This window comes from Calonectris borealis, chromosome 1, assembly GCF_964195595.1.
Source record: "Calonectris borealis chromosome 1, bCalBor7.hap1.2, whole genome shotgun sequence".
In the NCBI taxonomy this organism is placed as follows: Eukaryota; Metazoa; Chordata; class Aves; order Procellariiformes; family Procellariidae; genus Calonectris; species Calonectris borealis.
In genome coordinates, this window is record NC_134312.1 from 138,769,484 (window position 1) to 138,975,462 (window position 205,979).

General features: G+C 41.4%; 3 protein-coding genes across 4 annotated transcripts; 1 reads left to right on the top strand and 2 right to left on the bottom strand.

Moving 5' to 3' along the window:
• Positions 1-27,138: 27,138 nt before the first annotated feature.
• Positions 27,139-36,348, bottom strand: CLDN34 (claudin 34). The gene is made up of 3 exons (XM_075139916.1): positions 36,323-36,348; positions 29,173-29,325; positions 27,139-27,841 (listed from the first exon to the last, which is right to left on the bottom strand). Exons 1-3 carry the CDS (start codon positions 36,346-36,348, stop codon positions 27,139-27,141), a joined length of 882 nt encoding a protein of 293 aa, XP_074996017.1.
• Positions 36,349-47,701: 11,353 nt separating this feature from the next.
• Positions 47,702-174,849, bottom strand: SHROOM2 (shroom family member 2). Of its 2 annotated transcripts, XM_075133404.1 has the most exons (11): positions 174,631-174,849; positions 123,110-123,261; positions 95,192-95,296; positions 92,857-92,988; positions 84,882-87,531; positions 82,841-82,944; positions 64,920-65,678; positions 60,648-61,199; positions 60,084-60,264; positions 55,108-55,380; positions 47,702-50,558 (listed from the first exon to the last, which is right to left on the bottom strand). In XM_075133404.1, the coding sequence occupies exons 1-11, from the start codon at positions 174,847-174,849 to the stop codon at positions 50,292-50,294; spliced, it is 5,394 nt and encodes a 1,797-aa protein (XP_074989505.1). In that variant the 3' UTR covers positions 47,702-50,291. The 2 variants fall into 2 exon arrangements, with proteins under 2 accessions (XP_074989505.1, XP_074989497.1); XM_075133396.1 differs by lacking the exon at positions 95,192-95,296.
• Positions 174,850-191,494: 16,645 nt separating this feature from the next.
• Positions 191,495-205,002, top strand: GPR143 (G protein-coupled receptor 143). The gene is made up of 8 exons (XM_075135399.1): positions 191,495-191,738; positions 193,413-193,522; positions 196,525-196,619; positions 197,969-198,061; positions 198,562-198,671; positions 200,010-200,118; positions 202,748-202,865; positions 204,333-205,002. The coding sequence occupies exons 1-8, from the start codon at positions 191,495-191,497 to the stop codon at positions 204,630-204,632; spliced, it is 1,179 nt and encodes a 392-aa protein (XP_074991500.1). The 3' UTR covers positions 204,633-205,002.
• Positions 205,003-205,979: the final 977 nt, after the last annotated feature.

The window sequence follows — 205,979 nt, forward strand, 5'->3', positions numbered from 1 at the left end:
GCAGTGGGTGTGTGTGGAACTGCTGAATCTCAGAACCCCCAAAGGCTATACCAGTTCAGAAAAGCAGAATTCCTTACAGAATTCCCCAGTACGCCCAGATCAGAAAAACACAGCCATAGTACTATTATATTAATGTTATAGGAGTATTACATTCATAACCAGAATAGTTCATCTTATATAGCAGTCATTGATATTTGTTCAGGGTTTTGGTTTTTTTTTCTTGTTTTGTTGGGTTTTGGTTTTGTTTGGGTTGTTTTTAATTTATTCTGGACAGCACTTCCAGCCCAGCTGGATGGATACTGTTCTTTTAAGCCAACAATATCCTCAGAAATCAAGTCAATATTTTATAGTGATGTAACAGATCATTGCTAGATGCAGGATATATGCAAAAAATTTCTAATTACTTTAATTTCTAATGTTCAAAACAGCAAAATAAAAATAAGCAAAATAAGTTTGATGATTGTCCTTTGTAATTTTTGTCCTCTGTCACCCCTTAGTGAACATCGTCTCACCAAACTACCTAGCCAAATTACCTAGGCAGAAGACTTCTATATGCTCTGAGAGCTTTTAAAGTTCAGACATCCTCAAGTTCTTGTTAAGTTTACATTAACGTTTACATTTAAACTGACCCCCAGAGATTATTTTTTAAATATAGCTGGATTAATATTCTCAATGGATCACGTATAATGTTAAGGAAAGTTTAAATGATCCTTTTGGCTGCTTAGAATTTTTTCCAGTGTTTAAAAACCTGTAATTGGCTTTTAAAATTTAATTCTAAGATCTCTCAGCCCTTTAAAATCAAACTTGCAAAATCAAGGCTCTTTTCCTTTATTTTACCTTTACTATAGGAAAATCTGCAAGTTTCTGTAATGCCTAATATTGTAAAAACCATATTGCTATACTTGGTATAGCAATAATACAGCCTAAGGAAAAGCATCTGCTGAGCTCACTATATTGAATTAAGATCAGTATCCCGCAGTGAGCTTCTGTCACTAAACAGAGCAATCTGGCACAAAGTTGAAAATCTAGTTTTTTATTCATTACTTGATCCAATGCCTTATCTGCACAGAAAAATCCTTATGTCAAGGTCAGTACCCTCAGAATGGTTTGATGCTGGAGAGATCCACGCTGAGTTACTCCTTGTGTCACGCCAATCTAACACTGAAGATTTGGTCTGGCTCCAAGCAGAGCGAACTTCTCTTCCACGCCCTTAGAAGAGGGAATGTATTTTCCTCTCCATTGACTCTACCAGCAACGTAGGCATCTAGTTTGGAAGCTCTGGATTTTGATGTCCAAGTCACACACTTTGAATTGCCTAAAGCAGATGATGAAGGTACTATCCTCTAGTAATATCTGTTACAAATGGCTGCCCATCGTCACAAAGAGCGAAGAATTCTGTGGCAAAGGCAAGGCCACAAGACAGTCCTCTGGGGCGGGAGGCAGCTGATTTAATCACCAGACTTTCTCTTTGCGCAGTGTCTTGCCTCATTCGCTAAACGCTTCCAGCTTTTGGGACGCAAAAGTGAAAAATGCAAAGTTCTGTCAAAACCAAAGTTGAGAGGTTTAAAACGATACCAAGTGTGAAGCTGAAGAGACCTTCCTGGATGACCAGCGTGGCACCGACCAGTGCCGCTGACGTTAGACTCTGCGGGTCCGAGGGCTGCGAGCGTTTCCTTCACAAGCTCTGGCACTGGGATTGCCAGGGGGAAATTTCCGTGGGGGAAAGTCGAGGGACTGCAGCTTTTTCCTTTTAGCAGTTGCTAGTATCCTGCAGACATCCAGTCGAAAGATGGAAAGGGGGCTGCCATGCCCAGCTTCCAGGCCTGGCTGTCGAGCTGCCTACTAAATTATTCCTCGGTTTGTAGGTCTCAGACACCACTTCTGCCAATCACTGACATGACTGGGAGAAAACAAATCTGCAGGCCATTAAATGTTTCATGGAATTGAATCAACACAAAAACCAAACCAAACCAAAACAAAAAAACCCAAAACCAGAGTATGTGCGATGTGCCTTAAGTCTGGTGAGACGTAATTTTAATCTACGTCTGAATTGAAGATTATGGATTATACTTATTTAATTTCATTATCAGACCTGACAGAACAATAGGGAGGTCACACAGAAAAAAAAAAAAAAAGAAAGAAAAAAAAAGAAAGAAAAAAGAGAGCATTAATTTACAATGTTATTCAGAATGTGATAATAGTGTGCATGAAAGCTATGGTAGTCCATTGGATCTTCTTGTTGCCATCTAGCTGGCATACATTATTAGCATGCCCTTTTCCATAACCACTAGCTCTGCTGAAGATTTGGTCAGCGTATTTAGGACATCCTACATTCTGCTGTGAGAATAAAGGAAAGTCTAGAAAATGAGCAGTGACCATTTCAGGTGGCGTTCTCTTTTCTGCTGTGAGATTCCTGACTGTGGTTTCTTTGTTTGCTATGGCTGCCAACATTATGATGAAGTTTTAGGACCACACTGTACTAAATATGCCCCTTGAAGCATATGTCAGTGGTATGGTTTAGGGCTGAAATAGTAGAATTTTGCTTTTGGCTGGAAAAACTTATAAATGACATTTTCCTTTCCACAGAGGTTATTCCAATGCATTATTTTTTTTCTACGAGACAGACTGTATATGAACTAGGTTAATAGCAGCTAATTTTCCTAATATCATTACCCTTTGGGAGTATCATTTTACTAGAAGTAAAATGACATATAATCCTCCCCCCAACATCACCATTATTTATTACTACTCTATGAATAGATCCTGTAACTTGACTTTATTAAGAAAAGATATGACTGCATATTTGGTTGTAACTCTCTTGATATCAAGGCAAAAAGCCACAAGATTAGAATCATATTTTCTCAAAAACACTTTCTAACAATAGATAGAATTCACACCAAAGAACATCTTGCTAAGAATAGATGGAATTATTGTGTAAAAATGCTTCATGCACAATGGAAAAAATTCCAACAATTTTGGCTGAGAGGCTATGACAATTTGTGACAAAAAGAAAACGATGCTGTCACAAGTGCAGAAAAATGTTTTAGCTCTGCTAGGGTGCTGCTTGATTGCTCACCCCCAGATGAGCGTTTCACACTCTTTTGGAAGAACTTAACCTTTTTAAAAATTTGCCACTTTTAGGTAGTTGTCTATCTCCTACATTAAAAATGTAGTTGTGACTATCATACGTGAACAAAAATTGAGATTACTTTTTCTTTGGATCATTGTTTTTTTGAATGTGTATCATCCCAGTGTAACTTGCCTTGAAGAGGAGAACTGCTTCAGTAATATCCTCAAAGCTAGCCCAGTAATCCTCAGAACACAATTTGATGATATCTGCACAAATTTTGACTGCAGTGTGCTAGGACCGTGTATTACACTGACTAATACTGTATCACACTTTCCTTATACACGTCTGTCCTGACTTTTCAACTCCTTCTTCAGCAGAACAGGATCCTGCCATTCTTAAATGCCAGCCCATAATTAGCATAATTAGCAACAACAGTTTCTTCATTCTCATTTTTAGCATCCCCCTTACACCTGGGAGAAAAGAAGGCCGGTGTCTTTAGTTTAGAGCTATGCTGTGTTTCCCAAGGGTGACATAAATCACGTCATCCCATTGCAATTACCATGAGAAAGGACAGTCTGTTGTTAGGGTATAGTCAACATACATGAAACGTGCGTGTTTCACATCATGTATGAGATTCAACAAGGCCAAGTGCCGGGTCCTGCACTTCGGCCACAACAACCCCAGGCAACGCTACAGGCTTGGGGAAGAGTGGCTGGAAAGCTGCCCGGAGGAAAAGGACCTGGGGGTACTGGTTGACAGCCGGCTGAACATGAGCTGGCAGTGTGCCCAGGTGGCCAAGAAGGCCAACGGCATCCTGGCCTGTATCAGAAATAGTGTGGCCAGCAGGAGCAGGGAGGTGATTGTGCCCCTGTACTCGGCACTGGTGAGGCCGCACCTCGAATACTGTGTTCAGTTTTGGGCCCCTCACTACAAGAAGGACATGGAGGTGCTGGAGCGTGTCCAGAGGAGGGCAACGAAGCTGGTGAAGGGCCTGGAGCACAAGTCTTATGAGGAGCGGCTGAGGGAACTGGGGTTGTTTAGCCTGGAGAAGAGGAGGCTGAGGGGAGACCTCATCGCGCTCTACAACTACCTGAAAGGAGGTTGTAGCGAGGTGGGTGTTGGTCTCTTCTCCCAAGTAACTAGCAGTAGGACAAGAGGAAATGGCCTCAAGTTGCGCCAAGGGAGGTTTAGATTGAACATTAGGAAAAATTTCTTTACTGAAAGAGTGGTCAGGCCTTGGAACAGGCTGCCCAGGGAAGTGGTGGAGTCACCATCCCTGGAGGTATTTAAAAGACGTGTAGATGAGGCCCTTAGGGACATGGTGTAGTGGGCATGCTGGTGTTGGGTTGACGGTTGGACACGATGATCTTAGAGGTCTTTTCCAACCTGTATGATTCTATGATTCTATGATTCTATGATTCTAATACGTGACTTGAACAAATCACGCCTTGACACAGGTGTTATATCCTAACCAAATAGGCTCACCTCTAGCTCCAGCAAATGGAGCACACGCGAGCAAAAGCCCGCTACCTGCACCATGCAAAAAGGCGATGCTCCCCGCTACCGCGTGCCCTGCTTCGCCTTGCCTTGTGCCCTACGAGCGAGGTGGGGAACCGAAAGCCGGGCAGCTCCGTCGGGGTTGTGAGAGCGGGACCTGAGCTACAAGACCGAGCGGTATGGCTGCAGGGCAGCACCAGACGGCAGCCAGCTGGGTGAATCTCAGTCTCAGCGCGTACTTGGTGGGTTGAAAAGCAGGGAGGCCTGATTTTGATTTAGTAAGCCTTTCCTCTGCCAAAGCAGCTACATGTAAATGTCTCTGTGTACCACATTTACAGAAAGTTAAAGCCTACTGTAGAAAAAAGGGTACCTTTTATTAATACGTTCTCATTTAGATGTATTTTATTTAAATGCTTTCTTAATTCAATTTTGGACTTGTCTACCCATAAATTTGAAATGATCTAATGAAATCTGTTCCTGGCAGTTCAAACAAAACGTGTAGGTTTAAGTGTAGACAGGGCCACGGCATCAGAAGTCCTGCTATGTTATACAGCTGATAGGAAGGTTAAGTTTAAAGCTCTCCAGAGGCCATACCTTCAGAAGATAGCTTAATTCCCTTTCTCCACAAATCGCTGTGGTTTCTTCCATGCAAATTTCTTGGTCTTCAATATCTTCTCTCATCCTGTGTAAAAGCACTCCTGCATTTCAAAATCTTTTTAAAGAGTCGTGTCTGAACGCCAAATTTCCCTCCCTTAGTTTGCGGCTTCAACCTTCACTTCTCATATTAGCCACAAAATGCAGAACTGCCTCTTTAAAAAAAAAAAAGTTAGTGAGCATAGCTTGCAGTGATTTTTATGTTCTTTCACATTTTCCTGCCACACTTCCTTTATTTTTGTCTGTCATTAGGTTAATTGTAATTTCATCTGGCTTAGGCATCTGCCATTTTGTTTATCTTTTCTGTAGGATGCATACCGATGGCACTGCATAAGTAACAGTACAAGTGTGTTTATGTTAATAACAACAAGCATACAAGGAATTGTTCTATGTCAGGTGCTATCTTACAGCATCCCATTAAAAGAACAGATTACCAGTGAACACTGAACACCTGTTTTTTACATTCTTTAGTAAATGACTAATGTTTATATACAAAGAGAAGGTGACATCAATTGCAAGCTGTAGCAGCTGGCAATCACATTGCCAAATCCTTGCAAACGTTAGCCAGTTAGCAAAAACAAGAGTTTTCTTTTTGTGACTTCCAACCATCAGCTTTATTTGTTCGCAGCTAACTCAAATATTACCTATATGTATAGGATCACAGGCCAAAGAGCTTCCCGCAACCGGCTGCTGGCACCGAGTGTGCCCCATTGATTGATAGCTAAGGTAGCGCGATCACAGGATTTATCTCGACAGGAGGCTTCACAGGTTATTGGAGAAAGAGGCGAAAGATCCCGTATGTAAGCAATGCGAAGCCGTACAGGGTCCCTGTAGGGAGGAGCAAACCCAATTTCCTGCCTGGCTGGGATGGAGGGCAGGCGGAAAAGCGGAGGAAAGGAGATACTTCCATTGTTTACAACAGAATAGAAATTCCAGCTCGCAGAGACCGAGAAGCAGAGGCCTGAAAAGACGTAATGACATTCCTCCTGCCTCACGTGTTCACCTCCAACTGGTCTTTGAGAAATGTTTCCATAAATATCTTCCAGAGGAGAAGGTGAAAAGTATTCCTAATCTTCGCACGAAACATGCGCAGAACACAAGCATCTCAACAACAAACATTTCTAGAGGGAAGAATATTTCATTGAAATGAAAATGAAGGCAGCACACTACATTATATTCAACAGACACCTCTAGTTTGGAGCGAAACAGATTTTCCATATTCCTACCCAAGCGATGCCAGAGGCACAGATAGTGGTATGTTTCACAGACCACAGCCTCCAGTTTGCCTGCTCCTGGTACTGCAGGTTAAAAGCCAGCACAGTAACCAAAAGAGAAACCAGCTATCTTTCCAAAGGAAATCACTTGTATTACAAGGAAACATTGAATTGCAATCTTCAGAAGTCTTTAAAAAAGCTAAATAGCCAAACAGATTGTTATGGCAGCACTGAAGTGAAAACCAATGCATTAATTATTATCATTATGTATATGCCAATTAAAAATAAACCAATTTAATTACTAATATTCATTGTGGGTTTTTATTTCCTGGTTGTAAGAAAATAAACCCTTTTGAATGTGTTTGCAAGATTGGCCACAGTCCTAGAAATTGTTCAATAGAACCTTTACTCATTCATATCCATGGAGCTACTCACTCACATGGCGTATGCATTTTGGTGATCAACCAATTTGAAAATCATGAACAAAGAACAGAAGTTCTACCTATTTCATGGTTCTGTCTGTTGTTTTAATTCAGTATTTCATATTACATGTTTTGTCATCTTTCATATCATCATGTTTACTGAAAGCTGCCTATATATACGTCTAAGATCTTTTCCCCAAATCAATGTTATTTTAAGTTCTTTCTTTTCATCTTGATCTATTTTGGAACCTAGACCAAGCCTGAAAATTTTCAGCCACAACAAATGTTTATGCCACTAGGCAGGGCACAACACATACCTATGTACACACAAATGCTTCCTCTTGCCGCACAGTATTGCAATTTCTTTCCAGTTTCATAGATCTTTATTAGAAAGTAGATTTATGGGTAATGCTTATCCAAATGAGAGCTGTCATGACAGTATCTGAGTTAAATTAGGGGTAGCACCATTCATTTTCTGGGCAGTATTAGTCTTGCATAGCTAGTTTTTGCCTTCTGTCTTCTGTCTCGCATTACCTATCAATGTTACCTGCTAAAGAGTTTCCCTTTTCCACTCCAGTTGAATTTTCAGTTTTTCATTTAGATAAAAACCTGAAAGCTGGAATGGAAGGGAACTTAAAGATTTAGCTGACTTCCAGTCAAAGAAAAAGAAAAGCTTCTGGTCAAAAGCAGTTGAGCACCAATCACCCTTAAACCTTTTGAAAAATCCCAGCCCAAACAGTGTGTGAGTACAGTGGATCGTGCAGCTAGCCTCCTCTGCCAGCTTCTTTAAATCAGTGTGGAATGACACCAGCTCAAGTAGCATGTGTTCAAATGGTAGAGCAAAGGGCAAGTCATTAGCTTTGATAGTTATAAGATTTCTCCACCGTTGTGTTATCTTAGTTATGTAACATCTAATTATATAAATCCTTCTGAATGTTTATCATACAATTTAAAATGGATGTCATACTCTGCTACCCACATACCTTAATGATAGATTTAAAAGTAGAGAGAATATTAAAAATCAGGTGTTTCCTACCTGATCAAGGCTCTTTCTAGCTGTGTCTTTGAGAGAACCACAAGTTATTTTTATATAAAAAGCTTTTTTTTTTTTTCTTTCCATAAATTCTCCAAAGGAAGGAAGTCTTTACCAGAAGGCTCCTCAGGTTGGTTTCCTCTTACTGGCATAAGAGATGTCATTTGATGGTTTGCCTTGAAACTGAATCCAAACATCTCATCACCGCCTGTCCAGGCCCTCCTCCAGATTGACTTCATCGGCCAGATTAAAATGTGAACAATCTGAAACATTCGTAAGAGTGGCATGTGATACACAGTGTGTTTGTCAGGACTCATTTTTTGCAAAGTTTGCTTTCCTGAACTGTCAGAGATGTGGCAGCGCCGTGGAGGGGAGATGACCAAACAATGTCAAGCACCAGGAAAATTAAAGAGAGAAAGGAGAAAAATCTCTCCAGCAGTAGTAATCTAAGGTCTTTAGAAGACAAAGATTGTCTTTCCATCTTAAAGACTGAAAAAGAAAAAAGTCTCTTAGAATAATCATAATTATTTTTGACACAGTAGTATAATTTAGGCAGAAAAAAAAAAGAGTTGCTGTAAAATAAACATATCCTTTATAGCTACATCAACAAATTATCATGCAAGTGACTGTCTCAGCCCAGGCTGCAGTAGACAGAGTGGTCTACCATGTTGCCATACTCAACTGCAGTTTCCAGGAGAACTAAAACAGAATTATGGCACAGTGCTGTTCCTGTACTAGAGCCATGCCTCTAAGCTTCATTCTCAGTGTAGCAAAACAGAATTTTGGAAATGTTTTATGTAAATTTAATTCGGCCCTGTGATATATACATAGCAGTACCTTCTCTTGTAATACAGGAACATATGTTTTTCAAGTAACGCTAACATCCTTTTACCACACCAGAGTAGCATCGTGCAGTGTGGGAATAGAGCAAGCACCCTAGGAGGGCTCCAGCTCAATACAGCATGCCAATATTTCATGGTTCAACAAGCTTTATGGTCTCAGTCCTGTGTAACTGGAGTCAGATGAATTTCTGAAATTGATTTTCTAGAAGTGCTAGAACTTCAATGTCAGTAGAAGAAGACAAAATGTATTGAAATTTCAGAAAAAAATGTTAAGGGCATCTTTATTCCCCTTCCTGCAAACTCTGAATTTGACCTCAAGAAACACTTTGTGAACATCGATAGTAAAAAAATGTCCCTGTCCTTTTTCAAAGGAAAAAAAAAAAAGGCTCAAGTTTGTTAAATTATGTATTATTTTTGGGAAAAAACTTTATAGAAGGAATACCTTGCACCATATGCTGCAAAAAGTCAATGAAACTACACAAGGAATGAAAATTAAAAAAGGTATTAATTAAATGACTGGAATTATGAGAAAAAGGGCTAAAGGGAGGTAGAGGGTTTATCACATCTGTCCTGCATCAAAACCAGTTCTCTAGCGCCTTGGCCACGCACCTCCTGAGAAACACTTCGGAAACTTGCTCTGGGGCACCTCGGTGATGCACGCTTAGGTGCTGCCTCGCCTCGTCTTCTCCATGGGCGTGCTGTGGGATCACCTTAAAAACCTCCTCTGTCTGGACAAGTAGTCTGGTCTCCCCTTGTGTTTGGAGGCAGTGGAGAGAGGCAGCCCTCTGAGGAAGACGATTTGGGGTTGGACTTCCAGAGGAGGCGCTCTCTCTGAAGGAAGCAGCTCTGTCTCTCCTCAACCCAGAGGCAGAGGCCGGGCAGCTGGAGCACCTCTGGAGCACCCGCACGTGCCGACCTGCGCCTGCGTCTCCCCCGCTCCTTCTCCATCTAAGACAGACTTCCCTAGGAAAGGAAGGAGCATATGGTCTGTATGTTCCTTCCCGTACAGACCATACAGGTCTGCCAGGCCTGAACGGGGAGAAAGAAATCGCTTTAAAGGCATTTATTTGCTCTCCGTGGTGCGTGCTGCAAGTTCAGTGCCCTGTTAGGATGCCTGCCACGGCGGTTAAATCCACCTTCCTTCTTCTGACAGCCTCCGCTGCCGGGGTGCGGGTGAAGGGGTACCACCGGCACTGCGGTGCTCCAGCAGAAACACCGGCGCTCGGCGGGCAGGCTGCGGGGCGCGGGGGCTGCTTCCCGCCGCGCCACTCGCCGCCGGCGGGTCCTCTGGGAGGGGGAGGCCCGGCCCGGCCCGGCCCGGCCCGGTCCGGCGCTTCACTCGGGCGCCCTCTGCCGCCCGCCGGCAGCGCCGCACCGAGGGCCGTTCGCCCCCCCCCGGCCTCCCTCAGGGCCGCCGTGAGGCTGTGGTGCCCTCGGTTCTCCGGCTGCTGTCTGGCAGCTTCCACTATCTTTTTTTGGGGGGGAGAGAGGAGGCAAGAAGCCACGTGCCTCCTGCAGAGAGCCGTGCGGTGTGGGAGTGCCAGGCACACGCTGGCGAGTCACGGCGCTCGACGGGAGGAGAGCAGGCGATTGAAGCCAAGGGTGCTGAGGACCCTGAGAACAGGACAGAACAGAACAGAACAGAATAGAATAGAAATTTCAGTTGTAAGGGACCTACAACGATCACCTAGTCCAACTGCCTGACCACTTCAGGGCTGACCAAAAGTGAAACCATGTTATTAAGGGCATTGTCCAAATGCCTCTTCAACACTGACAGGCTTGGGGCATCGACCACCTCTCTAGGAAGCCTGTTGGACTGTTCGACCACCCTCTCGGTAAAGAAATGCTTCCTAATGTCCAGTCTGAACCTCCCCTGATGCAGCTTTGAACCATTCCCACGCGTCCTGTCACTGGATCCCAGGGAGAAGAGCTCAGCACCTCCCTCTCCACTTCCCCTCCTCAGGAAGCTGTGGAGAGCCATGAGGTCGCCCCTCAGCCTCCCGTTCTCCAAACTAGACAAGCCCAGAGTCCTCAGCTGCTCCTCACAGGACATGCCTTCCAGCCCTTTCACCAGCTTTGGTGCCCTCCTCTGGACGCATTCAAGGACCTTCACATCCTTCTTAAATTGTGGGGCCCAGCACTGCACACAGTACTCCAGGTGAGGCCACACCAACGCTGAATACAGCGGGATAATCACGGCTTTTGACCGGCTGGGTTTGATGCACCCCAGGTCATGGTTTGCCCTCTTGGCTGCCAGGGCGCACTGCTGACTCAGACTGAGCTGCTGTCGGCCAGCACCCCCAGATCCCTTTCTGCAGGGCTGCTCTTCAGCCGCTCCTCTCCCAGTTTATACTTGTGCCCAGCATGACTCCGTCCCAGGTGCAGAATCTGGCATTTGGACTTGTTAAATTTCATCCCATTAATCACAGCCCAATGCTCCAATATATCTAGATCCCTCTGCAAGGCCTCTTGTCCCTCAAGAGAGTTGACAGCACCTCCCAGTTGGGTATCATCAGCAAACTTGCTAATGATGCATTCAACTCCTGCATCCAGATCGTTGATAAATATATTGAACAGAACTGGCCCTAGAATTGAACCTGAGGAGCCCCTGACATTTACACTACATCCTTTTTGTAGGCTTTTCTCTCAGACCTGTCTATTTTTCCCGGAATGAACATCCCAATTATTAACCATATATATGGTTTGAAGCTATTTGAAGGAAAGTTTTGCTTTCTCAACTGTAGACCCCTCAGCAGGCCACCCTAGGATGCCCCGTGTAGTCCTTGTGTTTGTCTTTCACAAGCTATGTTACTGGGCTCGCTGCCCCTACCACCATTGCTTGTATAAAGCCTTGCATTTGACAGCAACCTTTAATTCTGTTGCTGCTGATACACCTTTTTGTTTCTGCTTTGGCTGGTTCACAAATGAACATGGTGCAGGCTTTCCACACCTTTTTGTGACTCTGAGTCTGGTTATTGTTCAAAACAGAAGTGCCATAGGGAAGGAACTGTGGGTTTACTGCTACCATCAGCTCCATTTGGGAGGAACATCCCAAATGAACTGATCCTCCTTCTTTTGTCTGAGGAGGAAGTCCCAGATAATGACTTCCGGGAAGTCTTTGTCACCGTAACTGCTTTCCCCCAGAGTATGTTGGGACCACATTACCCTTGGGGTAACTGGGAGTAGGTGCAAAACTTTCAGATGCAGAAGTGCACAGCTGAGACCACTGGCCATCAGCTGGAGTCACAGCATCGCAGTCAGTGAACGAGATGTTGATGGGCCACATGGGAGCTCTGAAGTGCAGTTATGCCCTGCGGAGAACTGCAACCCCACCGCGTCTACCAGCATGGCTGATCAGTGCAGGCAAAACTGCGGTTGTAAAGCCAAACTCCAAACGCTCAGATAACGCAAGTGGGAGATGCTGATGAGATCACGACACTTTTGCTTTCCATGGTTGCCCACGAGGATTAATCGTTTCTAAAGGCATAACACCAATAGAATGGCGATACCCACTGCCTCTCTGGAAGCATCAGGTGTATCATCTGATGCATATTTAGAGTGAGTCTTCTGATTTAGCTTTCTCAAAAATGAAGTAAAACACCAAAACCTCTCTGCAATACAAAACAATGGTGCTACTCATATGTGATATATGTGCCTTTGCATTGACCTGCACATTTACAATAAAGTTTGCCATGTTCTGGGTATGTCAGGGTAATTACTTATGCATCCTGATGCCCACCCGCTGAACTCCCAGCTGGTTTTCTTAGTGAATCGTTGGCAGGTGTGTACCCGCCCTTATAAGTTCAGTTAAAGGCAAGAAAATGGAGTGCTAAACCGACCTCTTCTTCCTTTACTGTGAAGACCAGGGTTGTGACTTAGCTGCAAAAAGAAGCAAGGCAGGTACAATGGGCTCACAGCCATGCTGCCTCGGGTTCCTTGTGCCCTCTTCTGCAGCCCCCTTGCACATGCACTCGGGGCAGCCCCAAAGAAACTGTGGCAATGCAGAAAACCACTTTAGGACAATCCCTTTCCAGACAGGCAAAGATTATTATTAAATTTTCTAATCCTCATACATTCTGAAAGGTGAAAATAAACACAAAGTTGTGGCTGTGGACATACACATGAGTTAAGCCATGGAAAGTAAAGCTAGCCTAAAAACCTGCAAATACTTGACATGGCTGTTGTGGACAATATTTCCCCATCCCAGTCCTGGCAAGTTTGCTCACTTGATGACATTTCTCAGATATGCAGTCCTTGATTTTAAAGAGCACTGTTTACTAATTTCTTGTGCTTTTAAATGTAGAATTTACTTACTTTTATGCAGTGCCAATATAAGTTTATGCATCAAGTTTTGCTTCCCAAAGTGTAGGACATTGAGAGGTAGAAAGTCTGCACATCAGACATCATCAAGAAAACAAACACCCACCCTTTCTTTCACTTTTTAAGACCTTTTTAATTTTAATAAAGGAATAATTTGACAGAGAAGGCAACACCTGCAAGTAAATACCAGCTGTAGAACTAAACAATTCCTCGCATCGCTATAGCTTATAACTTCGTCAATCAATAAGAATATATTATTTTCAAAGACAATTTAATGAGATGGTCTGAAATGTAAAATATCATCATCCATTAGCTTTAGTGATGTAAAGGCATTCAGTCTTTTAGTGTTTGTACATGCCCACAGGTATCAGACTGGAATTTGGTGAGGTCAGGCCAACGTGTGGCCTCCATAGGGGATAATATCCTGCAGGAGGCAGTAGGAGACACGGCACTCACTAGAGGACACCCAAAGCTGGTTTTTCTTCCCAATTATACAGGTGCAACACCTGTGTTACAAGTGACAGAATTTGCTTACCCACACTGTAGATATATTTAAGTGCATAATGTAAACAACTTTTTAGATAAGAAGCCAAAGCTTTTTAAAGCCTCAAAACAACATAACATATGAGGTGCCGCTCCATCTTCTGCCAAGCACAGATATACTTCACTTTGTTATTCCATTTCCAGAGATTTTATGACACTTCTGTTTTAAAGATACAGTTTGAAACTGGCTAGCCAAACTAAAGATAAAGATTTTCTTCATGAATTGCTGAAAGATCCATGATAGCCCTTACCTACGTACAACTTTTTGCCATGGAAGTTATCCAACAGCAATGTGGGAGGTTGGTCTCAGGTTTTTGTTGCAAAAGTTCTTTTAAAAATGCAAGATGTTTCACGCAGACAGTCCCAGAGCAACTGTCAGTAACAAATACTTTCTTTGAGCACCATGAATCAATTGATAACCCAGAGCTCCAAGGAGGACAGGTTTGTTCTGAGTCGACAGAAAGAATTTTGTTTTTTTGTTGTTTGCAAAAGCCCAAATTAAGACTATTTTATTTTATTGGTAGAATGTACCCTATAAAAAAATCTCTGCCAATGGTCATTAAGACCCCACTTAAGAATGGCATAACAGCAACAGTGAAATCAATAGAAATAGCATCCCCAGGTTCCTGAGGAGGAACCCTCCTTCTGGGTTGGAGGAGAATTTGCATTCAGGATAAAAAGAAATGCCCTGATTTTTAGCTACTAATTGAACTCAAGATTACTGGCATTCAAACAGCATTGCTGGGAATGGTGTTTAGGATCCCTCCGGCTAGACAAAAAGCAATATATTTTTGAAACTTTTTGTTGCAGATATTCCACAGGGCAAAGAGGCCCAAGCATATCGTTCTATCTCCATGGCAGCAGCTAGCATAGGGCAGTCTTCGTTGGCAGTAATTTCTGTGGAGGCAGGAGGGTTATAACACAAATGACAAAAACTTTTAGAAGAGTTATTTCAAATAATGTGGGTCTTTCCAGAGTCTGAGCCGTAAAATGTCCACAGATGAGCTGAAGGTAGCATCCTCAGTATACCACAGTTTCCGTTCTATATAGGAAGCATTAATGCTATACACAAACCCCACCCTAACATACGTAAAGCAATTCCAATTAGGCGATATAAAAAATGATGGACAAGAAATTGTTAACCTGAAGGTGATCAGCTGTTGTCACATTTTTGTTGGGTATGATATTGGCTGTGCAGAAAACTAAACATTCACTGAAAAACCCAGTGCATGTGATGAGTATGAATTTACAGAAGGAAAGGCCTGAGTTCTGGGGTGGGCCGAAGTCTAAGTTGTGCTTTTTGTGTCCTGCAAAGCTTTAATGGTGCCTGAAGTTCTACATTGAGCAAGAGCCCAAGACTTTCCTGGCCAGGTAGATAACTCCTGCTAAAACCCCATCAGACTCTAAAAACATGACCCATCCACACCTCTGGAATACCCTAAAACCCAGCAGCTGTAGGCAGAGCACGTTTGACTCTCATCAAGATGACCCAGCCCCTCACAACATGCAGTGACAGCTACTTTAAAAAATGCCTGCAAGGACGTTAATCACCATTTTCTACCATAAAAGCACATTTCTTTTAAAAGTGAGTGACCTGGGTTCAAGGCCCTCCTTATCTTGAGCAGTGAGACAGGTTCTGGTTAGCACTGCTGAGCCCCCAGCTGTGCAGCCAACCTTTTCTGTATGATCAAAGTCTTGCTTTTTTGTTTTGCCACTGAGTGACCCAGATTCAGCAGGAGGAACAGAGTAGGATGTCCCCAGAGTTTCCAGACATTTAACTCTGTGTGGTATTTTGCGCTGTGCATAGGGTTTGAAGGTGGTTGGGTTTTTTTTAAATCCCATTGAAGAAAAATATTGAATTTTATTCCCATTCACTGTGCTGGGAACAAAGCTGTAAAAACTCAGGTTTCTGAGCTTCTAAAATTCGCATGTTAGAGCCTGTTAACATGTGGGCATCCAAACTTCTGTCTGAAATTGGCACCAACAAGTTCCTCATCCCAGCCCAGGTCTCCAGCAGGGAAACCAAAAGGGTAATTTCAGGAGCTTGTAGCAATGACAAATTATTGCTTGATTTCACTCTAGTGGGGTGCATCTATAAAAAATCCTCAAATTACTGTCCTAAGATTTTAATTTAGATATTTAACCTTTATCAGTGATCTGGACGAGGGGATTGAGTGCGCCCTTAGTAAGTTTGCAGATGACACCAAGTTGAGTGGGAATGTTGATCTGCTGGAGGGTAGGAAGGCTCTGCAGAGGGACCTGGACAGGCCGAGGCCAACTGTATGAGGTTCAACAAGGCCAAGTGCCGGGTCCTGCACTTCGGCCACAACAACCCCAGGCAACGCTACAGGCTTGGGGAAGAGTGGCTGGAAAGCTGCCCAGAGGAAAAGGACCTGGGGGTGCTGATTGACAGCCGGCTGAACATGAGCCAGCAGTGTGCCCAGGTGGCCAAGAAGGCCAACGGCATCCTGGCCTGTATCAGCAATCGTGTGGCCAGCAGGAGTAGGGAGGTGATCGTGCCCCTGTACTCGGCACTGGTGAGGCCGCACCTCGAATCCTGTGTTCAGTTCTGGGCCCCTCTCTACAAGAAGGACATGGAGGTGCTGGAGCGTGTCCAGAGAAGGGCAACGAAGCTGGTGAAGGGCCTGGAGCACAAGTCTTATGAGGAGCGGCTGAGGGAGCTGGGACTGTTTAGCCTGGAGGAGGCTGAGGGAAGACTTTATCGCGCTCTACAGCTACCTGAAAGGAGGTAGTGGGGTGGATGTTGGTCTCTTCTCCCAAGTAACGAGCAATAGGACAAGAGGAAACGGCCTCAAAGGCCAAGGGAGGTTTAGTTTGGATATTAGGAAAAATTTCTTCACTGAAAGGGTTGTCAAGCATTGGACCAGACTGCCCAGGGAAGTGGTTGAGCCCCATCCCTGGAGGTATTTAAAAGATGAGTAGATGTGGGACTTAGGGACATGGTTTAGTAGTGGACTTGGCAGTGTTAGGTTAATGTTTGGACTCGATGATCTTAAAGGTCTTTTCCAACATAAATGATTCTATTCTATTCTGTTCTTTCTATTCTATTCTATTCTATTCTATTCTATTCTATTCTATTCTATTCTATTCTATTCTATTCTATTCTATTCTATTCTATTCTATTCTATCCTATCCTAACCTAAAATGATAAACTAACTTATTTAATCAACATTGAAATTGTTAAAGGAGGTAGATTTCCATTAAACGAATGTGTCAAGGAGCCATGGATGGCAGTTGCAAGCATTGCAATTGCATCTGTGGTCTAAAACACTTGACCAAATTATTTTAAGAGGAATCTTTCTCTTTTAATAATTTTGCTTAAATACATAAGAAAGAAACTTTCTGCCTTTCATGGGAGCAGAGAGTTTCTCAGTCAAGATCAACTCCTTTCAGTTTTTACAATTCCCTTCTGCAAGAATCTCCAGGCTTGAATCAGTTCTCTCAATAACAACCTTCCAGCCTTTCAGTCTAAAGAAGCAAAATTTAGCCCATACCTATAAGAAAAAAAGAGGAAAAAGAATTCATGAAAAATAAGTAAAGTATTATTTGACAAGTGATCAGAAAATGGGATTCAAATAACTAGCATAGACATCACAAATTACATGTGGTGTGTTTTTTTTTTCATAAGGTGGTTACTCTGAGAAGGCTGAACTAAGGTTAGTAGAGTTTTTAAGCATATTTAATCTTCATGTGTGTCTATTATAGGACAAGACCCAGTTTTTCAACTAAGGTTAATTGGTTTCATTTTATGATGTCAGCTGATAATCTTTTTCCCAGTGATGATTTGGCAGAAAGGCAGCCTGTCCTAAAACCAAGCTGGTATCTGTAGCTACTTGCTTGCTACTCACTCTGAGTGGTATTAGATCACTGATCCTTAGTTCAGCCATCCAGGTGTTGTCTGAGCAATGCAAACGATTTTCTGAGTACTTCACAGAGATGAATGCATCTCCCAACAGTTGTGTGTCTAGCCATCGCACAGTGATTAGATCACTTACCACAAGAGCTGGGTAACAGCATTTTTGTGGTTCCTAATCCAGACTTTGGTCACCAACACCGATCTGCCAAAGTGGACTGATATAAAAACTTTTGTTATTTGTAAAAGCTTTAAAGCAGAAGCTACTCTTATCAAGTCTATCCACTCTGCTGTAAACTGTTTCTGCTTTAAAAGACAAAGAGCTCTTTTTCTTTGGGACCTTCTGCTTTTTTTTGTTTACTCACCAGCACTGAATTCATCAGAGAGAGCATGTGTAAAAGGCTGTGTTAACATGGGCTTCCTCTGCTGGCTTTCCAGTAACTGAGCACAATTTCTAAGATTTTGTGTAAACAATGGATTAAACTGGCTTTGGGGTTAAATCTTCCTCTTGCAGCATAATTCATCAGACTGCAGTGAATGGACAGAGGAAGCTGTTAGTTGAGAGAAACTAACATGGATAGTTCAGGATGAAGATGTTGGTCATCCCAAATAAGATGTTGCCCATCCATTTATAAACCCCTGTAACTCCAGCAGTTAATTCCTGAGAAAGGCTTAGGCAGATGAATGCTAGTATGAGGACAGGAACTGCCAAGACTCATGTATGCAGCAAAATAATTTTCGTATGTGTTATATGACTCTGCAGTCATTTGCATTCTCCACTGCCAGATGTACCAACTCTAAGCTCTCCAGATTGGAGTGCTAGGCCCTCTGTCAACCATGAAATCACAGGCCAGCTAAGTTATCTCTCTGTGTAACTTAGTCTTTTTGAGTTGCTTCTGAACCTGAATCCCTAAAGTAAAAGTGTCCATTCTCATTTTCTGAGTAGAAGACCATTTCAGGCTGAATTCTGCACAGGCAAAAACTGTATTTCCTGAACCTCCACGCAGATTTTATCCTCTACTCTTCCCTGTCTTTGTTAAATCACCTTCCTGTCACTTCCCCTTTCTGCTTCTCTCTTCTTCATTCGCTTTTTACTCTCTCACAGTTTTGTCCTCAGTGACTCACTCAACTTTCTTCTCCCTTACCCCTCACAACCTTTTTTTTATACTTCTCCTGTTCAGTGTTGCTTTTCTCCTATGCCTCCCAGGGTTTGTCGTTCATTGCTTGTATGCTTGTGTGTTCTTTTGTCTCACGCTTGATCTTAGGTTTGCATGGGTTGTTTAATCAAGAAAAAAATCTTTTAGATCTGTTAAGGTGTTGGAGTGGCCATTACGATAAGGGTGGGTTTAATTTAGGTAATTTAAAAAGAATTGGGGTTCCTTGTCAGATTTTCTAGAAACAACATGCTTTCAAATAGAATAATGGGGTAATTTAGGTGATATGGACTTCTGATAGCTTTCTTGAAACTATCAATTTTTTCTTTAGCTTAAACCAAGAAGTTTTGACAGCATGTCCTTAGGCAGTTACATTGCATATCAGAGCTTAGCCTCTTTAGACTGGAATTAAAGAGCAATCCTCCAAGATGCTGAGTACTTTCCTAAATTCCCTTTGACTTCCATGATCAGACTCCTGTAAGACTCACTTTTCAGGCTAAAAGCCTGAATTATCTTTTCACACCCAGGTTCGTTTTGGTTATACCTACTCCAGAGAACTTTGTATTTGCTGCCACAAATAGGAAGTTTCACTAACAAAACAGATTTTCTGAAGCACTGCTAGGTCTCTGAGAAGCAAGCAATGCTTTTGTCAGAAGCAAGTTTTTCTGACTGATAACAACGATCTTCATATGACTGCTGTTTAAATGTCCATGTCAAAGCTTGTGAAATTTGTGGACAAAACTCCTCCTGGCATAGGGTATGGGTCATGTCAATGCTGTCTTCGACTGGGTTGATGACCAGCCTTTCAAAAGAGAGAGCAGCACCTGACGGCAACGTCGGAGGCCTGGGCTGAGCACGGCAGCTAGAAGGACCCTGGAAGCACTGCAGACTGCCACCAACTTCGGTGACTGTGCATCGGCTTTGAACGTCCCAGGACCATCTGGGAATTCTGGACTATTAGCAAACCAAGTAATGTTTACTATGTACAGCTTCAAAATGTAAGTCTCAGAATTCCTGAGTTTTCACTGGAAATGAAGCTATTTATAGGGAGATGTCCTGGCGGATGCAAACATTTCTGAGAAACAGCAGCAAGAAGATAAGGTATTAACGCTCTTGCAACTAATCACATTGACAGGTTCATGGGGTATGCTTCCACGGGCTGCGCGCGCAGAAAGATAGGATGAACTGGCATGTGCTGAGCGCCTTTCTGCCAGAGGGGTATTATACCAGTTAGTTTGAAACCCTTACATTAAAAAGTACAGTCACTTCAACAATCCTATTTTATTCCTACCATAGGTTATAATGTTTAAAGCTATATTTAACCATGGCAAATATCCTGTCTGTCCTCCTGCATAGTGCAGGCCATGATCTCTGTGTGAACTAGTGCAGGTCAGTTCTAAAACAATGTTATTAAAAAAAGCATCCTGTAGGTGCCTTTTGGTAAAGAGTCCATTGATACAGCATTTGATTACAGTAGGCAAAATTCAATTAAATGAGCACTTCAATTAAATTTCAGAGGAATTTACATACCTCTGAAAAACAAACAAAACAAAGCCCACCTATGCAGAAGGTCACTTTAAAAATAACACTCATCAGCAACGCTGAAGTGAACCCAGCTACCCGACCGAGACGTAGCAGTGTTTCAGAGTTAGTTAATAAGAAGTAATTCATTGGGTGAAAATCATTTGTCACATAGTTTATTTCTGTTCCCCTGAATTCAAACAGCAAATTATGGATGTCACTGAAGAGTCACAGCTGAACCCAGAGAGCTCCTTGAGTAGATGAAGTCACTGGGTTGCTATGTTTATCCTGTAGCCCTGCCCCTCATTTCTCCTTTTATCAGAAGGAGCTTTGGCATCCAGCACAATAGCATGTTTATGTTACAGAGAAAGGGTCCCACTCAGGAGCGGCAGGACAAGGGCTGTAATCCCGGTAGGAGCGGCAGCACCGGCTTCCTGCGCCCCAGGCTGGCGTGGGGAGAAGGGGAAATGAGACACTGTGGCTGCGCGCTGCAGAACAGAAATTGCAGCTCACGGGGATTAACACACATATCGCCAGCGAACATTTTCAACATCCCCCCAGCTAGGAGAAAGCTGATATATGGATTTTGAGCACCACCCTTATTAAGTATTTCTTAGCAAACCTTGTAGGTTTTTCCTAGTGCTCCCAGGATTGTAGCAGCCAGTGAAAGCATCTGAGCAAACAGGGTTTCCAGGGGGTAACGTCTTCACTGAGTCTGACTCTGTGACAGACCTGTATTCAAAAGTCCTTGGAGACTCCGCGGTGACTGCTCAAGTTTCCCAGTTCCCGCCCAAGCAGTGCTGGAGGAGATGATGGAGGTGTCATTGGTATGCCATGCTCAGCGCTGCTCAGGAGGTGACACCCGGCAGCCCAGCCTACCTGACACCGCTCAGCTGAAGGTGGTACCAAACAGGGCATGGTCCAGACACCTCTGCAAACTGCCAGAGCCATGCCATAGGCAAACGCAGCCCAGCATGGGTGCATTGAGGGAAAAAAAACCAGTACAGTACATTATTTTACTGCCTGGCCTGAGCAGCACATGCGGCTGCTGCCTGCACTCGGTCGGTCAGGTCCCTCTGTCCTCAGTGCTGCAAAGGACACAGTTCCCACTGCCATCGAGGAGGACTTTCCCGAAGCCAGTGTAGTGAGATGGGATCATGGTGGGCCCCCTCCCTGCTTTTTTGCAGTGTTGCCTTCTGTATCATCTACCTCTTTTTTCCTCTGCTTTTCTTGTGTTCATTTTCCCTTCTCTTCGAAACACGTGACTCCTGATTTCTTGTTCACCTTTTTTTCCATATTTGACCCATCACTTGTTAGTCAGCCCTTCTGCCTGTTGTTGAAATTTTTATTAAATATTTATTATCATGATGTCAAATAGTGATAACATTTTGTATTTGTATAGCATCCTGGAATTTGCCTCATTTTCTTTTTCATTCCCTCCTTTTCTTCCTTCTTTTCCCTTGCTGTCCCTCTCCCCCCTCATTCCCTTGCATGACACCATTCCTCTTCTGCCTCTGCTCTGTTAGTAACAGCAAGGCAGCTTCACACACCCAAGGGACTTCTGCGTCCCTGAGTATGGCTTTGGAGTACAAACAAAACCCAGTGGTTCAGCAGATCTATTTCAGTGCCTTCTGTGGCTCCCATCATACTAATCTTTAATGTATTTATTGCTGTTACTTTTTGTGAGTTGCTACTATCTTTATTTTACAAATGGGAAACTGTCATATGGAAAGACTATGGGTCATACTTTTTTGTATATTTGTAATATTTGTAATACTAAAGCTCAGATGTAAATAAGGCTCTGACGTCCACTGACATTAATTATTCCAGAAGTCGCATATGGAAGCTTAAGCTTCTCAGCAGGGCTTCTGAAAGTCCAGTAAGTGGATGACCACATCTTTACATGGACAAATCACTAGAAATCTGCCTTTAAGTAATTTCAAATTCACCCCAAGATCTAGTCCTTTTTTTTTGGCCATGGCTAGCCACTGGATATCACAGAGTTCTTTTAGAGATAGATGAAACATCTCTATTTGCCAGTTTTATTCCCATACCTTCAAAGTGCTATTCAGCCATAGCACTGATATTTCCAATCTCTTCCCCAAGCTGTGAATGCTTCATTTCCAGTTCCGTAGCCTTCAGGGTTTTTTAAGCACTTCTGTTGTGCAAGGGATTTTTCCCCCTCAATTTCAGTCAGCTGGCAGCTGCAAATATACCTACATAGTGGGTGCGATGCCTCTAGTTTCCAATTTCCCATATGCTTTCTCTCCTACTTGCAATGTCTTTCCTGAGGCCATGTGGGGCAGGCTGGATGGGCAGGTACAAATTATTCTTATCAGCTGATCTCAGGTATCTGGTAATATTTTGGCAATGTTAATTCAAAGGGAGATCTATTTTTTTACCTTTACCGATTTATTCCACAATGGGTCTGTATATTCAACTGCTGGAAACCAGCCTGCGTGTGCAGTAACCTTGGACGGTGCTGGGTATAAAATCCTACCCGTAATGTATATGCTTCTTCAAAATATCATTATGGGAATTATCCTCGCACTTGGTCTTTTCCACATACATCCCAAGAGAAAGGATGTGACATGATGTTCTGTGAATTGGGTCTTAACAGTGCATACTGTACCCCATTCCCAATTATGAGCCGGTATTTATTGGTTTTGTAATTCTGAGATGAAATTCACTTGCATTCTCTTGATTGGCATCTAGTTGGTTTTGACACAATAATTGAGAACCAATACCCTCCAAACTACCATGTTAATTATTGAACAATCTCACCTCTCTCAAGTAAATTATTTGAGTAACGGAAAGGGAATATGTTGATTGAAAAATACGTTTTTATGAGCCGATACTAGATCTGACAATACAGATGTTGGCAAGAATGAAAGGAATCCCAGTTCAATTTTGAAAAAGGTGTGTATTTTTTCAGAGAACATGTCTTTTCTGGGAACCTTTAATTTAACGTACATTGGTTTCCTATTTTAAGAAAACAATTTGCTGTTGAACACTATGCCAGCCAGACTTATATTTTTTAAGCAAAAACTCTTTGTCCTGAAGTATTTTAATAGCCTAAAAAGCAGGAAATTGCCTGTGACATTTCAGTTTTTCCATTCTAAGGGAAAAATGGTCCAAGGTCTAAAAATAGCTCTCTCCTGAAAACCACCCTCCCTCTCATCATTGTAATATACCATAAGCCATGTGACAACAAAGACATTTCTTTCTGAGACTAGCGTTGTTTTTAATCACCTAAGAACTCACAATCGGCAATTAAGACTCTCTTCATGTAAAACTGCTGACTTGAATAAAAATTTTGTTTACTGACTTAACTCAAATAATTTGGTGACCTACTCAGTAGTACAACATCTCCAGCTCCTCCCTCTTCCTTCACCTGAGCACAAACAATGTTGGTCAGAATTGCATATTCACCTGGGAAGAAAATCTCAGCAGACTTTGTGCTATCGGCTTGTTTTACTATTGGGCACTTTTCAGCTCCATCTGCTATTTGAGCATCCATCTTTGGGAAAAATATTGAATATACATTTGTACACATTTTGGTCTGTGGCCATGAACGGACAGGTGAGGTAGATGGTACGCATAAATAAGGTTAACAAAACACATCATGTGGTAGATGATTAATGCCGAGGAGTATGCTATGGAGGTCAAAGATGGATGCCTTACCAGTATGCGTAGATACTCGGCAGAACTCAAAGGGAGTCTTGGTATGCAGATCATTCCCCCAGCAGTGAATTCAGACATGTGAGTGAATCACAAGATGCTTGTTTATTGTCAATGCAGAAAAAATAAAGCGAGACTGGTTTATGTGTAGACTGAGGCCAGCGTGGAGACATTCCTAGACAGGGTGGAGCCCACGAGGCAAGCGGTGCTGTCACTGGGGAGGCAGCAGGTCCCAGTCTGCACTGAAGCTGGAGACAGGGAGCTGCGCGATATGATCTCTTCAGTGGTGAAATTTGCTTAAGAGGTTCTTGCCCCTTATCTCGCTCCCTCAAGGCCCCGACCACTCACTCCTGTCTTTGCACTACAGCTCCCTGCCTGTCCTCAACTGCGCTACTACTGGGCCAGGCTATAGTAGCTCCCTAAAGTAATCCAGGTTAAAAATAGCCTTCCAGAAAAGCTTTACATTTTTGAGTTTTAAATTGAAACCATTTCAGCTGCCTGATTTTGCAGACAACCCTAAAAACAGCTGTACAAGCACCACTGAAATGGTAACAAACTGACCTACTGAAAGGTAACTCAGCTTCTCAAATTCTGAAACAAATGCGTCGTGAAAATACGCACAAAGAAACTATGCCTCCTCGCTGGCGAAGTAAAAGCACAGGAGCTTTACTTTCCTTCAATATCAAAATCTTAATGAACACAAACATTCAATAAATTTAATGAATCACGCAGTCTTGAGGGATCAAGATTAGACAGGCTCGATCCCATTGAAATCAATGGAAGTTCTGCCTCTCCCTTGTTTTGAGCTAAGATTATTTTTTCTCCAATCTTTTCTTCAGGGAAGGACTGGGAGTTTTTAACATAGCCTGATATTTGACCATAGACTACGTTTTATCATATATCAACATGTAATGTGGACCACATGACTATTGATAGACTTCTGTATTAGAGCCCTAGGAGGTACAGTGGGAAAGGATGCCAAGAGCTCCATCTAGATCCCCCCTCTGTCCTGAGATAGGCTCACTCATACCTACAGTCTTCATGGCGCTATTTGTCTAAACTTATTGTTGACAAAATGTTATTTTAAAAGCCCACACATCTCCTTAGGTAATCTATTCCAGTGTCTGGATGGGGAATTTCCTCACCATCTAGCCTACGTCTGACACACCACCAGTGTTTTATAGCATCAGGACAGATCAACAGAATCCTTGGTGGAAACAGCTGTGGCAGCAACGCAGAAACTTGGCGTGTGTCTGATGTTGTTTGTTGCTTTTTCTTTTGGCCAAGAAGAATAAATGTAAATCGAACCCAATCATTTAGTGAATATAGCTGAGAAATACAGTTGCAGTTATTGACATTTCTGTGCACACATGGACTCAAAAAAAGTTGAAGAATCGGTCATTTTCTGTTGAAGTTCAAATTCCTTGCCAGGGAATATTGCTGGTTTATTAGTGTGGGGAAATGCTGGCATAAACACATGGATAGATCTTTTTTTTCCTTACAACTACAATAAGATAAAATCTAATATTATTTAGGCCCTGTGGGAAAAGATAACAGTTTTACTGACTTGCACATTTGAAAACGAAACCTATCAACATTGTAAAGGATGTGTAGTAGAAATCAAACTAGAAACAATATAGAATAACAAGCTATTAAATCACTTGCCTTCATTGAAACACCACTTGAAAGTGCTTTACAGCATTGTAAACAGTCAAAAGAGAAACCCTTGCAGCAGATGGAAAACTTACCAACGATGAGATAAGCTCCTGTTCCAGAAGAGACTGGAAGAGCAGAGAGGAAATGAGGGTGCTGTAGGGATTCTGTACAGACAGACAGTACGGCAAAGTCGAGACCGTGTGGAGGATGTGGAGGAACAATTGGCCTGCTAGGACAAGTTGAGGCGGTAAGAGCCACAAGCAATAAGACCTGGTTTGCTGGTATTTTACCTTTTCTTGTAGTGTACAAGAATTATTACATTTTTGTTACATTTTCTTTTCTTCTTTCTCTTTTTCCATGAGTATTTTAGAAAATGGAGCACAATTAAAAGAGTAAAACTAAATTACGTAGATTCCTGTAGCATTTCTTTAAAAGTGTAAGAATTTTCTGAGGAACCTGTTTTCAAGAGCTCATCAGTTTGTCAAGAATGTTTACTCATTCCTCCCAACCTCTTAATTTATTTTTTTTTAATTGCCCTTATTGCAGCATTTGGGACATTTCTCTTTTTTTTTTTTAAATGGCACTAGCATACGAAATGCAAATTAAATGAGAGATTCATTTCACCTAACTTTATCTAGCTTAGGTGAAGTTTGGTTGTGTACACCAGAGTTAGCAACTGTAGTTATTACAGCCATTACAGTGGGTTAAAAGAAACAGGTTTTTAGGGAGCATGTCTTCTTCTAGCCATTCTAGGCATCTGTTTTGGAAAAAGACTGTCTTTGTCTCCACACTGACTATAAACGGAACCTGAAATGACCGGTTTAGGTATAGATGTCTATATCAGGTCAAATGAATCATACCCTGAAAGCTGTACTGAATATTCCCGAGAGCACTGATTTTGACAGCAGTTTTGTAATAACTTGTAGAAGTTGTTTCCATCTTTTGCAATACCTTTGGATTCAGTGAAGTGTCTGATGAAGTAGCAAACACTTGCAGACTTCTTGGCTCTGCCTAAGTGAGGAACTAAGAGCGCACCTTGCCCACAGGCAAACATGTTGCAACATAAAATGCAAATAGCTTGAAAGAAAAACAGAAACATTAAAGAGACAGCTCTATATGTGCCCTGCAGAAACTGGCAAGACCTTTGTAAGACAATTCAGGGAAGACTCATTTGACACAACCATGATGACACTCATTATTGGTATTAAAAGTCTTGACTTGTCACGAAACATACTGTGCTACACATGTAATTAAATGATGGGCAAAATGGTTTAGTACCAACAAGGAAACAAGTACACATTTAACACGTGTTATTTCACATTTTTCTAACAGGACAGTTAATTCAGAGTCAGCTCTTTGAGCATGGTAAATATCTTACTCAAAAAATAAATTAATCAATAACATTTGTATATACAAAAGAGGACAGCTGGTAAAACTTGATCACAGTTGCTGCTCAACAGCAGTTATCTCAAAGATGAACCTCTGGTCATATCTGACAACTAAGATGGTAATTCAGCTGGTTCATATAACAAAACAGTGTGGCTACTATAGACTAAAATTTAATTCTGTAGTTCCTTGGTATAAAATCACTCGTGCTGCCGTCCTTATCTCTTCACTATGCTCTTGTTCTGGAACAGCAGGGGGGCGATTTATCCTGTCAGGATTTCGTGGTAGTGTTTGCGGTCACCGGAAATCTGTACGAGAGAGAAAAAGTCCCACTTAGCAGCAGGAGGATGACAGCTACAATCCCGATAGGAATGGCAGCACCAGCTTCCTGCGCCGCTGGGCTGGAGGGCATGTAGTAAGAAGGAGGAAAAGCGATGCTCTGGTTGTGCGTTACAGAATAGAAATTCCAGCTCACGGGAATCAGGACGCACAGACCAGCCAATACGTAGAAGAAGCCGCCCACCAGGAAGAAACGGGTGATGAGAGTTTTGTGAGTGATTCCCATATAAACATTTCTCAGAGCGAATATTGTGGCAGTCAGTCCCAGCAAGCCCATGCACATGGCGATCAACAGGAGACCCTGAGCAGCATAAATTTCATGGGGGATGGAGGAGTCATAGCCACTGAGTTTATGGCAGAACTGTTCTTTATAGCCAGGCGAGACGTGAAGGTAACTGATGAAGCAGACTTTCCAAATCCCCACCCAGGCAACGCCAGAGGAGATGATGGTGGTGTTGTCCACGTGCCACACTCTCCATTCCACAATTCCCATTGAAACGGTGCAGAGGATCCAGCCTACCGTACCCAGAGCAAAGGCGGCTAGCTGGAGGTGCGAGGTGCTGACCAGGGAGCTCATCCTCTGGAGATCTTCTACTCTGTGGCAGACACGGTTGCCATGTGAAGAAAGAGAGGCACTGGAAGGAAACACAGCATAAAATTACAAAGGCAATTATTTGTGTGAACAGGTGAACCTGTTAGTGAAAAAGCAGGAGAGGGTATGTGTACAGAGGGAGGATGGTAGTCATCTTTCCCTGACTGTAGTGATTTCTTGAAGTTTAATGCCCATAGACAAATAACATCTAAGTTTTATTCTGTATATTTCATTGTCTCCCAAGGAGAAGAAAGGGTCTCTCGTTATCTCCCATTACAATCTCCATTTTACATTCCCAAAAGGGAAATTCACATCTTTTTCCAAGTTATTTTCTTCCTTGGTAATTAACCGTTAAGTTCAAAGGTCCTTATACACATTACACGTAATCAAGAGCCCTAGCATTACTGGCTAGTAGCAACTAAAGCTGACAGAGTCCTCGGGATCCTGGCTGCCGCAAGAGATCCTACAAAGCGGGCACAGAAGCCACGCTCCTCGCTCCTGGCAGCTGTGTTTTCGGTGCAGCAGCCCAACCTGAACAGACTTCTGCTTGCGTGCTGCCCTTACTGAGAGCTGCCGGGACCAGCGTTAGACAGAAAACGCCGTAGTTCGGAGGCAAGAGCAAATCCAGGCCACAAAGTCTAATAGCAACCACTGAACTTTGAACATTTTTAGATTATTTAACCGTGAATGCAGTAGCAGAAATTCTTGAATTAATCAGAAATATAACGTTGTGTGCAGGGGCTGGAGCCTGGATGTGCTGCCCAGCCTCAAACTTTAACCAAGGCTTCTTTAGTGTTTTACCTTCACAATCACACTTGTTCATAACCTGCCCAACTTCTCCAGTTCAAATCATCCTAACACTCTGGCGGAAAAGATTTTAGTCATTTAGCCTAGCATCAGATTTTAGGCTTGTTTGCTGGCTGTACATTCTGAGTGCAAGTTAGGGTTTTATTCTAATTAAAAAAAAAATCTGTTAATTTCCCACATCTTTCATATAACCTTTTGAACAATTACAGGAATGATTTGTGACCAGAGAAGATGTGGCCTTGATTTTATTGTGTAGATCTGAAAGGTTCTAGGAACCTTTATATTTTATGAGTTATCTAAAATACCTTTTCTCCTGCTCCCATTGCATTCAAGACAGAAGAAATACTGTACCAAGTTCATTCAAATAAGAAGATAGATCTGCAACTATGTTTTGTTACTAAAGCAATAAATTTTCTATTTACTTATCTTAACCTAACAGATTCAGTGATACAATCTAGTTGCAAAAATCCAGCTGTGGAAATACTAAATAAAAAAATATCTTCATAAGAATATGGCCTCAAGCAAACATTTTCCATCTTCTCATACCAGTGCCCACTATATATTTACTTCAGTCCCAAAGCTGATGCCAATCGTAAGAGGATGGGACAGAGTAGCTTTTGACGCCAGCCAAACACGGCAACATCTGCAATTTTGTCTTTTTGGCCTCCCAGATCATCTATGTACCTCCGATAGGACTGATTTCCCGTGGGATATATTAATCTCCATTATTGCAGATGTACATTCAACCCTTTCTTGCATGGAGGAAATTGCTCCAGAATAGACTCCTGAGTTTTTATCTGCTTAAAACGAAACCAATTTATAAATGCTATCTCAATCTGCTACGTTATTTACGACGCGATTATAAACCCCCCTATCTAATTAACAGTTGTTACCAGCCATACAGCATAGTAGCCCCACAGGAAATGACGAATTTCTTTCTGTCCCAGTTCCACATCAAAACAGTGTCATTTCTGTACGTGTCTAGTGATGGGAAGATGCTAGACAGAAAAGAGCGCGATCAAAGGAGCCCGGCGCTGCCGCCCTTCTGCTTCTGTTTGAATCAGTTGAGCACAAGAGGCCAAACCTGAACCATATTAAAATATCATTTTTGTGCAGAGCCCGTATTTCTGTAACACTTTTCGTATACATCATAAATGTTCATTTAAACAACTTGCTGCTATTGAGGTCATAAAAGATAGGCAAGCAGGCTGATCCGTGTCACTGAGAGCTGTTCGGAGTATGGTATCAGTATATACCTTCATGGACTGAATTTAGTCACCTGTCTTCCCACAGAATTAAGCGAGATTGTATCCATGATCACTGAGCCATCTATCAAACCGTCATGTGCTACGTTACTTACAATGGTGTCCAGAATTGAATTATAAAATTTAAAATTAGGAAAAGACCTTTTTTTCCCATGAGATTTGCAAAAAAAACACAGCACAAGCAAATACGCAGGATGAAAGAATTCAAGGCTTATACAAAAATTCTGAAAACATTGGAGAATAACCAGATAACAAAGATGAGCTCTAGATGAGGTACCAAATGTCTAGACACAAAAAATTGCTTAGGTAGGAAATGATTCATTTTGGCTCATTTCTCCCCACCCTGCCCACTGGAACTTATTTGATCTAACCTGATAGTAGTGAGTGACTTAGAGAAAAATCAAGGTGAAAAAGAAGTACTTTTGACATCGATGAGGAAATTGAATTACAGTTATTATCATACTTGCCCGTTTTGGAAAATCAGACGGAAGCCTATACTTACAACTTCTTGGTATTAAGATTCAGCAAGGAAATAAGGAACAAAATATCAAGGTGAAATAGCTACAGGAATTTACTTGCCATATGAAAACATGTCAAAATTAAAACAAAGATCTAGCTCCTGATTCCAGTCTCTATCGTTATGAATATTACCAAACACACTATAGGTTTTGCTGGTATCATCAAACGAGAACAGATACGTATCACTTGCCAGAAGCATTGATTTTAAGGGAAGACCTTGGATAAGAACATATTTAGTCTCAAGTTTCTGACATAAACCCTAAGCCTGAGCACTGCCGCAGGTCGCAGCATCCATGGCACCCCGGCCATGCCGTGGGTCGGGGGCATCCCACGAGGTGGTCCAGCCGCGGCACCAGCCGAGGTCACGCCCTGCGCCTGCCAGCGGGCAAAGAGCATCAGGGAGACTCGTTTCCCCCCAAATGTAGCGAGATACGTTTATTTTTCAGAACTACCGTGGCAAGCATTTCCAAAAAAAAGACATTTCTCTTGCAGCTGCCAAGTAAAACCGGGAGTGAGCTGCAGAGGGCGTCTCCCTCCAGGATTTCACCCAGCTCAGCGGCTCGCTTGCTGGGAGACCTCGAGGAAGAAGGACGAAGGAGGAAACCCCGGAGCGAGAAGGGCCCTGCTCACGGCTGGGGCTAACAGACGGCAGTGCCAGGCTTCCGCAGCACCCTCCGCAGCCGCGGACCAGCTCACCGCCTCAGCCGGGGGTTCCGTGAGCAGCGAGTCCCCATCCACGGGGGTGATGCCCGCGCTGAGCTGGGCTCCGACACCAGCAGTGTGGGTTTCAAAGACAGAGGCATGCCCTTCAGAAAGGACGAATTTCATCCATCACTAACTTGCCATGTGCATAAAAAAAACAAGAAATTTTTTTTTTTTTTAATAAAACCTTTTGGTTCCTGTGCAAATGCCCTTTTCAGCCTTCCGAGAGAAAAAATGTGAAAATTCAGTCCCTGCGTGTTTAGAGCTATATTGGATAAAATACAGTTCAAAGCCCAGATCATATGGCAGTCTGTGCTAACACAGACAGCATTGGCATAATCCATTGGCTGGTTTCATGCTTTAGCAATTCGATAAATATTTTGAGTTAATTTAATTAGTATAGTAAGATTGCCTATATGGTCTGAATAATACAATGATGTAACACGATCACTATATGAAATTTCCTACGGCAAACGAACTCATATTCGCTCAGCTACAGGAGGTCTTCTGAATAATTAGTTGGTGTTACTGGCATGCGGTTCTTGATTTGGAGGCTCACTCAGAGCTGCAGATTTCAGCATTCAAAGTTTGCATGCCAGCTATTTCATGGGATGGAGGTAGCCTACAAAGGTAATCCGGCCAGGAGGAACAAGCTAGGCCTACGTGGTGTGCATGCCAGTGGACGAAAAGCATGACTGAAATCCCTTTTCACCCCAAGAAACAAGAGAAGCGTGTTAAGAGGTGGCTACAGTTCCATCTCTCGGTGTCCCATGATTTCATCAACATCTTCATTTAAAATCGATTCTGTCCAATCCAACAAGCATTCCAGCAGCTTCCGGGGACAGTCTTTGGAAAGTCTAGAAACAATAGCTAAAAAAGGAGACCTGCTTCTACAGGCTTCTCACCTGATAGTCCCTTGCTATCATTTTCTCTCTTAATACATCTTTCATTTCCTTCGTTTGGAAGGGCTTTCCTCCATGGATGTATTTTTAACTAAATACCCTACCCGAGTAAAAGCTAAATGTCAGCTTGCTAGTATTCAATGGAAATTTGCAGAAAGACAGAAGCTAACAGTAAAAGATGATACATGCTAGTGAATTCATCCAAATACAGAAACTTGAAGGATCCTTTTGTCTTTATTGCTTATTTTTATTTAAATCAAGCATTGCACAGTGAGTAGCTGTTTATGAAAAGTGTGTCGAGCCATTGCCCTTGTACTTCAGGGACAGAGCGAGACATGATTTTCCCCTCTTAGTTACAAGAAACAGATGAGGGTGCCCGGGAGCTGTGTTGACTTTCTTACCGCTGCAAGCTTGCTTCTAGGAGGAAAAATGGAAGCAAGCTGCTCTCTCAACTGCCAAGTGGTTTCACAGAGTCTTTTTGGGTCATCTGTGCATCAGGCTTACCTTTAAAAAGAATAAAATGAAATGCTGCAGTCTAAGAGGTAAAGGTCAGTTCTCTGTGGCCACCGTCCCACCTCCTGATGTTCTCAGCAGCAGGAGCAATCAGAAATGGAGCTATACTTGAAATTTTGTCAACACTTCGTTTACTTCCAGTAATTGCTAGTGACAAAAGGCTGTGGCTATGATACCAGTTCTCAGAGCAGAGAAACCGAATGGCACCAAATGCATTTCACTTCTGGAATTAATACTGGGTCCTCTGAAAAGCTGTTTTAATTCAGCAGTCCATATGCCTCAGCTGGGTTTCAGATCTGCTTTCTAAAACTCAACCTGCCTTAAGCTCCTGAAACAAAGATTTAAAAAAAACCTGCAGGTAAATGAGGAAAGGAAAAAAAGCTAGTATACTTTCTTAATTAGTGCATTTAAATATAGTTGAGCCTTTCAGGTTACTGGGTCTCAGACTCCCTCATGGGGTGAAGGCCTGTGCCGGGGGGTGATGTCCAACTTGTAGGGTGGCATAAGAGAGTGCCCCCAACCATGCAATCACCTGCAAGGCTTGTCTTCAAATGCATCGTTTCATATGACGGGTGGAGGGCCAGATGGCAGTAGCTTTCAGCGGCATGGAGGGAGTTTGCCATTTAGTAGAGGTCCTTTAGAGGTTGGTACGTGCTAGATAATACGTTCCCAGCAGCAGCATCCCCTCAGCTGTATCTCTCTGGACCTCAAGCTCCAGGCAGGGCTGGATCGGCCAGTCATCAACACCTGGCACATAGGATCTCAGACACAGGCAGAGGCTGCAGGGAAGTGTGAGATGGAGCCAGGGCTTGTCATGTGAATTTGTGAAAGTCTTACACAAATTGCATGATCCTTGATGTGACACTCAAAGACTGTACTAATGCCCTAGATCCTTGAGTTCAGATGTGTCTGGAAGAGAACTTCAGAAATGTTTTTTTATCCTTCTGTCATCACTGTTTCAGCACAGCTCTGGTTGAAGTGTGGCTTTATCTCTAAGGTTATCTTTTTGCTGTGGTTCCTGCCACAAGGGTTGCCAGCAGTGGCTGCTAAATTAGTCTATTCTTAGCTTCTTCAAAAGACATTTAAATAAACACTCAGCGTGGCAATTCTTTTGCTTCTATTTTCCTAGATAAAACGTTAGCTGCATTTACAACCTCTTCTTTGAGTACAGTCTCCGTAACATTCATGAAATCTTGAACCCTGATCTCTCATGTTTAGATTTCAGCTGTCACTAACATACTCATTTTCAATTAGAAAAGACAAACTAGTAGGGCATAAAGTCTTAAAAGTCATTATAGAGTATCTCCAGATTTAACATACCTTATGTATCCCCTTCCTCCCAAATGCCAAAATCCAGTGTTATAAACTCTGCTGCTTCCACTTTCTCTTCGTGTTTCAAAACAAGCAGATGAAAGAGAGCTTCACTTCTGTTCCACCGAGTAGGAATACATTGAAATTTAGCTGTATAGAAGTTCTTTGCCCATTTCAGGAAAAGATTTTATTTAATTTGCTTTGATGGTAGGATGAAGAAAAACTGATAACTTCTATATAGTCCTTGCTGTTTTTTCAGGCTCCAGTTTACTTTTCTGTGGTGGAGTCCACCTCAAGCTTTTTTTAAATAAAGAAATGTTGCAGGCTTATATGGAGCGGGGCGGCAGTAGTCTTGACCCAGGACCCAGATGACCCCATATTACCATGGTTTCTACAGACTTTTTTGCCTCTGCCTTGAAGGGAGCTCCATTTAGAGCCTAAGTAGAACAGTTTAGGGACATGCCAGGAATGACAGCCCCCGAAAAACCAGGACAGCTACAGTGGCTATGGTTGAGATGGGATCCTGTTAGGAAGCTTCAGAGGGAAGCCCAAAAGCTTGCCTGCTCTGGGTGTCTGGCACAGAGAAAAGAGCGCTAAGGGGACAGGAGTGTGACTGAGGCAACCTCATCCAGGTCCCAGAGAGCTCACGCGCGACTGGGAAGAAGCGGGCTCTGAATACAGGCTTGGGGCATGGGAAGATGTCACCCAGGAGGAGTCACCTTCCAGCCAAAAGAACAGGAGCTAACGCTGCCTGGTGCCTGCTGGAGAAATGAGGAACCCCTGAAGCACCCAGAGCACCAGCCTGGACGTGCTGCACGGGTACCCGTGAGGAGGGACTGCCTACAGAAGGGGGAATCGGAGAGCACACGACCTGCACACAGCAACCTGGTGATGGGATTTTCTTCATAGACGTTGGGTGGGTGGTTGAAAGGAGAGCTTTCCAAAAGGGTGGGAGGCAATACTTGTTTCTTTGGAAGTGATAGCACAGCTAAAATAAAATACACTAAAAATTGTAAGAATAGAAGAGCGAAGTATGAGTCTCCCTGTCTGCAGCCCGTCTGCCTGTTGAAAGACGGTTTTGCGTTAGGAATTCTACTGCAACTTGTAAGCACCTTGGAGAGGAAGTTAATGATAAACTCTGCCTATATAAAATACGCACAAAGTTATTTTTCCCAGCCTGTGTAAGCAGGAATTCATTTATTTCCGTTTATTTCATGTTTTGAGCAAATATTTTTGCTTTAGATGTTGCCAGGCACCGCATGCATTTTGAAATTAACATTCAAATCCTGCTTTTGTAAAGTTTTATAGCCTAGATGCAGCTTTATTGGTCTATACTGGACATGGCTTACTAACCAAATCCTTTGTTCAATCTAAGTCTTGCAGCAGAAAGGGAGTTTTAAAAAACCCAACAGCACAGTAATTAAGAAGGTCTCTTCTTAGCAATATCCCTATGATTTAATGCTTGAAAACTTAATTCTTCAATTCCCAGTTGGGAAAACATTCTTTATAGGAAACAAATAAATATTTAAATCTCTCTCCATCTGTTCTCTATCAGCACTTCATAAAATAAGTCGCATAAAAAAAAAAGGAGACTTACTTCTGTGAGTCTGAGAGTTGCCTAAGGCTTTGAAGCAGTGTCAGCTGGATGAAGCAAGTTCCAGAAGGGAGGTGGAAAAAAATGCCCGTGCAAATTGTCCAACTTGTTACGCTACCAAATAGGTACCTCACAGTTCCTTGTCACTCTCCCACTAAGTCAACAAAGATGTAGGAAGTCAGTTAATCATTAACATATTATAAAAATATGAAAGCTTTGCCATATGCCGTTTTTTCTAGTTGCTCTAAAGCACTTGCTGAAGTATATGGGTAGCTTCCATGGAAAATTCAGTTTTCTGTAAGACACCCTTTCAGAAAATCTGCCTTTGTGATTACATGATTTTCCAGCCTGAGACCACCACAATGTCCCAGCCTGACAGCCTGAAGGACATCGAATTCTCATCTGAAAGAGAATGAAGTGATTTCATAACCCTTTCTTCTTTGTTAGAGTTTTCCTCCTGTATTTATGCAACCCGAATTAGTGCAGCTCTGCAGTGGGAAGAAATGTAGGGGAGAAGCCGGAGGTTTTCCAAGGAGTAAACTCAAGCTGAACTGGTCTCTTGTTTGACTGCGGTTAGCAGTACCCATACTTTAGTACAAATAGTACCATGCTTGCAATCTCGGATGCTTTTTAAAAAAAAAAACACAACACATTTTTTTGATTATGTTATGATTGCCTTGCTCTGTGGTTTTCCCGTGAATGTAAATAATGGTTCTTACAATTCGTGGAGAGTTCTTAACTCCGTTCTGGTCTCTCCTCTTTGAAGCCTAGAATAACCTATGCTGATCTCCAAACGATGCACTGGCTCCTACAGCGGGAGGACATTTCCAGGGCTGGTGTTGAAAGACGGGGAAGTTTATTTCACAGAAGTATCCTGAAATGGGAAGCCCTCATTGAAAAATTCTTCTTACCTGTAACACGCACCATGGCTGGTCATTGCCACCACTAAAGAAGGCTGCAAAACGGCATTAATCCATATCCTTCAGTTTTCTGCATCACCTTTAATCCAGTTCCCCTCCTCTCTTGCTGTATCTTCCAGCTGACGCTGATTCACTGGTTTCATGTGCAGGTAATGCAGCCTGGCAACAGAGTCTTCCCTTTTTCTGCAGCTCATCAGGCTGGGGTCTCCTCTCTGGCTGCTCACAGCTAGATGGTGTTCGCTTGTTGGACAGGCAAACTCAGCTACCCAGGCTTTGCTGTTGCGTGCCAACAAGCCCCAACACATACAGACCCCGGTGGGCTTGTTGTCACGTGTTAGACTTGAGTACGGCCTTCTGACATGATGATGGGTCTGCTGATTCAGAAGGACAGCATCCTTGGGCAGTCGGCAGCTGGCAGATAGATTCCTTTTCTTGGATTTCATAACTATGTGAAACAAAATTTGCAGGCAAACCTATTGCTGATTTTTACATATGAAGCTGCCGCACGCAGCCTCTTTGACTAACCATGTGATAGGAGTGGCAACACCTACACTACTCCCAGAACAACACTTCTTTGCCCCCCAAATTCTGTATCTCTGACCTATTCCTTCTCAGTCACAAAAAAACATTGTGATGTTTTAAAGATTAAATTGTACAGAAAAACAAGAATTTTGATATATTTGTCAACCGCCATCAGTGCAGTGAATTTTAATTCAGCTGGAACTCTACAATGCTTAATCTGTGATAACATAACCAGCAGCCTAAGCACCATTACATTGGTGAGAAATACAGTACACACAAAATGGAATGGAAGCAAGACAGGAAGCAAACGACAGTATTACGTGTTTTTTCTTCTCAGCATATGATTATGACTTCTATAAACATGTTCCTTTTCAGTGTATGAATGACAAATTATTAGGAAGCAGATGGAAATTAAATAAGTTTCTGACTGCCTTATTTAAAGGAACACATTTTACACATCAGACTTTATTATTCTTTGAATGCCAATGGTTAATACTTTCTCAGGCAGAAAACATTTGCTTTCTTTCTCCTGTGGCCTTGACCCAAAGCGCATTGAAATCAGTGGGAATAGTTCTGCTGACTTCAAAGACCTTTAGATCAAGCCCAGTCCCTTCTGTGGTTTACGATTTCATTGTTAAATACCACAGAACAGGAAATATTTGTTTCAAGTTATTTTCCCTTTCATTTGCCACATTGAAAAAAACAGCCTGAAATCAAGATGCTGTGCGAGATACATTGCCCAACGAGCGGTACCAAACAGGCAGCAGACAGAGCCCCGTGAAGAGCTCGGAGGCTCAGGTACAAGCACCTTCTCACTTTTTGTTTCGAGACAAAGGTTACTTCTCGCAGGAAACCCAGCAGCCTCCCTGCAGGCAGCTTGCCCGCCTGTGATCGGTGAACTGGGGATTCGAGTTGTTGCATCCTCACTCTGTGTCACCGCTTGTCCTCAGCAGATCATCAGACCAACACCTCTCCAAATCCAACACTCAACCTAAGTGTGGGCCTCTAAAACCACAGCTTGAGTCTGAGAAAAATATTTACATAAACACCTTTCCTAGCTGCATACCTTTATGGCCAAGCTAAGTTGTCCTTTGAAATCAGGGAAATTCAGAGATGAGACAAGCAATTCTACCAAACGACACAACTCGCATGACGAAGCGCTTCATAGCCCAGCAGCAGTAGAGTCTCTGCCCATTTTGCCTGTGCCTCTTCGAACGCGGATCACAAATACATTATCAACAGTAAGTTAAATGACATAGAAAAGCAGGACACTTAAAAGATGAGGATGCCTTTTCAGGGAGCGCACGATGACCTCGTCACAATCGTTGCCCCGCTATTGAGGCTAATCCCATAAACAGCCCACTGGACACCTGCACAGATAAACTCCACAGCTGTTGCAATAATAAACACCCAAAAGCAAGATGGGCTTTTGAAAGGGTTAAAACCCTTTGCACTTCATCGTGCATGCCTTAAGAAGGGGGAAGAAAGCTTCCAGGCGAGGGGGTTGGAAGCCCTCGGAGTGGCTAGGCTCCGTGTTCCTCTGCAGATGGAGGTGGCCAGCGGTGGTGGGATGGACGGGCCACAGCAGGATCCTCCCTGTGTGGCTAAACACGACCCTGGGGCGGGAGTGCTCTTGTCATAGCATGGCAAAGGGCTCGGTGGTTAAACAGCTTGACTTTTGCTTTTAGAGTGGTTGTCACTCTCTTTGTCCTGCCAAGCCTGGCTAAGGCTGGGAGCGTGCAGCGGTCGGACTGCCCAAGGCTTGCCTCTGAAGAGAGGCACCCGCTGCCAAGCTCAACGGACTACACGGAGAAACACTACACGTTATCAGGTACTCAACACAATCCCAAACTACATTCACCCCATTCGTCGCTGCCAGCGGGTGCTGCTTGCTTTTATAGTTGATCCCATCAGCTGGGAGGTTCTCTGGCTCCAGAGAATTTGGTACTAGGTTTGTTGTGCTACTGCCATTGTGTCATTGCACTTTGCTGGCTTTGATTTCTCTTCTGTTTTGTGAAGACCCAAATAAGTGGGTCGAAAATGCTCAGTCCCAACCATCCTCTGTGTTAGTTCTGTTGATATTTTTTCTGTCCAGTGTGGGTGAGATTTAGACACGTTTTAGTCCAACATTCCCGTGGACTCTGACATTATATGAGGGACGTTATATGTTGTCCCTCCTAGAAAGAGAGATGGTGCTCAATGTGCAATTTAGGTATTGGAAGCTGGGAAGCCTGTACTTCACCCATGTCTGGACTTGCTTCCTTCCAAACAATCTTGCCCAGCGCTAATACCCCTATCAATGGTCAAATACTTGTTTAGTGCGTCTTCCATCCAAACTATGTCAGAGATCTTTAGTCCAGCATCAACGCCACCAGTAGTGTCCTCAGACTCCCTGCTGACACACTAATAACTCTTTTTTTTGTTCTTAACTTTTCCTGGATTGCCCTTATTACTGAGCTAGAAGACTTGCAGAAACTTCTTATGAAGAAGTCTACCCTTTTACTATCGGTCAGTTAAAAACGAGGGGGAAATGGAAACAAACAGAACACAGCTGCCCAGATGATCTCCAGCATGGGTTGTTTAGACGTTTTCTTCAGAGACCAGCAACCGTAGATCCTTTGGAATGGGCTCAGTATCAGTTTTTGAAGCAAAATTGAGATGACAATTACAGACTCAATAATTTCAAGAGAGATGATTTCACTGTGATCGTGACTCAATATGGGGCTGATTTAAAACCAACAAAATTTGTCTTGGGCGCAGCAAGGAATCGATGTTTTTTCCTGGAGATGCAGAACACAAAAGCTCGCATGCAGAAAATGAAGGGCTGCTAAAATTAGATGCACGCTTTTAGTCTTCTGGTTATTCCCAGATACCCAAAACTAGGTCATTCAGAGCTTAACAAAGACATTTTCCTCAGACTTGTTGACATTTAAAGCTAGTGGAAAAGACCACCTGATGGGAGGATGTTATCAACATGTCACACTCGGGTTTCGCTCCGCCTTGGCAGCGTTTCTGCGCTGCGGGAGCGGCGCAGTGTCACAGCGCCAGGCTTTTTTCACTTCGTTGGAGCTGCCTTAGCCGCTTGTTCTTACCAGCCATTAGAAGTCACAAGAAAATCAAATTCCTATAAATTGCCATTAAAGGGAACGAAAGTAAGAGATCAATAGAAACCTTTAGCTGGTAACATGTCATGGGGGTTTTAAAGCTTTGCAAAGCAACTCCCTGCAAAGTACTGCTTTAGGAGAAACATGTGAATCACTGGTTGCTCATTAGCCCATCACAGCTATGACCTTGGCTGGGAGAAGAGCTTCAGGATCTTTACTGCCACCCTAAAAGGGTTTCTGTGCCTTTACCCCCCTTCCTGGTTGTCGTCATAGCAGAACAATGACTGTGGGCTTTCAACTGATCGATACCCTATTAAGATTGCTGCAGTAGGAAATAGATACAAATCTTCTGGCAAGACAGAACACAAATAAAATAGGATTCTGCAGAAAGCAAAATAGATGTCTTATGAGCTATCTTATCATCAAATGCAGGGTAGCGGTGGGGAGCAGAAGGATGCAGTTCTGTAAAGAGCTCCAGACAGGGCATATTTCTTAAATATGTGAAGGGTAGCTGCTTTTCAAAAGCATTTTATTGCAGCAACTTTGCCTCAAAGGTAAGCCAGCTCTGCTTTTTATCCTTGCGCTAGCCTGTCATGTACCTGGGCGCTGGGGGAGAGAGGTGTCCAACTGCCCCTGCGTTCCCTCAAAGCACGACGTAGCCAGCTTACAAATTACAAGGCAAAGGAGATGCAAGGCCAGCGATCCTCCAACAATGTGTGCGCCAGCACACGCGGGGGACAGTTTCAAAAAGGGCGGGCAACCGCCTGGAAGGAGCTGATGAAGTGAGATCAGCATTATGTTGGCCCAGGGAAATGTTTTTACAGACAGCTAAGTTTGTCCGTACAGGAACACTGTATACAATGCATTATCTCAGAAAACATGAGGAAAAACAAAAGCAAACTAGTAACTAACCGAACTAGTATCTGGAGAAGAGTTTGTGGTAATTCCCGTAGGTGCGTGCGTGGAGAAGGTCTGTAATGGAAGAAGAAAGATCATCCGACTGAGACGTGCCGCCTGGAGCACTCGAGCCTCACGTGCGAGCTGAGGGCTTGCAAACTCCCACCTATTTTCCTGACCCGTCAGTCTACAAAAGCCACGTGTTATAACTACCTCTGCTCTTTTAAGACCCCAGATATAAAACCGTTGGCAATATAAATATTTACCAAAGTAGTCATACCTTGGTATGTGACCATGTAATGTAAGAACTTCAAACACGAAAGGTGGATTTATGGTGAGCATAAAATTTTCATTCCGGGTTTCCTGACTTCCAGAGACTTAACGCCCAACCTTCACACTGCGCACTTTCCCCGGCGTTCATGACACCAGTACTGTACTCCTGACACCCTTGAACATTTGCACCTAATTTTTATTTTCATGTGTCTGTCTTGTGCTCGCTGGTTCATGATAAGACTTTGCTAAATGAGTCTCATTTTGTATGTGGTGCTGGGTAGCGCATGCACAGCAATCTTTAAATCTCGGTTTTGATAGTCTCCCTGCTCTCTAATAATTTAGATGAGTCTTTTCTCATGTTTTCCAGTTTTTCAACACCTTTGCGTTGGATATGGATAGTAGAATTAGACACAATATTTTAGAAAGTTTAAAAGTTTTCAGTAATACTGCATAGCAAGAGACTACTTTCTCCATGTTCCCCTTCTCTTCCAAGGCACTGTTTCAGCCTTTTTCCTAGAGCATGGAGTTCATATGAGCTGTTCATTGACTGTGACCCTACGCAGTTTTTGGGAGTCACTGCTTTTTGGTCTATGTTCCATCACCCCGTCCATGCAATCTCCATCACTTGCTCCTTGAGTAATTGCTTTGCGTGTCACCGTATGAAATGGCAATTTGTTTGAACACACCCAGACTACCAATCTTGCTCTATACAACATTGTTTGCCATGTATATGGCAAGTGGTGACCATTACCACCGTGCCTCTTTTGTAATCAATCACCTCTCTTATTCGTGTGGTGGAACTGCCCATTGCATAAAAATGCTAGTCTAAATAACTCCACCTTTGCAAAACCACAGTGACAACAGTTTACTCACGTAGTTCTTTTTTTCCCCACTGCAGTAAAAATAGGAGGAAAAGCTGTTTTGTTTACTTCTCAAACTATAAATGTATACAAACACTCAGAGAGTATTTGGAAATCAGAGCGACTGAACAGAGTTTTGTAAGAATCCGTAGATCTCAAACCCCAGCGACACATAGTCTATATTAAAATCAAAAGGATTCAGTCTCTGCAGGCATTTGACAAACAGACCTGCAATTAATTCTGTGTACCGCAATACCTGGGCTTTTAGGATTTCATGCTGAATTAGGCACCTAAGGCATGAATTAATCCCACTTTTGATTTCAATGCCTAAATTAGGAGCTTTGTCTTCCTAGAGAAAGAGAAGGAGGAGGGAAAGGGAGAGGTATTTGGGTTGAACCAAGCTCTTTTGGTAACCTTATCTCAGCTTGCCTATGGAGGGAATGAAGGACGATCAGGCTCCTAATTTAGGCCCCCAGCTATGTACCTAAATGGTAATCCAGATCTAGCAGTCCATACACACTGAAGAGGAAGAGTTAGACTTCAAGACTGATATTAGTATCAGTGTCTGCACCCAGGCACCTCGGACTAGAAAAGAAACGGGAGAAAGGTGTATCTGTAGCTCTATCCTCAAGAGCCTTTGGCACTTACCTTAATGCTGCAGTTAGCCAGCACTTTAAGCTTGGATTTAGAGCCTGATGTTGCAGCCTGCAGCTGGAGGGTAGGTAGGGCAGCGGGGCAGATCCTGGTGACCCTTCTCCCTGGACTATTTCTGGTTTTTAATTCACTGATTGCCTACCAGGAACTATGTAAGTAGTCATAGGTGCAGAAACCCAAGATCCTCCACACTCCCTATGGATACCCAAATGCCTGGGCTGAATATTTAGGCCCGCTTTGCTTCTGGCTTTCTAAATCATGCCTTCCTGGCAGCACGTGATGGTCCAGCTTAAGCAGGAATTAGATACTGCTCTGCCCTCAACCTTTTGATTGGTAAAGCAAGCTCTTCAGAGGTGGCAATTGTGGAAACAAAACCCCGGAGAACAAGCCAGGTTGGTCACTTGGTGGACGCGCAGTGTGCTGTACAAGGTGGAAAGCACCCTCATCTCACAGCCCAGCTGACTTCAGCATCTCGGCACACCCAGCTAGCGGGGCTGTTCAGAGAATTTAGGATGACTCGAGCGGAAGGATGACTTCTTCCTCAGCGCCGAGTGCTCGCTAGTGCCAGAGAGCTGTGCCAGCCTCTCCTGAGCCAAGAAAGGGGCGTTGCCGAGTGCATTTAAGAGCACGATGGTCTCCTCCTAAGACGGTGAGACCTGAGTCTGAAATTCCGAGTTGTTCCCCATAAGTTTAAATTTCAAAGATGCTTTAAGGCTTTTTTACGCTACAGTAATGAGAAATGCCTGCCCTAGCATATGGAGACAGTATGGTTTTGCTGTATCACGGATGGAGAAAGAGAAAAGCAGGAAATTCACAGCCCTGATGCACTTTAGTTTTTCTTCTTTCAGGGCACTGATTCTTCCAGGTTTTCTTAGTTTTCACTTCCTTGAGATCTGTATCACCCCATTATTAATAAAAAGAACTTGACCTGCTCCACCCCTTTGAGGTCAGCGTTGGCCACTTCGATCATCGCAGCTTGATTTCCCTTTTTATCTTTGGAGGAACCATACCTGCGTGTGAAAGCTGCTGAAGCTGTAGCTCTTGGGAGTGGCTATGAATGGTACTCGCAAGACTCATGCTTTTCTGTTTAGATACTGAGATAAATAGTCTTACCTTCCATCGCTTATTATTTAGTCTGCAATTGCTCATTGTATTTTTATTTCTCTGAGGCTGCTAGAAAAGACATAAGCCTAATTTATCAGTAACAAACACTTTATGAAGACAGCTGGGAAGTGAAACAGATGTTGAAACTAAATGCTTGTAACAAGCTTTGTGGTGAACGGAGTTAAATCCAGTTGGTGGCCGGTCACGAGCGGTGTTCCCCAGGGCTCAGTTTTGGGGCCAGTCTTGTTCAATATCTTTATCAATGATCTGGATGAGGGGATCGAGTGCTCCCTCAGTAAGTTTGCAGACAACACCAAGCTGGGCGGGAGTGTTGATCTGCTGGAGGGTAGGAAGGCTCTGCAGAGGGACCTGGACAGGCTGGATCCATGGGCCGAGGCCAACTGTATGAGGTTCAACAAGGCCAAGTGCCGGGTCCTGCACTTGGGCCACAACAACCCCAGGCAACGCTACAGGCTTGGGGAAGAGTGGCTGGAAAGCTGCCCAGAGGAAAAGGACCTGGGGGTGCTGATTGACAGCCGGCTGAACATGAGCCGGCAGTGTGCCCAGGTGGCCAAGAAGGCCAACGGCATCCTGGCCTGTATCAGAAATAGTGTGGCCAGCAGGAGCAGGGAGGTGATCGTGCCCCTGTACTCGGCACTGGTGAGGCCGCACCTCGAATCCTGTGTTCAGTTTTGGGCCCCTCACCACAAGAAGGACATGGAGGTGCTGGAGCGTGTCCAGAGAAGGGCAATGAAGCTGGTGAAGGGCCTGGAGCACAAGTCTGATGAGGAGCGGCTGAGGGAACTGGGGTTGTTTAGCCTGGAGAAGAGGAGGCTGAGGGGAGACCTCATCACGCTCTACAACTACCTGAAGGGAGGTTGTAGCGAGGTGGGTGTTGGTCTCTTCTCCCAAGTAACAAGCGATAGGATGAGAGGAAATGGCCTCAAGTTGCACCAAGGGAGGTTTAGATTGAACATTAGGAAAAATTTCTTTACTGAAAGAGTGGTCAGGCCTTGGAACAGGCTGCCCAGGGAAGTGGTGGAGTCACCATCCCTGGAGGTATTTAAAAGACGTGTAGATGAGGCCCTTAGGGACATGGTGTAGTGGGCATGGTGGTGTTGGGTTGACGGTTGGACACGATGATCTTAGAGGTCTTTTCCAACCTTAGTGATTCTATGATTCTATGATCTTCATCAGGAGGATTTTGTTAATTCCTCGGGCTTTTGGACTTTACAGCTCTACCAAAATAACGTTTTGGTAAAACTCTTGTAACTATACATCCTTTACCACGTTTACAGAATATGCTTTCTCTCAGGGGCCCAGCAAATGATGCTACCGCAAGGAACGGCAGCAAAGTAGCAACTCTGGGTAATGCATGTCAGACCACAGCTTTTTCAAAGCCAATATTGGCTCCTCTTAGGGAAGTTGCATGGAATGAATAAAGTCTAGTTAGCATAGTTGCAACCTAGTATGTGCTTAAGAAAAGCCTTTCTTTCACTAACTCCATTAAAATATATGAACACAGATCTAGAATTCTTGAGTATTCTCACCTGTGACTTGTAGCATGCAGGCTTCATTGAAATACCATTTTGCTGGAGATTTATGTTACTGAAAATAAGTATGATTATTCTTCTCTGTCTTTCAACACCTTGTACATCTTCAGCTCCACTGTCACAAATCTATTTGCTTTAATTAAAATCTCTCCTGTGTTAAGACAGGCAATCACGAATAGCAAATACAAGTATTTTAATAAAAGTGGGTATGTGGTGGAATCTGGTTGTTCTCTAGTGGTACTACCGTATTTTAGGTTAACAGCTCTCACCCAGCGAGCAGGAGATGCACAGAATTCCTCATCCTGCTTCATCCCAGAAGAGATGGCAGAAACCACCACATTAGTAAGCCAGATATTCTCGGTATCCCACCCATGGCAGCAGCCAGCACCAGGCAAGGTTTCCGAAAGAAGCAGCAGGCAATAGGGAATGACAGTTAGTGGCTAAGTTTCTTGTTAACCTTACCAGTTTCCAGTTTGTTGCATCCAGAAGAATTAGAGGAAATGACAATTAGACTTGTAGCAATAGACTCCACTAGTACTGACGGGTTTGGCAGTAGCAGAAGGCACAGCCTCGTCACCAGGCCATCTCCCCCTGCCCAGTTTAGAAGACTGCCTCCAAGACAGAGATAGCAAAGCACCTAAAAATGAAGCCGTTGTGAGAATTTTTAACATAGGAGGAAGGGGAAAAAAAAAAAAAAAAAGGCATTTTACTAGCCTGGTTCTCAGGAAAGGCTCAACTGCTTTGACTGAAATAAAACTCTTAGCCTAAGATAAACAACAGCCCTATAAAGTATCTGCCCACAGGGCTACGACTGAGAAAACGCTCTGAAGCGTGGCCCGTCTTGAAAAGATCATGCCTGCTCTGCTTGGAGGTGTGCTGTTGTAGTCTGGGAGAGAAACTACTGTCTGCTATTTGAACTACATTGAATTTACTTCAATTCAGATTTTCTCCTGAGGTGTATTAAATTACAATTAAGTTAACCTACTTCAAATGGAACAATTTTATTCATAGAAACATTATCAAAACAGTAGGTAGGGAGAATGAAACCCAGGATTTCAGAGGTGAACTGCTAAACCACATGGGTAACCCGTTGTACAATTTGTGGATCATTATAATTAGTTAAGTTACAGACTGGAACTGTGGTAAGTGAATGTGATGTCCAATTTACCACTGCTGACAATTGACAATATATAGTCCAGCACTTTTAAGATGTAATTATTAATAACATCTGCTCTGTGGGCAGGTTCCGCCCAAGTATGTAGAAAAAACAATTTATACTCTAAAAAACCCCACAACTGAGAAGCCCTTAATTAGGACAAACCTACAAACTTCTGCAATAAATGACTGGACACCATTAAAATAGGAGTTACTATTCTACTGCGCACCCATCATAACGCCTTGCTAGCTACTGGATTGCCAACAGATTACTTCAGCGGTAAAACCACCAGAATTAATCAATAGAGCTTGTTTAGGAAAGAACACCCTAGAACAGTGACTCCCTTGAAATCTGAGGGTCTCAAATACCCCAAAACAGAAAATAAAGAGCCTAATTTCAGTGTAAAGAAAAGCGATTTTTTCCAATTCAAACAGTACACAAAAACTAGACTGTTATAGCTGCCATCCTGGATGATACCAAGTGCCCAGGAAAGCAGGCACAAAGAGATGGGTCCATGTACATGCAGAGGGAGAGAAGAAGGGGGTGAAAAGCGTCGTCAGAAGTTTAGGTAAGTCCTACAAACACCCAAGTATTCTTCCTTCCTTAACTTCCTTTTCCTAGATAGTTTCTACGATAAAAGACGTTCACAGACAATTTCCAGGATGATTTATCAAGCCATAAAACATTATCTGTGGTCACCTCTACAACAAATTTGTAGACAGCATTTCCGAATAAGGCAGAAGATTCTGCAGTTAATCTGAAGACCCCCATTAAATTGAAATTAAACAGTTTCTGGGGAAGTCTGTTAGAGATAGAGAGTTCACAGTGATCTGTTCTCGCAAAAAATCTTGAGAACCATTGACTTCAGATATTTCCGGATGAAGCCAAAACAAGTAGAAAAATCCTAACTCCTTCCCTGGTGTATACTCTGTAAGACGTGAGAGATTGATTTATTTTATCTACCTCATAACACATCTTCCTTTCTGCCCTCTCATACTCACACACTTAAAATACTAAATAGACATGAACACATTTCTGGCACTTACTTACACTGGGAACTTGAGAATGATCAATTAAGTCAACATGCTAAATAATCTGTGCAAAGACAGCAAGCTACTTCAGACTGTCAGATAACTGGCCTGGCCTTTAAAAGCTATAGGCACTGTTGATGGGCACCACGAGATGGCTAACACTGCACAGCAAAACAGTAGGTTTTGACAGTTAAAACTGCACACAAAAACTAACTCTACATTGAAATATACAGTTTATTTTCTCAAAGTCAAGCAATACCATTTGTCAGTAGGTAAGTGTTAAGTGTCAGGCAGGAAAACTGTACATTTTCACTCTGGGCTGCAGGATCCAAACAGTTGGAGAAACGTAGTGGAAATCTTTCACTATACAAAGAGATCTAGAATTGAGAACAACATAAGGTGAAGACACAGCCATCCCCCGGATGCCAAAGGCAAAACATTAGCACCAGATTTTTTCAAAAAGCAACAGTATAGCTATTTACAGATTTACATGTAACATTGGGAGGCAACCATCTTCAGGTTCCCAGGGTGCGAGATTTTCAACACAGTTTTAAAAAAGGAAAGGAGAGAACGGTGTCCACGCAACTGTTCTGTGAAAAGGGTAATATATATAGCATTCACAATATTGCTACCTTTTATCAGAAAGATCTAAATCAAAGTACTGTATACAAACACATTGTAATTATATTATTATTCACATTTCACATACACATTCCAGAGTAACCACAATATGTAAAATTTTTAAAATGCCACAGATAAAACAATGCACACTTTTCTCCAAGCTAAAAGACAAGCATAATTTATTTGGGAATTGTTTAGTTTTGGGTTTGTTACGGTTAAGGGATAAGTTTAAGGACAAAGGGATCACTCGTCCTAGGAACATAGCAGCAAATAACTGTGAGATGCCAGAGACTACATTTCTGAACTAGGAGGAAGAAACGAAGGTCAGCTGCAGGTCTTGTAAAATGGTAGCTCCATTTGACCTCAGCTGATACACATCAACATAATTTCATTAAAGATTTGGTCCAAGTATACGAAGTAGTGCACTATAAGGGGGGCAACAGTCCTTTTAGCGTTTGCATCTGTCTGTAGAGGAACTGGTTCCAGAAGATTTTTGCTCCCCAGTTCCCCAACTCGCAAGGAATTTGCTGATCAGCACCTCTCCAGTTCTCACCGCAAAAGAGAGGATTCAGGTAAGAAGGACGGAAAAACTTTTGTGAATGCTGCCACTGCAGGGATAGTGGGAAGAATTTTTTTCTCCCTCTTTTCAACACCTAACTACTTGTATTTTCAACCTGCTTAGCTGCAGACTGTCATTCACATCCGCCTCAAAAATGGCTTCTTGTTGGGCAACCTGTTCGTCTACGGAAAGATAAATGTCTTCTACACTACAATGCAAGTGGCATATCCACAAAGTCATCCAAGACTTTCCTTTGCCTGCAAAACTTTATCTTAACATAGAACTTGACATTTAGACACTACAGAATTTCTCTGTAGGCATCTGAGCAAGTCAGTGTAACCTTTTACTGCGCTAAAACATGAGTTAGCACCTCTTTTTAGAGCTACTGGAAATCATCTGTTATAAGTCAATGGCAGTGTTACTAGAACACAACCAGTAATCTGATACTGTGAACTAGCATCCTCTCATTTATCATTGTGCAATGGAAAAAACAAACAAAACCCACTTATGTTCACAGTTACAAAGCATAGTTGCTCCAAATAACGCACAGTATTTACAGGGCAGAAATTGTTTATATTGCATTTGGTAGACTGAGAAAGAGGAAAGAATGAACAGCATTATGTAGGTCAACTGGAGTATAACTTAACTGTTTATATATACAACCATCACAATGTTGAGCAATCAGAAGAAATATAGAAGCAGTGTCCTTAGCCTACATTTATTTTCACAAAGTGTAGCAGTTTTGGGGGAGGAAGAATAAAAACATGCATAAAAAGCACAAGAAAGAGCAAATGAGCTTTCTAAATAATTTAGATGAGAAATGTTTTGAACAAAATCAGCACAGTACTTCCAGCCTGTTTCTTAAATCAAGTACAACTTGGTAAAGAAAATCGCTTGCATTGCAGTAAGAAGGTGTACAGCTATGTCTTGCAAAATAATTTTTAAAAAAATCTTCAGCAAGGTAGCCATTAGGTGATTCGCAAGCTGGTTTAAGAAGTGTTTAACTGAGACTGATTGTAAAGTTATTTTCTGCAAGGGGAAAGTGCCATCCCATATACAATATTACAAAAAAGTGTCTGATGCCACAGGATCAGAGTGACACTACATTTCAGCAATCTGAATATATTAGCTATAAGAGGCACGCTTCCCCTATTTAATGTGTCTTTAAAAAAAATAAAAAGCCACTAAATTTAGAGCTTCTAAATTTGTGTGCATTCATAAATTGCTGTTGGGTTTCCCAGCAGTCTGTACAGCATCTGAACATAAAGAAAGTATACAACCTATTCTAAAAAACACTGTTGTTTGCATGCACAACTGCCACAGACTTTCAACTTACTGAGCAGAAAGGTTAAGAGTCTGTCCTTTTCTGTGGAGCTGTCTGTAAGTTAAGCAATGAGAAACAGCTGTAGAGTCCAGCAGTAAAAATGTGTTCTAAAAAATTAAATACATCATCCCAAAAAAAAACCAAAGAGAGCATTATTGCTGTTGTGAGAGCTATTTTTCTCTTGTGCACTTCTTTCTCTACTGGACACTCAGACGAGCCAAGATACTCATTTGTATACTTGGAAACTCCCCCATCCCTTCCTTCTTTCCCGTTTTTCACATCCTTGGTCAAACTCAGTCCTCTTATTTGAGCCGTTCAGGTTGGAGGCTATCGGTCAGACACTTCAGTTGCTCTTCCCCCAGCTTGATCTTGTCCTCAAGCTCTCGCTGCTCAATGATGAGGGCCGACTTCATTTTTACAAAGTGCTCATAGTCTGCTAAGTTCTCCTCACTCAAGTAGTTTGCCAGAATGTCAAAGACAATGCGCTCTCGACGATCCAGGTTTTCCTTCAGTTCTTTTGCATCTTCGTGTTGCTGGGTCAGCAGCTTCTGCTTCTCTACCAACGTCCGCTTAGGAGAAAAGAAAAAGAGTTAAAAATTCGCTGGGTTTACCAGGCTGGGACAACAGCTTCAGCATTTAAGTCTCAAGTCTGTTTTATCTGCAAAGACAAAGACTTTCCTGAATACTTAGAGAGGTGGAATAAGATTGCTCCTTAAAGCAATAAAACGCATTAACAAACAGGAAAAACATGTAGTGAATCAATGAAAGATGCACCATTAATTTCTATTGGCCTCAATAGCAAGAACTTCAAAGACTACATTACTATTGAATAGTTCAAAATAGTTATATAAAATACAGTTGCCTTTGAGAAACACCAAGTTCTCCAAATTAAGACTTCACTCAGCAACATCTTACATCTTCAATACACAGCACTGAACTTCCGCACTGAAACAGCTGTGGTTAGAGAACCCACAAACAGAGTAATTAACAGAGTGATTTGTTCTTACACAGCTCCTGACACTGCGGTATTTTGCAGTTCTGCTGCAATCCGCATGGCTTCTCCACAAGATGTGAAGTCGTGTGGTCTTAAGATATGAGCAAGAGTGAGAGCTGGGGCAAGATAACAGGAGGGAAGAAAAAGTAAAAAAAAAAAAAAAAAAAAAAAGCATCATCTTCCCAAAAGGGCTGTAAACTTTCTGCTTCGTGCCCTCACAAGAGACAAAATAGGAAAAAGGGAGGTTGAATGGAGAAACACACAAAGAAAAAGGACAGGAGCTATATCCCATTCAGGCATATGTACAAGCATGAAGGATAAGGTACATCTCACCCAACTTCACTTGTCTACACAGTAGACAGCCACACCTGAATCACTCAGCTACTCTCCTTTTGCAGTATATGGAAAGAAACAGGAGCATTATTAATCTGACCTATTTCAGATGTCTACCTGATTGCCTTTTTCCAGCGACAGAATATGGCTGGCCTACTCTGATGTCAAGAATTCCTGTACAGACTTCTGAACTTAATTAAAAAGTGCCCCTAAGAGGTCCCACTCCATATCTGTTAGCTTTGCTTCAGAGATGAATTTTCTTTGAGAACCTGTGTCTTCAAATAAACCAAAGTCTGTTCAAATAAATGTGTCCATTTTTTTCATTTGGACTTTATGTTAAATCACACATGCTATAATAAGCCTAAAGGATTTACAGAAAAGTGTTTTTCTAGACTGCAAAATAGAGTACTTTCAAGATGGGGCAAGAGAGGATACAGACCAGCAAACTTTAATAAACCTATCTGTCAGAGTTGCACTTGTATCCTGTGCTGCCTCTTTTTCTATAGACAGCACACACAAAGCTCAGAGGGTGAAACGCTTTCAGACTTGCGCTCTCAATGTACTGAAAATATACAGCCTAGATTAACTCAGCATTCAAGACAGCTATGGAAGACAAGTCACAGAAATCACACGTCATTAGAAAAACCACAGTTCGGTCTTCCTTTGAGCGTCTGCTAGGGAAAAAAATCCCACTGCAAGTTGCAAGCAGAACTATCTGCTGCAAAGAGATGGAAGTACTGTTCTCCTAAATTCACCAGGGGAATTAGCAGCCAAGCCCAAACTCAGGAGCGTAGCTAGACCGCTCCCCAGGGCAGCCTTACAGCTTTTGTGTACGCTGAGAAGCAGAAGAAGAATTAGACAGAATTTGATGAACACAAGAGGGCATATATCAACCAGCTGGTAGCTCAGCTGTAGAGTTACCCGCCTAACCTTGGGATGAAATAGCTCTGTTTTTCAAGCCATTCGCTATTATTGTCAACAGACATAAGAACAATCAAATGTTTAGTCCTTCATAACAATTCCTGAGATTTAAGTTGTATGGTTTCTTCTTACCAAGCCTATGGCACAACTTTAAGATGAAGTAACCTGACAGTTTAAGGAAAGTAAACGCTACTTTTGTTATGAACTTTGCATGACACCTTAGTACCTCTGCCCTTGTGGAGGTTTAGGGAATACGTAAGAGAAGTGGGATGCAGAAAGACAGAAGGCAAATGAGAAACCTCCTGAATTTGCTTTTACCTCTGTCAAAGACAACTGACACTAGAAAGCCTGTTTTCAAGGGTAAAGTGGAACACACTGTGGGAGGCTCAAAACACCATTCTTGAGGAGGTTCTCTGAGCGACGGGTAAATGGCTCACCGGGCCTAAAGGTGTAAATGATGTCAGATGGTTTCATCTGACTGACTTTAACCAACCAAAGCCAAGCAGAATGCAGAAAGGTTTTTTGCAGTTAGCAGTGGTCTGAAGCCCCAGCCAAACACAGGCCATCTGAAGCTCCTCTGATGGAACAATCTGTGGCTCTTTCTATTGAGAGTCTTTCTCAAGAATTGTTTGCTGTTTTGAACCACAGCCATATGAAGAGGGACTCCCTCCGTGTATTTGACTTGCCAGCACCCAGTTCCTAAACTACTATCCCTGGCACTTGTCCCTAGCCTTGCAATAACAGGTCTTGTGGGTCTAGGCACCTGATCACATCTGTGGACTGCTGGTTCAGCGCTTTAGGGTTCTCAACACACTCTGGCTTTGATTGATAAGGAAAGTAATGAGAAGACACTGGTCTCACTGTGTGGAAGGAAGGGGGCTGGTAGCTATTTCAGATGAAGCCCCTTTCAGAAGCTAAAGCTGAAATACCTGATACTGTTCCTTGTGGCAAAAGAGACCTATGACAGAGCATCTAATAGTCAGAATATTAATTCAGCAGTGATTATTTGCCTGCTGACAAACTGTTTATTTAGAAAGCCTGCTGAGCTGTTGGTGGTTCCTAGAAAGTGGAAAACTATCAAAGTAATGTTTATTAGACAACATCAGCTTAAAAAAAAAAAAAAATTTAAAAAAAAAAGAATCAGTGATCACTAGGGATATGATTCCCAGCGATGGAAGTAATCTCCCCTGTTCTGTTTATACTGTACATTAGTAGTACACCAAATACCACCACGTGACCTACAAAATACCAAAGGACAAGCAAAAAAGCCACACACGCCAGTCTAAATTCAAAGAAATGCACATGTAACCCTACATGCATTGTATTTATAGTCAAAGTACCTGGGGACTTGACCCATCTGAGAAGCATCTCTGACCAACACTTTTAGATATATTTCGGATGTTACTATGGCAAGACTTTGGTGTCAGAAGATGAATAGGGATTAAAGTATGTTAGGAATTTGGATTTCTGTCAGTCTAAATTCGACAGCAGAGCACACAGACAATTTCTGCCTGCCCTTACTACACCACCTACTCACCTTCTTCCTCTTCCATACCTAGCTAATAAGCTATTTTTATCACAGCTCTCAAACTGTGTTTCCTATATGCTCATATCATCTGGTAGCTCTTTCCCCAGCTCACACTCCCATGTTTGAGCCCATTAGGCAACTGCACCACATTTAGAAAAAAGAAGTCTAAAGAAGGATTAAATTTCTTTAAGTTTCAGAAGCTTTGATCTGCCCTCTAATAAGCTGTCAAATATCTTCCCTTCGCCTCAGTCAGAGCGGGGTCTGGACAGCCATTAAACAAGTATGTTTGGCAGCAGCTAGGGCCAAACAGCAAAAACACGGTTTCAGACTAGTCCCAGCACTTACTGGTTCTTATTGGTGAAACAACGGAGCATGCTGAAGAAACACAACATGAATCCACAGCCCATGGAAAAAATTCTGTTACAACACTTAGGTGGACTGCTGGCATTTCAGTCCACAGCTACAAGCCAAAAATCCCACTTCACATTCATTTGACTGTAGAAGCTAAACTCACTTGACACATACCCACCCCCCACCCTCTCTCTATTTATTTTAGCCTTTAAGTTTCACACACGTCTACATCTCTCCTTTGGGGCATATCTGTATCGCTAGATATCTGCTTCCCAGCTAAGGCCTGTTGGGATTTGGAGCTAAACAAAGTGCTGCCAGCAGAGGTGGGGTCCAACAGGTAAGAGCACCTTGAACGCTCCTGAAATTTTCACATCTGCTGGGATTTTTCCACATCACTACCGGGCTATTCTGGTTGAGTAAAACATGTTTTCTATTGAAAAATTCTTTTTGCAATGTCCCTCTCCTGCCCCCCTCCCCCTCCCTTTTTTTTTTTTAAAGACTTGTCCTTCTGTCATTTTTTGCTCTTGCTAGGCCTTGTGGAGGAAGCTGTAGTAGATGAGAAACATTTTCTTTGTAACAACCTTATAGATTTTTATCAAGATCCTTGCTGAGTATAAAGTAGTCTGTAAGCTTTCTGCATAACAGCACGAAGTGACACTCCTTTTCCCATCTTGAATTGTTAGAACATTTTTGTTTGTCTCCTTTTTTACACTCTTATCAGTAGTTCCCCTCTTTCTTTAAGGAAACTTTTGCTAAGTCTGTTTTCCAGTATATTGCACCCCAAAACACCACTTTTTCTCACCAAGCCACTTGTAGTTTTAGTATTCCAAGCAAAAGCAAGGCAAAAAGAAATCTAAAGAAAATGGCCTTATGAGATTTGTCCATTCACTATCCCTCACCTTGAGCTCTGCAATTTAGATAAACAAAACCAAGCAAAAATCCCCACACCAGGTTCACTAAATGCAGTGATATTATTATTGGCCTTTCTCACCCGTTCTTCCGGAGAGGTATTTTCATCCAGGTTATTAAGGGCGTTTTCCACCCGTGCCAGACGACCTGATAGTGACAGCAGGAGGTTGACCACTTTGTCAAGGTCGCCAATAAACATCTTGAATTTGTCAAACTCATTTGGTTTGCAGACTTCTTTCACAATGGCCTCTACCTCCTCTCCCAGTATATTGTTTGCTTGGATGTCTTCCAGAAGAGTCTCCCGCGCTTCCCTCAGCACCTGCAGCTTCCTACTAATGCTGTCAATAAGTTCTTGCTGTGGAGAATAAAGGGCATGAGAATTTATTAGCACTAATGCATTCTTCCTCACTTCTGAAAATCATGTCAGAAATCTAGCATTTTAATACATTGAAACTTCCATGTGGCTTTGACAATGAGTGCATTCCAAATAAATGTATGTCTAAGTATACCTCTAAGATCTCTACCTCTGGATTCAAAGGTTCAGGATGTAGGTCTACGATGCTCAGCTTGTGACCTGTGTTAAAGCAATTTACCTTTGTGGCAAAAGATGAAGGACTCCCCCCGCCACAGCAAGCATTCCTGCTGCTTCTTTGAACAGCTTCAAAGCCTGCTATGGAGCAGCATAAAGTACAGCGCATCCTTTTTTCTCTAAATACCAGGTCCATAATACCTTTCTGAAGAGCTACGCATGGGAAGATAAACAGTACTAGGGAAACAATCCTGTATTTTCCACATGATGCAGTTTAAAGTAGGGCACTGTCTAGTTTTTTCTTCCTTTCTGCATAATATTAGCATCCCTCCAATAGCAGTCCTTCCACTCTCAGAAAATCTTAGCGTTAACACCGCCTTACAACATTTCTGTAGGGAAATCGTAACCCCTGGGGTTATGAACAGGGAACAGGGAACAAAATCTACTTCTGTACCATACAAAGCAGCCCTGTGCAAAGTGGCTCTGCCGAAGGACCAAACAAGCATCTTTGGCTGTCACTGCCTTGTGCCAGGCGAATATACCACCTCATTTGCAGTTTGTGGGGGTTCCTCTAGTATAATCCCCCATTGCCTGCGATGCGCATGCCCTGGCTTTGAAAAAGTATGTCAGGTGCATCACCAGCAGAGCCAGACTGAGAACCCAGATCTCCTCCCTCAGTGACCTGTGTTCCACCCTTCCTGCCTGGCTACCTCCCTGCATTTGGGCAAGAGGGCTTGACATCCCCATTAGCCTTCACTAAGGGGATGTACAAGGGATGGAAGTCAGTTCAGCTAGTCGTCAAGCCTAACATGAGATGAATCACACACTAAAAATGCCTCATTAATTTAAACGTAGATGCCTATTTAGTGTTCAGCTAATTTCAGGTAAGAAAAATTTCCAAAGCGTTCTCTAAACATACATCTCTGAGTGCGATTTCTAAATGAGAATTACACCCTTTAAAATAGTCATTATTTCACAGGAGCCCTTCAAATTTTTTTTGAAAAAAATTACTCATGACATTCTTTAGGAACTCTGCTTTCTAAACGCAAGTCTGATTACAAGCCTTCGTGATTGCCGAGAAACATACTGATAGCAGCTACCGCTCTCAGACGCCACTGAACAGTCATTGCCAATTTATTTTGGGAACAAAAATACCCACCACCACCAAAGTCTGCCATCTTAACAGAAAGCAACTACACCCCGAAAATTTAACAGCCTTTTTGAAGGTAGAAATTCGACACGTGGATTATCCGGGCTGGTTTTCTCCTTTTTGATTTAATATACTCAGGCCAGGTTAATCTGGATTTGGGTTATCTGTTAGTCTGGGTGCCCAAAAGATTAAGGTAGTAAGCAGTTCTACAGATGCCTGCTTTACTGACTGATTAATCTGCAGGATTTTATTTTTTTTCCCCTTCTCTCAATGCAAATGCAGTTTGATTTGGATTATGTAGGTCACAGTGCTACGCTCTCATTTCCCTCAGCTGACATGCACATGCATGAACGATGCTGCTGTTCTACCGAAACACAACAGGATACTGTTGTGCTCTATGTTACTATCTCGAGTTTTTCACTTCTGCAGCTGTGTGCAACTTTCTTGAATGAAAAAAAGCCATACGAGTGCTCAACGTTTACCAATCTGGTCTGACAATCCAGATCAGCTCTCTCAAAGTTTCTTTCTTTAAAAAGCAAAAAAAAAAGCCATTTTCCCAGTAGCATCCTATTTAGATGTCCCCAGGCAGCTGAAGCTAGCCTCCAAAGGACTGCTTTTGCAGGTGAGAAGGCCGTAAGTACTTGCCCCTCTTTAAGACTGTCATATCTATTAAGAATTGGATTATGATCACTGATTGCTTCCTACCCAGATGAAGCAGCCTTTGGATACGGCAACTGTGAGCTCACTACATGCTTTTGCTAACCAGCAGAAAACCTGTATTACGTTCAATATCTACTGAGCCAGAAGAGCTCCAATCTACATCTTGAAACTGGTAGATGAATAATTCATAGCTGTGAATTCTGTACCAGTAAACAAGAAAACAATAAAACCTCATCTTTTTCCAGTAATTCTTGCTGATCTGACTAGCAACACAGAAAGTAACTCCTCAGAGTCCTGCTCAGGTGGTTCACTGCTTGGCACACTTTATGCTCACCACCCCATTTCACATAAAGTTCAGGCCTAAAAGCAGAAGAAACTTGGCATTCTTCAATTACTTTTACACTCTTCAGAAGTTGCTGAAACTTTCCTAAAGCCAAAGGGGACACTTCCTACTTGGCCACACATGGATTTTTCTTACTACAAAAAACACTCCTGTAGTGTCTTCACCATCTGTTCAATATTTTATAATTGTGGTAAACCTACATTAAATTCAGTACGAGACGCACACTTTCCCTTCCTGCTAGCTGGGAATACAGGGATTGTCCCAAATTAAAAAAAAAAAAAAAAAAATTAACGACTCTATATGAAATTCCTATACTTATGTCAAAAGGGGGAAAAAAAAAAGCACCACACATTTCTGGTTTGCAGAGCAGAGAATGACAAATACTACAATCATTCCACAGCGGACTGCAATTAAGATATCTCATAACAGAACTGACCAATTTCTAGGAATCAAGGAACAGGTTCTGGGCGTATGCCTCCTCTAAAATAATTGAAGTTGTAAAGTGTGCTATTGAAGTGTTCAGATCCTTGATGATCTCTTGTTAAACTGTTGCCAAACACGTGAAGCTGGGCCAAGTTATATATTCTGGCTGTTTTATAAAGATGCCTTGACCCACTTACCAAGAGTTTTATACATTTTCTGACAAGATCCAAGATGAAAGCCCACTGAACTGAGCGGCTCGCATGTGGAGGAGCGGGGAGAGAAGTAAGCAGCAATGTGTGTGTGGCTACGACAATACGTATATTCAGAGAAGAAGATGGGGGAGCTCTGCTAAAAGCTCTTTATGAAATACTTCCTATCTCATATGATTAGTGGTGTATACTGGAGCTGGGGGGATGGAGGGAGGAGTATGTGAAGGGTGAACACGATTTTCCTGTTAATAGACATCAACACAAATAAATGGCACTTTTGCTTATAAAAGTTTTAGTATTCAGTTTGTTGGGCAAACAAGAAAGGTTTAATTTTAACACCCCCGCCACGCATACACTCCATAATTAATGAGAAAGAAACTAATTCTAGCAAAAATGATGAACGTGACTGTCATGTGTGGCACCAGATAAAACCAAATTATTCCAAACGTAGTGAAATCCTTAATTTGTCTAAGTAGTACAGCTGTTGGATTTAGCGGCTCTCTGGCGAGCGGGTAAGGGCAGCTTTCCTGCTGCAGCCACACTATGCCCCCGGCTGTGCATGCCACGCTGAACTGTGCGATGCAGTGGGGGCAGAGGGAGGGAGAGAAGGCTGAAGGAGAAAAAAAAAAAACCAACAGAGTGGTAACAGAAAACACTACAGTCCCCTCAAATGCAGTGGCATCCGCTCCTGCACTGAACCAGAGGTGGGAATCTCCTAAGGAATCTCTCATTCTTAGCGACTAAATATATTCCTAATATTTAGTTAAAAGACATTTCTTTGGGACTGGATTACCAAATGTACCCTGGCAATTGATTATTAAGCGGAGAGCTGACTTTAACAGAAAAGATTTGGACACCGTTGCATTACTGGCTTAGGTAAACAGAGTTAAACTACATCACTTTAATTGATCAAACAGACTATTTCCTCCAGCTTATCCATACTGGGAACTATGATTAAAATATTTTGTGCCAAATCACTAATGAGATGAGTGCGATGATTTTAACGTAGGACAACACTTTCTCAAACCACAGAAATGCCATTATATCATCATTTTAATACCTAGGGGATTATGTTGACCTTAGATCAGAAATAAAACACCAAAGGATGGGGATGAACAAGAGTGGAGAAGACTGCTTCCCTTGTGATGAGTAACTTCCACTGAATCCACCAAGCTGATCAGCTATCTCTCACCACTACTGTTATTAATTTGGGAGGTAGCAAAAAATAGAAGACAAAGTGGTTTGCTGCTCATGAAAACAAACGAAGGGAAAAAAAAAAAAAAAAGGGGTGTGGGTAGGGATGTGGGTGAGGGTGTTTTTTCCCCTCTCTCTCATGACAAACCCAAATCCTGGACCTAAATTTCAACAATGCGGAGCAACTAAAACCACCATCAGTTACATTGGGATACATAAGCACCACTGTTTCTTTGTATATAGTGAGTGAGAGAAATACACTAAAATCTCAAATGGAAAACAGTATTTGAAAATAACCTCCCCAAAACTTCTCCCCTTGGGACCTTCCAAAACATATATCAAGCTGCAAAAAGCACTAATATGAAGTTCCTAAGTTCACAGCTGGACACTTAACAATCCCCCCTGCCCCTATAAAAAACAGGCTGATTTTCCAAGTGATCCTGTACATCTAGAAGGCCTTTTATTCAGGGCTGTTTACCTAGCAAATTCATAGTTATTGAAATGCACGCAACCGAGAGCCTCCCATTACACTTTTAGATATGTCTTTTACCTTCTTTTCTGACAAGTCATGATCCAGCTCATCTTCAGAATCATCCTCGCTCTGCTGCTGTTGCTGCTGCTCCTGCATGTCCTTCATTTTAATCAGCAGCTCTGCCTTCGGGGCAGATGTGCTGTAGTAAGTAGAATTGGTTGTCAGGGAGATGGCAGACGGCGCACTTTGCTCCTCTTTCCTGGTAAAAAGTCAAAACTTTCATTAACTGCCTTGACACCCTAATCACTGAAAAGAAAGAACAATCTTTTAGAGCCATCATCAAGCAAGCAGGGGGTTCGACAGAAAGCCATTACCTATGGAAATAGGATAAATAAATACTGGTTGTGAAGAAAATTTGTGTGGACTGAGCACGTGCCCACCAAAAGCTAAAACTGAAGTAGTGCAGAAGAGCTTTCACCACTAGAATGAGTGAGCAGTATTATGCTTGACTAACGGAAAAGCCTTAGAAAAGCCCCAAACCTCAACAGCAGGAAGATCCTCACCTTCAGTCCCCTAGGAAAACTGACACACTTTGGACAGCAGCTTACAAGGAACCACTGGCCTACAGAAAGTTATACTCACTTCTCCTCTGAAATTTTTGGAGAAGGAACTTTTGGCAGGAGCTTCCTGCGCTGCTGAGCTTCTTCTAGGAGGTGTTCATCTTTAGGGAATATTCCAACCATCAGATCCATTGTTGTTTTTATTTTTACATTAGGATCTAGTATGTCTGCTAGAGATTTATCTCTTCCCACAATCTCTCTGGCTAGTTCCTCTGACTTCCAGTCTTCAAAGGTCTTCTCTTTGGCCTTTACATAGCTGACTGCTGGTGTGGCAGCACAGCTGTCCTTCAAGTTACTCCCAGGTTCTTCAGTCGGTTGAGGGTCAGCTGGTTTGGTTCTGGCTTCCGGCTCTGGTTCTACACCTTGCCTGGTGTAAGCACAGAATCGTGAATAGGATTGCTCAGAAGTGCTGAGTGTTTTAATTTGGTCCTTTTCCAAACCACTGGGTAAAGCAGGAGGCTCCATAGTAGTGACAAGACTTTGGCGACTCTCCTTCTCTGCGCTGCTCTCAGAATGAACTATCTTGATGGGAACCATTTTCACCGTAGTATTGTTGTCTATAACCCTTTCAATTCTGAAAAATAAGGAAAATTCATCTTTAGAAACGGAAGAATCTTACATCCCAATTCTTATCTGCAAATCAGAGGGGAAGCCCAAACATGAAAAAAGATAGATAATAGATCCATGGTGATGGAATATTCCTTGCACTGTATTTCAAATCCTAAATCTACACATTTTCTCTTCTGTCCACACATTTTAAATATTATTAGTTCATTTGTAAGTAATCCTAACATCAGCCTTGCACAATACTCATGGTACAGGACTTCTGTTTGTTTCCATGAACGTGAGGGTCCAATCTCAGCAGCCAGGCCCCAGTTTGAGACAGTGCTGCTGAACCGCCTTTTACCCCTTTGCTGCCACACATAGGGAGGAAAACACGCCTTGAGCTCAACCTCATTGCCTCACACAGATCCAACCGTGGCCTCAGCTTTTGGCCTGACAGGCGGCTTGGCTGCCTGGGGAGTTTGTGATGCCCTCACATCAATTCCCAGCTCTTCCAAGGGAAGAGACAACAGACCAGATGGAAGCATCCTGCAGGCTAGGTCTTTGCCGAGCTACAAGAATAACAAATAACCATACATGGAAAACCTGGAAATCATTCAAAACTTAATTACATGATTAAAAAAAAAAAAAATCTGTATTTGTAAAATTACACACAAGATACAGAAGTTTAATAAATAGATCCCACCATAGTGTCGTAATTTTCTGCTTGAAGGAGAAAAACCAGCCACTGAAGAGTCTAACACAATTCTGGATATTCCTTTTAAGGGAAGCTTATAGCAAAAATTCTGTACTGCACAGCACAAAGGGTCACCTTGGACATTCAGTAAGGCAAGCTATTTAAAGAGGAGGCTAACTTAGATTTTTAAATTGGACAATAACATGTTAAATTACATTACTGAAACATCTGTACTGTATGTAAATCATATAAGAAACTGAAGTCTAGTTTGGTGGGTTTGAGTTTGCAGCAAGTTTAAAATTATTGTCATAATGTGGTTTTGGAAGCTCTACAGCAAGTAAAGGAACATTGCCTACTAGCTAAAATATCTGGTTTCATTTGGCTGGGTTGCTTGCTGCCTTTCAGATAAGTGAGCAAGACATACTATGGCTCTTTCCCTCTAAGTGTGGGTGTGTCACTTGCCTTAAAAATAAACTTATACTTTATTGTGCTGCACTTTTCTTTCATAGGGAATAGCAAAATCTATTTGACTTCAGAAGTTGTATCTTATATTTTAAGGGTATATTTGTTTCTGAATGAACGTGCAGCCTCCCAACAGGCATTTACTTTCCTCAAGTGCTTTGCGGACATGCTTTGGCATACTGATCCAACTTTTGGGGCAGGTTTTCCAGCCCATGCTGAACCCCTCCACTCCCATTCGGCTGGGGTGTTTTCATTCAAGGCAACTGTTATTTTAAAGAGCTCGATCCTGTGTCCGTCGCCCAGCCCCAGCTCCCAGCCTGCAGATGTGGGCTCTCCTCCTGGCTGCAGCAGAGCTGGGCAGAGGCCTGCCACTGCCCCCAACCCTTCCTTTTGTTTGTTTTTAAATAAAGCCCACACCTTTTGGACTCCACCAGACTGTAAAGAGGAACACATTTTGAATTTGGGGGAAATAGAAGATGCCTGCATAAGTATGCATAGGGCAACTGGAAGAGAAGCAGCAAGCTGACTGCAATTCTTTACCTAAAATGCCCGACATCTGTTTTTAGACTCTTGAGTACATTCCTCTCAGCCTAGTAAAAGATTTTCCAGATACTTATGGCATCATCAAGTCAACTGATTTCAGCCAGAGCAAAGAGAGTTCAACACCAGGTGCTTCAGAAATTCTGTTTTTGCAATCACTACCCTCCTGATTTCTGAAGGTTTTCAGAACTGTGGCATGAAATTTTGACTTGCAGGAACTCTGCTTGTGGCCATTACAAAGCTTTACTCCAACCACAAGCACAGTCATTCCTTGACCTGAGTGTATGTTTACTGGAAATCTATCGATGCACATCTACTGATGCACTCTTTTCATCTTTATTATTGCTAAACAGTTGTCTTTGGAAATACTGGGTTCTGCACACCACCAATATTTCCCCATACTACATGGTTCTACCTAGAACGCTGCAGGAAACCCTACACACTTACTCAGTCTATCCTGTTGATAAACAAGACACCTTTCTTAAAGAAGAGTAAACAGCTACGTGCTGACATCATCAAACATTAGCTGCCCACAGCATGCAAACTGGCATGTCCGAGAGCTCATATGCAAGGAGCCAACAAAAGTAATAATATGCAATTAATTAGATTTGGCTTAAGATAAATCTACTTGACATATTTTACTCATATGAAATAAATACCATATAGTAAATACCATATAGAAGGTTCAGAGGTATGGCCTGCATGTTTTTCCTTTTTTGCCATACCTGTTTTATTGAGTAATGTAATTATTAACTGAGGACAATACATTGTGCACAAACAAGAGCTGTCTGGGCTTAAGAATCTTAAATGTTAACAAAAGATTTGCAGGGTAAGTGTATTATCATTCAGATACGGGCATATAATTAGCCACACCTCAGTGCTCATTTCAACATTAAAGCTACTAAGAAGGAAGGACAAATACAATTAGCTTTCTGTGCATCCTCAGTATCTATTCATAAAGCAATACACTAAGGAAGGCAAAGCAATACATTAAGGAAGTCATTAATGTCATCTACCTTTGCACATAGATGCTAGGGTTCACATGACATGTTGCACTTTTCATAGTAAACTGTATTATTACTTCATGTTAAAAACACTGCAGGAGGAAATCTCATTTTTTTTCTTCCGGTTACAAGAGAAAAAACATCAAGGCATGTTTAGGAAAAAAGTGATTCATGTTTTCTATGTCATAAGGCACACTGGAAAACAGCGTGATTGAGTCTATTCAACTATTTACATTACAGTAGAGAAAAGCTATTCCAACTACTTCTGCTTCATTCAGCTCGGAGGTTGTTTTCATTCTTTAACCATGAATTATAGTGCTAAAGGATTTATGAAAACTAAGATTCCTGAGCTTCCTGGAAGAGTTTGTTATCTTGTGGGAGAATAACCTTTTATGATGCTAGCAGCATATGACAGACACAGCAATCAATTAATTTCAGTCGGTTTGTCTAATTCTAAGTTTATCTAGCCTGGGAAAGGACTGACATTCTCCTGCTGAATCTTCAGCCCACCTCAACACAAACAGTGTTGTGGACCCCTCCGCAGACTACCTGGAGTGCCACGTTTCATTGTAAAAGCAACATGAAAACAGTCATGATTTAGCAGTGTACCTTACTGTGTGCACTTTCAAAACAGAAGTTCTCACAAAGGATACAGCTTCCCTTCCCACAACTGCTTTGTCCCTACACCGATTCATATTCATATACAAACTCAGATGGGGGAGATGATGACAGGGAATCTCCTGATTTCACCCAGACTTGCAGTGAAAAATGCATTTGAAACCATCCCTTTAATTTTCTCCTAACCACCAGCTGTAACATCTGAGTAGCATCAGTCCACTAAAAGAAACCACCGACCAGTTGAAGGACTTCAATGGTACCAACTGGAATTTCACACAAGTCTTAGGTCTCTTTAGGACATGCTGCGATGGCTCACGCTTAATGAACCCGAAGGATGTGCTTTTAGTAAAGAGAACGAACAGTCAACCATTAATAAGGTCTAACTGGGCAAAAAGCATTAATAAAATAGTAAAGGAGTTACATCTAGTACCTGGCTGGGTTCTCATCCTGTACGGACACAGGAGGTTTATCCGTGAGCTTCTGTGGCGCAAACTGAGGAGAAGGGGACCTTGATGTCTCCATGCCAGGTTTTTGAAGATACCGATACTTGGAAGATAATACAGACTCAGACCTAAGGTGCGTTTTTTCTTCTAAGTGCTGACAAACATTCTCCGTGGATGACGCTTGCTGGAGCTGCTGTGGATTAGCACTCTTCAGTTTTCCATTGAAAGCTGCAGGACTCTGACAGAGGGAGGAGTGACTGGCAAATACTTCGGCAGAGTTGGGGGACGAGGACGGAAAGGGCTGGCTGGGCGCTACCAGCAGAGATTCAGAAGAGGTGCCGAGCGACGGCGCAGAATTATCCGGTCGCCTGTATTTATCTCTTTTAGGTGGTGGAGGCCTCTGAGGAGCAGGTCCACGCTTCTTGTTCAGCAGCGCGGGCTCTACCCTATGGTTTTCCTCTGCTTTGCCCCGAGACAGACAGGAGTGGTTCTCGTTCAAGGTCTGTGTCTCAGAGCAGGGAAGATGAGGCAGGCTACGATCCTTGTTCTTCTCGTTCACGTTTTCCTGAGAGTATCGGTAATCACTAGGCAACGTCCCAGACCTCCCGCGGCTCTCGTGAGGCAGAACCGTAGGCTCTCGTGCATGCAAAGGTCTGACAGATGCCTTCCACTTGTGGCCTAAATTCTGGTCCAGCTGATCCCTCTTCTCCCGTGGGTTTTCCCTCAGGGCCCCTGTGTCAGCGTGCCTAGAGAGAAGAACATGTCGTTAGTGTGCTGCTGATTTATTTCCTTCGGCGCGAGGCCACCGCACCGATCCAGGAAGCTTGAACACCGAGATCACATCCAACATTTAACACCAACTCCTCCAATCTATGGTAACTGTACGGCACAAAAACATCCTCTCATGTATGGGCACACACGGTGTATCTAATCTAACGTGATGAGTCAAAGCATAATGTCAGGCTAAATTAGGGTATGGAGCGCCACAGGATGCGACACACCTTCGGGTAACCCGAGGCGCTGCAGGGTGCGCGGCGTAGTTAAATGCACAGCACACCTCCAGCGCTGATGTATGTGGCACAGCCAAACGTGCAAATGTTGGCAGGAAATAAAACCGTCTCGAGAAAAGGAATCCTAATACTAAAATTTAATTCTCTTCTTGCTTCAGAGTCAGGAACAAAGCGCGGAAAACAAATTTCTTCTCTATGTGCAAAATTAATACTTCAGTGTCATTTAAAATGTGAACTGAATACCATGAACTTTAATTATGAATCTAGAGGTTGAATTTTTGCATAACTGGTGAAAAACAGAATGAGTGCAAAGAAAACGTTTGCTGAAGCTAAAAAATTGGGAAAGGGAAAATGAACATCTCCTGAAAAAAAGGCAGAAAAGGAAATTTAGAAAGGATAGTATTTTCCAGTCAGGCTTATTTTAAACTTGAACTTCTTTTGCCCTGTCAGCACAAATGACAAACAATGGCCAAAAAGGTCTTATCTTAGACAGAAATATTTTTGAGCTTATTCCAATTTTACACTCTTTATTTCTCTAGCCAGGAAACAGGCTTTCGCAGCTCCAGGCTTGTGCTTTGCCACAAGACATGTAGTTCATTTGTGCTCACCAGATAAAGACAAACTGGGAAAGAAACAGAAGGCAGGGGAAAAAAAAAAGGACCTCTGGAGCCCTGAGAAGAGACAGGTTTGCTCTCTGCTTAAAGAAGGCTGAAGAGACACTGTGAGCTTAGAAAAGAAGCTGCAACAGAGAAGTAAAAGGCTTCAGAGAGCTGCTAATACCATTTGTGCTACCGACAGTGTTGGTCTCTGTATTTTGAAATAGTAACCCTGTAGACCTGCACTGCCCAAACTTTCTTTCGAGGAGACTGTGAAAGAGGCATCCTTCTCAGCCTATTTATAAAGTAAGGTTAACTTGAATTTCAACGTAAACAGGTTATTAACCTTACTGTACCAGTTTTGAGAATAAATCTATAGGTGGTTAACGTCAGTGTGTATGAAAACAAAATTTGAGATAAAAGCACATACAATAAGTAATAGGTTAAGTCCATTATAAATTCAAGAAGAAAAAAAAATTTGGAGCAATTACACACTGCATTACTATTTTAATTAAATTACAACAAATCTTTAAAATGAAATATTGTGGGAAGACAACTGATTAAATACGGGTTCTACTTTCACACATGTACGATCAAATTACATTCAAAATTATTATTATTTAGTCCTTGGATCTGTGATGTTTTAGCACTTACGGAAAAAAGTTCAAAAAAAATCTGGACATTGTCATTAAACTGCCTGATGTATGGGATTTTTAATAATGGTACTTCACACTGATTTTTACATGTCAGTAATAAAATAGTATTGTACTTCCGACAGAGATAGCTTTTTCACAATTTTATTCCTGAATATCACATACAGAATCAATCTCTCTCTCTCTCTCATGTAATATGTTACATTTTAAAATTCAATTTTCATGGGTAAATTTTCAATTTAACATGAATGAGGAGCTGAACATCGTTTAAACTCAGATCTCTTCATACGCTCTTAACTAAGAGCAGTTGGTTCAGACAACTTTGAGTTGTCTGACAAATTCAGAGTCAATTCTGTTTTACAAAACAGTATTTATTGACTCCTATTTTAACACTAGACGAAGGACATTTTTGTTAAGTAAAATGATGTAAGGCCAGAAAGACCAATGCTATTCAGATTTGGTTACATGGCATCTCTAGTGTCAGCTGGTTTTCCCTAGCGAGTTCAACGTAAGCAGAACTGGGCCTGTAAATAGTTCCCCTAATTTTAATGGAAATATTTACCAAATGAAGACTGTAGGCCTTAAGTGTGAAATACTGTGTTTAAATCAGTGTTTTTCATTGTCTAGATAACCCACGTGGAGAATAATTTTATCCTAGCTAACCTTGCCAAAAAAATTCTTCAGTCTTCTTTGTATTCATCTTCACATACAAAAGCCATAACATAAGACAGTATTAACAGCTGCACTTAGGTGCATGGAAGAATCAAGGGCACAGCACAAAATATCTCAAAGACATAAATTACATGCACTACCTCAGCCAGTTTGCAAAACACACATTGAACTTCACATGCACATCAGGAGTGGGTGTGCTGGCGGAAGCAAACAGGACAGAGTATACCACCGGTCTGACACGTTTACATATCCAAAGCATGGAACCAAATTTGTTTAATATTACCCTGGCTCAGAAGCGATGAATGCTTTAGTAGTCCTGTCACCTTCCAAAATAGAGTAAAAGGAAATAAAGAATCACAGCACAGAGAAATTTAGAGATGCTACATTTGCAAACGTGGAGATAAAATTCAGAGATTACATACGTGCCTTCATACAGCTTCCACAAAAGTAATCAAACATTTTGCAGTGCCACAGAAAATGGGTCTGAGGAAAGGTGGCTACATTCAACACTGAGGCTAGTTTGCATTCAGTGTGAGTGGGTCCTCATGCAAAACATGCTTATCACATTATTTTGGAGAGATTTGAGCTTACTGTTCAGAAAGGAGGAAAAGAAAGCAAGCTTCAAGCCCCAGGAGAACACAGTGGCAAGAACCTGCAAAGGTGTTACATTATTATCAATACCAAGAAGTCCACTAAGCTACTTTAAATCTGTCGGTGGTTCATGTAACGATATGCCCAGAATACAGCTGTTTCGGAAATGAAGCCCATAGGATTATGCAAGGATAACGTATTACTGAAAGGAACTTATTTATAACCAAACATCATGAAGTGAGAGACACAGAACAGTTTTACGTCATCTGAAAACATGACAATTGACTTAATTTACCACTTTCATTCTAGGTAACAAACCAGTCATCATCAAAAGTGTTAAACTCTAAATTATCTTCAAACCCAAAGCTCCTCCATCCCATGATACAATGCCACAACTATCCCAATGCAAGAGCCTTCCTGATGCAACAGAATCAGGAAAGCTCACACCACGTTCCCCATCCCTGGCCCGCGATGACATTACAGCTTTGACTGTCAAACGGCTTACACCGCTCACTTAACCTGAACTGCAAAGGAAGTAGTCAACGGACTTATGCTGTTGATACAAAGTGGTATTCAGTACGGGTGAGTCTGGTACAGGAGACTAACTAACATGAGCCTTTTCTACTGTACCTGTTTTGGTATTTAAGGTATATAAAGGGAATTAAGTATAGGAGCCTTCACATCTAAATGGTAGGGGGCAGAAAACCAAAATATCCTTCTAACTGAAAAAAGAAGGAATTGTTTCATTACAAAAACCAGCTCTCCACATTTTTGAGAAGCTCTCCTTTAGAAGAGGGCTCAGCTCTCCCAGAGGAGGTCAGTGTGGAAAGACAAGAGGCTGCGTGCTCGTCGGCCAGGTGAGCTCGGGAGGAGCTTGCACCTTCTGTGGCTTTCACCTTCCACATAATGGCCATAGCCACCAAACACACCACCACCCCTTACCACCGTGGGGGTACCTCCATAAGGGCACTAAGTATTTTCTACCCAGGTGCACAAGTACATCTCTCGGTTTCCTTCCGGCTCCGTTAGCTTGGGGCATACATGCTCACGGCTGAAACGTAAAGGCCAAGTAAACACTAAGCCGGGGAAATCAACCAAGCCTCCTCCCCAGTCCAGACACTCTAGCCCCCCCAGCAATAACACAACAGGCTATTCTAACAAACCAGAGACAGGTAACAGTAGTGTAAGCTATTACAGGTAAATTAAACCATGGAGAGATATATATACATACATACACACGCGCGTGTTAATAGGAGCCTGCCAGTGGAGTCGATGAGCAATTACCAAAATGAATCATTATGTATAGATGCCTATCAGAAGGATAACATTTTTAGTTGCCATAAAAAACAACCGCAAACCACTTCCTTTGTTTGCCCCATACTCAGGATTTGACTAAATCTGGACATAGAGGTAGAATGATCTGACTAAATGTCGTATCTCAATAAATGAAAGTCACTTCGATCAACTCAATGTGTCTGATTTTTATCTGTCTGATTTACAGTTTCTTGAGAATGCTTCAGGCCAAGCCAAACAGTGCCACAAGACACTCCAACTTTAAAATCCCAGACTAGATAAGCTTTGCAAAAATGCATTAGCCAACATTTGAAAAATGCATCGTTTGTTAAAGACCTGACCTCTGTGCAAGTTTCGCCATAAAACATAAGCTCTGTTATGTAAGCAACATGTCCTGCACTAACTTATGGACAGAAGAGAGCAAATGGAGTGGCTGTTTCAGATTTAGCTTAAATTCCTTCTCAAACACTACAAGCTACGCTGGAAAAAGGCCTTCATACCTGAGTGAGACTCCTCCATAAGAGTCCTCACCCTACAATAGCAACAACTCCCTCGTAATTAAGGTCAGAGTTTTGCAGTCCCTTTAAACTGATCTAAATGCAGGTATTTTTCCAAAAGAGGCAGTCTCCTTCTTAGTCCACTCTGATTTTGTCTTCCCGCTCTCTCCATTGTATTAGCAGTAGGAACTGAACAACCCCACAGAAAATTTGATCACGGAATGGACCTGGCTCGAAACAGACAAATATATGGCTCAAAGCAATGGCGAAACACAGTCTTTGCTTATACCAGGACTCTGTTTATAGGCAGAGTCCTTGCAGATACACTACTTTTTCAGCTGTGAACTTTCTGTGCTGAAAGACAATGTGTTTTCATTGTGTATTTGCCTGGCACTTGGCACAGTGGGATCCAAAAGCACTTCTCCAATAGTCCGCAAATAAAGAGTAGTTTCTTGTACCTGGTATAGTTCTGCTTGAGACCACAACAGCATGTTACAGAGTTGGAATGGGATGCACAGGGTAAGACTTGGAAATTTAGGAAAAAGTTTGAGGTCTAATACCACATTTTAATCCATATTGATATGGTCAATGCAATGTAATAGATTCAGCTCACACTAAAGTAGTCTCTACAAACAAATCATGCCTTGGTTTCACTGACTAGGGGACCAATTTAGTTACCCAAACGTAGGTGTCTCATACCATTTCAGAAACTTTAAAGATTCAAAGGCATCAGTTCTCCTAAGAGGTGGCAGCTGGAAGCCAAGTGGGATACTCTGGGCTATCTCAGGTCTCACTAGACACCTGTGTTTAGCCAACTGAATCAAGCTCAAGATCTCTATGGATTATAACTTGAGACTCGCATGCAGACGTCTTTCTTCTATTAGGTATCTGAATCCTCATTTGAGTCCCACATGCTTTTTCTTTCAGAGGCTCCGGCACTCCAAAGGTTTTGAAATACTCAAATTGGTTTTACTATTGCAATGCCAAGGAGACACTGACACCAGAACACCACAACGTGGAGTTCCAATACGAGGTCAATTACATTACCAGTGGTCCATTTTTCTGATGAGCACTGTATCTGCTATTACTACTGAGTCAGTACAGCATGCACTATCCACCATATAGTGACACATGAAGCATATTCCAAAGATACCAAATGAGAGCTTGGACTACAAAACTACTTAGAAGTCTTTAAAGATAAATGCATAGAATAAAGGACCCTCCAGAAAACAGATCATTTAATCACCATGATGACTGTACCATAATGGTCACTCCAGGAAGAGGCACAGCACGTAAGTCACTACCAAGAAGTAGAGCTGTTCACTGCCTTGGTCTGAAGACACAGATGATGGCAACTAGCATCCCAGATACACTACTGAAGCAAACGGTCTTAAAACCAACGCATGTGTTAAGATGAAAAGAATAATGAATGCTGAATGATGAGAGAATGCTCGCTCTCTCGCTCAAAAAAAAAAGGAAAGAAAGAAAAGAAAGAGATGCCCTGATACACTTCAGAAGACAACTGAAGGTACAAACCCAGCACGATATTTCACAAAATACATCCCATGGCACATCATTGTTACACTACAACCCATTTATCATGATGTGACTCTTGGTTTTCCAATTCTGTCTTTGAATGCGTGTTAACATTATCTGTGCCTTCATAGCAGCTATCTGTTTAGTCAGTCACACTAAATACAGCTTAGTTGTTGCACCCAATGTGATAAAGCAAAATGTCACTCCAGCTTAGCAACCCTTGCATTATCACCTGGCTTCATCACAGAATGAAATATGATAACAGACACTGCTCGCCAGTCCGTCGATCCCACCAGAATCTCTCTCCAATCCTGCCTGCATGGCAACATACACAGCAATGGGTTTTCATCTCACCTTCTTTCTCTTTCTAAAAACGTTACCTCTCTCCCCGTGAAAATCAGAAATAAATTTAACAGACCCACCCTAATTCTGCAGTAGATAAGCAAAGATATGTTGATGGATGAAATGTAGGCCAGTCAGTCATGGGTAACAGCACAATACATGGGCCCACAGTAAAAATCAAATCCGATTAAAATTAAATTTCTTGTAACAGCATAGGGGCCTTTAGGCAGAAGGGAAGAATCCTGTGGGAAAGGGCCGAGGGAGGGATGTTTTTCTTTCCTTAGTTCAGAAAATAAAAGCCCCTCCTCCATTCTGCTGCACATCAAAAATGAATGATAAAAAAAAAAAATAATTTTTATGGCTGTATTCTTACTTGCTTTATTTATTGCATGCCTGTCCTAGCATACAGGGGATTGCCTGCATGGAATTAAAATGACTTCTGCTCACTTAAGTCAACCAGTTAATATGTTCTGTACTTACACACTGAATTCAATCATCAGAATATCCCAACAGTATAACAAGAGCCATCCATATTACACAAATGGCAACCACTGCAGAGACAAAAAGACAATACTTTCCAACACTGCTAATAAGGAAATCAGAGTCACATTAAAAAAAGCTTGAAGAAAAATGATTGCTTTGTCAATTTATTAAAAAAGAAAACCCTACATTCCAGTTGCCACTCCTTTATTTTATTTTTCTTACATCTAGACTTTTTTCCCTGATATGCTGTTCCTATTTTCTTGTTGCTATTACTATCAAAAACAGCTGCTTGCAGCTGAACAAAAATTTGGTAACAGAACAGAAGCTATAAAATGAAACACTTTGTGAATAATAGCTAGGTCACCTGGGTTTCTCAGGCAGGCACCAATATGAACACGTAGCTCATCTCTAAAGGAAAAAAAAACACCTAAACCAGTTATTTAAATTAATTAGCATGCATATGCACACATTTCAATAGCCATCTTTTCACTCAGAGCCGCACTCACCGCTTGCTTCCAATAGTCACATCCAATTCTCTTACACTCCCAGCTAATATCTCCTGCTGCTGTGGAAAAGGTCTTCGTGCGAGCCTGCACTCACAGTAACAGGCTTGCCAGGAAAATAACAAGATGAAAAGCTCTCGCACCACCCCTAGCCGAGAGGAACCCCGAGCCTGGCACCCCGAGCCACAACAACGGCACTGCAGCCCTTAGTCCAGAAAACAAATATTTTCGAAAGGCACTGCCTTCTAATTCCAGTGTGCATGATGCCAACTGTGAAAACAAAAGCTGCTAAAAACAGCGCGCGTGTGCAAGCATATGCACACAGAGCATCTTAGCTGGAATTAACTCACGTTTTCCCCCTATTCTTCCAACCCATCAGTGAACAGAGCAGTCGATTACGCTAAGCAAAATAAAATTCTGCACCAAGCATTGCATCGTTCCTAATTTGCTACTGTAGCTTCTGCTGATAGGGACAGAAGACGCAGCCTGTACTCAAAGACCTGGAGAACAAAAGAAATACTGTATGAATTAATACTGCAAATTTCTGTTCAGAACTGACAGAAAAAGGTAATTAAGGCGCGCGCCTCTGGCTGTTTCTCTCACGCTTTAACACTAAAGACAAGACAATCTTACCAGGATTTACAGCTGTTTACCCATATTCACTGGATATGTGAGCTTTGCATCCTTGCAAATGTGCCAGCCAGTTTGAAAGCCTCGCAGAACTGAATCTGTCTCAACCTCTGCGTCTCATTTACTGTAACACAGAGGATTTTCAAAGCCATGCCTCACAACAGCTGGCTTGTTTTTGCCTGCTTCCTATGATTGACAAGTTCATACAAGCTCCGTCAACTTTAACCTTGATAAGTGAAGGCTTGGTCTGTATTGTATGTTACATCATTAGAAACTTCTGACCTCAGGGAAAAGATCTCAGAGACTTCAAAGCTTTTCCTTTCCCCCACCCCCACCCCCTGGATTTGGTTATTAAAAAAAGGAAGATTTCAGAAGTCCTTTAATTTTTTAAGGGTTTTTCCTTTCATTTGTGAAAATCATGATCTGCATTTCAGCAGCAACAGTTCCGCAAGTTTTAAATATTTGAAATGATTTTAAAAAGATCAGTGTGTTACTAGGCTCCTTTCTGAACAATGTTCAAATAACCAAGTCTTTAATTTTAGAGAAGAGTCTTCATCAACAGCCCTCCAGCTTGAATTTTTTTGCATGCGTTGTGTGTACAGGCGCTCTCTCTTGCAGGGGATTCTGCAGGGAAAGAACTAAATGCTTTCATGCTGCATGAGCAAATTACCACCCCCACGCTCCGTCTTTAGAAACCAAAGGCATCATGGCCTTCATCAGAGCAAAGCTCAAGCTCCTTTCAATTTTTCTACAACAACACATTAAAGACTTAATAGAGAAACTGTGGATAAGGCTTTAATATGCATTAAAACATGATTTTAAAGATGACCACTTTAAGAGGAAAATGTTATGTAAACTGCATGCAAAATCACATACAGCGGTTAGATATTATGATACAGCACTGATATCCAGTTAATATCCTCCCATAAAATTTTTTTATCCCCCCTAAAATTTTTCTGTCTCCCAAAGCTGTCTATTTGCTTTCAAGAAAGAGAAAGAATGACTTCAAGAAAACGCACCCATTTACATAATACAACACAACTAGTTAACAGACTGTAGCAAGTCTGGTTGGCCCATGCAGAGAAATGGAAGTTATAGATGTCACGTTACTTTTTAGCACAAAACTCTACTCAAATTTACTGGCATAAACAGTCTCCTGTGTGACAGCAAATCATAATCCATGCTGTCTAAGGGCTTATAGCAGAAGGTGAATATTTCACAGGCTAGCTTTTAGTACCAGAACACCATAAAGCCACTCCATATGTTAGAAATATATGAACTGCTGCACTGAGGAGACAAATCAGTCACCTATTTCCAAAGATGCTTTTCATCAAGTAACTTAGGGGAAAATAAAAACTACATCACATCAGCATATGATGCTTTTATGAGTATAACCACTGCAGACTGTATCTTGTATTATCCCTAATCTCCCTACTCAATTGTTATCATTAAAATAGCCACAAGACGACAGCTGGATTTCAAGCGATGCAACGAAAACTTAAGTCTTAAGATAGTTTTCATTCTAATCCTCTTTCCAGGGAAAGCAGTAAAACTAAACCAGAACACAAAAAGGGACTAATGCTTACAAAATTATCTCTGTTTCTCTCTCCACAAACTTTCTTGTGTGCCGTTCCTCTCGCCCGCCCCCAATTTCATTACCTTCAGAACCACGTCAAGGACTTCTCCCAGCTTCTCACGCTTGGTAACACTTACCTTTGGGGGCAGGGGAGGAAACCTTCCGAAAGAAGAAGCTACCCTCCGACACTTCCTTTTATCAGACCACGGTGGCCTCGCATACCTCTAGCTGTCACTGCATGCACAGTGGAGAACAGATGTGCCAGCAGCAATTAAGTGAAAGGAACTTCACTCAGTAATAAGAAGCTGGAAGTAGAAAAAACGGGGGGATGTGAGGTCGGGTAGCTACCCTCAAGTTTAGAAACGGATTCAAAATTCACCTAACAAAGGTAGAGGGAGAAGCCACACTTTCAAGGGTGTGGGGAATGAGCAAATTGGATGGGGGAGAAACAGGGCTGCATGACTGTAACATACTGTAAACCAAGCACAGGTTTTGGAGACAGTCCAGCACCCGTTTAAAGAGATCCGGCAGCTGCTGGTGAGCCAGAGTGGAGCATCACACCAAGCTGCAGGACGTGCACCTGACAGCCGCGGGGCTGAGCAGCGCTAGGAGGGTGAGGAATGGGAAGGCAATGGGAAGAGCCTGCAAGGTTCAGTACTCTCATTCAGCCACAACCAATCCTAGATCCCAAAATAATGCATTTGGGATGCTCCTGAAGAACCACGCATCTCTCAGCTCAAGTAGCCTGCGAGTTTTAAAGAGGACAACAGGAGGAAGAAAAAGGACTACAAGTGCGACAATTTATCATGCAACTCCTGCCTTGATCCTGAGATATGAGAAGAATGTAGTTCAAAACTTTGCTACCCTGCACCAGTGGCCATATGCATTTAGATTAATCATTCTTGAAAGATCAAGAATCCACACTGTGGTATTTAATTTTGAAAAGGGCATTTACATACATGAAAGGAATATTTTTAAAAGGCACAAGCCAGATGGTATAATGCTAAGAGATAACATGCAACAGAAGATACAATATATGAAATATATGAAAATGCATAACACATACCAAAAACACCCAGAAGACCACCCTTTTTACTCCCTTCTCCCTGTCTTCTCCAAAGGCTGGATGAAATTAAGAAGTAATTAAGAAGACATCCACCAGAGAATTAAAGTCCTACCCAAATGAGGAAAACCCAGAACTATTCTAGCAAAACAGATGTATAAACACAATGAGGTTAAAGACAAAAAAAAGACTGATGTACAAATTCTTAAGGTGTTAGAATAAAAAAGGGAAAAAAAAAAAGGCTCTTTTTCAAACCCAGGTATCTGCCAGACAGATTATAGGGCCAAAACTACAATAATAAGACTACGAAGAAAGTAAGGCTGTAGCAGAAAATTGACATGGACTCCCCTTCACATCTCCGTGAGCAAAGAACAGCCTATGCGGGAATTATTCTCAGAGGCTGTCCACCATTAAGTGGGTAGTCATGAGTTACCTGGACTATATGATAATCACCTGAAACTCCTACAGGAAATTGCTGAAACAGTAGCTGTGATGTACAACTAGCCATTCCTCTGATACTTGGGCAACTGCTTGAGCAAAGTGACCCATGCAATGTTTGGGGAGGGAAGGTGTAAGGGTGTTGAAGACAGAGAATGAGAGAAAGAGAGCAAGAGTAAAAAAAATATTCATTACAAATCTGGAGAACTTCACAACCATAAACTTAACATCTAAATTAAGCAAACAGGTAGAAATTATATGACAAGGTTCAGCAGCTGCACTAACTAGCATGTTAAAATGACAAAGAATCATTTGGGGTTGTGCAGAAAAGCCGTGTCTCAGATGCATTACTATTCTTAGAAAGAGTCACTACACATGTGGACAACAGTGATCTGGATGACAAAGACTATTTGGATTTTTAGAAGATTCTAAAAAAAAAAAAAAAATTAACCTCACCAGAGGCTCTTAAAAATTTGACTGCCATGGGACAAAGTCCTCACTTGCACCATCACATGATTAACAGAACTGGTTAGATCTAGATGATTTACAAAAGGGGTGAAAAACAAGGCGGCAAGAGTTGCTGCTGTGAGGAAATTATTCTGAGTAATAAAGACCAAGCCAAAGATTTCCTATCATTGAGCGAATGGGCCATAAAACAACAGATGAAATTCAGATTTAATAAATGCAAAGTAACCCACAGGATAGCTTTTCCTACACCTCAGCAACATATACAATGATATATAACTGAAATTACTGCTACGCAGGAAGGAAAAGCTGAATTCCACAGACTGTTCTATGAACATATCATCTCTGTACTCCATAGCAGTAAAAAAAAAAAAAAAAGAACAAAAAAAGTCAAGATAAAGGAAACATTATGTTACTTTATGAATTCATAGTGCACCCTAATGTTGTTGCAGTTCTCCCACTGCTCCAAAAGGAACATATGAGAACGTGGAAAGACACAGAAGAAGAAAATACGGATGCGCAAAGCCATACAACAGCTTTCACAGAGGAGACACCCCACCTATCCCCTGCAGACGAGGTGCTTTTCCTCACAATGCATCAGCACAAAAAGCTATGGATGTCAAAAGTTGATGCAGGTCCAAAACCAGTTAGATACTTTTCTGAAAGAAAAAATCATCAAGGGCTGCTAACCCCCTTAGGATTGCACCTCTTAGCTGCAGATCAGCAGAGGCTGGGCAAGGATACCCAGCAGCAGGGCTACGCGTTTGCCCTGTTTTTGTTTTCACCAAGCATCTGCTACTGTTCAGTCAGAGAACAGAAACCTGCTTAGGTAGACCTTTGGCCTGCCCTAGCATGACTGTTCCTAAGAATCAACTTCCATCAACTTCTTTCATGTATCAGTGATTCAAGGTTACACTATCTGAAAGCATGATACTTACTTAGCTGTTAACTAGTCAGTCACATACACTACTACACTGGAAAGACATAGCGGTTCATGGCAATGAAACTTGTACTAATTACAAGTATTTACGAAAGGTGGCAGGAGACTCCTAATACACAAACAGGTGCTGCTGGACTCTCTCTCCTTTGTTGCCTCTGCATGCATGGGAAGAGCCACAGAATGTTTGTCCAGTTTCAGACAAAATATTATCTTTGAAACACCCCAAGACTGTATTGCATCATCCATTAGACCATATGATACATAGAATGACATCACTAGCAAAAAAAGTGGTCTGACAGATGCCTTAATAATACGCTTAATAATATGATAAACCATATGATAAAGAAATGCTAATATAAATAGAAAGGGCTTCAGCAGCTCACATTCTTGAAGTCTTTGTCAATAGCTAAGAGCCTGTGAGGATGCATGTTGGCTCTTCGGCACTTTCTCCAGAAGACAAAAAATAGCTGCACACAACTTGCTGGAAAGGGAAAACTGCAATTTATTTTTTATTTTTAACCTCATGCAAAAAGACATTTTCACATGTAAATTCATTATCATTAGATATTCAGATATCTGAAGCATTACTTCAACCAAACTGGTATGTTCTGGATGCATGAAAAGCATGTTTTCTTCTCCCTTTAATTGAATAATTAATCTCCCTCAAAAAAGAGCACTTAAACCTTTGTAACAGTCCTTATTAGACTTAAATTGATTTTAAAAAGAGGACACTTCACTTTATAAGCTCTTGAATAAAGTGAATGTAGAAATTGTTAGTACACTGCACAATAGATAAAAAAGTAATCGTATGTATTTTATAATTTATTTCCTACAAAATACTACTTGTCAAGTCATTCTATACTTAGCAAACTGATAGGAAATATTTCTTTCCTTTAGAAGAATTTACGTGAAAAATGACAACAGCTGTAGGTGAAGTGTAGAACAGAGAACTTGGACCTCTTCTGCACCATAAAATATTGAACCTTGATAATACATGCATGAAATGTTTGCCGAAGTCATTTTTCACTGATTTGTAAGGAAGCAATTGCCCAGGATTATACCATTTCTTCCTCAAGAGGAAAAGGGAGGAAGGTGAAAACATTCTGCCTGTATAGTTCTGGTTAGAACATTAAACTTGGGCATTTAGGTCAACTTAGGCATCAAGAATGACTTTTACTTTGTTTTTGTATGGTAAAGGCTGTTCCTTTGTCTTCAAGAGCTGAGATACGAGCAACTAGTAAGGCATGAAAGGTCTAAAAGAAACATCTTACAGTGTTTAATTAGAGTTGAGTCATGCTGTGGTCCCATACTTGACATGCACATGCTCTTGTACTTGACACCTATTAAATGTTGAAAGATTTTCTGCAACCTGTGATTCCATAAATCCTTCTTCACTTTTTGAAATTATGTAATTTTCATAGACATTGCAGAAACAAATTAATAGAGATACAAGTCAAATGTTCTTAGAAAGTAAATAAGAGCAATGGCTGTGAACATCGCTAGTAGATGGCAATCTTAAGAATTAGATCATAAAGCACTGTTCTTTGGATGCAGATTGACTTTTATGTGTGCCGTGTCATCCTGCAGGAAGCCACAGACTACAGGCCAGAGCACACATTTCCATCTTTAGCCTTCTGAAGGGCTATGTCGGTTTAGAAATTGTGGAGACATCTATAGGGAAGTTGTTTATAAAACCAGCATCCGTCATTCGACAAATACAGAAAGAGAGACCTGTTTAAAGAAGGACAGACTTTACATCTGTAAAAAGCTAAGCTTTTTTAACTAATTTGGAATAAAAGAGTAGCATAATTAAAAACAAAAAAGTATCAGCTGTTGTTTTACAGATCATCAGACTCATGTAACACTTTTAAAGCAGTCTTAAAGTTAAAAACATATTTAGAATTGCATCAAGCCTCAGTATAAAAATATTCAGCTCATGTCAGATGACTATTTGCATGCCTGTAAGTTCTTAACAAGAGTGGTTTGGTTCTTGCATGAGAGATAATAATGGCTACTATGGACCACTGCTTTCTCTTCCTATAAAAATAATACTCCAAGCTATTAAATACTCCAATTTGGAAGAACATGTTGCAGCTTTTCTAAAAAGGGAGATGAAACAACCTGAATTCATTGGAAGCACGCAGTAATCTCAGAGGGGAAAAATACAGCCCAAAGATGAAAGGAGTTCACAAATTACCTTAATCAACTTTAAAAAGAACCCCAACTTTCAGAAGTAATGTCAATTTAGGTTTTGCAATTGTGTGCTAAAAAAGAGCACCAAAAAAAAATACTGTAGCAAAATGAACCAGCAGCAAGAAGCCCAGGAGAAAAAAAAATTGCTTATGAAGCACCTTTTTTTTTTTTTTCATTTTTAACCATTTGCTGTTATTACACTCCAACCCTTTTTCATTCTAGATTCAGTGCATTAAAGAGAATCATATTTCTCCTGAAAATAATCAGGGAAACTGTAACAGTAAACATTCAAAGTTTATTTAAAACTCAAATTATTCATTTTTTTTGCAAAACAACTGGAGGGGAGGGAGGCCAGAGGCACCCTGTAGCGTTGGACAGTCTCTAACCCAGAGAAGGCACCCGTGGACTCCACAGCTGGCTCTCAGCTTGGGTCCCTGCACATCTAACCCACACAAATGCTTCAGGGCTGCTCCTGTGTCCAGCAAGGTCACGCTGGCTTTGGTAGCACAAAGGCAACTGTAGCACACAGGCCTCAGTAGCACAAAATAAGGGCCATCAGCAATATAATCCAAACCCAGATTTTCAAAGAAAATACTAAATGTGACCACAAGGAAGACCTTAGATTTGGTTAATATTCACATTCTAGAATATACCACGGATTAGGTAGATTTGCTAGCCATTTCCACATTGCCAGCTTTTAAAAGTAGGAAACTAAATGCCTTTAGGGTAGCTCAAAAATCATAAAATCAATTCATGTCATGATGAGTCCAGTTCCTTTCGAGCACAGGAACGCCTTGTTAAAAAAAGAGCAGATGGAAATACATATTCTTTCCCATAGGACAGCCATTCATCATCATGCAGTGGTAGTTCACAACACAGAAATTAAATGCCTAAATGACAGATTTTATTTATTTAGTTTTTTGAATACGGAAGACATACAAGCCCTCTGCATAACACAAGTGCTAAGGGAAAGACTGCGAAAGAGACCATTTTACAAAACTTCCTGTAATGCAGTGAAATGGCCAAATACTACATCTGAAATAGTATGTCAAAATAGGCTTCGGCTTAAAAAAAAAAAAAAGTTATTGCAGCTGGTGCCCAGTCATGTGATTTTCATGGATTCCATGATTATAAAGCAAGAATTGTGCTGCACAAACACTGCTAAAATGCTGGCGTAGGAGTATTATTCACATGCTTTTCTGACTAGGGTTCAGCACTGGTGGATGGAAATCATTTTACTTGTCCAGAGATGCTGTCTGCCTACAGAAGTACGTCTGCCGCCGGCTGATTGTGCTGCCGCCTCCCCCTCTCCCTCCCCTCCAGCCCAATCTCCCCTCCATGGCGCGTGCGCACACGGGTGCACACATTCACGCCCTCATGGGCTATTCATTTTGAAATCACTACGGTAAGTACAAAGGGCTACAAAGAATTAGAAAAATAGCAGATGGTCTCTTCAGCGGGGCCATAAGCAATGCAAAATACAACTGTATAAAACCACAAATAAATACTAATTTTTTACAAGCTTTTATGGCACGATTAGAGTACGTGTTTGCTACAGTTCATAATTTTCTCTCCTCTTGAAAGATTAATACCACTTACAGAACTGAGGAAAGCCCGTAGAAATTATTTTTCCTATACATGTTTCTTCTGTTACGAAAACAGGAGCTATCAAAGCTGGCAATAGCAGCGTGCGCACAACCTCAGTTCAGCTGCCATACGCCACTTAAGCAGCCGCAGTATCAGCAATCATTGAAATCACGGCTTACATTACAACAGGTCCGGCAAACTGCAGGCCAGGAGGAGGGCACCCCCCTGCGTGCTAGACATTTACGGACTTGAACTGCATTGTGCATACAGTCATGCATTTGAAAGGAGTCTGAAAATATTGTACAATTTAATTAAAACATGAATTAACAGAGAAAAGTGGAGCTGATCAAATGGGAAAACAACTTTTGGTGGCTTCTGTTCATATATGGCATTCTGTAAAGGCACAAGTAAAGAAAGTCCAATTTACAGCACTACTGTGTTCCAGTAGCATGCTGTCTTTGCCAAGGATAATACTGGAAACTCTTTTGGGAAACCTCAAGCATTCCCCCCCCCCGCCAAAAACCTGTAACTGATAAATATGAAAAATATCTGAATCATTTCATGCACACTAATAAGAATCATCTGGCTCCGAACAAACTGTAATACACTCAACACTTGACAATTTCTTCAAGCTCACCCTAGAGTCCCCATAAATTTCAGTCCCAACATTAATTCTACCATGCACGTTGAAGTACGTGGGGAGAAGGAGGGAAACAAGGGAAAAAGGCATTGCAAAAACTCTGAAATCATCACAGCAAAACTTCCACTTTGGGTCAGGAAAAGATCAGATCAGAGCTGTCGTAAGAAATCTCTTAAAGCCAGAAATTAAGAAATACTTACCTTACAGTGCAGTTCCTTTCATCCAGATTGTTAACTTTAGAGAAAATACGCTCCCCATCTTCCTTTAAATCCTCTGCTTGCCTCCTTACTTCAACTGAGACTTCCTAAAAGTGGTTTATAGCACAAGTAAGACACCAAGTCATCATGTTTCAGACTCCTGAAAAATCTATGATTATGGAACCTCTTATTTGTGGGTTTGCTCTGTTTGAATATACATGAAGTCAACAGCATAGCACGTCTTAAGCTTGTTTAGTTTTAAGTGGTACAGTATGCTATGTGACCTCTTGTGCAGCACTACCGACCTGGCTGTGCTCGAGTTACTGTTCTACTTTGCCGATCTACAGAAGAGCTTAACATTTATATAAACCTTCACAACTTCCATTTGGCAAAGGCAAAAAAAAAAAAGCAGCAAAGAAGTTACAGAAGAGTTGCTCACAGTTTAGAAGAGGCAAGTACACACCAGCTTTTGAATCCCTGAGCGCGTACTTTAGTTTCTCGGTAAAACACACATCATCACTGTTCCAGAATTTTATTATCTCACTATCTTCAAACAACCACACCCAAAGCATAGCTTTGCATTACAAACACTGAACCTACAGGAAATTTAATTGCGCATTAGCGCTGGAATCATGCGAAACAACATCTTTATTTACTTCAGCCTGTTGTAAGCATCTTATCACCATATTTTCCAGGTGCCTAAACAGGTGTCTGCTTTTTGCCCCAGGAGGCCTATACTGAACTTAAAGGCACTGACTAATAAACCAGAAATGCATACATGGAATAGATTATATGATGATATTTCTGCTGGGTAGGCAATTATTTAATAATTTAGTTAATTTAATTTTCAAAATAACTTCCAGGTGAATATTTCCAGTGCTTGGAATCTGAATCTCTACCCTAGTAAATTATCCGCATAGTTAAGTATGCACGTAGAGTTCAAAAATAACTTTTGCAAAACTTAAAGACACAAAAAACTTGAAGAAAAAGAGTCCACACCTTTTAGAGATCAACGTATTTTGTTTCTTCTTGAGCTATTCTCATTCTGCTCCCTGTATATACACACACAGAGCTGCTGTGTAGATGTGTATGTATGTATGCAATGTTTTTACCAAGAGGGAAAAAAAAAGGAAAAAATAATATATGACTACATTCTTTTCTGGCATAAGGTGAGGTGCACCACAGATTGAATACACTATGATTCCCTTATACGTATCAGGCAATCTTGCAGCAGCTTGAACAACATCTTTTAAACAGAGAACTTAAGAGACTCGGTTTCTCTGTTTACTTCCCCTGCCACCTGCCAACCATTCCCTGCTCAGTTAAAAATTAACTTAATATTTACTTGCAAGTTGAACAGACATTTGGCATCTCTCTAAGGAATAAATTTATACATCTTAAATCAAGCAAACTGACATAAAATAAAACACTGAGCAGTTTCATTTGTTGCTGTAGTGTAGCTTTAACATTAACAGGCATATTTTTAGTCTCTAAACATTATTAGGTAGTTTTGTCCTATGTAGATTTTGCATCAAGCAAGTTTAGAAGAAAACCGGAAATCCATGGAAAATGATTAGACATTAACAAAATTGGACAAAAGTAGATATTATTTCCCCTTGGAACATTTTTCTTCATAGTTTCAGAGAACTGAAAGCCTTAAAATGGGGAAGGCAGCCACACCAATGAAGAAATAACTCCGGGTGAGGATTGCTTTGATCCTCCGATACCTCTAATGTAAAAAAAGAGGATATTATCAAATTAAAAGGTTGTTTTCTTCCATCTGGCTACAACACACAAGAGATTTCTTGATCCAATTGCTCTTTGCTACACTCAATTCCTGTGCAATACAAACCTTGATCTTCTTCATTTTACTTATGAGAGTGACCTATAACAATTATTGCCTTACTGACAAAAGGCAAACACCATACTACATTGTATTCCTAAACTGGAAATATTCATAAAAATGGTCTCTTTCCCTCTCCACCACTCTCCTGCCCAGCCCCGCCTCGGGCAATTTAAAGAATAATGCAAAAGACACTTGTACCTGTTTGTAGAAATCAGTAGAAGGGGATGATCTAGACCTCTCATGAGTGTACTGGGGTTTCTCATGTGGTTCGTGGCCTGCATCAAGGATATTATCGGCCGAATGGTACCTTCCTGAGCTCCTCGGCTCTACTGGCTTCCGCTGCTCCTTCCACGACGCCTGATACTCTGCAAAGGTTCCCAGGCGCTGCGGCTGTTCAGCTTTCACAATCCTATCAGCAGCCTTATTGCTGGTACCATGGTGGATGTTATCTTTTGAAGCATGTGCAGTTTCAAGTCCAACAGAGGCTGCCCGACCTCTTCTCTCATACCATGACTCCTCTCCCTGTTGTCCACCGTGAGCTTTCCTATCTGGCCTCTCAGGCTGTCCCTCAGCTAGACCGTGAGGAGCTGGTTTCTGTGCCAACTTCCTATATGCAGGCTTACTCGTTTCTTCAAAAAATTTCCATCTGTCTGCAAATGATCCCAGGGCTTCTTCAGATGTATTTGGACGGCAATGAGCACGGCACTCATCCTCTAACATCCCCACCTCATTCATCTTCTCCGGTTCAGAGTAAGACTTCAGTTTTTGCTCTGTTGTGAACCTCTTCCTGGCTCCGATGCGAGAAACGTGATGAGTGCCACTCCCTGTAGGGTTCGGTTTAGCTTGTGTAGCCTCGAGGAATCCAGACACATCTTCAGAAACCAAAGCCAGTAACGAAGAGTTGTAACTACCAGTTTTCCGCTCGGGTGACCTGGGGAGATACTCAGCGGGGCTGGGCTCCAAGTCCCGCCGTTTGAAGGACGTCGCCCTCAGAACCCTGGCCTGCGCTTCCTTGAGGTGATCTTTATAGGTGCTGGTAAAGTTCGTGTCTGGGGAGGCGGTGACATTTTCTGCTGAATCTGGCTTCCAGGTCTCATTGCACTCCTCCGTTTCAGATGAACCTACTAACGTAGCAGTGCTTCTACTTTTCTGCAGCTTCGCTCTTCTCATTTGGATCTCATTTCTCAGAGTTGTTGCAAAACGATCGCTCCTTCGTGCCTGTTTAGACAAGTGAGTGTCAAATGGGGCCTGTCGCTCTGTTACTGCTTCTGGGCTGTTGTCAGACTGCTTTTTCCCTTCCTGAGCTAAAGAGTGCAACATTGGGGTCTTCTGAGGAGAAATCTTGCTACTCTCATCTTTCCCCCACCTAAAATCTTTCTGAGCAGATCTGTTTTCAGTGGTAAGGACACAGCCCTTTACATACCCCTGTTGACCATACCTAGTTTCACTTTCCTCAGAGCTGCTCTCAAAGTTTTTCTTTTGTCCAGACTTTTCAGTATGACTGGGTTTTTTAGCTGCTTCTACTACAGCACACCTAGCATCCCCCTCTCTGTCCACTGGGAAATGACTACTGTTCTCACACCCTTGCAGTGAAGATTCAACAGATTGTTGAGGTAGATAGTATTTTGGTTTTTGGACCATTGTGACAACTGCAGGATTTTCGTGAGGTCCGAGCGATGCATCAGTCCCCACTGCAGGTTTCCAGCTGTCGTCCTTGAGTTGTAGTGGCTTTGAGATTCCCTGAGCAGGCTGTTTTGCTGTCACGCAATAATAGCGACTCTGTCCAGTGTTGTCCACCTTCTGTTCAGCAGCACTGTTCGAAGAAGAGGAAGTGTTGAGCAGACTGGCTTGGTCTGGACCGTAGCCATGAAAATGATCTGTAGGTAACTCCTGAATGCCACTACAGGACAGATAATGTTGCTGATCTTTAGGCGGAGCTAAGATTCTTGCATTGTGAAAAAAAGTGCTTTCATCACTGTACTGGTGCTGGTGGTGGTAACTGTAAGTAGGCTGTGCAAACCGAACATCAGTGCTGGACAAGGACGACTGCAGTTTGTTCACAGTTCCTGCATTACTATTGTACCTTTCTCCAGCCGAAGAAAAAGTGTGTTCTGAACTGAGATCAGATTTATAATTTGAGCTGCTGACCCTCCTGTCACCCGCTCTGGAGGGCCGCCGCTGCTGCTCTACAGTTTCCAAGTTCCAGTCACTCCTGGGCTGAGACCGGTTCAGGGCTGTAAAGTGCTGCGTGCTGGCACCCTCTGAGTACACAGGGCCATGGGCTTTCTCATGGCCTTTGGTAGCAGCAAAGCTGTCACTACGAAGAGGTGGAGGTGGGGGGGGAGGAGATGAAGACTTCTTCTTATCAGGAACATACCAGACAGGTCCAAAACTGGATCTTCCAGAGCTAGTGAGCTTGCCATCGGGGTGTTCCTCTATTCTAGGACTTTTGTTGTTCTCGTATTGGATGGGAGCTGGCAAATACCCAGGTTTGTCCTCTATTCCACTGTTGTCATTCAAGAACTGGCCAGGCTTGTTTCCATGCTTAGCAGTCTCCCAGTGGCCTACTTTGTATAGCATGTTCTCTGTTGAAGAAGTGTCTGCATTGGATAGAGTGTGGTCAGGGGTGCTAGAACTCGTGGAGAAAGACCCGTAGGCTGAATCCCGCTTACTTTGGCTCCCTAGATGATCAATGCTACTATTAGACCTTGCAGAAGAAAGTCTTCCATACTGGGTTACTTGTGGAGTGTGGTCCCAGCTGTCCATACTTCCCAAAGAGCTGAACTGATCAGAAGTGCGATGTAGACTTGACTGATCCCATGAGTTTGACAGGTCATGAGAAGAACAACTATAGTAGGAAACAAACAAAAAGCCTCAGCATAAATATACCAGTCAAAAAATGACACAACATAATTACAAATATATAGCCACCAATTTTACTAACATCGGTTAAGATCCATCTGCATTGCAGTTACTCAAAACAAACAATCTAATAAAACTGGAAGTTTGAACACAAAGTCAAGGCTTTATCTTTATACTCTGCCACTGATTCAAAGCTTGAAACCCTAATAACTAACTCAACTTCCCTTTGTAAGCTTACCAATAAGCAATACACATTTATCTGCTTGAAGGCTCCCCTCTCCCTCTGCAAATTGTTGCTTTTGCTGACTTTACTTTTAGACAAATTAGTTTGAGCTCCATTAGCTCCCTCTTTCCCAGGGCAAACACCAACTTATTTTTCAGCTTATTTCCAGGCACCCCGATTCTTCCAGCTATTAAACTCCTGTACTTCCGTGTTCATCTTTGGTAACCTCACTCTAAACTTCTTCAGCCCATAAAGTTATTCCCTCGTCCTGCTTATCCAAATCCATTCATTTAATATTTTCATTTCTAAATGGAGGTTCACTAAAACATTTGCCTCAAATGCCACCATTTTAGTTCTGAGCCTCCACATGCACCTTGCCAATGTGGTTTCAAACCACTCAGGTTGACACCCTTACAACAATGTAATTCAACTCCACCCACTTCCACAGTACTGACAGGAAAATGTCAGGAGGAGATGCCAGAGCAACGTAAGCTCTCCATGGCCAAAACTGAACTTCTGACCTTCCTTCAGGAATCCTTACAGCCACCAGTACGTCTCTGCCACTCTTTCCTCTATAGAAACGTCATCTTTGCCACTGTACTTTCTCTGGATCATTTGCCTAGGACACTATTTCAAAATCTTGCTGCTTCTGTTGTTTTCCTATCCAATCAGTTTTGTTCTGTTTTCTTTCTTTTATATCTTTCACAGTACCCACCTCCTGTCAATCCAACACACTGATGCTGAGACGATAGTCTTTCCAATTATTCTCATCACATCTCCCTGTTTGAACTTCACTGGCAGCCCCTCCTGCTTTTATATACCAAATTCAAATTCTTGTCCTTGCATGCAAAGCCCCTTGGTAGAAATCCCAGAATTATTCCCCTTCCCTGTAGCTATAATTATATGAAGCATCTATCAAATCTTGTGTAGTAAAGAAACCTGTGAAAGCTAGCAATGAAATTAGATTAGTCCACATAAAAAATACAAAGAGTGATATAGATCTTTTTTTCTGCCAAAAATATTGCAAAGGTCAACTAAACAGTTCTTTGGAATTCAGTATTAACATGAAAATTGCTCTTCCCCCCCCCCCATTACTACAGTCTTTGTAACTTTTTTTATAAGACATGATAAAAAGCAATTTATGTGAAATAAGAGAAGGTATACTTTGTGCTTATTTTCTAAAAGCATTTCATTAACAAGATACACTAGCATTGGCCTCACCTTGTGGGTATTCTATTCCTTCATTCTTTTATTTTCAGCACTTTAAAACATCTTGCCGAACACTTAAAAAGGTCTTAATTGTCGTCTTAGGCAGATACTGTGGTTCATGTAAAAAGTGTCTTGGTCATTATTTGGATCTCCTTTGTTAATGAAGAATGTAAGCAAGATATTGCTATGAATTGCTGATACCTTCCCCCTCTTCAGCGTTAAGGAGATACTTGGCATTGATTAAAAGAAAGATGACACTTGTGAAGGAAAGCCTCAATTTACAATTTACAAGTCTCATGTAGATCTGCTGGTATCAAATGTGAAGCAGAGATCATCAGCATAAGAGGTCAAAGCCCTGCTAGAAAACGCCTAATGGAAACCCAGCAGATGCAGCAAAAGCTCCAAAGAAAGGACAGGAAAGTTTCTGATGGTGTATTACTGCAAAGCAGTGTGGTCCTGTGGTCCTTAACTGCAGGGCAATCCTCCCACGAACCCTGACATGGAAAAGAGTCCAAAAGCCATTTCTCTGCCCGAGCCTGACATCCCAGGATATCCTTCTCTCAGTAGCTTTTTTTAGAGTGGATTCACAAAAGCACCTACACTGCTGGTTGAAGTCTGGTAGATAAAGTCCAGGAATAACCTACAAACACCATCCTTGGCCACTCTGGCCAATAAGCAACTCCCACCCCCCAAACCCTGGGGCATGAGTTTCTGCTTCTAGGTCCTCCCAGAAATGACATAATCTCAGCAATCAGACCACATTCAGACCGCATGGGATTACAGACCAGATGTACCTGACCCTAACTGCATGAAAAACTCAGTTTAAGCAGACTTCTCAAAGCATATTTGCCTCACACACACACCTGTAAGGCCAGAACGAAGTAGAAGAGGTTGTTGGTTTCAACTGCACACCCAGGGGCATGAAAAAAAAAATATTGTAAGGTCCTCTATTTTAGTATATCCTACTGGAAGAAAATGCAGGGTCTAAACTTCCAGCAACTTAAAATAGTTCATATCCACACCTCCCAGAAAAGTGGACTCAGCCTTAGTCTAAGACGGGCTAGGAAAAAAGTCAGCATCCATGTTGTTAAGGTATGACTTCTGTGAAAAAGACAGCAGAAGACTCATAGAGGGAAATTAAGGCACCAAAAGCTTACAAGGTTTAACTCTCTAGCCTTGCCTGAGAGGCACCTAGACCTGGCCTAGTGGTCCCACGATAGCTCACAGTTTTTGAATGAAAATCACACGATAAAAAATACACATATAGTGGCAGATGTGGAGAGCTCGGCTCCAGAACTACCCTCTCTCCTATCTACACTGGTATGATCTCTTCTGGTCTGTCTGTCTTCCTCTAGCTTCATGCACCTTCTCAAAGGTCCAAATTCAGTAGGCTGGCAAAAAACTCCCACCAAAACCAACCAAAAAAACCCCCCAAAACCAAATCAAATCAAATTACCCACAGCTTAATCTAGCACCTACCTAGGTAGTAAGGACAATTTTCAGAGGGTTGTTTTGTCCAGCTGTGCGCCACCCCCCCAACACCCAAAATCCAGGTATATGCTGCTTGGAAGAGAGCAAAAGCATCTCTCCCCCTAATTGAACTCTCCATGTTTTTTACAAGTGACTTAGTTTTCACACTCGCAGAGAGAATGCAGGCAAGCGCATTCAGAAGAGATTTTAGGCTGTGAATACCAATCTCAGATGACCTTCCTCAAGGAAGGACAAGAAATTCCACAAATAGACAAGGATGGGATCCTTGGGCTAGAAATACACCCTCCTGGGACTGTTTCTATTACCTCCTTGCATACGGCTGCTTTCAGCTACTGATTGCTGTGCATCCCCTTCAGCTTGGTGCTTGACATAGAGTGCATGGTGCTTCTTCGGTTTGTGAAATGTACTTTGAAAATGGGGAATCTCTGAAGCTGCTCGCCTTCTCTTTTTGCAGATGAGCAAGCCCAAAGAACCGCCCTCTGCAACTGGGATCCTCAGCTGGCTGTCTGGGAATGCTGGGCCTCCAGCAGCCGCAGTCCGAAGTCAGCTCTGCCACTGAACCTGCCTTGGGCAATAGACACCGGGACTGACAGATCTTCCAAATACATCACCTTTCAAGCAGGCAGCACAGGCAGCCAAGGGGTTCAGGATGGCAGTGCCCTGGGAACCCTGGTATTAGACTATGCTAAAGCCACTAAGTCTTTCAGCAGCATCTGAGAAAGCAGAATTTGCCCTTTTTATTAATATTGATGTCTACCAGCAGTTTCTGATATGTGGGGTGAGAGGATTGCTCTATTCCCCTCCCCTTTTTCCTTTACACCCACAATTTCCTGTCCAAAGTTCATTTCAAACTGGCCTTGAAGCAAATTAATATTTTTTTTTTCTTTTTTAAATATTGTGATTCGCCCAGCTCCTATCAAATTACATTTGGAGTCATGTGTCTTGTAGTATTTTACTTTCACAAGGTACAAGGACAACCATCAGGAAGAACAGGAAGCACATATTGATTTACAGCTCAGTAAAGACGACTCAGTAGACCAAAAGTAGAAATACTCGAGTAAGCATTGCAACCAGGAACTCTACAAAGTTTTTAGAAATTTGTGAATTTTGTTTCTATGTAAAAGGACTTTCACTGTCTTCAAATCTATAAATCTAATTCAGCCCATCTACACAAAATTTAAATACAAACTCTCTAAATCAGCGTAAAACAGCAGCAATTATAATCGAGGATTTGAGAAATATAATGTGCTAAAACTTCTGCTAACGACGTATTACAAAATGCATCTAAAAAACCTTTCTGTGTAAATGTTAACATTTATGCTTTATTCAAGGGCAGATAGCAAGTTATTTTAAAAACAGTAGGGAGCTTCTAAAGAAAACAAACGATGTAAAAACGATTGTAAAAATGACATGAAAAATAAAATAAAATCTTAAAGTATGAATGTTCTTCTGTTCTAACTACCACGATAAATTAACATCGAGTAGTAATGACAGAGAATGTACAGCAGTAAGTAAAAAACACAAGCCTACTTTCCAAACTGGGATTGCGTACCAAACTCATTTTCTTTAACGCTCAGCATAACTATGGCCCAATGGGAATTGAGAAGAAAGAAAGCGACAAAAGAAAAACAAAACAAAACAAAACAAAACAAAAAACCCTTGTGAAAATGCTGAAGAATGTCACCTACGAGCAGGAAACAAACAAGAACCTGTAACCAGACACAAACAGGCATTACCTAAAAGTTTAAAGTTTCACAGCCAGAACTGTATGGGTGCCAGCCTTTCTCCCCTAGTGCTGAATGAGACCTCACAAATATTACGGTGTTTTAAACAGGGACTGAAAATCATTGGTCTTATGACCTCTCTGCACAAACAAGAGCACAGCTACAGGGAAGATCAGATTACAGAAAGACAGTTTAACTAATAAAACCAGTAATACCTTAAAGTCCAACAGGAAAACATTCTGCACCCTCTCTTTAGGAAAAGGCTTTTTAATAGTCTCAAACAGTATTTTTCAATTTCTTCTCCCTTTAGTATTTCACTTTAAGTAAGCTAATTTTGATGGTTTCTTTTCACTTACAAAGGTTTAGGATTTTACCAATGGACACTAAAAGGAAATGCAGAGCAAGAAACACTACCTTTTGAGTGCCTTTAAAGCTAGTTTCTTACCTTTCAGTCACACGCACATACCACTGTTTCTGAAATCCACTCATCCATACGTCAAACTTCCCATGCTCCCCCTTCAAGCACTGAAAGGACAGGCAATACTAAAGACATATAACACAATCATTCTGCCTTTGTGGTTTTAAAAGACACTCAATGTCATGACCTACATTATTATTGTCTTGAAGTTGGAGCTTAATGCGTGTAACTCAAACAGAGACTCACCTTGCATGATAGCGCGAGTGCCAGGAGGCGCAGGCATTGGACGAGGAAAGGTGTGACGTGGCTGTCTCGGGTTGACTTTCTGTAAATTTGGTTGCGTGCCAGGAGTGAGGCCTGCAGGCTAGGTCATTTCTTCTGAAAACGAGAGAGTTAGAGTGCACTAGTTTAATGCAAAGAGTTCAGTAAGGTGACATGCAGCAAAAAAAATCTACCAGGGCAGCAGTCAAACGCTACACGGATAGGACAGAGGCCTAATGACTTTAAATGACAGCAAATGAGACAACTTTCTACATGCATGCCAGTTTTGAAAAGACACCGGCATTCCTTTAAAATGCTTGAGATGCAGTGAAACGCCAACACTCTCCAAGGTCTGTGCTTGGGTGTTCTTTTTTTTAAGTTTTATTTATTTTGGGCATGAGGTAGTTTTTATGAGGGGCGGAGACAGGCAAGCAAATTTTAAAGTACCTGACACGTATCCAGAGCTTTAACAGTTAAAGCTAATGACTCTTCTACAACATGTCAACAATACAGTAGTGCTTTGGCAAGGTTTTACTGTAGGTACGTGCTTATGGGAGGAGGTGGGAAGAAAGAGTTAATGACAGGAAGGAATAAAGCCATGTACCTTGTTTCATACAAGTTAGTAAGAGTGATAAAACTAATAATTTTAACTCCAGCCAAGTTCTGCTTCAGCTCTTGAAATGTTTGGCCCCCCAGGAATGCAGGGGTTTTTTTGTTTGTTTGGGTTTTTTTTTTTTGTTTTTTTTGAAGATTACACCTCAAAAATAGTTCAGCAATTCAAAGTCCCCAAATATCTACTTGGATGTCACCTCCAAATGTACATGCTCATGTAACTGAAGAGATTCCTTCTAAGTAGTACAGCAATAAGTTGTTAGAGCTTTGTACCTTGCAAACCTTTCTGCAAAACTGCTCTACACTCCTCTGCCCCTTCCTTCTGTTCAGGAATTGGTAACAACAGTTTGCGCTTCCTTCCAAGGACCTGCTGTTTGTAACACCTCTTGGCACTCAACAGAATAAGTGCATTTTTTTCCCCAATGTTAAATAAGCTTTCTGGGTGGAATTCAGCTACTTCTATTTCAGTGAGCAGATGCCAAGCACGTGCCATTTGTTTAGACCCTCTCCGTTGACTGGGAACAAAGCAGGAACTTGTTGAAGGTAATTCATCCTGCCCTCCTCTTTGGCTCATCTTGGGGGAAGTGTAATTTAAAATTTAGATGAGGTATAAGGTGAGACAAATCCCATCCTTCCAAGCCACAATCTGAAACAAAGGCTAACAGGACCTTAGCTCTTGAGGGGTTTTTTAATGCACTTATGTATTTCACTTATGTATTTATGAAGTTTATTACTGCAAGGTCAAGTAATTCATGTAAGTTACGAAGTAATTTGCTAAGCTGAGAAAGTGTTCCCTATTTTCAACTTGAACTCTAAAGAGTTCTACAGTTTTTTTACTCATTCCCCCTTTTTATAAATTTGGGTTTTCAGACAGCCACTGGATTTAGAGAACAAAACTAAAGCTCATTATAAACCCAGTATCTTCAAAACAGGTCAAATTTGAGTACATGGCTTTTTGCAGTACATTCAGGAAGATCTGATGAATTCAATGATTAATTGCCTTTCCAAACTCTGCATGCAGGACTACAAAAGGAGAATAATAATTCTACAGGGAAGCTGCAATTTCACTAAGTGTAGCATCATTACTGTCACTAAAAAAAGAAGTAATTGTTTCCATAAACAAAAGCCTACTCTTTCCAGCATGATAAAAGAGAAAACAGTTACGCAGAGCATCACTATGTTCTTCTTTCTTGGTAGAATATGAAATTCAGAGAGTCAGTGGAGGAGCCCAAATACTCTCAGTGCAAAGAAGTGCAAAAGATTCTGCTCAGCCACGCAATGCTGGGCTCCAGACGGCCCTTGTGCACTCCAAGGGCCCCAAGCCTGTGTTCAGGTGTGGAAAAAAATTGTTCCACTGTTCGGTTGCACAGAACATCGAAGGGGTTTTTTTCCCCCACAGCTCACCTCTAATGGTATTGATACTGGCATGGCAAACCACAAATACCTATTTAGGCAAATTCAATAGACCTCCTAGGCATCAATTCAGCAAAAAGGTTTATCTATTATGAGACAATTACTTTCCTATGATGCACCACTAAGGAAACACAAGACTAGAAAACTAGCACAATACAAGCAATGCTTGGAGCATGAGGAAACAAAGGTTGGGAAAGAGGACTTCTGCGACGGTTTGCTATGGGTTTGCCAAATGGTAGAGGAATTCACTCTGGGAAGGAACAGAAGGGGTGCACTTCGAAAGTCAGTACTGTACCTCATGGAACTTCTCAAGATCTTCGTAAGATAGTTTCTCGCCCCATGAACATCATTTTCAGACGGCATTTTCTGTGCTACAATATCCACCACCACTTTCATTTTCCTGAGCCGCCAAGCAAGGGGAGGAACAGACTGGATTGAGTTGTGACGTGAGACAAGCAAGTGGACAGGAACTTACAAGTTCTGTTTCATTTTTTGTATTTGTGGACACAAGTATATTTTGGAGAAGTTCGTTCTTTTTTTTTTTTTTTTTTTTAAAAAAAAAAAAAAAAAAAAGATGTAATAGTCTGAACAGCCTAAAAATACTGGTGGGATACCTGGGAGGTGGAATCATGTAGACACCTGCTTTCATTGAAGTCCACAACATGACTAAACATTAATTTACTGTGCATAGTCAACAATGCTTTCCACTGGATTCTCACAATTTAATTACATTTACTATTTCCTGCACTTCAAGAAACAAATTTTTCTAACAATAAATGGAGCACAGCGTGACTATTGATTCCAAAACTCAGCACAAATGGGTAGAAGGACTGGAAAGAAAAGATTAGAAGACTCAAAACAGGAATATTTTGCAGGCAACTAAAGACACTGGAAGCTGAGCATTTATATTCTAATGTAATACCTCTGTATTAACTCTGAGTGACAGAATGAGTTCATCTGAACCTACAACCCAGAAAACCTCTAGCATTAATGGAAGCATTAATAAAAGCATTTCACCAACAGTGTCTTTCTACCAGTGCTTTTACAAAAGCTGCTAGAAGGAAAAAGCTGATAAGCTTTGAAGATACGATACAAAGGGGAAAAAAAAACAATTTCTATTGACTATAAGAAATCCGTTAGATAGTGGTCTCAATGACATGTGTGTGCAAATACTGTTGCAATAAAACAACCTTTCCAATACAGTTTTTCGAATAAATCTGTCCTTTTATAGTTACTGCTTAGAAGTCATTAAGACAGATATTCTGAATTTCACAGACTATAGAGATTAGAGATACTGGCTTAGATTGCTGCAGCAATATTGAGGAGGTTCGCTGGATTGGAGGGCAGGGGGGGAGGGAGAGAGAGAAAATGTACTTCTTTGACCAAGAGAGAAAAATAATTAAACTGGACAAACAGATTTATCTGTAAACAACAACAAAAGTGAGAAAAATATCTTAAAAATGAAAAGTAGACAGGAAATTGAATAAAGTAACTGAACTACCTCAGCATACAACAAAAATATCAATGAACATGAGCCATTTCCTCTGTTTTCAGACACATTCTGAATTCCTGTACGTACCGTTCAGATAAAAGGCCAGCAGATATGACAACAGAGGCGGGTATTCCCCATCCCCAACAGAATTTCTGTTTTATTCCCATCTACCAAAGAGCACCCTTGTTGTAACCCTCCCATACAGGCTTTTGCATTTGGAGTCCCAAAGCAAAAGGAGGACAGGCAGTTCCAGGGACCTGCATTCAGGTGGAAAGCAACTGCTAAGGATTTATTTGCCTGTTAGTGTTTCGTTCCAGCCCTCTGCTGAATCAACAAAGACGGAAGGCCTGACTGCTGGCTCACACGTAAGCGTAAGGCTGCAAATCTTTCACTGCAAGTAGCGGCAGCTACACATGACAGAGGCTGTACAGTATTTCTGAAATAGAAAATTGGCTGTCATTCATCTCGTTACTGGCCCCTTCTCTTTAGCTCAAAGGAATGTTTTTAATACCAGCAGCGCTGACATACCTACACAAAGACACTCCGACCCACCTCAAGATCAAGGTAATGAACAGTTCCTACAGGAATTTTTCAGGTAAGGCTTTGGAAGTGTGAAAACGAATGAAGAATCATATTGATCGGGCAATTTTAACCACGACTATCCAGCCACTTCCCTTTTTAAAGGCTATCGTCTCTTATTTCATGTCCTTATATTGCCCAACATTTACCGATCTGTACGATTACTTTCCACGTTAAATCTAAATAATTTTTCAAAATGGCTGAGCTCCTCTGGGGGTGGAAAAAAAGAAACTCCTTTCCAGTTCACAAGAAGCCCCCGACCGCCGGGTTTCACAAAGCTGCCAGACGGAGGTGTTTAAATCCCCACCTAAACCCGGAGCAGCGCGTTGCCGGCCGCCGCCGCCGGGCAGGACCCGGGCGAGGGGCAGCAGCCACCGCCCGCGCCCCGCCCCGCCCCTGCCGCCGCCGGCACCGCTGCGTCCCGCCCGGCTCCCCGCGATGGAGGCGTCTGCTCCGAACGCCAAATAGAACTCAGGTTCAGCGCTCCTGTTTGTTTTATTATTATTATTATTATCATTAATATCATTATTACTAGTCATGATAATGAATCCTTCCTCAGGACGTTACAGTGGTACGCTGTTCTTCTCTGACCCTGAAACAGCGCACGACAGTATTTTACTTCTGGCGGCTGCAGCTCTCCGACTGCAGAATCCACAGCACTGCTTCGAATCAGTAGTAATTATTTATAGTCAGGGTTCCCCCTATGGCACATCTAACCAGAAGCGGGCGTTTGACACCAGTCCTTGAGAATACAATGCTCCCTACTGTTCATCTGTACCAGCTGCACCAGGAAACAAAACCTGGGCTTAGACAAGAATTCCCAATTTTTCTAATTTAAAAGGAAGGACAAGTCAGTGGTCTCCGTCAGAACTCAGCTGTATCTACAAAGAACTGTTACACACTGTCAGCACTAATTCTCTGAGTAAAAACTGTTGTAGTGATTATATTAAAGACTCTTTAAAAAAAATGTATTCAGTTTTCAGTCACTTTAGTTTCTACAGAACATTTTTGTTCGCAAAGCTGCAGACCACTCTTTCACAGCACAGTCCCCATGTTTCAAGGTACAACTTCCCTGCAAACCCCAGAATTTGGGAACCAGTCAATGTAGTTAAGTTGAACAGCAGCTATCAAAATAAAATTCTTCTCCCTCCATTCACCAAGACGCAACTCAGACTTTTCAGTAGTGAAGCAAAGCCTCTCTCCAGCGCTTTGGTTTTAATATAGCCCCCAAGTTCACATTTTAACAGTTGCAGCAGGAGGTCCAAACTGCTTACAGTTATTTTAAACTTTGCCTACAACTGGGAATTTGTCCCGATTCCAGTGTAAGGTAAATGGCTACAAGACCGCCCTGCCTGCATGCCAAGGATGCAATGCTAAGGAAAGGCAGAAAGGCTGCAGCACTGAGATAGAACGGAAACCTACACGTGCTTAAAGGTCAAATACACAATTCATTGGCATTCGCAAACAAGACACATGCTCGGACACCGCACGTACTGAATGGTACGTCTCACAACGTGCCCTCGGATTGTTTCAAAGCCAAATAAACCAAATCATGCTGCAGTTGTCTGTCCTATGGAAAAAAATTCTCTCATACATCGTTAAGATGGCTAGTTAGGAACAGTGTTGCCCTGCGCCAGCCAGGCAAGTAACTACAAGAAGTTCAGTCTTTGGGATCTCCTCAGCAAGCCACTCATCCATCGTTTTTTACTCCACACAGAGAAATTTCAAGAAGTTGTAGTAACAGCACAGGTGCCCTTGCTTGTCCCCTTATAAATCCCAAATGACTTCATAGTTCCCAGCTTTCTCACATCACCTCCTTTAAAATAACATGCGTACACTGGGCCAGACATACCGACGCTTTGTTAATGAATTTTATAAATCTGTATGTGCTGGGGGAAAAAAAAAGTCCTTCCAAGACATGTATCTTTTTTTTTTTTTTTGCAGTTCATCAATCTTGTGCTCAATGGATTAAAACACACTAGAAGAGCAACATATAATGCAATTAAATGTGTATGCAAAAAGCCACTGTAAATAAACTACCAAATCACTTACTCAACTTATGAAAAACGTTGTTCAGATATTTTTAGTTTTCTGAATCCTTCGGGGAGAAAAAAAGGAGGCTGAAAACCACCATGAAGCTGCAGTTACCTATAGAGTTCTCAAATAATAAGGAAAAATAACAATGTCACCGGTTTTCCTTCCAAAAATAGTTCAATATATTTTTCCCTTCAGATTGTGAAGACCACACCCAACTGCCTAACCTGGGAGCTCACAACTAGAACAGGATGATTTTTTTTTTTCTAAAAAGAAGAAAAAAAAAAGGTAAAATTGCTATCTGAACAAATCAAGTATTTTTTTGAATGAGCACTTATTTGGTCAAAATGTTTTCTTTCTTTCTTCTCGCTCTCCCTTCAAATAGACAAACAACATTCCTTTGTATAGAGTACTGAAGAAGTCATCACCCTCTGCAGACAAAGACATGAGGTGTTTTCTCTCTCAGGCAACTATATTCATAAAATTCAAATTACTTCCCGCTACTTTAGTCACCACTGGCAGATCTATCTGCTGGGGTAACACAGGAATGAAGTACCTAAAATCTGGCAAAAGGCTAAGGTCCAGCAGCAAAGCTATATAAGGAATGTGAACAGCTTCTTGTGTCATTCTCAATAATTCAATACAACCATGAGTTATCCTAATCTAGGCTCACATGGTTGTTATCAATTCCATAAAGAAGCTTTAGGTTAAGTGCAATACAATCCCCTCCTCCCTTCTCCTTGCCATTTTCAGGTTGTCCTGCCTCCCAACATACCTGTCTGTCTTTGGATGTAACAGAAAACCAAGCAATAGGTAAAAGTGATTTTAAAAGGAGGACAAAGCATCCAAAACTTGAGGTTGAATACCTTTCCTGAACACAGTTACTCTCCCACTTTATTTCTTCCTCATTTTCTTTGAAAATGAAGAAAGGAAAGGGGAGTGGTGTGTATGTGCAAAATATGAGAAGGAAGAAAAACACAGAAAGCCCCCTGAAAATTTTCATGCAGCAATCCCATATTAAAGGATCCCCCCAAATTAAAAAAAACTCCCACAATATATTTTGAAGCAAACCTTCACTGTCTGTCATTCATAACCAATATGGATGATTCAAAAAAGTTTTTTTTTTTATATATATATACACACACATATATATATACACGCATACCCACCCACCCCAATACATATATGTAAAGTCACTTTTTAAGCTTTTCAAAACTCAAAATATGCCCACAACTTCTCTGTCCAGCTCGATGGTTTTGCACTTAATCCACTGGTTTTTGGTCTTCCCAATATACCTAAGCCCTGCTAAAACCTGACCCACAGTCCACTTCTGAATTTGTCTCCCTGCTTCTTTCTAGAGCATCACAGCCTGAAACGCTTTGTTCCCCTTTTGTAAGGGTGTCCTACTGCCCTTTCACGCAGATTCAGCCTTGGATGCCCCAACTTCCCGCTGTCCTAAGCTTAGACAGCGGCAATTTAAATGCTTTTTCTAAAGTACACTCTATGCCAGCATTCACACTGTCTAACCAGGAGAGCCTTGAATGTCCTTTCAAAGGGGGACAGTAAATTTAGGCTTTGTTTGGGTGAGCCACACAGTGACTGCACAAACCCCTCTCAAAAGCCAACAAACGGGGGCCTTCCTAGCTGAGGCAGAAACATCAGGACTTGAAATTTTAAGTTAACTGCGTTGAGACATCACACCCTCACTTTTATAGAGATTAAACTTAAAATGTGTAAAATGCCTGTTCATGCTGAGCAATAAAAATGAAAAACTACTGGTAAATATCATCGTGGTAAGTATTTTAAGGCAATGTCTTTTACATCTGCAGATCTGTAGTGAGCTTTATAAAAACAACACACACCATCTCCTCTCTTTCACACTTACTTCCTGAGTAAAAAAAATGCCTGAATGGAACTTTATTTGGGATGAAAATTTGTTGAAGGTTGTTATATTAGGTACCTGCTGAAGATTAAATGGAAATGCTTTCACATCATAATTGATCAAATGCTGCTTATATGAGATTTAAAAAACTAGTATGCCAGCTCAATAGCCTAGGAAAGTGAATTTAAAGGTGAAGCTCTTAATATCAGAAATTGTCAACAGCAACATTACTGTTAGTTTGCCAGCTGTGCACTGCTTTCCAAAATAAACACAGGAGGGCTGACATATATGAATTCAAATTACTACTGGCAACATTCAAGCCATAGCAGTGTTTCTGTTTCAAGACTCTGCTTCTGTCCGATAACAGCAGCATGCACTCCATCTGCTCTCAGAACCACCTCTCCTTGTGTATTAGCATCTATTCTTTTGGGAAAATCCCCTCTGACATACTTCACTGGAATGGGATGAACCAATGATGAAAACTAATCAACCTGGTATATGAAAAAACTCTCCTCTGACCTCAGACAGCTGAGCCCCGCTGCCTACATCCCCTTGTCCAGTGACAGCTGGATTAGCCGCAGGCGAAAAAAGCTAGACATCCAGGACTCTGCACGCAACATGCACAGACACACAAACTGCAGAAGATGAACAGCTGAGAGAGAGAACAGTCTCAAGCAACGCCCAAACCTGTGTACAGAAATTAAAATTAAAGAATAAAATTTTGTGCTGGTTTTGGCTGGGGTAGAGTTAATTTTCTTCGTAGTAGCTAGTATGGGGCTATGTTCTGGATTTGTGCTGAAAACAGTGTTGATAACACAAGGATGTTTTCGTTATGGCTGAGCAGTGCTTACAGAGAGTCGAGGCCTTTTCTGCTTTCACCAGCGAGGAGGCTGGGGGTGCACAAGGAGCTGGGAGGGGACACAGCCGGGACAGCTGACCCCAACTGACCAAAGGGATATTCCATACCATACGACGTCATGCTCAGCATATAAAGCTGGGGGAAGAAGGAGGAAGAGGGGATGTTTGGAGTGATGGCGTTTGTCTTCCCAAGTAACCGTTAGGCGTGATGGAGCCCTGCTTCCCTGGAGATGGCTGAACACCTGCCTGCCCATAGGAAGTAGGGAATTAATTCCTTGTTTTGCTTTGCTTGCGTGCGCGGCTTTTGCTTTACCTATTAAACTGTCTTTATCTCAACCCACGAGTTTTCTCACGTTTACCCTTCCAATTCTCCCGCCCATCCCACTGGGGGGGAGTGAGCGAGCGGCTGGGTGGTGCTTAGTTGCCAGCTGGGGTAAACCATGACAAATTTTCATGCAAAAAAAAAAGTCATTAGCAGCCTTGTCATTCCAGGACAAATCTACAACTGCTGTAGCACACGCAACTCTTTTCAAAGTTTAAATGATTTTGATGAGCAGAAAAAACTAAATGAAAGTTGAGCTTCTAATCAACTTTGTGAACACCTCTAACTTATCAAATAGTAAATTATTATCCTTTCTGGTTAAAATGTTTGAAAACACATTATAGTTGAAGAAAATTGTGTCTTAATGAAGGAAAGCTGTTAACAACTGAATAACCACAAAGCAACAAACAAGCCTGGTCTAACAGCAGTCCACACAATTCCTAATCCCTAGCAATTACAGAAGCTCCTTGCAACAAGTTTTTGTATTGTCACCTTCCACGCTGGCAGCTCTTTGCTCCACTCATGGAGCCACCAGTGTGATTCCCCCTGGAGTGCCATCACCGCCTCCGTCTTTGCATCCTTTGCTCTCCCCAGCCCCCCCCCCCCGTACTTGTTTGGGGTTGGCTATTCCCACCTTCCCCTCTCCAAGAACATGGTGAGCTCCCACTCCCTTTGCGGGCCTGTTCCTACATAGTCTTTTCCCACCAGTGTCTTTACGTTGGCAGCCAGACAGACTTTTTTGTGGATTTACTGTAGTGTCAGAAGAAAAGTTATGATAGAAGATGCAATGATAGAAGACTGCTGTAGTCACTTAATAATCAAGTTAAAACATGTAGGAAAACACTGAGTATGTATTAAATCCAGTGTATCAGGCTAGTTAATTATACTAGATTTAAGAGCTCTAATCAATGGCTGGTAAGAATTATTTAATGGTTTAGATAAACTGCCGTCAAAGTCTATTTAGTTTAGGGACAGTTTGCAGGCCTGAATTCAAATTAGGCTTCAGAGCTGAACCTTCCAAATCCTACAAAATTTCAACATATCTACACGCAAAACCCCCACATTATCTACAAGCTAAGAATAACCAAAATAGTATGCCTAAAAAATTATAACCTCACACTGTGTGTGGATATGTGTATCGACTGACCTTCAACATGAATGAAGAAAACCCAGAAAGACGAGGATCTGCCTTTTGTTCCATGAGAATCCACAGCACATTTCAGAAGTACATAGATAAGATCACCAAACAAAATAATCTTCTCAAAAAGAAATCTCTGATTCTCTCAGCTCCCTCCACCCAACCCCGATTTACTCCTGACATACCCTACACTGGCAATTGAGCTTTCTCCAGCTTGTAGACCTCAAAAGCAGTATCCTGAGCTCTATAAAACTTACTCTCAACATCTCTGGATTCACAATATCATAACTATAAATTTCCATGCATAAAAATTAAACCCAGTACCTGTCCTTCCTTAAGGTGAGAATTACTTATCCAACCTCTGAAACGTGAAAGCTAGAGGATGCAACACTACCAACCCCTAATAACAAACCATCTTATTCCTAATCTACAGTCGGTGCAAACTGGCCACAAACAGCTTCTGTTTTCTTCAGGGAATGATTACTATCCCCTCTTGTCCAGTCTGAAGCTGTAATATCAACATCACCATCACACTAAAAAAGAGGTATGGACGTCCTGACATTACAAGACCAACAGTGCTGTACCAGGGACAACTCAAGTTTCCCGTTTCCAGTACTCTAAATCAACCCTCCAACTATTTCTATGTCAGAGCAACAGTCAAATTCTGGCTTTCCCACAGCTATTCTGAAGCCTTTTCAAGTGCCATATCACATTTGCCCCCTCGCCCCCCAAATACAGCAGCAGCAATTACTCGGGTTCAGCACAATCTAAGAGAAGTAATACTGAAAATAATACCAGCCAACAGGACCAGTAAGGGAATTCATACAGAATGACAAACTTGTGGACCAATTTAGACTTCCCTACCCAAAAGCCTTTTCTAAACCTCTGCTGAAACCATGCTGGTAGTGGTGGCATGGAAACGCAGAGAATAATGCACCCTCGACAATACATTATGTGGTAAAGTTGTTCACAAAAAGGAACGGCTAAAGCAGATGCACTGCAGGAACAGTACTTAATGAAATAAATATTGAGAACAATACCACAGGTCTCCATTACCAATGGTACAGTCCTTTTTAGCCAGAATAAACATTGGAATAAGAAGTAGAACCAACTCAACAGGCCCACATGAAGTATTTTTGCTCACCTATTGAAAGTTTGCATTTGTTAAGTATTCAAATATTGCTTCTCAGCCTATTCTCAAGTAAACTTCCAAATAAATACTGGTAACGTCACACAGCATCCAGGATCCATTTATTCCAGCTTAGCCATAACTGAGACAAAAGATGAGTGCAATACTGTAGGAAAAAAAAAAACACCAGGATTTTCCACACTAATAAAGAACTGAATAAGCTTTTTATGCAGAAACTTTCCCTTGAGGCATCATGGTCTCAGAAGGACAACAGAGATTTGAAAGGAAAAACTGCTGCCAGGGAGGGGGAGGCGGGGAGAAAAAGAGAAAACCCTCTTCTGGAGGAGCCCCTTCTGGACTATACATAAAAGCACAAGTAAAAAAATTTATAGTGCTTCCACTGAATGTGACATGTGGAGGTAGCTATGCAACTGTAAATCACTCTGTGATACACGGCACTGTTTTTAGAAAAGGATTTTTATTGTCTTAATAACTATTTTCAGATTAACACAGACATTAGAGTTTTGGCACATTACAGAGCTCATAATTTGGACACAAAATCTCAGCTGCACTAACGTGTTGGAAGCCCAAGGCATAAGGTGGTTATAGTTGCTCAATCATCTTCTGAGGTAACCTCTCCCTCCTTACCTCCCAGGGGCAGCTCAAGTTTCAGGTGAAGAAGCTAATTGTTCAATTCCAAGTTATATCCCCTTCTTAATCTCCAACTGATGACTGCAGCTGTAACAGCATATAACAAGAAGCAGTACAATTTGAAACACTTACACATCCATCTACAATTTCTCCATTGAAAGGGCAGATATTTTCCTGCAACTTCTTGGAGCATGAGCTCCTCTCCTCCTATGCCTATATTAATCCAGGGCTAATTTCTTCAACATTGTGTGTAGAGACTCTTCACTGAAGTAGAGGAGATTTGCATGGGCAGGTATAATGTTGTCACTGTTGTCACTGAGAGCTCCTACCAGCCTGCAGGCTGCAGATCTGTGCCTTACCCTGAGAAAGACAAGGCCACCACCTTCCATCCCTAGAGTGGAGATGGGGGCTGCAGTGAACCAAGTGAAAGAAGCTGGCACCTCCGCTGGGGCTGGCTCTACATCCTGCTTCATCTCCTGCCATTTTATTTTGCCAGAAACAGAGCTCTCCCCCAACTTCAACCCCCCCTGCTACAAGACAGTGCTGATCCTTGTCACAGAGTGGTTAAGCAAGACTAAGATCCAGTTGATGGCCCCAGAAGCACAAACGGATAAGAATGACCTTTCTTCCATTGCATGGTCTCTCTTATGGATGAGTATCTGGGTCATCCAGAGACAGTGATACTCTTCTTCCTATTGCAAAGGCACTAGCAGCTACGCCTGGAGAAGATGGGTCCCTCCCTGCACACAGTACTGTACCTACAGGATGCACAGACTTGTCCCTGTCTCCACCCCTGCCCAAAACTTCCTCCCTCCATCACACACACAGAAACAGAGGGATATGTCTGAATCCTGAAAATAGAGGGCTTAATTTCTTCACTCCTCTCAGTATCGTGAGACCCTTACAGAAATGCAGACACGAACTGAGAGTTCACAAAAAGGAAATGCAATGAACGCAGGGATATCAAACTGGCAATACCTCTGCCAAAGATTCGCCCACAATAGCCACCCCACCCCATGCCCCAGAGAAACAGCGGTGGACACGGACAAGTCGCCGTCCCCTCTACCACCCCTGCGGCTCAGCCCTTCAGGCAGCAGCTCCCAGAGCCGCCGGCCCAAGCCGCTGGTCCAGGTGAAGAACCCACTCCAGTCCAGCCACTGAGTAAACACACTCAAGTCTTCAGTAAATTTATGCTGATCAAAAAAATAAAACCCTGCTTAACCTATTAACTGCAACAATGCTGTTTCCCTTGATGTGGATACCCTGAGAACACGTACAGGCCTTATTTTGAGAAGATGTATCGCAGCCTTAAACCACTTAAAGCTGGAAGTTTAAAAGTGACCAGACAACTCTGATTTCTGGGATTCCCAGAGCAGAGCTGATTTTGTTTAGTGGATAATGTTCTTGCAGGCTTTGAGACTTATTTTGCAGAAACGGAATGTGCCAAGATATGCACCCAATTTAACACCATTAGACTTGAAAGCTGGGCTCGGTCACTTCACAGCAAAATAAAAGCTATTTTCTATGCAAGATTGAAAACAGAATCACTTCGCAGCAATAACACCACAAATCTTCAATAGATTATTCCTCTTCCAGCCCACCTCACACCACCCCTTCAGATCTCAATCTTCAGTCACCCTAATTATCACCAAGAATAAGTTTTACAAGAGAGTCAATCTGGCAAAAATAAAACTAAAAAACCGCAAGCTGAAACACGTGTTTGTTTCAGAAACTACCTCAATGGTTTTCCAAGGCCAGATCAGTTACAATAGATGACAAAATCCAGGGGAAAAAAGCTATAGCTAATATTCATAAATAGTTACTCCTGCTGCTAAAGCTTGTGTGTTAAAAAGCCACAGGGGCTATTAGCCCCTCTGAAGTGACTGAGTAGTTTAAAAATTGAATTAATCCGTGCACTCTTCCCGCATAAACCAAGGTACGAGTCCTGATGCAAGGTATGTTGGACAATCTCACAGTAAGTAACGATACTATATTCACATGCAAGTTGTGACTACATCACTATTTTTAAACCCAGAGCAGTGAATGTGGCTCTGTCCAACACTGAATACTCAGCTGTTTGCATTATATGTACTAGATTTAGTCTTGTTGAGCTGGAAAACAAAATTGGGTTGTAACACTAGTGTAAGGGTAGTACAGAGCTCCTTCAGGGAAGTTTAAACAGCCTCCAAGAATAGAAAAGATGTCTTTCATATAGAAAAGATGACTGAAAGAGACACACTGAATACTAAATATGTGTTCCAAGTAATTAATGAAAGTCTAATATTTTATAGCTTTACTTGAAGTTCAGTGAGGTCAGCAGAAACATGTGATGTGTTTTATGTGCCAACGCTCTGCTGTGTATTATTATGCTTCGTTATAAACCAACAGTAACCCGCAGAAGTTGACCATAACTCTTCTGGGATCCTGCCCCACAAATAAAACGGGCAGTTCCTTTCCGAGCAGCTCCCGCTGGAGGGAAGCTCCATTAGCCTCACTAGATTAAGGATTTCTCTAATAGAGCTGGCTGCTCTGTCTGGTCACCACTAAGCAGATAGAGACAGAAACACATCCTGAGCCCAGGCTGCTCCGGCACCCCACCTTCACAGCATATGTTCTTGAAGAGCAGGAAGCAGCAACTGGACTGGCAGTGAGAAGAAAATTCCACTCTGCCAAATCTATCATTTAAACCCCTCCCCCATCCCAAAACTGCATAAAACGAGTGTATTTAAAAGATTTTTTTTTCTCCCCAGTTTTGCTCACTACTTCATATACCTCTCTTTCCCAAAAAGAAATCCCACAATCCTTTCTTTAGATTTACAGGGAGGAACAAACAATTTTGGTCTGACGCGTTTATCAGCATACTCGTTTCCTCTTGTGCTGTTCTGTAAAAATCCCCTTGCTTCCTTGTGTAACCTCTGTGCATGTTGGCAAACTGCTCACAGCCTGGGAAACTTTTTCCATTCAATTTTCTTTTCACACCAATAAAAGCTCAAGACTGAAAAACTCTCAGGCCTTGACACTTCAAGTTGCACTAACTGACTAATTCTGCTACTCTATTTGTCCTGACGATACACACTGGGATGAAGAGACCTGTCCAAGAAAAAAGTAGTTGCAGACCTCTTAGAAAGCAGCAACTGCAAACCACCCCAGTGCACGGCCTCGCTGGGACATGAGAGGTTTTGCTCAGCAACGCAAAGCATGCCAAAGCCAGGTCTGCATGAGAAACGGGAGGCAAATTGGCAAGTAAACCACAAAATACTCTTCTCAAAGTCACCTCCCCTCTTTAACACTTGCCGACTCCACTTCAACAATCCTATTATGAAATTTTAATCAGAAGCATTCAAGACAACCCAGCATGGCTTCCCCGCCCCGCCCTCCGCAGACAAGCTAATACAAAAAAGCCAAGAGAGAGGCACCCGGAGCACTTGCTTATCCCAACGATGGGCGTAGAGGTGAAGAGCTGCTGGAGCTGATCAGGTGCCGGTGCCCTGCCTCCTGTCCCGCCTGGCAGGAGCCTCTCCCTCTCTGGTGCAGCCCTAGGTACCTACCCAGGCACCGCGCCGGGCAGCGCCTCCTCCCCAGACCCCTTCCTCAGGGACCAGGCATGGTTCCCGCCCAGCGGGCAAACCTCCACATCAGGGAGCGGGACTGGGCTGGGGGAGAAGCAATGGGGCCCCAGCTGTGGGCTAGGGTAGCACGCGTGGGGTGCAGGCGGCACCCACCTGGGCTCCGTCCCCGGCGAAAGCGGGCGATGCTGGCGGAGCAGAGCATGGGACCCCGCAGCCCTCAGCGTCCTCCTCCTGTGCTAATCCGTGCCGCTGTGCCAGCTTAGGGGATATAATTAGACTCACAAAGGAGCCTTGTTACTGCTCCCCGGTAAGAGGCCGTAGCAGTTTTGATTAGTCATGCCAGTGACTCCGCCGCCCGACTCCGGTGAACACCGCCTGCGGAGCTCGGCAGGGAAAAGCTGAGCAAAGCCTGAAAAATGAAACCAGAGGACTGCTCCTGAAGGAGGAGGAGGGATTTTTATTTTTAGTTTGAAGTGGTGTTTGACATGGCACATGGAAAGTACACTGAGATTATGCCGCTGAAACTGTTTTTTTTTCAGCTGTTCCATCCTTTCCTTTTGCAATCTTCTAAGCAAATACATGGGTGAACAGTCCAGTCTGGGGCACTACATTGTAAAGAAGTTAATGTCACCTATGAGGTGACAAACCTGCTCAAGGAGCAAAGCTAAAAGAAAATCTCCAGAACAAGCTGGGTCTCTTAAGATCTGATGGGCTGCCAACAGCATTTGAGAGTTACAGATGTTCTTCCTATACGTTAAAACCAACCAGCCAGTCTTCTCAGGGAGCAGCACTTCCCCCAAAAGAGAGGCAGTCTGTGATATCCCTAGAAATAAATAACCTCAGAACTTAGAAAGGCATTGGAAATCACCTCCTATGGAGAAAAGCGGCAGGTACTTTCCTCCATCCCCCAGGGAGACCGATGTTACAAATTCTGCGGAATTCTTTCAAAGGACAATTTATTTTAATAATCTTTCGAAAAAATAAGCTTTATTCCATAGTCACACCCTTAATCCCCTGCTGCTGGCCAGATTTGCACATGTAAGCTTGCTATGGTTGCTGACCATCATCGTACCTGAGTATGTAAAGGATACAGTAACAGGCTGCATAGAGTTTATTTGGGGGAAAATGAAAAAGATTAGTTCTGCTGTATCGTTAAGGATTAGCCCAGGAGAATGAGAAGGAGAAACTTTCTTCTTATATACTGGCATATGTGCCAAGACCAGGTTTTCCTTAGGTTCACTGACCCATCACACTAAACACACGACAACTATACATTTTTATTGGTTCTGTGCTATAACACAGCAGACTGATTACCATGAGAAGCTGACTGCACCGCAGCATCCTTATCAACTGACTGACCCACATCCTGCGTATGAAAAATGAATGGCTTTTCACAGGTCAAAGGAGGATGTACTTATAGTCACAAAGGAAATGCTGGAAGTACCATGGATTTACAGACATCCTCAAACTTCAGGAGGGAGGAGGAGGTTGGCAAAAGGGCAAGAAGTGGTCTTACTCTGTGCAGGCATATTTGGATTTTACTAAGAAATCTAGTTAAGACAGCATATGGCAGAATTACACAATTACAAAGAAGTCCAATAGCTCCACTGTGTGAACTTGCTGTAAGTTAGATGGCATATGGCTAAAACTTTCCCAGCCAGACTGCAATATTCTATCAAAAAATGACTGCACTTCATATACAGTGAAAGTATTGATTTCTCACAGATGTTAAAGCTAATATAATGAGGGTTTTTTGGAAGTAGTCTGAATAAAGGTAAGCTAGCATGATCCCTTGCTTATCAACATTAACAGACATGCGTGCATGTGCACGTGCACACTCAGTCCAGAGGAAGAAAGACTTTCATTTGATGGGTCACTTTTCTAACATTGTTTCTTAAAGAGTCTACAAAACATGGAGTTATTTTTGTGTGAATGAGGATGCAAAGTCCAGCTGATAAGTACTATTCTATACTTGGTGACTTATTTGGCAAAACAGAGGAGTAAAATCAAGTGAAAAAAAAGAACTTTTTTCCTGAATTTCCAGCAGCAAGTCCATCTTCACTCTACATAACAGAAGAATAAATTGCATAGGGTGAGTACTATTGAATCCACTGTCTGAAAAAGTGTTAGAATTACATTGGTACAGTGGTAAAAAAAGAGGAAAAACAAGTTAAAAAGCAAGTATCTCCTTGAACCTCAAAATATAGTTGGCTAATAGGATTTTTAATTTGGTTTTTAAAAAGCTTTTTTCCAGTCTCAATCTGCAATCAGATACTGATGAGCTCTCCTGCTAGACTGCAGCCAGAACAGCAAAGAACAGACAAAGCAAGCTCATTTTACCTTCACTACAAGGACTGTTGGGCATGGCACTACATTTGCTGGAAAACAGCTGTAAATAAACAGTCACATAATTGCTATGAAAGCATTTATAAAAGACTAGTTGAAATTTTAAAAATATCTGGGAATTCTTTCAAAGGACAATTTATTTTAATAATATTTTGAAAAAAGGACTGGGATTATTACTGTGCTTATTTTACACATAGGATCCAAAGACCCAAAAAAGGACTGGGATTATTACTGTGCTTATTTTACACATAGGATCCAAAGATCAGAGAAGATGGGTGACCAGACAAATGCCATGCACAAAGACTTCAGCCTATCGAAGAATAGAAACTTTTCAGTCAAGTATTTTGAGGGTGAAGACTCCTCTCACTCAAGGCCTTATCTCAAGTGTAAACCTGCCTCTCTCCAAGAGAGTACAACTAAGTAAATAACCTGGGATCATTACACTGGTGTCTGCTGGATTACAGTGTGGAAGGAAAAGGAGCCTACAGCCAACTTCACACACTTGGTGTTAATGTAGACATGCTTATGAAGCTATGACACTGGATTTGTAATCACAATGGTATCGAGTCTATGTAGTACCAAACAACTTTTCATTAATAACTGCTCTTTTCTTAAAAGCGGAAACTGTATGTTCCTAGTTCAAAGGAAACCCCTGCACACCACAATCTGAGCTTCCAGAAGGTTTTACCTCCTTACTGAAAAATAAAACACCAGCTAAGAGCTTTGTAATTCAAAAACAGAATGGGTCAAGAGTTACCCCCCTGTTCTCCTCTCCCATCCCTGGAATCAGAAAACAGCGATTCAGGGTGAAAAGCTTTCACTGGGATAACCCGCTCATCACCGAAAGCAGTGCCACAGGAAAAGCAGCCTCTGCGATCGAGCCTGTTGCCGAAGGTGCCTGTCCCAGTCTCTCCTCCACCTGACTCTGGCTGCCAATGCGGACTTCACTCCGCTCTGAGCCTCTCATCTATCATTTCTCAGGGATACAGCTTTTTGCCAAAAATACAAAGGCGAAAAATGGTTAAAAACCTGAACGCTCAATACGCGTGCCCCCTTAGAGATCTTCTGGGAAGCACATTTGGGATGCTTTTGTCTAGACTGACTTTCATGCATCATTAAAATATGTATTACCCCATTTAATTTAGGAACGCTTATCCAAAGGAGACTGTATGTGTTCTAAGACAGAAATCTCTAAATTAGAAAAGGGATTTCAAAAATACATGTAAGTCGTTTAATGAAAACAATAGCCACAAGAGAGCGCTACCAGCAAAGGATTCAACCACAGGGAAAACTACAGACTTGAAGCTATTCAGAATGAAAAAAAAAAAAAATTGTTGCAGTTAGGCAGTCTTATGTGCACATTTTAAAAAAATCCTCAGACATTTAATTGCTATAGCTGTGATCTTCAGAAGTCAGGAGAGATTCTGGGTGTCTCCATTTTTGAACGTGGACTTTGAGACACGTGTTCACTGCTCTTTCTCTTTGTTTTCAAATGGAGATTACTCAGCAGTTTTTGGATTTTAGGCACCTTTAAAATGACTCACTCCAGCTGAGTCACCTGAAATTAACAGGTTGTTTCCTGATATCACTGTATTTTTTTTTGAACATTTGTAACTCACTAAAACTCAATACAATGAGCTAAAACATCAAAACTGTGTTTGTGGCTTTGCTGTTTGTTTTTGGTCTCTATGCACTGAGTATCTGAATACCTTGTACTCCCTTCTTACTTACCTTTCCAAGAAAAGTGCTGACAAATTCTAACAACAACAACAAAGTCGGCCTATTTTTCTGGAAGCAGCAAATGGAACTGTAGCATTTTTCTCCATGCAAAACAGGACAAGTTCCTGGTTCTGCATTTTCAGCTTCTAGTGTCTTATCGTAAAAAAAGTGACTCCCAAAAAGTATCCCTAAAAAAGAACTGACCTAGAATTTGTAAACAAAAAAATAAAAATGTAACCATGTGCTTAACTTACGGACTTCTGGGGGGAGGGAGGGGCTCTAAAAGATAGAAAAGAAGTAATAAAAGCAATCTATTAATATTCAGTTGTCTTAGAATGGCAAATTGAACCAGTATTTTGACAGGCAAGTTACTGACAGAGTTCTATGATATAGATGTCTGTCCAAATCCCTAAAATTTTAGCAAAGCAGCATGTCCTACCTTAAATGCCTATTCTCGCCTGCCAAAATTCACACAAAGATCTACACAATCGCCTTTTGCCTTGCTCTCAACCATAGCAAGACCTATAAAGTCTGTAGTATTGCTCTTTGCTTTCTCCTTCCATGCATCAGGTGACCACTTGGTCTGACCTCCCCTCTGCCAGTGACCCTGTGTCTGAAAATGGAGCAAACAGCAATGCCACGCTACAGTCAACAGTGCCTCTTTTAACAGAAGCCCTGCTGGAAGGAGTATTACCTTGTCACAGCACAGCAGAGTAGCTCTTTTCCTATCCCACGACCTAGTAAGTTGCATTTTACATAAAAAGAAACTAAAGAGACCTGCAAAATGCTCTGCTTCAGTCTGTGAAAACAACTAAATACAAATAAATTATCAAGTCTTAGTGCCCTTAAAGAGTTCAGTCATTAACTTGAGCAAATCAGGACTTTCCCATCACAGTTTGCTCCAGTTTTCCTTGTACCTCAGCCCAACTGTACAGGCTTGAGCAGGATGGAACAGCAATTTCATTTATAAATAAGATATGCACTGTCGACAATGAGGTATTAAGTTGTATGAGGTATGGCATCATCAATCTTCCTCCCTGCTAAATTCACAATAGGCTACCATGATAAAGCTTTCATATTCTGGAACTGTTTTTCCTCGCTCTGCCTTGGGGAACTAGACAGGCACATCTGGATGCTTGAGATAGAAGTGTTGATCTTGGGATTTATGGTATATTATATAAGCGACATAAATACTTTTTCCTCATCCTTATTTTGTGCATATTCCGCTATCTTTTGATGGCTAGATAGCATTAAACTCCTGATGTCATTCTCTTACCTCAGTTTTTGCCATGATTTATCAGAGTTCCTCTAAAGGACAATAAAACATTTTTTTTAATGAGTATTTATCATCTGGAAGCACCTAAAATGCTTCACATATTAAAAAAACAGCTAGCTAGAAAAAACGCTGGTTCCCAGCAGGGTTTACTTTTAAATATTTTGGAAATTATCATGCTATGTATGTAAAGTGCTAAAGAAATTAACCTTTAACATAAATACAAAAAAGGCTTCATTCACCAGTAATGCTGAAGAAAAACGCAGCCTCTGACAGGGCAAACGCTAACAGCAGCAGCAGGAGTCAAAATACACAGGGGATTTTAGGCTGTCTCACCATGGCGAAGGATCAGGAGCGAAGACTAGGAAGCAGAGCAGCCTTTGGACATGCTCCCCACCACCACCTTTGCCCAGGACAGAGTTAGCAAGCACAACAGCACGCAGCTGCCTACACCGGCCCAACACGCTGCCTTCAGCAAGAAGGAACTTGCCGCGTCCTTGGAGCACGCGGCCGTGGAAACCCTTGTGTTGCTTGTGGCCAGAAACAACGGGTGTGTTTTGCCTCCCAGCCGCTTACCGGAATGAGCTTACCGTTTGATAGCTGTCCCAAATGAACGGAATTTCCTCAGAAACCACATTCCAAATACCAACTGGTGTTTTTATGCAGGTGTGGTGCATTCTCACACCAATTTCAGCTGTGATTTACCTAACCATGTCCAAGGTGACCCAAAACTGGGAGTGGGGAAAGAGAGTTCCTCCAGTCCCAAGGCATTTCAGGAGACGGCCCAGCCTTAGTTCATCTCATACCTGGTTAAAACATGATAGCCACATGATGCAAATTACTGAGCCTCCACAGGCTCAACACCACGAGCTGAGATGCTTCAAGTTTTATTTGGGAAAGCTATTTTGCTCTGACATGTCTTATGCAAGATCAGATTCTGAAGACATTACCATCCCCCAGAGCGCTTTCTTCCCCATCAGATGCCACCCCTGGTTTGGCTGCCCACCTGCCAGCAAGGCTGCTCCCTGAGCCAGACCAAAGAACTGACTCTGATTTCAATTGCAACCCAGCAGAAGTTTCCCCAAGCCCTGGCTTTTGTCACTCTGTCCTTCCTCTGCACTCAGCATGAAGCTGGACTAAAAGCGTAAGGGTCGTTTAAGTCAGCAGCGTGGTAGCTGTGTCTCTGCGCCAGGCTTTGTTTTGCCAGGTGATCCAGTATTATGCAGATTCAGTAGCAATGACCATAAAATAATGGATTTCTTGTGTAAGAGATAAGATGCAAATTTGTTCAGTTACTCAGTAACTAAAGCTGCAACACTCTTGCATTCCTGCCCTTCCTTTAAGTGGTCATATTTCTGGAGTTAAGGGTTCGATTCAGAAATTATTTTAAAACCTTTTTATAATCTTTTCAAATTGGAAAGTGTTACATGTAGTTACTTGACCAAGTAGAGCATAAAATCTGTACGCTCAACACGGAAGGCTACTTGACACTGAAACATTTAAGAAGCATCAAAATTCTCAATCTCATCAGTCATTTAATCTTCAGGAGGTGAAATACGTAACCTAAAATAAAAGTACCACAAGGAGAACTGCAACACAATGAAACAGGAGTTGTTATTACTACTCTCCTGAAGTTGTACATGCGCATGTCAAAGTTCTTGACTAGTGTTTAAAAAACCCAATGCTCTTAAGTGCTTAAAAGCAACCCCAAACAATTCAATATTTCAAAATGCATACAACATACACAGAAGCATTCCTTCCAAATGCAAAGAAGATTCCTGACATAAAAACATTATTCATTTGGTATTTAATGGATGGGGTTACAATTCTGTTTCAGTGAGGAATCTGCAGAGATCTACAGTATTATCAAACACACAAAAAAATCCTCTGTGTGCGCATGTGAAAGTACTATGTGAAATGAGTAAGTCTTCAGACCCCCAAATTCTAGAAAGCTCACCTGTTTCTTCCTCTCACCCGAGGGGCTACATATTTCAGTTTCCACCACCTACATTGAGATTCACCAGTGGAAAGCAGTTTTAAGAATAAATCCAATGTACCACCTTGCTAAAAAGTTCTGGTTAAATCCTGCAAGCACTTGTATACTTTTTCATCTTAAGTCATGTGAGTGCTCTCACTAAATTGGATGAGACTACTCATGCTCAGAATTAACCATTTTGACAAGTGCTTGCAGGACCGGAGGAAAAAAAAACAACACAACAACTAAAAACCAGTCATGACTCACAGGTTGTTACCGTCTGATGCATATTCCATTCCAGAAAAAAGCAACATTGCCCAATTTTAGTAATTACTTCACAAAACTGAATATCATTGCCACAAGTAACCTTCTGAATAACCATATTCAAATTATAGAGGATTCCTTTTACCCACAAAGAAATGTCTATGCCCTTCCTAGTACTCCAAACATCGCCCTAACAGAGTTGACTTGGTAAAACACAGTGACATCTGTTGTGGTTTTGGCTTTCTGTTATTCAAGTGTTACCGGCTGGATTTTTTAGATTTGTAAAGAAATAAATTATGAAAGTCGCCACAACATAAAAACACGTCAGTCACAACATTCGTATTGAGAGAGTCCTGACAGTTGTACAAAACAAACATCCAAAACCATGAGACAACAATTTGCTCTTTGAAACCAGGGACAACACACGACCCATTGGAGAAACTGAAGCTTTTGTTCACCTCACGCATCCATTAGTGTGTCACTAACAGCATGAATCAAATCACGTTAACACAACTAAGAAACAGGTGAGGTCGGCAGCAAATTAAGAAATAAAAGTGCTTTTTAGATGTAGATTTTCTAGCTGGCATGGAAACATCCGAACACCTGGGTGGTATTGCTACAGTCATGGTGAAGGGAACACGGATTCACACTGCTTCCGCATCGGTTAAGTGACTGCGCCGACAGTTAGGCAACCAGGGGAAACAGTCCTCATCAGGGCTCTTCCAAGGTGTAATTTCTTGAAATACAAGATGAAAATGTGCGCTCTTCCTTTTGTCATGTCCACTCCTTCCATCAGTAGCGCAGGATCACACAACAGGAGGAGGAGGAGGACGACCACAGCGGAGGCCCGGCCAGCCCCGGGTTTGCCCATGGAGGAGGCGGGGGGCATGCCTGAGCGGGAGGGGAGCTCCATGCCAGCCAGCCTCCTCTGTGGACCCCCACCGAGCACGTACATACAGAGTGGCTTATTTGGCAGTTGCTCCATTAAGCACTCCTTCACAGAGAGATCCTGCTGGGATTGCTAGGCACTCCTTAAAACACAGGACACTCACCCCAGGGCTCCCGAACCAGGCCGGTAGGTGCTGCGCAATTCGCACGAGACGTCGCATTTGTGCTTATCTGGTGCCTGCCGTCCCCCCGTGAGCCATGGTAGCTCACTGGCAGCACCACAGGAGAGAAGTAAGAGGCCCTGCCCTGGTGATGTCCTGTTGCACATCCCGACACACGTGGCTTGCTCCTCTCTCCATCACAAGACCCGGCTAGGAGCAGGGGCTGGTAGACATCCTACCTGGCACACATTTAAAACTGACATCTTGCTTTGTGCAGAAGAGTGGGCCTACAGCAACGCGCTGACCCATTTCTCAGTGAATTTGCGAAACGGGAATTTAACAGCCCAGCCCTTCCACCAGCTGCAGCCACACAGAAACATTCAAGCCTTGAAGTTGAAAGCTGTGTGCATCTGTTACAAATACCCACTCGCAAAGTGTGTATACCGAAGATCTGCACAGGGACATGCTGTTCCACACCCACGTCAATTCCAAGAAACATGGGTAGCGAGGGGATATCACACCTACCTATTTCTTACAGCAATGGTATGTGCATGCAGATACAGCCCTGGAAAGCCCTACTGCAGTTTCCTACCTATTTCCAAAGTCTGGCTGAAAATACAGGCATTAGGAGGGGGGAAAAAAAAAAAAAATAACAAAATCCGTTCTTGGTCAGCCAAGGCCAAGGTCAATCTTCAAAAAGGAAGAATAATGGCTACAAGTCAACAAGAGAGAAATCACTGCTATTTGTTCTGCCGCAACAAACCCTAGTTCCAGAAGCAATGGAATCAAATTTAATGGCAAAAGTGATTTTCTGCAAATGTATTTGGTTTATTGAGCAATACTTAACCATAATCATGAACTAAATAAGTATAATACTTGCTTAAAATCTGCAAAACTACATGTATTTTTCTACTTGTTTCCTATACTAACTATTTTGGTATCTACAAAACCAGAACTATCAAATGGCCAAACACAGGTATGAGGCAGAATTCACAGTCCTCCATCTGCATCTTGTAAGTACAGAAAACCCAAATCCCTCATCTTCCCAAGTCACCTCACAAATTGCCAAGTTTGACAGTACTCCTGCAGCCACAAGGAGCTACAAAGTACACAGCTAGCTGCTCCACAAGTCATAAATGGGTAAGACTAGATCCCCTTGGTAAGTTACACAAAACCCACTACAGAAAGGTCACTGGTGGCGTCGAGCATGTTTCCGCTCAGAACATGACAAAATTTCAGTGATCTCCCATCTGAACACTGTAAATGACTGTCAGATTTTTATTCCCGGATTTCCGCTCAGGTCTCTGAGACAGCACTGTACAATCTTGGAGCCCTTGGGACATTCATTAAAAACTTTCCTTCTGCTGTGCTTCAATTAAATGGCTGGCTGTCTTCATGAAGTGCCATGCAAATAAAAATTTCTCTAACTTTCCGTGTCTAGGTGTTTTATAGTTCACGTATCATGACATTCACTTCCCTTACTAGGATTTTGCACAGTAAATTTCAGCATTCAGACTACGCTTCTGATGGCAAGTGTGTTTGCTCTCGCTCTCCTTCCCTCTCCTGTAACAAGGGACTCCTCAGCATTGCAAAACCAGCTTGCACTTTCGCCAAATAAAGGCACCAAAACAAAATGCTATATAAAGGAAAAGAAAACACGCCTGCTCACATATATATGCAAAGTGGCCAGAACTACTGCAGAACTTTAAGGCTGGTTCTCAAGCATAGGCAGTACCTGCAGAGCTGGTCAAGTTAAACTGAAAATCCAGCTTCCCATCACCAGCAGACCCTGAGGAAAAGTCCATGGCTACTCCCTCCCTTACCCACCTGTTTCCACTGCTACTAATAGAGGATTCAAGCAGCCAACAGGACAACCCCACATAACTTCTTAGAGTAGCTCCCAAAGGCCATATAATCCCACTGTCCCTTTAACATTAATAAACCACAAATGGAAGTATCACCTATGTGTCAAATTTTAACAGTTTAATGTGTCTCATGAATTCATAGCGAAAAATTATTCCAAACTTTCATGGATTTGTGGTATACGCTTATGTCTAGCATGTGCAAAGGAACAGAGATTGTATTTAATAACTAGAAGGGAATTTAAGTTAGAATTGTATGCAGAACAGTTAAATTACATAGACTGTGGTAACCACCTCAGTATCAACTCTCAGTATCAACACTCAGAACAATTTTACATGTGTATGTATAGACATGCACACATCTTTCCCAAAACAAGAGAAATTCACATACAATTGTGAGAACTGTAAGAAATGTCCTAAGCACACTTTCCTTTCCATTTTCCTAAGAAAGGAATCTACTCAAGAAATGACTCAGTACTACACAGAAGAACTAGCACGTAATTAAGATGTGTTGTTTTGACAAATCCACTTGAGAAAACAACATAAAGCCTCCCGAGTCCTCTTTTAATCCAAGACCAAAAGTACACTGCACTTCTTCAACCATCAATATATGCAAGCTACTGAAACATATTTGTCATTGAGCCAGTTACACGGTCCTGATTTTGCTTAGACCACAACTATGCAATGTTTCCAAAAAATACAGCAAAGCGTGTATGCTGATAGCCAGTACATTTATATTGAGTATTTGGTAGCGCAAGCACTTTTATTTAGAGACCAATATTATTTTCCCTATGCACGTTAAGCATCAGATTCTTCAAAAATAGTGGGTAAAAATAATTTTGTGGAAGCCAGCTACCACTGCCGAACAACATCAGCCCCTTGAGAAACTTTTGCCACAGTCACGAGTTAATTATTGTGAATGAAACACGTTACTCAGTATGGCAAAACTTTTTCACTTGGTCTTGGCTGTAGGTACATTAGACTTCTAAACCAAAAATAGCATGCCCTACTGCTTCCCAGGTACAGAAATGGTTAGATCAATATGAGATCAGGATGGGGCATTACCGCATGGATGAGTGACCCATATGGATGAATTTCACATGGACATGCTTCTCAGCAGTGACAAATAAAACCTGATTTTTCTGGATTAATTCTACTGACATTAATAGGACGGAAGTTCTCTACTTCCCAGAAAAATTTTGTTAAAAAGTATTTTTTCCACATCATGATACTTTTTTAGAAAGTTTGCTTTTCACTTCTGGATCAGTCTAGAAATAGATACCACAAACAACCCTAAGGAAAAAAGTTTTCAATACAAAATCTAGATCTTGGCTTCCCAAGCTAACTCTCACAGATAGCAAGGACAAACATGATTAAAACAAAGATTCTTTTAACCTTCAGGACTGGGTTGTGGAACTTCAAACCATTTGTCTATTTTGTGCTTCAGATTATCACATTGACACCCACAGGAAATAAAACGTTAAATCAACACTATAGAGAAGCATCACAGCGCTAGACAAAGGACAGAGGGCAAGCAGACAAAAAGATCCTAAGACGACTTGCAGATCAATACTTCATCTTATATGTTACTCAACAAAAGGGAATTGTGGGACTATGCCCAGTCTCCCCAGAGAACAGTAAGGGTGGATCTAAAGAAGACTGAAATAGTCTAAAAATGCTAAGGCAGCCATTTCACGATTGCTGTAATTAATTAAAGTGCAGACTGCCTCTGAAAGTGGTGGTCCTATCCAGCTGAAAACCTACTTCCCCAAGTAATTTTGTAGTCAGATCAGTTCCCTGATCCAATTCAATCCAGACCTGCAGGAGTGCTCATACAAAGACTAAACAACTGGTTTGCTTAAAGACAGGACTGTTTAAAGAACTCATAAAAATTCAGCCTAAGATTTAGGGCAAACAGGACAAAACAATACTGTTGTTCAAACCATAACTTCTGGAAGAAAGCAGGCAACAAAGCTTTTATAAAAACCTGAATCATTTGAACTCCCAACAGGAACAGAAAAGCTATTTCAGCACACAGACAGCAGTGCATGAGAACAAGTTGGCCAAGAATAAAATGAGACTGGGTGTTAAAAGGTTTCTGACCGTCAAAGGACTGATGTCCTAAGGCAACTTTCCAAGAGAAAGAGCAAAGTTGAAAAAACACAGACAAAAACCCTAGCTAATTTCATTCAGTAAGTTTTATGAAATTTTATCTAATACTATGCAGGCTTGTCAATGACCCAAAAGCCTCTTGCCTCTTTTGGGAGCTATGTAAATCTTCATGAATTTAAGACAAAAATGTTTTCCCTAACAACAGCCACTATTTCATCCTCTTGGCTAGAACAGCGAGGTTGCTTTTGCCCATTGCACATGTGCTAGGGAAGGAAAAAGCGGAGGGATGAGAAAGGACTGATGAAAATCCATCAGCTTTGCACCAAACTGCATGCAGGCATGCATAGCAATGGGGCTCTGTTGCCTGCAGAGAATGGCCACAAATCCCCAGCAGCAAACCGGTGCTTGATTAGCTGTATCAAAGTTCTCCAAAGTCACATGCATGGAGTGAAGTACTTGTGAATGACAAGAATGGCATAGCTTTGTCTCTTATGAGGGTATTTCAGCATCAAACTTTCTGCCATTTCCAAAGATAGATCAGAATTCACATATTCTGAGCAAGCTACTGTCATAAAACTGAAAAGCACCAAGAAAGAGGAAATCTTTGCACTTGGTCTGAAGCTTTTCATAATAATTAAGACTTGCGGTCTTGGCAGATTCTTCAACGTCTTATAAAACTTTTCAACCCTGAAGTTCTCCCTTTCTGTGACAGAAACAGCTGATGTAACCTCTGCTAGCAGAAGTGCTTTTACTGGAATAGCCAGTGAAAGTTGAAACTGTTGAACATCAACATGATTTATAATAGTTGTGAATGCATTTTATTTTGCATTTATTAGCTTTCGTGCTACAAAAATTTTGGGAGAGCTTCCGGAAGTAGCTATTGGTGAGGATATAAACTATCACCTGTGAAAGAGATTCAGGTTCCCATAATTCCTTCTGTCAAAAACACCTTCTTAAACCAAAGGTGAAAAGCATGCTTTTGTACTTCTCTTACCTATCAGTGCTATTTCACAAAAGATAGTCCTCATTTAAGACAGCCTCAAACACTGGTTATGTTTACAGACTAGATCATCAGTTCTGTCAAACCCCAATTCTCAGCATTTTCAGTATTGCAACAAAATTCTTTTTTGATTCTATCAAAGACACCCAAAATTCTCTCATGAAGGACTGGTTGGTATAATTTGATAAAAGTCATTAATTAGAAAGTTCTGATTCATCAAAGTAGGAAATTAATGAGAAAGATTTTGTTGTTCAGATTTCCTGGTTTGAACTTTTTTCAGAAGTTACAAGATTTAACCTACTTTAACATCTTTTCACTTCTGTCAAAATTGTTTCATGAAACTTATTTTTAATTCAAGTTAGTAAAAAAAGTGTGAACTTAAAGTCATAAGTCAAAATGACAAAACAAAAAGTTTCCATACCATACTCTGTTTTGATAAACTGTTTCAGTTTTTCCCCTTCTCTAATCACTAACTGAAAGTACTCTTTACTTAAACCACGTAAGAAATGCTTGAGACCTCAAATATTCTCACAAAGCGGGAAAATGCTTTTCCAAAAGCTTCCCATGTAACCCGCTCCTCACAGCCCAACTGGCCTGCACAACAAACGCACTAAAAAGCATTCCCCACGTCCGCAGGCCATAGGCACAGGAGCAGGGCAGGATGACAGCCTGCTTCGGGCCCTGCCCTTCAGGAGGACAGAAAGGAACAGACTCTCGACTCATCACATCACAACAGGATTCACAGAATATATCGCCTCAGTTTTTGCTCTGAGCAACAGGCTACCTCTCCCCACGTCTTCATCCATAAACAGTCTGTGTTCAAGAAGAAGGTAACACCGTATAATATTCAGTAACACTGAATGAACGTCGTTACCTTGCCACGTCTTGGCAAATTTAGCTGCCCAGTAGCTTATAGCCTGGAACACATTTCGTTTTCCAGCTGAATGACACAAGCTTACCGTTTTACTACAAGCTTCAGTGTCTTGTGTGAACCTTTCACCAGACAGATTGCTTCTTGTCGGAAACCAGAGAGGCCCACATCATTGATGCCAACAATTTCATCCCCAGCCAGTAACTTGTCCACAGCTGCAGCTTTGCTCCCATCTTCAATCTGAAGAAAAAGCATATCAAATGGTAGAATTATTCAGGTTGCATGGTGACACCTTTAAACTAAGTTAATGAGCTTTCAATATTGGCTTCATACAATCCAGTAATTAAGTGGTCAAAGTGATTTTTAAAAATACATTTAAAAACGCTATAAAGAGAGCAATGATATGGAGACAATCAGAACAGGAAAGAAATGGAAAGGCGGAAACCTGAGAAAACCAGAAAGCTCGATGGAAATTTGGGACTCAAAAGCATCTGTGATCTTGAGCTCCGTTCAATACAGGACAAGTAATCATACTTGCAAATAGAGTTTTGGGCAGGCATTTTAAAATCTGGTTCTCTAGAGAAGGTAACCAATAATATTAACCATATAGTCAATAATGTTAACCACAGAGTCAACTCCAAAAATATGGCATGCTATGAAACCTCAAAATATGGCATAACAAGCTGGTCTGGAAAATAAAGTGATTTTCATCAGGCACATAACATGTAGGAAAATATCTGAGAATTTACAATCCATACAGCTAACAAACAGCTCTGGCTAGAAGAAGAGATGATGGTCTGAGATCCAAGGAAGAAAAACAGCATGTCACATTGCCGAAGAACACAGCAATACTAAGGGAAATTCATTGGAAGATTATTTTGCTGCCACAGGCAGCTCTTGCATGCACTGAATTTTTACACAACTATTCATAAAACATGGCAAAACATGCACAAGATAAATTAAAGAGTCAGTTTTTGGCGATTCCCACCCCGATGAAGGAAACAAACCCATTACAAGTTACCCATTTTTAAAATTTAAAACAAATCCCAAAAGCTCAATCAGCCAGACTAGCAAGTACCAACGGTTTGAACTGATTTCAAATATAGCTGTAGGTGTTGAACACTTTGCAATTCAGGCCCTCGGCTTTCTCAGTTTCTTCCCAGCTCCTTTGCTGTCGACGCAGCCTCCGGCTTCTCAATTGCTTGGGCTCATGAGCTACGCATTTAATTTTATTCCTCCCTCACTTGCTCACAATCCATATCCCACCTCATCTTGTAGATTTGACACTTTGTCTTCAAAGACTTTCATTTATGTCTCCATTATATTGTGCCTTGACTACAGTATCTCCAAGTCCCACATTATTAAATGCCAGTGAACCTACAAAGAAGAAATCCTTGTAATTGCCCCAACTGCAGAAAGCTATATAAAGAACTGCCATCTTCTGAGGCACCAAAGTCAATCAACAACGAGATAAATCCAAAGGAAACTTAACTTCATGAATTCTGAAGCTTACAGTACAGGTTTTAGGGACACTCCAGCAACCAAAGTGTAAATTAAATAACCTAATAAAATAAAGCAATATCTCTTGATGAAAGTACATTAGGATGATCTCATACACCCCAGCAATCTCATTGCAGGCACATAAAAGCTCTCTTTATGTAAGTTTTGGATAAGTGTTCTTCAGACCTGTAAATCTAAGCCAAAAAGAATGCCATATAAAATGCTTAGTCTTATACCCCATTCTAAAATGCTCATTATTAATATTAATGAAACAATTTAATTTCCAGAACTTCTTATCTTAATAAAAACACAGATAATTAAAGACAGAACAAGTTTCTACATCCTGATACATCTAGTTCTCAAGCTATGACCTGCCTCTGACCTGCTCACATATCCTCTGAAACATCAAGAATCTACCAGAATACAGAATTATCGCTGCAAATCTTCAGTAAAGCTGAAAACAAGGGACCAGCAGTGGAAATCACTTACATGCAAGGAAAGATTTCAGTTCAAGGATGTCAAGTACAGACTGGCTGCCATATGAGGGACCCTGAAGTCAGGCAGAGCTGAACAGAGAAGAGGCAGCAGCTGGGGACTCACGAATCTCAAGCCTCCTAACAGGCAACCGCAAGTCTTTCAAGTGTTCAGATATATTTCTGGGTTACTACTAAATAAACTGCGTTTGAAGCCCAGTAGGTCAGAAAAGCAGCGTGAAAACGTTAATGAAAGTCAGAGTTGAATCACGAGAATTTTAGGGAGAAGGTCAAACAGAGGTTAAAAGAAAAAAAAAAAAAAGGAGGGAAAATATCTTGTAGGAGGACACCTTTTAAACTCCAAAATGTAGATGCTAACCAGTTGCGGCCCTTATGCCCTGAGCAAGGCACCAACCAAATGACAAGGGGTGAGAAGCCCCTGGGCCCTGCCACCTGGGCCTGAAGACCTCAACAGGGTCTTTTTTTGTCTTTAAAGAAAAAAGGCAAAAATCTGTCTCCTAGGGTTTCAAGGAATGTTCATTGTTCTCAGTAACTGTGTTTGTTTTTTCTTCAGGCTGGCAATGCACTGACGGCAGGGAGTATTCAGTTACCCCCTCTGAGTTTTCATTTCAGCAGGGAGACTACACATTCCACACAGTGCAAGCTTTCCAAAGAGACTTTGACTGTCCAAAACAACATCAATAAAAAAAACTCAAAAAAAATTTAAAAATCAAAACCTAAGCACAAAGCTGAAGCCGTCCTCATGAAAACTAGAAGTGGCTTTAATACCTTGCCTCCAGATCAGCTACACCTAGGGAGAATAAAAAACTACACATCCATTCACAGTAAAAGTCTCCCCGAGCTGAACAAATTTAAACATAAACCTTTTGTACTCAGATCTCTGAATGGCTGCATGAACACGATTCCACTTGACAATGCACTTTTGAGTGGTAACAGGAAAGTTAGTTAGACAGGAAAAACACAATTTCTTCAGTTACACTAGAAGTCCTTTAGTCATACTGACTAAAAAAAAAAAAAAAAGCATTAGGCTTTGCACATATCTAAAGAAACACAGCCAAAAAAAATCCATGAGGAAAAGACCTCTTCAAAAATATTGCCCTACTAATCTGGCTCCTCTGCTCAAACTTGAACAGTGCCATTGATTCCAGCTTCTCCTTCAGGTTCTCTCTTCTTCTGCTTACTAGTCTTACCATTTATTGTTTTTATTTATTCACCCCCTGATAAACTTTCCATCTCATGAGACCTTCACTAGAAGTGTAAATCCCAACCAAAATACATAAACATTTTAGAACTAGCAACTGCACTTGAAAATTTCACAACTATTTTTCATGCCTCAAACATGAATGTATTTCAGTCATCCATCTACAGAGCTAATTATGCTATGCTGTGTTCAGGATTTAAGCCCATATTATTTATCTAACTAACATCCAATTTCTTTCTGATTTCAGGTGCCCAGAAAAAATAAGTCAATAGCTGAAAATAAAGCCTTGAAAATGCAGGGGGAGACATTAAGATGAAGTCTTTCAAGAGCAGTCAACAAGAAGAGATCTGCCTCAGTCACTGTCAGCAGGCAGATGCGACTGGACGTAACCCTGAACAACCCCTCTGCTCAGTCTGGAGCACTTGCAGGAACTGAACACCCATGAAGTATACATCTTAATATTTTTATAGCAATAGCAGGAAACGAGACACATACAAGAAAAACAACTAACACCTTATTTTCTTATAAATAACGGACGTAAGCCTTCAAAAAACAAGTATAGCTACACTGCCTATCTCGGATGAGTGAAGAGTTCTAGAAATGCCCTCAAACCATGCTTTTGATACATATTAAAAAAATCATACCCCTCTTACTATGCTAAATTAACAAGAGTAAACACCACGACTTCCTATCCTTAGCAGGCATGTGGATATTGCTACCAAAAAAAGTGTTTTCAAAAGGAGATTAAGAGGATGTTTGTTGATGAAAAGCATCTGTTTAGACAGCCTCCAACGCTCACCCTGCTGTCCCTGATGACCTCCCTGTAGCCAAGAGCAAAGGCAAACTTCGGGATCTGTGCATCAGGGAGGATTGGAACTGCAGACTTCTGCCATCAGAATGGTATCTACATTAATTGTTGTATCTTCCCAAATTTATTTTTGCTTGTAATAGCCACAAAGCAGGAAGAGACACTGATACAAGATGCAGATGTAGATAATAGGTTAAAAAACCCCCATGTGATTGAAAAAACAACACACATGTAACTCTAGTATGTGAAATTCTTCCTATGAAAAGGAGCGAGAGCCTCGAAATGGATGGAAGAGCTGAGCCGTGGAGAAAAGTCTAACAGCTAGATACACAAACACATTCAAAGGACACTTACAAGTCTCCGTTTCCACTGTTGGTAATACACACGAAAGGGAAAATAATGGCCTGTATTTGCAGCTTTAAAATGCTGCAGTGTTGATGGGGAGCACCACCTCTAGAATGTGACCCCTTCACTTCTGTGTTTATCAGGTCTGACGCTTTACTTAAAATACCCACATTCCTCTATAGGCACCTGTATAAACAAGCAGGAGACAGGTTGGGGAAATGCCGTGTCACGCAAGAGATCTAGTTTTGTTTACAATGACAACAGTTTCTTGTCCATGCTCTCTTTGGACAGGGTGGGAGACGGGATGGAAACCCAAACCCAGAGACAAACACAGGAAAAAACAGCGCCATTTATCAGCATTCCGCTATTGGCCATGATAAACTATTTTATCATAATTCACTTCTCGTACAGCCAAGAAATGATTCTGTGGTCGTTTGTCTTATGAGCGTCTAATACGGATTTTTCTTTTCAAAAAACTAACAATCTTTGCATGAGATCTTCAGAACAAGTAAAATGTAGGAAGAGTTAATTATTTTGATTTGCACAGAGTTAAACAAAGGAGAAATACCTTTGCAGTTCAAGCCTGGCGTTTGTGTAGCTTTGAGGAATCAACATAAAAGTAACAGAACTGACCTAACTGCAGCTATACGTTCTGCAAATGCAGTCTTGAGTGGCAAGGGCTGCATTCACCAGCAAGACTCCTGGGTCAAACTGAGGCAGGATAAAACAGGGGTGCAAACTGCAACACGACCAAACTGATCCAAAGAGAATGGGTGTGTATACGTACGGCATCTCGCACAGGCATGCATGCACTAGAAGCTAGGCTAGGCCAATGCATTTGATTTTACGTTCTTTCACATCCTTTCTCTCCCACTTCTGATTTAGTACTTGGACATTAAAGAGACTGTCGGAAGGACACCTGGCAGGGAACTAACTCTGTCTCCCTTTTACAGATGGGCTCAGAAGCATATATGGAAACAAGGCCCAAAACGATGCAGGATGTCTGCAGCAAAGCAAGGAATTCCACACAAACCTTCAAGTCACTGGAGGGTACCTGTAACCCCGAACCCCCTCTCCCCACAGACTGTGTCCCCAACAACCAGTATTAACCCCCCAACATGAACTTTAAGGAATACCATACAAAGAAAAGAAAGCTTAACTGTGTGCTACCAACTAGCAAAATTTGGGCCTATGCAGTACTATCCAATACTATTAACTTGGCAATTGCTGCACTTTGATCAGGCAAGTAAGTGTCTGATGCGTTTGGTGACGCTTTACCTTACCTTTTGCCTGGTATCATCATTTCACACCGTGCCAGCCATTGCCCACACTTACTCTTCCCCACATTATGTTTAAACATTAGAGCAAACAGCACTAAATTTTAGGAACGTTTAGTCCAGGGCAATGTATTTCCCCAACAGCAGTTTCTTTCTTCCCTAGACCTGAGGGCAACGGCTCACGGTCACTGTCACAGAACCTCTGAACAGGCAGAGAAACCCGCCTTGGCCAGCTGCTCTTTCAGTGTCCCCCACCGCGCCGCACAGACCGCGAGCTGCCAGGCTGGCAGGAGCACTGCCTTCTGTCTACAGCTGCTTCTTAAAAATCAATTTGGAACATTTTTTTTAAAGGGTGGTGTTCAGTAATAGGACACAGTCTATCACGGCCCTTTCTAATTGCTCTTTATTTGGTGTATTTAAACATCTGGATATTTGCCCAGCAACCTTTTTGTTTGTTTGTTTTTTGGGGTTTTTTTTTTGTTTGTTTTAGAGAAACCATCATATTTTGAAAAGTTGTCACTTTAAGTACAGTCCTTTAAGTATTTATTCAATTTTTATAATTGTGTCCACTCCACTGTTTTGATTAAGGGCTTACTGTCACTTCCACTAGAACGGACCATTTTTGTGGGGGATTTATTACAGCTGTAAAAACTGACTTCAGGCTGAAACTTAACTTTAGAGTTCCTCAAACCAGAAGTGTTTAAGAAGTATGGTAAAACACCCACAATTTCCCTTTTTAAAAATTAACACATGTACATAAACTGATTAATACTTTATTCCAACCCACAATCAAAACAATACCTACCATTAGCCTGTGAGAAGACCTTTCTGATCATAAATCATCAGTTACTATTTCTAAGAGGATACTGTTACTATATCTTGGCCTGTTTAAATCACAGGGCCATTATGAGCTCTACAAATCGAGGACCAATTAAAGTATTTGAAGTTAAAAATTTAATGAATCTTTGCTCCAAGAAACTAACGATAACAATTTCCAGATGAAAAGTATCAGGAAGACAGACTTCACGTAGATTTGTAGGTTTTAAAAACCAAATGACAGATGTTTATTTTTCAAGTCTTTTTTCCAAAGCGATTCCATTGTTTCAGCAATAGAAGTTGGAAACGTTTCATCACTGCTGAACACTTGTACTAGAATTAAAAAAAAAACAAAGCAAAAGAAAACCTAAAAATCACCTTGATGCTTTGCAAGCATAGAGCTAATGTATCAGGAAAATGAAGGTGGGACTGCTTAGTGTCAGGGATGGTTTTTTGCTATTAGTACCTAAGCTTTGCTAGACACATTTTACAGTTTCTAAATAAAATTTGCTTTTTCCAACTCAGTGAGATTTACCACAATAGCATTTAGAAGCATATTCAGGCCTTTTCAGCCCGCATAACCCACACCAGCAGGCCTGCATATATACCACCTCTGCAGAGCAACTAAACAGGTACAAATTGTAGCCTTTGGGGATCTTTCTATACCAGAGCCCCTCCAGGGCAGCAGAAGTCCTGCAGGGAAGCTTCCTAGCCCTTACAGTCCTGACAACCCCAGGCTGGCAGACAGGCAAGAGCAAAGCAAAAATGGACTCAGCTTACCTGGGGTAAGAATAAGGCCATGACAAGAGCGGAAAAAATGGAGATGCTGGAAGCAGGGGCAGCGGAAGAAGCCTGCCGTCAGTGCTGATCCTGGACCTGGAGAAGCCCCGTCCCATTCCTCCCTCACACCAATGTAACACTTGCAAAGCATAGCTCAAGTTTTGATTTTTTCTAGCACCTCATCAACATCTAGACACCCTCCTACTGCTGTTATTTATTTAGTACAGCATTCGTCCAGGCAAGCTGTACACGTCTTATTCAAGAATTACTGAGAAATAACTCCCATTCTCTTTTAGCCAAGAGTTTGGTTTTGCTTTTTACAGAAGGTAATGGCTTCCAACCGAGAGAAACCCATCTGAACTCACGGATATCTTACAGTATTCTTAAAAATACCTTCCTATCTTTTTTCCAAAGTGACAAAATAACCTGTACAACAAAGGAGCACATACCTGTGCTATGAAAAAAAACAGCCAGAAGGCCAAAAGAGAACTTCTTTCTCTATATGTGGTTTATTTATTCTAACAAACCTTCTACCAGAGAAGTATGAAAGGGTTAGCTTATCCGTATTTACTTGTGCAAGTTTACTTATGGATGATTATATATGTATAGGCTGTTTATATATGTAATTTGTGCAGTTAACATTAAGCATTTTTTATAGGTCTACATTTTTGTACTTTCAGCTACTATGAACAATGATAAGAATGGTTAAAAAAGGGGTCATGCATAGAAACAACTCGCATTTTATCTTTTCAAACTGATAACAGGAACAGACTTCCAAGAGGAAAAATACAACCTGACAAAGTAATCTTTACGATCATAAGGTTCAAGGCTTTTTACTTTGCAACTACTATACACTTCCAACAAGGTTGGCTTATCTTTCTGCCTTCCTGTCCATCCCAGGAAAATAATGTCACAGCTTGCCAATGTGCCCTTGACAATAACATACTGAATGCAATCCAACAGCCTGTAAAACCACTGCATAACTAGGGAAACGGTAGGACTTACTGACAAATCAAAGAAAAAAAAAATGGAGTGAGTCTGTACGGTCATGTAGGTACAGTTGTACATTAATTACAAAGAAAAAGTCCGGTTCACCATTATAGTTTGTTTGTGAAAAACTTTGACATGCCTCAAAGGATGACATTGAAAGACCTAGTAGATAGCAATAGAATACTTTCTGAAAATAAATTTCACCGATTTCATTCAGTCAATCAGTCTAAATATAACCTTTTACATAAAATTTAAGGTGCATCTATGCCTATGTCTACAGACTGCTGTGGTTTCCAGAAAAAAGCAACACTTCTAGACACAGGTAACACTGATTAAGGCCCAGCAACAGAAAAAACTGCTTCAGTGCCTGTTAGTTTCAAAAAGCACTGTGATGGGTCTGCCAAAAGCCACAGGAATTTTACAGTGTTAGGTTTCTATTTTAAATACTTTCTCTCGAACAGCTCATTTTTAACAGAATACTTATCTTGACAAACTCATACCATCATTGGGTTATAATCACGCCTGCTCTTTGGGACCTTCCATTTTTGTCGTAGCACAGACGCTCATTTTTCAGATAGTAAGAAAGTATAACATTCCCCAATAATTCTTGTAAGAATATTCTTATCAACTCCTGAAAACTTGATTTTATCACAAAAGTAAAAGTAATTTTTAATAGTTACTGCTGAAGTATTGATTCAGGAACCCATTGCTACACAGTGGAGTGAGCAGAACATAACGTTACACACCTAAGCATTAATGAGAAGAAAATTACCTGCTCTCATAACTGCTAGCAATTTCTTCAACAAGAGTTCCCCTTTGCAGTATTACTCAACTTTAAAGAAAGAAAAAGTCTCACTGAGGTACTGAACGTCTTATTTGTTAATTCCCTTACCATTCCTCTGCAAAGAAGGGTCAGGTTCCTCCTAAAATTTGAGGATTTTAAAATTTGACAACAGACTTTGTTCTTTGCATTAACTTTTGCTCCCTGTTCAGAATTGATATTCAGGCTCACAGAGCACCCAAATACAGACCGGAGCTTTCCTTTGCCACCATCTTCCTCAACACAATTCCAATATTTAAAGCCAAGTTCAAACAAGAAGATACATTTATTCCTTCCTCCCCCACCCTGGTGTTAAAATAGGCAACAAACCCTAAAGCTGTCTTAATTCACCATTATATAATTTATACAACTGTAAGTATGTAGTACTTCAAACTGAATAGATGCAGATATCTGTTGTTACTCTACCAAACCCATGTTTCTGCTGTGCACTCTGTATGCAATTTCAATTCTCCTTTCTTAAAGCAATAACAACTCGGAAGCTAGTGGGATGACCCTCAAGAAAACAAAAACGCATATTATTATTGCAACAAAAAAGGTCTGGGTAACCTTGCCCTTAGTTTCTCCTCTGTTCTTGTTTATTAGTGTCCCAGCAAAGGAAGAGAGTTTCCCCCAGTCCACTTTCGCCCAGAATTTAAACATGAGAAGATGAAGAAAGCACACACTAAACACAGCATTAAATATATTTTTCTAGGGCAGGAACTGCAACACAATTGCTTCTAAAATTATCCAACAAGGTTCACAGAGCAAGTTGCAGAAGGGACTGCATGGCAGTTTCTGCCCAAACTGTTCCACCTTGTCAACTTGCAGTATCTGAGCTGACTGGTATGGCCAAACACCAGAGGGTCGCTCTTACAGAGACAGACTGCTAATACAATCAATGTAAATCTCTCATGATGCCACAGTAATAAAAGCAAGTCAATAAAAAGCCTACCAGTGTTTTTTTTGCAGTTTATTGACAAGTAGTACTCATCTACCTTCCTAGGGCACATACTCATCTGAGCAGGGCATGAAACATTCATGTAACTAGAATTAAGCACCAACATCTTAAGTCTGTTCTGAGTCAGGAACCTGAAAACAGCAAAATACAATTCTGTGGAGAGGGACTAATCTATTGCAATTTATAGCCCTAGGCATCATTCACATTATGGTATCCTGCTGTTTTTCCCCCAACCATCAGTACTCTGTTGCCATATATTTCAGATTTTTTTTTTTTTAAAAAAATCTTTTATTTAAGAAAGAAATTTTCCTTTTTTCTAAACAGACCTAGGTGTTCATAATTTTAGGTTTTTCATTTTGAGTAGTTGTTCTATATACTGTTCCTTACAACTCCATTACTTAATATCATCATGGAACATTAGAAGAAATTTCTTCCTCGTGAAAAATTTACCATAGGAATTAGATATGCAAGCATTTTTGGCATCTCTGCAAGTATGTTGCCACCTTTTCTCTACTTTAGAGGTCTAATTCTTCCTAGGATTAATGAGAGATAATTAACCAATTAGATAATTATACTGGGTCATGTAATTCATACTCCTATGACAAAGGTTATTTTTTTCTTAAGAAATGATAGGATTGTGCTGTGAGTTAGTAACTAATGCACTAAAATCACCATGGATTAAAATAATGGAAATTTACACAAAACATACAAATGGGAGCTTCAAAAAGCTGCATGGATTTAGCAGTAAATTGTGATGTAGCACAGGAGAATTCTTATATTCTGAAATTAGAGTATGCTTACTACTCTAAATGGACGTTTTCCAAGTTGGCTTTCATTTGTAGCTCTTTTTCAAAAGCTTCATTGTATAACACATGTTGCTGACATAATTAGCTCTAAAAGCAGGCACATTACTCCAAAGACTTAAAAAAAAGTTTTAAAGAAATATCAAAACATTAAACATGCAATTAACTGCTTTTCGTGATTAAGAAGGTACGTATTTAATTATGACAAAACTACTCAGTTTGCCAAACATCTGTATTTCTGTGTGGCAAAAGTATCTGTCATATGTGCAGATGCACTTACTAAAAGACACATCCTATTCATGCAGCAAAAGTCACAACTCCACTACACAGCACTTGCTCAAGTATGAGTGGAATTTCGGGGAAGAATGTTTGTACAATAGTTCTTGCACAACAAGAGAAAATTTATAATTATACTTCTATTTTCCCACATTGGTGGTGGGACCACTATATGCACATGTGCATGTAATCATATGTAGGGCTTATGTCTCCCACTGCTGCCTATGCTGGTGAACACGAACACGTCTCAGAAGCATGTACTCCAGCAGTATGCAACCATACTAATGAAAAATTCATGTCTTAGCACGCCAGTTTAGGATGTCAGCATTGCCAGGAGGTTGACTGTTCTAAACACCGCACTGCACAGGAGATTTTGAACTTGCACATCTTGATAACTGACAGACCATTAAAGACTGCCTTTACTGATGTTCTGAAATAAGTCTGTAACATGGTTAAGGAAACTGAGTATTTTGTGGAACCCACACGATACTGTCTGTATTATTTATGAACACCATGAAACAGCTGTTTTCCTTTGAGACAAGACAGGTCTTAAAAGCCTAACATTGAAGTATGCAAGAGCTGGGAGCAAAGCAGTATTTTAGCCTGCTGCTTGATAGTCCTGACAATTTCCCACAGGCATATTCTTATGACCATCTTCAGAGAAAAGCAATATGGTCTTTGGAGAGCCTGCCTACTGTAGGCAGTACTCACATTCCAAACTTGCCTTTCATTCTCAAGCCTGTCACCACAGCCTGCCTTCCCCCAAAAACATATTCTGAACAGACACCTGAACCGTCAAATGGTGAAGCGCAAAGGATTCCCTAGACAAAACCCCTGAATTCTGTTTTATGCATAAGATCTATGCATGTGGGCTGAGATTCAATCACAAAGGAGGAATATTTTTGTAAACACCGACTTGGAGGTTGAAATTTCAAAGCAAACCTTAAACTCATCCTGCAAAGACCATTAGATCACAAAGCACTGCAGGACTTAGCTACATGTCAAGTTCAACAAAAACATCTGTCATCACTAAAACCAGCAGAGAAACAATCTGCTCTTCTGAATGATACTCAAATATTTAAACTGCATACTATATTACAACAGCTACATACTGCAAAATTTTGTTTGCACTGTATTTAAATTCTCTCTAAATTCAGTAATTTTTACACCCTAAATTGTAGGAAAACTTTTTATTAAGATTTTATTTATGATGGTAAAAGAAAGTTGAAGGTTTGACTAAACCAGCAACTGGAAAGCAAAGCCTTCTGCTTTCCAAATGCAATAGGCAAGATGTTTCTGCTTCGTTTGTTCGGGGGACAGAGGCTGACCAGCCTTCTGTAGGATAATTCAACATCTTGTGATTCAGGAAACTGCAGCATTTGGTGAAGATTCTGTTATGCACCTACAACTATGATCAGCATTACATTAGTTGCATCACAAACTCAATCATGAGGATGAAAACTTTTTTTTTTTAAATAAATAAATACTGCATTTAGAGGCATGTAATTCTAATAATACTTTGGTTTCTGAAGATGCCTGCCGTTTTTGCTTCATGCCTGTCTTCATTCTGGATCACCAGCTGTGCAGGCTTAGACTTCACTGGTACACAGCTACCTGCAGGGCTGAACCATTTCACTTCCAGAAACTTAGGGAATGTCTTGCATTCTTAGGTAAATCCATCATAGAATCACAGAATAGTTTGGGTTGGAAGGGACCTTTAAAGGTCATCTAGTCCAACCCCCCTGCCGTGGGCAGGGACATCTTCAACTAGATCAGGTTGCTCAGAGCCCTGTCCAACCTGACCTTGAAGGTTTCCAGGGATGGGACATCTACCACCTCTCTGGGCAACCTGCTCCAGTGTTTCACCACCCTCATTGTGAAAAATGTCTTCCTTATATCTAGTCTAAATCTACCCTCTTTTAGTTTAAAACCATTATCCCTTGTCCTGTCGCAACAGGCCCTGCTAAAAAGTTTGTCCCCATCTTTCTTATAAGCCCCCTTTTAAGTACTGAAAGGCTGCAATAAGGTCTCCCCGAAGCCTTCTCTTCTCCAGGCCGAACAACCCCAACTCTCTCAGCCTTTCTTCATAGGAGAGGCGTTCCATCCCCCTCATCATTTTCGTGGCCCTCCTCTGGACCCGCTCCAACAGGTCCACGTCTTTCTTGTGCTGAGGGCTCCAGAGCTGGACACAGTACTCCAGGTGGGGTCTCACCAGAGCAGAGCAGAGGGGCAGAATCACCTCCCTCGACCTGCTGGCCACACTGGTCATCCAACTGGATCTTATACCATTTCCCAGATGAAGCTTAAAATCTATAGCTCAAGCTTACTTCAGGCTGTGCATTAGTCTATACAATCTTTCCAACAAGGCAGTTTGTCGCCTTCTTTTACTTTAGAAATAACAAGCTGTTTCTCAAATTTGGCTGAATAAATGCATTTTTACCCACCAGTAAATCCTTCCTGGGATTCCTCACCCACAGTTGCTTGAAAAATAAGCAGGTGTACTTTAAGATGCTGAAAAAAAAATTAATTGGAGAGAGTGGTACATCGCTGAGTGGTTCTCTCAGCAGTTACGCTGAGGACTGGGCTATAGCTGAATAGGTTCGGTTATTAGGTGATGGAGAATCTCCCATCCTTTAAATGCTAATGACACAGCAACACATTTTAATCTCAACTTATTAGGAAGGGGCTTTGGAAAAGGCATTCTTTTAGCCAAACATCTGACAGATGTGGCATATTCATAGCGTAGAGTAATTACAGGTTTCTCTCTCTGCTTCCACTAATATTTATGCACTTTACATTAATCATTATTGACGTAAATACTGGGAACTGAAATCTGTACTTAAGACTGCCCACTCACCTCTCCTCCAAAAAGCATCCCAGTCATGGTCCATAAAAAAAGAAGGCGGGGGGGGAATCAAATCACATTCCCTTTGTACTGTCACCCCAGCCCTACCCATCTAGGATTCCTTCCGTACAACGAGTGAGGAGCACCGCAGTGTCCCAGCACCCAGCCTGGTGGTTAGGGCAGTCTCCAGCTGTAGGAGATGTGGGTTCGAACCCTCCAGGCAGAGGAATGAAGCGTCTCCCACTTTCTGGACAGGCATCCCAACATTTGGATAGAACATAAAAGATAAGCAAGCACCACTTCACTGCTGCCTACTTTGGCTTACTTTTAAAAGAAGAGTGATTAGTAGTCCCCAACTCAGAAAAAGGAAGGAAAAAACAAAGGGGTGGGGAGGAAAGAAATAGGAGTTAACCCTAAACTTGTGGTTTGTAAATTCACTTTGCTACTGCAGTCCTGACTCTCCTATTTGAATGAAGGCGGGGGAGGGGGGGCAGACGGAATTCAGTCTGTTTCTATGTTCAGGTTTTCATGTTGAGATGTTTCTTTAAGTAGCTCCTTGCTTGACAAGGAGGTTTCTGGATTACCTATTTCAAGCACTTAATTACTATAAACCGTACATGGACTCTAGGAGCTAGAAGTCAGACACTGTAATGACCAACCTGTAAGCCTCTAGATTTTTGTCTGGCCTAGCTATGCACCTGAATAGCAGTGAATGCATTTTTTAATATTTGTCATCCCAACTCCTGAAGATGAACCTTGCTATTTTTGCTAAGAACTACAATTCCCCTTTAACAGGTAAAACAAATGATATACCTAAGAGTAGATTTGAAGCTTTTGCTTGTTTGTTTTTAATATTAGAGTATATTATTACTACAGATCAAAGTTGAGGGCGTTGAAAATAAGAAGATATTGCAAGCCTCTTGCTAAGCAGGTCAGTACAAAACCACTGTTTTCTTTATTAGACAGCTATCCCTGTTTCCTGTGTTGTTCTTAGTTTCTCTATCTCAAGAACAGCTAAGGACTATGAGAAGTGTGAGTTCAGATGCCTTAATTCCTCCTGTTTACGTACATCTAGTGTTTCAGAAAAGCAGGTCTGTACCTTCAAAGGCACCTTGGCGAGAGAAAAGCACAGACACACCAGAATGACATGCGAGCTACATGAATTTGGAGAAAAGTTGCACTGGTGTTCTTGTTTTTTGTTCTTTTCTCTAGAAGTGCAGATGTGCCTTCTGGGAGTACATCCCAAAACTCCCAGCTTCCCGGTAAGCTGAACAATACTCTCCACTTCTAGTGAACTGTGGAGAAAAACACATTCGTTCTTTCTGAGATACAGGAAGGCAGAGATGGGCTAGCAACAGTCCATTTAAGTTGGTCTGGGTCCGTACCACACAGCAGATATTAGCAGCCACAGCATTCTGCCAACATGGGCTGTGGTTGATACCTCTTGAGCCGCTCAGAGGCTTTTTATATTAGGGGGTTTCCAGAGCATGAGTAAGACTGAAGTGCAGGAAGTTAGATAACTGTGCAATAAAAGACCTAAAATTCCCACTTCATTTTTTGAGGAAAGCTCAGGGGACTCCTCCTGTGTTCACATACTTTTTTTCCTAAGCTATACGAAGTAGCTGTAAGACAAAACATTTCGTGAAGCTCTCTCAAGTGCATGGACATTACCAGTTAAAGGAAGCATGGTGTATCTAGTAGACAGTACCTCTTATTTCCTTCATTTTCTAAGCCACTGGTTTATATTTCTGTACAGAAAAAGCAGGAATTTTCTTACTCTGAAATATTATCTAATTACATGAAGCTGGAGAGACTGATTGGCTACATACAGGATTTTACAGTTACAACAGATCCATAACAGTTATCAGCCACAGGTCTTTCCTTGTCTGGGCATCATCCAGTTTACAAATAAAATCTCACTGTATTTTCCATGTGGTTATCCAAACCACAAGTTTGTTTGCCTTCTACTCATAGTTTTCTCATTATAAATACCAATCCCCCTCTCCTCCCTCCTAATAATAATAACTAATAGTTATTATTTGCATTTCAAGACTTTTTCAACATTTTAATTAACTTTCTGAAAGTACTATATTTTTAGTACATACTCTTTGAATTCTTCACAGTTTTATTATTCATACTTTAGAACTTTTTCTGTATGGTGGTTCTTCCATGAAGTTTAAAGGCTGTGATCCATAGGAATATCCACATGCTATTTCTGGAATATTGTTGTACTTAATTTCCTATTGGAGTAGCATTTTTCCTATTTATCAGTAAGGCACAACATGCAAAAAACAGACCTCTTAGTTGAATAGTTTAGTTATTAACGAACGTGACTGAAGCACTTTTGGGGTCCAATACACAGCTATGTGGTATAGCAACTTACTAGGAATAAAAAAGAAAGTCTACAAAGAATCTATTCGTTCTGCTTCAGAAGTTCACCCTCAGTCCTACCTGGTACAGCCACTACAGTGTTGATTGCATTAAAGGCTACTAGTTTTCCCCATTCATTACTTCACTGTAAGCAAATCTCTAGAGGAATACAGGTAGCATAAACTCTATTACACATGCAAAGTTCTCTACAGTGATCTTCTAAAAGATACAGGACCAGACAGTCTGCTGCCACTGAGCCAGCAATATCATCTGACATCAGAACTATAGCTGGCTATCTCAGTATCAATCTTCCAAGAGCTCAGCACAACACAATGAACAAACATGTAAGTTAGTGTACTTAATGATGCCGTGGTTTAAGCACTAAAATGGCTTAAAGCTGTAAAAATGTAACTTAAAGAAGTTTCCTACAAACAGGAAACTAAGAGTTCAAAACTCAATAAAAATGTCACTTACTTCACACTAAATCCTAACGTGCATTTTCAGGATTCTTGCAAAGAGCCTGTCAAATGCAAACAAGAAAAAATTGGCTGAGTTTTAAAAAGTCATGCAACTTGAAAAATGGTCTCATGATAAGGAACACAAGCCTCCTTCTCCTGATAGTGTTATTAATCGGTAATGCTATTCCTCTGTGCTGGTATTACGTTGCACCTCAGCCTTTCACTCTGCTCTTTGCGAGAGAAAAACATTTTTTTCTTCCAGATGATAATCTAGATTAGGAGGCAATACAAGCATCTTGTTAATTATACATATGCACAAGGAGCACAACAGTTGCTCTGCTTGTCAAGGGGATTTAGAATATAAACAGCACAGGGATAGAAAAGATACTAATTTCGAAAACTCTGAGTCTTCTATCACAAGATTAGAAGTAAAAGAGTGCAGCTCATTTACTGATAAAAAAAATCTTACGTAAGATTATTCAGCACATACTCAAAACCTGTGCAAAAGAAGAATAATAATTAACGTCACATTTCAATCAACTTCAACATTGCAGATGTTTTCAGTACAGCAAATGATACATTAAAAAAAAGCACCTTTAAGGCAACTCCATTTTGCAACGTCATCATTTTCTAAGAACACAGTGGAAGAAGTTACTTAAACTCCAAAAGCCCAGCAGTCTAGCCTCCTTTCACAGAGGAGCATCGTCCTTAACCTACAAGGCTGCATCAGCTTCTTCCAAAGAAACAGCTATTTTCCAAATTAAAAAAGGGAGAGAAAAAAAGAAAACGGGAAATAAACACAAAGCTAGATAAAAACACGCCCTTACAGAAATTTGTTTGTGACACGGCTACTTTTATGCTGCCCTATTACCCAAGGGGGGGAAAAACAAAGGGTAATTCCACCAGCTGGTGTACAACAACTCAAAGCGACCTCCTGGCACCGGACCAGAAAGCAAAGCCGAACTGCCCCTTGTGAGAGGCCGCCGCCAGGTTTGCCGGCCTCGCCGCACAGCACACCTCCTCTCCCGGAGCTCCTGGCCGCCCGCTCTACGGAGCCAGCGGGAGAGACGGCTCCAAGTGGCCCTGAGGTTCCATGGGCGAGCAGGTACAAAAAGATCTATGCGCTGCCTTCGTAAACTGTGTTCTTATTTGTGCAAACACGGTGCCGTACAGAAGGTCCCGAACGTGGCCTCACGCCTACTTGAAGGCTCTCTCGCAACCGTCCCACCCCTGCTAAACCCGTTGTGAAACACTCAGGCTCTACCATCAGCAAATTACAGCGTAGAAAAAAATAAAGAACATTTGAAATAGCAGTTTTGCCCTTTCACCCTAAAATAAAGAGCCTTCCCTTTGCTTTCAAGCACACTATTTTTACACTGGAGCATTATTCTGCTGTGTACTGAATATCTTTATGTAACTATCTCAAGTATAAATTGCACTGAAAAATTTACAGTATTGCAATATTAATAGGGTTGAAATATTTACAGATTTGCCTAAGTCTATCAAATATGCAGCTTGTCTTTGAGGAAAAAAGTTACAATGTATAAAATTTGAGTTAGGGATTCTCTCTGTTATTTTGCGGCTGACAAATTTGTAATAGTTTGTACTTGGCTGTGCATTGTTTGCAAACGATCACATCCCAGAGGCTAAACAAACTGATACATAGAAGAGACGAAATACAGAACCACCCTACAGCCTTCAAAATCTGCCTGTCTGCTCGGTCAGCAGCACGGAAATGCAAAAGACTGTTTTAAGGAGCTTTGTAGGAAAAAAAAAACCCACCAAACCACAGACAACATTTTTTGTGGCATGTGAAAACATGTAGCAAAGTATGAATCTTACTGTAGACCAATTTGACTTAAGTAGTATGTCAAGCAAAAAAGTGATCCAAGTCAATTAACTGGGGAGAAGGAAGAAAGCAAAATAACCCAGTCCAGTGAGGTATAGTCTTCAGCAGTTGTTCTGTGGCTGAAAGAGACAAAACACCTCGCTATTAAATGGACATACTGGCAACACTTGAGAGCAATAAGGAATTATTTTAGCATAATGTTGACATTTAACAAATTTTCTTCTAGACTAATGGAAACTGTCATACGACCCCAGTCATGAAAAGCTTTTTTTTTTTTTAAAGGAAGTTGTATAGATTGCACAAGACATGTACAAACACAAGACTGCTACAGAAGATATATCAAGCTCTGTCCCATAGTATGGAATAACCACAAATAGCAAATACCTATTGCTTTAATTGGCATGAAAGCAATATTGTGATGCATTTGCTATTTCTTTGTTGCATTAAGCAACAGCAAAATAGGATCCCTTCCAAAGTATTTAACACCAGAGCGCTTCTATTAAATTCATACTTTGCCGAGATGTTGGGCAGGCAGAGTTGAGACACAGCAAGACCTAACCAGCTCATTTCTCTGGATTCAAGGAGAGTTTTAAGGGAATGCTTGCAGAATGACTAGGCTAGATAAGAAACTCCTCAGCTAACTTTGGCCAGCTGCCAAACTCAAATGGTTTAACATAGTAGTTTGAATTTGGAAAGTGGTTAAAAAAAAAGTAACGTTTTCTGGATCGTGACATTTAACATCTGACTTGTGGAAAAAACGAAAAAAATGTCATTCTGTTAAATATTTTCACTTTTAAGACAGAATTTATTAACCAAGGAAAGAAGAGGACAAATAAAAGCGCTTGGACTCTCTAGCAGCATGCCTAAAGCTCAAGGTTAAAGTACAACTGACCCCACGCGGAGCCATTTGAACATGTGCCAAATGCATGAAGTTAGGAAGTTTCATGCTCTGCTAAGGCGACTTTCACATCACTCATTGGCTTCACCTCGGATCAAAAGCACTAGAAGAAAAACTGTGCAGAGAATCTGATTACAGATGGCTTTTACTGATGCTTTCTACTTAATCTCCTCTGGAATGTGAGGTCGTAGCCCTCCTGTATTTTAGAAGGGCTCTATATACTACATGCACACTCAGCTATTGTCACTGTACAAATAATATTTTGCTTTCTCACCTGAGCAACGGAACTTAAAGAGTTTATTGCAGCCTAGATCCCCACCCACAAAACATGCATATGGCTGTATGGTTTTTCGATGCGATTGTACTTTCCATACTGCTCACTGCCTTGTAAATACAAGTTACAAAGATATTTTCTATGTTGTAGTTATCTGTATTACAGCCTGTAAAGGTGCAAAGGCTGGGGTGGTACTCTCAGTGCTGTAAGGGACACCTTAACCCTTCAGGACTTGCCTGCCCAAGAGGAACATACCTATGTTACGAAGGTACATTGTTCCCTCCACTTTCTGTTTTCCGTGGAACAAGTCTATCTTCACGCATCCTGGCTACATGTCACGGAGCAGGTTTCAATCAACAAAATCCAAGGCCTATCCACATTGGAGAAAAGACCCGTTCTTCTCTTAGGTCTAAACCTCCAAACATTTAAGAAGACATGAGACTGGCTTGCTTTAACCTATCTCTTCTCCCAGAGATATGCCCCTTATTAAAAGCTCTCTTTGTCACACATTCACACAACAAGTAAAAAAAAAAAGATATTCTGAACTTCCTGCTCAAGATTTATTGTCACACTTCTTTTGGCAGAGAAAAGGTTAAGTATTGTAATTGATGCACAAAACACTAATGATTTGAAACCTGCGTTCTTCCTGTCATTAAAAATCTCAACAACTGTGAAAGCATAAAACTGAAGCTGGTCAAAATATGCTACTTGAAAATACATTAAAGCAAATATTCTTTGAAAATAAACAGTCTTAGAGAACTTATTCAAAAATCTTCCTTGCTGTAAAGTGTTGACCCTCTCTCTCTTTTCCAGTAGTCAAAGGAGAAGGTGGTGAATAGAGAGGAAAAGTTTTTTTTGCTTTCCTGTTTTCAAACTCCAAGTAAGTTTTTTTTAATTTTCAATTTTCAGTAAGAGTCCTGTGTCTTCCAACCAGCACTTTCGAAAGTCACAACTAAATTTCTGTCACAATAACCAAGTAAATTGTGCCACACAGATGATGTTAATTTTATTTCTCAGTGCAATGTACAGATGTTTTAATAAAAGACACAGTGCTGGTTCTCTGAATAAAATTTAAACTGTAGTCAGTGTAAAGGCTTATGAATTCTCACATAAAAAGCGTTACATCGGATGAAAGTAGATCAATAATCCTAGAAAAGTCAGCTACATAGCTCTTTTCTTCCTTAGTTTTTGAAGGGGTGAGGCTTTTGGACTTTGAGACCTCATGTTTTTACATTCTTTGCTTATTCGGTTAGAACTCTCTCCTCTAAGTAACTGTTTGATTCGCCATTAGAAATATGAAGGGGTGATGAAGATATTCACATAAAGGTAATCTTCACCTTAGGGGTCCTTTCACCCCATTTCATACTATATGCACATACATATATGCACTCGTATATACCGTAAGCGTAGCAAACTGAAACAGTAAAAATATCTTCCAGGTTCAAAAGTCAGTTCCCCCAAAGATTAGGAAATGGAGAACCACAGTTAACTGTACAAACAATGAAAAGTTTGCACCATCATGGTCTTCTAGAGCCTCAGTCAAGCACCAAGACCTGTCTACTATGCGCTACAAGAATATACTTCAAGGAGACTGTTTCTTCATCCAGAGAACTTACAGTTGAAGTATACAAGAAAATGCACTGTGATTCATCAAAACAGTAAGCAACAATTCAGTCCTCTATAGGGAGCATCTACTACAAGATAAGCACAAAGCAAACAAACATTTTTGCTAAACTTTAGAATAAGCATGCAACTGAAATTAAAATTGCGGATCAAGAAGAAGCAGAAGTCAGCTCAGTAACAGGTTACAGAAGATAAGCTGACTACCCTTCATACAAGAGCAGAGCCAAAGAACTGTAGAGAGGTAGTCTCACTCAAAGTAACAGTGATTTCAGTTGTTTTACACCCTTCTTGACTTACTCTACAGCTGAGCCACTCAATCAGCAGGTTCAACTCTTAGGCCTTCTGTACAGTCAACTCCCAAAGCTTCCTCTGCTACACCATCAGCTGGGAAAGGGCTCCCAAGCATGGATGCACATACACTATGAAGGTAAGAAACCACACTCCTGCTCTCAGATCAGGCACTCATAGCATAACCTGGCTACAATTTCCAGCATTTCTCTAGTTTGCAGTCTCTTGGGGCTCTTCAAGTGATGCCCCACAATCCTAAATCACAGGAGGTGCCAAATGAACTCATAGCCAACTTCAATCCAACTGAGTAAGAGTTGCTAGCTTGAATCATTTCCTTTCCTCTTACACCAATCTAATTCTGGCTCAAGTTTCTGTCCTACACAGTCTCCTTCAAACAAACAAATATGTGGTCAGAGGAAACAGGCAGAACAATCAGATAACTTACCTGAAGGAGATTTATTTCCAACATCCCAGCTTCCATTGCCTTGCTTACCTGTTTCATGGTAAGTAAAACTGCGAATGTTGTTTGTATATATTGCTGATGTGTCTCCAAAATCAGAGAAAAGTAGACAAACCCTTTCTTAAAATTACATAAAAAGCATGTCTACCACTACAGTAGTACCACCCTCAAGCCCAGAGAGACCATGCAGCAATCCCATTAAAATGACCTGGGATAAATACATGCAAAACAATCTAAATGCATTCATACCAGGGAGAAAGAATCTCATGCTCTGATACTCAATTCATGATCAACAAAAGGAAAGATGCGGGAGCTTCTCCATTCAATTATTTAACTTTGCAGTAAAGAAAAATAATAATGTATATGCAATGCATACTAGCAAAGTGATTTTGAGAAAGTCATTCCAAACAATCCGAGCTGTTCAAAATACCCAGCCTCTCCTTAGCCTGATGATTACATGTACAGGTGGACAACAAGAAATTAAAGCTCCTCGATTCTCAACTGCTTTGAGTCAGTTAGTCCTACAGTAATCAGATTAACCTTAGAAGGAAGATGTTGCTTGATTACTGCTAGTAAGTGCCTCCTTTGCAAGAAACATTATTTGTAACCTTTTCAGCAGTCTGAATGCAGAGGCCAAGAATTCAACACATATGAAAGCAGAACTCCAGCAGTCCCTCACCCTTGGGAACATGGCTCTCGAGGCTAGGCTTAAGACATATTTAGCAGAGTTGTATGAAGAAGTTTGACAGCTATCTCTTCATGCTATTTTTCTACAGTCAGTGGACCAATCAGCAAGGTTGTCAGAACAGTCTTTCCCCCGCCCCCCCCCAAATCCAGATTTGAAACATGAATGGGTAAAGGGAAATGGACATGTGAAGGCTTGCTGACCAGCTCATAAAGCTTCTTTCTTGAATGAGCAGGCCAGAGTGCCCATTGTAGGTTAGAGGGTTTGTTTGGTTTTGGGGGTGGGGGGGTAGGGGGAAAGAGGGGTAAAAAGAGAAGGATGAAATGTTAAATCCATCCCAAGCCTGCAGCACAGCTGTTCAGACACAGCAGGAGGGATCTGGATATTGTACTTACTGAATCGGCTGAAGAGGCCTAAGCAAACTGACGTTCATAAAGAGAGCTTTAGAATTCCATTCATACAATGGGTGGCAACTGTCCAAGGATAACTTGCTAAAAATAAGAGATCTAGAAAGATTAAAAAGCAAAAACATTTATTGCAATATAGAACTAGAAAAGGGCCAGATACTCCTGCACACATAACTATGAGGCTACTCCCTCTTCAGCAAGGGCCTTCCAAGAATATACCCTTTCCAATGATAAAAACAGAAACAAATGGGGTAATCCTCTATAGATGGATGAAAAAGAGAAAAATTGACCATTTGGAAGTTTGAAAAATATGGTAGAAGACTTATTTTACATTAATACTTTACCAGCATCACTAGTTGACTTGATAAAACTCAAAGTAAAAAGGACAATTTGAATGAGTCTTTGCTCATTGCACCTAGATGCTAAATAAAAATAATGCTATTTCTACGAATTTGTCTTCCCTTGAATTTTTTGAAAATTTTAAAGATCAAAATGATAAAGCCTCAGAATCAAGATACCTAGCACTCAGAACAACAAAGGAGGATTTTTTAAAGTTACAATTGCACAGGTAGGATTTTGCAGAGATTTTTTTCAACATCCTTCATCTGCATAGGTAAATTATTGTTAGAGTAAAGATGCAAGATGAAACAACGGATAAGAGAACTAAAAGGACAGGCTGTCATCAGTACAAGACGGTTTGCTTGGCCACGCAAAGTAGTTCCTTGCTATTATCTGCATTAAGGATGACTCTGGATAATAGCAAAGAAAGCATTCTCCTCCTTCCCCCCATCCTTCCCCTTCCTGCCTCCCCACTCAGAGCTAAAACCCCATTGATATGAGTCTTTGGGTGGAGTAACCTAACTTCTTCAACAAAGCAGCTTGCCTTTTTCCCAGACAAATGACTTGGCTGAACTTAAGAATCTCTTTTCGCTATTAAAAAATTCCACAATAACTGCAGTTCTAAGAAAAATCCCAGAATCTAGAGTGGAAAAACCCTACTGAATCAGGCTTCCAAGAGTCAGCAAGTCTTAAGAGTTTATTTAAACAGAATTGTCACTCAAATATCAGCAAACTGCATGGACTGAAAGGGAATCGAACAACATAAATCAGGTGACTATTGTAGCTTCCCCAACAAAATCCGAACTCCAGCTCTTTACAAAATGTCAAGATGGCTGAATCTCAGCCGAGTTGTTAAAAACGGCTGCATGCATTTAATTAAGTCAAAATTGAAGCCAGATGGCACATGCTGCTTTTCCAATAGACTGGATGCTGTCACAAGAGGCACTACTTAAGCATTCCTTGATGATTCCTGGCACCAGTGGCTACAAAATCTCTTTCTACCATCTACCATACACCCCTCCTTTTTTTTCCAGTCACCAAGCCTTTAAAGAGGGTGGGGAGGAGGAAAAAGAGAGCCCCTGAGATAAATTGACTCAGTGTGTGGAATGCAAGGCAAACATTCCTGTACAAATTCAGATTTGATTTATTTTCTTTAGAAAACTCCAGCTGCAGGAGAAACCCCCAATTGTTGGTCTTTGCCTTATACCCCCTAGGGTCATCATCTGTCTCTACAGGGAGAAAATAAAAAGAGATAACTATACTTCTAAAGTACTGCACAGCAGAAGATGTTAATACTTTAGCCAGTAATAAATGCAAGTGAACAGGCTAAAAAAGGCCTCAAGAATTTGGAAGTGTATGGCTGAAAGGAAACATTAACATTTCATCTCTGGACTTCGTAACCTCTCAGTGAAAAATGACAGTGTAGGCTTTTGCGGTCACCATGTATGCAGTGAACTCCTCCCACTCATCAGAAAGACTAGCAAGTTACCACCTGGTTGTAGTCAGCCAAAGTTATACTGGACTGAGCCAGAACTGAGTGGCAGTACTATACTTTACTTCCAGTACTGCACCCTCCAATACATGGAATTAAACAGAGAGGGCATGAGCCATGTTGCTGGTCATGCTTCTCAATGCTTCCACAAGCCAGACAGAGTGACTAGCAAAGTGTGTCTGGAAGACGATGGGGAAGAAAAAACACCAGAAGTTAACTGATTACGCATATGAGAAATATGCTACTGAAAAAACCTCTGCTTGATTTTTACTTTCAGATTTTTCTGTTCCAAAATCACTTAAGCAGCTGCCATATCGCTCCCAAAAGGACTCCTAAAGATGTTTAAAGCAAAAGGTGGGATCCATTACGCCTTTTGAATAGACAACAAGGAGGGCTCAGAGGCCCTTCCTTGTATTCTCTCTCCATGTCTCCATCAAATCACTTGGAAAAGTGAACCATAGTCAGTGTACCTCATGGTTCGAGTAATCTAACATACAGCATACATATGGACAAAGGCATAGGACTATAATTTTAGGTTATTTCCAACTGAATGATCCCCTACTGAGCAATACTATGGACTAGGGTTTACTTAGGTTCTTAATTAGGATTGCCACTTTTATACATATCCAATCTCACCTTTCATTAAAAAAACAAATTACACACTTACACTGAATATCTTACTGCTTGTGCAATCTGTTAAAAACTCATTTCCAGCACTACTGAGAACAAAAACTCGTCTGCTGAAAAGGGTGGATGTGTTTAACAATTTCAGCAGAACAATCCTTCTCTCCTGGTTAGTTTAAAGCTCCATTAATCTTAATGCAAAACAAAACAGTTTCCTTTAACAGCCAGATTCTTGACCTTGAGCTGTTCCAGTGTTGGAGTTGGGGGCTGGGGTAGAAAGGACATGGACCGACCACAACTAAGAGCTGGAGTGTAAAAACATACAGACAGTATAGCCAGCAGAAAAAAAAAAAACAAACCAAACCAAAAATTATCTCTGTGGAAGACCACAATCTCCACTGCTGCCATGGAATTCTGGACAACATCACCTCAAAATTTTTGTTACTCATTTTCAGATAAATTTTAAAAGATTAGCAGTGATGAAGATTATCAAAAGGCGACCAAGAATGCACAGGCTAATGGCTTCTAAGTCACCCATCCTAGCACTGACCCACATCATTAGCCATTAGAGTATTTACAGAGTAATGTTGCAAATGAAATCCTGCCTACTAGGCAGCATTATTTTCAGTGTGAAAAAAATAAGAGCCACAGATGCTTTCTTTGCAGACACTGAAGATGTTTCTTATTTAGATCCTTCAATTTTCTTGATACAAGATGGATTTGCCCAAAACATCACTCCTATATGAACCCAACTCAGAGTTGGACAAAGTAAGGTCTTTAAATTTAAAAATACTCTTACCAGTCAACATTCACAGGGCTTCTTACATACAGGTTTTACGCTCCCCTACCCACTGTTTTTCCATTACTGTACCTGTTTACATTACTAAATACGTGCTCAGCGCGGCACAGTCCAGAGAGTAAAATCTGTCCTTGTTACCAGGACGTGGCTATGTAAGTGACAGACCCAGGTGGCACAACGCACAATGCCTCTAAAATGGCATTAAATTGCCTGTGATTTATCTTAATACTTCAGGTTGTATTAAAGCATGATTTCCTCATTACATCTTGTAAGGCGCAAATTTAATCACTTGACAGTATTTGCCCAGCATTCACTGTGGCTAAGTGGGTGCACAGCAGTTTCTCTAGCATGATTTCTAGGTCTTCCACACCAGCACTACCTTACCCAGAAGAACAGTTCCTTGAGGCACCTTTTAATTGAAATGCTGCTAGAGCTGAGCTTTTTAAATGGCTCTAAGATCGGCGAGTCATTCTGCATCAGTGCTTACAAACATTCGAGAGGCCTTCTCGTACAGAGAAGGACTGGACTAAGGACTGTACTGACTGGACTAAGGACCAGGCCTAATTCTGCTTATGAACTCTGGAGGTTCCATTTTGACTGCGCTTTTGGTTTAGTCGACAGTTGCAGGCACATTGTAAAGTAGAGAGACAACGCCATCATTCGGATTACGTTCACAAATCTGATTTTCTGCCACAGGTGCAGAAGGCCGGTTGTAAAACTAGAGGTATGCTGACCACCACTGTCCTCTCAGTACAAGGAAAGCCCTTTTTTTTTTTGCACAAGATGAAGGAATGTTTCAGGCCACCTTCTGTGCTGACTCAGATGCTTCTTTGCCACAATCATTACTGTTTACCATACAGTTCTGCATGGTTTATTTAAAGTCTCATACCAAAGTGTTCATTGTTTCTGTAATATTAGTTAGATGAAGACACTTTTAAAGCCTGAAGCATTCATTATTCTTAACAATTTGTTCATTAGCCAGCAGTACTGCTATGACTAGAGTGACAGAGGTAGCTTCATACACAGCCTCAACAGCTACTTCAGTGTTAAAACCCAAGAGTAATTACTGATGTGCACAGGAAACGACAGTCTCACGATCTCCTCATCACTTCATGGGAAGCAGAAGCAGTTCAGCCTTGGTTCGGCTTTCTGTGAATTCAACCCAGCTTGGTTGGATCCACAGGAAGATGGATCCATTGTTCTGTGGATCTAGAAGACTTTTACTCCAAGACAAGTCATTTGTATGAAACTTTCTGTTCCAAAACCAGGAAAGTGGTGACCAGCATAAACACTTAATGCCAAGTAATACTTTAACCAAGTGGCCTTTAACCATCTTCCTCAACTGGCAACGGAAGAAATCGTATAATAGAGCAATTGAAACAGCAGAGCAAACACAGCAGGTGGTCCGTCTTAGAAGACTTCCACCAATGGATTTTGAAATTTTACACTTAGCCTAGTATGCACCCAAATACATTAAAGAGCCTAAAACGTTAAACATCAGAGGCAAACCAAACATTTACAACATACAAGGTCTATTATTTTGGACAAACCTTGCTGCAATCACGGAGGAATGTTTCCTTTGGCTTGTATTATGCTCGCTTCCATTTATTTATATAGAGCAAAAAGCAAACAGTATTTTCTTACCTTGTTTTCTTAATTGTCTACAGATGGTACAAAATGGTAGAATGATAAGGCTGGACGACAGACTTCTAGATAGATAGAATTTTGCTAGTGTGAGAATTTTACTGCTTATCTCAGTTACAGAAGAGAGGGGGTTCACCAATTACAAAACTCTTCAAGAGTTTTTTTTTGTCTTCCAAACAAATAAAATAAAAAACAAACCCAAACAACCAAATAACAAAAGATACTGTTTTTACAATGACACCCTTAAGACAGACTAATTTACCTCAATCATAATAACAGAGACTATGCTTTCTTTGAAAGTACTGGAATACTACACTTGCTAAATCCCTCTGTGTGAAAGGGTTAAAAAGCACAGATCCTTCATCAATTAGTCTTTATTAAGACTCTCCAGAACAACCATAAGCGCAAATCACAAATCTCTTCTGTTATTTAATAATAAAATGCAAAAATCTGAGCTAGATTGATACTTGAAAAAGATCTAGAATGCTGAGCACAAACTGAGCAGCTCACAAAACAGTAAGTTTTTGTCTTGCTGATTTCTCTACATTTTATTTCAAGTTTTGTTATACCAATGTTATCTCCTTGTATTTAGCTATGACAAATCCATTGATCAGAAATAGAAAACTGTAAGCAACTCAGCATAAATGCTACATAGCTTCCTTGCACACAAACACCAGCAGTATGGCATCTTACGGTTAATTAGCCCATTTACAGTAAATGAAACCCAAGCTCAGCTAAGAAGCCAGCCTGCTGTGTTTTCCAATCAGTGAGCCCACACAGTATGTTGGGACTAATGATATTTTCTCTTAAGCAAAGCATAGCTGAGTTCATACAGATGTACGTGAACAAGGGTGGGACAAAATAACAGAAAAAGGAGATTACAAAGGAAGCCTGAATCTTACACTGAAGCTTCTTTTGCCAAAATGAGATTCGAAGAGAGAAGTGTTTTCTTTGAACAAATCCTGAAAGCAGGATCGAGGCTCTTGGGTAAAACCTAGTTCACAACATAACCTTACATGCCCTTATTTTCCAATAATCTCAATTTTGGCACAAGTTACCTTGGAAAAAAACAACCCCAATTATCCAAAGACTTGTCATTTCAGAAAGCTCACTCACAGCTCAGAACTCTTCTTGAAATAAGGGAAGCAACATTATAACTATGGCTTTAATGTAGAACAAAAGCTGCACAGCTTCCTACAGCCTGAGAAAAGCAAATGATGTCCGTACATGGACAATGCCAGGTAAGTGAATTATGTTGTCTAATCACTTAGAGAAATGGAAGAAAACAAATACAGCCAGGTAATGCTACACCACAGACAGAAAAAGAACATACTGAAAAACCACACAAAGCATTATTAATGTATGCAAGTAGTTTTGGGCCCAGCCATCCTCAAATGTCAAGCCTCAGAGTCAGAAGATCTGAAAAAAGCTTTTAAGATCAATGAGTCAGGACTGTCCAACAAATATAGGACAGGACTGGCTGGACAGGAGTCCAACAAATAGGACTGTCTTACTGAGAAACAGCTGCCTCCTAGAAAGAAGACAGGGCCAATTATCTGATTAAACAATAATTTAAAGAATGCTTAACAATTTATTAAAAAATAACTAGACTATGGACTGTTGTTATTCAAGACTACACAAACCCCTCCCCCCAAAGTAAAGCTTTTGTTCAAATTTTGCTGGTAGTTATCCCTGACCAGAAAACAGGATCAGGTTCTTGTCTTATAAACAAGGTATAGGAGCACTTATGGAATGAAAAATACAGCTGCTTGTTAAAACTGCTTTTGGCCAGGTGTCTATGAGATCAAGCACATCGCTCACACTGCAAATCAAGTTTTATTTCAAGTCATTCTCTAAAGAGCGATAGGACCATACAGCTTTATTTTGTACACAGCCTTTCCTGCTCACTTAAAATCACAATGCTGCTATTCTAATGAATGCCAAGAACCAAATTAGAAACTTGCAGAGATCAAGAGAAGAGCCTCAGTATTTGATCTGGGAAGCCAAAATCAGGAATTTGGACCTGCAGTCACAACTCTGCAGATCCTGAGTAACGATCTGTGTATAACACACACACTCAGCAAGATGTTGCATTGCCACTAACAGTGAAGCATTCTGTAAAATTTGAGGAAAAAAGTTTCAGAGAAAGCCCAAGAAATTCCCACATACCAGAGTAATTTCTTACAAAAGGAAGAATCAGTAGTACAGTCACAAACTGAAGCATCAGCAAGAGGCAGGGAAAAAAAAAAAACCCTAAACGCACAACAACCTTCAACAAATTAAGAGTACACTATGTTTTAAAGCAACTCATACTGCAGAGTATAACCTCTCATTTAAAACAACCTTGCTACCTCACAAAATGAAGGCAATATATGAAAGTAATCTCTACAGTGGCCCCAAAACAATCCTGAGAAATTTGGGTAAGTACATGAGTCCTATAGTTTCTAGTGATTTACATCCTACAGAAGAGATGGCATTAGTAACATGCAGCAGACAGCAGCAGAGTGTGATTTCTGCAGGCTTTGTCTCACAGCTGTGTTACAATTCTTTGAAAGACACAACATGAAGAATTACCTAAGCAATATACCTCCCCCGAAAGTGTTTCTTACATTTTTTGGCAGTGTTTCTTACCAAAACTTGTTGAAGAAACGATGCTGTCATGGGATTAAAAAAATTCCTCTCTAAAAGCCCAGTTGGGAGAAAACAAGGAATAGAAATAAAAAGGCCAGTTTGACAATATAGAGATATACCAAAAGTCTCACTGGCATCTACACTATGGTCTGTGCTGCTGAGGTTTTTTTTTGTTTTTTTGGGGGTTTTGTTTGGTTTTGGGGAGTTTTGGTTGGGGTTTTTTTGTGTTGTTTTTTTTGTGGTTTTGTTTTGGTTTGGTTGGGTTTTGTTTTCTTTGTTTGGTTTGGTTTTTTGGGGTTTTTTTGGTCTTTTTTTTAAGTAAAAGGATGCAAGAAGATGAACAATCAAAGTTTACTGATGATGCAAGACTATCTGGATTAGTCAAAGCTGCACTGGCTGCGAAGAGCCACACAATAAAGACTGCATTGCTTAAAGCCACTGTAGATAAGGCAACACACTCACACAAAACTGCCCCCCACACCCACAAGCAATAAACACAGACCCATAGGCAAGCACTGGGGAGCTTGCCAGAGATCTTTACTTGCATCATGTTAGGCCGTGCTCTGAAAACAGCAGTTCAACGGTCAACAGCAGACAAGTAAACAAAGTATCTGGAATTATTAGAAAGAGAATGGCTTTCCCTTCTCACTCACACATGATGGTACTATCTCAATCAATCCCCTATGTTATCATAAACTGAAAGTTTCATGTAATTCTTGTCATCCCACCCAAACAAGAATCCAGCAGAATTTAGAAATGTAAGGAAGAAGAACAGGCTGGTCAGAGATACTGACCAATATTTACAGGAGGAGAATTTAATCAGGACAGACTTGAGCTTAGAAAAGATGTGGCAAGAAGAACCATTATACAGTATTATATATTAGTCTATAACACGACTAACACATACTATCATGAATCCACAAAATGGAGATGGCCAGTTATTTTTCAGAAATACAATAAAGTCAGTTAGACAGCTATGTAAAATAGCACCTTTTTCTTAAAAGCGGGTATGAGTGATTCAGACAGCCCTAACTTGCTGACTGTTAAAAGGCGGTAACAAAAGGAAAGGAAAGAGGGGAAATAGTAATTAAAAAAAAAAAATTACACTACACTTCTGCTTCTTAGAATGATTCCTCAATTATTAACTCCCAGCTACTTCCAAACACAGGAAATGAGGTCCGGTAGACTTCATCCCTACTCGCTACAGCTGTCCTCATGTTCCTAGATACAGCAGACATGACTGCCCAGACAATATCCCTGTCTTGCGATGGTGAGGAAGAAGGTGGGGGGAAGGAAGAAGGAAATCAATCCATAAAACAAAGACAACATTAAACTGGCTATACAGTAGCTACCACAAAATGCATGATGTTAGCAAGTCAAGACTAACAAAAAATAATTTCCGTTTTGATTTGAAAGTAAAGGATACTGTCAACAACTACAGGTAAGGCATTTTTAGAGCGGTGCAAGATCACAGTGTCTCTAAGCAATATTGTGATAGTCAGGAGTAGCAGATGTTGTTTGCAAGAGTAAACAGGTTTTCGAAAACAGCACTGGAAGACAGCATCCATAAAACAGATATTCATAGCATGAATATCTTCTCAAATGAAGGAGCTACAAAAAACAGAGCTCTGACTCTGGAGACAAGGACAAACACATCTAATGATGAAGGAAAAGAAATAAAGGCAATTACTTATTCTGTAATAATCCTTCAGCTGTACAGTACCATTTAGACTGTAAGATTCATGGTAACATTGCATGTAGAGCAGTAAGACTATTTTGAGCTTACTTAAATGCCAAAGTCAAACAGAAGCTTTTGAAAAATGCAATGGATTGATACAAATCTCTATCATTATTTATTATATCTATAAAAAAGGAAATGTTACTGACTTGAAAGCACAGCTACCTTATCGGGCTCTCTGGTTTGGACTGGACAGTAGATGAACCACTATTCTGTCAGCGAATACTGACAGAGGCTCATCACCAACAGATTGACTTGTGACAACAGTTATCGTTTATGAAATAAAATAATTTCAGCTGAGAGTTTTAAAGCTGCATGAGGAAAATGCAACTCTAATCCCTAAATAAGGCTGGCAAATACTCAGTTCTTACAACAGCTCAGAATACCAAGGCCAAGTTGTAACCAAATAAAATTAGTCCAGTAATATGAACTTATGACTAAATAAAAATAGTTCACATAAGTTTTCTTGTTACTTGCAGTGACTTCACAAATGCACACTTAAATCTTCCTAGGCAACATAACTTCAACTGAAATTACTGGTCTCCTAAGTTTTCCAGAGCTACCCTGAACTATTTTTTCCTCTGTGAGTGAGCAGGGTATGTTCTCTCAGCACTGAAAATACTGGTTCTCTCTAAATGTATGAAATATAAAATGTGAAACAAATTAGGAGCTGCTCTCTGAGAATACACAGAAATGTCCTGCAACAGTCATTATACAGAGACTGCAGCAAATCAGGAAGAAGTAGGTCTAGCCCATGATGGAAATCTTTGATTGGCAAGAACAAGATGTTTTCCTCATCAGTGGGGATGCCCAGTACATCATTACGGTTCATGACCTGCATGTTAAGAGCTCATCACATTTGCAAATGTATTAGCCACATTTCTTTCCCGCAGATCTTTCCCTCTGAAACTACAAAGCAACCAGAAACTATACCTTGATATATCTCCCACGCTCAAGGAGTCACAAAGCTGACTCCAGCCAGGTTATGACAAAGCGACTGTACATCAGTATGACACAGGCTCCCTTAGGAGGTTTTTCTTGTGAGAATTATGAGCACAAAACTGATATAGCCACTAAGATAACCACAAATTGCTGCTATTGTGATCTTGTGTAATTACCTCCAGCGCTGCTGCACGCCCTCTCAGGTCTCCACCCCCACGCAAATCATGGGATTGTCTTCAAGCGTGGCATACCAAATGCCACAGCTGTGTGGCTGAGCATTTCCAATATGAGAACACAGGTTTTCACCTTCAGGAAGTTTCCGAAATTTTACAAATGTGTAAGTTTGCTATTGTATTCTTTCGGCAGCTTCCAGCATGTTGTTGGTCTGGCAGACAAGTAGATTCCTCTCAGAGAGGAATCTGAGAGGATTCAGCAGAACAAACTGAAGTTTCTTGTCACCAGTGCCAGTGGTACAGCTTAGACTCAAGTTGAAGAAATGTACACTTCCATCTTCAAAACATATATTAAGGGAACAAAGCACTTCAACATTTTCTTCAAGCACTTCTTGTTTAATTTGCACTGTGAAGCCTACAGACTATACAGCATATTGCTTAAACCAAGTCAAAGTGGACAACCTTATGCTTTAATCCTTCTGTTTATTTTATGATCCACATGGGCTACCCATAAGAGTGGAGGGGCTACATCTTGTTTTGCTAAAGGGAAGTAAATTTCACATCACCAGAGAACATGTGGTGTGTCCACAGGTTTTCTTGCTAGATTGCCACCTTTCAGAACACCATGCCTTATGCTGTATGGTTACTTACGTACTTGGCATTTCTTAGGCAAACGGGGAGCCACCACTAGCAGATATAGTCACTAGTAGCAAAAGGCTGCAAGCAGTTGCACAAGGGTTCAAATCCATAATCAAGTCTGACGCTTATACCATTACCATCTTCAATGCAAGTCTCAAAGGTGGATCAACACTTACAGGCTGATGAATGTTACCGTGTCACAAATTGCTTCTACACATTTTTGGCCGTTTTGCTTAAGAGATAGTAGCTATCCAGTCTTACAAAAGTGGTTACTCTGTCCATGAATATTAAGAAGTAGAGGTCTCTAGAAGTATTTTCCACTCAGAATATATATTCCTGGCAGAACAGACAGACAATATTTGACAGTAAGTGCATACGAACCAGAAGAACCAGATCTAGTTTTCAAAAAAAAAAAGATGGTCTGCTTGTACTATACAATCCCCTAAGCACTGTTTGCTTAGCTTACCTTGGAGCAATACCCAGTACGTATTGCACTGATATTAAGTCTGCTTCAAATATTTCCTTCTACTGCCATGTCACTACTTGCAGTATCTTAGCTGAACTGTCTGCCAACATGCTTCAAGGAGTAAGATGAAGCTGCTCTACAGGTGAAAAAAAGCTGGTGGCAATTCAACCCATACAAGCTCATTCTTACACACACTGTTCTATTGTTTTCAATATGCAATGAGTATTTCCAATTTTTTCCAAGGAGCACAAGCAGATAAATCAGTAACAATGGCACAAGAAAAATCCTGTGACCAACAGAGATATTTCAGACAGACAAAGAGAGATTTCATTTGGCTCAACATCCAGCAAAAAAAAAAAAAAAAACACAAAACGTCAGCATCCTTTTAGGCATCTGTTTTTCAAAGGAAATTTATCATCCTTATTACATAGCTCATTTTCTAGGATCTGGAAATAATCTGAACTCAAAAGCAGAAATGAAATGCCTAACAGAGATGAACAAGTGGATGTGCACCAACAAAATTTCACAAAACTATAGGCCTCCACTGACGTGGGGAGTATCTTGGAAGAAATAGTAATCGAGGTTTGTCACACCTTAGTACCAAAGAACTTTTAACATGTTCCTACCTAGTGTACAGCACATCATTTTTTGTCTTCATTAAAAACAGGTTATGATTCAGATATATTTATACATCATTAGGGACAACGCGCCAAACTCTATGAGAAGGAATTAGAACCACTGTACAAGTAATGAGAAAACTAAGGAATCCAAACTGAGAAATAAACACAATTTCATTTTCAACCCTAAATATTTTAAGGAGCTTATTTTCACTGCTAAGATGGGCCTTCTGAAAAGAGAATGGGCAAATTTAAGAATTTTCTACACCTCAGAGAAAAATCTACACAGAAAGCTTTACCTCCAAACACTAACACGACACTAAACATAAGGTCAAGAATCACTGAGAAGAGCAGGAAATAATACAAAATACAGAAACATTATATAGAGATACGACATTAAGCAGAATCATTTAACTACACCTTCTATCTAAGTAATCTCAGTGATTTTTCCAGAACTACTGAAGAAATTGTTGTCCTTTAAAAAAGAAAACAGGGATAAAATATAAGGAATGACTGAAGAAATTCAGAACACTATCCACTCTAATCTCAAAAGTCATCTGGAGTTTAACTGATAAATGAAAATACTGTACTATTTCAGAGTAAGATCTGATCTCATATCTTATATAAACAATCTTATGATCATGGAAAAACAGGGATTCAAAGCTGTGTTTAACTACCAACAAAGCCACATATTTTCATTTGCGTATCCTGCAAACACAATGCAATACAACACAAAACCCATTTCTTCCTGTACTTAACCTGAATGGTATCAGTCAAAAGTTTCACTGTTCAGTTCCTCTGTGACTAATTAACGGCTTTATAGATCAGAGAGCTTACAATTTGCTAGCATTTACTCTGCCGTCATACAACTCAAAGCCTTTTGTCTTGGAATCCCAATGTCCATTTCTGTTTCTTGAGAAACTAAATACCTGTGAATGGACAAAATATTAAAGGGGTCTATCAGTTCACAATCCAACTTTATTTCTGATCTGTTTTCCTCCAGGTACATTGATACTGAGCCCAATAACTTGTTTTACATTAAGCAAGTATTTTTCAAAAAAACAAACAAACAAACAAAAAAAAAATCAAACCACCAAGCAACAGAAAACATTAAGCAATATGCGTTGGAACTTTGCTCTTAAGGTTAGAAACTATTACTATTATTTCAAAGATGGCAAGTCTTCATGTTTGTTAGATTAAAAATCTATTGAATTTTGGTCTGTGTTTCAATTTCCTTGAGTAAAATACATTTTGTCAGTTTTTAAGTAACTGTTATGCTGCTTTCCAGCACCTTACTCAGTTTTCAACATCCTCGTAAGAAACTGGAAGCCTGTGTCAACTGTCAGAGCACCAGATTAAAAAACCCACCCATTTATGGTGACTGCACCCTTGTTTGTAACATCCAAGACCACGCTCTCCCTTTTTTGCGATGGCATTGCATCTTAAACTTCAGATGGTTGCCTATGAAAAATCTCAGGCTCTTCTTACCTTCTAAGAGAGTCCCCATCCCGTACGCACAACTTGCACTGCATTACAACAAGAAGTGCTGTAACAGAGATACAGCTTACAGGGTTTGGTGGGGTTTTTTTGCAGTGCTTTGAGACTGAGGTCCAGCATTCAGTAACTAAAGCTTATGAACTTTGAGATTTAATTTTAATTATATAACCTTGAAACCCTTGAAGAAACTGGCATCCATCATTAGAATTTTGGTCAGTTCAGGAAATGGATCTGTGAACATAAATCAGGTAAGAACAAAACGCATTTGAAACTGTCACACTTTATTTAAAAAAAAAAAAAAACAACAAAAAAAAAATCAAAACCAAAACATTGGAATGTGCTGGAGGTCATAAGGTGTTCCTGCTTTCCTTCCAAAACTGCAAGCTTTGAATAATACGTGCTCAAGAATGGAAAATTCCTTTTCTGTCGGTGTACATTAAAGTTAGTTCTGCTTTTTAAAACGTGTAACTACTACATCATTCTCCTTCTGCCTCAACTCACAGCCTGATCGGAAAGGGAAATAACTCTCAGAATATCTCAAAAAGGAGACACATTCTTCTGGTGCTTTGCTACAATTTAATCATCACCTGGACAACTATCATCAGACACTACAAAACATCCACTAACCTCACTAGACACTCTTCTCCTCAAAATTAAAGCTGGATGAGACCACTTAGCTGCATGAGTCACAGAGGCAGAGAAAAATTATGTGCTCTGTGGCATACAAATATTCAGGATACTTTTTTCAGATCACAGTCTGTTATATGTACTCTGGCTTTGAATTAAAAAAGCAGACTGATTAATTTCAAATACAACTACAGAAAAATAAAAATCACTGTTCTTCCTCCAAGTTCTCGATGACTTCATTGTACCATAAATTTCAATACAAACAAGTACAGACATCTTTTTATTGCTCTTATTTCCACATGACACCTTTCTAATAAATAAAGTAGTATCTAAGCCGTGGATTGACAAAAATCATCTTAAGTCTTACTCTAAGATCCATTTTGGTAATTAACCACAGGTGGTATTAGTCACTTCACTAATCAAAGTTGTTCAATGCTTGCCATCGTGAGATCATATTTTCTTTCAGTGGTTGATGAATTTGCCATACTTTAATTAGTTAGGCAGAAACTTTCTATTGTGTGCGTCGCCCTCAAACCGTCAATTTTCTTAAAGTTAAACTGAAGTGGTTCGTCCAGTTCCAAGAAACAAATGAAGATACAAATGCTTGCACTAAAAAGCAAAACTGACAACTTAATTTGAAACACTCTAGTGACCCCTGCTTCAGTAAAAGGAGTATATCTGACAGCATCCAGGATGCGCACATGGTTGTCTACCTGCATATATGCCTTAGGTTGCTTGAGTTAAACACCTTTGAAAGTGTCCAGCTATTAGAAGTGTCAACCAACTGCAAGCCCTGTGAGGAGATTCTCCATGCTAAACATTTTGTAGGCTTAGAGCTTTAAGCAGAGAGGTGCCAAGGAAAAAGGAAGGAGGCCATGTAAGCCAAACTGCCCATGGCCGAAAAAGGCGAAACAACATTTGGAGCTAAGGATAGAAATAGCAGAGTGAGAGAAACTGGTAAAGAAAGAAGATTTTGTCTGTTGAATTGAGCCCAGAACCACTGAAATGAGGAGAATGATAAGGGATAAAGAGTTTTAGGTAAGAAAGAGGTGAAACTGGAACAGATTAAAGGAAATTCAGAAAAGGCTGAGACCAAGCACTGGAAAGAAGAGGCAACTACAACACGCTCCCTCCAGAAGCTGGAGACTGAGTTCTTGAATCCAACATACCTTTGGCAGCAGAGAAACCTAAACCTGGTGGGCAAGGCACGCCAGTCCCCTTCTAGTGTTGACCCCCACAGGGAACAACCACCTATCATTGCTCCTGTTAGTTTGGAAAATTGCAGTTCAGTTGGTAAAATTACAGGGACGCCACTAGGATGTCACATTTCTTTTGTCTTCTCCAAAAAAAATAAGTAAAAGCAACTAAATGCAAAACTATTACAAGAATATAAAAATTACAGACCAAATCACTCCATAGAATGATTTAAGAGTTCTGTAATTGTGTTATATATACAACCCTAGCCCACACTCCTCACAAGCATACATGATAACATGCCAAATTTCGCTGATAAATAGCATGCTTTTTCCATCCTCTCATCGATTTACTGCAAACAAGAATCAGTGTCCAGTGCCTAAAGACTGATTGGTTTTGGGGGTGGAGGGGAGCTGATCTTCAAGCCACTGACTGCAACTGTGTTTTAGAAAGTAGAAGCCAGTCTTATTAACAGAGTCAAAAACATCCATGAAGAATTTTCCTTGAAATGTTTTGTAACAGTCTAGATCTAGATGCAGCCTTCCAGTGACCAAGAAGTATAGTTAAATTAGCACTGGAACTGCTACAAAAAAGTTAAACAAATCAGAAATCTAAAAGAAAGCTTTTCAGTCCAAAGTTCAAACACATTCTAAAAAAGTAAAAATCCCTAGCAGTATGTTATTAAAAGGTATACAACCAATTTTTTATTTCATATCAAAACAAGCTGCACAAAAAAGTCCTTGCAGAATCTTCCCTAGAACTCAAAGAGAAGAAAACCTGGCCATAACAAACTGCAGCCAGTATCAATCAAATATCCCAGAAAATTCCAAGCCTCTAGACAGAGGTGCCCACAACAGATGGAGACCTAGTTATAATGTGTCATGACTTAATCTAGTATTGATTTAGTGAACATGCTCTCCTAGATTTTCGTATGTGAAGTATTTTTTGGGAGCAAAAAATTAAAACAAGCAAAAATGTTTTCTTTTTACTCAGATCTTAATAACAATTAGTGTCCATTTTGTCCTCAAAAGAGGACTAAATGCATTTTTTTGAAACTACAGGATGAAGAAAGAGTACAGGTCTGGATTCAGACTGCTCATTAATGAAAACTCAAAAGACGTAAATGCTTATCTCCTATTTTCTAAAATTACTTCCAAACTTCAAATTAATTTTCACTGCAAGTCAGCTGGACTACAGGCTGTAAGTCACTGCGGGGCGTGTGACTGTACACCACGATGTTGCCACTCCCTGCTGCTCATCTCCACTCCCTCTAATGGGCTAATTAAATTGCTCATGCAACATTTCCCCAGCCAGCTTTCAGCAAAATAAACTAGGTTGCTAAAGAAAGACCTACTGTTTGCCGCACTGGATTTAGGACAGAAAGTCTACACTGGCCCAACACCTTTAGGTTGAAATGTGAGGCGATTGTACCAATCATTGATACAATATATTGGAGCAAACAGTAGCCTCCAATTAGTGCTGGTGATGTGCACATGAAGAAACTAAATTTTTAAGTTTGTCTGGAGTTAGAAGAAAACATGTACGTGTTTCCTTCATTCTGCTGAAACTTGTATCCTATGTTATCACCTTAGACCATGATGACAAACCATAAATTTACTATCAGTCTTCTAGGCACTGATAGTATATTTCTATCAAGCAGCTGTAAGTAGGTCTGTCATCAAAAATTGAAGGAAATTCAAGTGGTCAGCAAGGACATGTGTTTTGGCTACAGAACGTATTTCCTTATGAAGCTTTATTGCTAACAAATGTTTCAAATCTCACAGATTCAAACGTCTGGTTGACCTTTCACGCAAGAAGTCCACATTACATTTTTTTTTCCTCCCACTCAGGTGCCAACAGCTTGTCTCACTCCATCCATCTCTTCTACTTTTCTGAGGCACTGAGAGCATCTGTGCATTTTGGGTATGTAGTGGGGTTTAATTTTGTGAAAGGAGATCTAATTATACACTTCAGTATATTATTTATGACAAACACTGGAGATACACAAGCATAAAGCATTGTTTTCTGTTGTGAAGAAAGATTCACTGAAGACAGAATTGCACAACTATAGCCTTTTAAGACAACCCTCTTTGTGTACTCCTAGGGTTTCTATGTATTTGCGTTCTGGGTTTTACTAGAAAGACTAAGAAGCTTTTGTCACCATAATATTGCAGCACTTCAGTGTCAGGTCTGTTTCATGAGAAACAGACTCCTGTGAAGTCGGGAAATACTGTTTCTCTTACTCAACACCAGAGACTGAGGCAAAGATGCCATACAACCTCACACAAGCACCCTGTGGCAAAAGAAGTAATGTATTTACTACATCTCCCAATTTCCAGTTCACTAACATTTCCAGCTCCTTGCTTCTCACGAGGTTCTGTGTTGAAGCTTTGCAAACTCAGACTCATCACTGGCCTCATGGAACCAAACCACCACCAAAGCGCCTCTCCACCCTCACATTTTAATCACCTACACCTTTGACATAACAGGTCACGGCTATGATATTTGTTAAGATGACAATTTCCTTAATCAGCCAGAAGAAATTCAGTTGAGCAACGAAAGACTTGCCTTACACCCCTCCCTAACATCAGATTGAGCAATCACAGAAACTCCTCAGGTCTCCAAGGTGTCAGGAAAGGTGCAGCCCTCCTCCCTGCTCTCGATAGCAATCTCCCCCAGCAGTCAGGAAAAACATCAAGTTCCCAGAAGGTAGAGACTCTAGAAATAAAACTTGTTTTGCTAACAAATCACTGTAGTTTAAGTTTTAGAAGCAGGGGAGCAAATTGTTGAGTTTTACCTTTTACAAAACAGGGGAAAGGAAAAAGAATAAAGAAATACAAAAGTTCTTGCACGTACTAAGAATACAGTCTAAAAGGGGAAAAAAGTTTACCTTAGAGCTCTAAAGTTCTGCCCTACCAATTTTTTGGAAAGTAGAAGTAACATTATGGCATTAGAGCTGCATTTAAGAGAATACGATATTTATATAACATCTTCCAGCCTCAGAACAAGACATGGCTTTTTAATTTTACAGAAGCCTTTATATTTAGAAATAAAGGCACCTTACCAAAATAGTCATGTAAGAAACAGATTACAAATTGTTTATAAAAACTGATTTGGAAAGTGTTCATTTCTCTTAAATCTTGACTTAACTATTAATTATATTTAAGAGATACGTAAAGCTTCAAGTTTTCCCTGTTATCATCTTAACATTCTTTCCATATATAAACACCCAACAAAACACTACCTTATGCCAACACAATACGTTTCCATCTTCCTTTCATTTAAATGAATGACTGTGAAATGGATGCTTTGCTATTCCATTAAAAAAAAAATGCATCTGCAAATGTCTCTAATGAAAATCTAATGTCCTCCTTTCTTCTGGATCAGCAAAATATGTATTTGTAGACAACAGAAAGCAATTTACGATACTGTAATGATTTCATTATCTAGAATCCAAATACTCATCAGGAGTTGGAGAATTCGTTATATCAGATACCGGCCAGCTAGACACCCACAAACTCATTTTTGCATCTAATTTGTTTAGGAAACTTAACACAGTGATGACTAACTGATACTGTGTAGGAAGCGTTTCGCTTCCTTTACCATGAAATCATGTTTCTATGATACTATCCTAAAAGATTATAGTATTTTACTGAAAAATAAACAGCTTCCAAATAAAGTATTGTTACCCCCCAACACTAACTTTTTAGAGTATTCACTGAACTAAATCAGAGGTTTATTTCCTAAAGAATGCTTAAAAGTTTATGTTTTTGGGAAACTGGGAGATACTGCTTTGTTTCATAGTTTATGTTGGAAGCTTTCAAAGCAAGTGTGTAACAAAGTATGTTTTATCTCAAGAGACAGAAAAAATCCAAAATAATCAGGTTTTATGGCTTTGTGAAGGAATTTTAAGAACAATGGTCTATTTTACTGAAAAGTACTGAAGCTGCAATTTCAAGTACAGCAGTAGGTACCTGTGCTTCACTTTTGAACAAATATATTGTACTCTCATGCTCCCCATTGACAGATCTCTCCCTGCTTCAGCTATTCAGACTTGACTGCAAGTCCATTACAGAGAAAATACAATAGAAGGACTGAGGATGAAGAACCTGGTACTCTAAAATTGAAGTGTCTGGCCATTTTAGAAGGCTCTGACTTTTTCAAGTGAGTTTCACTAACAATTGGATCTTTTTGCATTTAAAAGAAGAAGCATAACTTAGAATAAAAGTTAATGCATTTCCATTAAAAAAAGCTCTGAATTAGTGTCATCAGGTTATGCTACGGTTTCACTAAAACCAAATTGAATTCAACTTCACACATCAGCAAGAGCATTCTTACAATCTCTGCCAAACTGCTCAGAGATAACTGTGCCTCTGCTATTATCAGAACGTTAAACACTCTGTTGGTGTAGATGACACAAACACACAGCAAAGGACTAGACTACTGTGAGTACAGAAATGGTCTAGATCTCAGAAAGAAGGTTGACAGCACAGCTAAGAGCCTGGAGCAAAGAAAGCATCAGATAAGGCCACCTACAGCCACAATAACGAGAGGACCCTCGATCATGATCCATCTTCCTTCTAAAAGGTCATTCAGCTAGAAAAATGACTGCAAGAACAGAAGAAATCGCAGTTACTAGCGATACAGCAATCAGACTCTCAAGCACAGCAGCATATTCCCTATTCCCAACTCTCAGTCACTGAGACTATTTTTTGCCCTTTGTACTACCACCCTTGAACAACAGGCCACTCTACATCCTTCAAAAACCTCTTGACTAAGTACAATTCTTTAGAAACTCTGTATCTAAGAAACATGACAACATATTGCCTAACCCATATATTGGAGTTGATGGATGTAGATGAATAAGTAGAAGAATTTAAGTATTTCAAAGAATTTAGAAATGGAGAGAGAGATTTAAAGGGGGAGAGAGCAGGGCTGGTGGCAGAGGGGAAGGCTTCCTTTCTATAAAGGGTGAGGCAGGAGAAGTATAGGGACAGAGGACATGAAGCCTTCCCCTCAGTGCCAATGCTACTGTGCCTTTGCCTAAACAGTTCAAAGCTTTCAGTTGATTTTGCCGTTTCATCGGGGTTCAGAAGAACTTTGAAATAACCACCTCTTTTCTATTGCCAAACACTCTAGTCCGTCTGTTTCTACTTTAAGAGCAAATCCAAGAATTCTCTACCTGACAGAAGCTATTTAGTTTCTCAAAGCAGCAATTTGCTGCATTTCCAGCATTTACCAAACAGTCGGCTCCTTCTGCCTTGGGGAGTTCGGCACTCCACAATGACCCTCAGGTACACGCAAAGGCCACTAAACAGATCCCCCAATAACATGTTATATTGCAGAAGCCATTCTCTTATCTTCATGACCTGACCCGTGCTTACTAAGAATGCTCTGAATTAAATAGAGACTGAATACTGATACTGTATTAACTTACAGGGAAGGGAAGGAAGTTCTCTCCTAACTTCACGAACATCGTCGTCCTGGATAGGTTATGACTCACCCCTGATAAGCTCAATAAATCAAACTGAAAAGCTATGTTCTTGTGATGTTCAGAAACAAAGCTCAATCAGACAAATAAAGAATTTTCCAACAGTTTGGGGTATAGCCACACACATTGCAAATATGCAGACAATCTTGCTTGAGTATATTTCATCTTACCACAGGTACCTACATAGGCATCTAGGTATGTATTGAGGAAGCACGGGTTTCCTCGGCTTCTCACATAGCTGACAGCAAATGGTAGGCACCTTCAGAAAGCAATTCAGAGCACTTAAGTCATGTCTAATTTAAAGACTACAAATCACTTTCCAAAAATATCTACTTCTATTAAACATCTAGCTTAAGTCTGGGTGAACACCACCAAAAATCTGCTGCTTGGCAAAGCATACATAAGGGATACAAACACATTCTACAAGTACATTAAGTTTAATTTAAAAACTTTGTAGATGTTTCCTATCACTGAATGAATGTATTTAAACAAAAAGCATTCAGTGACCCATCCTACAAACCTTAAATTCTGTCTTGCTCTGATTTGACCATATCTGTGAAGTTACAAGAAGTACTAAAAGTCCACCACCAGAGTAGCGATACTATTCTTGGGCGGGGGAAGAAATAGCATAGCATACCTGCTGCATAACCTTTAAAAAACAAAAAATATTGTGCTATGTGGAATTAGAAAGCTTCAAAATTTGTTTCTTATCTTAAAGATAAGTCAAAAAAATCCCCCCAAAACCAAAACCCCAGACAGACTTTCATAAGTTTTATAAGGAGGCATCAATAATTTTCTTTATATATAGATTTAAAAACAACTTCAATTGACCTTACATCAAATAGGCTCAAAACACAGACAATAGAAAGCAAGCTTGCATAGATTAAATGGATGAAGTCTCAACATAACTGCGACAATTTTGACTTTACTTCTCTGGGAAACTCTTCATGCACTGTATCACTTAAACATACAGCAAGTAAAAAAGTCTGCTTAATGGCTGGGACCTATCTCAAATTTCTGTAATAAAGTAACCCACAGAACTAGATCCATATACATAGAGGTATTCTCTATATAGATTACAAATACCTAAGAAGACTAAACACAAATGTTTCTTCCTCAAGAAAAAAAAAAAAAGATTATGTATGTCATGTAATATTGGCTTGGTTACTACTAAACAGGTGTTTTCTCTAATCTATTCATGACCAGGTTTCATTTCCCATTTACCTTCCACATGTTCTTTCCACACTCCCATACTTTAAATATTCATTAAGCAGGAGAACACAAAACAAATCAAGTTCTACAGGAAAAAATATATACAGTCCATTGAGTAAAGCATATGTAGCATATGCATAAACACCACACAAGCCCACATTGTTTTCTCTTCTTAAAAAAAAAAACCAAACAAAAACACAAGCATGATGGATAACTAGGTAATAAATGGCATTACTGGCAATCCTCTGACAACAGCAAGCAATAACTAGAGGTCTCTTGCTGGTCTTTTATTTTTATGCTAATGCCTATGGTAGCATCCAAAATTCATACTGAAAAGTAGCAACAGACACTAACAACAAAAGTTTAAGTCGTCCTTTAAATAGACTAAATTAATAAACATTCAAATAGGCAATCCTGCTGTCTAACTCCTATTGCAGCAACTATTCCCACAAAACACACCAATTCCTCTGCCAGACTCCACAGACATGGATGTTTTTGCTTGTATTTTGTTTTAAACTAAAAAATAATGATAGATTTGACAGTTTTTGCCTAAGTAGCTAGAAGGGGGAAATGCAGAGGAGAGGAAAAACAAGCAATTTGGAAGCAACCAGTATTTCCAAAAGTTAAAAGTTTGCTTGTTGTGAGGAAGTTTCTTAGTTCTGGTTTTAAACACAGCATTCTGACTCCTTCTCAGGAGGATTTTTGTCCTGAAACCTAGTGTGAAATGCACAAAGAAAAACTGCAGTTTCAGGACTGCAGGCGCATGCACCCCATTTCTTAAATAGCACTCTCACACTGTTGACTTCTAAGCACATAACTCAACTGACTTGAAACTTCTCCAGTCACAAGCCTTTTAACCTGTCCTCTCATTTCAACTCCCTACACAGTTTGTAGATCACCTGTAGCAATATCCAAGATAGCTTTAAAGCGCAATTTCCAATACTGGTGGCATTTCAACTGTTAATGCTCTCTTGCCAAAAAAACCCTCTCTTAAGTTTCAGACTTCCACAGCCAGACCATTTACACCACATATGAGTGTGGTGGGCTTCATTCTGCCAGTAAATTAACAGTCATAATAAAGAGCTCATTCAACAACCATTAAAGTGCTAAAATTGAGAGCATTCCCTTCATCAATCAGCTTACCAAAGTAAAAAGCAATATCTTCTTGCATCAAAGGAAACAACTCCTCTCCTCCAATAATCAAGACCTGAGATCCAGCAACCAGACACAAAGGTCGCCACTCAAAACAGTTTCTGTAGCACTTAAACCCCCCCAACTTTTAACATATTTGACAAGGAAAAAAGATAAATAGCTACATGATACTATTTTAGTCCTAAAACATTCATTCTAATATACAAACATTTCCTAAAATTTCTCAACTATCAAGTTTAACAGCACAAAGAAAAGGCCCAACTCAGACCAATCTTTCCCAAACAATAAACCCCTCTTATAAGTTAAAAAGTTGAATAAAGATTTCAAAAGAAATATAGAATGTGATTTGATATATTCTTTTAAAATTGTTGGTTAAGATATGTGTTCAAATTATGGCCTGTACAGCTCAGTAATTTTGCTTGTTGTTCTTGATGACCAAGAGAATATGTATAGAAAACAAAATAAAATGAATACTCCTTCATGTATTATCTTTCTAGAACAGAAGGAAGCAAATGAAATTTGTCAGGATATAGAGATCTAGATTAGAACTCTCCTTCTCAACCACAGTACAATGGCTCCGAATAACTCATAAATCAGCTGTTTACACAAATGACTGCACTTACATTGAAGTGGTCAGTAATTTCCCAGGATTACCACTAAATGCTGGTTGTCTGGACATCAAGCTTCACAGCCAAGTTTAAGAATTGTTAATGTCTACGAGCAATGCAGCTCACCTCAAAAACCTAACTTGAGGGAGGCAACCGGTATTTATGTTTGAAAATGTCTTTTTTTTTGATTCATTCATATACAGCACCATTCAAGCTTTTTTTTCCCCCCTCTAAATATTGGTGCAGTATGCAAGTAATTGCTTTTAGTTATATGTTTAAGGCCAAAGGATAAAAAATTACTTAAATTAAAACAGTCATCACTTCACTTACTACTGAAATAATAAATTGATAGAAGTCCTATGGAGAAGTCCTGCAGCCAATTAATAGAGAAGCATTCCTTTATACAATTTAAATAATTATGAGTTTAAACAAATGACAATTCACACCTAAACATAGACAAGAGCACATCAGGAAAGTGCAATGGAATAAAGAGAAATAAACAAAGGTTCGGAGCCTGTCTGATACTGCTGCTTCTTGAAAGACAGCACCTCCAGCTGGGGCACGAATTCAGCACTGATTCAGGAGACAAGAACTCTATCTACTAAATCAACAACACAACTTCTTGCAACAGTCCAGGTTTCACTTGGAAATCTTTCTGAAATACCAGCCAAGCCCAGCCTTGATTAGCCTGCAATGAGGTCATAGCTTGAGGAGGTATGGCTGTAGGCCCTTGTAAAGCTGATACTAAGGACGAATTTATTTAAATGATACATCAATCTTTCTTGAAACACATAAACTATAATGTTTTCATATTTATTAATGTAATAAGGATAACGTTGAGTGCAGAACAACTTCAGAGTTCCTAAGGATATTGTTAGTACAGGAAGTGAAATTACTTTCTATCCATCACCCACAATCAATGCTGTGACTGACACTACAAGTTGTGCATCTCAGATAAGAGTCATTTTAAAGTAAAAGTAATCAAGATAATGCAGCTATGGGAGATTTTCACAAGATTCACACTTGAGTATCTTGACTTTTCATTTTCATTATTTCCAGTAAGATCTTCCTCTTCAGCATTTACTTGGTTTCTTTAAAAAGAGGAAAAAATAAAGTGAGGCTTGTGAGACTTCTAATTAAAGCCCTCAAAGTTGTCATTTCACGTTCTGTTGAAATACACGTTACTATAAAAAGCAAGTTCTTTCTTTCAAGATGTCAAATTAGGCAAGAACAAGCTGCCTTTGGGCAATTTTTTTGGAATGTTATCATACATACATGCAGAGATCAGAAAAAATGTAAAGCATTTTTTTAAAGGGACATTATAAAAATAATAGTAAGCAACACGACGACAACGCTAAAAGACTTTTTTCTTAAATATTAGCAACACCACTTGCACGTGGGTGGGGCAAGGTTTAGAAGACCAGCTATGTTTAAAGATCGAGCAAGCTGTATCATGCACCGTTTTTCTCTGCGCCTATTGCAGCAACAACAAAAAGGGCAAGGAAAAAAAAATAAAACTAAAAAGGCTTGCACCTGGCAGGTGAACTTGATATTCTACCTACCTGGTTCAGGACTATTCCTCCAAGTCTTATTTCAGTTACAGAAAGAAACACTATCATGAAACAGGGAAGCCTGCTCACCCCCCAAGGGCAGGGTCCGCGACTGCGGGCTGGCCGCTCCCTGGGCAAAGCGCTTTCCCTCCCGACATTCCAGCGGCTGAGCACACGCTTATCCCCCTGCTGAGACTGGACACATTTTCTCCTCTTTAGCATGCCTTCTCCTCCCTGATTATTGGTAGTCTGGCGGATCAAAGGACACTCTTGTTTTAATTGACTAGATTTCCAGCTAATAAATTCCCAAATAGTGTTTGCAGCTCTTCTTGCCCTAGGCTCCCGCTATGATATCTCTTACCAAAAATTTCCCTTCCCGTCAGCAAGTGAAATAGCCACACAACCAGAGAAACTAACACCCAAGAGGCATGCTACACAGAAAGTGCTGCAAAATGAACAACATAGACTTGCTCACTAATTTTTCAATTACAGTATTTTCTGGTGCTCTTTTTGAGACAGTTACGGTAGCTGTCCCATACATGCCACGGAAAGCAGGAAGTATCTACACCGCAGACTTCCCAGCATTTACATAAAGGTGCAACTTTCTTCAAAGGCTGATCTCGAGACGGCGAGCAGCACGGAGACAGGCAGAAATTTAGAAATCCTCCTTAAGTGGCTGCTATCTGAGACTCCATTCACACCTTGTCACATTCCTCTCCTTAAAAAGTGGCACTTGCTATCACCCATCCTGCCTTCCCCAGAGCCGCCCTGGACTAGAGTGAGACAGAGCCCCGCAGCCAGCTCACACTTAAGCATAGTTTGAATCCACAAAACCGCGTGTTTTTCCACGGAAGGATTCGGGCCAGTGGGTTTTCTCGGATCCCCCGCTGCCCAGCCACCAGCCCACCCAAGAAGGGACGGCACACGCCGCAGGAGAGGAGAAGCGCAGGTGAAGCCGCATCCCTCTTCTGTGGCAGCCCAGCGATCCCCAGGTGCACTCAGGAAGTAGACAGCTCGGGTTCAGGGCTCTCTTCAGCTGAGAAGAGACAAACTTTACATCTCCTGCTGCAAGGAGGGACTGTTCTAACCAGCCGGTACTAAATTATTCTTCCCAGTAGCTTTCAACCACTAGAAGCAATACAGAAAAAAAAAACCCAACACCAAGATGGGTGGGTCAAACCAAGAGGAAGATTTTGCAGCTAAAGAATTGGCGTCCTGGGGACCTGGGGGACATGAGCTCCAGTCCCTGGTTTCAAAACTAGTTCTATACACTATCCAACAACAGCAAATGAAAATACACTTCAAAATTTAGACCGAAGGATCCAGGTCGTCTCTTCTTTCTAGGTCAGCAGCCATGGACCCAGATTTCTCTTCCACACAGTAGCACGGCTTCAGGAGATATCAATGCTGTGGTTCCACTTAATTATTCCTTTGCAACAGACCCAGTTTACAAGGTTCCCATCCTCAGACACTTCTCTCCACATACCATAGCCACATCCTCATGCCACAAATACTTAAGCTTGTTACTTAATACCTAGGTAACATTATGAATAAGTATCACTGATCAGTCTTTAGATGTAGCACTTATTAGCCATTACCAGAAAAGTGGAATTATTTGATTTGGCACTTGATAGCTAGTACATACATAGTAAGTAGCTCTTTTCTCCTTTCCTCAAGCGCTCCCAGGTTTGATATTCTGTAATTCAGGGCACTGGTAAGAGGCCAACAGACGCGCAGTCATTTTTCAGTATATACGTCTTCTGACACTGACAGTTGTTCCTTGAAAAAAAAAGTCCTAACTTGGAAAGCCCATAACGCAGCTGTTTCAAGGGTGGGAGAAGGGAACCAACTGGACAACTCACAATGAAATCAACTGAAAAATAAGATTAGAAAAATTTCTGCTGTGGATAAAACAGGACTTGTTGACCTCTGACACTCTCTGTGAACTTCTGAAATGGGAACAGGCAGGATCCACAGGACCTGTAGACAAAGCATATATATCTTTCCTACAGATCTTGAGCAAAATGTGCTTTGCTAATGTGGATTTTTTTTTTCCAACTACATATGGATCTATTTTAATGTGTTTTCACTGTGCAACAAGAAAGCTGTCTTAGCAGCAGAACACAATTACTGGGGATAGGGGTTCTTAAGTCAAAACACACCCAGATGAAAAACATTTTCTAGTAAACGTGATGTATTTCTTTAACTCATACACTGAGATTAAAGCTGTGAGTATACAAGGACATACAAAAAAAGGCAACCAGAAAGTGCATATATACCCAGGAGCCTCCCCCTCCCCCCGTCTTGGGAGCGTGGATTTGGTCACTATTCACAAGACCTTTTGTTTAAAGAGGGAGGGAGATACAAAAGGTTGCCCTAATTATTTTGAATTTGCAAGTGCAACAGCACCGGAGAAAACTCAGCCTCAAAGCCGGGGATTTTAGCGTCCATACCCTTCTGCGCCAGGAGCCCGCAGGGAAGGAGGGAGGGAGGGAAGGGCCCAGCACAGGTCTCGGGCAGCGCTGGCAGCAGGGGTGTCCCCCAGCCAGTTACCAGCCCGCAACGACTGCACCGGGTGTTTAACGGGGAATACGCCCGATCAGAAGCAGCAGGTCGGAGCCGCGAGGCTGACGGCGCCCAACAACCTGTTGCCCCCGGACCCGCTCGGATGCGCCCCGTGCCCCAGCACCCACCGGCACGCGCTCCCCGGCCGCTAACGGCCGCCTTGGGGCCTTCAGAGCACCGCTGTCAGGGAGCCGGCCCGGTGGCACCTGCGCTAGGGCCGGCGGCACCGCCGCAGCCGCCCAGCCCCGCGGTGCGCCCCGGGCTGCGGGCAGGCGGCGCGGCCGGGCCGGGCCCGCTGCCATCGCCGGGTTGTCACCGCAGCGGGCACGCCAAAATGGAGCCGGCCGGACCCACCATCCCCGCCCCCCCTCCGGCGCCTCTCACCTTGGTGATGATGAGGGGCTCCCCGTGCTCCCGTCCGCCCTTCAGGGTGAAGCCCCAGGGGGCCCCGCCGGTCAGCAGCACCTCCACCAGCTTGTAGCCCTCCGCTGCCCGCTGCTCCACCATCACCACCACCGGCCCCGGTTCCACCAGCACGGCGCCGAGCCGCGGGTCGCCGCCGGCCAGCCGCTCCCGCCCGCTCCGCAGCCCCACGTCCTCCATGGGGCCCCCGCGCCGCCAGCGGCGCCCGTCGTGGCCGGGGCTCGCCTGCCTCTGCCGGCCGCTCCCCGCTGCGCGCCAGTCGGCGGCAGCCCGCGGAGCCACCTACCCGCCCCGCAGCGCCGTCCAGCCCGGCCCCATCGGCGGCGACAGAGGGCTGCTCCCGCCCGCCCCCTCCTCCTCCTCCTCCTCCTCCGCAGCCCGCGGTATTGTCTCACGCCGAGGCCAGAACCCGGCGACGGCGACGGCGGGGGGGGGCGGCTCCAACTTGTGGCAACTTGGCGGCGGGGCAAACGCCGCCGAGCAACGCGGGACGCCGAGAGGAGCGCGGCGGGGCGAGGCGCCCCCGCCTCCCTCCCTCTCTCCTTCCCTCCCTCTCGCCCCGAAAAGAGGGCGAAACCCGCTTTCCACCGCGGGCTTCCCCAGCGGATGAGCCGCTCGTCCCTCCCCAAAAGCGGGCAGCCCCGCAGCGCGATCCCCCCGGGCGAGGAGGAGGAGGACGAGGGGGAGAGGAGAGGAGAGGAGAGGAGAGCAGCTCCTGGCCGGCCGCCAGACAAAGGCGGCAGCGAGAAGGTCCGTGAGCCCCGAGTCAGGCTGTGCCCACACGCAGGGGCGGCCGCCCCTCTCCTTCAACCCCCGTCCCCAAACAAAAGCGGCGAGCAGGTGGAGGGCGGCCGCGCCGCTCCGGCCCCACGGCAGCGGGGGGGAAGGGGGTAGCCGGCGGCTGCGGCCTGCCCCCGGCCAGGGACGCCCCGCCCTCGCGGTGCCAGGCGGCGGGGGGCCGCGCCGTGCCGGCCGGGGAGGGGAGGGGCGGCCCTTCCCGCCTCGCCGCGGTGTTTGGGGAGGGCGGCTGGGAGGGGGAGGGTTAAGCGGTGGGGGCGACGGGGCGGGAGGAAGCTGGGCAACATGGAGGGCAGGTCAGGGGGCAGCCGCGGCGGGAGGCGAGGGAGGTGCTTGCTCCCGGCCCCTCCCGGCCGTTCCCCCCGCCCCGTACGGTCTCCACCACCTGTGGGGCGGGAGGGGCCCCAGCGTGTGCCGTGGCTGGCCCGCCCGCTCGCCCTCCCTGCGAGACCCTCTAGCGGCAGCCGGGGCGAGGCGGGGCCGAGGTGAGGTGAGGTGAGGCGAGGCGAGGCCCCGGCCCCGGGAGGATCACGGGGCGGGAGGCTTGAGGGGTCAGAAACGCGGCCGGGCCGGGCTTGGCGGCGGGACGGAGCGGTGGTAAAGGCAGGTGAAGCCTACAGCAAAAAAACCCAAATAGAAAGCGATTTGGTGGCACAGACGGTCCCAGACATTGGTTCGGTTGCAAAGACTGTCGAAAAAGTTCGATGGAGAAGCGCGAGGTGGGACTAGAAGTGCTGATCTTCAGGCAAATCTTATTTTATGGATGGGAAATAAATGCAGGGTTTGGGGTTGCCAGATATTTGCACTGAGTTAGTGTGGGGCTGGGGGTGAAATGATGATTCCTTGCTAGACTTCATTCTCTCAGCTTAATTGCATCACTTTGTAGGAGATTACAGTGTTTTAAATCAGGACAAGACTTGGCCTGGAGTACCTGAGTATCAGCACACAATCCTCCTTTGCTTTTCACTACCAAGCAGGTGAAGTACCGCTTCATCTAAAACACAGGGAAATCTGTTTAGATTCTGAAAGACTAGTGAACCTCAAGGTACTTTCACGTATGACAAACTGTCTCATGGAGGTGCCTGATATATGCAGTGGGATTTCAAGGTTTTGTATATATGTGACCGTTCACATACTTTGCTTCGGAAAGCGGCCATTATGCCATTCTGATTATGTAGTCTGACACTCTAACTCCTGTTTCAGCTGGTTTATTCATCGGAAAACTCTCCTGCCTTGCACTAAAGAAATTGTTTCTACAATACTTTCAACATTACCTACAGTACGTTTCTCTAATACCTAAAGAACACTTTGATTTCAGGATTGAGAGCATCTGAGGTCATCAGTCCCAGCAGCAGATTGGAGGACATATAGAAAGGAGAAAAATACTTGATTAGGATGATTGTTGTTCTCTCATGATTAAGGGACAGAAGGAACCATGGAGGGGGCACCCAAACTTACACATACTTCTGTCAGGATCCTGCTAAATCCAAACCTTCTACTAAACCTATGTATTGCATCAAGTTATTTAAGGCCTCTAATGACTTGCAGATCCTCAGTCAGAATTCTTCTCTAATTCTTTTCTATCATATAGACAAGTGCTAATTGTAAGACAAATAATTTAAAAAAAAAGCACAGGTAAAGGGAAATATAAATAGTTTTCTCCATGTCCTGTCTCCAGTCGTTCTTGGAATCTGAGACAAAGTCTTCAGTTATATTTGTGTAACACATACCAGGTTGTCTACACAGCAATGTATACTCAATAAGCTATAGCTGGAAGTTTTAAAGAGCTGCAGTATACAATTTTGTTCTTTGTAAGCGTGATAATGAGAAAGATCCAGAATAACAATTTGAACTTTAGTATATCCCCAAGTATGCACATTGAAACGAAATGGAAATAAAACAGCTTACAACATTAATGAGAAGAGCAAATTATGTTTCCAAAAATGTCTTCTCTGTTTGTATCTCCTCTTTTTCAACTGCCAAACACTCAAACATTCTTCTTCATCTTGAACTTTTTGTTGTCCATAAGAAATTGAAGATTTACATTATTGTTGTGGCTTTTTGATTTGGTCTTATAAATTCAGTATTAAAGAATAATGAAGAAAGCTGAGCACAGATTTTAAAACTGGAATATCTACAGCCAGGAACTGGCATCTGTGTTAAGGAAGCCAAGTGAAAACCGTCAGACTCTGCTACTGTAATTACATCAGTGGAAGATGTGGACATGTAGCTCTCAGGAAAGCAGTTGCCTAAAGAAAAAAAATCTGAAAGCTTTCACACTCCCGGTTAAGAGAGTCCTCAGTAAAGAACGATTTTCTAGCTAATGCTTGCTTAGAGCCTCGTGGTCTGACACAGTCATCAAGCAGACCCTCAACCTGTGGCTGACAGTTCAGAAATCAGACTTCTTTATTTTGAATGACTGCCTTTTCTCCTTTAATGTTACCAATGGAAAACTAAGAGACCGCTATGTAAAGTTCCTCATACATGTAAGTTTGACAAACCAAACCAAGACAGGAATTCTCTTTTGTCATATCAGTCAAATTTCTCTTCACATCTTTTATATCCTCCCTCTCTGTAGGATTTGAAGCTTGTTCAGAACCCACCTGGAGACTTGTACTCGTGCTCTGCTTAAAATATTGTGATAATATTATTACTTGAATTTCTGCAGCTTCAGCCAGCCTTCATAAGGTTTCGGATAGTCATAAAGAACAAAGGATTTAATAAATGTATTCTAAAATATTACTTTTCATTTGTGTGATAAGAAAACCACTGATAACTGTATTTATCTAACACAAGCCTCAGTGACCAAATCCTCAGTTTTCTCCCTTATATCTTGTTTCACTTGCCAAATGTTGTCTGAGTATACAGAAGATAGCAATAGAAGGTAGAAATGCAAGACCCATCAGGGTGCCATAAATGTATCAAAGGAAGTAACAGACTTTTCCACACTAAGGAGAGAGAATGATGCAGCTATGACCAATGTGGTATAAGAGGGATCCCCTTCTGTAATAACATGTGCCATTAATATTGTCAAAGATAATTTGCAGTGATACACAAAAGTTACCCGAACGCCTCCTCCTGCCCTACACAAGGAGCTATCAGACTTTATTAAGGGATGGTTCCCACATACCCAGTTTGCGAGTCCCTGCCCTGTAACAACAAAAGCTTTCTGCAGTAAACCAGGCTCCTTCCACAGTACTTCATCTGTCTTCCTACCTCGGTACTTGAAGCTTAATTAACAATTTTGAGTGAGATTTTGTTCTACAGAGTTTACTCGATCTTCATTCTTCCTATTGCACAGATTGCATACCTGTTCCCTACTTAGTCATTGAGGCTACCAAAACTGTGAATAAATTCCTCTATGGCGGGATTTTGTTTGAACAGTACCAGGCGCAGTATGCTGTTAAGGCACAGCCTGTTTCAGCTTTGTGGCTATACACCACATATCTTTTCCTTAAGACACCCTGCATTGAATTGCGCAGGATACCTGCAGGATGACTCCAAAATAGGGTGTTTTATTCTCAGTCTTGAGAGCATTCATTGTGCTGGACCTTGCAATGCCAGCAGGGCTTTTTTCCCCCAGCACCTGAGAAATTTGAAAGAAGTAGAGGTTCTGACTCATAGTCACAGAGTAAAGAACTGAGGTGAGTTAAGCCTTTACAACCTCCCACTGTTTGTTACCACTCCTTTCCTGGAGCTAACCACCAAACATCACAGTTTGGTGAAGAGACAAAGTGCCTCTGCCTCAGCCATTTGAAATAAAAAAAATGATGCCCTGGGGTGTGCATAGTTCATTGACAATTTAAGTTAAGATGCTGGGCTATGAAATGGAGCAGCTGATCCATGGCACATGTTCTGCTCTGTCAGCTCAGTTACAGGGGTTGCAACCTCCGGCAAAGAGGCAGAGCAGCCTCCTACACGTCCTAAGTGGCATGTGCCAAAATAACCTAGCTATTTGATAATTGTACCAATGCAGCTGCTTCTGTGCAATCAGCTGCCATAACTGCTGAAGAAATAATCATTTTAGTCACCAGCGGTGGAAGAAATGTTGATAGATAGAAATGTATGTATAGTGTGATCTCTACAGTGAAGACGCAAAGATTCAAAAAACCCTTTTCTGAAGGCTAGGGTTTTGTGAGAATACTGTGAATCCAGTGAGAATACGCAGGCAGAACTCAGGGGAAAAATGGATTACAAGATAGGAGTTATTGACCTGCATATCTTATTCCCAGAGAGCTCTCTATAGACCTCAATTCTAGGGGCACAGCAATCTGTAATATTACCGTTGAAATCCATAGGGCATGCATGCACATGTTGTATGTGGAGCAAAGGTTAATTGTATGTAGTGTTTATGGTACATTTAGTGAAACATACAGTATGTAGTGTTTATGGTACATACAGTGAAACATAGAATCATGGAGTGGTTTGGGTTGGAAGGGACCTTTAAAGATCATCTAGTCCAATGTTGCATGGGCAGGGACATCTTTCACTAGATCAGGTTGCTCAAAGCCCCATCTAACCTGACCTTGAAGACTTCCAATGATGGGGCATCCACAATTTCTCTGGACAATCTGTTCCTGTGTCTCACCATCCTCATTGTAAAAAATTTTTCCTTAGGTCCAATCTAAATGTACCGCCTTTCAGTTTAAAACCGTTGCCCCTCATCCTGTCACTCCAGGCCTTAGGAAAAAGTCTCTCTCCATCTTTCTTATAAGCCGCCTTTAAGTACTGAAAGGCTGCAATAAGGTCTCCCCAGAGCCTTCTCTTCTCCAGGCTGAACAACCCCAACTCTCTCAGCCTTTCTTCACAGGCGAGGTGTTCCAGCCCTCTGTTCGTTTTCATGGCCTTCCTCGGGACTCACTTTAACAGGTCCATGTCTTTCTTGTGCTGGGGACCCCAGAGCTGGATGCAGTACTCCAGGTGGGGTCTCATGAGAGCAGAGTAGAGTGGCAGAATCACCTCCCTCAACCTGCTGGGCACCTTCTGTTTATGCAGCCCAGGACACGGTTGGCTTTCTGGGCTCCAAATGCGCATTGCTGGCTCATGTCCAATTTTTCATCCACCAGTATCCCCAAGTCGTTCTCCACGGGGCTGCTCTCAATCTGTTCATCACCCGGTCTGTATTGATACTGGGGATTGCCCCAACCCCGTTGTAGGACCTTGCACTTGGCCTTGTTGAACTTCATGATGTTCACAGAGTCCCACTCCTCAAGCCTGTCAAGGTCGCTCTGGATGGCATCCCTTCCCTCAAGTGAACTAACTGCACCACTCAGCTTGGTGTCATCCGCAAACTTGCTGAGGGTGCGCTCAATCCCACTGTCTATGTTGTTGATGAAGATATTAAATAGTATTGGTCCCAGTGCAGAGCCTTGAGGGACACTACTCATTACTGGTTTCCACTTGGACGTTGAGCCATTGACTGTAACTCTTTGGATGTGGCCACACAGCCAATTTCTTTTCCATCTAACAGTCCATCCATCAAATCCATATCTCTCCAGTTTAGAGGTAAGAATGTTGTGGGCTGGAGCACCTCTCCTGTGAGGACAGGCTGAGAGAGTTGGGGTTGTTTAGCCTAGAGAAGAGAAGGCTCCGGGGAAACCTTATAGTGGCCTTCCAGTACTTGAAGAGGACCTACAGGAAAGATGGGGTGGGACTCTTTATCAGGGAGCGTAGTGGTGGGATGAGGGGTAATGGTTTTAAACTGGAAGAGGGTAGATTTAGGTTAGACATTAAGAAGAAATTCTTTACCGTGAGGATGGTGATACACTGGAACAGGTTGCCCAGAGAAGTTGTGGATGCCCTCTCCCTGGAAGTGTTCCAGGACAGATCGGATGGGGCTTTGAGCAACCTGATCTAGTGGAAGGTATCCCTGCCCATGGCAGGGGGGTTGGAACTAGATGATTTTCAAGGTCCCTTCCAACCCAAACCGTTCAATGATCTATGATCTATGACTTAGGTATGTTCAGGTTCCTCGGGTGTTCTCAGACCTTACCTTCTTCTACAGTGGGAGAGACTTGATTCCCCCTGTCCCCCTGCTTCGCGCTTCAGGGGCTTGAGAGATGTGGGAATAGAGACTACCACTGAAAACTGAAGCAAAAAAATTGTTGAGTACCTCAGCCTTCTTCATGTCAGTTGTCACCAGCTCTCCTGTCTTGTTTATTATTTATTGTCAGGGGGTTACATTTTCTTTAATCTTCCTTTTCTGGCCAGCATACCTGTAGAAGCCCTTCTTATTATTCTTCACATCCCTCACCAAATTCAGCTCCAACTGTGCCTTAGCTTTCCTAATCCCATCCCTACACATCCAGGCAACATCCTTATATTCTTCCCAGGATACACGTCCCTGGTTCTACTGCCTGTGCATTTCCTTCTTACACTTTAGTTTGACCAGAAGGTCCTTACTGAGCCATGCCAGTCTCCTACCTTCCTTGCCTGATTTCTTACACGTGGGAATTGAGAACTGTTTTGCTCTAAGAAAAATGTCCTTAAAGACCTGCCAGCTCTGTTCAGCTTCTTTGTCTCTGAAGGTAATTTCCCAGGAGGTCCCATCCACTAATTTCTTAACAGAAACAACTGAAAGTTAGTCTTCTAAAATTCAGCATCCTGACTCTACTCTTCACCTGGCCCATATCCCTCAAGATTGTGAATCCCACTAGGACATGATCATTGCAGCTCAGGCTGCCACCAATCTTGACATCTTTAATTAGTTCATCCGTGTTGGTAAGTGTCTAGTAACACTTCTCTTCTGGTTGGGCTGTTTATTACCTAGATTAAGAAATTATCCTTGACGCACTCCAAGAGTCTCCTGGACTGCTTACAGCTTGCTGTGGTGCTTTTCCAACAGATGTCAGGGTGATTGAAGCTCCCCAGCAGGATCAGAGCCTGGGAGCATGATGCTTCCTGTAGGTGAAGTAACACCGCTTCGTCAACAGGCTCCCCTTGGTCAGGCAGCCTGTAGTAAACACCAACCGTGAGGCTTCCTTTGTTGACTTGGCCCCTAATTTTTACCCATAAGCCCTCAACCTGTTTATTGCCGCTTTTTAAAGACAGCTCTGTGCTGTCAATCCATTTTTTTTTACATAGAGGGCAACCCCCCTTCCTTGCCTGTCCCTTCTGAACAGTTAATAGTCATCGATTGCAGCCCTCCAGTCATGCAATTCATCCCACCATGTTTCAGCAATAGCGATTAGATCGTAGCTTTCTAGCTGCACAGTGGCTTCCAGCTCTTTCCTGTTTGAAACTCTAGTGTCTTTGAAAATAACCATCACAAAGACCAAAACAACTGAAATACTGATAAGAAGTTCCTGTAGCAGAAGTGGATGGATTTTTTGATCAAGCCATTCAAGGTTTGGCAAACTGCTGACAGTTTCTTGTGGAGTCTGAAAGTCCTGAGAACCTGGAGAAACAGGTTGGGTAGCAGCCCAAGAGACAGACATCCTGGCACAGCTGGAAACCAGGAGGGTTTACTTTGGAAACCTGCCATGTTTCTTCTGATGGATTAAACACAATCATGCTCTTCTGCAAAACACTTTGATTTCAACAGATTATCCATTTTCCCAGAATGAAAAATACCATGTTGAAAAAATCCAGCAGGATGTCTCCTGTGTGATTTAGGCACTTCAAAAATCTTACCCAAGTGTGTCTTGTTTCTCCTGTATTGCAAATAAGGCTTCATCAGCACATAATTAGTGCTGGAGAAACCCTTAGAAGTTCTCAGCCTTTCAGATAGATACTTAAATATGTGTTGACTTCTTCAGTTCTTTAGGACCAAAAAATGTTTCTGTGTTCTTTATCTAGGGCTTTTTATAAAGCTGAAATTTGTGAAAGAACAGCACTTCATATGATAATCTAGTATTTCTATCCCCATGAAGTTTTTGATTCAAACTTTTTTCAGTTCTCACATATTCTCGCAACATCACATACGCTTTGTGAGCAATTTTCTGGGGGTGAGAGCACTCACTATGGAACACACTGTGGCTGTGAGTGACCAAGAGAAAAAAGCCCATGCTTTGCTGACAATAATACTCTTGGCTCAGATCTTGAGACCCATTAGACCTGTAGGTACAGAAAAAGGGGATGAGTCCAGCACAGACTCCTGTAATCCATAACCCACTTCAGGATTTATAATTTTCATGATTTTGCATGATAACAAGATTGGAAGTCAAAGAAAAGGGCAATAGCAACTCCTCATGTGGTTGCAGAGTCAGAAGACAACACATAACCTAAGAAGAGGAGGTGAACAGGTAACCAATTTTCCCTAGGGATGGGGTTTTCAGCTGGCAATCAAATTCAGGCACAATTCAGTCATGCCTTGGGCCATAGTCCCTCTGGTAGCTGTATACCTGTTCCTTTTCCAGTTCCTGCATTAGGGCCCTTTGTCAAATCGTATTACAACATCTCAGACTACCACTTTACAAAGAAACCAAAAATCAGAGTGAGAGCACACAGGTTGAAGCACTGGTACATGACAGTCCGTACTGCTTCATTGTCGACAGGCTAACTAGGCAATGCTTGGGCACAGTTTGGGAGATAGCATGGGCCAGTGACTGCTACTATGAGGCAGTATGGGTGAAGCCACCCTTTTTTAGTTGCGGAAGAGAGTTCAGCAGTATATGCATATATATATACACACTATAGCTATATTTGGTCATGTGTATGTGTGTTGCAGCTTCATTAACCTGGGATTTTTTTTGCTTCATGAAGTTCCATCATTTCAGTGAAGAAGCATCATTTATAACGTTTATTCTTGCTGCTGCATTTCTGATCATGGTACATTAGGGAGTGTTTTTCATTGTCCACCTTTTTTCATAAAACGCGTTAACGTGATAACATTCTCTATACAAACTGTGCTGTGCCACTCGCCCTTATGTGCCAAAAAACAGGCACTGGCCAGTTTTAATTACTTGAGGGACATAGCCTCAGAGGCTAACAAGAAGTCTTTAATGCATTTAAACTCTGATATCACAGCATGTTATATCTAAGTTCTGTACTTGATGAAGGTGATCACTGGAGCAGGGATGATCAGGAAAAATGCCAAAAGGAGGGTTTCAAATGCTCTTTTTGCAGACAATGCTGTGAAGGCTTTTAAAAGGGTAGATAAATAGCAAGAGGCCAGAGTATGCATGAGAGCAGACAAAAGCCTTGTAATCTGGTATTTTTCACTTGGACTTTGTCTTCATTTGCTAGCTAACCCCAAACAGACCTTCCTTTTTTCTGCCTATCAGCAATGTGTAAATAAATCTCTCAGTGCATGCTATAAATAGACAGAATTCCTTTATTACAAATGACCTTTCTACTCTCAGCTTGGTTACACAGAACATGAACAGTGTCCAGGTGGAAATCATAGGATGTAGCATCTTGTGAGAGCCCATGTAAGCATGCATGTAGCATGAAGTAGATGGGGTTTTTTTGCAGTCCTATCGCAATTTGCCCTAAAGCATCAGGTATGCACAAGAGGCTATGGTCCAGCAGAGCCAGACCTGTGATATTACATGAATTTGGTGATACTACGGCTGATACAAGGCTGGTTTGAGCATGCTCAGGAGTCTACGGGGGGCAGAAGTTCTTTCTGTGCATGCCACCTCCCTATAGACTGCTATGCCCCTTTATACTGAAGGTATAGATGTGGTCTCCTCTCTCAGGAGACCAAAGCAGAACTGTTAGCCATTGACGGGAAGTTTGAGGAAATCCTACCGAGTCATACACATAAGAAAAAGTTCCAACATTCAGATTAGCTTTTCCTGGCTTGTGTTAGACTTAGAAAGGCTAAGGCTGCTGTGGGAGGTACTGCTTCGTTAGCCCGAATTTTGTCCACACCGTAGAGCGTACTCATGGGGGCATTGTTAGTAACATCCTGAGGAAACAGCTTTGGGGTGAGGGTGGTTTTATTGCCCATCTTCTGTGATAACACAGATCCTATTACAACCCAAAGGTTAATTTCTTTTGAAAGCCTGAATTATGTCATATTAAAGGTAACAAAGGATTTCTTTCAGCACACTGCATTTTCTGAAGCAGTTTTAGGACCAACCAATTTCTTGGAGTCATGCTCCCAGGAAGTTGACTAATGGAAGTCGCTGAGGTAGCCAAGTTAAAATATAAGTGTATAGTGTAGCCATATTGCTCGCCTGAAGAGTATACCCAGTAAACTACTTTGGATGCTGAGGGGTTAGTCTCATTATTTTGTCCACCCTGGACTGTGAAGTCCACCTCTGACAATGAAGTCATGATCTTTAGTCATGAAGAACAGAAAAGTCAAAAGAGTGGATCTTAAGTGCTTCCTGCACTATAATGTTTCTGCTGTTATTACTGAGTTTCCTCTTGATTCCCTGAGCCCACTAAGCTGGCACGCTTTTGGGCTTTCTGCTCATTTCAGAAACTACCAGACAACAATTTGTGGAGCAGAAGGTTGCAATTTTCCTTCACCCAGTCCCAAGATACTGCAGGGCTGACTGCTGGCCATGCAGCCACCGGAGAGGGAAGAAACCCAGTGATGCGCATGGTATTTCAAAGGGGACCATCGGCTGGTCCCTGTGGTGACTGCACACTTTGTCAGAATTCCCTTCAATACTTGGTTCAGCGTTTAACAAGACCATCTAACTGGCCATGGTGTGCTGACATTTTTAGCAATTTAATTAACAGAGCCTTGGAGACTTCTTGCATTGTAAGATCCTTGAAATTAGTGCTGTAACATATGTTGATTTGGTTACGTAGACTGGCCTGGGAATAGAGGTTTTCTGAGATAATTTTCTAGTGCTAATGGGCTTTGAAAATATAACATCTGGGTGGTGGGAGATATAATCTAACAAGATCCCACAGTCTAACAATCGTAACAAGGATATAAGAGTATCCCACCTAATTTCCCCTGAGGGAACCAACTAACATCATAACTTCTAAAAGAGAATGCAGAAGAAGTGGGATCTAGGATACCGTTGGAAGATACTGAGGACAGGATAGATGTTCAACATCTTTGTAGACCAGGGTACCCTCTGCACACTTATGAACATTCAGATCCAATTTTCAGTATCACTGTGTGTGGAGAGGATAATATTCTTTCTTTTCACAGTCTTTTTCATCAGTAAGTTCCTACGCAAACTGTGTCTCATGTACTCTGTGTAGGTGTGGGACAAGTTCTTTCTATTACATGTATGCTGAAAGGGAGGTATCGTTTTGTTCTGTGAACTAATGTAACAATGACAATGATTAATGGTGGAATTTGTCCTGAAATGTAGCCACAAAATTGCCTTAATGCAGGTTCAAAGACTGTAATATTCTCAGCATTGGCATAGAGAAGCAGAGATTTTGTTCTTCCAATCCCTAAGCAAAAATTGTTTTCTCCAGTTTATGGATCCATTTTTCTACTGAGTTATTTCATCCATATAAACCTTGTTTACTAATTTAAATGCATCAATAGGCACAGTTTCAATAACTACTTTTCATACGTTTCTTACAAAAGTCAGGTAGGATAGCATTTCCTTGGAGAAGGTATATAAGAAATGAATAAAATGTGTGTAACACAGTTGCATCAGTCAAATACACACAATTACCAAGCTGTTCAAATGCACACTCATTTCATGTATTTATGTTTTCATTCTTAAAGAAAAAAAAAGAACTCAAACATTATTATTTTTATGCAAAGGGTATACATTAATTCTCATCCTTTTAAATTAATGTTCACCATCCTTAATTGTAAATTAATGATTTACAACCCTATAATTATATTCAAATCACTGAGGGAAGGGAAGTGATACCTCTGCTTTTCTTCCAATTCTTTTTAATGGAGTCTGTAGCTGTTATAATCATGACAGATGTTACACTCTGAATATCGCTATTGTTCCAATATCCCTGCCTAAATTTACAGAAAACTTGAAATAGAAATAATGGGGTGTGAATTTCCCCATTCATTTCAGTTATGCATTAAGTGAAATGCCAGTTTAAAATTAGCTTTAAAAATTAGTACTGATAATTATGGGAAGGACATATCTTATTGTTTCTTCCAAAGTGAATCTAATTGCAGGAGGTCTGTGTGGATAAAATGAAGAAAGCCTATAGACGGATTTGTATGTTAAGGCCTTTAAGAATGTATTGCAGGATCTGTTGGGGAGATCATAACTGGTTTTATTGCATCCATTTAGCTTGAAGACCCAGCTTTCATCAGTTTGGGCAATGCTCTGTCAAGTAATGTGTAAAAGACTATGAGATCATGAACCATTGACAAAATATAGTTTTTACCTTTATAAGGTAGCTAAGATCATCGTTGGGAGCTGTAAATTCAGGCAGTGATGCATTAAACTGTACACATAAACAAAACCAAATTCTCCTCTGTCTCTATATCCATAAATTTCCTTCTCCTTTGTAAACCAGTGCTGTAGTCCCACATTTAATTAAAACAGTGATTAAAATATCTGTAACTGCACACTCAAGCATAAGCTATAGCACACTCCTTAACAGCAGAAATGCATGCCTCTCATATTTTTGTAAACCTGTTGCTTTCCCTCAGAAGCAGGCAAGCCAGTGTTTCATCTTAATGATGAACATGGACTGGACTGAAACATTATGTCTCAGGTCCAAGGAGAGCGTGAGTAGGTATTTCTAAAAGCTGTGCTTATGGAGTACCTGCCCCTTCTCCTTGCAAGGAGTACAGTATTTTTCTCATTCTTGAGCACACCACTGCCAATGTACAAAACCGGGACTGGAATTTTCAGTGTTGTGCAATGTTGTACTTACACTGTGAGTTTGATTGATTGGTATTTGCAATGCCAAGAGGTTTTTTTAATGTTTCTTGTATGTGTGCTAATGGTTGTCTCCAGGCTACACCATTTGCTTAATTGAGATCCTGCCTTGGTGCAGAAATGAGAGACATACCGTACTGGTGGGTCTGTTTCATACCACTGGCAGCAGCGGGAACTCTGTCAACAATTTCAGAGGGAGGGGAATTAGGACCTGTAGAAGGATGTAAGTTTTATTGAATACTAAATAATGTTCCTTAACAAGGCAAAATAACTCTTCTCTTAGTTTCTTTGATTACTTTGCTGTTTCCTTTGCCTTTGTCCCCAGCTTTTATCCTCTTATTTTCATAATCATGAGAAGCCAAATTAGTTTCAGGTATAAGACTATCAAACCAGCTTTGAATTTCTTTGACTGTTCTGACTCGTTGTACTTTGAGCCCAGCAACGAGGGCCAGAGACTAGCTAATTCTTACCAGTTGAGATATTGGGAGGCTCATTAGTTTGACAGATCCATCTCCCATTCAGCCTCAGATGTCCACGTGTAAAGACACATCTACTTGTATCATGGCAGGTATCAGTTCACTCATGAGTCACCTTATTTTCCTTTTGTATTAGGTATGCTACACGTCATATTCTTTGCTGCCAAGAAAAATCACTTACTCCCTTTGTAAGTAACTGTGTAATCAAATCCTGAGAGAGTAGGAGGGAAGGGACCCAGAAGAAGAGGTTAAAAAGCAATCCTCCACTCAGAGAAGTAAAGCAATAAAAATAGGGTGCACAGCTGGCAAAACTGTGGAGAGAAAAGGAGAGAAGGATAAAAAAAAAAGTTAATCTCCAGAGTATAAGACTACAATGGAGGAATGAAAGTAGTTTCAAAGTAGGTGAATAAAAGGGAGGGAGAAGTTAAAATAATGAAATGATAAATCCACAGGGGCAAACTAGAAAACCACGGTTAGAATCAATGAAAACAGATGATAAGCAGAAAAAGCAAAACACGCAAACCATTCCTATCTGTAAGCTAGAACAAATGATCAGGGTAACAACTTGACATACTTTTCAAATTTTTGAAGGAAGGAAAATGGCAAGAAGAATGGTGAGGGGAGCAATTTTAGAAACCGATAGTGGAAATGAAAGGGTTCTATTCAACAGTTTCTCTTTCTGTCTAATAATCTAAAAATTTTGCTATTCTCAGTATAAACCAGGCAATATAAATTTACCTTCAAATGAGAGCAAACATAATTTATTTTAATTTATATGTATTTGCATTGTTTATGTGGTATATGATGGCTTTAATTTAAATAATAATCTGTCTCTGTGGAATCGTAATTTTTGTTCTTTAGTAGCCAGGTAGACTGCAGTGCAGTATCTTGACGGAGAGGTGGCAACTCCATGCACTGCTGCTCTAGCAGAGGTGGAATGAAGTCTGAGGAGTCCCAACTTTGTACTGACAACAGAGCCTTGTACAGACAACAGAGCATAGGTATTTTCCTTTACCTCAACAAGAGTTTGTATTTCTGGAGCAGGGCAATCTGGTTTGCAACCTTGCTGTCCCAATATATTTTTGTATATATGGTAGGCAACAAAACATAGGATTGCAACATCCGGGTCACTCACCTGTCCTCATCCATGGAGCAGGAAAATCTCTTTAGGCTGGAAAGCAGCAAAAACATCCAGGTAACATTCAGCTTCAAACTCAGCTGCCTGGATTTCAGAGTCTTTAATGATGTGTATGCCGAAATTGCCATTATAGAGTTCAGACACCTTGCTGATGTATGGACACCTGTGTGCAGGAGCCTGAATCTGCAAGCCAGCATCCTGCTCTTCAGGTGCCGTAGCCCGGGCAGCGCACTGGGGAGTCCCCGGGGAGGGGGCTGGGTGGACGCACGACGTGCCTGGAGCTTGGACTCCAGCTGCCACCCAGGCCCTGCCGCAGCCATCCTGCACCGGGAGGCTGCACGGCCCCCACCAGCGGTCAGCAGGCTGATGAGCTTGGTGGGGTTCGTTCTTGCGCTGGGATCAAGTGTATAAGGTGTCTTGCGTAATGAAGAACTCAGGAGGTACCAGTTTACTCAGGACTGGCGGCTGTTTTCTCTACTGAGGGCAAACATACTGGCTGGAGCCTCTGTGTTTTATAATCCCGGCACACAAAACATCCCACTGTCATTCATCAGGCCTTCATAATTTCTGCTGAAATTATAAACTGGGCCGTTGGAAAAAAAATAAAAGGTTAGGTCATTTGTTCTTACAAGGACTAATTATAAAATCCATGACTGTGTTATTTAACATCCAGTTCATTTCCAGTATGTTGGCAATGCTCCCTCCTGTATTTCCTGAACGTGTTCCTACAAACAAGTTTTCTGGAGGGGTCAGGGCTGACACAAGGAGTTTGAAACTCAGCTGAGAGGGAGAGTTAATTTTTGTATTCATGATTGTGAGCATTTGCTGCTGTGTCTAATAGGACCCCTGACTTAAAGGATATTGTCTAGCTTATAAAGTAAAAACAAACATTACAGGTCAAATTCCTGTTTTCATATTAAACTCTTACCAAATTAAAAAAAAAAATATTCTTGAGAAATCAAAAGTCCTGGAATTTTCCATGTCAAGCTGATCCGACACAGACAGTACAGACTAAAGAGAAGACTTTTTGTGCTTGCGGTTTAAATATGATGAGGTTAATATTGTCTTCCTAAATGTAATCTCTTTCTACAGTGATAGGATATCGTGTTTCTAATTTTAATTACAGGGGTGGGTGGGTTGGATCACTAAAATTTAGATTTGGATTAGGGTGTGGATTTATAGCTCTGCTCGTCCCTGTAAAGGCTGGGACTGCTTGTGTCTGGACCCATCTTTTTAATTAATTTGCAGTAATTAAAGGGTGCTGTGTGGGATGGGGCTAAAGAGAAACACAATTAAAATGTAATGCTTCTCCTTTGGTATCTGCATCCTTATTTATTTTAAACCATCTTTAATGCTCTGGTGAGTTTAAGTCTTCCCGTATCACATACTGTGCAAGCAGAAATATGTGAGTGAACTGTTGCCAATGGCTCTGAGCAAGCATGGGGCATGTTTCAGATTACACTGTGTTTTCTTGTTCAGATCTGATCTCCTTGCTAGGAGAGGCTGAGAAAGGCAGCTCTAGGGGATTTACTTCTAGCAGCAGCAGCAGCAGCACATGATCCATCAATCGCGTGATTCTCACCGCCGAGGACTGATGGGGAGGGTGAAGAAAAAGCGAACGCTGCCTTGGGGAAGCAACAGCATTTTCTTCTCCTCGTGGGGCCCCTCCACCAGCCGGACGCTTCATGGCTTCTCCCAGGTTAGAAACCTACTGCTGCCTGAACCGGGATGCAGCTACACAGCTAGTGATGAACTTCCAGCCTGAAGTCTTCTGCGGAGTTTGCATTGGCAGCGCCTCCGTCAGTCTGCTGCTGACCATCCTGCAGCTCCTGCCGAAGAAGGGACAGAGCCCGCGGAAGATGGCCAAAGCCTCCTCCTCTTCCACCATCCTTCTCCTTATCTCCATTTGTGACATCCTTGGTGGCATAGGTAAGCGCCAGCTTGATGTCCCTCACCCTTGCTGTAGCAGGCTCTTGTTGCTCTGAGGTGCCATAGCCAAATGAAGCTGGTGAGGGGACAACAGAGATTTCTGAGGGAAACATGCTGTATGTATTCACAGGAAGATTTGGGCCAAGCGAGATCGGAAAATGATGGGCCTTTGGGGGAGAAAGGTCTTGTTTAATAGTTATATTTTAGAAGGAAAAGCTCGTGACAAATCTACACCAAAATCTCTGCTTTAAACAAATTAAAATCTAGAACAGTGGCTGGTTCTCAGAGTAAGGCATAAAAGTGGAGGCGAGGCAGCGCATTTAAAACTAAACTCACATCAAACACTTAGCCGGTCCTTAGGACTACATTTGAAAAACACTTCCTATATGTCTTTAAATCCTCTCAGACCAAGTTTGCCGTCTTGTTCATGTGCCAGCCACTTCTCTGGGCACACCACATCGACAGCAAATGAGTTTGAATTGCAGCGGCACACAGATCATGCTGGACACAGGCTTTTGAAATGCGAGCGAAGCTCCCTTATCAAGGACAGCCTGCTGCCCGGCCCCTGGCTGATAGGCTGGAGGAATAAAACAACCGACAATAAGACAAAACTCATGAGTCAAAATGAAACCAATGTGTCTAAATCTGTCCCGTCAGTCTATGGCATTTACTGCCAAATTAGGTCTAAATTACTATGACACATGCTATGAAAATACAGGATGAGTTTGTTTCTGCAATAACCTTTTTCCCCTCACATTAGATAACAGAAGTTGTGCTGGTTTGTGAGTCTCTCTCACTGCCTGGGCAGGGAGTAGGATTTCAGGTCGTCTCCCCTTTCATACCTAGCCAGGTTCTCTCACGGTACATAATAAGTACCAATATTAAAACAAAAGATCGAGTGGGAAATAAAGAAAGAGAGATACGGAAAAATGTGTGTGCATTCACCTGGAAAAGGTCCTTTCAGATGAGGCCAGCAATAGATAGAGTTATTTTTCTCCCTTTCTCTTCCACTGGCAAACTCAAACTATTTATCCATCATTGTCTTTGAATTAGACTCACTTTGGTGGGTGGGAAATCGTTCTTTCTTGGTGGGAAACCTGGTGCTTTAACGCCTATTTCAAGCAAACCCAGAAAATCTCACTAACAGACTGTAAGTTCACTTTAAAAAATGGACATTGTTCTCACCTAATTCCGAAGCCCTGCTTTGTTCAGTCCTGTTACAGAGAGGAAAAGAGCTGCTTATAAAAATGAAGACAGCAAAAAGTGGGAAATAACTTTTTTCTGCAATGAGGGATTATAGAGAAATGAACATTAGCATATGAATATATGCTGGTAAAATTGTAAATTACTGTAAAACTTACTGTTTTACGTCAATCTGTTAAATGCTACCCAATTTATTCTAGGGAAGTGTGTGACAGTATCTGTAAGGAAGTGAGATTTTAATCTACATAACATTTCAAGTCCCAGCAGCTTCAGGCTCTTAGGGCTACTTTCCCTGAGCGATTACACCGATGTTTAAATAGCGCAGTTGTTCCTGCTGTGCTCTTCTGCAGCCGTTGCCTTCCTGCGGACGCACAAAATCTGGGCTGCCATGTGAAATATGTGGCCGGGGAGAAGCATGTGATTCGAATCACGCCAGCAGATTCAAAGCATTAATACGTTTTTTTTCTTTAGGTATGATCTTCAGGTCAAGTGTGTGGCTAGGCTTCCCAGGCTTCATAGCTAACATTTCTGTGGTGAACGGGACCGACGTGTGGCCTTCTGCTTTCTGCGTGGGGAGCGCGGTAGGTACAGAGATCGTCTCCCCTTCCTCCTGCTCCCGGTTGGCAGTCCCTCCGCGCGAGGAGTCTGCAAGGCAAACCACTGTGTCCGAAAAGAAATTCAGCCGTGAGTCAGAGCCTGGATATGATGGTTTCAACCTCTGCCACGCCCCTGCAAGTGCGTTCATGCCTCCCTCCGAAAGCCTGGATCGGGGCGGGCAGGGTGCTAGGTGCCGCACGGTGCGCGTGAGGACGCAGGGCAGCGCTGGTCAGACTGGTCCCAAGCGTTTCATAGTACTCGCTCCTGGCAGGAGTGCTGGGATAGTGGAGGGCACACCTGTACCAAAGTCAGGCATAGGGAGGCAGGGAAAGGGAGGCATAAGGGTACAGACATCGCTGAAGGGGCTGTGAAGCCACCGGTTTGGTTTGTGCTGGCACAGCATCGCTAATGTCCCGGCGGCTCCGTCGCACCCGTAGCGCGAGGGTATCTGCCCACCTTCTCCAGCAGAAACTACAGCCTGCGCGGTGGCAGTGGGGACCGACCGAAACCAGCGACTCAGGTGGCCCAAATTAGCTTTTGCGGCATGAGAGTGTGTGTTTTAGACACAGAGGGACTGCAGGATACGTATACCCAAAGACGCAAAGCTGCTGGCAGAAGGTCTGTCCCTGCCATGTAGGATTACAGCTCTGATGATTGCTGCTTATATGGCCGTTCAATGACCGCATCTGGCCAAGTCTAATTAAGTATCTTCTGGATTAAAAAGCAAGAATAAGAAAATGTAAACGCATTCCAAAAGTGCAGATTAAAACTAAGTTTCAAATATTACAATCACAGTACTGTCTGAGACATATAATTTGAGTTCACTGTACAAGAAAAAAGGCCATGTTTTTTACCAGAACGTGGAGAATGACAAATAAGACAAATCACCACTTTACCCAAATTCAATAGGAATGTAGGGTGCCCAGTGAATTCATGCATAAGCAATAACAGTATTAGCTTTACAATTCAAAGTTTACAATCTAGAAGAGGATAGGCTGCATGTAAAGAAAATTATTCAGCTATAGTAGTTTTTAAATAAAACAATATGTGCCAAATTTAACTCACTGTACCATATATGCCTATATAATGACAATTTCAGACATGATAGCCTTGTGCCATAGAAGCAAATATCAGTTGTACGCATTTATTGATTCTCAATTCCTTCATACATGTTTAAGTTTTTCTTATTAGATGCAAATGTTGATTTTTTTTCTTTGAGGAAGAGGAAACCAGCAACATCAATATCTTGTAGCAAGAACGTCCTTATCAAAACCCAGGTTTCCCTATGCCTTAAATTTCACTTTCTGGCTCTTAACACAAAAAAATTGTATTTTTAAACAGTGGCAAAGATACCATATACAGACTGTTTGTTTTTCATTTGGATCCCAGGTTAGATGGTGAGCAGCATAGTGGTCTACCACAATTTTTATTTTTCCTTTCTTGGGCTCCAGTAAAGTGCTGTAATTTGAGTCACTTGCTAAATGTAGATTTAATTATATTGGAATGAAAAATAACCCTCCTTCCACTCACTGCCCCTAACATATTCTTGTGTGAGTTAATAAAATGTTTCTGATTCTGTTTTATTTTTCTTTTAGTACTACTGTTTTATTTCACTTAACCACAAGCCAATACAAACTCCAAATAGTGAGGCCTTTAGGCATCTCCTTTGAATAACATCCTCTGGTTTGCAGAGGAGTACCCTCTCAGGCGCTGTAGCAAGATGTGTCATTTTGCTAAAAAGTGAGATAGCATATGAAGATTTTGGGTTTAAGTGCATCTGATTTATATTATTTTTGGAGACAGTCTTGTCTATGTTGGATTTTCTGGGTGGAAAGACCCTGCAGTTTATTTGTGTCTCTGTGTGTGTATATACAGTAAATTGTGCATTTTTCAACCACAGCAAATATGTAAATGCAGATGAAGTTACATGCTGAGTGCTATGGATAAAGTGCATTAGAAGGAAGGCTGGAATTTTTTTTTTCTGGCTCCTGTGCACTAGGAAAATGTCATGGTGTTTGAATTAAATACTGAATAATTCATGTCACAAATGACTAGAGAGTGGGGTCTACACCCATAGTGAAAGGAAATATTTCCCAGGTTGATTTGCCTTTTGGAGGAAGGAATGGTAGATCTCTATTCACTGACATTTGGCTCAGTAACAAGTATGTTGGTTTCCAGCTGTAAAATGATGCTACTATGGAGCCGTGATAAAGGATATTCAGATAAGAACTGAAAGAAGGTTCGGAGGGAAGGTAATCTGAATAGTTCCAGACTATTACACAGAGCCAGCTCCTATGGGGAAGAAATTTGGAATTTATAAACAGCGGCAAAGAAAGGTCACTTATCTTATATAGGCTCATGGGAAAAATGCACAGGGTCAGCTCATGAATGCTGTGGAATTTAACTTGACTTGAACCTATTTCCTTTGGATTTTTATTGAAGAAATCAGTCAGGGAGTCCAGTATGGATAATTTTCCAGAGGGCGAGTGATATTTTTGTTAATGGCCTTTTTTTCTTAATAACCATTCCCTGAATCGTGTTCTTGTGCATGGAGAAAACGCCTGTCACATGCAGAACCCACGATGCATAGGCACACTGTGGTGATGACTGACCTCAGCTATATTTCCGTGCCTCAGCTACTGAGAAACTACTAAAATTGTAACCTAAAATTAAAACATCCTCATTATAAATTTCTTTGGGCTTCACTCACGACATTGAGGGTTAGGACTGGAGAGGTAAATAACAGGTTTTCTAAACAATAGAATAAGCTGTGAAAACAAATGCTGTTCAGTTTACCTAGGACTTGACCCATTGGCTACAGCAATGCTGCTCCTGTGATTTTAAGTAAGATTTCATACTTCATAATCTCAGCTGGAAAATACACACATTTAAAGAACAAATCACCAGGCTAAAGGTTTGAGTCCCTCCCCTGTCCCCAGTGGTACTTGAGAAGCAGCTGTGACATTTGGCATTTTTTTCCCTGCAGATGTGGATCCAGCTATTATATAGCGCTGGCTTCTGGTGGTTGTTTTGCTATGCCGTTGATTCTTACTTGGTGGTAAGAAGATCAGCTGGACTGAGGTACCAGAGTTAAAGCTCTGAATTTGTTATTTTCCTTCCAACACTGTATGTCCATGTTTTTCTGCAGCTATCTAAGTGTGTAAGTCAGGCTTGTACAAACATCTGATGTTCATACAGTTACCAGGTAATGATATGGATGAGTGGTGTGCTAAGTGCTTAAATTGCCAGGGCAATGCTCAGGTATTGATTTGTTTATGTCCAACTGGAATTTAAATGTCACTGAATTCATTTAACCTTTGGAAAAATAGGGAGCAGATCAGGCTCTATAATCTTTATTGCAGTGAGATACCATTTTTGTCCCTACTCCGTACCTGAAATTGATTCTTGCGGCAAAAAAAGTGTTATCCTGAAAATAAAAAAGTGGGAGGGGGAAAGTGCTGAATGTCATATAGTTAATTCTCCATTTTTTTCCCTCAGATTTTCTATTTTATCCACTTTCAGTGTTGTCATTATTACGCTTCTGATCACATTTGTAAAGTTTTTAAGAAAAATTATATGTATTTACTATACATTTTTCTGCAATGCCTGTAACAGAAGAACCTAAACACTTTGGAAAATACCATGCTTTGATGCCAGACAGAAAATACAAGGTGTTTCTAAGTTGGTTGTTAGAAGGGCAAAATGACCTTTGGTGGCTGCTGCTAAACATGGAATTATGTGACTCTGTACCCGGATGATACTGAGCAGTCAGGTACTGGAAACATAGTTCATCTGGCAGATGTTATCAAAATGGGGATTTTTGAGTTAAGTTCAGCCTGTGGAGAACAAAGCTGATTTTGTAAAGTCCCATAGTTCTAGTCTGAAACAACTGGGACCTACCTCCTTCCCCCTGTTAATCAAAAAAAATCATGTGTATTTGGGCCTGATTCTAAGATCAGAGTAAACAACGAAAGACTTTCAACACATGGAGATCTGAACCTCCCTAAGATGGGAGTAGTATTCAACTCTAAAGATAAATATAATTCTCTGCAAATTACAGAAGGGTGGTTTATTTGCCTGTTTGGCTCCCTTCTTAAGGTTTAATCCCCTAATTTGCTCTCTGCAGGAGAAATGAAGGATGCAAGGGTTCATTCTGGAGATTTGGGCATAAGGGAAAAGCATTCCACCCTACAGGTTGGAGGACACAGGACTTTTGTGTGCAAGCCTGGACAACCACTTTGGCTCATCCTTTTTCTGAAGAGCCCCCCCGCCCCACCTGCTTCCCTTAGTTTAATGTACTGCCAGTGGTGTTCTGCACCATCTCATATCTGTAAAGCTCTGTTTGAATGAAGGTCCTATTTTTGTGTTGCACTGTGGAAAGTGTAAGGTTTAGTATCTTTAATTACGCCTGTCCTGTTTGGTGCCTGCAGTACGATTGTGCTGTACCACATGATGACGTGGGGCCTCGCGGTGATGCTCAGCGTGGAGGGAATCGCACTGCTGTACTACCCTTCTCTCTCCAGGTAAGCAGGGCTCTGGGAACAGACTGCGAAATCATAGCGCGCTCTGGTCATTTGAATGTCTTTTGGTCAGCTTTAGAGACAGACATCCAAATGTTGGGCGGTTTTGATCTTTGACAAGCGCGTCCCACTGAGTCAGTAAGTATTCTAGAAATACCTGCCTGGGTTTCAGGGGGCACTGAAGAAGTATGCCAGGCAATACAGGCACTTGGGCAGGCTGCAGCACTGTGATATAGCTTCTGCTATGAGCCACTGTTCTCCCACTCCTGGTTTTAGCTTTGTGTTTGTTCCTTTAAATTTGAGAAAAATGTGCAGACAGTGCGTATTAAAAATCAGCTTTGCATCCCACGTGAACTGGTGGTGAAGGTCTGTGAATTAAAAGTTTAGCATCTGTTTGCTTCATTCCTTTTATTTTTTTAAGATAAAGGTGACACATATAAAATAGCCAGAACTATCAGATGAGGGAAAAAAAAATGCATAAGCTGTTAATGATTTCTTCTCAGCTGTGAAAATGGTTTGGAGCATGCAATCCCACATTACATCACAACCTATGTCCCGCTGCTGCTAGTGCTGGTGGTCAACCCAATCCTGTTTAGGAGGACAGTATCAGCAGGTATGTTCGTAATGGCCGGCATAAATCAGTATGTGTTATTTAGTGACATAACAATACTGTAGAAGTCATGCCTGAGTATTCAGTGATGTGGGATAGCTCCTCATTAAATCATAAAGATACAGCAAAGGGTGGGAGGGAATTGCCTATTGAAATGAAGATACCATCTAGATGGGAAATTTGCCCTAGAGACACATTCTGATGACATACTCAAGCTATGCTGTTATAAACCTCCACTGCAGATTGGCAAAGCTGTTTCTATGTTACTAAATTACTCTTGATTTGATGTATTTTAGGCAGTGTATAGTGGATGCTTAACTCTACTGTAGTATTGGTACCAACCGGGATTTTGGAATGTAATTTATTCTGGTTTAAGGATAATGTTGGTGAGATATGATAGTTGATTTAACTTCTTGGCAGCCCTGGAGCTAAAAAAAAAAAAAAAAAAATGATCAGAATTTTGTTACTCCCGATTCTGAGATTATGAAACAAATGGGAATTGTACACAATTCAGATGGGATCTTGAAGTTCCCATTTAATTTATAATCCAGTGCTTTGAAGAAATGAGACTGAAGAAAAGGCCGCAGATTCAATGCATTCTTTGCATGTAATATGATCAGTGCTAGGTGTTTGCAGTACCTGCATTCGTACTCATCATCTACACATTGAATATATAAAAACAGCAACAGAATTTGTTCCCATCTATCCTGCGTCCCTCAGTAATACTCATTTTCAAAGGAACAGTTGTTCCTTTAAAAAGTTATTCCTATAAAAATTTGCTCTTTTATGGGAAAATACACACTGAGTATATTTGTGTTTGTGCATATGTATATTCCTTGTGATATCTTGTGAGGTGGCATAACTGTCTATTTTTGCTGACATTACACCTTCAAGTTTTAGAGGTGTAGCCAATGCTGTATCAATTGCCCAATGAAATGTAACGTGCATAATAGGATAGAATGTGTTCTATTTTAGTTTAAACACCACATAATAAATATATCATTATATCACACATTATATAGAAGTGTAAGCACTACCTTTTTGTAATAAAAGAAAAGTATGTTGACCATACTATTTTCTATTTTCAGTGGGATTGAGAGAAGAAAAAACAACTAGTGGGATATCACTCATTTTGGGAATCCATAATGGATGTACTTCTTTTCCTTTAGTCTTAGGCTAGATGTGAGATTCCTTGATGATGGTCCTTCCAGCTTCTGAACTGCTGCTGGAGACAAACCCATCCATTCCTTTGTTCCCTCTTTACAGACATCTATCTTCTGGATCCTTGTGCCTAACTAACAAAGTGCAGTATATTAATGAACATAATTGTATGCTTTCCAGTTGCCTCCTTACTGAAAGGGAGACAAGGGATTTACACAGAGAATGAGAGACGTCTGGGGACAGAGATCCAGATCCGCTTCTTCAAAATTATGCTGGTATTCATTATTTGGTAAGAGGTGCATTATTTTGTTTTAAACTGCCTTCTTCCCAGCTGGAGAGGGTCGGGGACAAGAATAGAGTCTGATGGATTGCTTCGTTTGTTTGTCTTCATGCTTGGAAGGGAAGGTGTCTAAGGAAGAAGTAGTTCTAAACTACTTCACCAACTAGCTGAATCACTCATGGTGCATCACACGGCTGCGAGGAAATGATAAGAATGTTTAACCAACAGGAAAACAATAACTGCAAAAACAATAGCCAAAAAACCCCAATGTTTGCGCCCAGCCTAGAGCTGTCTGGAGCAGCAGCTCCCCAGCACTGTGGGCTGATAGACAGCTTTCTGTACTCAGGATTTCTCAGAGCCTCTTGTCATCTAACATATCATTGAAAACCTACAATAAATATGCTTTTAAGACTGCCTTCATGGCCCTGACTATGATTCTATAATGCAGCCACCTCTGTGGTCTGCAGATCCCAAGTGTGTGAAAAAAGCATGGATATCGACTGGAAATACAGGGTTATATGCCAGAAAAGAAATCTCTATATGATTGTGTGTGAAATTTCTGATCATTTAATCTTTTTTTAATATTCCACCTACCTCCATGAAAATAGTACTTCGGGGTAGGACAGGAAAGAGATGGGGAGGAGAGGAGGGAGGGATCAAGGGAAGTGGGGAAGGAGGGAGCGTGCACACCTCATCCCCAAGTCCCTGCCCCTCTGCTCCAGCAGCACCGTCCAGTGGAGTGGTGGCTGGATCCGGGGGTACTGGATGCACACAGCAAAACTGAGCTGAAATAGGGCCTGCTTTTGGAGAAAACAGTTTTTACTGCAATCTCACAATTATCACACAGCAATAAAGGCACCAGAAGGGGTGGTGATCCACTCTACAAGGGTCTGTGCGATGACCTAGCAAGGAGTGGTCACTGCTGTGAAGTGTTAACTACCTATGTGGGTAACACAAGTGGCAGGGGGGGGAAGGAAACGGTCCTGGAGTCGTAAAATGACTTGGACAAACTTCACAGTCTCTACAACTACTTAACTTTTTTATCCACAGGTACATTAGTGCATGTCACACTGCTTTAAAAGGCTGAGGAAGGGGAAAGACTGCCTTTTTATCTTCTCCTGGCTGCTGTATACTGGAGTGCTCTGGAGGGAAATGATTGTCTTTTCTTGGGGAATAACAGAGCCCGCTTGGCTCGGGAGAGAGGTTTCTGGTGCGAAGGGTGGGGTAGCCAGCGGGAGAGGAGGAAAGAGACAGCAGTGAACAAGCCTGCAGCATGGCTTCCTGGAAATTGTTGAAATAATAAGGAGCAGAGATTTAGCCAGGCTTCCTGGGTTGTGGAAAGACTGAGCCTTATCCTGCAGCCCAGAGGCACCACAGAAGTGCGTTCCAACCTAAGGAATGGTGGCCAGCTTGCTGGTCTGGGAGCAAGCATGAAAGAAAGGACCAATTCCCCAAGGACACAGTGGGGACATTTGTTTATTTCCATTCTGTCTCATTCTGGGATTTCCTATTAAAAAAAATAAACATAACTCTAGTTTTGAATTTTGTTCTCCAGATAAAACATAAGCTTTAGAGTGTAAAAACTCTCTCAAAGGTTACTGCAGGGAAAGACTGAGGCAGTCCCATCTCAGAAGCTTAGGGAAGACGCCCTTCCATCCCAGAGGTCAAATATGAGATGAGTTAGTCAGAGGCAGCAGGTTGGGGCAACTGGGGTAGAAGAGATGCGTGCAGATTTGGGAGGGGAGAGCAGGAGGTTTTACACTGTGATAAAAATATAATTGCAGTTTGGGGCAACTGGGGTAGAAGAGATGTCTGCAGATTTGGGAGGGGATAGCAGGAGGTTTTACACTGTGATAAAAACATAATTGCAGGAAGGACATGTGTAAACCCCTTTAGAAACGATGACATGGATGCTGATGTTTCCTTTCTGACCCTGCGGTAGAACTATAAAGAAACGCTGGTCTGACCGTTTAGAAGTCATAAGAAGTTACAGCCATTTACTATACCTTTATTTAGTGTAGAATATCCTCAGTTTCTTTCACAGGATGAGGTTTGATCATGCTTATCCTTCTTCGGAAACAGAAATTACCTTTATACCAAGAAGTTGATGGCATTTTCAAGGATTTTAAAGTCAACTTTGGTTTTGTTTTGTAGTTTTTTTACATTTTGAAAGTCTGCTGTAATCTAACCCTGAAATTCTAACTCCAGCTGGAGTTTCTGCAGCCGTTTACAACACCCAAGCATATATTTGGTTTCCTTATCTGTGAGCACCGTCCTTTTAAGACACAAGCAAAAGAAGTCAGCATGCATGATGTTACCATTATGGATCACAGTTGTTTATCACCTCAATTTTATCCTGCAATTTACTATTCTGCAGCAAGCTCAAATGATCAGGTTCTTTTTTGTTTGTTCGTTATATTGATTTCTTTGTCTAGGCCTGGGCTAGCAGGTAAGTGTCTGGTTTCTGATCTCAGAGACCTATTGGTCCCTTCAGATTGAAACTTAACATTAAAAAACCCTCACTCTCCTTATTAGCAATCCTGATTTCTATAATTTGAAAGTAAAGCATATTTTACATATACATACAAATATATATATAACTGTCTTGTTCTCTTCCTCTTCTTTATTCCTGCAATAGCTGGTCACCCAATATGGTCAACGAGAGCCTTTTGTTCTACCTCGAAATGCAGCCAGATATCAATGAAATGCTCCTGAAAAACATCAGAAGTGCTGCACTGATCACATGGATTATAATGGTAGTTCAGCCGTGACATTGCTTAGTCTTAGTAATTGCTTTTATAAGACTGGTAGAGCAGCACCAGTGTAGTGGGTGGTTTATGATTTTGGGGGATATAAACACTCTGAAAATCAAGGAAGAAAAGCAGAAAGTAAGAGAGAGGAAGGAGTGGTCACTGGGAGTGCTTTTCACATACAAACTTTGCCAAAAATGTACCAAAGACCAACTTTTTCTCCCATTTACTGGAGTATGCATTCTCTCTGTGAGTCATTGCTACCCATTTTAAGATCCAGAACAGACCACTACAATGATTTCTAGTCTAACCTTACTAACCTCTGTCATAATGCAAGGTACAAAGTTTTAGCTCATGATTCCTGAGGTTCCTCAATAAAATGGGCATTTTCTGGTAATTCTCTGTCTGTAGCTAAGGTTTTCTTTATTATAAAGAATAATTGCATCTTATATCATGACATTTGGATAATTATTTGGAGACAAATACATGAAAAATCTTGACAGCAATGCACCAAAAAATAGCTGTAAGCTGCTGGCCTCTTACTGTACCCTACCTTCTTTCCTCCTATTGGAATATTTGACAAGGGATTTTTCAGAGGTGATATTGCAGGTTCCTTTTCCAAGAGAGTTTATTCTGGAGCTGTTAAATACCTGTAAGGCCTGAGCATGCTTTGTGTAGTTAAGCCCTTGAGCTATCTTCTATTGAAGGGTTAAGCGGTGCACCTGATTTGATACAACCTCCTCCTCCTTTGACAAGGAGTGAACACATTCACGTGACAGGGACCTTGCTCCTGCTCACCTGCAGAGCAAGAGGTCAGGTCTAGGAACTGAGCTATTTTTTAAATTGGCTGTAAAAATAATTTACTGTTTTCTCATGAGAAAAATGGAAACAGCTAAAGCCATTTACTTGCCAAGCATCCCACGGCACTGGGAACACGGATAATTTTTTTTTTAATCACTAGGGATTTTCTTTTTCAGTGTCTCTCCCCATTTTTCCATCCCACTTTGATGGACATTTTCACTGGCTCAGGAATCTGCAGCAATTCCAGACAGATCAATTGCTGCTATTTTAAAAAACTTGACTCTGTGTATGCTAGTGTCTCTCATATATTTGACTTGGCTTCTAGTGAAAAATGTAATATTTGCTTTTGTGAATAAAAAAGTCTAGAGCTTGTGGGGAATGTTAAAAACACACCAGGGGATTGACCAGCTAAAATTCATGCTAGAAAACCATTTGGTGCTTACTGTTCTTTGGGATGGCCTCAGCATATTGGAACAACAGGCCGTGGTATTTCACTCGGACTTGTTTGTTTCTGCAAGGGAACAACACACACTTTTATTTGCATGCAAATTGCATCTTTTAAAGACAGCAGTTGTTCAGTGGAAGGGAAGTTGTTAAGGCATGCAAAGTGTTTTGCTGGAGTTCAAAATGAAGCCTTGCTGGTGTAACTCCTGTTGTACTTCTGTTTCCTAGGGGGTTCTTAATCCGATGCAAGGCTTCCTCTTCACATTGGCTTTCTATGGCTGGACGGGATGGAGAGTGGACCTGAAGTGGCGAAAGAGAGAAATACCCTGGGAATCGATGTCCTCATCAACTGTGGGTGAAAATGCATATCCCTCACCAGTGAACTACCAAAGCAACATCCATGATTCAAAGAAGATATCGACAACTGACAGCCAGCAGACCGATGAGGCTATAAGCATGTTGTCTGAAGGTAACACTAGCGGTGATGACAGGTTAACCAGGAGCTCTCCCATCTACCAGGGCTGGTAGTTTGTAGGTGCAGAGCTGCATCCCATTTCTCAAGTCGTCAAGACTCATAAAACCACGTCACTGTGTGAACCGTTGCGTACTCTGGAATTAGGTTTGTGCCCAATGGCCTGATGGCATTTCCTAAAATGTGTGTTTGTGTGAGAGAGAGCATGGGAAATGGAGAGAAATTATGGTTTCTCTCTTCATTCGCCTTATGGGAGATGTGTTAAAAGGTATAAAAGCCTGATCATTTTTCAGCAGGGGGTATCTCTGCAAAGATTGTATGTTACTTATGATTAATTTTCATCCATTTTGTTTTAATCTCTCTTGTAACCTCCATATGGTAGAAGAGTCTTTTGTTTAAATAAATGGGCTATTAATATCTTGGGTTTTTAAACGTGTTGCCTTGCTTGCCTTGCTTAGCATAAAATTCCTCACTCAGAATTACAGCTCTAGGATTTCTGAGACACCATTTACCAGACACTCTGGTAAAACATTAGTGACAGCAAACTTTGACCTAAGCACAAATATTCCCTGTTTGTGTAGAATCTCATTGACGTAGTCTTCTTTTAGCTCATTTATATGAATTTTCAGTTTGGTTTTATCTAAGGAGCTGAAAGGCTTTTTTTAAAAAAAATCAAGCCTAGTCTAGGCTCCATAAACACTTCAGAATAACGGTTCCAGTTCACTCCCGGGTCAAGCAAAAATAACCCTTCAAACTATTTTTTAGTATGGATTCAGTTTGATCCTCCTATGTACTTGTCTAACAGGATTATAACTGTTAGGGGCAGGTGCACTGAGATAATGTTTGCAAAAACCACCCAGATGATCCGAGTGCACATCAAAAAAACAGAGTAAGTAGAATCAATAGTCCTTTCTCTGAGGTGTGCTCTATTTTATGTCTTCATCTGCTAAACGAAGAGATATTACATCCACGCTCCTTATCTTCTCAGATACATACCTCTTGTGGTGCAGTGCCCAACGTACCTATATCCAAACAATTCCCCGGACTGGTCGAAAGTTAAGAAAAAATGATGGTCGTGTCTACCCCAGGCTTTTAACTTCATATCAAAAGTAGAAGTAGTCTGATTTAAGTCTGGTTGTGCTGGAAGCTGTTTACAATACAGTTGGACGGATGGCACAGGGGGAGCCCCTTGACCCCAGGTAATCTCCCTCCCTTCCTGCAGCGTGTGGCCAGAGCCGGGCAGAAAACAAAACCTATTTTTTAAACCCTGTTCACATCCACTTTGGCTGAACTTCACTGGCTGTCCACACCTTTCTTTTCCAAGCCAGTTCAGTCCCAGCTATTGTAAAAAAAAAAAATGTATTATTAAAGACAGCTGAAAGGTTAGTGCAATAATAACATGA

Bases quoted from the DNA above. Each gene is read 5' to 3' on its own strand.
- CLDN34 (XM_075139916.1), bottom strand. From the start codon at position 36,348: ATGACCAGCCATGGTGCGTGTTACAG. The intron at 29,326-36,322 runs GTAAGAAGAATT...GCAATAATGGAG, and splicing joins AGCCATGGTGCGTGTTACAG to ATTAATATATCCCACGGGAA. The intron at 27,842-29,172 runs GTAAATATATAG...GTTTCCTTCCAG, and splicing joins GCATCAGCTTTGGGACTGAA to TGCCTCTCTTTCTTCACATG.
- SHROOM2 (XM_075133404.1), bottom strand. From the start codon at position 174,849: ATGGAGGACGTGGGGCTGCGGAGCGGGCGGGAGCGGCTGGCCGGCGGC. The intron at 61,200-64,919 runs GTACTAGATGTA...CTTATTTTTCAG, and splicing joins CAGGATGAGAACCCAGCCAG to AATTGAAAGGGTTATAGACA. The intron at 60,265-60,647 runs GTGAGTATAACT...ACTTTTTACCAG, and splicing joins CCAAAAATTTCAGAGGAGAA to GAAAGAGGAGCAAAGTGCGC.
- GPR143 (XM_075135399.1), top strand. From the start codon at position 191,495: ATGGCTTCTCCCAGGTTAGAAACCTACTGCTGCCTGAACCGGGATGCA. The intron at 196,620-197,968 runs GTACCAGAGTTA...TGGTGCCTGCAG, and splicing joins AGAAGATCAGCTGGACTGAG to TACGATTGTGCTGTACCACA. The intron at 200,119-202,747 runs GTAAGAGGTGCA...TTCCTGCAATAG, and splicing joins ATGCTGGTATTCATTATTTG to CTGGTCACCCAATATGGTCA.